Consider the following 288,358-nt stretch of genomic DNA (forward strand, 5'->3'; position numbering starts at 1 on the left):
CTCTGACATTTCGCTTCCTTTCTGCGAGCAGCTTATTTGTCTGTGCTTATCGCTGTTCTGCGTCGCATCTTTCGAGCTATCTTTAGCTGACTCGTGATTACATTAGTATTTTTCTTAAGCTTGTAGTTCAGTCCCTGGCGGAATTTCAGTTGGATTTCACCGTGACCACGCCGCAGAATTAATTTGCAAAATCCTGCGTGTGTGAGAATGTGAAATCTAACTGAATCTGAAATTAATCAAGAATGAGGCACACTCTTGAGATCCAGTGCTGGATTTGATGTACGCAGTGGAATTACTAAAGCTTTAATTTATGGCCTTAGCAATGAGTCTGAAGGTGGGAAACTGACATAATATTTATCAATCAGGCGCAATGATTGTCATGATAAACTAAAAAAAAGCAACACTTTGGTTTATTACAAAAGGTATGTGAATAATAAAGCAGCGGAAGAGAGTTTTGTGGACAAGAACCTTACGACGATATACCTTACTACGAGAATTGTGAAGGAAAGCTCTGAGTTGGCATAGCTACGGAAAGGGATGCATAAAATCTTGGATCTAATCCTGTGAACTGGGTACAACAACCTGACTAGGATGATCACAGCCCCTGTTCGTCTGGAACCAACACACAAGCATCCTAAAGATCTGAAGAAGCGCTGGCATATAAGGGCTAGTGGTCGCTATCCTGAAACAGAACTACCTGGCGGCTATAATTAAACTTTCCCTATTTGACACGTTATAACACGCAAAATAATTACCGTACGAGTACCAAACGTGGTAGCATTAACGTCTAGAGCAGGGCTTCACAACATACGTGCTCGCGGAGCAAGCTGTGAGCAGCAAAGAGCGAGCACGGAGCAGCGCGAGCACGCTACCCCCACTACCGGACCAGAGCGGAGAGTGGGGAGAGTCACGTGGGGCACACAACAGCTGCCGCCAGTCAATGTAAATCCGCGGCCACCTGCAGGGATATCACTCACGAATTATTACTGCGACAAATGAGACAAATAAAGGAGAATGTACACATGCCACATAATTTTATTAGCTTAGTGTATGCCTCTACATTCGCATTAATTTGTGAACTGTTTCACAATACGAGGTGTCACTGAAGTGTGGAATTCTCGGTTATCTTGTACTTTTTGCCCTTTACAATTGCGTCTGCGTTCGGAGTAATTGATATTGTGCATTGTAGGCGCAGCGTGCAGTTTAAATTTCGATCAGGCAATGTGTTTCTCAGGCGCGTCTTGTTACATTTCATTTCAGAGAACAGTTGTTCACAAACATACGTGAAACCGAACATTGATATTATTGTAGCCGCCAGTTTGTGCAAACGAGGAAATCTATCCTGAGGGAAGTGTCTGTAGAATTCCAAATTTTTTTCTTGTTCTGAAATTTGTCTCTGTATTCTCTGTCACACTTCAGGTCAATAATTTCTAGTTCCAACTCAGGACGAATCTCTTCAATATTTGCTGAATATGGAGAGGAGAACAGATCAAAATCACTGTCTAGTGCTGTCGGATCTTGAAAGCGTTGATCAAATTCTTCCTTAAGGGCAACTAAACTATTTTAATAACGTTCACAGTCTTTGTGAACATCTTGCATGGATGATAATTTAGGAAAATGAGCTAGATTTCCTGTTTCCAGCTGACTCACCCAAAGTGTCAATTTCATTTTAAAAGCTTGTATTCGATCTATGAAATGAGTAATTAGCAGATCTTTACCTTGTAGTAAAATGTTCAAAGCATTCAGATGGCTAGTTAAATCTGCTAAGAACGCGAGATCACATTCAAACGAGCGCGCGCATTTCCCCTCCCTCCCCTCCCTCCCTACTCCGGGACCTTGCACCTGCTCGCGAGCATGTGCCTGAGCAGACGCGAGTACTCGCGCTCAAAACCGGCCAGTTGTTAAGCCCTGGTCTAGAGCATGATTTCCATGCTTCACAGCGCCATCGTCCAGTTCCAACTATGGCCACCAGGTACCGTGATCAGTCATCGTGATTCATAATCTCACGCATCTGGTCGCAGTGCACTTGTTGACGTGTCAACATGAGCTTGGACGAAAGGAGCAGGGCATTATTGGAGAAGCTCTGTTACCAAAACAACAGTAATTCTGCAGCTGAGCTTCGAGAATATCATCGGCTGAAAGGATTACGGAAGGTTCCTCTTTCTCCACCTGCTGTGCGGAGCATGATGAAGAAGTTCGAATCAACTGAAATGGGTGTCACTCAAGGAAGAGGCCGACGACCGGTTACACCACAGGTGGTTGATGAAATCGCTGTTGCTATGGCAGACAACGTTGCGCGCAATTCCCGATCGTCAGGCAGTGCGCTTGCTGTGTCACGAAAGGTGAATATCCCGTGGTCTATTGCACGGGAGGTGCTTCCAACCATTCTCAAATGGTGTCCGTACAAGATCCATATCGTACAGCATCTTGAACAACAGGACGCACAACGACGTGTTGACTTCACTTTCTCGCAAGAATTGAAGTAGACGAGGGCTGGCCCTGGACCATCCTACGGACTAAGAAGCTCATTTTTCTCTGACGGGTGAGGTGAACCCACAGAATTGTCTGGGGATCTTCACCTCCAGTCACTTTGCATGAAGTTCGTCTGTATGATGATCGTGTCACCGTATGGTGTGGCTTCACGGCTAGGTTCATCAATGGCCCAATGTTTTTAGAAACAGGTTGGTGCTCAAGGACCGAAAAAGTGCAGTGTGACTGGCCAGCGTTACTGCGATACGCTTCCGCAGCATGTCATTACCGCCCTACAGGAGAGAGACGCACTAAACTCAACAGTTTTCATGCAAGGTGGGGCCCCACCGCACATCGCTCGTGAAGTTCACTTGCTTCTCCGAAACACATTTGGAAACGATCGAATTATCAGCCGATCGTTTCCAAATGCTTGGCCGGCACGATGATCTCACTCCCTGTGTTTTCGGGTTGTGGTGCTACCTGAAGGACAGGGTTTACCAGGGGAACATCATAATCGTGCTGATCTGAAGTGCAGCACATCAAGAAAGGTAGCCAGCATACCTACGGACATGCTTCGTTCTGCTGTGCAGAATGCAATCCTGCGATTTCAAACTTTTCTGGACACTGATAGACGCCATATCGAGCCCCTTTCGTCGCAGTAATGGTACCGGTATGTAATGGTATGACGTACCGTAGCAGCACATCAGAAGTGTTCCAGCTGAACTGATTCTGCATTAGTCGGCCACTGTGGGAGAGCGGTTCTAGGCGCTTCAGTCCGGAACCGCGCTGCTACTACGGTCGCAGGTTCGAATCCTGTCTCGGGCATGGATGTGTGTGATGTCCTTAGGTTGGTTAGGTTTAAGTAGTTCTAAGTTCTAGGAGACTGATGACCTCAGATGTTAAGTCCCATAGTGCTCAGAGCCATTTGAACCATTTTGAACCTTCTATTCGTGTGTGTTTAACGTGATTAATGAGTTGGACAAAATGAGTTGTAACATGGAAACAAAGCGTTTCTAGACCCATGTTAATGTAACGTAATTTCTTCGCCTACGTGTAAGGAATGTGTCTTGCAATTTGTGCCGCACATTTTTGTTACATCCTGTATTCGTGTCTCTGCTTTTTCAGACTCCTCCCAGCAGCTTACGCCTGTCTTGCCACTAGCGAAACACAACCACTAATTCACTTAAAGGTTGCTACATCCCGCCAGTGGCGTAATTGTTTCTTTGATAATATTTGCGCCAAGACACAGCGAAATATCAACATAGCAATGTACCGAATGTCCTCCCTTCTTTTCCATAAAGCTTCGCATCGAGTGTTACATTCTCATGACCTCACTATGAACACTCCAATCGGACTTCATTCAGTCACCAGCGAGCCTCACATTAAAAGGTCCTGTGAGTGTTAAAAAGGTTGCTACGAGGTTAGTAGCGGACTGTGTTCCAGCGTCTGCCCATTAAGTGGGTCAATGCTGTTTTGACAAGTTTTATAGCCAGGAGATGTTTAACTGACCAAGTATATCATTTAATAAGCTCCCACACGCTGACAGAGTTCCATCTTCTGGGATGAAGGCTCTTTATCTCGGCTGCCCACAGACCGTCCTATAAATGGACGCTGGCCCGTCCGCCTTTTGTCGATAGAAAAAGGTGATTTCCATCCTCTGGCAAGGAGGTAGGTGTCCTGCGCTGCGTGCTATTTTTTCTCCCTCTGTTTCTGCGAAGGCCAGCACGTCAACTGCCCCCCCCCCCCCCTTTCCACTGTCTTTCTGCCGGGCATCGCAACGGGTCGCCTATCTCATGTCTCATATTCATAGCACTCCTCACTTCCAAAGTTAGCCCACAAAGCAAATGAATATACGCAGAACCATGTTAGACCAGAAGAGATTAATAATAGGAAATGAAATCATGTCATACAGTCACTGTGATGTCTTGACTCCAATTTAACTAATTCAACTTCCCTGCTTTTGAATACATAAAGGTTCACATAAAAGAAAAGAGGCTAGCCTCAGGGATTGCCTGTTTCAAGTTTCTTTTTCGAGAATTTCTTGCACGGCCTGGAATGAGTGAAAGATCAGATGCATAAAATTACAGACCAATATCGCTGAAGTTCGTCTGTTGCAAGATCCTAGAGCATGATGATGTTTCTGCAGAAAAACAAACTTCTGTCAAAGAATTATCAGGGATTTTGAAAAAAAAAATGGTGTGAAACAGAGCTTCCTTTCATTCAAACTTGAATTCTTCTGTTGGTTCTTGTCTGTTGTATTCATACATGACATCACGTAGACAACAGGTGTGGGAGAACAGGTCCTTCTGCATTTCCCAAATTCATTAAATGCTGTAGTGTATCGTCGAATCGCTCCAATGATATGATCGTAGGCAATGTCTTCGCTGATATGTGCTTCAAGGAATATTTGAATAACAGAATCAGAGTGCTGTACTAATAGCGAAACGTACTGTAGGAACGGAAATAACATCCGATGTGGCCCAAAGAATCTTGATAAGACACAGAGTGTCCTCATCGCACATAAACGATTTATCGGATACTATCAGCAACTCTGAAGATTCAACATTAGATTCGAAGTGCTGAGGACGAAGATGTGGAGCACAAATCGAAAAAATTCTCCAGCACCGTTCAGTATGTTCCGAGCAAGGTCTTAAGGCGTGGGAAAGACTCACCGTGATTTAATGACTACCTTAGAAGACTGCTACAGATACAAGGAGAGTGTCATTACAGATTCACGAGAAGTCCAAACCCAGCTGACAAACAAAGGCCGAACGAAGCGAAAATAAGCGTAAGAAGAGCCATGAGAGAAGCGTTCAATGCCATTGAAAGTAAAATTTTGCCAACCGACATGGCTAAAAGCCCTAAAAGATTTTAGTCTTACGTGAAATCTGTAACCGGGGCGAAGTCATCCATTCAGTACTGCGAAGGGACGAGGACCAAATGAAATACCTGTAAGATTCTGCAGAGATTATGCGAGAGAACGTGCTCTCGATATAGCAGCAGTTTATCGTAGCTCGCTGGAGGAACGAAGGGTACGTAGCGACTGGAAGAAAGCACAGGTCATTTCTGTTTTCCCGAAGGGTCGTCGGAGACATGTCCATAATTATAGGCCTATGTCATTGACGTCAATCTGTTGTAGAATAACGGAAGAAGTTTTGTGCTCAGTAATTATGACGGTTTTGGAGAACGAAGATCTCCTCTATAAACATCAACATGGCTTCCACACTCAGAGATCTTCCAAAACTCAGCTCCGTGAGATCCATAGCGCTGCAGACAACGGCGCTCGGTTTCATACCGTATACCTTGATTTCACGAAGGTGTCTGACACCGTTCTACACTGCCGTTTAGTGAATCAATACGAGCTTGAAAATAAACACACTTCATACACCGCGATCACGTTGTAGACACATTTATTGCTCCAAGATGAGCGTTTTCGACAGTCCTATTCTGCCATCTTCTTCTGATCTTCTGGAACTTGCTATAAAATTGCCGTGTTCCAGAAGTTCAGATGATGCCAGCGTAGCACTGTTGAAACCGGTCATGCTGGAGCAATAAAGTGTCTGCACTGCGATCGCCGCGTATGAAATGTGTTCATTTCCAATTATTCCGGTCACCCCACAGCACAGCATGTGGAACTTACAAGATACGAGCTTACCGAGTATCGGGGCAGATTTGCGACTGGATTCAAGACTTCCTTGCAGATGAAACTCAACACGTGACTGTTTACGGAACAACATCGAGAGAAAGGACTGTTACTGCTTACAATATACAGTGTATAATAAATGATCTAGTGGAAAGCCGTCGGAAGTTGTTTAAGACTGTTCACAGATGACGCGGTGCTCCATGAGAAAGTAGCCACGCCAGAAGACAGCATCGATTTGAAGAACGACCTATAGAGGATTGAAGAACGGTGCAGGCTCTGGCAGTTGGCCCTGAACTTAATTAAATTCAACATATCAGTATATGGTTCAAATGGCTCTGAGCACTATGGGAATTAACATCTGAGGTCATCAGTCCCCTAGAACTTAGAACGATTTAAACCTAACTAAGGACATCACACACATCCATGCCCGAGACAGGATTCGAACATGCGATCGTAACGGTCGCGCGGTTCCTGGCTGAAGCGCCTAGAACCGCTCGGCCACAACGGCCGGCATATTAGCATAAACAGGAAAAAAGTCCCCTGCTGTATAATTAAACTATTGAATGCAAATTGCCGGATACAGTGTCTGCCGTGAAATATGTAAGAGTAACTCTCTCTAGCGACCTTAAATGGAATGATCACAAATGAAAGAAATAGTAGGAAAGTCAGAAGCTAGACTGAGATCCCTAGGAACAATAATACGGACATCCACGAAGCAAGTGCCTTAAAAAATACTTGTTCGACCGTTTCTTGAGTACTGCTCGTCACACTGGGATCCTTACCAGGTAGGAATAATAACAGAAGTGATAGCGAAGATCCAACGAAGAGCGGCATGCTCCGTCACAGGGTCGCTTAGTGTGTGCGACACCGTTACAGGGACACTCAAAAAACACTGGTGGCAGACGCTACAAGAGTGGCGCTGTGCATCACAGAGTGCTCTGCTACTGACATTCCGAGAGAGTACGTTCATGGAAGAGTCGCACATCGTATTATTTCCTCCCACATATATCTCGCGAAATCTCTTGAAACAGGGAAAGGGCGGGTGGGGGTATCAGATACAGGTACCAGAAGTATCCACCCCCAAAAAACACCCTCAAGTGGCTTGCGGAGTATTGTTGTAGACTTTGCTACAGGTAGATTCTGATAAAATTTCTATTTGGTGTAGATAATGCCTACAACGAAAGAGAAATAGTCCGATTGTATCTGATTACAAGGTTAGAGATGAACATACGAGCACGCCACACTGCATAGATATTTAGGGTAGTATTAACAACCGATATGAAATTATTCCGCGTCGTACAATATTAATTTAGTAAAACATTATGTAGTTTCTGTTCCAACATCCGCATCTTTACGTACATAATGCTTCTGTCTTTTAATCTCTTTTACATATTCATTCCCATATACACTACTAGCTATTAAAATTGCTACACCAGGAAGATGTGCAGATGATACACGGGTATTCATTGGACAAATATATTATACCAGAACTGACATGTGATCACATTTTCACACAATTTGGGTGCATAGATCCTGAGAAATCAGTACCCAGAACAACCACCTCAGGCCGTAATAACGGCCTTGATACGCCTGGGCATTGAGTCAAACAGAGCTTGGATCGCGTGTACAGGTACAGCTGCCCATGCAGCTCCAACACGATACCACACTTCATCAAGAGTAGTGACTGGCGTATTGTGACGAGTCAGTTGCTCGGCCACCATTGGCCAGACGTTTTCAACTGGTGAGAGATCTGGAGAATGTGCTGGCCAGGGCAGCAGTCGAACATTTTCTGTATCCAGAAAGGCCCGTACAGGACCTGCAACATGCGGTCGTGCATTATCCTGCTGAAATGTAGGGTTTCGCAGGGATCGAATGAAGGGTGGAGCCACGGGTCGTAACACATCTGAAATGTAACGTCCACTGTTCAAAGTGCCGTCAACGCGAACAAGAGGTGACCGAGACGTGTAACCAATGGCACCCCATACCATCACGCCGGGTGATACGCCAGTATGGCGATGACGAATACACGATTCCAATGTGCGTTCACCGCGATGTCGCAAAAAACGGATGCGACCATCATGATGCTGTAAACACAACGTGAATTCATCCGAAAAAATGACGTGTTGCTAGTCTTGCACCCAGATTCGTCGTTGAGTACACCATCGCAGGCGCTCCTGCCTGTGATGCAGCGTCAAGGGTAACCGCAGCCATGGTCTCCGAGCTGATAGTCCATTCTGCTGCAAACGTCGTTGAACTGTTGGTGTAGATGGGGGTTGTTTCCTTGAAAACTTTCCCATCTGTTGACTCAGGGATCTACACGTGGCTGCACGATCCGTTACAGCCATGCGGATAAGATGTCTGTCATCTCGACTGCTAGTGATACGAGGCTGTTGGGATCCAGCACGGCGTTCCGTATTACCCTCCTCAACCCACCGATTCCATATTCTGCTAGCAGTCATTGGATCCCGACCAGCGCGAGCAGCAATGTCGCGATACGATAAACTGCAATCGCGATATTCTACAATCTGACCTTTATCAAAGTCGGAAACTTGATGGTGCGCATTTCTCCTCCTTACACGAGGCATCACAACAACGTTTCACCAGGCAACGCCGGTCAACTGCTGTTTGTGTATGAGAAATCGGTTGGAAACTTTCCTCATGTCAGCACGTTGTAGGTGTCGCCACCGGCGCCAACCTTGTGTGAATGCTCTGAAAAGCTAATCATTTGCATATCACAGCATCGTCTTGCCGTCGTTTAAATCTCGCGTCTGTAGCACGTCATCTTCGTGGTGTAGCAATTTTAATGGCCAGTAGTGTATTAGAAGTCTGGTCAACAATTTCAACTGAGGAAGTATAACATTATCTTTATATTATATTCTACAGTATGTGAATAATCAAAATGACGAAAATGTTAGTTTGGTCTGTAAAAGGGTGATTACCTCATAGATGTATGTGAAGGGGAGTGTTATATTTGCAGGTTTTTAAATAATAGACTCATTCCCGTAGGTGTGCACCTCTTATGTTCCGAATTTATTTTTTCATGAGGTTTAGTAAACGCGATATGTTACTAGTATTTCCCCAATATCACACCATTAATCGAAATAATTGTCTTATTCGAAGTTGCATTTGTCCATATTGAAGCGTTAAGGAGCAGGTTGGAAAATGTAAAGCTGCTGCAACCACAAAATACACTCCTGGAAATGGAAAAAAGAACACATTGACACCGGTGTGTCAGACCCACCATACTTGCTCCGGACACTGCGAGAGGGCTGTACAAGCAATGATCACACGCACGGCACAGCGGACACACCAGGAACCGCGGTGTTGGCCGTCGAATGGCGCTAGCTGCGCAGCATTTGTGCACCGCCGCCGTCAGTGTCAGCCAGTTTGCCGTGGCATACGGAGCTCCATCGCAGTCTTTAACACTGGTAGCATGCCGCGACAACGTGGACGTGAACTGTATGTGCAGTTGACGGACTTTGAGCGAGGGCGTATAGTGGGCATGCGGGAGGCCGGGTGGACGTACCGCCGAATTGCTCAACACGTGGGGCGTGAGGTCTCCACAGTACATCGATGTTGTCGCCAGTGGTCGGCGGAAGGTGCACGTGCCCGTCGACCTGGGACCGGACCGCAGCGACGCACGGATGCACGCCAAGACCGTAGGATCGTACGCAGTGCCGTAGGGGACCGCACCGCCACTTCCCAGAAAATTAGGGACACTGTTGCTCCTGGGGTATCGGCGAGGACCATTCGCAACCGTCTCCATGAAGCTGGGCTACGGTCCCGCACACCGTTAGGCCGTCTTCCGCTCACGCCCCAACATCGTGCAGCCCGCCTCCAGTGGTGTCGCGACAGGCGTGAATGGAGGGACGAATGGAGACGTGTCGTCTTCAGCGATGAGAGTCGCTTCTGCCTTGGTGCCAATGATGGTCGTATGCGTGTTTGTCGCCGTGCAGGTGAGCGCCACAATCAGGACTGCATACGACCGAGGCACACAGGGCCAACACCCGGCATCATGGTGTGGGGAGCGATCTCCTACACTGGCCGTACACCACTGGTGATCGTCGAGGGGACACTGAATAGTGCACGGTACATCCAAACCGTCATCGAACCCATCGTTCTACTATTCCTAGACCGGCAAGGGAACTTGCTGTTCCAACAGGACAATGCACGTCCGCATGTATCCCGTGCCACCCAACGTGCTCTAGAAGGTGTAAGTCAACTACCCTGGCCAGCAAGATCTCCGGATCTGTCCCCCATTGAGCATGTTTGGGACTGGATGAAGCGTCGTCTCACGCGGTCTGCACGTCCTGCACGAACGCTGGTCCAACTGAGGCGCCAGGTGGAAATGGCATGGCAAGCCGTTCCACAGGACTACATCCAGCATCTCTACGATCGTCTCCATGGGAGAATAGCAGCCTGCATTGCTGCGAAAGGTGGATATACACTGTACTAGTGCCGACATTGTGCATGCTCTGTTGCCTGTGTCTATGTGCCTGTGGTTCTGTCAGTGTGATCATGTGATGTATCTGACCCCAGGAATGTGTCAATAAAGTTTCCCCTTCCTGGGACAATGAATTCACGGTGTTCTTATTTCAATTTCCAGGAGTGTATGTTTTAACAACAGTTTATTAAAAGCAATCAAGATCTTAAAGATGAGAAACGTACACGAATAATGGAATGAAGGAAACTAAAGAACTTGAAGTTAAAAAAAATACCTGTAGCACAAGTTGTTAGAAACGGAAAAAAAGTCAAAAATAATCAAGTAAAACTACTTAAGCGCAAATGACAAATGCCTCGCACAATTAAGATTTTGAATTGCTGCAATAATAAATAAAGAATGTGAAATCAAATTGCTGCTAAGTAGTTAATCGTCTTATAGCTTTGTTCATAGGAGTAAAAGGAAATCAAACGTCAAACTCAGCAACTGCAAAATTGGCTTAAGGCCTCATTGTTAAAAGCCCACGATAATAAGACATGCGAACTCAAGACACGATTACAGATTAAGAACAGAAGTGTTGAAACCAATAATATGACTCTATATAAACTACTAACCACGAAGAACACAACACCAAACTTTAAGGGCGTTGCAAATTTTACAAACACTGAAGTTCAGTAGTATTCAAATAAATAAAACATGGACAAGTTAACTGAATAAACGAATGGCGGCCACACAAACAAGTTTGCAATCGGTCAGGACGCTTTAAGGTTTGCATGAAATTCCCCTAAAATGCAAGGAGCCCATTAGTAATTATGGTGAGATTCACAGCACGATGGTCAACATAACAACAGGCGGAATATGTACTACAGGTCGCCTCTAAGTGGCGCTTCTTTACTTAAACACAAAAGAATGTCATATAATTACTTACAGTTTAGATAACTGAAAAATTCAAGTCAAGTAAGCTGTTGTAGTGAGAATATCATGAACAATTACGGATTAAAACGTAAGTAGAAAACTAACATTATAGCCAGAACCAAACTTTATAATTTTCCCAACAAATAGTTTTAACAGAATTTTGTGGAAAGGCACTTACTGAATTAACAACAAGTGGCCATATAGACTAGTTTCCCAATTGGTGAAAGTGCCTCAGGATTTCCCTGGTATTTGGTGAAAATGCAAGATGCCCATAAGTAACTATACAGCAAGTTCCTGCGCCACAATGGCCAGTGAACTTATACTAAAAGGTACACTGAGTTTTAAAGGCGCTTTATAAAACAAGTCAGTATGAATTGAATGACTCAAATATTCCTAGTGAGACCAACGCCAAACCTCAGGGACAACAAACAGTGGCAGTAGCACCTCAAATACCCGTTCGGGGCAAAGCCCAGGGTATTGCATGCCAAATTAAACAATTGAAAAAAAAATTAACAGACAGAACGCTGGCTCAAAGAAATACAGCAGTTGGTAAGTAATATGGGTTTGACGTACTCAAATGGCTAATCTCCTTAAAAAAAAGGTACCTCTTATCAGTCACACTGCAAAACTGTTTTGTGAACTTCACAGAGAAGACGCTCACAAACAGTTCATTAAATAATTCCTAAGCTGCAACACATACATATAAAAAGGATTAAACATTTCTCAACTTAGATACAAGCCAACACACAACCTTCAGCAGGACAAAATACATTGAAGCGCCAAAGAAACTGGTGTAGGCATACGTATTTAAATGCAGTGATATGTAAACAGACAGGATACGGAGCTACGGTTGGCAACGGCTGCATAGGAGAACAAGTGTCTGGCGCGGTTGTTAGATCTGTCCCTGCTGCTACAATGGCAACTTATAAAGATTTAAGTGAGTTTGAGTTTTGAACGTGGTGTTACAGTCAGCGCACGAGCGGTGGGACACAGCATTTCCGAGGTAGCAATAAAATGGTGATTTCCCCGTACGACCATTTCACGAGTGTACCGTGAATATCAGGGATGCGGTAAAACATGAAACCTCCGATATCGCTGCGGCCGGAAAAAGATCCTGCAAGAGCGGGTCCAGCGACGACTGAAGAGAATCGTTCAACGTGACCGTAGTACAACCCTTCCGCAAATTGCTACAGATTTCAGTGCTTGGCCATCAACAAGAGTCAGCGTGCGAACCACTGAACGAAACGTCATTGATACGGGCTTTCGGAGCCGAAGGCCCACTCGTGTACACTCGACGATTGCACTGCACAAAGCTTTACGCCTCGCCTGGGTCCGTCAACACCGACATTGGACTGTTGATGACTGGGAACATGGTGCCTGGGGACGAGTCTCGTTTCAAATTGTATCGAGCGGAAGGAATCCATGGACCCTGCATGTCAGCAGAGATTGTTCAAGCTGGTGGAGGCTCTGTAATGGTGTGGGGCCTGTGCAGCTGGAGGGATCTGGAACCTGTGATATGCCTACATACGAGTCTGACAGGTGACACGTATGTAACCATCCTGTCTCATCACCTGTATCCATTCATATCCATTACGTATTCCGACGGACTTGGGCAATTCCTGCAGGACAATGCGCCACCACACATCCAGAACTGCTACAGAGTAGCTCTAGAAACCTTCTTCTGAGTTTAAACGCTTCCGCTGGCCACCAAACTCCCCAGACATTAACATTATTGAGCATTACTGGGATGCCTTGCAACGTGCTGTTCGGAAGAGATCTCCGTCCGCTCGTACTCTTACGGATTTATGGACAGCCTTGCAGGATTAATGGAGTCAGTTCCCTCCAGCACGACTTCAGACATTAGTCGAGTCCATGCCACGTCGCGTCGCGGCGCTTCTGCATGCTCGCGGGGGCCCTACGCTATATCGAGCAGGTGTACCAGTCTCTGCGGCTCTTCAGTGTGTAAAATCAACTGGACGGGCACTAAGGGCTAAGAAGCATTTAAATAAAAAACCAGTGCGAGTAGTTGATTGGTTGGTTGGTTGTTTCGGGGAAGGAGACCAGACAGCGACGTCATCGGTCTCATCGGATTAGGGAAGGACGGGGAAGGAAGTCGGCCGTGCCCTTTGAAAGGAACTATCCCGGCATTTGCCTGGAGCGATTTAGGGAAATCACGGAAAACCTAAATCAGGATGGCCGGACGCGGGATTGAACCGTCGTCCTCCCGAATGCGAGTCCAGTGTCTAACCAGTGCGAGTAGTCAGTGACTACGTTACACTACTTTCATTCAAACGCAAAACACTAAATAATAGGCAATAAAATACAAGCACCTTAAAGAGTACTGGCAATCGTAATATTAAGAAAAATCACAAAAAATTTACAAAGTGAAACTAAGAAAAGTGCATTAAATACACAACAAGCTACCCACACCGTTCAGTAACGTGACTAGTACACAGCAACCTTGACGCATGTTTGCGACAACTTGCGAAAGCGTGCAGTACATGAATAACACCGACAACAGTCTTTGGCCCGCTATACCAGACCGGAGTGAAGACGCAAATAACAGGAAAGCGCGGAAGGGAACCAATATGTACAAAATCGATGGCTGTTACTAAAGGACCGAGCCCTGGTTCACAATACGGGCAGGCTACGTGTCATCTTAGCCAGACTTGCTTCCTTCAAGAGTCGAGTAGCTGCCAGTTAAATTCCCAGCCGGCATGATGACGCCGAAAATACTCGAAGGGCGAGGCCACCGTTTTCCAGGAACGTTCGGCCAAATTGGAGCAATCGCGCCTCCCTGGTAAAGAGGGACCTTCAACCACCGCTTCTGCTAGCCAGTCATTTCCCTATAATAGTCCGAGGTGAGAAAAGTCATGGGGTAGCTGTATGCACTTATACAGATGGCGGAAGTATAGCGTACATAACGTACAAAAGGACAGTGCACTGATGGAGCTGTCATTTATAGTCGGGAGATTCATGTGAAAGTCTGTCGTGATTATGGCCGCACGATGGGTATTAACAGACTTTGAAAGTGGAATGGTACTTGGAACTAGACTCATGGGACATTCCATTTCGGGAATCGTTGGGGAATTCGATACTCCGAGATCCACATTGTCAAGAGTGTGTCAAGAATACCAAATTTCAGGCATTGTCTCTCAAACGGACAACACAGTGGCCGACGACTTTCACTTAACGACCGAGAGCAGCGCCGTTTGCGTACTGATTGTCAGTGTTAATAGGCAAGCAGCACTGTGCGACATAACCCCAGAAATCAATGTGGGACCTAAGACGAACGCAGCCGTTAGGTCAGTACGGTGAAATTCGGCTTTAATGGTCTATGGTAGCAGACGACAGACGCGAGTGCATTTGCTAACAGCACAGTATCTCCTGCAGCGCCTCTCCTGGGCTCGTCACCATATCGGTTGGACCATAGATGATTGGAAAACCATGGCCTGGTAAGATGAGTACAGATTTCAGTTGGTAAGAACTGATGACAGGATTCGAGTGTGGCGCAGACCCCACGAAGCCGTGGACCCAGGCCGTCAACAAGGCATTGTGGAAGCTGGTGGTGGTTCCATAATGGCGCGGGCAGTGTTTACACGGAACGGATAGAGTCCTCAGTTATTTTCGGGTACTTGGAGACCATTTTCAGCCGTTTATAGGCGTTTTGTTCCTAAAAAACGATGGAATTTTTATGGATGACAGTGCGCCATGTCAAGGGGCCTCAATTGTTCGCGATTGGTTTCAAGAAATTCTGGACAATTCGAGCGAATGATTTGGCCATCTAGATGGCCCGACATGGAATAAAAGCGAGAGGTCAGTTCGAGTACAAAATCCCTTATTGGCAACACTTTCGCAGTCATGGACGGTTATAGAGGGGACTTCCAACGATTTGTTGAGTGGAGTTGCTGCACTACGTCGGGCAAAAGGAGATCCGACATAATATTAGGAGGTATCCCATGATCTGATTTGTCACCTCTTATCCATGGCTGCTGGCGTGCGCATTCTCGTGGCCCAGCGTCACCTAGTCTCCCAGCAACGTACCAGAGGTAAACATACCGCAAAGATATCAAAAGTGCACTGCACACGTATCACTGGTACTGAATAATATTTGCATTTCAAAGACAAAGCTATACAGGGTGGTCCATTTTTAATATTTTTTGTGTGGGATCTAAAATTTAAAAAACCTCTCTCACACCCGCCTGATTTAGCTTCACTGATCAGGATAGTAAAAACATGCGTATATTAAGGGAATTTTCATTGACAAAGCAGGCTTATCACATTCACACAGTTCAATACTGTTCTATCCTGATTAAATTGAGCTTAACTTAAATTCCATAAGGCAGTGAAGCAATTTCGAAGTCTCGGTGCGACGAAAATTGTCAGTCGATCTCCTGGAAACATTTGTAATAATTATTAACTTTCGGTGATCACGTGGGGAAGACCGGAGATCTGCTGGTAAGACCGTGTTAGCCTATTTATTTGAAGTAACTGGATATCTTGAGCATACAAAACGGCAGGTTCGTCCAGTGTAAATCAGACGTTCCCCACTGATCCCGTGCAACACAGCGTAGTAAGCACACACTGTCAATAATAAACAGTTAAATAATAGGCGAACACACTTACTTTAGTTTAGTTCATGTATTAAATTCCTTCTCATACACAATCTCATCAAGATGGCGACTAGCCCAACAATACGTACATATACATCCTCCTTTCACGACTAATCGGCAAGAAGTCCTCTTTCTTTTCATAAGAGAAAACATAGATAGCAGAGAAGCTATTCCATGGAGTAAATGGACGCTCCAAGGAATAATTGGGCTTGAAACTACTTTGCATTGATAATCGGTAAGATATGAAGAGATATTTCGAGATATGTACTGAGTTATATAATTTATAAAATTTCTAAAAATATCGCGGAGAGACCGCTGCAAGAGACATTACACATTGATCGTGACCTGGCTAAATATCTCACGAAATAAGCATCAAATGAAGAAACTACAAACAACGAAACTCGTCTACCTCGAAGGGGGAAACCAGATGACGCTATGGTTGGCCCGCTAGATGGCGCTGCCATAGGTCAAACGGATATCAACTGCGTTTTTTTTTTAAATAGGAACCCCCATTCTTTATTACATATTCGTGTAGTACGCAAAGAAATATGAATGTTTTAGTTGGACCACTTTATGCCTCACAATTTTAGACGAACAGTTGGTAACAAGTAGGTTTTTTTAAATTAAAATACAGAACGTAGGTACATTTAAACATTTTATTTTGGTTGTTCCAATGTGATACATGTACCTTTGTGAACTTATAATTTCTGAGAACGCGTGCTGTTACAGCGTGATTACCTGTAAATACCACATTAATGCGATAGGAAATCATCATACATTACACCATTTAGATTGCCATCGATAAAATGGGTTACTATCAATGGACCAGCCTGTATATTTACCACCAACTTCCAAATCGCGCAATGATCACCATTCAAAGATAAGGGAAAGTAGAGCTCGTTCTGATTCGTTCAGACAGTCGTTTTTCCCTCGCGCGATCCGTTAGTGGTGGGGCGGGGGAGGGGGGTAATATGACTTTGGCGCGAATTGTGCCCTCAGCCACACACCGCTTGGTGGCTAGTGGAGTATATATGTAGATGTAGATATCTGGAAAGAGAACTGATGAAAGACTGACACTGATAGACATATCACAGCGCAGAATATCAGGAGAATAAGGCCAAGATCAGAAGCTTGCGGCTCATCCTGTGTTCCTGTTCTCTGTTTTGAATGACAGTTTGCTGCGTTTGTTGAGACAGTTACTGGTTTCCTTCCATTACACAGGTGTGAAGTAAGCGATAAGGAGTTACATGTTCCGGAACACTGTAAAAAATTGTTGAACTCCTAAGCATTTTCAACAGTTTTCACCATTTTTCGGCCCCTGTCTAATAACCACACACGATCCTCATGTTTTCTTAACGTACCACGCGTACGACGATTTACGCATCACGCGATCAGAAGCTAATTGGGGTCGTAGTCTTGCAACTGTGTTGCTGGGTTCTGCAACACAGCTGGTCAGAGATGATAGCTGCCGATAAATACGGCCGTGACGGCGACGCTTCGTTGGAGAGCGCTGTCACTTGGACGGTATCTCTCAGCGGCGACTCCCACATATTTCTCCTGTGACAGCCTGCGTGAGCCGAGTACGACAGACGCGGTGACGGCGGTCACGATTCGCTTTCCCCACGACCGAGTCGTGATAGGGTCGTCACACCAGTTACGCTTTGGAATAACTATACGAGATCCTGATCACGCAGAGAAGACTGTGCAGCCAACATCGCGCCGATACGATCCCTACCTCACAATCAATTTGTTCCAATCACAGTTCGTTTTGCCATTCCCGGATGTTTCGTAGCAACCGAAAGTAGTCACATGCGCAATCTCTTGATAAAATGCTTATTTCTTTCCATTACTGGAGGAGAGCAATCTCTCTCACTTGCAGCTGTGGCGAGCAGAAGACACAGATTGAGATCGAAAACTGAAATACACAGTGTCGGTGTTCCACCGTTTATTTTCTTGTTCTTTATGAACCGGCTTTCAGTTTTCTAGGCCATCTTTGACAACTTAACCGACAGTTCACGCGACGCAGCGAGGCTTTACACGTGGACAAAGAGTGTTTTTTAAAGACATGTGACCTTATATGACTGTACAGGATGTTTGTTTTAACTTGAGGCAGCTAAATATAACGCAAACGACTTATCGTAGGAAAAGAACGTTCTACGTGAAAAGCTAATATTACTAAAGGGGACATCGTCGGTGCTACGTTTGGCCACGGCCACCTAGTCACTCCTATCTGGAGTAGGGGTAACTTTGTATTTTCAAATGAGAACCGCCCTCCCCGCGCCCCCCCCCCCCCCTCCAGACATTTGTTTGCAGATTCAGATTACAATTCAAAAAATATGTACGGTTTACTCATACCGTTATTTTATATTCGTGATTAATGGCGCTGGAATCGGCCATTATAAGGTGTGCCTCTTTTTACAATTAAGTTCCGACGAATTTGCTTCTTCATTCTATCTACGATGTAAAAATAAATCTTAGAATTCTAAAGGTTCGTATTTATGCAGGAAATTTACTTTAGTGTTGAAAATTTGATGGTACTGTACAATAGGGCTGGCCATTTCAATGTCTGATTACAAACTACGTTTAGCATCATATGGGAGCAACCATGTCGATGTAATACTTGTCCGTTACCTTCGGGATTCTTCATTTCGGTGAGTCCCATTGCCTGTCACCATTGGGGTGCTTGATTTCGTTGAGTCCCTTTTCTGTCACCATTGGGATGCTTGATTTCGGTGAATCCCCTTGCCTGTCGCCTTTAGGGTGCTTGATTTCGATGATTGATTTCGGTGAGTGCCCTCGCCTGTCACCATTCGGGCGCTTGATTTAGGTGACTCCCTTTTCCTGTCACCATTGGAGTGCTTGATTTCAGTGAGTTGCCTTGCCTGTCACCATTGAGGTGCTTGATTTCGCTGATTGATTGCGGTGAGTCCCCTTGCCTGTTACCATTGGTGTGCTTGATTTCGGTGAGTCCACTTTCCTGTCACCATTGGAGTGCTTGATTTCAGTGAATCCCTTGCCTCTCACCATTAGGGTGCTTGATTTCGGTGATTGATTTAGGTGAGTCCCCTTGCCTATCACCATTGGGGTGCTTGATTTCGATGAGTCCCCTTTTCTGTCACCATTGGGATGCTTGATTTCGGTGAATCCCCTTGCCTGTCACCTTTAGGGTGCTTGATTTCGGTGATTGATTTCGGTGAGTGCCCTCGCCTGTCACCATTCGGGTGCTTGATTTAGGTGACTCCCTTTTCCTGTCACCATTGGAGTGCTTGATTTCAGTGAGTTCCTTTGCCTGTCACCATTGAGGTGCTTGATTTCGCTGATTGATTTCGGTGAGTCCTCTTGCCTGTTACCATTGGTGTGCTTGATTTCGGTGAGTCCCCTTTCCTGTCACCATTGGGGTGCTTTATTTCGGTGAGTCCTCTTCCCTGTCACCATTGGGGTGCTTATTTCGGTGAGTCCCTTTGCCTGTCACCATTGTGCTGCTTGATTTCGGTGAGTATCCATGGCAAGTGCGCCTGTCACTGTCAGTCCATGGACAGTTTCTTTATTACATGGCTGTGGTTTCTATTCCGCCGGCAGCTGCGTAGCGGCCAGAACTAGTCACGTGGTTGTATAGAAGCACGTCGAAATCACCTTTATTACAGGGCGGTCACCGAAACCAACCCCGCATAGAACAGAAAACTGTGTTACTATGCAAGCAGTTTATTTGCCAAAAATTTCATTGTCTAGTCAATGTCTAAAACGAATGGGATACAACGGTTTAAGTGAACCGTACGTATTATTTGGTGTAGAATTCGAATATGCAGTAAAAATGGGCAGGTTCCCATCTGAAAATGCAAATTTGAGCCATTAAACAGGAAGGGTGGTTAGAATATATCCAGTTGTAGCACAGATACATGTCCCCTTCACTAATATTAACTTTTCCCCACAACATTTTTTTTTCGTACGATGCGTCGTTTTCGAGATGTTTAGTTATTTCAAGTAAAGACAAGCACCCTGTATACCTATAGAAAAGCAGAAGTATAATGAAATTCACAAATAAGGTATGAACAAATAAATCTGACAGTACTTCATAATCATATATTAATAGTGTAAAACTGTACAAGACAAAAATCGTAGCGTACACAAGTGGGTTCTGGTACAGACTACTAATTTATACGCTCAAAATAACTGGTGAATATTATGATGAGGCAGAGAAGAAGATGGCCAGAGGGGAGGAAGGATCCAATGTACGTAATATGCGAGGAGAAAATTCGTACTGTTTAAGAAAAGTCATACTGTTTAAGAAAAGTCATACAGTTTACAGCAAGCGTACAGTCTTATGGGGAGAAAAATATTAACTGGCTGTTGCAACTAGTATGACTGTTCCCCACTCACATTCCATTGGTTTCTTCCTCCCGTCTGACCCCCTCCCTTTTTTGCCTGTTCATTACAACCACAAGTTATTTTGAGCACATAACATAATAATGTGTGCCAGTACTCAATTGTCTACTGTTCTGGCCTGTACATTCTATATACCACATCTAATGTGATAACTACGGTCTGATAAATGAATATTGTATTCAGCCTATTCTCTGCCACTGCTGCTGCTACTGCCGAGTAAGTGTTTCAGTAGCCCCAACAGCTAAGGTCGTCAGTCTCCTACTCACTTCATGGACTTCCAAGTCGTCCATTCTTTATCATGGTCAGCAGTTAAAACCTCAGAAACTTCTTTCCAGCCCTCCACAGCTGGAACCTAGCTTTTGCAGCAGAGATTCTAAGTGCCGTCGATGTTCTAAGGAAACTTCTCCTTGGCTTTAGTTGTTGCGCATGCGGTTCGTGCTCCACTGTCTTTCTTTCCTCATTCGCAGCTATTTCTCTTCCACCAGGAGATGGTGCTGTTCCCGCGAGATAGGCTAGCTATTCGACTGAAGTGAATTTCGAGCGATCTGTTATGATTCTGCAAGTGTCAGTGAAAGCTATGTCCACCCGTTTGGCATGTGTTGAATTATACCAAACAGGACATACATAAAACTTCCTGTCAGATTAAAACTTTGTGCCAGACCGAGACTCGAACTCGGGACCTTTGCCTTTACAGCGAATTCCTCTACCATCTGAACTCCCCAAGCACGAATCAGAACCCCTCCTCAAAGCTCCAATTCCGCCAGTACCTGCTTCTTGGGTAGCTCAGAGCGTAGTGCACTTGCCCGAGAAAGGCAAAGGTCCCGAGTTCGAGTCTCGCTCATGCACACAGTTTTAATCTGCTAGGAAGTTTCATATCAGCATACTCTCCGCTGCAGAGCGAAAATTTCATTAAGGACATACATACTCTGCCGCAGAATAGCATAGTGCCACTGTAGGAGTTAGTACAGTTTCATGTTGACTACCCCACTGTGATCTGGTCAGATTCCATTGAAGATGGTTCGCGATGAAAAATTTTGACTTGCAGTTATGCAGTGCCTCGTGAAAGAGATCTAACAAGTGTCACTTCTAGATGTTTTGACGCCTTACCATGTTCCAGTTAGACACCTGATGATACTATCTTTGATTTCCGACTAGCTTTTCTGTTTCTCGACTGAAACGCATAGACTGGTGTATTTGAGGGATTTAGTTTGAGTTGGTTTGTGTTGTAGTACCTGGAAGTAAGGGCATTCGTGAGACTGTTCTCCACTGATACAAAATATGTACTGCGGGTGACTAGAACAATGTCGTCGGCACACAAGAAGCTTCTGTTGTTGTATGCTATGGGTTGCTCATTCGTATATGTGTTGAGCAGAATTGGAACCAGCACAATTATGACAGCAGAACAAATCGGAATCCTGCTAACTCTTCTTTCTATTCAATATATTATTCCAATGTCGTATAGCGCGCGGAAAGAACCTACACCTATATCTTTCCGTACGAGCTCTGATTTCCCTTATTTTATCGTGGTGATCGTTTCTCTCTATGTAGGTCGCTATCAACAAAATATTTTCGATTCGGAGGAGAACGTTGGTGATTAGATTTTCATGAGAAGATTCCGTCGCAACGAAAAACGCCTTTCTTTTAATGATGTCGAGCCCAAATCCTGTATCATTTCAGTGACATACTCTTCCATATTTCGCGGTAATATAAAACGTGCTACCCTTCTTTGAACTTTATCGATGTACTCCGTCAGTCCTATCTGGTAAGGATCCCTTACCGCGCAGCAATATTTTATAAGAGGACCGACAAGCGTAGCATAGGTAGTCTACTTAGTACACTAGGCCATTAAAATTGCTCCACCAAGAAGAAATGCAGATGATAATCGGGTTTTCATTGGACAAATACTAGAACCGACATGCGATTACATTTTCACGCAGTTTGGGTGCATAGATCCTGAGAAATCAGTACCGAGAACAACCACTTCTGGTCGTAATAACGGCCTTGATACGCCTGGGCATTGAGTCAAACAGAGCTTGGTTGGCGTGTAGAGGTACAGCTGCCCATGCAGCTTCAACACGATACCACAGTTCATCAAGAGTGGTGACTGGCGTATTGTGTCGAGCCAGTGGCTCGGCCAGCCTTGACCAGACGTTTTCAATTGGTGAGAGACATCCGCGTTTGGCGACACCGCGGTGAACGCACATTGGAAGCGTGTATTCGTCATCGCCATACTATCGTATCACCCGGCGTGATGGTATGGGGTGCCATTGGTTACACGTCTCGGTCACCTCTTGTTCGCATTGACGGCACTTTGAACAGTGGACGTTACATTTCAGATGTGTTACGACCCGTAGCTCTACTCTTCATTCGATCCCTGGAGAATCCTACATTTCAGCAGGATAATGCATGACCGCATGTTTCTAGATACAGAAAATGTTCGACTGCTGCCCTGGCCAGCACAGTCTCTAGATCTCTCACCAACTGAAAACGTCTGGTCAATGGTGGCCGAGCAACTGGCTCTTCACAATTCGCCAGTCACTACTCTTGATGAACTGTGGTATGGTGTTGAACCTGCATGGGCAGCTGTACCTATACACGCCATCCAAGCTCTGTTTGAGTCAACACCCAGGCGTATCAAGGGCGTTATTACGGCCAGAGGTGGTGGTTCTGGGCACTGATTTATCAGGATCTATGCACCCAAATTGCGTGAAAATGTAATTACATGTCAGTTCTAGTAAAATATATTTGTCCAATGGTTACCCGTTTATCATCTGCATTTCTTCTTGGTGGAGGAGCAATTTCAATGGCCAGTAGTGTAGTTATATCTGCTCTAGTACTTAAACAATAATATTGTACCCCGTCTAGTTAACGTAGTTAAAAACATGCTAAGAAATTGTAGTATGTAAGTGTACGTAGTTAGCTACATAACCTAAGAGCCAATAAATAAAAATTTAAAAATGTTTTAAATTCAGAAGTGATCCGTTACACCACAACTGTACAATGGTATGCAGAGAATGGACGTGAAGCCAGCGTTTTAGACCTCATAGTAACAAATAGACCGGAACTTTTCGACTCCGTGAATGTAGAAGAGGGTATCAGTGATCATAAGTCAGTGGTTGCAACAATGACTACAAGTGTAATAAGAAATGCCAAGAAAGGAAGGAAAATATATTTGCTTAACAAGAGTGATAGGGCACAAATCGCAGAATATCTGAGTGACCACCATCAAACGTTCATTTCTGAGGAAGAGGATGTGGAACAAAAATGGAAAAAATTCAGAAACATCGTCCAGTACGCCTTAGATAAGTTCGTACCGACTAAGGTCCGAAGCGAGGGGAAAGATCCACCGTGGTATAACAATCATGTACGAAAGGTACTACGGAAACAAAGAAAGCTTCATCATAGGTTTAAGAGTAGTCGAATCATAGCTGATAAGGAAAAGCTGAACGAAGCGAAAAAGAGCGTAAAGAGAGCAATGAGAGAAGCATTCAACGAATTCGAACATAAAACATTGGCAAACAATCTAAACAAGAACCCTAAAAAGTTTTGGTCATATGTAAAATCGGTAAGCGGATCTAAATCCCCTATTCAGTCACTCGTTGACCACGATGGCACCGAAACAGAGGACGACCGAAGAAAGGCAGAAATACTGAATTCAGTGTTCCGAAACTGTTTCACTGCGGAAAATCGTAACACGGTCCCTGACTTCAGCCGTCGCACGGACGCCAAAATGGAAAATATTGAAATAAACGATATCGGAATTGAAAAACAACTGCTATCACTTAGTAGCGGAAAAGCATCCGGACCAGACGAGATACCCGTAAGATTCTACAGTGATTATGCTAAAGAACTTGCCCCCTTTCTATCAGCAATTTATCGTAGATCTCTGGAAGAACGTAAAGTACCTAGCGACTGGAAGAAAGCGCAGGTCGTTCCCATTTTCAAGAAGGGTCATAAATCAGATGCGAATAATTATAGGCCTATTTCGCTTACGTCAATCTGTTGTAGAATAATGGAACATGTTTTATGTTCTCGTATTATGACGTTCTTAGATAATACAAATATCCTTCATCATAACCAACATGGATTCCGCAAACAGAGATCATGTGAAACTCAGCTCGCCCTATTTGTCCAAGAAATTCACAGTGCCGTAGACACTGGCGAGCAGATTGATGCCGTATTCCTGGACTTCAGGAAGGCATTTGATACGGTTCCGCACTTACGTTTAGTGAAAAAAATACGAGCTTACGGAATATCGGACCAGGTTTGTGATTGGATTCAGGATTTCCTAGAAGAAAGAACACAACATGTCATTCTTAACGGTTCAAAATCTGCAGATGTAGAGGTAATTTCGGGAGTACCGCAAGGAAGCGTGATAGGACCTTTATTGTTTACAATATACATAAATGACTTAGTTGACAACATCGGTAGCTCCGTGAGGCTATTTGCAGATGACACGGTTGTCTACAAGAAAGTAGCAACATCAGAAGACTCGTACGTACTCCAGGAAGACCTGCAGAGGATTAATGAATGGTGCGACAGCTGGCAGCTTTCCCTAAACGTAGATAAATGTAATATAATGCGCATGCATAGGGGCAGAAATCCATTCCAGTACGATTATGCCATAGGTGGTAAATCATTGGAAGCGGTAACGACCGTAAAATACTTAGGAGTTACTATCCGGAGCGATCTGAAGTGGAATGATCACATAAAACAAATAGTGGGAAAAGCAGGCGCCAGGTTGAGATTCATAGGAAGAATTCTAAGAAAATGTGACTCATCGACGAAAGAAGTAGCTTACAAAACGCTTGTTCGTCCGATTCTTGAGTATTGCTCATCAGTATGGGACCCTTACCAGGTTGGATTAATAGAAGAGATAGACATGATCCAGCGAAAAGCAGCGCGATTCGTCATGGGGACATTTAGTCAGCGCGAGAGCGTTACGGAGATGCTGAACAAGCTCCAGTGGCGGACACTTCAAGAAAGGCGTTACGCAATACGGAGAGGTTTATTATCGAAATTACGAGAGAGCACATTCCGGGAAGAGATGGGCAACATATTACTACCGCCCACATATATCTCGCGTAATGATCACAACGAAAAGATCCGAGAAATTAGAGCAAATACGGAGACTTACAAGCAGTCGTTCTTCCCACGCACAATTCGTGAATGGAACAGGGAAGGGGGGATCAGATAGTGGTACAATAAGTACCCTCCGCCACACACCGTAAGGTGGCTCGCGGAGTATAGATGTAGATGTAGATGTAGACGTAGCTGTGGACATAGATTTAACAGTTGGCGTAGCGTTCACAGAAGTAGCCCACGGCAAGTGGCCCAGTGTCGGCGTCATGAGGCAGTCGTGCGTATCTGGCGCAGCGCGGGCGGCGCACGCATGTGCTGCCGTGCTGGTGGGGGTGGTGGTGGGGGGGGCCCCCGTCACGCGTGTCTTCCTGACGCCGCAGCTGGCCCGGCTGTCACAACAGTCTGCGCCGCCGACGCCAGTCGGAACTCCCGTGACGTCATCGCCGCTCAACAGCACCACAACGCCCTTGCCGTTGACCGGCTCCCACGCGGTGTACAATACGGACGTCCTGAAGATACAGTAGGCTCTCCGTAATTCCAAGGGACCTCAAAAAATTTCGCCCGATTTGTTACCGGTAGGTTCGATCAAAACGCAAGTATTACGGAAATGCTCCATGACCTAAAATAGGAGTCCCTGGAAGGAACGAGACGTTCCACGAAACATTAATGAGATAGGTAAGAAAACGGACATTTGCGACAGACTGCAGAACGATTATGTTGTCACCAAAGTACACTACTGGCCATTAAAATTGCTACACCAAGAAGAAATGCAGATGATAAACGGGTATTCAAATGGTTCAAATGGCTTTGAGCACTATGGGACTCAGCTTCTGAGGTCATTAGTCCCCTAGAACTTAGAACTAGTTAAACCTAACTAACCTAAGGACATCACATACATCCATGCACAAGGCAGGATTCGAACCTGCGACCGTAGCAGTCGCGCGGTTCTGGGCTGAGCGCCTAGAACCGCTAGACCACCGCGGCCGGCTAAACGGGTATTCATTGGACAAATATATTATACTAGAACTGACATGTGATTACATTTATACGCAATTTGGGTGCATAGATCCTGAGAAGTCAGTACCCAGAACAATAGAACAACCACCTCTGGCCGTAATAACAGCCTTGATACGCCTGGGCATTGAGTAAAACAGAGCTTGGATGGCGTGTACAGGTACAGCTGCCCATGCAGCTTCAACACGGTACCACAGTTCATCAACAGTATTGTGACGATCCAGTTGCTCGGCCACCATTGACCAGACGTTTTCAATTGGTGAGAGATCTGGAGAATGTGCTGGCCAGGGCAGCAGTCGAACATTTTCTCTATCCAGAAAGGCCCGTACAGGACCTGAAACTTGCGGTCGTGCATTATCCTGCTGAAATGTAGGGTTTCGCAGGGATCGAATGAAGGGTAGAGCCACGGGCCGTAACACACCTGAAATGTAACGTCCACTGTTCAAAGTGCCGTCAATGCGAACAAGAGGTGACCGAGGCGTGTAACCAATGGCACCCCATACCATCACGCCGGGCGATACGCCAGTATGGCGATGACGAATACACGCTTCCAATGGCGTTCACCGCGATGTAGCCAAACACGGATGCGACCATCATGATGCTGTAAACAGAACTTGGATTCATCCGAAAAAGTAACGTTTCGCCATTCGTGCTTGCAGGTTCGTCGTTGAGTACACCATCGCAGGCGCTCCTGTCTGTGACGCAGCGTCAAGGGTAACCGCAGCCATGGTCTCCGAGATGATAGTCCGTGCTGTTGCAAACGTCGTCGAACTGTTCGTGCAGATGGTTGTTGTCTTGCAAACGTCCCCATCTATTGACACAGGGATCGAGACGTGGCTGCACGATCCGTTACAGCCATGCGGATAAGATGCCAGTCATCTCGACTGCTAGTGATACGAGGCCGTTGGGATCCAGCACGGCGTTCGCTATTACCCTCCTGAACCCACCGATTCCATATTCTGCTAACAGTCATTGGATCTCGACCAACGCGAGCAGCAGTTTCGCGATACGATAAACTGCAATCGCGATAGGCTACAATTCGACGTTTATCAAAGTCGGAAACGTGATGGTACGCATTTCTCCTCCTTACACGAGGCATCACAACAACGTTTCAGCAGGCAACGCCGGTCAACTGCTGTTTGTGTATGAGAAATCGGTTGGAAACTTTCCCCATGTGAGCACGGTGTAGGTGTCGCCACCTTGTGTGAATGCTCTGAAAAGCTAATCATTTGCATATCACAGCATCTTCTTGCTGTCGGTTTAATTTCGCGTCTGTAGCACATCATCTTTGTGGCGTAGCATTTTTAATGGCCAATTTTAAAGACCGATAAGAGAATACATGGCTTGTACTGAACCACATAGACATTGGTTTTTTCCCTCGCTCTGTTTGCCTTGGAAGACCCAGCCATGTCAAAACTATTCCATTTTATGTGCAAGATGTATCAGACAGGCGAAATACCCCCAGATTTTACGATGAATGTAATAATTCGGATTCCAAATAAATGAGGTGTTGACAAGTCTAAATATAAACGAGCTGACAGTTTAATTATTCATAGTTGCAAAATATGAACACTAATTCCTTACAGAAGAATGGTAAACCTGGTAGAAGCCGACGTGGGAGGAGATCAGTTTGGATTCCGGAGAAATGTAGGAACATGTGAGGCTACACTGTGCTTGCGACTTAGCAGACTAGTTAACGAAAGTTTTGACAATGTTGACTGGGCTAAAATACCATTAGCATAAGGCTATTTACAACTTGTACAGATACCAGATGGCAGTTAAAAGAGTCGGGCTGCATGAAAGGGAAGCAGTGATTGAGAAGGAGTGAGTCAGTGTTGTGCGTGTCCCCGATGTTATTCAGTCTGTACATTAAGCAAGCGGTAAAGGACACCAAAGAAAACTTTGGATAGGACTTAAATGACATTGCAGTTCTTCTAGAAATAGCAAAGGACTTGGAAGAGCAGCTGCACGGAATGGACAGTGTCTTAAAAGGTGGATGTAAGATGAAAATCAACAAAAACAAGACAAGGGTAATGGAATGTAGTCGAATGATATCAGATGATACCGGGGGAGGGGGGAGGAGGACGGCTAAGGAAAAGAGAAACTTAAAGTAGTAGATAGGTTTTGCTATTTGGCCAGTAAAATAACCGATGATGGCCAAAGTAGAGAGGACTGGTAATGGCATAAAAGCGTTTCTGAAGAAGTAAAATCTGTTAACATCGAATATAGATTTATGTGTTAGAAAATCTTTTATGGAAGCATTTGTATGGAGTCTAGCCAGGTATGGAAGTGGAACATGAACATAAACTGTTTAGAAAGAAAGAGAATTGAAGCTTTTCAGATGTGGTGCTACAGAAGAACGCCGAGGATTAGATGGGTAGTTCGCATAACTTATGAGCAGGTAATGAACAGAAATGGGGAGAAAAGAAATTCGTGCACAAGTTGATAGAAGAACGGATAGGTTGATAGGATACATCCTCAGACGTCAAGGGATCACCAATTTAGTATTTTTGCGTAGTTTGGGGGGTAAAAATCATAGAGGGAGACCAAGGGATGAATACAATAAGTAGATTCAGAAGGATGTAGCTTGCAGAGTATATTCGGAAATGAAGTTGCTTTCACGGGATAGAGTAGACTAGAGAGCTCCATCAGACGATTCTTCCGAATGAAGACCACGCAACAACAACAACAACAACGATTTGAGAAAGGGAACGAATAGCATTGATATCGCATTTACGTTGAGGGTCACCTTCCCGTGTTGCATATACACGCTGATCTTGAACGAGTTGTCTTACGACGTGACCTCTCTATAGGCAATTGTGACGTCTACCAACAGCCTCAGATATTTAAAAACGACATCTGCGAAGTGGGTTCCCTTTTAGGAGAAGCGGACACCTACTCTCTGTCCTGCTATGCAGATTTAAGTTTCTCACGGGCTCCCAAAACCAAATGAGATGAATGCCAGGAGAGTACCTTTAAAAACACCACGTCCGAATTTCATCTTATCTTCGTCCAATCCAAGGTGAAGAGACTCGAAGCTTTTGAATTGTGATATTGCACGAGAATTGTGAAAATGAAGAGGACTGATGAGAAATGAGGAGGATCTCCGCAGAGTCAGGAAATGTATTTAAGGTATCGGGGAACAACTTCCGCGGTGCTAGAAGGGGCCATAGAAGGCAAAATGGTTCAAATGGCTCTGAACGGCTGAGGTTATCAGTCCCCTAGAACTTAGAATTATTTAAACCTAACTAACCTAAGGACGTCACACACATCCATGCCCGAGGCAGGATTCGAACCTGTGACCGTAGCGGTCGCGCGGTTCCAGACTGTAGCGCCTAGAACCGCTCTGCCACTCTGGCCGGCTAGAAGGCAAAAATTGCAGCGGAAGATAGGGACTGGGACACTAAGAAAGGTACTGTAGTGACTGCAGGACGATACAGGACGATTAGAGAGTATTTCTAGTTGGTATTATGAATACCGGCTTGCTCTAAATGTAGTAAATATATGTTAGTGCAGATGAATAGGAAAAACAATCCTGTCATGTTCGAATGTAGCATTAGTAATGTGCTGCTTGACACTGTAACGTTAATTAAATAGCTTCGGTGTAATGTTGCAAAGCGATAAGAAGTGGAATGAGCATATACCAACTGCAGTAGGGAAAGTGAGTGGTCGGCTTCGGTTAATTGGAGAATATTAGGTAATTATGGTTCATCTGTGTATTACGCTTCCTCTAGTTTGTTTACTTGCCTTGTAACTACTGAAATTGTGATGCGCGATCTCCGCTACAGCGTGTAGACGACAGCGGTTTTGATTCATCAGTTGTAACTCTGACACACCCAATACTTTCATTCATAATGTTTCCATGAGGTGAGGTTCAACAGCCGTAGAGTATTTTATGAAATGCAGTTTAACCATCAGCTGTTTATTGTCCCATTACTCATCTACCAATTTTGGTTATTAACCATCATCCACGAAGTGGAGATTAGCTTCAACAGAATGTGGGATGTTTTTAACGATGATGGTTCATAACCGAAACCGGTAGATGACTAATGGGACAATAAACACCTGATGGTTAAAAATGCACGTTATAAAAAGTAAAATAAAAAAGAACTTCCATTCATTCCGCAATGTCCTTTACATGTTTCGTATTTTCAACATTAATTATGAAAACTATCCTAAGGGGTGGTTTACCTACTATTTCATGACTTCATGCACTCTTTCTGCACTTCTCTTGATGGTACCGTGACCATATTAAACAGTGTTGGATTTGCAAATCCCTCTTGACGCGAAACAATCTGTGTTGTTATGAGCTAGCGTTGAATTCTATTCTTTCTCTAATTTATTACGAGTTTTCATCGATGTGACGATGTTCATAATACAGTGATTAGCGCTGGTACCCACTGACCCAAGGGTCTTTGTTTTGATCCTCGGCAACCACTTTAGATTCTCTGGTGGACAGGAAAGCAACGGAATCCACTCAGCATAGTAAGGGAAAATGTGAGTGACTGGCTATAATGAGCTGCAAAAATGACACGAAATCCGCCGAGCTCTGCACCAGAATCGAAGCAACACGAAATTTATTTATTTTCTTCTTTCCGTTATCAGTAATCTGCTGTGGGTTGTTTATGATAGTATGGTGCTGCTATGGATTCCCAATAATTTTAAGCTCCCGTAGATTTCACTAATACCTTATGTCTGCTCCTATAGTTCTGAACGTTACTCATGTTAGTACAGTATTTTCTTTTCTTTAACTTTCGAAAACTGCCCATTCAGCTAGCCATAAAAAAAGAGGTTCATATCCAATGTACTCTCTGAATTACGTTCTGATGTATCTAGAGCACACAAATAAGAAACGAGCTTTGCAGACACAGTTCGTTGCATTGTGTTGCAGCAATAAAAGCAAATCACTCGACGACATTTCAACGAACTTACTCTCAACATACAGGTACTGCACTTTTCAAATTATAACTGATAGTGTGAAAACCCCTTATAACAGTACCTTCATACCTCATTTGCCTCTGTTAGTTTGAAAACCAGAAGCTTTATCACTTTCGTCGACATAATTTGATACAAAGCATGAGTGAGCATCTTAGGAAAAACACACGGACCTTAAGTTTTATCTTCCAGAGGCTGCTTTTACACTGAACCTCGTCAGTGATAAAAATGACTCGGGTGCCTGATTTTCGCGCAAACTGATAACAAATACCATGAATGACACGTCCCAGTTTTTACTTCACTTTTTCTTTTTGTTTGACGATTGCGGTTTTTTGAGCTTGCCACGCCGGCCGAAGTGGCCGTGCGGTTAAAGGCGCTGCAGCCTGGAACCGCGAGACCGCTACGGTCGCAGGTTCGAATCCTACCTCGGGCATGGATGTTTGTGATGTCATTAGGTTAGTTAGGTTTAACTAGTTCTAAGTTCTAGGGGACTAATGACCTCAGCAGTTGAGTCCCATAGTGCTCAGAACCATTTTTGAGCTTGCCACGTGCTAATTCCGTCTTCTGATTTCGAGGTTACGCACAGATGTCGTCAGAATATGACTTCTTTGTAGGGACGAGGCCGAACATAAACCATATGCTACCTGTTTGTGAACTGCATAATCATTGTTTTATGAGAAGAATGCAAGTATTGTCTGAGAGGGAAATGGGGAAGCAATCCAGAATTGATCCGTGTGGTTGAATTCTGTTAATTTTATTTGAGGATGAAAAATCAATTACCTGAAACTATCAAAAATATAAAAAAAAGATAAAAGTAATACAAGATACTGAAAGGCAGGATTTCAGCTATTTTAATTTCATTGTAAACTGGCAAAAATTATGTCTGATGTAGTAACAGCCAAAGTTACAATATTCAGCTTTTTTTATTTAGTTGATGACTACTTTCGGGTTACCGGAACCCATTTTCAAATTATCCAAACAGAGAAAATGATATATTCCGTAAAAGCATGCAAACTATGTTAAGACTGTACATAGGCGTATATCAAAGTCGAGTGTTTCTATGAATACTGACAGGACAGACGAATGTATGTTAGTCCTGCCAACGTGCTTAGAGAAACCTGACTTTGACATGCGTGCAGGAACAGTCTTAACTTGGCAGGAAATCCTAAGAAATTTTGGTCTTATGTCAAAGCGGTAGGTGGATCGAAACAAAACGTCCAGACACTCTATGACCAAACTGGTACTGAAACAGAGGATGACAGACTAAAGGCCGAAATACTAAATGTCTTTTTCCAAAGCTGTTTCACAGAGGAAGACTGCACTGTAGTTCCTTCTCTAGATTGTCGCACAGATGACAAAATGGTAGATATAGAAATAGACGACAGAGGGATAGAGAAACAATTAAAATCGCTCAAAAGAGGAAAGACCGCTAGACCTGATGGGATACTAGTTCGATTTTACACAGAGTACGCGAAGGAACTTGCCCCCCTTCTTGCAGCGGTGTACCGTAGGTCTCTAGAAGAGCGTAGCGTTCCAAAGGATTGGAAAGGGGCACAGGTCATTCCCGTTTTCAAGAAGGGACGTCGAACAGATGTGCAGAACTATAGACCTATATCTCTAACGTCGATCAGTTGTAGAATTTTGGTACATGTATTATGTTCGAGTATAATGACTTTTCTGGAGACTAACTCTGTAGGAAGCAGCATGGGTTTCGAAAAAGACGGTCGTGTGAAACCCAGCTCGCGCTATTCGTCCACGAGACTCAGAGGGCCATAGGCACGGGTTCCCAGGCAGATGCCGTGTTTCTTGACTTCCGCAAGGCGTTTGATACAGTTCCCCACAGTCGTTTAATGAACAAAGTAAGAGCATATGGACTATCAGACCAATTGTGTGATTGGATTGAAGAGTTCCTAGATAACAGAACACAGCATGTCATTCTCAATTGAGAGAAGTCTTCCGAAGTAAGAGTGATTTCAGGTGTGCCGCAGGGGAGTGTCATAGGACCGTTATATTCAGAATGTACATAAATGACCTTGTGGATGACATCGCAAGTTCACTGATGCTTTTTGCAGATGATACTGTGGTATATCGAGAGGTTGTAACAATGAAAAATTGTACTGAAATGCAGGAGGATCTGCAGCGAATTGACGCATGGTGCAGGGAATGGCAATTGAATCTCAATGTAGGCAAGTGTAATGTGCTGCGAATACATAGAAAGAAAGATCCCTTATTTAGCTACAATATAACATGTCAGCAACTGGAAGCAGTTAATTCCATAAATTATCTGGGAGTACGCATTAGGAGTGATTTAAAATGGAATGATCTTATAAAGTTGATGGTCGGTAAAGCAGATGCCAGACTGAGAGTCACTGGAAATGCAATCCGAAAACAAAGGAAGTAGGTTACAGTACGCTTGTTCGCTCACTGCTTGAATACTGCTCAGCAGTGTGGGATCCGTACCAGATAGGGTTGATAGAAGAGATAGAGAAGATCCAACGGAGAGCAGCGCACTTCGTTACAGAATCATTTAGTAATCGCGAAAGCGTTACGGAGATGATAGACAAACTCCAGTGGAAGACTCTGCAGGAGAGACGCTCAGTAGCTCGGTACGGGCTTTTGTCGAAGTTTCGAGAACATACCGTCACCGAGGAGTCAAGCAGTATATTGCTCCCTGCTACGTGTATCTCGCGAAGAGACCATGAGGATAAAATCAGAGAGATTAGAGCCCACACAGAAGCATACCGACAATCCTTCTTTCCACGAACAATACGAGACTGGAATAGAAGGGAGAACCGATAGAGGTACTCAAGGTACCCTCCACCACACACCGTGGCTTGCGGAGTATGGATGTAGATGTAGATGTAGAATTTGCATGCTACTACGGAATGTAACATTTTGTCTGTCTGAATCATTGAAAATAGATTCAAGTAACCCGGAACTAGTCATCAATTAAATAAAAAAACTGAATCTCGCAACTCTGGCTCTTTTCTATTTCTTAACTATTTAACGCAAGTTTCTCTTATTGATGATGATGATGATCATTGTTTGTTTAAACGGACTAACTACTGAGTCATTAATCCCACAGTTTCTGTTATTAATCTAGCACACTGGAAATCCACAATTTATGAGCATTCGACCTTAGAGGCTTACCTAAATTTTAATCGACACGGAAAAACACAATGCGACCAACGTTAAGTAAAGTTTCAAACTGCTCTTTTCTTTTCGAATTAGATCCTGTTCAATCCGGCTCGACACAGAACAGAGCAGCACAGAAAAAGATAATTCTTACAACTGAGGGCCCTCTTGGTTCATTCTGTATTGATGTCATTGCCTTTGATCTACACTTTTTGCGGGTTTTGTTTGACATGGTTACGGAACCTCAATAACGAATCCGGTTTCAACCGGCTCTCGACTTGTTTAAGGCGCAAGGCATCCACAATTTCTGCTTATATTCGGCATGCAAATGTGTCTTGTTTCAAAGTACAGAAGTCTAGACCCAAAATGGCACGTTGACTCTGCACGGAATCTTCCTGACAAACCTGTGTGTGAAGTCGGATACGAAATAAGCAATTCTGAATGTCGAAGGCAACGTCGGATTATCTCACCCATTCGAGTATTCCTCAAGATCCGCATCAGATCTCCAGTCTGCCAGTATATTCTACCACGTAGATACGAACTCCCTTTACATCAGAAATGCCGACGCCTGTAAAAATGATTCTTGCTCTCGACTGCTATTTCCACCGCGAGAATTTCGTCAGAAAGCGGAGGAGAACTAATGGCATAGAAATTCTGATCACCAGATTTTGTGCAAATTCCAAATCCTTCCGAAGTGTCTCATGGAATAAGAACATGACGTTGTTGACCGTGATATGTCCGTCGTATGGGTAAGTTAAGTTCGGCGGCTGTCCATGTGCTCTTCGAGAGGAGCACACTACGTGTCATCAGTGGGTTTCAAATCCTCCCTTCTCCTGGCAGCACGTCTATCGCAGTCAGCTATACTGAAGAAAAACGCTTACATAACTTCTCACATACGGGCCACTATGCGTGGAAGAAGAAAACGTTTCACCGGTAGGCGTTTGAACCTCCCTCCTGTAGTCTCCCATCCAAAAATGCCTTTCCATTCTTCCTTTTCTTTACTGGAAAACAAATAGTCATACTAAAATTGATGTACTAGTGAACAAAACGTGTGTAGCTAGATTCAGTAATTACAAAGACAGTGAAACGGTTAAAAAATAGTCGTTTGAATCATCTAACTTCAGCGGTATTTAAACTGTATTGATGGCCATATGCAGATTGATTAAAAGGTCATATCCCGCAGAACGAATACGTGAACCAAAACTCCACTAACAAACATTCAGAGGTGGTAATATGGACCGAAATAAGAAAAAAGTCTAACAAATACAGGCTCCAAAATGCATACCTTAAAAGCTATGAGCACTTCTTCGAGACTGTGAAACAAATCTCCTTTACTGAAAAGCTCATGGCTTTCCATGTTTTGAGAGGTGCCAGCATGGACTGAAATAAGAAAGAATATCCAGTATACATGGGCTCTAAAAATGCATGTTAGCTATGAGCATTTGTCCACCTTCCTTACCGTGAAACACATATCTATCGATATACTACCACCTCTGAAAGTTTGTCGATGGCGTTCTGGTTCAACTTATTTATCCTATGGTAAAAAACTTTTGAATCACCCTGTGCAACAGCTTTGACTAAAACTTCCTTCTAGCAGAAAATTATAGTAAGTTTTGGCTATGAAGAGGATACGGTGGACAGTGAAAGAACTTGTTAAAGTACAGAAATAAACGAGGATTCGTAAACGAAATATCAGCCAATTAAGTATTCTGCAATGGCCAAATGTTAAGTGATTTAGAATACTCTAAATTTCCGGTACAGAAGCACAGTGTCCAAGTCAATTCCGGAAGTTTAATGTGATAAAAATTGACGAAAGCCAAGGAAGTTTTACATCGATTATACAGTAGAACTATTCAAATACCCACTTCGTACAGCACTGCCAATTAAATTGCATACGGTGTTCAGAACGTCATGTTACATATCTTCTTTGTTCTGTTACCATTAGCTTATGTCACATTTCAAAATATGTTTTGTAAATGGCTGCTGAGTTCACTGGCAAACCATTTTCTCCTGAGTCACTTCACAGAAATATTTGACGGACCATATGTCAGACAATGGTAAAAAGGGAAAATCATAGGGTCTACTACTATTGACTGATTGCATCAAGCAGAATTAAAAGAATTGCTGTTAAAGTAGGTACGTGTATTTGGAAGTAAGCGTGGTATTACCAACACTATTGGTATCAAATAGATGTTCGTACCGTAGAAGATCTATTGTGTTAACATGTGTTCTGCACTATGGACCAAGAGTACAGCAGGCCTGAGAAGAACCTGTCGATTTGTTAGGAAAAGCTCTCCACAAAATTTCTGAAGCAGCGTTTACAGCGAATCTGCAAAAGTTGATATCTGCAAGGGACCAAATTTTCTTCGGCACATAACCTCATCTACAAAATAAGTGCATTAAATAATTTTTCTTATCCCAGCACAAAAAAAAATGAAAGCGTATTTTGGCCTTTGTTCATTTTTCAAAGTTTTGTATCAAAACAAATATTAAATAGCACAGTTCTTTCATGTCAACTGAATAAAAATGCACCATGGGTGTGGAAAAGCATTTGTAGAAGAGATTTTGATGTGATAAATGCTGCTTTAGTTAACTTTAATGTTTTACGTCATCTGGGCATAACGAAAGATTTTTGTATCATTTTCTGGCCTAGGAGCCTGTCTGTTTCAAATAAATGATGCATGATATTTATGTTACTAGTTTTGCTGGTCCACATTGTCAGTGTATGAACAAGTCTACTCTGCTAGCGAGTTTGAAACTGACCAGTAATAAATTCAGTTATTATATTTATGGGCAAAATATTAATGTTCACAGTGAGAATCAGGCGTTAGGCTTTCTAATGTCACGCAAGTTACTCCATTCACACTTATTGTTAGCGCACTGGGCTTTGTTTTTAGAAGAATACAATTATGAGATCATTCACACGTCAGGAAAAGGTAACATTATGGCACATACCCTGTCGTAACTACCATAGGGTTTATCAGAGTACACAGAGCTTACATTGCAGAACAATCCACTGACTACCATGTTCTACTTATGAAGGTTAGGAACTACCCCAGTATTACCTAAATATTCGTAGAAATGTAGCTGATTTACATGATGCTGACCAGCGTTGGTATAAGGTTAAAATATTACTTTCACAAAATCTTATAGGGAATTCAAGGCAACATTGCAGAATGCAGGATGATGTTCTATTTTATAGACAAGACACTCTATGTGACACGTGTTGTAAACCAAATTAATGCGTTCTCACATGCAAGTGGAATACATTTCACTTTCATGTGAGAATGCATTAATTCGGTTCACACACAACACGTAGACTCACTATGGCGCAGCTAAGTGTATCATAAAAATCAGTTTACATTGTCATTTTCCTAAGACATACACATATAGCAGCTACTTAACCCTTTCAGACCCTCTGGCTACAATTGTGTACATTAACATTTACAGTCTGTTAGCTGCAACAAAAGTATTTCTTCCCTAAGCGAACCTGAGCTACACACTTGTAACTGTTCAACCTTTTCATCATGCTCAAATGCTGCCAACCGTTGGGCACCACTATAAAAATATCAGCAAGTCAATGTAGCAGTGCGCAGCAACTCGTGACCACCAGAATACATGGTTCGCTATATTCCAGTGTATAACTGAATATTGTTGTTGTTATTTTACATGGAAATTATTGAATGATCATTTTACTATTTATTACAATAGATAATATTTCATAATTAGTTATTTTAGTCCTTAAAGTGAAGCCAAGTGAACAAAGTACGTTTTGGAAACGGGTACATATTTTTGTATAAATCTTGCTCCTAAAATCATTATAAAATCACCTAAGACCGCTACCACATAAAGAAAAATTTTTCTTCCTCCAGAAAAAATTCGGGTCTGAAAGGGTTAAAACGTGTCTTATATGTCAAAAAGCGAAACCAACAAACAAATGATGATGTATAGCATTGCATCCTATTTAAACCAACAAAACCATTACAAATCGTCTCAATACATGCCGCAGACCTTTGCCCTTAGCTAGAGTTGGAGTTAAGTATGTGGTAGCCCTTTGTGACATTTTCGAAAAAAGTTTTAAATTATATACTTCAAAGACAACTGCAGAAGGTCTGATCATTAAGAGAGTAGTAAACAATTAAATGCCAAAATTTAACAAGCCTACTGACTAGCTGACAGATAACGCCTGAAACCTCACTTGTCAAAGATGGAAAACATTTTTACATGAATATGCCATTCAACAGACATTAATATCACGCTTCCATCCTGAAGGAAATCAGGCAGGACGAATCTTTTGATAATTTAACAGATTTATCATGCCTAAGCACACAGCCATCAAGCAAAATGGGTAAAATATTCAGAGCTCTTCGAACAGGCTGTGAGCAGTTCGCTACTATCAATACACAATCCACTCCATCAAACTTATAAGAAGACCGAAGAAGAAGAATTAATGAATAAATCCTCTTTCTCGTCTACTCGGAGAAGAATATTTCAGGGAAGAGCAGGTAGGGAAAGTCTTAGTCTTCTTCACTAACCAGTCATGCCTGGAAAAGTGCTATTGCGACAGAAGATTGAGAGAAATGCAGAAATATCAGGGAGGCGAATATATTCTGTTAAAAACTCATCCAAAATCCTCGCTTCTTCGCAAAAGAAACTGTAAATGGCAACTTTTGTACATGATGATTATAAGATGGTGAGGATTCCACGTGAGGGAAGCTATCTCCTGGCTTATCCTAAAACCGTTAACGTTATTGTATGCTGATGAGGACCTAACGAAATACTTGCGTGAATGAATTGTCTTATTAATATTATATGTGTAATTTGGGCTTAAATGTAGTTATTAATTGTAATCTGTTACTGATTTAACCACTGTCGTCTGTAGAAACCTTACAAGGGAAACTCCCCATCGCACCCCCCTGAGATTTAGTTATAAGTTGGCACAGTGGAAAGGCCTTGATAAACTAAACACAGATCAATTGAGAAAACAGGAAGAAGTTGTGTGGAACTGTGAAAAAATAAGCAAAGTATACAAACTGAGTAGTCCATGGACCACATAGGCAACATCATGGACAATGTGAGCTCAGGAGCGCCGTGGTCCCGTGGTAGCGTGAGCAGCTGCAGAACGAGAGGTCCTAGGTTCAAGTCTTCCCTCGAGTGAAAAGTTTATTTTTGCATAGTTATTATCTGCCTGTTCGTTCATTGACGTCTCTGTCCACTGTAATAAGTTTAGTGTCTGTGTTCGCGACCGCATCGCAAAACCGTGCGATTAGTAGACGAAATGACGTGCCTCTCCAATGGGAACCGAAAACATTTGATCGCAAGGTCATAGGTAAACCGATTCCTCCACAGGAAAACACATCTGATATATTCTATACGACACTGGTGACGGCATGTGCGTCACATGACAGGAATATGTTGTCGACCCACCTAACTTGTACACTTGGTGAATGGGTAAAAAGATTCTTCTACCTTGTCCGATTTAGGTTTTCTTGTGGATGTGATAATCACTCCCAAAAAAGTGATGAAAACATAAGAGTTGGTCACATAAACTGAAAATAAAAAATTAAACTTTTCACTCGATGGAAGATTAGAATCAAGGACCTTACGTTCCGCAGCTGCTCACATTACCACGAGACCACGGCGCTCCTGCGTTCCCAGTGTCCTTGATGTTGCCTATCTTCCCATGGACTACTCAGTTTGTATATTTTGCTTATTTTTTCACTGTTCCACACAACTTCTTTCTGTTTTCTCAATTGATCTGTGTCCTGTTTTTCAAGGCCTATCCACTGTGCCAACTTATAACTAAATCTGAGGGGGGTGCGATGGGGAGGTTCCCTTGTTAGTACCATATGTGAGAAAAATGCCTGTATCAGCTGGACGCATGTTACGAAATTAATACTCTTACGTAATTGGACATTCATTTTAAAGGGGAAGTTTAATATGGTAATATTAATCTGAAGTTAGTTTTTACTTTCTGATTGTATAGGTAAAAGAACTATTTGCTAGGTTTTATACTTCCTGGGCTATTCAGATCTTTATTGCTGTATATAAATGACTAATCAGTAGTTGTATGAAGCGTAAAGCGAAAGACGCAGTAGTATCATTTTGTCATTGCTTGAACTGTATACCGCAAAACACAACCTAAGTGCTGTAATGATCAATCTTGTAGCTGCTTTAACCTATGACCCGAATGATAAGATTCATTGTTTCTTATTACTACAAGTAGATAATAATGATATTGTAATGTTCCCCTGGAAAATTGGCACATTTGTGTTCAGAAGAGAAAACGAAGACACTAATCGATTTATATGAGTTAACTCCTCACAATGTGAACAGTCTACTGTGATATCTGCGGTAGCTAGTATTAAAGCTACGTAGCTTACAACCATAAATATTCTTCCAGCACTTCTGGAAGCAGTAAAAGAAAAACTTGGCGTAGAAAAAAAAATTGCTTTTCTTGGACCCGTGTAAATAATTATGTCGTGTAACTATAAGGTATCCTTAAGAAAATTACTTAGATCTTAAATCTAATACTCTTCAAAACCATGTTAATCTTAGCTTCAGTAAAGCAACCCGGTTTTAAATGAAAATGGTTTTCCTAGTTAATTTCGGGTGGTAAATGTGTGTTCTGCTCAGCTTTGTGCCTATATTTTCTTTTAATTTCGCTTTCCTTTCTCGAGTTCGACATTCTGATTTTCTTTAACGCTCTTTGCAGAGGTTGATTTCCTCCTATAAATAGACAGTGTTGTCCTGCTCGTAAAATATGCAATTCTTACACAGTGCAGGGGTACATAAAGTCAGGCTAGAGTGGTAATATGAAAGATACTTAATGATCGTAAGCGTACTTCTGTCGTAGGATATAATTCATACACAAAGATGTACTGCGCCAATCTGCAGTCACGACCACCCTCATAGAAACAACAATACGATTAGAATCTACAGAAGCAGGACACGTAAGGGGAGAGCAACATCGAACGACAGAAATCAGCACCTTTGTTTCGATCAGTTGTACTCAAGAAGCACAACACAAAAATCTGCTGTGTTAGCTCTAGTGTGGAAGCACGTCACTCGACTACACAGATAAGAATATGCCTAAGATAACCAACGGGCGTAAACTTCTGCATTGGAAATATCATCTGTCCAGATCGCAAAGTAGACACTTTTACCTTGAAAGTTGAAATTCTCTCGATACAGCCCACACTACGCACGACTACTGTGATGTTGTGTCCTGTAGTAATGCCGCAGATACCATTTGTGGTTTGACGGGGTAGTGGTAGCTGCCGGAATATGTTAATAGTGGTATTAATATTGCGTCTGGCTATCAAAAGATCTACAAGGTTCTTACGAATAAAACGAAACTAAACCCCTCCCGAACAGACGATGAAGTCTCACCGACCGCCGTGTCATCCTTAGTCCACAGGCGTCACGGGGTGCGGATATGGAGGGGCATGTCGTCAGCACACCGCTGTCCCGGCCGTATGTCAGTTTCCGAGACCGGAGCCGCTACTTCTCAATCAAGTAGCTCCTCAGTTTGCCTCACAAGGGCGTTCGGCAGACCGGATGGTCACCCATCCTAGTGCTAGCCCAGCCCGACAGCGCTTTAACTTCGGTAATCTGACGGGAACCGGTGTTACCACTGCGGCAAGGCCGTTGGCTTCTTGCGGATAACTACTATCAAAGACGATCTCAGCTTCAATGGAAAATGCTATGCACCAAAGTATACGTTGGATATGAAATCAGATACTCGACATCTGCGCTCGCAGCCACAAATTAAATATTCCAGTAAGTAATTCTACTACACGATAATGCACCTCGGTAAGCAACAGCGTAACAGAAATGTTCAGCTCTTTTATAAAAAAGCAATATGTTGTATAAGTATGTTTCCCATTAAAAACCACAACCAAATTTCGTAGAACCAGCTAACTGAAGCCAGAGTGGGCGGGTCCTGCCACCATTTTAAGTAGCCCAAAACATTAACAAACTTGTTTACAATTGCTTATTGCTAATTATTTCTGTAGTGTGCGTGCAACAACTGTTCTGATACTAAAAATTATACAGGTTTCATGAATAAAATAGTGTCATGAAGGCAATTTCGAACTGTTTTCTGTTCTTGATTGCGTATTTGCTCTAGAAATACGACACATATGGCCTCGTTAACGTAATATGTTTTTGCTGCAATATTTCGAATAACCAGCAACAGAAGGAAGTATTAGATAAGCGTGCTTTTGTAATCCATTCAATTCCACTTTTGCTGTATTTGTATCGATAGCAAATGAAGCTGGAACTCCGAAAATAATTATTGTTTGCTTACTGGTACTGCTTCTTGTTCGTTATATTTTCAGCGTTCAACTCGTATGCGAAACATTTTTAATGTTCACGTTTGAAAAAAGCTTACCTTCGTGTTCTCCGCTAGCCCATAAACGTGTGCAATGCGGAAAGAACCAAGGCATGCTATCGTAACATGTGCACGTCAACAAAGTGAAAGATTATTGAAACATCAAAGAAACAGAACTGCTTATAGGTATTACTCCGTGCAGAACAGAGATCTTGGTTTATTAGATTGTCAGTGTATTAGCTTCACTGTAGTTTACACATCTTCACACACTGAAATCTTACTTATAACGCATCGTTCAATGTGTGACCAGTAACAACAATTTACAGGATAAAAAATAAGAATTTTTTAAACATGTTCCAGCACTGTACAATACTATACATGTGATTAAGCGAATGGTCTCAGACGCTTAGAACGCGTAAAATGATTATTTTGCTTTAACATGTAAGTCAATCAGTTGTTAGTAATGATAGCCTAATCTGTGTAACATATAGGCCGACCTTCCCAATAGTAGCCTATATGCTTCTTTTCCCGGAATACTTTTAGCCAGTAACATATCATTTTCAGGAATTAACCAAGCATATCATAAATGGAATGTACGTCTGCTTTGATCATCTGCTCCGTTTTACTTTTAAACTGCATTTTGAGGTTTCCATGCTTTGTGGTATACCAGTAGTTAGTTGATGTTCCATGCATTATTTGCACGATAAACGTAATGACGTGGAAAGTGTTATTTTATATTAAAATATTATTTTCAGTAAATACGCTTCCATGCTGATCATTTATTAGTTTCTTCGTTTTTGAATTAAAGATAGATGTTAGTCAGTAATTCCTATCCACCACCATTTACACATGATAATAATAGTCTTCTGCGGAACAAGAGGAGTAGTCACAGAGAAACGTTTTCAGCTTAGTTTCAAATTTTATTTTGATAACAGCTTTTTATATCACTGGGTAAGTGATCAAAACTTCTGGTCGCAGCATTGTGAACCCCTGTTTGTGATACAGACTACCTTAATGTGGCCAAATGAATGACATTTTTTTCTTGTGTTATTGTAACCATGTACATCATTGATCCTGTTGAAGTGCTGTGCCGCGCGGAGTGGCCGAGCGATTTGAGGCGCCATGTCAAGGATTGCGCGGCCCCTCCCGCCGGAGGTTCGAGTCCTCCCTAGGGCATGTGTGTGTGTGTGTGTGTGTGTGTTGTTCTTAGCATAAGTTAGTTTAAGTTGGTTTAAGTAGTGTGTAAAACTAAGGACCGATGACCTCACCTGTTTGGTCCCTTAGAAATTCACACACATTTAAACATTTGAAGTGCAGTGGTTTATTTACAATTAACATCACGAGGGAATGACTACACTATGAAACGGATAGATTGCTACTCACACGCCGAGCACAACGCAAGCACGACGAAAAGAGGCTTCACATAAATTTTCAGCCAAAGCACAGATACACATTCATACAATGAAACACACGAAACTCACGAACACCTGACCGCTGTCTCCGGCTGTTATAACCGGAATCATTTTTAAATGGCGAGGAAATGTGAACAATGAATAATAATTATCGGCGAGAGGAATTTAGGGCACCAGATGCTGCCTCAACAATCAGTGCGGTTACGTAGCTGTGTGTTGTACGGGGACGAGACCTCTGATACAATGTGGCTCGAATGTCTGAGCATTCGCGATTTGGAAGGCAATGAAACGCACAGGAAAGAAGAGAAAGAACAGACACTGAGTAAAGTAAGGCAAATCTTAAGTCAGATAACGGAAGCATAGCCAGTGCAATAAAAGTAAACAGTGTAACAATAATTCATGTATACAAAATAAAATATTGTTTGAATTGCTCTACCTATGAACGGAATGTGATTCCTTTAAACTTTAGATTACGATCGGAACGATCAGTACCCCCGTAACAACGCAAGCTGGCATTTTTGATGAAACAGCTACGTTTCCACACAATCAAAGCACCCACCACGGTCGAAACTGGGCACGGGCACGTCAGAGTGACGTGCGGCAAAGTGGCACTGCGGTGAACTATGGGGGCACGAATACGGTGAACCTAATGTTTCGAGCTAGTTAAGACGGCGGTCATCGGTTTCAAGCCTGTGATGTAATGACATCTCTTCTTTTTTACCTCCATCTAACAACTACAGTACGAGGTGCATTCAAGTTCTAAGGCGTCCGATTTTTTTTTCTCCGGACTGGAAAGAGATAGAAACATGCGCATTGTTTTAAAATGAGGCCGCGATCATTGTCAATACGTCCCAGAGATGGCAGCATCGTACGGCAGATGGAATTTTACCGCCAGCGGCGAGAATGAGAACTGTTTTAAATACTTAAAATGGTGACGTTTTCCTTACTTGAACAGCGTGCAATCATTCGTTTTCTGAATTTGCGTGGTGTGAAACCAATTGAAATTCATCGACAGTTGAAGGAGACATTTGGTGATGGAGTTATGGATGTGTCGAAAGTGCGTTCGTGGGTGCGACAGTTTAATGAAGGCAGAACATCGTGTGACAACAAACCGAAACAACCTCGGGCTCGCACAAGCCGGTCTGACGACATGATCGAGAAAGTGGAGAGAATTGTTTTGGGGGATCGCCGAATGACTGTTGAACAGATCGCCTCCAGAGTTGGTATTTCTGTGGGTTCTGTGCACACAATCCTGCATGACGACCTGAAAATGCGAAAAGTGTCATCCAGGTGGGTGCCACGAATGCTGACGGACGACCACATGGCTGCCCGTGTGGCATGTTGCCAAGCAATGTTGACGCGCAACGACAGCATGAATGGAACTTTCTTTTCGTCGGTTGTGACAATGGATGAGACGTGGATGCCATTTTTCAATCCAGAAACAAAGCGCCAGTCAGCTCAATGGAAGCACACAGATTCACCGCCACCAAAAAAATTTCGGGTAACCGCCAGTGCTGAAAAAATGATGGTGTCCATGTTCTGGGACAGCGAGGGCGTAATCCTTACCCATTGCGATCCAAAGGGCACTACGGTAACAGGTGCATCCTACGAAAATGTTTTGAAGAACAAATTCCTTCCTGCACTGCAACAAAAACGTCCAGGAAGTGCTGCGCCTGTGCTGTTTCACCAAGACAACGCACCCGCACATCGAGCTAACGTTACGCAACAGTTTCTTCGTGATAACAACTTTGAAGTGATTCCTCATGCTCCCTACTCACCTGACCTGGCTCCTAGTGACTTTTGGCTTTTTCCAACAATGAAAGACACTCTCCGTGGCCGCACATTCACCAGCCGTGCTGCTATTGCCTCAGCGATTTTCCAGTGGTCAAAACAGACTCCTAAAGAAACCTTCGCCGCTGCCATGGAATCATGGCGTCAGCTTTGTGAAAAATGTGTACGTCTGCAGGGCGATTACGTCGAGAAGTAACGCCAGTTTCATCGATTTCGGGTGAGTAGTTAATTAGAAAAAAAAAATCGGAGGCCTTAGAACTTGAATGCATCCCGTACAACAATATCATTGCATAACTTGAATACCAACATATTAATTCGTTTTAAAATTCCCACTCCCTCAGCAATAAATAAAGTCTCTTTCTTTCAAGAATCAATCATCTTTCCCTTCAAATATCCTCGAGATAATGTATATCCTTTTTAACTTGCGAAATATGAAATAATTTCTGTCTTTGGAAATCAACAAATCTGAACTAATATTTCCATTTCTTTGAGAATTAATATTTCTAGTTTTTATAACGTTGCCGACTTTTTCATCTAATCCTTGACTTTCTTTGCCAATTTATATATTTGAAAATTATTCGTTTACTATAAAACTGAGCTTTACTTTTAAAATATCCTCGAGTATTAAATATGCGGCAAATGAGACTCGAGACTCTACTTTTATATTTAAAACTGAAACTGTCTATCTTTATTATCTGTTTTCTTTCATGTACAGTTACAAGTCAGATTTGACTTTACGAGTGCTGGCCAATCGGACAAACCCCTCTAAGCGGAAGAGTAAAAAAATTAAACGAAAAAACCTGGGTGTCACCGCCACTTTTAAACTGCTTGAATTACTAATTAAACTTCGGGCGTTGACTTTACGCGGACCCACTACTACTGAAATTATTTATAACACAACACTCGTACAATAGGAGAGACTATTCGCGTGTCCTCAGTAACAATGGTTCTTGCTTTGTCATTTAGGGCTTTATAGGAAAAGCTCCTAAATTCGTGAACGCCCGCGCAAGTCTCCTACTAACTTAGATTGCTTCTCGCTATATCACATACAGCTGCGGGACGTTCATTCTCCTAATTACCAAGACAACACGGTTCGTGTATCTGTGTGAAGATTTCCAGCCATTAACTAAAATACATCGGCACTCACGCTGAAGTCACAATATCGCAAAGGCACTGTTTCCTAAGTGCTAGCTTTCACCTCAAATCCACTAATACACCAACGCAGAGGCACTGTTTCCATAGTGCGTGCTTTCTCCGCCTTCAGATTCCAATAAAGACTTCACGTGATAACGTCAGTTATCTCCCACAACAAAATGGAAAAATCTCCATTCTTACCGAGATGCGGATAGCCTCAAAATCAGATATCAAGTTGTGCCTTATACTACCACAACGACTAAGGTCTATAATTGTGTAAGTAATTTCGTTCAGCATATTTTAAAATAACTAAGACACAAAACGTCTTGTGCTCTTCACCATTTTTCTTACATCTTGCATCGTGCAAGCACGCTATTTTTCTTACTCTCTGTAATGTTGGTATAACAATGCGGTGAATTAAGCTGAGACACCGGTAGGCTATAATTAAACTGATGGTGTTATGAATGCTGCAGCGTGGGCTGTATACATCGCAGGATACTTAAACATAGTAGTTATGTTCATTAATTGGTGCGCTGTCGGAGTATGCTGAAAATGTGATAGTTCCCCTTTCTGTCACGTGGTGGAAATGTGGCGCTGTAAGCAGTCAGAATGTGATGTGGGTGCAGGAAAAGGGATGAACGATCAAACACATCATAAATGTGGTACTAGTATGTTTAATGGTATACAGTCGTAATTTACAACAAGTCTTCAGTATGGTCTCGCAACTGAGCTGCATGCTGAATCTGGAACATGGCATGGTGTACAGTTGCTCGCAGCATATCTGGTATAATCAGAGCGATATGGCACAATGGCTTTGCACAACAGTGGCGGACTACCCTGTCACACTTCCCTCCTCAGTCTTAATCCCATTCAGCCTCGGCCTACTTCGTATTCCCCCTAGTCTCGAACCTCATTGCAGGAGCTCCCCGACTGAACTGTAATAGCACCTCCGCATTTCGTGTATTTCATAACGGCTGTAGTCGCCGCAGTCCGAAGGAACTTTGCATCGTACTTGTCAACAACACAGGTGCTGCTGTATCGTATTTATCAGACAACACTGAGCAAGCGATTTTCAATTGAAGTGTGTTTCTGTATGGGAATATTCGTAATGAATTTAGGAGTGCAGGATATAGAAACATGGTAGTTGACATTTGGTAGTTTGGATCTCTCGGTGAGTCGTGCTCAGCTAGCGTAATAGTAGTCAGCACGGTAGCTCAGCGTGATCGGTCAGTGGCGACGGTCGCCAATCGCCATAAGACCTTGGGGATCTTAGTGGATCGCAATCCGATCAAAATGGCGACACTAAATTGGAGTGAGGTTAAGAGTCGTCTTCACGGGACGACCCTTGAACATGAACGCCGTTCCCTTAGCCTCCTTCACAAGGTATGGGTTTTAGAAACCTATGTCTTCAGTAAAGTATATTACGTTGCGCAGGTCTTCCCGCTTCGAGCGATGATGGCCCTCAGACTGAAACAGCCGTCTGGTCGATTCCTGTGGCGCCGCCATTTCTTTCGTTTCCGGTATGAAGTAGTGGCCAGGCCTCGAAAGCTTGGAGGATTGGCTCTTTTCCATATCAAAATGAAGACAACCATCATATTTGCCCGCCGAAATGTTTTAACCTGTACGCGGGCTCCGCATTCGGTTACCTCTCGTTTACTTTCCCGCCTCCGGCCGGTTTGTCTGACCCCTGCTGTTGATGTTGGACGGATTAATCCTAAATTACGGCCCATTCGTGAATACCTTCTAATTATCGGTATACTAGGTGCTGATATACTTTCTATGACGCATATTAATACCAACATGCTATCACGCGGTTGGGATGCACCATGTCCCCTTTGTTCTGTTGAACCTGCTTCCCCGTTAACGTCTTGGAAAACGGTTTGGTTTCATGTTAGTCTTCCTATATTGCCGATGGAGATTGCTTCAACGTGGTGTAAGGTCATTCACCGTCTGATACCTACTGGTGATGGTCTTTTCCGTATTGGCCTTCGTCCGACTGCTCAGTGTGAGGAATGTCGTCAAACTGACACCTTACTTCACAGGGCTGTTGTTGCGGACGGGATCATTGGCTGTGGGTCCGCCGTCAATTAGCTTTCCTTACTCGAGGGCCTGAAACCGCTTTCCCAGACGACATTTTCCTACATCTGGGCGCATCTTTTATTCCTCAGACGAAAACGAACACGATTGTCTGGCTCTTGGCTTACTGTGTTCACTATGGCGTCGAAGGCTGGAATTACCCAGATCCCTGCGCTTCTCACCATTATCTGACAACTGCGCATTCGAAACGGTAGCGGTCGCCACGATACCGAACGGTTTTTGCGAATATACTTTTTCTTGTTTAACCGTCAGGGTGTTGGTTCATCTCCCCTGTGATCCCTGTTTCTTCCTTGAGCTTGAGTCCCCTCCCTTGTAGCTTTATTTAGTCACTTTTTCTCTTCCACGAGTATATATAAAAAGAAATTGACAAGAAGGGTGGGATAATGAGTTGGTCTTCCCGTTCAGAATTTAATAATTGTTTGTGCTTGAACTAATTTGTTGATTTTATTTTTGCATCTGATATTAAATGATTTGACACTGGTTGTCTGATTTTCATGAAAATCGTGATGACTGGGTGTTGTGTGATGTCGTTAGGTTAGTTAGGTTTAAGTAGTTCTAAGTTCTAGGGGACTGATGACCATAGATGTTAAGTCCCATAGTGCTCAGAGCCATTTCATGAAAATACCAAGTCAATCTGAAAAAAAAAGTCAGAGAGCTGGTTGCTATTATTAAAAAACCGTGTGACTGAGTGAATTATTCAACTATCAACTTGAACAGATGTCACGTGACATCCGCCCAGACCAAATGTCGAGAAAAAAATGACCAAAATTAATAATAAAGATAATAATAGAAATAAAAGTTAAGGCGACCACTTGCAATGAGTGGGAAATGCGTTGTCGTCATTCCATTATAAATCTGATGGATGTCCATATTCGCAATTGGGAATATATTTCATCTATTGGACTTAGGAGATGGGCATGCTAAGGTAGTCCGTGCAGTTGTGCAATGCTACTGCGCCAGGGTGGGGTAGTGGTTGGTGCTTCTGCCTAGTGAGCAAGATACCCAGGTTAGAATCCCGACCTTAGTATGAATTTTCATTCATTGCTTCACTTTGCATGTATAAATCATAGATATTTGAGACTTGAAAAGATCACTGGAATCATGTAGTTTCATTTCTTAAGAGAAGATGAGAGAGTTGACTAATATTTTGTCTGGTGAGTGCAGTATTAAGTGCCTACGGCCTCGCCGCAATGATAACACCAGTTCCCGTCAGATCATCGAAGTTAAGAATTGTCGGGATTGGCTAGATGGGTCATCGTCCAGGTATGCCGAGTGCTGTTGACAGGCGGGGTGAGCCGTCCGGGGTGGCCGAGCGGTTCTAGGCGCTACAGTCTGGAACCACCCGACCGCTACGGTCGCAGGTTCGAATCCTGCCTCGGGCATGGATGTGTGTGATGTCCTTAGGTTAGTTAGGTTTAAGTAGTTCTAAGTTCTAGGGGACTGATGACCTCAGTAGTTAAGTCCCATAGTGCTCAAAGCCATTTGAACCATTTTTGAACAGGTGGCGTGCACCCACTCCTCGTGAGCCCCATTGAGGAGCTTCTTGACTGAGAAGTAGCAGCAACGGTCACGAAAACTGACAACGGCCGGGAGAGCGGTGTGTTGAGCACATGCCCCTTCGCATCTGCATCCGGTGACGCCTCAGGCCTGAGGATGACACGGCGGCCGGTCGGTTCCCATTGAGCCTTCGAGGCCTGTTCAGACGGTGCTTCTTAGCTTGAGCGCACTCTTACCTCGGTTGTAAACTCTTTTGTTTCCTCCCCCTCTCTGCAGAATCGCATCTTAAAAAGGCTGGGCAAGTCTGAAACGTAGTTTAGTAGCAGCCTCGACACCTGCAAACTACGCCTACACAGTGGTTGGGTTTCCGGCGGGAACTTCCGGACGACGCCCAGAGCGGAGCGGAGCAAGTACTGCGAGTTGGGCGGCTCCTCGCCCCGCGGCTGGCCTATTCAAACTGGGGCAACCGCTTAATTTGCAACCCCGCGGAGCGCTCGCCGCAGTGACAAAGGACCGCTGGTAACGACCAATATGCGCGGAATGGCGCACACCGACAGAGGCGCGGGGCGGCGGGGGGAACACACACGAAGACAGCAGCTCGTCGTGCAAACACCGCATTAAAGCAAGCAGCATCCGAGCCTTCCGCAGCGACTGCATTTACCTTGCAAAATCCAGTTAAACTGCGTCACTCTACACACTTGTGTACAGAAACGTAAATATTTATGTAACGCCTCGAAAGCCTGCCTCCCTGATTACTGGGGATGACTGGTAGTTTTGGTAATTTGTACGAGACACAGGGAAATTATGCACGGCAGTATCTCTGTTGGCAACTTTCAAATAGATGCAGCTTTCTCAAGTGTTGTCTGCAACGAGTTGCAGTACAGCGACCTTTGCACGAACACCTATCTTCATCAGCATTAAAAGAAAAGTAATGATGTTTCCAGAATGAGATTTTCACGCTGCAGCGGAGTGTGTGCTGATATGAAACTTCCTGGCAGATTAAAACTGTGTGCCGGACCGAGACGCGAACTCAGGACCTTTGCCTTTCGCGCGCAAGTGCTCTATCAACTGAGCTACCCAAGCACGACTCACGACCCGTCCTCACAGCTTCGATTCCGCCACTACCTCGTCTCCTACCTTGCAAACTTCGCAGAAGCTCTCCTGCATACCTTGCAGAACTAGCACTACTGGAAGAAAGAATATTGCGGAGACATGAAAATTTCATTCTGGGAACATCCCCCTGGCTGTGGCTAAGCCATGTCTCCGCAATATCCTTTCTTCCAGGAGTGCTAGTTCTGCAAGGTATGCAGGAGAGCTTCTGCGAAGTTTGCAAGGTAGGAGACGAGATACTGGCGGAATCGAAGCTGTGAGGACGGGTCGTGAGTCGTGCTTGGGTAGCTCAGTCGGTATAGCACTTGCCCGCGAAAAGCAAAGGTCCCGAGTTCGAGTCTCTGTCGGGCACACAGTTTTAATCTGCCAGGAAGTTTCAAAACTAATGATGATGATTATCATCATCATCATCTACCTTTCAAGGATTAAGCTGTTACCTGTTCCGGACTCACAAACAAAATCATTCCCATCATTTCCGAGGTCTTCCAGTATCTCTTTTTCCCATCGGCTTGTCGTTCACGATGTTCTGGTGCCTTCTGTGACCTGGCAGGCTCATGAGGTGTTGTCTCCTTTCTTCACGATACTTCGCAGTCTTTTCATTCAATTAATGATGATGCCGTTTTTAAACAAGGGTTGCTTTTACTGTACATAACATATCGTTTTTGAAAGTACTACAGTACTGCACCACATGTACATCTACATCTACGTGATTACTCTGCTATCACAATTAAGTTCCTGGCAGAGGGTTCAGTGAACCACCTCCAAGCTGTCTAACGATCCACTCTCGAACGGCACACGGGAAAAACGAGCACTTAAATTTTTCTGTGCGAGCCCTGATTTCTCTTATTTTATTGTGATGATCATTTCTCCCTATGTCGGTGGGTGCCAACAGAATGTTTTCGCAATCGGAGGAGAAAACTGGTGATTGAAATTTCATGAGAAGATCCCGTCGCAACGAAAATCGCCTTTGTCTTAATGATTGCCACTCCAATTCACTTACCATGTTCAAATGGCTCTGAGCACTATGGGACTTAACTTCTGAGGTCATCAGTCCCCTAGAACTTAGAACTACTTAAACCTAACTAACCTAAGGACATCACACACATCCATGCCCGAGGCAGGATTCGAACCTGCGATCGTAGCGGTCGCGCGATACGTATCATGTCTCTGACACTATCTCCCCTATTTCGCGATAATACAAAACGAGCTGTCCTTCCTTGTACTTTTTTCGATGTCATCCGTCAGTCCCACCTGACGCGGATCCCACGCCGCACAGCAATACACAATAGGGCGGACAAGCGTAGTGTAAGCACTCTCTTTGGTAGACCTGTTGCACCTTCTAAATGTTCCGCCAATGAATGGCAGTCTTTGGTCTGCTCTACCGACAACATTATCTATGAGATCGTTCCAATTTAGGTTATTTGTAGTTGTAATCCCTAAGTATTTAGTTGAATTTACAGTCTTAAGATTTGTGTGACGTATCGCGTAATCGAAATTTAGCTGATTTCTTTTAGTACTGATTTGAACAACTTCACACATTTCCTTATTCAGGGTCAACTGCCACTTTTCGCAACATACAGATATCTTATATGAATCATTTTGAAGTCGTTTTGATCATCGGAGCCGGCCGTGGTGGCCAAGCGGTTAAAGGCGCTACAGTCTGTAACCGCGCGACCGCTACGGTCGCAGGTTCGAATCCTGCTTCGGGCGTGGATGTGTGTGATGTCCTTAGGTTAGTTAGGTTTAAGTAGTTCTAAGTTCTAGGGGACTGATGGCCTTAGAAGTTAAGTCCCATAGTGCTCAGAGCGATTTGAACCAATTTTTGATAATCGGATGACTTTACAAGTCGGTGAATGACAGCATCATCTGCAAACAATCTAAGACGGCTACTCAGATTGTCTCCTATGTCGTTAATATAGATCAGGAACAATAGTGGGTCTTTAACACTTCCTTGGGGAACGCCGGATATTACTTCTGTTTTACTCGATAACTTTCCGTCTGTTACTACGAACTGTGACCTTTCTGACAGGAAATCACGAATCCAGTCGCACAGATGAGGCGATACTTCGTAGGCACGCAGTTTGGGTTGAAGGCGCTTGTGAGAAACTGCGTCGAAAGCCTTCTGGAAATCTAAAAATATGGAATCAATTTGACATTCTCTGTCGATAGCACTTATTACTTCATGAGTATAAAGAGCTAGTTGTGTTTCACAAGAACGATATTTTCTGAAACCGTGCCGCCTATGTGTCAGTAAATCGTTTTCTTCTAGGTACTTCATAATGTTCGAATACAGTATACGTTCCAAAACCGTACTGCAAACCGACGTTAGTGATATAGGCCTGTAATTCAGCGGATTAATCCTACTTCCCTTTTTGGGTAATGGTGTGACTTGAGCAATAACAAACGTAAGAAGCGTCATACCTTCCCTGACCGTCTCATTTTCTTATATGCAGATGAATAGGACGGAAACTGGTAGACGGTACATGCGCAGGCAAGCAAATGGTTACAGTTTCAGAAAAATTGGAGGATTTATTGAAGAGCTTCACAAATTGACCAAAACAGTATCGTGTTGGTCCACCTCTGGCTCTTGTGCAGGCAGTTGTTTGCCATGGCATTGATTGACAGAGTTGTTAGATGTCCTTCTGAGGAGCATTGTGCCAAATTCTGTCCAGTTGGCGTGTTAGATCGTCAAAATCCCAAGCTGGTTGTGGGGCCTTGCCCATAATGCTCCAACCGTTCTCCATTGGGGAGAGATCTGACGAATTTACTGGCCGAGGTAGGGTTTGGCAAACACGTGCACAGGGAGTGTGTGGGCGGGTATTATCTTGCTGAAATGTAAGCCGAGGATGGACTGCAATGAGGGGCAACGAAACCGGGCGTAGAATGTCGTCGACGCTCCACTGCGCTATAACGGTGCATCGAATGACAGCGAAAGGGATATTTCTATGAAAAGAAATGACATCCCGGTTCATTACTCCTGGTTGTCTGTATGGCAGGCGACAGTCAGGTTGGTACCCCACCGATATCTGGGGCCTCTCCAGGCACATTTCGTTAGTCATCGGGGCTTATTTCGAAGCGGGACTTACCACTCGAGACAGTTCTACTCCAGTCAATGAGACTCGAGGCCGAATGAGCCGTAGACCACTGCAGACAGGCTTGTTGGTGTACATAGGTCAATGGCAGTCGCTGCAAGGGTAGCCGTGAGTTGAACGTCATTTCAGTGAGCCGTCTATTAATGGTCCTTGTAGCCAATGAAGCACTAGTTGGACGTCGGACGAATGATAATAATGAATCTGAGGCTCTGACTGCCTCTCTGACGATTACTCGGTTCTCACGTACTGTCCGTTGTCTAGGTCAAGCGCTTATTTCTTGATACTGTGTTCGGACGGCCGGGGTGACCGACCGGTTCTTGGCGCTACAGTCTGGAACCGCGTGACCGCTACGGTCGCAGGTTCTAATCCTGCCTCGGGCATGGATGTGTGTGATGTCCTTAGGTTCAGGTAGGTTTAAGTAGTTCTAAGTTATAGGGTACTGATGATCTCAGAAGTTAAGTCCCATAGTGCTCAGAGCCATTTGAACCATTTGATACTGTGTTCCTGGCAACATCTTGGAAAACTGACATCGCTCCTTTCCAAATGTCGAGCGATTCGGTTGACTGCGCCTACTGGCTTCTATGAGCCTAAATGTGCGTCCTCTTTTAAATGCTGACAACTGCGATTATTGTTCACGCGGCGATCTGTGAAACATAGTCACCGTCAAACTTGAGTACACAGAATGAAATTCGCATAGACTTTATGCCCTGGTATCGACATTTCTCCCGTTTACTATCCTTGCAGGCTGCGCGGTGAAATTGCCAGCTGATCGGTGAAACGGCACTGCAGCGTCACACATTCATTTATCATCCGTAAAAAGCTTACAGTTTTACATTTTCCGTCGATACATGCATGAAGAGCATTTTGTAACCCATTTGCATACATCGTGGTGTGTCGTTCTTTCGTCGAAGAGAGTAATTCGACAAATCATGTTCAGATCAATCGAATATTTCTCTGATTTAATGAGAGATTAATAACAGTGACTGTGAGGTCAGATCACCTTCTTCTTCTTTAATCTTCTTCTTCTCTAAGTATAAAAGGCAATGTCCTGACTGACGGCCAGACTGAATCATCATCGCCCAGCTGAAACCGCTTGAAACTTGGATAAGGTGTGGATCTTGTACTGTAGACGTCGTTTAGTAAGGGATTTTTGGAAATTCCAACCCTAAGGGGGTCAGATAGGGAATGAAGGTTTTTTTTAAACTGTCGCTATTAAGGCATTTTTGAAGCTAGACATACGAAAATTGGTATTGATTTCGCGGTCTGAAGTAAGGAAATACGTGCAGTTTTGTCATATGATGACATGGTTGGAGACCGTGACTGTTATTTGAAGACAAATGTTGATGCTGTTGAGGCAGCAACCAGCCACAAATTTATTTTAAGTTCCTTTATTCAAAAGGTACCGTGATGATTCGAAACCGGTAACGGTACCTTTTGAATAAAGGAACTTGAAATAAATTTGTGGCTGGTTGCTGTCTCAACACCATCAAGAGAAATACATGTTTCATCAGTTTTGGAAATTTAACCCTATGGGGGTGAAATAGTCGGTGAAAGATTTTTTCGAAAATACATCACCATTGAAGAATTACTACAGCATTATTAAAGCTACACCTAAGAACCCCCTGAGGGGGTGAGAAAGGGAATGAGAACATGTGTGAAAATATTCTATTATGGAAGCATTTTTAAAGCTAAATCTATTAAAATGTGGCTTCTCAGAAATAAAAAAGTATGTGCCTCACTGTTTTTGGAAATTCAACGCCTAATGGGGGTGGAATAGGGTCAGACATTTTCTGACTCATCATCGCCCAGGCCAAACGGCTAAGGAGAGACGTCTGGAGAGTGGGGATCTTATACTGCAGGCATCGTTTAAGAAGAGATCGTCCGAATTTCCACTCCTAAAGGGGGTAGAATAGGGGATTGAAGTCATTTCGAAAGTATGTCGCTGTTATGGGACTTTTGAAGCTATAACTACGAAAACTGATATTTGGTTTCCCAGTCAGAAAATAAAAACAGTGTTTCTGGAAATTCAACTCCTAAGGGAGTGCAAAAGGAAATGAAAATTTTTAAGAAAATATTTCGTTACATGAAAAAAATTTTAAAGCAAAAATTATGAAAACTGGTATTTCATTTCTCAGTTATATGTAACGAAATATTTGTTAGGGGATGAAAGGTGCTATGGAAATGTCTCCATAATATCGCAAAAGGCATGATTAAGGAAAACTTAGGACTCCATCTACCAGAATCGCTTTTTGGTCAGAAGTACACTCGGAAGAGGCCATGTTTATATGGTCTTAATTAGCGTGAAAAGCTTAGAAGGTGTTGCAGTTTGGGAACAACATAAAAATTCGATTAAATAAAAAGAAAACAAAAAAAATCTGCAGGCTATAAAGTCTGTGTGAGAGAAGCAGCGGGTACTAAGCCAGTTAATAATATGGGCGTCCGTAGGTGTTGTATTTTGCTCGTGAAACGCAGTTTTTGGTCGAGCTGTGACAGTGGAATGTGGATAGGCCACTGGTAGATCGCCGGCACACAGTCGCACGAAGAGGGGGCACACAGCTCGAGGCCGAGCTGACCAATGACGGGGGACAGTGACCGCGCCAAGCAGCAGGCAGGCGCCCACAGAACGTATTCCAGTGCAAAGTTACTGTGCAGCTTGGACCAGCCTTTACGAACCAAATAACAATACTAACATACTTGCTCCCCCTCCCTAGACTCCCACTAAAACGGATCCATACTGAATTATCCCAGCAGAGGAGTCACCGTCTTTACGGTTCCACTCTCCTGCGACCTCCGAAGACGGAAGTAAGGGGAACCCATTTCTACAGATGTTCATCTTTTCTCCCTGTCTGAAAGCAAGATAACATTCCGATGGACTTCCTGTGTGTCGTAACAGTGCAGAGTCTCGTAGCAGCAATGTTGAATAAAATTTTGTCGGATTTCCAGCCACGTCAAGTGATTTAACTTAAAGAGCTTTCGGCCAAGCACTTGGCGATTGTCAAGTAGCATGACTGCCAGTATGCTGCTGGTACGTCCTTACATAAACTAGCTGCCAGCTGCGTCGTCACAGGTGCTTGCGGCGTTGACATATAAGGGCATACCTTTACTCTGCGTTAGATGTGCCCGCTTCAACCGAGCGATCGCTGAATAAGGGTGTTACTGGTGATTTTTATTTCAATGGCTTTTTTAATCAAACAAATTCACTGACAACACTCTAAATACAGACTGTGGTCTGCAACTCAACATGGCATGGGATCCAGCGTGTGGTTTGAAATCCATCACGGTATGGGATCCAGCGTGTGGTCTGAAACTCAACACAGCATGGGACCAGTGTGTGGTCTGCAACTCAACATGACATGGCATCCAGCATGTGGTCTGCAACACACGCGGCATGGGATGCAGCGTGTGGTGTGCAACTCAACACAGCATGGGATCCGGCACCAACGTTGTGTGAATGCTCTGAAAAGCTAATCATTTGAATATCACAGCGTCTTCTTCCTGTCGACTAAATTTCGCGTCTGTAGCACGTCATCTTAGTGGTGTAGCAATTTTAATGGCCAGTAGTGTTAAATAATAGATAGGGCTGTATTACTTGAAGTAAAAGGGCAATTCTCCGAGTTCCAAAACGCCTGCGTTGAACACAACTTCACAAGTTTCTCTGTTTTAAGTAATCTACGTTGTCAAGCTACTTCGCCTGGTTCCTTTAATTGTGGGTATTCTGGTAAAATTCTTCCGTGGAGATTTTAAAAATTGTAGCCATTTCAGCCAACAAACTTTGCTTCTGATCTCAAGTCCTACAGTCCAGTAACTGTACATTTCATAACTCTGGCCTTTCCTGGTACAAACTATTTAAATGCACAGCTTCTTCCTGAGTCCAGTTCCTGGAAGCCTTTCTTCACAACTTTTTTGCGTATCCATAGCAACATTAGTCTCAACTGTCCCGACAACGCCGATATACCTGTGTAGAGAAGCTCGTTGCAGTGTGGTGCAGTGGGTAGTGCGCTAGTCTTCACTTACATTAACGTGTCAAAGAGCCTCTTCCGTGAATTTTTTATTTTCGTTTGTTAATTATACTTAATGTGCCGCTGATGTTTTTATATGTTATTTGCTGTGTAGCACTGTTTACATGTAGAACATTCGAAATAGGCTAACTGCTCGTGCTGTTCGTTAGGAGGTAAGACAGGTGTATTTCTTCGCTCAGAAACGTGACAGCCACATATTATAACTCAAAACTCGCAGTTTTGTGGGTATTTTTACTTAGTGTGTACATGAATACTGCAAAATTATCACCAGAAATGAGACAGTGCACAAACTGTGAAAAACGGCACAAATCTGGGACGTGTTATGAAAGCTAGGTACTCTCAGCTCTCCCGACAATGGCGGTATAGTTTTTTTCCTGTCTGAGAGCTACGGTCAGCAGCTCTCGAGAGATGGAGGTTGCCGTCTGCACGGGAGGACTAAACTCGCAGAGCGCGACTAGTTGAGATCTTGCCCCACACTGGGACACTGCCGGCGAGTTGACTCCCGACGTTGTTTACACTATACGCTGTTACTCGCACGAGCTCTCGCGAGCGAGAAACCGCTCACGCATATACCTCAGCTTTAGACGCTAACATTTATATGACTCCACTTTGTTTCCAGACATACACTCCTGGAAATGGAAAAAAGAACACATTGACACCGGTGTGTCCGGACACTGCGAGAGGGCTGTACAAGCAATGATCACACGCACGGCACAGCGGACACACCAGGAACCGCGGTGTTGGCCGTCGAATGGCGCTAGCTGCGCAGCATTTGTGCACCGCCGCCGTCAGTGTCAGCCAGTTTGCCGTGGCATACGGAGCTCCATCGCAGTCTTTAACACTGGTAGCATGCCGCGACAGCGTGGACGTGAACCGTATGTGCAGTTGACGGACTTTGAGCGAGGGCGTATAGTGGGCATGCGGGAGGCCGGGTGGACGTACCGCCGAATTGCTCAACACGTGGGGCGTGAGGTCTCCACAGTACATCGATGTTGTCGCCAGTGGTCGGCGGAAGGTGCACGTGCCCGTCGACCTGGGACCGGACCGCAGCGACGCACGGATGCACGCCAAGACCGTAGGATCCTACGCAGTGCCGTAGGGGACCGCACCGCCACTTCCCAGCAAATTAGGGACACTGTTACTCCTGGGGTATCGGCGAGGACCATTCGCAACCGTCTCCATGAAGCTGGGCTACGGTCCCGCACACCGTTAGGCCGTCTTCCGCTCACGCCCCAACATCGTGCAGCCCGCCTCCAGTGGTGTCGCGACAGGCGTGAATGGAGGGACGAATGGAGACGTGTCGTCTTCAGCGATGAGAGTCGCTTCTGCCTTGGTGCCAATGATGGTCGTATGCGTGTTTGGCGCCGTGCAGGTGAGCGCCACAATCAGGACTGCATACGACCGAGGCACACAGGGCCAACACCCGGCATCATGGTGTGGGGAGCGATCTCCTACACTGGCCGTACACCACTGGTGATCGTCGAGGGGACACTGAATAGTGCACGGTACATCCAAACCGTCATCGAACCCATCGTTCTACCATTCCTAGACCGGCAAGGGAACTTGCTGTTCCAACAGGACAATGCACGTCCGCATGTATCCCGTGCCACCCAACGTGCTCTAGAAGGTGTAAGTCAACTACCCTGGCCAGCAAGATCTCCGGATCTGTCCCCCATTGAGCATGTTTGGGACTGGATGAAGCGTCGTCTCACGCGGTCTGCACGTCCAGCACGAACGCTGGTCCAACTGAGGCACCAGGTGGAAATGGCATGGCAAGCCGTTCCACAGGACTACATCCAGCATCTCTACGATCGTCTCCATGGGAGAACAGCAGCCTGCATTGCTGCAAAAGGTGGATATACACTGTACTAGTGCCGACATTGTGCATGCTCTGTTGCCTGTGTCTATGTGCCTGTGGTTCTGTCAGTGTGATCATGTGATGTATCTGACCCCAGGAATGTGTCAATAAAGTTTCCCCTTCCTGGGACAATGAATTCACGGTGTTCTTATTTCAATTTCCAGGAGTGTATGTTTACTGGGACTATTCGCTTGTTTCATTGTGTCTCTACTCGTCCCTATCGTTTGGACCTATTATAGTCAAACACGCTGTGAATCTCTTTCTGTCGCGTATCGTGCGCTTGGATCTTTGATAAATAAATATCGATCTAAGATGTATTTTGATTCTTGGCGTTTCGTCTGCCACTGCGGGAGACATTATCAGAGACAACGGAAATGTTGGTGGTTGAGTCTTGTAATGGTTCTTTATTCACGTGACCATTACGGCACTCCAACCCCAGTTCTCGCTACCAGTAATATCGTGCTACTTTTCTGCGAAGTAACAGACATATTTTTGTGACGATATTCACATTTGGTTTTATTAATGTATAGGTACTCCGATGTATCGATATATTACAGTGATATGGTTCTTGTGTGTATTCATTTCTGTGAAACTGTCATAATCTTTGACTTACTTGTAACCGTTTTGGCGCGAATGCGCACAGGGCAGTCTTTGTTTCACTTTGCAGAAGTTAAGTTGTTATTTCGCTTTGTAAAAGAACAGTCAAGTCTTGTGTTTGGTTAAAGTGGAAATTAAATATATGAAGATTGATACAAAACTGTTTTCTTGATGATGTGCCAATTAAGAAGAAGTATATGTGAATTTACAAGAAGTTTAATTAAAAATGTGGATCGTGAACACCAAGTCAAAAATTTTTTCTACCATACCATTGTTCTGATATGGTATTGTTTGATCATTAAGAATTTCCTGAAAAACGCATTTGTTAGGTTTTTGAATATTGCTAAAATACAGATTGGACCTTCTAGCAGTCAAACTGGAATCACCCTAGAATCAACAACATGAGCCATAACAAGTTCGACGAAATCTACGTGGGAATCCATTCAAGATAAGTACCAAAATTAATGACTTTTTTACAGTGACTTCATTATTTCCATTCCGACGATACCATCCACAGTCAATAACTTTGTTGTTGCCCGATGAAGCGAACATATGCTGCGTGAGCAACATTATTAATCTGATTTCTAACCTGCTTTGAAAGTGGTGGTATTGTTAGAGTCTCCACTCCAAATTGCTTTAAAAAGATCGCTGGCTATCAGTTGAGTAATCCTGGAATACACAACACTGATCTCTCTTTTTCATTTTGACTTTCGCTCCTATACATTTAAGGTCTTCTTGAATGTGCAGTATCACACACCAACCGTTCTCATAGAGATAAGGCTACACAGGCTGCGTCACCGTCAGCCCCAGGTGCTGTTGTGGTGCAGGAGGAGAACATTTTGTTTTTTTCGGAGTCTCCCTTTCTTGCGCTCTGTTCTAAAGAATACCGCCGCGCCGAGACGGTAGTTTTGAAGCCTAAAGGGGAGTACAGCGAGGCGCTGTGTCTTTGAGCTGAGAGCTGTGCCAAAGAATTTTCACGCAGGCCTCACGGCCAGCGCTGAGGAGGAGAGCTCGCCACAAGAATGCAGCACTTTAGCATTTCTAGCAGAAACTGCAAACCAGTCTATCGAATTTTTCTTTAAATCCGTGGTATTCGGTCTCTATCGATTACCTAGATTTAACAACTATTTGCGCATGGTTCCCCACACATTCATAATCCTCTTGATATCCACGTGTCTGCCGTCCACTGGTCTTTGACGTCACTTAACAATGACACTAGCTTGGTAGTAAAGGATGTTGTGTGCAACATTGACTCGGTTTCAAGTAGTGCAGTACATGACCTCAGTTCACGGCTTGTAGGAAATAAACTAACATTAAATCACAGTAAGACTCAGTTTTTACAGTTTCTAACACACAATTCAACAAAATCCGACGTTTTAATCTCACAGAACGGGCATATGATTGGTGAAACTGAACAGTTCAAATTTCTAGATGTTCAGATAGTAAGCTGTCGTGGAAAGCCCACGTTCAGGATCTTGTTCAAAGACTTAATACTGCCATTTTCACTATTCGAACGGTATCGAAAATGAGTGATACTTCGACACGTAAATTAGTCTACTTTGCATATTTTCATTCACTTATGTCGTATGGTATTATGTTTTCGGGTAACTCTTCCCATTCTAGAAGGATACTTTTGGCTCAGAAACGGTTGGTTCGGGCAATAAGTGGTGTGAGTTCACGAACCACTTGTCGACCTCTGTTCACAAGTCTGGATATTTTGACATTGGCCTCTCAATATGTATATTCCTTATTGTCGTTTCTTGTTACCAATATTAGTTTATTTCCAACAATAAGCAGCTTTCACTCGGTTAATACTCGGCAGAAATCAAACCTCCATTTGGATCGGACTTCCTTAACTCTTGTGCAAAAAGGTGTGCAGTATACTGCTGCATCCATTTTCAATAAGCTGCCACTCGAATTCAAAAATCTTAGCAGTAATCCACGCACTTTCTAATCGAAACTGAAAAGTTTCCTCATGGGTCACTCCTTCTACTCTGTCGAGGAGTTCCTTGAAAAATTAAGCTGATTCTCATTGTAATGCTGATAGCGTTTGCTTAAACTTATGGACTGATTTTGTTTCAGGTTCATGAACATTTATTTTTATCTGTTATTACTTTTATGTTGTAAGTTCATGTACTGACACGTTCCATGACCTTGGAGATTTTCTCCTCAATTTGGTCCTACGGAACTTGACATGTAAATAAATAAATTAATTAATTAACAGGCCTGACATCTGGCGACGCCCAATTCTTGTTTTTCTGGTTAGGAGTTTTCCCATCGAAACTTCCTGTTCTGTCACCTTACTCCGCGCTACAGTATCTCGTGATTTATGACAAACCACAAATGTCTGTATTTTGAGACTTGGTCAAAGATTTTATTATCCATAACAATTTTTGCTCTGAATGGTGTGCTATTGTTTTGGTTTCTCTCCACATATTTTCGTATTTATATCTTCTTCGGCAAGATCGGTTATTTTGAGCGGTGTTAATTTTTCCCGAGGGCATGCAGCTTTACTGTATGGTTAAATGATGATGGCGTCCTCTTGGGTAAAATATTCTGGAGGTAAAATAGTCCCCCATTCGGATCTCCGGGCGGAGACTACTCAAGAGGACGTCGTTATCAGGAGAAAGAAAACTGGCATTCTACGGATCGGAGCGTGGAATGTCAGATCCCTTAATCGGGCAGGTAGGTTAGAAAATTTAAAAAGGGAAATCGATAGGTTAAAGTTAGATATAGTGGTAATTAGTGACGTTCTGTGGCAGGAGGAACAAGACTTCTGGTCAGTTAAATACAGGGCTATAAATACAAAATCAAATAGGAGTAATGCAGGAGTAGGTTTAATAATGAATAAAAAAATAGGAGTGCGGGTAAGCTACTTCAAACAGCATAGTGAACGTATTATAGTGGCCAAGATAGACACGAAGCCCATGCCTACTACAGTAGTACAAGTTTATATGCCAACTAGCTCTGCAGATGATGAAGAAATGTGTGATGAGTTAAAAGAAATTATTCAGGTAGTGAAGGGAGACGAAAATTTAATAGTCATGGGTGACTGGAATTCGAGAGTAGGAAAAGGGAGAGAAGGAAACATAGTAGGTGAATACGGACTGGGGCTAAGAAATGAAAGAGGAAGCCGACAGGTGGAATTTTGCACAGAGCATAATTTAATCATAGCTAACACTTGGTTCAAGAATCATAAAAGAAGGTTGTATACATGGAAGAATCCTGGAGATACTAAAAGGTATCAGATACATTATATAATGGTAAGACAGAGATTTAGGAACCAGGTTTTAAATTGTAGGACATTTCCAGGGCCTGATGTGGACTCTGACCACAATCTATTGGTTTTGAACTGTAGACTAAAACTACAGAAACTGCAAAAAGTTGGAAATTTAAGGAAATGGGACCTTGACAAACTGACTAAACCAGAGGTTGCAGAGAGCCTCAGGGAGAGCATTAGGGAACGACTGATAAGAATGGGGGAAAGAAATACAGTAGAAGACGAATGGGTAGCTCTGAGGGATGAAGTAGTGAAGGCAGCAGAGGATCAAGTAGGTAAAAAGACGACGGCTAGTAGAAATCCTTGGGTAACAGAAGAAATATTGAATTTAATTGATGAAAGGAGAAAATATAAAAATGCAGTAAATGAAGCAGGCAAAAAGGAATACAAACGTCTCAAAAATGAGATCAACAGGAAGTGCAAAATGACTAAGCAGGCATGGCTAGAGGACAAATGTAAGGATGTAGAGGCTTCTCTCACTAGGGGTAAGACAGATGCTGCGTACAGGAAAATTAAAGAGACCTTTGGAGAAAAGAGAACCACTTGTATGAATATCAAGAGCTCAGATGGAAACCCAGTTCTAAGCAAAGTGGGAAAGCAGAAAGGTGGAAGGAGTATATAGAGGGTCTATACAAGGGCGATGTACTTGAGGACAATATTATGGAAATGGAAGAGGATGTAGATGAAGATGAAATGGGAGATAAGATACTGCGTGAAGAGTTTGACAGAGCACTGAAAGACCTGAGACGAAACAAGGCCCCGGGAGTAGACAACATTCCCTTAGAACTACTGACAGCCTTGGTAGAGCCAGTCCTGACAAAACTCTACCATCTGGTGAGCAAGATGTACGCGACAGGCGAAATTCCCTCAGACTTCAAGAAGAATATAATAATTCCAATCCCAAAGAAAGCAGGTGTTGACAGATGTGAAAATTACGGAACTATCAGTTTAATAAGTCACAGCTGCAAAATACTAACGCGAATTATATACAGACGAATGGAAAAACTGGTAGAAGCCGACCTCGGGGAAGATCAGTTTGGATTCCGTAGAAATGTTGGAACACGTGAGGCAGTACTGACCTTACGACTAATCTTAGAAGGAAGATTAAGAAAAGGCAGACCTACGTTTCTAGCATTTGTAGACTTAGAGAAAGCTTTTGACAATGCTGACTGGAATACTCTCTTTCAAATTCTAAAGGTGGCAGGGGTAAAATACAGGGAGCGAAAGGCTGTTTACAATTTGTACAGAAACCAGATGGCAGTTATAAGAATCGAGGGGCATGAAAGGGAAGCAGTGGTTGGGAAGGGAGTGAGACAGGGTTGTAGTCTCTCCCCGATGTTATTCAATCTCTGTATTGAGCAAGCAGTAAAGGAAACAAAAGAAAAATTTGGAGTAGGTATTAAAATCCCGGGAGAAGAAATAAAAACTTTGAGGTTCGCCGATGACATTGTAATTCTGTCAGAGACAGCAAAGGACTTGGAAGAGCAGTTGAACGGAATGGAAAGTGTCTTGAAAGGAGGATATAAGATGAACATCAACAAAAGCAAAACGAGGATAATGGAATGTAGTCGAATTAAGTCGGGTGATGCTGAGGGAATTAGATTAGGAAATGAGACACTTAAAGAAGTAAAAGAGTTCTGCTATTTGGGGAGCAAAATAAATGATGATGGTCGAAGTAGAGAGGATATAAAATGTAGACTGGCAATGGCAAGGAAAGCATTTCTGAAGAAAAGAAATTTGTTAACATCGAGTATAGATTTAAGTGTCAGGAAGTCGTTTCTGAAAGTATTTGTATGGAGTGTAGCCATGTATGGAAGTGAAAAATGGACGATAAATAGTTTGGACAAGAAGAGAATAGAAGCTTTTGAAATGTGGTGCTACAGAAGAATGTTGAAGATTAGGTGGGTGGATCACGTAACTAATGAGGAGGTATTGAATAGGATTGGGGAGAAGAGAAGTTTGTGACACAACTTGACTAGAAGAAGGGATCGGTTGGTAGGACATGTCCTAAGGCATCAAGGGATCACAAATTTAATATTGGAGGGCCGTGTGGAGGGTAAAAATCGTAGAGGGAGACCAAGAGATGAATACACTAAGCAGATTCAGAAGGATGTAGGTTGCAGTAGGTACTGGGAGATGAAGGAGCTTGCACAGGATAGATTAGCCTGGAGAGCTGCATCAAACCAGTCTCAGGACTGAAGACCACAACAACAACAACATACCCTCTTCGGCAAGATCGTTTATTTTGAGCGGTGTTAATAGTCTGGTTAAACTGGCGTGGAAAAAGATAATATAACCGATAGCCGGTTGTTTCAGCAAATAAGTGCGATCCCTATTCTGTATGCTTGACGTTTTTTTATCAGAGAGTATACATGGTTCTTTCAGTTCCAGAAAAACGGCTGATATTAATGGTACTCGCCGTGGCCTGGGTATAACGTCGTTGACTAGTGATCGAAGTGAACTGGGGCGTTGGTTCAATCCTATCCCTGCTTAAATTGTGAAAAAGTAACAATGAACAATGGCAGCTGAAGATTTCCAGTACAAGAAATCACCCTTGTTCTGCCAACGGCTTCGTCTAAGATGGCGTGGGGATCGTGTGATAACACCGAATACAGGGAGGGCTGGGGATTACAGGTCATTCTACAATTTCCGAGAGGTTAGGTGCAAATGCAGAAAGACAAATTTCCAGTGAAGACAGGTTAATTGCTTGGATCAGCGTCAAACATTGTCACAGAGCACCTAAGAGAGGCATGGTTTTGGGACTTGATAGGATGCTCACAGCAGGACACTCTAGGAACTCAGCCATCCGAATAACAATATTTATTTGCGTTCAGGCGATCACACCGAGGGCTAAGTAAACATTAGAAAAAGCAAAGGATGCAACTGATCCACAACAGAAGTCAGTGTCTGAGTTGGTAGAGAACTAACACAGGTAGCAATCACTGGCAACACTGTAAAGTACAAAACTTGAGAACAGCACTCCAAGTGAGAAACACATCGGAGCTTACCCGAGGCTGGCGACGAGCGACGCGTCGTTGGCTCCCCAACAATCTGACTGAGAACTCGAATGAATACCAATAACATGGATTTTTAAACGATTGTGGTGGCACACTGTTTCTCCTTTTCTGTAGTGGGCACACCGTCCACTGACACTATAGCTAATCTGGCGTGGGGCTCTGCACCTCCTATGCTATAGTGTGCAAGCTTCAGGACGTCACATTAAAAAACTCAATGCTTAGTAGCAACAGAGTTCAGCTGAAAGCTAGCAAGAAGGGTGTTTTACGTCACTTGGCGTCGCCCTGAGGCCTATCTTGAGTGGTGAAGGCTGTTGCAGCTATTTACCCACATCCAATCGCACTCAAACTTGTGTAAACCCACTGAAGTTGCGGTTCTCTGCTGCAAGTAGCAAGCTTCCTGCCTATGCTAAGACTTGCTGATTTGTGATCATATTCTACTGTGACTCCTTACAAGAGGGGTCTGGCTGGTATTACGTTTTAATTCTCTGAAGTGAATCTCTTCCCCTGGAACAGACGCCTGTAACGTCTGCAATTCGCAGGGCTCTAGCAATATTGTTTACCTCTGGTAACCTAAGCGTTGTCCGATCCCGGAAGCTGAGTGGTCAGCGCGACAGACTGTCAATCCTAAGGGCCCGGGTTCGATTCCCGGCCGGGTCGGAGATTTTCTCCGCTCAGGGCCTGTGTGTTGTGTTGTCTTGATCATCATCATTTCATCCCCATCGACGCGCAAGTCACTGCAGTGGCGTCAAATCGAAAGACTTGCAACCGACGAACGATCTACTCGACGGGGGGCCCTAGTCACATGACCTAAGCGTTAATACTTTGCCTGTTGTCTGCTCTGTGTCTTCGATTTTCTGTTTTGGAGTGCCCTCGATGGCTTTCAACAGCCTTAAGCCTAGCAATGTACAAGTCAGTTTACCATTGATATATGACGAACGGACAGAGATTCAGTGCACCCTCTTGCCTTGGTATGGAAAACTGTCCAAAGGGTGGAAGAATGGGCAATGATCAAAGGTAGGAGGATGCTGAACGCAATGGCCACCACTGCATTTAAGACACACAATATACATCCACAGGACATGTGACTTGTTATAGAAAAATAGTGTCACAATGACCTTTCCATTGACCCACGATTTCAGATTAATCTCCAATTTGGATCTCTGGCTGGGACTGCCTGTGGGGAGATGGGGAGGCGGAAGAAAAAGATTAAATAGCCAAAGAATGGGTAACATTCTACGAGCATTGAATGTCAGAAGTATGAATGTGGTAGCGAAGCCAGAAAATCTGAAAAGGGAAAGGCAAGAAGCTTAATCTAGATAAAGTGTGGGAGCCCACTTGAGTAGCAATAACGCGTCTGCCGTGCTCAACGTCCCCATCCGATGGATAGGTCACCATTAAGAGTCTTACATGAGACACTGCACAGAATTGTGGAATTAACCCAGGGCACAGGGGGAGGGTCGCATGATAAATCACACTTAGTGACCTGTCCTCCCCTTGATGGTCTAATACAGATTAAAAAAAAATTGTCCACCACGTACCGAACAGATTTCCTGCTAGTAGACACCGCCATAGTATTCATTAGTGATACTCTTGATGATGATGATGATGATGATGATGACGAAGACGACGACAGTGATGATGATTTTGACGGCTGGTGAAAGCCATTGACCAAACAGGAAGCTGAAGGTGACGATGAGAATGAAAATGTGGATGAAAAACATGGGCTAAATTTAGTTTCTTCCTTACTGCCAAGGCAATCTGATACAGGTCGTGTAGACGCAGGAGGCTACTTATTGGCGGAATGAATTTTAATTCTGCAGCGCTGTGAGCTGATTTTAAATTTCCTTGTCGATTAGCGATATCGACCTGACTGGTTTTTGAAGCTGTGATCTTTGTCTTTAGCGGACAAGTCCTCTACCGATTGAGTTACCCAAGCATAACTTCACTTCCACCAGTACATCTCCTACCTTCTAAACTTCACTGAAGTTCTCTAGTATACCTTGCAGTACTAGGACTCTTGGAATAAAGGATACTGTGGAGACATGACTTAGCCACAGTCTAGGAGACCGTTTCCAGAATGTGTTAAACTGCTTGTAAGTTTCAAATCAGCGCACACTCCGGTGCAGAATGAAAATTCATTATTGAAACAGTTCGCCAGGCTGCGGCTAAACCATGTCTGCGCAATATCCTTTCTTCCTCGAGTTCTAGTTCTGCAAGGTATGCGAGAGAACTTCTGTGAAGTTTGGAAGGTAGGAAATGAAGTACTCGCGAAAGTAGAGCTGTGAGAGCGGGTCGTCAGTTGTTCTTGGATAACCCAGTGGATAGAGCACCTGGCGCGAATGGTATTGGCCCGAAGTTCGAGTTTTTGTCCGGTGCACAGATTTAATCTGCCACCAGTAAGTTTCCACTCACTGACGTTTCGTTCTCATCTGCGAGAGGCATCTTCAGCGATTAATCGGCAGTCTGCATCGAAAGCCCAAACGGGTGCTCCGTACAGCTCATTTTTTTTTATCAGTCTTCTGACTGGTTTGATTCGGCCCGCAACGAATTCCTCTCCTGTCATCTCAGAGTAGCACTTGGAACCTATTTCCTTAATTATTTGCTGGATGTATTCCAATCTCTGTCTTCTTCTACAGTTTTTGCCCTCTACAGCTCCCTCTAGTGCCACGGAAGTTATTCCCTCATGTCTTAACAGATGTCCTATCATCCTGTCCCTTCTCCTTATCAGTGTTTTCCACATATTCCTTTCCTCTCCGATTCTGCGCAGAACCTCCTCATTACTTACCTTATCAGTTCACCTAATTTTTAACATTCGTCTGTAGCACCACATCTCAAATGCTTCGAGTCACTTCTGTTCCGGTTCTCCCACAGTCCATGTTTTACTACCATACAATGCTGTACTTCAGACGTACATTCTCAGAAATTTCTTTATCAAATTAAGGCCTATGTTTGATACTAGTAGACTTCTCTTGGACAGGAATGCCCTTTTTGCCATTGCTAGTCTGCTTTTGATGTCCTCCCTACTCCGTCCGTCATTGGTTATTTTACTGCCTAGGTTGCAGGATTCCTTAACTTCATCTACTTCGTGACCATCAATCCTGATGTTTAGTTTCTCGCTGTTCTCATTTCTACTACTTCTTTCTTCGCTTTACTGTCAATCTATACTCTGTACAGCTCATAGCACACCTATAATTGCGCGGCTATTTTTTTCTTTCGATGGAGTTGCCGTTTAATCTCTGAAAATGACTCCCACAGCTGAAGACAGAATTGTCAGTCAATAGTTTAATACACTGACTATGGCTTTTCAAACTGGAATCATTAACTGAAGTAAACAACGGGTGTAGAAGTTGCCATTGTCTTTAATACAGTGAATAATACGCGACCTGTGGCGTTTTGTCTTTTCACCTATACTACTAAAAGGCTTTCAGGGGAAATTCATTTCCAGTATTTCATACAATAACTGGGCGATTTTAAAATTTTAAAATACTGTCATCATTTACTCATTAAGAGGTGTAAACTTATGTTGAAAGTTTAACACAGTAAGATAAGTATTACGGTTAGAAACCGTGTGTTTATCTTAGAGCAGACTAACTGACTACGCGGAAATACCCGAACTTTATTCATCCAGTAATTGAGAATTGGAGCGCTTATCGGCTTCCAATAACCTTTACACATGATTTCAAACCTTCACGAAACATTTTCTCGGTGGCGCCCTTCGCCACGCGGAGTGGCCGCGCGGTTAGAGGCGCCAAGTCACTAATCGTGCGGCGCCGGAGGTTCAAGTCCCCCCTCGGGCATGGGTGTGTGTGTTGTCCATAGCTTTAAGTTTAAATAGTGTGTAAGTGCAGGGATCGATGACCTCAGCAGTTTGGTCCCTTAGGAATTCACACACATTTGAACATTTGACGCCCCTCTCAAAATGTACATGCAGTAAAACTTCAGCATTAGATATGAGTTTTAATTTATTACTTCTTTACTACTAACTCTATTCGCAATACGTTTTGCAGACAGTATCCAAGTATACCACTGGATGCACCTACAAAATGTTGTTGCACCATGTATACATGGTCCAGCCACACTTTTGTGTCCACCGCAACTGTAGAGAAACTGTAGAATGAAGGCTTTCACGACCGGGTGACATGGCTGTTGATATACTTTCCGGTATGTGAGGTCGTGGTCCAAGAACTTTTCTGCTCCTTACGTTTCGTCCAGGACTGCGCTGGACTTCCTCAGAGGCGCTGCTCCGCTGAGTCGGCAAGACTGACCGCCCAGACAAAACAAGGGTCTGTCAGCCGTGTTTCCTGAACAAGCGTTTAGCGAACACTGCTGCGTATGTTCGTCCGCAGCAGACACGTGGTACATGCACCCATGCTGAATGCTGTTCTAGGTGACGAAGGCTGGAGTTTACGCGTCAGTTCCACAAATGGACTTCCACTGAGAGCGACAAGTGGCCTTTTCGTATGAATCACGTTACATGCTCCACAGGACTGAAAGCAAATACCCTGCAAGATTCGTTAGAAGGGTTCTGGCCGGAGGGGGGGGGGGGGGGCAGCATTATGGTTTGGAGAATGTTTTCAAGGCATTCCCTGGGTGATTTCGTCATTCTGGAAGGCCCAATGGACCAACATACGAGGGGCGTTGAAAGGTCCGTGCAAAGTCCGAGAGTTGGCACCACCGGCGCGTATCGAGGTTATGCTTACTCAATAGCATCTTTGGAAAGAACGCATACCAAGTTTCAGCCATATTGATCTATTTCTTTGTGTTTGGCGTTCGTGTGAATCAAGGAAGTCGAGTGCTTGCCAAAAAATGGACGAAAAAGAATTTCGTGTGGTGATTAAACATTACTTCATGGAAGGCAAAACGCCTCAGGAGACTAAAGAGAAGCTTGATAAACATTATGGTGACTCTGCACCTTCGATTAGAACATTTTATAAGTGGTTTCAAAATTTTCGGAGCGGCCATATGGGCACAAGTGAAGCTGAACGTTCTGGACGCCCTGTGGAGGTTAAGACTCCAGAAATCATTGATAAAATTCCTGCTGTGGTGATGTATGACGGAAAACTTGAGGTGCTTGAGATTTCTAGTGCTGTGGGCATCTCGAATGAACGGGTACATAATATTTTGCAAAAACATTTGGACATGAGAAAGGTATCTGCAAGATGCGTTCCGCGATTGCTCACGCTGGACCAAAAATGGAAGTGTTGCAAGGATGGTTTGCAGCTGTTCAGGAAGAATCCGCAGGACTTTAAGCGCCGTTTCGTCACTGTGGATGAAACATGGGTACATTACTATATTCCTGAGACCAAACAACAATCTAAACAATGGGTTACCAAGGGACAATCTGCACATACGATGACTATTCCTTCGGCCGGAAAGGTTATGGCGACTGTCTTTTGGGACTCGAAAGGGATAATCCTCATCGACTATCTGGAAAAGGATAAAACTATTACAGGGGCATAACATCCATCGTTATTGGACCGTTTGAAAACCAAGCTGCAAGAAAAACGTCGGTGACTGGACCGCAAAAAAGCCATTTTCCATCAAGACAATGCACCAGCACACACCTCAGCAGTTGTGGTAGCAAAATTATTGGAAATAGGATTCCAGCTCGTTTAACATCCCCCCCCCCCTCTCATTCTCCAGACTTGGCTCCCTCGGGCTACTATTTGTTCCCTAATTTGAAGAAATGGAAAAAGATTTTATTCAAACGAGGAGATGATTGCAGCAACTAATAGCTATTTTGCAGACTTGGAGAATTCCTATTATTCGGAAGGGATCAACAAATTACAATAGCGTTGGACGAAGTGAATAAGTCTTAAATGAGACTATGTCGAAAAATAAAAAAGGTTTACGCCAAACATGTAAGTAGTTTTTATTTTTGCACAGACTTTTCAAACGCCCCTCGTAAGTATGGTTCTATACTTGGGGCCGATGTCTACCCTAACAAGCAGTTTGCTTTTCCTCAGCACGATGGCGTCTACAAGAAGGACAGTGCAACATGTCACACAGCTCGAAGTGCACGTGCGTGGTCCGAAGTAACACCAGCAAGAGCTTACCGTACTTCCAGGGCCACCAAACTTCCTGGGATTTAAGCCCAGTCGAGAATGTGGGGGACCACCTCGATCGGGCTGTTCCCGCCATGAATCCTCAAGCGAGAAACCTAGCGCAGCTCGTCACGGCTCTGGAGTCGGCACTTTCCAGAACCTCATTGAATCTCTTCCTGCACGTCTCCCGCTGCGAAAGGTGGTTATTCAGTCGTTTTACAGGTGATCACATTAATGTGACTGCTAGTGTAGCTCAGGAGATACGTCATAACAATTGCGATGTGTGGAAAACTGACTTAAAACGCAATGCACATTAAACAAACTGCCGGCCGGAGTGTCCGAGCGGTTCTAGGCGCTACAGTCTGGAACCGCGCGACCGCTACGGTCGCAGGTTCGAATCCTGCCTCAGGCATGGATGTGTGTGATGTCCTTAGGTTAGTTAGGTTTAAGTAGTTCTAAGTTCTAGGGGACTGATGACCTCAGAGGTTAAGTCCCATAGTGCTCAGAGCCATTTGAACCATTAACCAAACTATATTCAAACAGTGTTTGATAAGCAGAGCGTTTAGCGACATCCAATTAAATTTAAACACAATTTCAAACCTTGTCTAAACTTTTTCTCGCTTACGTGCTTGACGCCAAATACACCTAAGCGCCAAAGAAACTGGCATAGGCATGCGTATTCAAATACTGAGATATGTAAACAGGCAGAAGACTGCGCTGCGGTCGGCAACGCCTATGCAGGACAACAAGCGTCTGGCGCAGTTGTTAGATCGGTTACTGCTGCTACAATCGCAGGTTATCAAGATTAAAGTGTGTTTGAACATGGTGTAATAGTCGATGCACGAGCGATGGGACACAGCATCTCCGAGATAGCGTGAAGTGGGGATTTTCCCGTACGACCACTTCACAATCAATCTCCGACATCGCTCCGGCCAGAGAAAGATACTGCAAGAACGGGACCAACGAGGACTGAAGAGAATCGTTCAGCAAGACAGAAGTGCAACCATTTCGCAAATTGCTCCAGATTTCAGTGCTGGGCCATCAACGAAACATCATCGATATGGGCTTTCAGAGCCGAAGGCCCGCCCGTGTAACCTTGATGACCGGATGATAAAAACCTTTACACGTCGCCTGGGCCCGTCAAACCGACATTTGACTGTTGATGAATGGATACATGTTGCATGGTCGGACGAGTCTCGTTTCAAATTATATCGAGCAAATGGTCGTGTACGGGTATGGAGACAACCTCATGAATCCATGGACCCTACATATCAGCAGGGGATTGTTCAAGCTGGTGGAGGATCTGTAATGGTATGGAATGCGTGCAGCTTGAGTGATATGGAACCCCTGATACGTGTAGATACGACTCTGCCACCAGACCTACCCTCTCTTTTAACTAATAATGAGGCGAGTGTTGCTAGAGTTTTACGTTTTTGTGTGATGTCTGGCCTTCTTCCCAAACTATTGGGATTGAAGTCTTAATGTGCTGTCCAGTGGTTTGGTCACCCATTATTTGTAAGTGGTCACTCAGCCACCGTTAATTATTTTTCCCTGTTTGTACTGCTATTTTATTTTTAGTTTTATCTCCCTGTTTTGATGTGCTGTGTCCCATCTTGCACTTTGAACAATACCAATTCTCTCACAATTCGGCTCCGAATTGAACTTTTGGGAACGGGCGCTGATAACCTCGCTGTTGTGCGCCCTAAAACACTAATAATCATCATCATCATCATCTGACAGGTGGTAAGTACGTAAGCATCCTGTCTGATCACCTGCATCCATTCTTGTCCGTTGTGCATTCCGACAATTCCAGCGGGGCAACGCGACATCCCATACGTCCAGAATTGCTAGAGAGTGGCTCCAAGATCACTCTTCTGAGTTTACACGCCTCCACTGGGTACCAACTATATTGAGCATATCTGGGATGCCTTACATCGTGTTGTTCAGAAGGTATCTTCACCCCCTCGTACTCTTACGGATTTATAAACAGCCCTGCAGGATTCATGCTGTCGTTTCCCTCCAGCACTACTTCAGACATTTGTAAAGTTCATGCCACGTCGTGTTGAGGCTCTTCTGCATGCTGACTGGGGCCCTACACGATATTAGGCAGTTGTACGCTCTTCAGCGTATTGATCGGTAGCTGTAGTCCCCAACGTACCCGAGATGTTTAATATCAGCCACACAGAGTGATTGGCCCTGTCTCTTGTTGATATTCATAGCAAATAAAAGCCGCATGGGAACCTGCTGTCGCTTTAAATCGAAGGGCATAAATGAATCATTGAGAGTCAACGGAATACGATGAATGACGACGTATTCACCTGTATGAAAAGATGATTAATTGCGTCATCTCTTGTTACATTTTGCGATAAGTATTCCATTCCTTTTTCGCAGAATTGAACTTCTATTGCTTCAACATTGTTTTTACTGTTTTAAGTAGGTCTGCGTCAGAGCGCCAATCTAACTGTTCTCTGGAAATCTCGAGTTCAGTTCGGTCTTTTGATAGGCCAGCGATCTAGTGACTTCGATTCAAATGGCTCTATGCACTCTGGGACTTAACATCTGAGGTCATCAGTCCCCTAGTCTTAGAAACCTAACTAACCTAAGGACATCACACACATCGATAGCCGAGGCAGGATTCGAACCTGAGATCGTAGCAGCCGAGCGGTTCCGGACTGAAGCGCCTAGAACGGCTCGGCCACAGTGGCCGGCTCTAGTGACTTTCGTTGGTTCTATATGCACGAGCTGCGTTAGCGTTTATGTAGCACTGTAGGTTTTAATAATAAAAATAACTGTGAAAACCGACTAAAATATATTCCACGTTGTATGTCATTCGTAACAACGGCAAGTAATAAATACATTAGAGTTAACAATCATGTTTCTGCCCAAGTCTCGAGCTTTCAAAATGTTGAAATTTGTGTGAATTCCTAAGGGACCAAACTGCTGAGGTCATCGGTCTCTAGGCTTACACACTACTTAAACTAACTTATGCTAAGAACAATACACACACCCATGCCCGGGGGAGGACTCGAACCTCCGGCGGGAGGGGCCGCGCAATCATTGACATGGCGCCTCAAACCGCGCGGCCAATCCGCTCGGCTCTCGAGCTTTCGCTCGTCCCGCGAGTTATTGACATCTGCTGGTAGTGTAATAAATCCAAGACTGTTAGTCCTTTTGTAATTTATTCTCGCGATAGGAATTGCAGCCAGTTTGCCACGACATATTTCGTTTGTTAGGAATTTAATTTTTCATTAATTTTGTTCATTATTTCATCTGAATGTAGAAATCTGAAGTAAATCCGCCAACTGCTTTTACAGACATTTGGTAACAACCTTTCCCCTTTATACAGGGTGTTACAAAAAGGTACGGCCAAACTTTCAGGAAACATTCCTCACACACAAAGAAAGAAAATATGTTATATGGACATGTGTCCGGAAAAGCTTACTTTCCATGTTAGAGCTCATTTTATTACTTCTCTTCAAATCACATTAATCATGGAATGGAAACAAACAGCAACAGAACGTACCAGCGTGGCTTCAAACACTTTGTTACAGGAAATGTTCAAAATGTCCGCCGTTAGCGAGGATACATGCATCCACCCTCCGTCGCATGGAATCCCTGATGCGCTGATGCAGCCCTGGAGAATGGCGTATTGTATCACAGCCGTCCACAATACGAACACAAAGAGTCTCTACATTTGGTACCGGGGTTGCGTAGACAAGAGCTTTCAAATGCCCCCATAAATGAAAGTCAAGGATGTCGAGGTCAGGAGAGCGTGGAGGCCATGGAATTGGTCCGCCTCTACCAATCCATCGGTCACCGAATCTATTGTTGAGAAGCGTACGAACACTTCGACTGAAATGTGCAGGAGCTCCATCGTGCATAAACCACTTGTTGTGTCGCACTTGTAAAGGCACATGTTCTAGCAGCACAGGTAGAGTATCCCGTATGAAATCATGATAACGTGCTCCATTGTGCGTAGGTGGAAGAAACTAAAATGAGCTCTAACATGGAAATTAAGCGTTTCGGGACACATGTCCACATAACATCTTTTCTTTATTTGTGTGTGAGGAATGTTTCCTGAAAGTTTCAAAATGGTTCAAATGGCTCTGAGCACTATGGGACTTAACATCTAAGGTCATCAGTCCCCTAGAACTTAGAACTACTTAAACCTAACTAACCTAAGGACATCACACACATCCATGCCCGAGGCAGGATTCGAACCTGCGACCGTAGCAGTCGCGCGGTTCCGGACTGAAGTGCCTAGAACCGCTTGGCCACCGCGGCCGGCCTGAAAGTTTGGCCGTACCTTTTTGTAACACCCTGAATATTACATAGATACATGTGTCAAGTCAGATTACGAAATCTTATGTAGATAGTGATTTTCCGGATGTCTTGAAACTATTTCGGAACCGCGTTGCTTCTATGGTCGCAGGTTCGAATTCTGCCTCGGGCATGGATGTGTGTGATGTCCTTAGGTTAGTTAGGTTTAAGTAATTCTAAGTTCTAGGGGACTGATGACCTCAGATGCTAAGTCCCATAGAGCTTAGAGCCATTTTTGTCTTGAAACTAAAGTGTGCAAAATTTCATCAACATGGTATAAAACTGTAGATTTGCATGATTTACAGAGAGACAGACACTCTTCTTTCTATGCATATGGGTGTTAAGTCATCTGTAAATTAATCATACGTATGAAGCTGTTTTATGTACGAGGGGCGGAAGAGTCTCCTGGTTAATTAATAACGGTCACTGCCACCCCTGCAGGCGATACCTGCCCTGTCTGAGACGGTTGCTCGCTACAGCTGCTGTACAGCAGTGTGCTGCAGACCGCGAGTGGCCCTCGCAGCTCGCCGGCACCCGCCCTTCCGCGGATCTCCAGCCGCGCCTTCGCGCCAGCCACCGCCACGCCACTTGTTGACGCAGCTCCTATCTGCGTGACGTCAGCGCATTTGCGCTCCATTTGCGATGGGAGCGCCTGGTGTCTATCGCACGTCCCTCACAGTCTCGTCCCGCCTCTGTTGGCCTCTGCTTCCTCCGCTGTGCTTGCTCCTTCGCCGATACCACACTGACATTTAAGTCTGACGCGACAACTGAGTCGTGCACGAGACGTTGTGCAAGTTCGCAGTGGGCCTGGGTCAAAACAAACTGGAAATAGGCTGTCTCGACCTTATTGGCTGGCGACTGTAATAAGGAAGTGGAAGTTTTGCGTCGAGCTGCCTTTCGACACGAAAGCCATTGTAAGCAGTGTGAATAAAAGGTCGCTATGTGTAAGAAGGGTGAAGCGCACTTTGAACGTATCCTGATGGCTAAAAGAGCCACGCGCACTTTGAATAAGAAAATGCTATCTGACATTGAAATCAACGTAAAAGATTGCGTCGCCACCAACTCTAGCCACACGACAAATAAGAGGTTGCGCTGAGTCGGAAAATTACTTAGTTTATTCATAATAAAAACTCACAAAAGAACATACATAGTTAAGTCACTGATAAAGAATGGGATGTAATTATTAATGTGATCCAGGCAGTGTTCCTGTGAATCAAATATTGAATAAAGTAAAGTGTGCGCGAACACTGTGCATAAGTGCAGCTTGCAGCAACATTCCTGAAAACAAGATCTATTCCACAGCATTTGTTTTAAATAAGAAAAGGACACTAATTATTGGACCTGTGCACATGGAAACGCTATGGACGGGCTAACAAGGAAAACTACAAGGTAAACGGCGTAGAAAACGAAGACGTTACATCGGTGACTGGATAAGATTGTAGGCAAAATTATTTATTCCTTAACACATTGATGTAATGCATCTATGGAACTGCTGTTGCCTGGTAACTAAGTACAATTGCTTGTGAAACTCACAACAGACTCGTGTGCCCACGTGGTTCGCGGAGACACAATTTCTACTTGCCGCGCCGACCGCTGTCGCGTAGTTCTAAGTTTAGGGGACTGATGACCTCAGATGTGAAGTCTCATAGTGCTTAGAGCCATTTGAATCTACCTACCGTGGCGAAATTTAAGTAACATCAAACCATGCAGTCGCGAACAATTAACATTTTACAGAGGACACATTTGAATAGACAAAGGATAATGGCAGAGGGCCAACAATCTCTAATATTAACCCATGTACATGGTTTTCACCGGATATAAAGTAATCAGTCAAAGAAAATTCACAAAGAAGCAAAAAATTATCAAGATTCGGAAAAGATTAGAATGGACACACACGCAGTTACAGGCACACAAACATTCACACTGAACCGAGAGCGCTTCAACATATACAACACCCTTGTGCTACGTTCTTCTTACGGATCAAAGTCAGGTCTGCATTAGGAATCAAACTGAAAGTTGGCAAAAGCCTTGCATTCCTTGCTGCGACCCAGCAAATAAATCTTTATGAGATAGAACGCGAGACAAAAAGTTAAAAGCTCCCCTCTGGCTATGAGACAGCGCGCCACGCGGTAAAGTCTTCGAAGAGACTTAGGCTGCAGACCCTCGGCGAGCTGGAAGCAGACTGACCGTCTCACACACTCCGTCTCCCGCGCGACCCCGTGGTCAGGAAAACCTATAGATGAGGCTTCCGCCACCAACCTAACACCGGTAACTTTCACACAAGGGGAGCAAACCTCTTTGCCTACCTGAAAACTACAAGGGTTGGCCATTCTGTACGACTACCGCTGATTCTCTGCAGCAGGCTAAACCACTATATAGCAAAATGAAACACACCCACATTCATTCACTCACGCATGCCAGAGAGTTCTGAAAAAAAAAAAAAAAAAAAAAAAAAAAAAAAAAAAAAAGATAATGAAAGAGGACTACAGGACCATTTCACCATTTGATGAAGCAGATGTGAGGGGAGATACACAGTTTCGGGAGTGCGTCTCATCATCAGATGCACCAGCTCACTTAGAAGAATTTTCCAAAAATGACATTACAGTAGTGATACAGCGTAATGGTATGCTATATGTTACAAGTTGTTGAAACTCTACCAGTCATGAGATCAGATTAAAGTTCTTGAACATTGGTTACATTATACATGACGTTACAATTATTCAGAATCATAGACAAAATATTAAAAACTTAATGTTTTCTTACGTGCGTTGAATGTTATCACATAATGTTGATACGCAGTTTACATTTAAAATTAAGGACCAATAATAGTGGGAACGTGTATACGATTTGTGTTTTCGTCCGCAGAACGAGGTACCATTCGGAAGTTGGTACCTCAAGACGGCTGCCAAACGCAGCAACGAGTGGAAGAAATCGGCATAGACACGCCCCTTGGTGTTTACTTACTCCGCTGCAGCCGGAAAGTTATTTATGTCCTAGCAAAGTGCTGCTCAGCCCACGTCTGTCAGTTGTAATCACCGCTTGCGACGTCAGTATCGCCGTAATACAGATTCGGCTCCGTGCAACTAGAACAGTTATACTGAACATTATGCCATGTTAAAGACAGTCAGACTGTAATGTGAAACTCTCATTCTGTAATGTCGTGCCAAATGTTAGACAGCATCAGTTTCATGTCATCTGTGAGAATACTATTTCCTTTGAAAGTATTTACCATGTTCAAGTTTTTATAAATTATTCCTAATTTGTGAGTGTATTGTAGTGTCTGCTCGACCTCCTCCTGCAGTAGACTTGCTACAATATGCCACACCACTCTCTACAAGTATCAACCATTTATTATTGTTGTTGTTGTGGACTTCAGTCTGAAAACTAGTTTGATGAAGTTCTCCATGTTACTCTGTCCTGTGCAATGCTCTTATCTCCGAAAAACGACTACAACTTACACCATTCTGAATATGCTTTCTGTATTCGTCCTTTGGCCTCCGTCTACGATTTTTACACTTCGCACTTCCCTCAGTACTAAACTGATAATCCCTCGGTGTGTGAGAATGTCTGCTACCAACCGATATCTTCTACTAGTCAGGTTGTGCCACAGACCTCTTTTTTCCTGAGTCCTTTACAGTACTTCCCCGTTGGTTACATGATGTATATATCAATTAAAAAAAAAAAAGGTTCCTTGGCTCTAAGCACTATGGGACTTAACATCTGAGGTCATCAGTCCCCTAGACTTAGAACTACTTAAACCTAACTAACCTAAGGACATCACACACATCCATGCCCGAGGCAGGACTCGAACCTGCGACCGTAGCAGCAACGCGGTTCCGGACTGAAGCGCCTAGAACCGCACGGCCACAGCGGACGGCTACTCATCTCATCTGTAGGACTCTTGTGTAGCGCTTGTATGCTTTCCTTGTCTAAACTTTTTGTCGTCCATGTTTCCCTTCCATAAGTGGCTACACTCCATAGCAATGCTTTCAGAAAAAAACTTTCTGACCTCAAATCTATATTACGTGTAAACTTCTCTTCTTCAGAAACTCTTTTCTTCCGATTGCCAGTGTACATTTTATATCCTCTCTATTTCGGCCATCATCAGTTTTTTACTTCCCAAATAGCAAAACTCATCTACTACTTTAAGTGTCTCGTTTCCTAATCTAATTCTCTCATCACCACCTGATTAGAGTACATCCCTTATCCTCGTTTTGCTTTTGTTAATGTTCATCATATATACACCTTTCGAAGACACTGTCCATTACGTTCAACTGCTCTTCCAAGTCATTTGCTGTCTCTGGTAGAATTACAATGTCATCAGAAAACCTCAAAGCTTTTATTTATTCTCCCTGAACTTCAATTCCTGCTACAAATTTTTCTTTGGTTTATTTAATGCTTGCTCAATGTACGTATTTATAACATCGGGAATGGGCTACAACTATATCTCACTCTCTACTCAATCAGTTATAAGAGTCTGGAGATATGAAAAGGAAGCAGTGATCAAGAAGGGAGTGACTGAACATTATGTCACTTTAAAGACAACTAGACTCTGATGTGAAACTCTCATTCAGTAATGAAGCACTAAATTTTAAATGTGTCACAACAGCATCAGCTGCACATTATCTGTGTGGACACATTTTCTCCAGAGTGAAGTATTTACCATGTTCAACTTTTTATAACTTATTAATAATTTGTGTACATGTTGTAGCATCCACTAGACCTCCTAATTGACTAGACTTGCTATCTTATGCTACACTAATCTCTGAAGGTATCAACCATTTATGGCGTAAAAGACTATCATGAAACCGAATAAATGTTATTCTGAAAGGGCACGGATAAAATACAATCTTACACCAAGGTCTACATAGTCGAAGGTTTCAACTAGGTAATTGTCCACCTATGAGAACGTAATATAACACGACAAAAGTTACTAGAGTCATTATTAAAGAAAAAGGTTCATTGTGATTGGTAACAACAGTTATTATAGTCACCATTAACCAAAAGGTTTCCTAGTGACTGTAATACACCTTTAAGAAAGCAGCGGAGTGTACGCTGATATGAAACTTGCCGGCAAATTAAAACTGTGTGCCCGGACCGAGACGCGAACTTGGGACCTTTGCCCCACACGGACAAGTGCTCTACCAACTAAGCTACCCAAGCACGACTCACGACCCATCCTCACAGCTTCATTTCTGCCAGTACCTTGTCTCCTACCTTCCAAACTTAACAGTAGCTCTCCTGCGAACCTTGCGAAAGAAAGGATATTGCGGAGACATGGCTTAGCCACAGTCTGGGGATGTTTCCTGAAAGAAGGGTCTCGAGTTTGAACCTCGGTCCAGCACACAGTTTTAATCTGCCAAGAAGTTTCAGACAACAAATTGATCCTATTAAGGTTCTGTTTTTACTGACTGAGGTACAGAACCCTAAAACTACATTCGTTACTCCACATTAAGGTTGTCTTTAACACAAAAATGGATGCACAATGATGCAGTCAAATTTGTTTTAATCACTTATCTAGTGACATAGAATGTCTGACACATAGAAAAGTTAAATTTGAAAAGAGAAAGAAAAAGTTTCTACTTGGCAAATAGTCCAATTCCGAAGAAGAACTTCTACTTTTGTAACCTGCAAAAGGTGGTGAATAGGAATTACTAACTCACATCTATATTTCAATAACAATAGTAAATTATCACCATGTAGGCCCATTTAAAAATGAATGCGTACTGTGAAAATAAAGTGACTCATTTCACAACATTATGATTAATCATACCAATAATCCCTGGAGCGAGAAATTAACTAACCAGTCGTAAGAAGAAAAATTTTGAATATAGGAGTGTCTAAGCATAGTCTAGTGAATAAACATAAGGCTACCTTTGAATGGGCAAGAATTCTGGTCCACCCTTTGAAATATTGGTAATCTCTTATGAGGGAAGGTCTGTAAATGAGACCATCTGATAAATTTCAACAGGTACACTGGTTAAGCACATCACAATGCATGGAAACGTGTTACTGACAAAGAGTGATGACAGAGGAAGACTACATATAGGTTACTCCCTGATGTGACCGGGGGCGTTATTAGCGATGCTGTACACGAAGCACAAATATAATGCCATCATCTGGGCATAAAAATAGGAACCTCGCCAATTTCAAAACATACTTGTCTCCTGACGACGATGATGGAGATCAGGGTCAGTTTGAGATCATTTTTCCACATAAGTGACACATTATTTGGTGCTCTCATGCCCCACTTTTTGCACATACACTTTCACCCATCTCTGTTTGTACCACTAATTGTGATGTGCACTGTATACAAATTTTGCACTTGGGATCCTCCCTCAGCTTGGAGACCTAAGTGGCTGTTTACTAATTGTGTTAGATGCTGCACTAGAATGCTACAAATGTGGCGCTTCTGGCCCCCTATCAGATTTTCATCATGCGGCTGCTACTAACTGAGACATATCCTGCACAAAAATGTTACTGTTGTGGAGCTTCTGGGGCCATTTCAGCTTGGCGCCCCAAGCAGCTGCTTACCAGTTGAGATAAGTCCTGCACAGAAATGTTACAGTTGTGGCAATTACGTTGCCTTCTCAGCTTCGCGCCCCATGCAGCTGCTTACTAACTGAGACATATCCTGCACAGAAATGTTACAGTTGTGGCACTTACGGTGCCCCTCTCAGTTTCACGCCCTGTCCAGCTGCTTACTAACTGAAACATATCCTACACAGAAACGTTACAGTTGTGGCACTTACGGTGCCCCCCTCAGCCTTGTACCCCGTGCAACTGCTTACTAGAGCCGGCCGAAGTGGCCGTGCGGTTAAAGGCACTGCAGTCTGGAGCCGCAGGACCGCTACGGTCGCAGGTTCGAATCCTGCCTCGGGCATGGATGTTTGTGATGTCCTTAGGTTAGTTAGGTTTAACTAGTTCTAAGTTCTAGGGGACTAATGACCTCAGCAGTTGAGTCCCATAGTGCTCAGAGCCATTTGAACCAATTTGAACTGCTTACTAACTGAGACATATCCTGCACAGAAATGTTACAGTTGTGGCACTTACGGTGCCCGTCTCAGTTTCACGCACTGTCCAGCTGCTTACTAACTGAGACATATCCTACACAGAAACGTTACAGTTGTGGCACTTACGGTGCCCCCCCTCAGCCTTGTACCATGTGCAACTGCTTACTAACTGAGACATATCCTGCAGAGAAATGTTACAGTTGTGGCACTTACGTTACCCGTCTCAGTTTCATGCACTGTCCAGCTGCTTACTAACTGAGACATATCCTACACAGAAACGTTACAGTTGTGGCACTTACGGTGCCCCCCTCAGCCTTGTACCCCGTGCAACTGCTTACTAACTGAGACATATCCTGCACAGAAATGTTACAGTTGTGGCACTTACGGTGCCCGTCTCAGTTTCACGCACTGTCCAGCTGCTTATTAACTGAGACATTTTCCTACACAGAAACGTTACAGTTGTGGCACTTACGGTGCCCCCCTCAGCCTTGTACCCCGTGCAACTGCTTACTAACTGAGACATATCCTGCACAGAAATGTTACAGTTGTGGCACTTATGGTGCCCGTCTCAGTTTCACGCACTGTCCAGCTGCTTACTAACTGAGATATTTTCCTACACAGAAACGTTACAGTTGTGGCACTTACGGTGCCCCCCTCAGCCTTGTACCCCGTGCAACTGCTTACTAACTGAGACATATCCTGCACAGAAATGTTACAGTTGTGGCAATTATGTTGCCCTTCTCAGCTTCGCGCCCCATGCAGCTGCTTACTAACTGAGACATATCCTGCACAGAAATGTTACAGTTGTGGCACTTACGGTACCCCTCTCAGCTTCACTACCCGTGCAGCTGCTTACTAACAGACATATCCTGCACAGAAATGTTACTGTTGTGGCGCTTCTGGGACCATTTCAGCTTGGCGCCCCAAACAGCTGCTTACCAATTGAGATATGTCCTGCACAGAAATGTTACAGTTGTGGCACTTACGGTGCCCCTCTCAGCTTTGCGTCCCATGGAGCTGCTTACTAACTGAGATATAGCCTGCACAGAAATGTTACTGTTGTGGCACGTATGGCGTCCCTCTCAGCTTGGGACCACTTGCAGCTTGGCTTCCAAGTGGCAGCTTGTGTCAGTTGTGTTTTGAACTGGCCATGATGGAGGTGGTCACCAACGGCTTGGGATTTTATGTGATTTAAAGTTGCAAATTAATCGTGAAATTTTATCTGATGTCTTAGTCACCTTACCTATGGCATAACGTGTTAGGCTGCGATCACAGTGGCGTTAATATCACTGGATTGTGCCGACGACCGACATCGGTGGAAGACTGCCGAACTTTTCAAATGAGTATTCCACTACATCTGTGAAATTCAAACCAGTTTGTTTTGTCGGTGATAATGGGTGACGTGACACGAAACATGGACTGTAAGAATCCTGTAAGTTAGTCAGACGAGGAATTTATGACATCTTGAAGCTGAAGAATATCTTAATAGGCATATAATTCGGAATCTATGGACTGAAATTGCAAGTTTATTGGAAACCACAAGTAGCCAAATCTTCATAGGAAATTGTAGGTGTAGGTTATAAACTCAAAAAATAATTTGTTCAAGTGAGAAGGGTGGTGTATCTTATGCTTGAAGTTACTTTAGTGGGTCTTTTTGAGTTGTGGTAGGTGAACATTAGCTGTCTATAGATTGTTGTTACTAATTACTGATGTTTTCATGTCTGTAGGCTTGTGATTCTGTTACATGAAGTGGTTTGCAAATGCCGTGGACGTATGCATTTCCACTTTTCAGTACTTTAAGTGTTCAGAGTGTCTAATTCCAAACATTATATCTGTCTTTCACATGTAATTTGAAGAACAGTCATTACCCATTGTGTGCTTATAATTTCATCAGCAATTGACTTATGTCTTCGCAACTTCAAAGAAATTCAGCTGAACATAGTGGTTGTAATCTTGCCTTTCAGGGTCACCACTAATCATCTGAGTATGTAAAGCCAAAGACACATACGTGAAACATTTTCGGATAACCAAAGCTAATTTTGAGTGCTTGTAGAGGTAAAAGATCCGATACTGACATTAAAGATGCCGTACTGGTTCAAGTAAAACTAGAAGTGACACTTTAATATTTGACATCTGGGCTTTATATCTTTCCAGTAATTAGGCCTTTACCACATTCTGAAACGTGCAATTTAAAAATTCTTGCGTGATACGTTGAATGCTATTTACGATGGGATAAATACTTATTTAAAAGCTAATATTTTCACTCTTAGGCCCCAAATACAAAGAAATTTTTAATTTATGCCGAATTTTGGAGCTATGGTTCGTATAAGTGCACTAAAAGACACTGTACTACAGTTTGTTTTCTGTATTGAAGGCTACAAGCAATCTGAAATAATACTGCCACCAGATACCTTGTTATTTCCTTTCTCAAATCCATTGGGGAAGTGTTTAAATAGAAGTGAAGTTTCCAGTACTAGAATCTGATTATCTGAATATACTGCAAGTATTGCATTAATTTTCATCATCTTTAGAGTAAAATGAGTTGCTGTGAAACCTGAAATCTACCTTTCATTAATTAAATAATACTTGCTTACCCACACACTAATTTTATCCACGCATACTAGAATAGAAATTTCTACTTTCACGACGTAAATTACCCATTATGTGCTTATAGCTTCATCAGCAAAACCTTTATACGCCGAAGTCGAATATCCTATCCCTGTAGCCTAATAAATCATGCTCTGAAGAGTGTGTTTTGAAGAGACCCTTAGTGCAGTGTATCACTGAAACTACATATTTTCGTAATACACGCATGTACATATGTAAAACGTATGTTACGGTATCTTAGCTTCAAAGGTGTAGGCCCCTTCTTGCGCTAGTCGGTGGTGAGAGAAGGAGAGTGGCGTCACGAACTTCCTACCTTTTATGGCATGGCGTTTTTCCCTTCGTTTCATACATTCGTAAAACTTTTCTAGTAATTCCAACAACTGACGACAGAGTGTACAGTACTCGCTACGTCCTTTTCGAGACAAATATAGCTGATGTACATGCATCCGACACCTTCGTAATAGCGACCACCTTATTGCAGCACTCGTCTCTAAGCACAGACACAACGTGGTGTCGATTCCATCCTTGGAGATCAAAATCTAACCTAATTCATACACAGAATGGATACGAACCTAACCTAGGCTCACCTCCTCGACCCTGCCAAAAAATGACGAATGAGGTTGGGTGCACCATGACCAACCTGTAGGCCGATTTATAGGGCGACCTCTGGCGACGGCGCCTTAGTCAAGTACCGGTACTATTGAAACTTTCATGCATTTATTTGCTGATGAAACTTGCTTACTGAGAATCGACACTACCTCTACTGCTGGGCGAGGCCCATAACTTTATAAGCAATAATAATTCTTCATGTAATCCTGAAATCATAGCCATGAAATGAATCGACATTTAATTTGCACAAGAGAAGACACACCTGCTCCGCATTTTGCTGACTCATGCAGCGACAAACTTCCTACTTATACTGAAAGAAAGAACATTTGTGTACCAGGTGTGTGCAATGGTACATACCGATAGTTGAACATACTACAAGTAGACAAAATCGTGACAATGGGAAAAGTAGTCGGAAGACTAGTAAAGTATGAGGTGGACGTGCATGATCAGTAACCACAGTTTCAAATTAATCAATACTGAGACGAACATAAACACAATGGGGGTTCCAGTTACAAGATAAGCACGCACATGGCTGAAATAAAAGGCAGACAATTCGTTAACTCGTGTTGAACAAATGAAAGTCTCGCGAATGTTGCGATGCTGATAATTACAAAAATGCATTGCAAAACACATTTCAAATCGGTATCAGAAAATATAAAGAACGAAGAGTGGAAGCAAGAAAGTCCATTTAGGCCAAAATAAATGCCGAAGTACCGATCGGTCGTTAACGCCTTGAGCGCGGAGCCGATTTTTCGAGTATTTCCTTTGAGGTGGCAGTCCCGCATGCTGGCGACCACTTGACGTATGTATTCAAGTGAAATGGAAAATATGACAACCACAAGAGGGGTTTATCGAAAACGAAATATTGTCACTGAGTATTTATGAGAGAAAGTGGTACTGACCTTTCTGTTCTGATTAGTGCTCATAGCAGTCTGTTGAAAAAGACAGTAAAGTGGTATCGAAAGGTATCACTCGGTCTCTTTTTGAACACCACTGTTGTGATTGCGTTATATGTATTCCATCATGTGACGTGACAGAAACTGTGAATCACAATATTTCGGAAGCAGTTGGCAGACAGGCTCACACAACATCCTCATGAAGAAACCGCATTCAGCATCGATACAAGATAAAGCAAAGATTAGTTGGAATCAAAGAAAGGAAAGACGCATAAACTGCGGGGATATTGTTCTGAATGATACAAGACAAACACAAAATTAACTAAATAGATTGATACCTTTTGTAATACGTGAAAATCTAAACACCATTTTCGTACTGAATGTCTGAATAAACTTCATTGAACTATTGAACTACATCATCTCTTTTTTATTTTAACCTTTTTACCTCCATTCTCATACACTGATGTCGTCCATACGAAAAGTGCACTGTCAGTAGCTACGGACAGATTTCGTTTAAACCAGGGCTTAACAACTGGCCCGTTTTGAGCGCGAGTACTCGCGTCCGCTCAGGCACGTGCTCGCGAGCAGCTGCAAGGTCGCGGAGTACGGAGGGAGGGGAGGGAGGGGAAAAGCGCGCCCACGTTTGAATGGGGCCGCAGCGTGCCTATTGAATTCGCGCCGACTGTGTAACGTTTAAAGTACTACGATCAGCTCTTATCAGTCACTTGGCTGGTTAAGAATCATGTGAAGTCGCCGTTGTGTAACCCCAACCATGCTTTCGCAGTTCAACCCCCATTGGGAGGAATTTTATCTGTTTACTGAAAAAGATGGTGTTGCAAAATGTTTAGTATGTCACAAAACGGTGAATTCTTTTACGAAATTTAATTTGCAGCGACATTATATGTCGTACCACGCGAAAGAATACGGACGTGGAAAATGTGATTGACCAGATCGTGCACAGGAAGTTATTAAACATAAAAGGAAGCTATCCGAAGAAGATCTGGACGGCGAAAAAAAATCAACTGAGGCAGCTCTCAGAGTGGGTTACAAAATTGCTTTGCTTTTAGCAAAATCCCTGCGCCCCTTAACTGATGGCGATTTAATAAAAGAATGTTTGGTAGTTGCAGCGGAACATTTGTGTCCATCTCAAGTTGAACAGTTTCGGATTGTGCCATTATCTAACATGACCATTATGCGTCGCATAAAGGACATGGCAGACGACGTCCAGAGCCAGCTTGCAAATATCTGTTAAGATTTTATGGCGTATTCTCTAGCTCTGGACGAAAGTGTTGATATCGCTGGAATAGCGCAGCTTGCCATATTTATTAGAGGTGTTAACAGAGACCTTCAGGTGAGGGAGGAGCTCCTCGATGTAGTAGCTATGAAGAACACTACAACCGGAGGTGATATTTTAAGTAGTGTTGAAGAAAGTGTTGAAAATATAGGATTGTCGTGGAATTCTTTAGTTTCAGTGTCTACAGATGGTAGAGGCATACACTAAGCTAATAAAATTATGTGGCACGTGTACATTCTCCTTTATTTGTTTCATTTGTTGCAGTAATAATTCGTGAGTGATATCCCCGCAGCTGGCCGCGGATTTACATCGACTGGCGGCAGCTGTTGTGTACCCCACGTGACTCTCCCCACTCTCCGCTCTGGTCCTGTAGTGGGGGTAGCGTGCTCGCGCTGCTCCGTGCTCGCGCTGCTCCGTGCTCGCGCCTTGCTGCTCACAGCTTGCTCCGCGGGCACGTATGTTGTGAAGCCCTGGTTTAAACGAAACGTACACTGTTAAGCCCAAGGAACAGATGGCCAGCAGACGAAGGGTTAGCCGCCAGTCCTACGGAAATTACGGCGCGTTAACGCCTTAATCATGAAAAGATCAACGAAAATCAACTAATTTAAAATTTGTGATTATAATATAAGAGCGTGGCTTCAGTCACAGATCATGGAATTTTTCGGAAGGCTTTAACGAAACACGTAAAAGCATATTGAAGATTTTGTTACCACAGATTGCAGCGCAGTTCGTTAGGAGTAGATCCCTCTCGGTTCCGTGGTTACTCAGCAGGTGCCTGCTCACGCCAAAGCTGATATCTGCATTTGGAAGACCTTGCTTCCACCTGAATGGCCTAAGGAAATGACGGAAAAATGACGTAGCTCAGAGCATTCTTCTCGACAGTTTTAGATTTATGTTCAATGTAGCTGTTGTTTTGAAGAACTTGGGACCGTATTGGATTTCGTCTTTTTTAGGTGTACCTCCTATTTGTCAGATTTTATAACTTATGCCTGTGACTACACGGTGTTTCAAAGCACTAGCACACTGAGAATCTCTCGGAAACGTATCGGTATTGCTACAGTTTGTAGTAATGAAATGATGAACAATGCTGTATTGGTGAATAAAGACTATTCGTATTTGTTCATTTTTGGTATTAAAACTATGTTGTGAAGTACGCCGTTTCGCGTTGAAGATTTATCAACAGCAGGTCCTTTTTGGTACAGATTGTTGTATTTAAATGTCAGCTAATATCTGGTAGTTAAAGCGTTCAGAAGCTGTAAGATGAAAGACATAGCTACAAGTTTCGTAAATTTTGATGTGATGGATAGAGCCTTCGAGCTACGAATTCTAAAGGAGCTGGTTAGTATCCTATTATTTACACATGTTTCCATTCATTTCCGAGTTTCTAAAATATTCTAGGACTTTTGTTATCAATTTCATACAAATGTGTTTCGTAATATTCGATGTCACGCGTATATAAGAACGCTCACTCTCAGGAGTAACGTTGTTCGATTTTGTGAACATGCCAAGGAATACGGACCAAAGAATTTCAAGAATTGTCGCCTGAACCACCTCCACATTAAATTCTAAAATTACAGAGAGAGTATGATAATAAATCTTGTAAATAACGTACTAATGTAAGTAATTTCGTACAGTAACTAGCAAACAAAGATGAAATACTAGAGTTCTGGGACAACGTTTAATCAGACTGAAGTGTATACTTTGCACCATATTAACTTGTTTCTTTTTCTGTGAAGCAATTCACAAGTTTTTGAATTCTACATACACTGGCTCTGGAGTTCTTATGCTAATACTGCATTTCATCATTCAGATACAGAGATAACTTAAAATTATATCAGTATATCCGGAAGATATATATAGTATGGATATTTTACCATGGATGAGTGAACAGGCACAGTATAATTAATTCAAACGCAGCTACTGAAGACTGCGATTTATGCACGTGTTAGCTACATATTTTTGCAAGTATTTCTGAGTGTTAATACGGTAAATATAATAATCATTACACATTTTCAAATAAAATATGGCGTTTCAGTCTTCGATCGCTATTCTTTACTCTCAATAACCGGTTTCGGGCTAGCTGCCCATCTTCAGATCATATGTTGTAGTTACAGAGTAACTTGTCCGTACAGAACACACAGTTCACTGTGTGTTCTGTACGGACAAGTTACTCTGTAACTACAACATATGATCTGAAGATGGGCAGCTAGCCCGAAACCGGTTATTGAGAATAAAGAATAGCGATCGAAGACTGAAACGCCATATTTTACTTAAAGAACGATCGCAGACCTCCCAGTGAGACAACCATGTCTTGTTTTGATAAACATTTTCAAATTTCATCGCTTACGGATCAGACAGCCCGTCTATGCCACTTCCACACCAGCTCCACTTCTACTCGCAAATCGCCGGCCGCTGGTGGCCGAGCGGTTCTGGCGCTACAGTCTGGAACCGCGCGTCCGCTACGGTCGCAGGTTCGAATCCTGCCTCGGGCATGGGTGTGTGTGTTGTCCTTAGGTTAGTTAGGTTTAAGTAGTTCTAAGTTCTAGGGGACTTATGACCTCATCAGTTGAGTCCCATAGTGCTCAGAGCCATTTCTACTCGCAAATCGACATATGTCGTGAACGATAGACACGAGCGTGACGTCACTACCTTTGGCCATTCGGTCGGAAATAAGGGCTCCCCTTGCGTTTTCTCTCAGCCGGAAGTCAATGTTACCGTCTCCGAACAACCTAACGAAGACGCCCGTGTTTCTCATGTCCAAAGTGTTTCCTGCTTCAGGAGTATCGGTACCGTATCTTCACTTCAGCAAGTATTTCCTCTGCTAGAAAAGTAATGGTAGATAGTCTGATTAATGTTTTTGGCTGTTCGTACAGGCAACATTGTGAACTTTCATTAATACCAAATTATTTATTGGAAATGTCAAAAAATGGCTCTGAGCACTATGGGACTCAACTACGGAGGTCATTAGTCCCCTAGTACTTAGAACTAGTTAAACCTAACTAACCTAAGGACATCACAAACATCCATGCCCGAGGCAGGATTCGAACCTGCGACTGCAGCGCCTTTAACCGCACGGCCACTTCGGCCGGCTTGGAAATGTCAGTAGGTGTAGTCCATGTATCCGATGTTCTGACAGATGGGGTATTTAACTGCCGCTGTATTTGAGTCATGCTTCACTTTTCGCAGAGAGAGACATCGGCTGCATTAAATTACCTACCTAGGTAGTTCTGCTCTGTTACAGTCGGATTCTCAAAACGGGCGGTATCCTTCGGTATTCATCAACATAATGCAGAAATTAGCTTAACAACATCGATAGATAGAAGCAGAGAAAGACTCTACACAAGGCACTACTATGAGGTGTTGATGCAGCACCAAATCTCATTCTATCATAATAAACTATCATTAAACTAGAACGGGATGAAGCCAAATTGTGTTGCCATTATCCTCTCGGCAGGAGGAACGGTGCAATTTGTAGCCGTGCGATGTGAAATGAGAGAAGTTTGTAGGGAAACACAGGGGGCTCAGAAATTGGAGATTCGAGAAGAGCAGCGGCGGGATTAATTACTTAAGGCTTATCGCCAAGGAGAATGGCAAACAGCGCAGACAGAAGCGGCTGGCGCTGCCGTAAGCTCCGGCGGAACTTTTCCGTCTAGGGTAGCATGTTATCACGTTTCCGGAGGGGTCTATGATTCCCCTTGCAACAGCACCTCAAGCCACAGTACAGATAAATCTGAACCCTTAGGGGAGGTTGAAAATTAAATTATTTGCACGGCCTGCAATAAATTCTACAATTAATTACCAGCCAGAAACTTCCGTCATACACTTAGAGAAACCACGAAACAAACTGGATGGGAAGATAACAGTTTCCAGAATGAATGCCGCACGTTCTAAATGGAATACGGCGCGGAAGAAAGTAGGTCTAATTAATACATTCAGGGAATCAGTTTTAGGCCTATACAGAACATCTGGTTTTTATTGAGAATGCAACACAATCTAGTTTTAAATGATGGTTATATGTTTCATGTTTGAGTAAAGTACATGTCTGTCGAATTTAGTTTTGTACTTTAGGTGCTTCATTCGTTTCTGAGATTAGGATTCTTAAAAAAAAGCATATCTTGCTGAAAAGAAAAAACGTGAGCCAGCTATTCTTCAGTCAATTTTGAATCTTGTCCGTCGCATCATGTGGAATAATTGATCTGAAGACGACATGAAGACTATGTGTCGACCTTGACGTTATTGGAGACAGAGTATTAGCTCAAAGACTGAACGATGAAGGATGAACCGTACCATCATTCACATGAAATGATTTAGGTGAACCATGGGAAACCTCCCAAATATGAGATTCTCGTCCCCCCCCCCCCCCAAAAAAAAAGGCTCGGAGCACTATGGGACTTAACTCCTGAGGTCATCAGTCCCCTAGAACTTAGAACTACTTAAACCTAACTAACCTAAGGACATCACACACATCCATGCCCGAGGCAGGATTCGAACCTGCGACCGAAGCGGTCGCGCGGTTCCAGACTGTAGCGCCTAGAACCGCTCGGCCACCCCGGCCGGCAGTTTCTCGCCACTTCGATCGCTTGTTTATCTGAGCTGTCCTAACTGCAATATGATTTTTGTAAATCAAGTTGCAAAACAACTTTTTGTAGTAACATGGGATCCGTTCAGAAGACGTGCGCCTTCGCAGCTGACTTGTCAGCTTAGATGGCTGCCAACTGGAAGATTCTAATCTGGATGCTATTTTTTCCTCTGCAGAAAGTTTGGACCGGGGTTCTTATGATGCCAATTGAGCATCCATTTGACTGTGCAATGCCAGCTCCAAGGTCTGAAAAGCCAACTGCTGAGAGAGCGGCGTGCTAATCCCACAGCTATCCTTTTTTTTTAAAAAAAAATAGCACTTTCAATCTGTATCCTCAATTGTTAGTTGTGTGTATTTCAATCTATGCCTTCCCCTACTGTGTTTACCTTCTGCAGCTCATCCTTGTGCCATGAAGTTATTCCCTGTCGTATTATGTCCCATCATCCTGTACCTCCGTTTTCCGTATGTTCCTTTCTTCGACGATTCTGTGGCTAACCTCATTCCTTACTCTATCGGTCTTCCTAATTTTTAACATTCTTCTATAGCAGCACATCGCAGATGCTTCGATTATTTTCTGCTCGGGTTCCACAGTCCATGATTCATTATCATACAATGCTCTGTACCAAATGTACGTACTTAGAAATACTAGTAGATTTGTCTTAGTGAGGCATCCCTTTTTGCTAATGGTACTCTGCTTTTTATGTCCTCCTTGCTTCTCCGTCAAAGGTTATTGTGATTCCTAGGTATCTGAATTCCTCAACTTTGTGTCCTTCGTGATTACTAATTTTGATTTTAAGTTACTCGCTTTTCTAATTTCTGCATTTCTCACTATCGTCTTTCTTCGGTTTACTGTCATTCTGTATTCATTAGACTGTTCGTTCCATTCAACAGATCCTGTAATCCTCCTTCACATTCACCGAGGATAGCAATGTCATCAGGAAACCTTTCAATTGATATCCTTTCACTCAAAACTTTAATTGCACTGTTGAATTTTTCTTTTATCCCCATCATTGTTCCTTCAATGTATCAGTCTTACACCCATTCGAGTACCTCGTTCTTCGTATCCCAATCTTATTGTCCTCTCTCGCTTCTTGTCCGTATTATATACTACTAGTGTTCCCTAGAGCTTACATCTATTTTTCTCAGAACTTCGACCACCCTGCACCATTTTACGTTGTCGAACGCTTTTTATAGGTCCACAAATCCCATGAACATATCTTGATTTTTTTTTCAGTCTTGGTTCCAGTTTTAAGTGCAAGGTAAGGACTATCTCTCTGGTACCTTTAACTTTTCTAAAGCCAGACTGATCCTCAACAAACAGATTTTCAGTTTTCTTTTCCAGACTGCTTTATACCGGGTGGTTACAATTATATTTTTCCTATTTAACACCTTATAACACGTAAATTAATTAGTAACATATTGGTAGCATTAATGCCCAATGTATGGAATGCATTATTTCCATTCACCATAGCGCCACCGTCCAGTTCCAACTATGGCCACCACGTGCCGTGTTCAGTCATCGTGATTCATAGTCTCTCACACCTGACCAGTCGCAGTGCACTTGTTGACGTGTCAACATGAGCTTGGACAAAAGACGCAGGGCATTATTGGAGAAGCTTTATTATCGAAACAACAGTAATGGTGCAGCTGCAATTCGAGGATATTGCCGGCTGAAAGGATTACGGAAGGCTCCTCTTCTCTACCTGCTGTGCGGAGCACGGTGAAGAAGTTCGAATCAACAGGAGAACTGGGTGTCACTCCGGGAAGAGGCCGACAACTGTTTGCACCACAGGTGGTTCATGAAATCGCCGTTGCTATGGCAGACAGCGCTGCGCGCAATTCCCGATCGTCAAGCAGTGCGAGTGCTATGTCACGACAGTTGAAGATCCCGTGGTCCGGTGTACGGGAGGTGCTTTGAACCATTCTCAAATGGTGTCCGTATAATATCCAGTGTCGTACAGCAGCTTGGATTACAGGAGGCACAATGACGTGTTGACTTCGCTCTCCACTTTCTCAGAAGGATTGAAGCTGAAGAGGGCTGGCCTTGGACCATCCTATGGAGAGATGAAGCTCAATTTTCTCTGACGGGTTAGAGAACACATAGAACTTCCGAGCGTGGGGATCTTCACCTCCAGTCACTGTACATGAAATCCCTCTGTATGGTGAACATGTCACTACATGGTGTGGTTTCACGCCTACGTCCTTTTTTTTAATAGGTTGGCTCTCAAGAACCAAAGACGTGCAGTGCGATCGGCTAGTGTTACTGCGATATGCTTCAGCAGCATGTCATATCCGCCCAATAAGAGAGAGACGCATTGAACTTGCTTTCATGCATGATGGGGCCCCATCGCACATCACTCGTGAAGTTCACCTGCTTCTCCTAAACACATTTGGTAACGATCGAAATACCAGCCGTTCGTGTCCAAATGCTTGACCTCACGATCAACTTACTCAACCCTTGTGATTTCTTGTTGTGGGGCTACCTGAAGGACAGGGTTCGCCAGGGGAACATTCACACATGTGCTGATCTGAATCGCAGCATATCAAGAGAGGGAGCCAGCATATCTACGGACATGGTTCTTTCTGCTGTACAGAATGCAATCCTGTGCTTTCAGACTCTTCTGAACACTGATGGACGCCATATTGAGCCCCTTTTGTAGCAGTAATGATACCGTTATGTAATAGTGCGATGTACCACTGCAGCACATTAAAAGTGTTTCAGCCGGCCGGAGTGGCCGAGCGGTTCTAGGCGCTACAGTCTGGAACCGCGCGACCGCTACGGTCGCAGGTTCGAATCGTGCCTCGGGCTTGGATGTGTGTGATGTCCTTAGGCTAGTTAGGTTTAAGTAGTTCTAAGTTCTAGGGGACTGATGACCTCAGAAGTTAAGTCCCATAGTGCTCAGAGCCATCTGAACCATTTCTTTTTTTTTTTTTGAAAAATGTGTCAATTGAATTGATTCTGCATTATTTCTCTTCCCCATTTCCTTGACATGAATGCTACCAAGTTTGGCACTCGTCCGATGGCTAGTTTCCGTGTTATAAGGTGTTGAATATGGAACGTTTAATGACAACCACCCTGAATTATTGGGGTCGGCTACTTGTATGTATAAGCTATTAATTTTATTGTGAGATATTTCTCGCAGTGCTTGCTATCTTGGCAGTTGTGTGGATGGTGGTTTTGCGAAAGCCTGATGATATACCGCCAGTCTCATAGATTGTTAACTCTAACTTGAATATTCGTTTTTTTGCCACTTACCCCATTGATTTCAGAAATTTCAATGTCGTGTTATCATTCCTTTCTGCCTTATTTGTTACAAGCTACGCCAAAACTCTTGGCTTCTGACTCTAATACTGCAGCCCCTATCTCTTCCAGTTTCCTCTTCTGTTACATCATCTAACAATTCCTGCCACTGATAGAGGCTTTTGATATTCTCTTTCCATCTATGTGCTCGCTTCTCTGTGTTTAACAGTGGAATTTCTAGTGCTTTGTAATGGTCATCTCTTGTGTCAGGACAGAAGACATCGAGTTTCAACAAGTGAGGCAGTGACGTCACAAGCGTCGAAGGCCGAGTTCTGAGAGTTAGTGAGTGATCCAGTCTTATGCCCGAAGCCGTCAGTGAAAGGTATTACTCGTAGTAATAACATTTTATTAACGTATTTGTTACACTGAATATTCTCTTCTCTAAATTAGAATTATATTAACACCTGCAGCTGTTATCGGGCGTTGATATATATCAACGGGGACAGGTGAAAATGTGTGCCCCGATCGGTACTTGAACCCGGGATCTCCTGCTTACATGGCAGACGCTCTGTCCATCTGAGCCACCGAGGGCACGGAGGATAGCGCGACTGCAGGGACTATCTCGGCACATATTTTCGCCTGTCCCCGTTGATATATATCAAGGCCCGATAACAGCTGAAGGTATTAATATAATTCTCATTTCGTTCTAGACGGCTGAAGGTAATCAGTGGTGTCTGGTCTTTCGGACATGTCCGAAAGAACAGACAACATATCCATATAAGTTCTCTTCTCTGGCGCGCGATAAATGGGCCGGGCTGCACTCTCGGGTGTTTGCGAAGACTAGATACAGCACTCAGGCACTCCCTAGCTTGAGGCAGGTCAGACACACTGCCTGAGCGCCAGGCGGCGCGGAGTGCGGTAGGAGGGGTTAGCAAGTTGGCCCGCAGACGCGCCGCTGTGGTTTCGATCGGCCTTAGCACTCTCGAAGATGGACGCGCACTGACCATTCCCAGGATGGTGGTTGTTGTAAAGGTGGAAGCCCAGGGCTCCCTCATCACACACACCGTACAGCTAGGAATTCGGTACCCGTACAAACCGGGAGGCAGCACTTTGTCGCCGAGGCAGTATACAGAAGATAGCAGCTTGTAATCAGTCGGACTGGCCCTTTAACAGAATAAGATCCAGTAAACCCAGATCTTTTGTCAGTCACGGCTGAGACCCGTCGGGAGTCACAGCGCGGAGCGGCGAAGTCCAACCACAGCCGGCAGGTTACAGTCTCGTTGTTGAAGTCTTCAAACACGTAGCAAACAGCGCAACAGCGTCCTCCAGCAGAATTAATCCGTAACCAGCGAGCTGTCTATCTGTCGAGATTGATGATGCAGACGGAATGACCAGACACTGAAGACGAGATGTCTGAAACCGTTTACCTTGCATCGCCAGTACAAATTTGGTGTTCGAGTACATAGTAGACTGTCTTAAATGAAGGCGTCAAGCGAAATTTTATCTCTTTTTTTTTAAATGGATGTATTTTGCGTTTATTTTTGATAGGTTTTGGCGTTACGGTATTCATTCTCGCTACAACGACCTTCTGATCACTAAGCGCTGTATCAGTCATGTGCTCACGATTGTTTGTTGCTAAGAGGACAAGTATGTTTTTGCAATCATTCACACTTCGAGGGGGCTCCTGAACTAACTGTTCAAAGCAATTTTCTGAGTTAACACTTAATACGAGTTCGGACAATTTTTCATAGCTACTACCGACTATAAACACGTAGTTTCGACAACATATCGATGGTGATTGTATAAGGTGTCAGGCAAATCCAACACCTTCCATGAAAACCATGACATGATAAGCAAATCCAGTAGTATGTCACATAGCTCCGAATAAATCGTGACATTAAATTAACCAAAGTAATACGAGTAACGAGTGAGCGAATGGAATACCACAGACTAACAAAAAAAATGGCTCTGAGCACTATGGGACTCAACTGCTGTGGTCATAAGTCCCCTAGAACTTAGAACTACTTAAACCTAACTAACCTAAGGACAGCACACAACACCCAGCCATCACGAGGCAGAGAAAATCCCTGACCCCGCCGGGAATCGAACCCGGGAACCCGGGCGTGGGAAGCGAGAACGCTACCGCACGACCACGAGATGCGGGCCCACAGACTAACACAAGAATGCCTAAATGCATGTCATACCTTCCCACCGTGAGACAGACGCAGTTCAGAGGGGAGAAACGAGAAGCCGAGAGCAGAACTGTGTTAAGCTAGAAGGCCCTACGATAAGGGACGGACACCCACGTCGCCAGCTAACCGACAGGACCACCCCCCAGCCCATGTTAAAAGCTAGAGCCCTCCAGAAGAACATAGATCTTACGATAACACTGAAAGGGCCACACCAGGCGCAAGTTTTAGCGTGAGACTTTTCCGCGTCTCTGTTACGTTGCAAACGTTAAAAACATTGCCCCACCACGAAAAGTATAACGTTTCTCATTGGATAGACAGAATTTTTGTAGGCGGAGCTTAAGGTTAACATTGAGACCCTGATTGGTCAGATGAAAACACAGCCAGATAGTTTTTTTTAAACCAACTTCGGTAAATTGTAGTAACGAGAAGTTAGAGGAGAGTTGCTTCCGATACGGCGAGCTGGATGGAGCTGCGTCGCCCGACGCCCCCTGACACTACTGCCTAACCAACGACAAGGTAATGAACGCACACCATGCCGCATAACAGCGCATAAAACTTCACTCAGAACTGCAGAAGTCTCATCTGTTACACCCCCGTTTTGCGTAATACTAGTGTCGATCGTCAATTAAAGCTCATGGTATTCACATTTGCTACGTAAGTTAAAATCTGAAACGCGATGATTTTTCTGTTATATAATTATTGAGAAGCCACATCAGCCACTGTAATTTACGACAAGTTAGATAAGTAATTAAAGATAATTGAGGGTCACTATAGACCATTTTGATAGCTTTCTCTTTTGTGAAACTTAATTTAAACCTAGATTATAGATGTGATATGGCATAGGTCATCCTTCGATCCATTGTAGAACTTGGAAACCCGTTCAGGGAATATTCGTTCACATTTTTGTTGAACGCACTTGGTTTTTATCATCCTGTATTAAAATATTTCCTTTTATCAATAGTGCAATTTATAAACAATGTTTTGGGAGTAGAATAAAATTTCCAATGGTAAACTTAACTGCTTTTTCGACGTTATTTTACCAGCTAACTAAAAATAGGAAAGCCTTGAACCCCTTCCACTAAATTTGGTTAGTATTAAGATTCTTTTACAGGGAGTGCAGTGCAGCTGACGTTGAAATCATTAAGTATTTGGTAATATCATCGCTAGTCTCACTGAACTCTTCTGAACTCTACATGTCATGTGTGGTCTGGCGTCTCCTTACCAGCAACAGGTCCCAGGTTCAAACTAGTCAATTCCCTAAAAAACACGCTCAGAGCGTCGTTGCGCGAAAGTGGTAGGGAGACACGACTTAGAACAGATAGAAACCACGCAGAATGTTAGAATTGAAGTCACCACCAACTGTAACTGTATGAGCGTGATACCTATTTGAAATGAGACTCACGTTTCCTTTGAACTGCTCAACAACTGTCTCATCTGTGTCGGACGGAGGGGACGGGGAGCGAGGGGTGGGGAGGAGCGGTAAAAAGAAATCATTATAGTTTATTACCATTGTCAAGTACAGCCTGTAACAAGAATTACGCCCTTCAGTTTCAGTACAAGGTAACTACTATTAACAGAAACAAACCCGACACCAACAACTGTATTTAGTCCATCCTTTCTGGGTACCGTTAGATACTATCCGGCTTTAGCCAGCTTTCCGTACCTTAAAAATTTGAGCTTCAGTGCTTTCTATTAGCGCTAGGACCTCTGGATCTTATTCAACATAGCTACTACAAATTTACAACTACAATACCGATAGACGCTAGATTCTGGCTTCCTGTGTTTGCCCTGCCACCTTTGAGGCTGTATTTTCCGAGACCCAAGCCGCCGAGTCCACTCCAGTGTATAGCAGCAATAGTAGTCGTAGTAGTAGTAATAGTAGTAGTATGTGTTAGCAAGGTGCTACGCATCAAGCATCCCGCAGTGTAATAATTCATACGAAAAAGTCGTCGTCGGGCGTTTCACTAGAATTTTAACATACTCGGCGGACTACTGTCAATTCATGGCACCGTTTCGTACTAATTTTAAACTCATTGAAATGTAATATAAATACGATGGATATATTTGTAGGAACAAAATCTATAAAATTACTTCGCAGAGATAGTACTGTACAGAATAGTCTCAGGAGAAAAGAAAGCTCGCACTTTCTGCAAGAAGATTTGTCTGCACTGCTAGCGAGAGAAACGTTGCAAGGACTTGGCATCCAGTCGCATCCGTATTTTGTGGACTATAAACGAATAGTGAAGGAGACACTCATTATCCAATAACCTTGGAAATGTTTTTGCAAATCACGCGGCTCTGCTGTGGACTGCTGATGTCACAATAACTGCTGAGAATACGAGATTAGTCTGCACTAGCTTGCACTGCCGGACATTAAATGGCTCCCACACGAAGTGCATTAAGAGATTAATTCGTGATTGAATGTGAATTTAATCTTAACTTCGTGCCACAACCAAATTTCATTTGTGATGTCACAATAACTGATGAGAAGACGAGATTAGTCTGTACTAGCTGACCCTAAATGGATCCCAAACCAAGTGCTTAACAGATTAATTCATGATTGAATGTAAATTTAATCTTAACTTCGTGCCACAACTAAACTTCATTTGTGGATAGCGGATATGTTTATGTCCACGAGTGCAATGATTATAATGAGTACTGCAGATTTTACAACCGCCATTTTCAATCTCTCTTCGTCGTGAATCGGAAAGAGACAGGAGGCTTACGAAAAAATGAAAGAAAATAAAAGAAAGGATGGCATTTCTCTAGAAGCTTAAATTTGCCTCCTGGGTCTATTATTTAATGTTTGTTATTAATTGTGGAACTGTTGCAACAAGTGCTACAGCTTTCTTTTTGTGTCATCATTCTTATGACTGGGTAGTAGAGTTGGGCAACACGATTCCTTTTCCCGATTCGATTCCTACGATTCAATCTCACATTGCGAATCGATTCCTATAATTCGTTCACGATTCCTTCACGATTCATTCTAGTCTGCGATGGCACGATTCTTACGGAAGGCAAAAAGTTCTCCATCTTACTCACAGATAGCAGGACGTCTGAAATTGTCAATGGGGTTAGAATCAAACTGTGTCATGATAAGATATGCCAGAAATAGTTTATTTATGAGTAAACATGCATATGACGTTACAAGTGTGATTCTCGATTTATACGTGTAATGCCTTAATTGATGAAAGGTCACGTTTGATTTGATTGCATCTATTGTTTTATTTCAGTATGCCAGGAAAGAGGAGTCGATTTGTGCGAAAGGTGGTGCAAAATTACGCGGTATGCCAGTTTGGTTGTGTCGCTTGAACGTATCTGACTACAGACGTCTGTTTTATAGTAACAAAATCTAGCAGTGAGGCAGACGTGGTTTGGCTCATATCATCCTATGTTTTTCTGTGCTAAGATGTCTTTCCAAGTCCACATCACCCTTGTAATTCATAACGCAGCTGACAGCCTTCCCACAAGGCAAATTTAGCTTAAGTTTCATTTCTTCTAAATACAAAGCATAGGTATTTTGCTTTTAATTTTTCTGAGAACTTGCCGCTGTCACTACTATTTACGTGAGAAGACGACACCGTCAAGTGTCAGCTTGATTTTCACGAGTAATATTACGGTCCACGAACTTCGTTTGTTCGTTCCGAGCTTCCTTTGTTCACACGCATCCTCCACTTGACTGCCATCTGGCGGTCGTAATCATTCGGCACGACTCGGCATGATTCGGAAGTTGCCTTCGAAGCATAGCGATGAATCGTTGGAACTTGGAATCGTCACGACTCGGAAACACGCAATCGTTCTTATGATCCTTTTGAACGACGATTCGTCCGTATCACGATTCGATCCTTACAATTCTTTATTTAGAGTCGTTCAAATGAACGACTCATTCACGAATCGCCACAACTCTACTGGGTGGACGTGGCCCGCTACGAATTTCTCTCCTGTGACAATCTGTCCATCCCAGAGCAGCATTTGCTAAGAAAGTCCTCAGTTATTTATAATGTATATATACTGACTGAAGCTACGAATGAAAATTTGTAACAAGGTCTGGATACGAATCTGGGTCTCCTGCTCACTAGGCAGATGCGCTAACCACTACGCCATCCTGGCACATTGGCTCTGCATGACCGCCGGGACTACCCTAACAAGCGTTCCCCCCCCCCCCCCCCACACCCACACACACCAAATTCCCAATTACGCGTCAGCAGTTGTGCAAAGCCACTGCGCTACGGTGAGATAGTGGTTAGCGCATCTGCCCAGTGAGCAGAACATCTGGATTCGAATCCAGGCCTTAGTATAAATTCCATTCCTTGGGATTTTGGGACTTATTCTTAGTTATTTGTGGGATATATTGGATACATTCCAGTCTCTGTCTTTCCCTACAGTTCTTTCATGTACAGTTCCCTCTGATACTATGGGAGCTATACCCTGATATCATAGTACATGTCCTGTTAATTTCTCCCTTTCTCTTGTCAATGTTTTCCATATATTCCATTCCCCGCCGAATCTGCGGAGAATCTCCTCATTCCCTGTCTTGTCAGGCCACCTACAGCACCACATCTCAGACGGTTCGATTCTCTTATTTTCTGGTTTTCCCGCAATCCACGATTCGTTTTCAGTCAATGCTGTGCTTCAAACGTACCTTCTCAGACTTCGCTTCCTAAAATTAAGGCAGTTGTTTGATGCTGGTAGACTTCCTCTTTTGGCCAGAAATGGTTTCCTTGCCTGTGCTAGTACGCTTTTTAAGTCCTCCTTGCTTCGTTCGTCATAGGTTATTTTGCGGAATTCCTTCTCTTCGTCCGAACCGTCATTCCCAATTTTAGTGCCGGCCGCGGTGGTCTAGCGGTTCTAGGCGCGCAGTCCGGAACCGCGCGACTGCTGCGGTCGCAGGTTCGAATCCTGCCTCGGGCATGGATGTGTGTGATGTCCTTAGGTTAGTTAGGTTTAAGTACTTCTACGTTCTAGGGGACTGATGACCACAGATGTTAAGTCCCGTAGTGCTCAGAACCATTTGAACCATTTGAACCCAATTTTAGTGTTAAATTTATTGCTAATCTCATTTCTGCTATTCACCATCACTTCCGTGTGTCTCCATTTTCTTCTCATCAGACCATTCCGATCAATAGATACTGCAATTCATCCTCACTTTCAGTAAGGATAGCAATGTCAACAGTGAATCTGAACTTTTTTTCTGTAATTTCTTCTTCGACGTACAGGTTGAATAAAATGGGCGAAAGACTGCTTCCTTGTCTTACACCCTTTCTAACCAGGTACTTCGTTCTTAGCCTTCCTTGCGTTTTTCCGTCTTGTTTCTTCTATACTATCCTTTTTCTCAGTGACTTATTCCCGTTTTTCTCAAAGTTTCGAACATCTTGCATCATTTTACATTGTCGAACTCTATTTTGAGATCGATAAATCCTAAGAAAGTGTCTTGTTTTTTTTCTTCAGTCTTATTTCCAATTTCCACCGCATCAGAAATACCTCTGTGCTGCCTTTGCCTTCCCGAAAGCCAAAGTCATCGTCGTCTAACAGATATTGATATTTATTTTACATTCTTCTGTGTATTATTCTCGTCTACAACTTGGCTACGCCATTTGTTAGCTGACTGTGCGTTAGTTCTCGCTTTAATCTACTCTCTTCGTAGCAGGATACTCATGGTAGACAGGACTACTAGGAAGCGCTGTGACGCAAAGTGCGGACGTTACTGAATAAAGAAGCAGCGTCGTGGCGATTCATACCTCTTGCAGTGAACGCCAAAGGAAAGCGATTTACTGCGCGCGTGGCAGCCTTGATCTTCAGTGATGCAACTGGCAGGCAGCTGCAGAAGGTGATGCGGCTCTGACCTGTCAGACTGCTGAGGGTGAACGTGCTTTCAGTCTCCACGATTAAAAATGCTAACGTCGTTATGTTCCAATAGTCACTGTGGCAATAATATTTTAGAAATGTAGCACTTTGCCACTGAACCTTGTATAGAAGCGGATGAAATCTACACTTTTTCAATCCGTATATATAACAGTGAGTGTCGTGACTGATTGACTAATCATCGTCCAGTCCAAAACACTAGCGATAGAAACTCAAAATTTGGAGAAGGTGTTAATCTTATACTGTAAGCATCGTTTGCGAAGGGATTTTTCGAAATTCCCCCTAAGGCAGTGAAATAGGGGATGAAAGATTTTTTTTTAATACGTTGCTATTAAAGCAAAATTGAAAGACCTGAAATAAACTGGAATTTGTTTTCTCAGCCAGAAATAAAGAAATACGTGTTTCATAATTTTTGAAAACTTAACCCCTGTGGCAAGGGGTAAAAGTCTTTTTTGAAAAGAAACCATTATTAAAGAACTACTAAATTATTTTAATGCTACATCTATGAAAATTTGTATTTGACTTCTCGGTTACAAATAAGATGTCATTTGCTTCACTGTTTTTGGACATTCAGCGCCTAAGGGGGGTCAAGTAGGGGATGAATTGTTTTTGGGAAAAGTTTCATTACCGCTGCATTTTAAAGCTAAATCTGCGAACGTTTGGATTTTGCTTCTCGGTTAGAAAAAATCCGTATTTCACTTATTTTGGAAATGGAGCAGCTATGGGGAGAAATAGGCGAGGGATGTTTTATTGAAATATTTAATTACACAAGCATTTTTAAGCTAAATCTACGAAAATTTGTATTTGCCCTCTCTGTAAGAAACAAAAAGATACGCATTTCACAGACTTTGAAAATTAGTCCAACTCCACCTCTGAACTCTGCTCTAAGTCAGAGACATCTCTCTCTCTGCAGCTGCCTGAAGTTGGTTCTCAGCGGCGCTCCTGAAGCAACCTCTCTCCTGTAAGTGCTCTCTCTAGTCTCCCCGCAGCAAGTGCGTTCTCACTATACCGCTTTAAACTTAGTGGGTCCTGCCAGTGTAGGAATTTCGCTACTGTAGGAGTCTTGTGAGTTCCGACCAGTAATAATTTTGTATACAAGTTTAACAAATTTCTACTCTTGCAGATTTCGTTATGGTTAATAAGTAATGATGTGGGTATTTTGTAAACAAGTTTAACAAATTCCTACTCTTGCAGATTTTGTCATGGTTAACCAGTAATGATGTGGGATGGGAAGGTAGACAGAAAAGCTCTCCCATTACATGACAGGTTTCCAACCCCGGCAAACCAAAAGGCTTGCTCTTAGACACACACGGGAAAATGTGCCTTCTGCTGAAATAATAATTGAGAGCCAATCATAGTCGCTGTTACTCGGATATAAATGAACTTCCGGTCGTGGTGTGGATGAAGGCAACAGCTCATCCCACAGCTTCAAGTTCTCAGTGTTTCACCTGACTTTCAGATCTTTATCTTGCCAAAAAGTATGCTTTCTATCGTCTTAGACGTTGCAGCTTTTACAGAACAAAGGCCCTCCTCCTACGCGCATACTGTGGTACGGTGGGACACCAATGACTTCCCTGTCCTGTACCGGCTCAGGGAGTGCTTACAGTGCTAAACAAGTTTATGACACTCTGCTCCTTTTAAGTTAACCTCCGTGTCATGGGCCAGCTAAAGAAAGCTTCCGAGACTGTATAAAATAACAAGATCCCGCACCATAATAAAAGGAGGAGAAGAAGTTATTATCTGTGCAATCTTTGTCAGTAGTGAGTATCGTCTGTAGTTTTCATACAGCATTAAGAAATCGATTATACTTACTGAAATGTGTATATTACATTATCAAATAGGTTGTCCAACAGTTTGGGCATAAACTCAAATGTAATAATACCACTCCCAGTTAATTCACAAGCTATCTTTCTGTCTTGGATATGGTCAGATTGGAACCCCCCCCTCCCCCTTCCCACCCTCTTCGCCTGTACCCCTGGCGCGAACCTATCACGCTGTCTTCTTGGTACAGCTATGCTCAAAGGCGCTGGAATGTCATTCTACTCTTTTCTCATGACCATCACTAGCACCACCACTATCAACACTAACAGCGCCACCAACAACAATGATAACAACAACGACGATGACTACAACAACAACGACGACAAAAAGGCAACCAATTCTACATGCGCTCATTAAAGTCCATGTACGAGACAACTGACATACAAGTGGTCCCACCGATTTAAATTGGGAAAAGGTTTACACCAGGTTGTGTGCCACACGATTTTCTCATTTAGTCTTTGGTGTTGCAGGAACATCACATCACTGATTAGGAACAGTAATCGCAGAAAAATCTTACGTTGCTATTGAGGTAAATGCCTTTGAACTCGCGAGGTATCAGAGGCCGTGCAACAGGTTTAAGTTCTCGCTTCGGACTGTTTACAGCTGAGAAGTTTCTACCTGTTGACGCCTACACAGGTAATACGTACCGAAGCGAGCTGACTAGCACCACGTAAATACATACATTTCGAATTCTGTCAGAACAAATAACGTAATGACGCTGCAAACGTCGAAAATATGCGTCGACGGGCAAACACTATTCTTGAAACGCGCTGCCAATTTTCGACTCATTTATTTGCAGTTTCTCATATTATTCGCATAATTTGGCTCATTCGTGAAAATGCTTGTGTCAAGAGTTGGAAGGTTCAAACTGATTCACGTCGGAGTTCGAGAAGCGTATTGTTTGCTGTGTTTCTCAGCGCTATATGCAAATTACATTACACCATTTTTCTGTTATAAGTTCATAACGCGGTCCTGAAAATGTTATATGTCTGCTGCGAGAAAGATATTCCTAAGTCAAAACTCGACACCAACAATTACAAAGGGCACTATATTGCACTAATCTTTTTTATGTGTAGATTCACGTTCTATAAAGGTTCGTGTGCGTATTTTCCGGTTTAAAAGCCAATAACACTTTGACGAACACATGAGTGAACGATCATCTACAGTCTACACAGTTGTTACAGGGACTGAACAAAATATGGTAACATTGTAAGAGCTGCATGCTCGATCATGAATGCAGATGCTAACCTAGCCAGAGACAGCAAAGGACTTGGACGACCAGTTGAACGGGATGGACAGTGTCTTGAAAGGAGGATACAAGACGAGCATCAACAAAAGCAAAACGAGGATAATGGAATGTAGTCGAATTAAGTCGGGTGATGCTGAGGGAATTAAATTAGGAAATGAGACAAAGCAGTAAAGGAGTTTTGCTATTTGGGGAGCAAAATAACTGATGATAGTCGAAGTAGAGAGGATATAAAATGCAGACTGGCAATGGCAAGGAAAGCGTTTCTGAAGAAGATTCAAATGGTTCAAATGGCTCTGAGCACTATGGGACTTAACTGCTGAGGTCATCAGTCCCCTAGAACTACTTAGACCTAACTAACCTAAGGACATCACACACATCCATGCCCGAGGTAGGATTCAAACCTGCCACCATAGCGGTCGCGCGGTTCCAGACTGTAGCGCCTAGAACCGCTCGGCCACTCCGGCCGGCTCTGAAGAAGAGAAATTTGTTAACATCGAGTATAGATTTAAGTGTCAGGAAGTCGTTTCTGAAAGTATTTGTATGGAGTGTAGCCATGTATAGTAGTGAAACATGGACGATAAATAGTTCGGACAAGAAGAGAATAGAAGCTTTCGGAATGTGGTGCTACAGAAGAATGCTGAAAAGTTGATGGGTGGATCTTATAACGAATGTGGAGGTATTGAATAGAATTGGGGAGAAGAGGAGTTTGTGGCACAACTTGACTAGAAGAAGGGATCGGTTGGTAGGACATGTTCTGAGGCATCAAGGGATCACCAATTTAGTGTTGCAGGCAGCGTGGAGGGTAAAAGTCGTAGAGGGAGATCAAGAGATGAATACACTAAACAGATTCAGAAGGACGTAGGCTGCAGTACGTAACGGGAGATGAAGAAGCTTGCACAGGATAGAGTAGCATGGAGAGCTGCATCAAACCAGTCTAAGGACTGAAGACCACAACAACAACGAAGCCTGCAGATTGCGCTGTAGAATTTGACCACGAAAGGAGCTTGTGCAATGTTCTCAATACGTTTCAAGTGTCGGTCAGAACAGTGTTCCGTGTAGCTGTGAGTGCATTACGTCGGAAAGTGGTCAATAAATTGTTCATGCTTCCGCAACCAAGGCAGTCGAAGTTTTCGGTGTTTCGGCAGACACGGTATCGAAGATTTATATTGAAGACAAGGAAAGCAGGAACACTTCATCCGCTAAGTCACGAAGTGGACGAAAGTGTGCGTTGAATGATCGTGACAGGCGGTAATTGAAGAGGATTGTGATGAAAAATAAAGAAGACTATGACTGCAAAAGTCACTGCAAAAATGAATGTCGCACTCGAGAACTCTGGCAGCACCAAAATAACACAAGGAAGCGCTGTAAAGAGAGGACTGCAGAGCGAGCTGGAATTCCAAAGACACTCATGAGTTATGCAAACGCCAGTAGTAGGAAAACGTGGTGTCGAAGCCATAAAAGCTGGACTTTTATGGATTGGAAGAATGTCATGTCTTCAGTTTCAACATTTCGTTGACAGGAAACAGCAATTTTGAAACTTTCTGGCAGATTAAAACTGTGTGCCGGACAGAGACTCGAACTCGGGACCTTTGCCTTTCGCGGGCAAGTGCTGCACCATCTGAGCTACCCAAGAACGACTTACGCCCCGTCCCCACAGCTTTACTTCTGCCAGTACCTCGTCTCCTACTTTCCAAACTTCACAGAAGCTCTCCTGCGAACCTTGCAGAACTAGCACTTCTGGAAGAAAGAATATTGCGGAGACATGGCTTAGCCACAGCCTGGGGGGAGAGCTTCTGTGAAGTTTGGAAAGTAGGAGTTCGAGTCTCGGTGCGGCACAGAGATTTAATCTGCCAGGAAGTTTCATATCAGCGCACACTCCGCTGCAGAGTGAAAGTCTCATTCTGGAAACAGCAGTTTTATTTAAATGCCTTAAAGCGTTTATTAATGGATCTGTCAACAGTTTCAGTATTTATTAGGCGACTAGTTTCGATCCCTTACAGGTTCATTTTCAAGCCTGGCCTGACATTGACGTGGTAACAGGCATGTGTATATTGTGGTATTCATCCTGAAAAAAAAAATTATAGAACATGTGTAGCCAGCCACTTGAAGTCAGTGCAGTCTCAGTAGGTCAGTTTTGAAAATCAACCTGTAAGGGTTCGAAACTAGCCGCCTAAAAAATACTGCAGCTGTTGACCGGACCATTAATAAACGCTTTAAAGAATGTCATTTCAGCGATTGACTCAGTTTCAGACTGTTTCCAACTTCTGGGCGAGTTTACGTCCCAAAAGTGAAGCATAACGGGACTTCGGTGATGATTTGGGCAGACGTTTCGTGGTAAATGTAAATGTCGTGTGACTAGGGCCTCCCATCGGGTAGACCGTTCGCCGGGTGCAAGTCTTTCGATTTGACGCCACTTCGGCGACTTGCGCAGCGATGGGGATGAAATGATGATGGTTAGGACAACGCCACACGCAGTCCTTGAGCGGAGAAAATCTCCGACCCAGCCGGGAATCGAACCCGGGCCCTTAGGATTGACATTCTGTCGCGCTGACGACTCAGCTACCGGGGGCGGACACCGTATCGTGCTATGCCATTGTTATTCCCTATATTATACGCTCGCATTACTGAGAAGGGTTATGTGTTAAGGTTTATCCCATGATGCAGTGTTTCTTTCCCAATGGTGATGCTGTTTTCCGAGACGACAGGGCCCGTGTTCACGCAGATCGCGTCATCCAGAACTGGTTTTGTGAGCTCGAGGATAAATTGTCGCATCTACCCTGGCCACCACAGTCACTGGACCTCAACATTGTTGAGCCTTTGTGGTCTACTTTGGAGAGAAGAGTGCGTGATCTCTATGCACTTCCATCATAGTTGCCACTATTTTATATGAAGAACGGTACACCTGTCCTTGAAAACCATACAGGACTTCTGTTTATCCTTTGGGAGGCGACTGGAAGCTGTTTTGCATGCCAGTTGCTTTCATACACCGTCTTAGGCACGGTAATTTGTGTTTCGTGTTTCCACATTTTCGTCCGCCCTCTGTATGTAGTATACATTCCTAGTAATTTGGTCAAGTGACAGGGAAATTCTTAGACGATTCCCGTCCCTGTTTGAGAGTTTAAACCCCAAGTGTCATGCGAAGATGCACTTACTTATTGGTTCTACAGGATGAGTCAGGAGGAAAGGAACATGCTTTGCGGGGTGATAGTGGCGGTGAACAAAGGACATATGCTCTCTTCCGAATGTTTTCCAAGACAGAACACTTTAAATACACATTGTTATTCATTCTCTGTATTATTTAGACATTGCCACTGCTTACAACGTACAACAGAAGTGTAGAGGAGGTTGAGACGAGCAGTTTCATACGGGACACTTGCGGTCTATCAAGCCGGGAAAGTACCTCTAACTTGCCTACGAAAACCACCTAAGCTACAGCGCGAGATTTTCAGTATTCTTGCGCTCACTTCGCGCTAACTATTAGTCCTAGAGAAAAAGTGAACAGGACCACCTTTATAAAAATATTTAATGTAGTTTGATTTTGTACTGCGCCACGTTTTTTTTTTTTTTTTTTTTTTTTTTGTGGTGGGTGCGGTTTGCGAATTATTCAAGAAAAACTAACAAAAGTGATGTTATATGTTCGGAAACTGTTCCGAATAAGGTACATTACTCGCCATTAAAATTGCTACACCAAGAAGAAATGCAGATGATAAACGGGTATTCATTGGACAAATATATTATACTAGAACTGACATGTGATTACGTTTTCACGCAGTTTGGGTGCATAGATCCTGAGAAATCAGTACCCACAACAACCACCTCTGGCCGTAATTACGACCTTGATACGCCTGGGCATTGAGTCAGACAGAGCTCGGATGGCGTGTACAGGTACAGCTGCCCATGCAGCTTCAACACGATACCACAGATCATCAAGAGTAGTGACTGGCGTATTGTGACGAGCCAGTTGCTTGGCCACCATTGACTAGACGCTTTCAATTGGTGAGAGATCTGGAGAATGTGCTGGTCAGGGTAGCAGTCGAACATTTTCTGTATCCAGAAAGGCCCGTACAGGACCTGCAACATGCGGTCGTGCATTATCCTGCTGAAATGTAGGGTTTCGCAGGGATCGAATGAAGGGTAGAGCCACAGGTCGTAACACATCTGAAATGTAACGTCCACTGTTCAAAGCGCCGTCAATGCGAACAAGAGGTGATCGAGACGTGTAACCAGTGGCACCCCATACCATCACGCCGGATGATACGCCTGTATGACGATGACGAATACACGCTTCCAAAGTGCGTTCACCGCGATGTCACCAAACACGGATGCGACCATCATGATGCTGTAAACAGAACCTGGATTCATCCGAAAAATGACGTTTTGCCATTGCTGCACCCAGGTCCGTCGTTGAGTACACCATCGCAGGCGCTCCTGTCTGTGATGCAGCGTCAAGGGTAACCGCAGCCATGGTCTCCTAGCTGATAGTCAAAAAAAAAAAAAAAAAAAAAAAAAAAATGGTTCAAATGGCTCTGAGCACTATGGGACTCAACTGCTGAGGTCATTAGTCCCCTAGAACTTAGAACTAGTTAAACCTAACTAACCTAAGGACATCACAAACATCCATGCCCGAGGCAGGATTCGAACCTGCGACCGTAGCGGTCTTGCTGATAGTCCATGCTGCTGGAAACGTCGTCGAACTGTTCGTGCAGATGGTTGTTGTCTTGCAAACGTCCCCTTCTGTTGACTCAGGGATCGAGACGTGGCTGCACGATCCGTTACAGCCATGAAGATAAGATGCCTGTCATCTCGACTGCTAGTGATACGAGGCCGTTGGGATCCAGCATGGCGTTCCGTATTACCCTCCTGAACGCACCGATTCCATATTCTGCTAACAGTCATTGGATCTCGACCAACGCGAGCAGCAATGTCGCAATACGATAAACCGCAATCAAAGTCGGAAACGTGATGGTACGCATTTCTCCTCCTTACACGGGGCATCACAACAACGTTTCACCAGGCAACGCCGGTCAACTGCTGTTTGCGTATGAGAAATCGGTTGGAAACTTCCCTCATGTCAGCACGTTGTAGGTGTCACCACCGGCGCCAGCCTTGTGTGAATGCTATGAAGAGCTAACCATCTGCGTATCACAGCATCTTCTTCCTGTCGGTTAAATGTCGCGTCTGTAGCACATCATCTTCGTAGTGTAGCAATTTTAATGGCCAGTAGCGTATATTACCATATGAAGTTTTTTTGTTCAGAATCACCAATGCTATCTCCCCTCAAAACATGTACCTTTTCTCCTGACTCGCCCTGTATAACAGTGAGTTAATAATGGATTTTAGAGAGTACAAGAGTAACAACTACGTCGTTACAATTCAGAACTCTGTGCCAGACTATTCAAAACTTGATTTCCCGTTTTTTGAGAGCATTCGCCTTACCGATTCACCTATCTGAGCTCACCTCCAGGCTCGATTCAAACTTCTATTCTCACTCCAGTTTCCGACCACTGCTACGAGATTAAGAGAGTGCCTGTCACGAAAATGGACACCTGAATCTGATATCCGCTGCCTGCAGTCCACAGCGCTGTGATTCGCCCGCCTCAAGCCTCGATGACAGGCTTTGTCATTGGAGTAGGTCAGCATCAGCATAATGTTGTTTCCGTCTGATATCGTGTGTTCACGTGTGGATTCACTCTTCCGTGAAATGCAAGGGCGCGCACCGAGGGTGAAAAAGCATGCTAGAACAATCTAAAATTATAGTATTGAATGTACTGAAGTTTACATATCTGGCTAACGCCGTAAAAATCAGGAATGATATAAGTTTTGCACACGTTCATAAAAAGACAATAAAACCTTGTGGTATTTAGGAATCGACTGTATTCTACACTGAAGCGCCAAAGAAACTGGTAAAGGTCTGCATATTCAAATACAGAGATGTGTAAAAAGCACAAGACGGTGCAGCGATCGCCAGAACCTATACAGGGTGAGTCACCTAACATTACCGCTGGATACATTTCGTAAACCACATCAAATACTGACGAACCGTTTCCACAGACCGAACGTGAGGAGAGGGGCTAGTGTAATTGGCTAAAACAAACCGTTAAAAAATGCACGGAAGTATGTTTTTTAACACAAACCTACGTTTTTTTAAATGGAACCACGTTAGTTTTGTTAGCACATCTGAACATATAAACAAATACGTAATCAGTGCCGTTTGTTGCATTGTAAAATGTTAATTACATCCGGAGATATTGTAACCTAAAGTTGACGCTTGAGTACCACTCCTCCGCTGTTCGATCGTGTGTATCGGAGAGCACTGAATTACGTAGGGATCCAAAGGGAACGGTGATGGACCTTAGGTACAGAAGAGACTGGAACAGCACATTACGTCCACATGCTAACACCTTTTTATTGGTCTTTTTCACTGACGCACATGTACATTACCAAGAGGGGTGAGGTGGACGTACACACGTGGTTTCCGTTTTCAATTACGTAGTGGAATAGAGTGTGTCCCGACATGTCAGGCCAATAGATGTTCAATGTGGTGGCCATCATTTGCAGCACACAATTACAATCTCTGGCGTAATGAGTGTCGTACACGCCGCAGTATATCTGGTGTAATGTCGCCGCAGGCTGCCACAATACGTTATTTCATATCCTCTGTGGTTGTAGGCATATCATGGTACACATTCTCCTTTAACGTACCCCACAGAAAGAAGTCCAGAGGTGTAAGATCAGGAGAACGGGCTGGCCAATTTATGCGTCCTCCACGTCCTATGAAACGCCCGTCGAACATCCTGTCAAGGGTCAGCCTAGTGGTAATTGCGGAATGTGCAGGTGCTTCATCATGCTGATACCACATACGTCGACGCGTTTGCAGTGGGACATTTTCGAGCAACGTTGGCAGATCATTCTGTAGAAACGCGATGTATGTTGCAGCTGCTCGCCGACCGTCGCCCGTGTTTGTTACAACACGCAACTGAACGTCGGAGGTTTCAAGCGTCAACTTTAGGTTACAATATCTCCGAATGTAATTAACATTTTACAATGCAACAAACGGCACTGATTACGTATTTGTTTATATGTTCAGATGTGCTAACAAAACTAACGTGGTTCCATTTAAAAAACATATTTCCGTGTATTTTTGTATGGTTTGTATTATACAATTACACTAGCCCCTCTCCTCACGTTCGGTCTGTGGAATCGGTTCGTCAGTATTTGATGTGGTTTACGAAATATATCCACCGGTAACGTTAGGTGACTCACCCTGTATAAGACGACAAGTGTCTGGCACAGTTGTTAGATCAGTTACTGCTGCTACAGTGGCAGCTTATCAAGATTTAAGTGACTTTGAACGTAGTGCTATAGTCGGCGTACGAGCGATTGGACACAGCATCTCCGAGATAGCGATGACGTGGTGCTTTTCCCGTACGACCATTTCACGAGTGTACCGTGAATTTCAGGAGTCCGGTAAAACGTCAAATCTCCGATATCGCTGCGGCGGGAAAAGGATCCTGCAAGAACGGGATCAACGACAACTGAAGAGAATCGTTCACCGTTTCATTTGGTTACCACTTCCCCAATTATTTTAGAAATTCTGATAGAATGTTATCTATCTCTTCCACCTTATTTGATCCTAAGACGTCCAAAGCTCATTTAAATTGTGTCCCTAATACACGATCCCCTGTCTCTTCGCAGCCATTAATGTTTTCTCTTCTATCACGTAAACAGGTAAGTCCTCCCCCTCACGCATTCAGTGTATTTTTTTCCACCTAACCTCTCCTCTGCACGTCCTCTGGAATTCCCCTTGCACTCTTACTTCCACTTTTAATTTCACCGTAGGTTGTTTTGAGTTTTTGATAAGAGGACGTATTGGGAACGTCTAGTAATAGAATGCAGTCCGCCAGAAGTGGATGTTGGTGAGTAGTGATGAAGTAGCAGAGAATCGTGTCTGTCTAGCAAGACAGCTTTGAACGCAGCTGTCTGTCGGTTGTCAAGGTTCGTCTGCAAGGCAACAACACCATGGATTCCGGAGCTAACGGAACTCTGGCAGTCTATGAGAAGAAGACAGAACCATTAGGTTAGGTTTCCCAAGAATGAACAACAATTCCACTTTCGAATTTGTCGCTTATTAAAGGTGATGTGTTGGCAGAAGAGCCAACACCGTGTTGCTAGAGGAGGCCGAAATGCACGCGTTTAAGCTCACGCAGACTGGCGTGAGGTCTGGAACAAGGTAAAGTAATTATAGTAGCCAAAAATAGTACATAGCTTCTGGAATACTTAACTTTAATCCATAATTGGAGAACATCGCTCTTGATGATACATAATTACAATCTCAATATAAACTGGTAATGGCGCCTTGCTAGGTCGTAGCAAATGACGTAGCTGAAGGCTATGCTAACTATCGTCTCGGCAAATGAGAGCGTATTTGTCAGTGAACCATTCTTAGCAACGTCGGCTGTACAATTGGGGCGAGTGCTAGGAAGTCTCTCTAGACCTGCCGTGTGGCGGCGCTCGGTCTGCACTCACTGACAGTGGCGACACGCGGGTCCGACGTATACTAATGGACCGCGGCCGATTTAAAGGCTACCACCTAGCAAGTGTGGTGTCTGGCGGTGACACTACAAAAGGGGCAGTATAAGACATAGATAGAGCGGATCAGGTGCTAATTAAAGATAACTTGAGTTTGGTTTCGCGGTGGAACCAGACCCAAATTATCTTTAACTGTTAGTAAGTAAGGACGTCTGCTGCAGAAACATGGCTTAAGACCAGTGTTCCGGCCCGCTCCCAAGATAGGAGATATGTTACGCCCTATTAAAGACGACATTGCTCTTCGAGTTTCCGGCGTGTATGGTGTACCCTGTGAATGTAGCAGCATGTATATCGGACAAACAATATAAAACAAAGGGAGCTTGACAAGTCGGCCATAGTGGAAAATTGCCTAGAAAACGGACATAAAATACAGTTCGAAAATACAAAAGTGTTGGCTCATGCATCTACATATTGGGATTCCGTTATAAATGAAGCGGCCGAGATTAGTTTAAGCAACAACAATTTCAACTCAGACCAGGGGTACACACTTAGCAGGGGATGGGGGCGGGCGTTGGACATCGAAAGAAAGCAAAGACAGATGTAGGACGCGGAAGCGGCACTTTCAAAAGTGGCACCTGACCCTGGTGCAACCTGACGTCACCGGTGCTTCCACTGGCAATAATAGCTCCGCTAGCTACCCGAGTAGACTTACGCGCGCGCGCCACATAGGATCTATCTGATTGGCTGCTGACGATGTCATAATGCCTATATAAGCGAGAAACCGTAGCAACCCCGACAGTCAGTGAACTCCTGACGACGATGGCGGAAATGGTCATCGAAAGCTCGAGGATGTTATTCGAATTGACACGGCTTGAAAACCGAGAACGTTTTATTCATGTATGTCGTCGCGAAAGACCTCGAGGACACATATCTTTAACTGTTCACAAGACAGGGGTTCCGTACAAAATATCCCATCAAAAGTATAATCTCCAATGATTATTCCTACATTACAGCCTGGTGTCGGGACCACACAAAGACCTGGAGAAGAAACAGCAAAATTCTCACTAAATATCCTCCTCTGGAATGACAGTCTCGAGTAGGACATGTACAAAAATAAATCAGAAATGGCCTGAGTGACGAATACATAAATCAGGAAATTGCTTATCCCTATTTAATTGATGAAGTCATTTCAGCCTTAAGTAGCCTTTTTCGAGTCAAAGACCAAGGTCCTGATTATCACCAGAAGAAATAATATAATTTTTAACGACAATGGTTGCTCCATGTTTATGTCTTGTTTACAACAGAAGTGTAGAAATAGGTCGTGGAAAATAACGGAGGTAGTTATGATCAAGAAAGTGCTATAGACATATTTGCTTGATAGATATTCTGTAAAAGGTCTTTGAAAAACTGCAACGCTTTCGCAAATTGCTGCAGATTGCAGTACTGGGCCATCAACAAGTATCTGCGAGCGAACCATTCAACGAAACATCATCGATATGGGATTTCGGAGCCGAAGGCCCACTCGTGCACCCTTGATGACTACGCGACACAAAGCTTTACGCCTCGCCTGGGCCCGTAAATACCGACACTGGACTGTTGATGAGTGGAAACATGCTGCCTGGTCGGACGAGTCTCGTTTCAAATTGTATCGATCGGATGGACGTGTACGGGTATGGAGACAGCCTGATGAATCCAGCTGGGGGAGGCTCTGTAGTGGTGTGGGGAGTGTGCACCTGGAGTGACATGGGACACCTGATACGTCTAGATACGACTCTTACAAGTGACACGTACGTAAGCATTCTTTCTTATCACTTGCGACGATTCACGTCCATTGTGCATTCCGACGGGGATTGGCCATTCCAGCGAGATAGTGCGATATCCTACACGTCGAGAATTACTACAAAGTGGCTCCTGGAACATTCTTCTGAGTATAAAGACTTCCACTGGCCACCAAACTCCCCAGACATGAACATTATGGAGCATATCTGGGATGCCTTGCAACGTGCTGTTCAGAAGAGATCTCCACCTCTTCGTACTCTTACGGATTTATGGACAGCCCAGCAGGATTCATGGTGTCAATTCCCTCCAGCACTACTTCAGACATAGTCGAGTCCATGCCACGGCGTGTTGTGGCACTTCTGCGTGCTCGCGGTGGTCCTAGACGATATTAGGCAGGTGACCCAGTTTCTTTGGCTCTTCAGTGTATATTAACAATGCAGTAAGGTCGGCAGAATGTCTAGATGTGAGCAAGTATTTTGCTTCTGCAAAAAGGAGATATAAATAAATAAAGGTTGTGCATAGAACTGTACGTTCATAACTCGACCGATGAGAGTATCCGTTGGCTAGAAAAATATTGGGTGATCTCGGCGAAGAAATTAATTTTCTGTCTCAGAGACCTGCGTTCTTTGTCTTCTCCGCTAACTTGAGCAGAAAGTGTAAGGACGGATGAAAATTTTTAATGGAATACAGACACACTGCACCTAAAAGAACGAAGTTTTGTGTACAATGCACTTATTGCTTGCCAGCGACAATATTCTTGTTGTATACTTCAATAAAACTTGGCTTTTACTTTGCTGGACTTCATGGGAAATAGTGACATGAAAGTGTCTACAACTACTTTTCCATAGTGCATGTCGACAATTTGAGTGATGAGTGCAATGGCAGTGGGTCAGTGTGGGAAAAAAATTAAAACAAAATTAGGGAGGTACAGAATATTCTCGGTCGTATTAACGCAAGCCATCGGAAGAAAACTCCTGGGGTGGCACTCAAGTATTCGAGCGTTGCCACGCACCCAGCCTCTCACAAATAAAATGTTTCGTAGGTGGCACGATACAATAATGATGTCTCAGATACTACTAAAATTAATTTACGGTTTCCTTAACAATTGTCTCCCTGGAAGTTTCTACAGGGTTCAGCACAACGCAAGTTCGCCAGGGAAGACATTTTTCGTTAGGAAGAACAGTTTCACACTTCTTATGGTATTTTTTTTTATCTCGGAATATGTTTTCACGATAAAACGTTTATCACGTGCATCTTTAAGCTTTCAGAGTGTTCATATATTTTTGTCAGTAGAAACATGTCACTGGTTCTGTTTTATCAACAGGTGGAATTAAAAAATATTGTTTTGGGTCATCAGTCTTCTGACTGGTGTGATGGGTCCCGCCACGAATTCCTTTCCTGTGCCAAAACCTTCATCTCAGAGTAGCACTTGCAACCTACGTCCTGCACTATCTGCTAGATGTGTTTCAGTCTCTGTCTTCCTCTACAGTTTTTGCTCTCTACAGCTCCCTCTAGTACCACGGAAGTCATTCCCTCAAGTCTTAACAGGTATCCTATCATGCTGTTCCTTCCCCTTATCAGTATTTTACACATATTCTTTTCCTCTCCGATTCTGCGCGGAACCTCCTCATTTTGTACCTCATCACTCCACCTAATTTTCAACATTCTTCTGTAGCACCACGTCTCAGATGCTTCGATTCTCTTCTGTTCCGGTTTTCCCACAGTGCATGTTTCACTACCATACAATGATGTACTCAGACGAACATTCTCAGAATTTTCTTCCTCAAATTAAGGCGCATGTTTGATACTAGTAGACCTTTCTTGGCCAGGAATGCCCTTTTTGTCACTGCTAGTCCACTTTTGATGTCCTACTTACTCCGTCCGTCAGTGCTTATTTTACTGCCTAGGTAGCAAAATTCCTTAACTTCATCTACTACGTGACCATCAATCCTGATGTTAAATTTCTCGCTGTTCTCATTTCTGCTACTTCTCATTACTTTCTTCTTATTTTCCTTCAAAATTTCTTTTAACATTAGTTTTTTTTTTCATATCATATGGCAAGAATTTTCTTTTCGAATGTAATGCATAATATTCTAGCCTAAAAATAGAAATGTCTAATACTTTTCGGAGTTTTTAATAACATTTGAAATTAGCACTAACTGCCTGTAAGACGGCCAGATGACCCTGTGGGGCCCTCCGGCCTCTGTGGACGAGCGGTTCTAGGCGCTTCAGTCCGGAACCGCGCTTCCGCTGAGGTCGCAGGTTCGAATTCTGCCTCGGGTATGGATGTATGTGGTGTCATTAGGTTAGTTAGGTTTAAGTAGTTCTAAGTCTAGGGTACTGATGACCTCAGATGTTAAGTCCCATAGTGCTTAGAGTCATTTGAACCCTGTGGGGCCAATTTTAGGTGACGGCCGGCATAGTCCCGCAAGGTGTGCAGAACTTCTGCGAAGTTTAGGCGGTTAAAGTGCTGGCGCAAGCAAAATAGTGAGGGCGCTTCATGGGTCCTGCTTTGTAGCTCAGTGGACAGAGCATTCGGCTGTGGAAGGAAAAGATCCCAGATTCGAGACCCTAGCCGCAGTTTTAAACTTGGTAGAAAGTGTCATTCGAAAATTATTCTGCGAGACTTCATTGGGAATTTCGGAGGTGCCTTCATTATGTGACGGTACGTCACATAAATATTGACATTTTTATCGGTTGTAATCCATAATTAAGTATTTTATGAATATAATTAGTGTAAAAGATATAGTTAATGTTCTTGAAACAACTGATATACAGCGATAATAAAAGAGTAGCATCTTTATTAAATGTCTATGAAAATAAAAAAGGATCAAAAGAGACGCGATTGTACGGCAAAGGACGTATTTTGTGGTACACACACTGTTTAGTTTCGCTATACGGAAGGCAGCCATTGAGCGGCTACACATATTTTATGTAAGTTATTCGTATTTGTGCTTAAATAAACTTATTATTATTATTATTAAAAAATGAATTTCTTTGTAATAGTTGTCACCCCAAATGCTTGCAGTGGCTAATTACTTTTAATAAGCATTTTTTTAGTAATTTGCGCTGCGAGAAGCTCATCTTCCGATGCAGCCTCTGGTCGGCCATTACGCGCCACAGTTTTAATTTATTTTTCAGTGTTAACAGTAACTGTAAATGCGAGAGATTTCGTTATAAGAACCTTTTTAAATTGCAACAGATAATTAATTTACGTAATAGTTCATGTTTTTAAACTATACAGATTCCATGAGTTCAGTAAGTTTTGTCTTGGCCGCTCCACGGTAACAATCGAAATTCTCTCAAGCCCTGCTTTGCAATCAATAAATAGAAATTAACAAAATTACTTTCAATTCGGCAACTATACATCTACATCTACATTTATACTCCGCAAGCCACCCAACGGTGTGTGGCGGAGGGCACTTTACGTGCCACTGTCATTACCTCCCTTTTCTGTTCCAGTCGCGTATGGTTCGCGGGAAGAACGACTGTCTGAAAGCCTCCGTGAGCGCTCGAATCTCTCTAATTATACATTCGTGATCTCCTCGGGAGGTATAAGTAGGGGGAAGCAATATATTCGATACCTCATCCAGAAACGCACCCTCTCGAAACCTGGACAGCAAGCTACACCGCGATACAGAGCGCTTCTCTTGCAGAGTCTGCCACTTGAGTTTATTAAACATCACCGTAACGCTATCACGGTTACCAAATAACCCTGTGACGAAACGCGCCGCTCTGCTTTGGATCTTCTCTATCTACTCCGTCAACCCGATCTGGTACGGATTCCACACTGATGAGCAATACTCAAGTATAGGTCGAACGAGTGTTTTGTAAGCCACCTCCTTTGTTGATGGACTACATTTTCTAAGGACTCTCCCAATGAATCTCAACCTGGTACCCGCCTTACCAACAATTAATTTATGTGATCATTCCTCTTCAAATCGTTCCGCACGCATACTTCCAGATATTTTACAGAAGTAACTGCTACCAGTGTTTGTTCCGCTATCATATAATCATACAATAAAGGATCCTTCTTTCTATGTTTCGCAATACATTACATTTATCTATGTTAAGGGTCAGTTGCCACTCCCTGCACCAAGTGCCTATCCGCTGCAGATCTTCCTGCATTTCGCTACAATTTTCTAATGCTGCAACTTCTCTGTATACTACAGCATCATCCGCGAAAAGCCGCATGGAACTTCCGACACTATCTACTGGGTCATTTATACATATTGTGAAAAGCAATGGTCCCATAACACTCCCCTGTGGCACGCCAGAGGTTACCTTAACGTCTGTAGACGTCTCTCCATTGATAACAACATGCTGTGTTCTGTTTGCTAAAAACTCTTCAATCCAGCCACACAGCTGGTCTGATATTCCGTAGGCTCTTACTTTGTTTATCAGGCGACAGTCCGGAACTGTATCGAACGCCTTCCGGAAGTCAAGGAAAATAGCATCTATCTGGGAGCCTGTATCTAGTATTTTCTGGGTCTCATAAACAAATAAAGCGAGTTGGGTCTCATACGATCGCTGTTTCCGGAATCCATGTTGATTCCTACAGAGTAGATTCTGGGTTTTCAAAAACGACATGATATGCGAGCAAAAAACATGTTCTAAAATTCTACAACAGATCGACGTCAGAGATACTTTGGTCATCACGTTCAAAATCCAAAGTCTCATATTTACTTATGCACGTAAGTAAAAGAGATAAGAAAAGACAATATCCCTGAGAGAAAGAAGCATGCTGATAAATTAAAAATAAGAATATGTATGTAATTTTTTTTGTATGTGACGTAACGAATGCCACCGACGTCACAATTAGTTAGCGCCCCGCAGCCGCATAGTGGACTGGCGCCGGGCTATTTGTCAGCCCAGGTTGATAAGAGACGAACACTTGTTGCTGAGTCAGTGTTCGGAGCTTCCCGGCGCCTCTGGCAGTACGCCAGCAGCCAGGCGGAGGGCCTGCGTGGTTTCGCCACAGCCCCAGCGACGTGACTGCCGCGTTTTGTTCGCTCTCCTGCGCCGTCCTTGGGCAGCGATTTACGAGCGCCGTCGGCGGGTATCAGTAACGCACCTCCAGCCTGGCAGGCGAGCACGTAGCCGGTAAACGCCCCGCCTGCGGCGCGGATTTCGCTATGGGGGACACGTCCTCTGCGCTGACGGCGGCGCGTACAGACGTCCCTCCCCCTACCAATGCGGGTCCCCTCTGTCTACTCGCTCCGCCGTAATTTTCCGTCCGTTGCCCCCCAACGCTTACCTACTTCTACCTCCAGGTAGATCGTGTGACGTAACTTGCGAGCACCATGTGATTTGTTTTCTTTCTCGGCGCAAATTCCCTATAATCATTCCCACGATTGCGTCCCTGTTTCTTGTCGTCGAACTGATTTCCTTTTGCATACTACATGTCTATTAAGCAAGGCACCCAGAACTGCATGGAAGGGCACTTCCCACTGTTATTTTTTATTATTATCATTATCATCGGTTTCGGCTACTGACAAGGGAACCTCCCCATCGCACCCCCCCTCAGATTTAGTTATCAGTTGGCACAGTGGATAGGCCTTGAAAAACTGAACACAGATCAATCGAGAAAACAGGAAGAAGTTGTATGGAACTATGAAAAAAATAAGCAAAATATACAAACTGAGTAGTCCGTGCGCAAGATAGCCAACATCAAGGAAGTTTTTAGCTGAGGAGCTCCGTGGTCCCGTGGTTAGCGTGAGCAGCTACGGAACGAAAGGTCCTTGGTTCAATCTTCCCTCGAGTGAAATGTTTTAATTTTTATTTTCAGACAATTATCAAAGTTCATGCACTCGAACATGATCAACTTCGCTCTCCAAAATTCCAGGACATGTTCAGATTTGCTTGGACACATGCAGGATTTGACGGTCTACACACGGAAAAATTTGAAAACGTTAAAAACATATGTTTTGACAGAGCACAGGGAAAACTGGGCGACTGTGAAACTGTTGCATTCATTTGTTGCAGTTTATGTGACAAACTCTTATGTTTTCATCACTTTTTTGGGAGTGATTATCACATCCACAAGAAAACCTAAATCGGGCAAGGTAGAAGAATCTTTTTACCCATGCGCCAAGTGTACAAGTTAGATGGGTCGACAACATATTCCTGTCAGGTGACGCACATGCCGTCACCAGTGTCGTACAGAATATATCAGACGTGTTTTCCTGTGGAGGAATCCGTTGACCTATGACCTTGCGAGCAAATGTTTTCGGTGCCCATTGGAGAGGCAGGTCCTTTCGTCTACTAATCGCACGGTTTTGCGGTGCGGTCGCAAAACACAGACAGTAAACTTATTACAGTGAACAGAGACGTCAATGAACGAACGGATGGATCATAACTTTGCGAAAATAAATAAAGTAAACTTTTCACTCGAGGGAAGACTTGAACCAAGGACCTCTCATTCCGGAGCTGCTCACGATTACCACGGGACCACGGCGCTCCTCGTCTCACATTTTCCTTAATGTTGCTTACCTTGCGCATGGACTACTTAGTTCGTATATTTTGCTTATTTTTTTCATAGTTCCATACAATTTCTTCCTGTTTTCTCGATTGATCTGTGTTCAGTTTTTCAAGGCCTATCCACTGTGCCAACTTATAACAAAATCTGAGGGGGGTGCGATGGGGAGGTTCTCTTGTGAGTACCACACAAAATCACATACCTTATTTCTTTTTTCCAGTACTTTTCCATTCTTCCTGTATGTTGTTTTCTTTCTTCTGTCCATATTGCGCCTATCATTTTTTTTTGTTTTATTCTGTAAGTCCTTCAGACTTTTTACTTTTCCCTTGATCTTTTTTCTTGTTCCTAATTTTCCTTCTGTTATTGCCGGCCGGTGTGGCCGTGCGGTCTAGGCGCTTAAGTCTGGAACCGCTTGACCGCTCCGGTCGCAGGTTCGAATCCTGCCTCGGGCATGGATGTGTGTGATGTCCTTAGGTTAGTTAGATTTAAGTAGTTCTAAGTTCTAGGGGACTAATGGCCACAGATGTTAAGTCCCATAGTGCTCAGAGCCATTTGAACCAGCCTTCTGTTATTCCCTTTTCCTTCAGACCTCTTTCTGTCAGAAAAGCTAATTTTTTTTTTGTTATTCTTTCCAGCTTCCTGTTTCAGATGCCCATAGAATACAAGTCTTCTCTTCCTCATTGTGTCTAATATGGGCTTTATTCTTTCACATACACTAACACAAAAAACAAAAAAAGACAGACCACGAAACAATTTTCCGAATTGTACGGGAAATGGTAGATGTGATGTTCTTGTACATAGAAACAAATGATTACAATTTCAGAAATGTTGGATGATATATTTAAGAGAAAGATCTTCACAAATTGAGTATGATAATAATGCGTTGGGCCACCTCTGGCCCTTGGCACAGATTGACAGAGTTGTTGGATGTCCTTCTCATGGATAGGGTACCAAATTCTCTCCAAATACGCATTAGACCGTCAGAATCCCGAGCCGGTGGGAGGGCCCTGCCCGCAATGCTCCTAACGTTCTCAGTCGTTAGAGATCCAGTGACCTTGTTGGCCGAGGTAGGATCTGGCTTGCACGAACACTAACAGTAGAAACTCTCGCCATGTGCAGGCGGGCGTTATCTCGCAGTAATGTCAGCACACTATGGCTTTCCATGAATGGCTTCAAACAGAGTCTAGAATTTTGTCGACGTACCGCTGTGTGCTATGGGTGCCGCGGCTCACTACTAAAGAGATCCTGCTATGAAAAGAAATGGAACGCTAGACTACCACCCCAGGTTGTCGGGTCGTATGGTGCCCAGCAGTCTGGTTGGTTCTCGACAGCTGTCTGACGCGTCTGCAGACACGCATCTCATTGACTGGAGTAATATTGTCCTACGGTATGTGATGAGTCTCGATTCAAACTGCGCCCTGATGACTAGCGAAAAAGTGTCTGGAGACGCCCCACGCAGCGGTGGGACACCAACCAGACTGTCATCCACCATGCTGCCAGACAACCAGGAGTGACAGTCTTTTCGAAGCAGGACACTTTTCATTTTCATCTGCTGCACACTTTGGGCACAGGGTACATCGACGATATTCTGGGCCCTGTTTTGTTACCCTTCATGGAGAAGCCATCCTGGACTCACATTTCAGCAAGATAATGCCCGCCCACACACAGATAGAGTTTCTACTGTGTGCCTTCGTGCTTGCCAAACCCTACCATGGCCAGCAAGGTCGCCGGATCTCTCCCCAGTTGAGAACGTTTGGAGCATCATGGGCAGTGCCCTCCAACCGGCTTGGGGTGTTGACGACTGATGTGCCAGTTGGGCAGATTTTGGCACAATATCTTTCAGGAGGATGTCCAACAACTCTGCCAATCAGTGAAAAGCCGAAAAACTGGTCACATAAGGACCAGATGTGGATCAGCGCATTACTGACTTGAATCTGTTTCTTTTGAAAAAGTGATACAGTTTTTCTGACCCTACCTGTATAATCATTTGTTTGTCGGTACATGTACATGGTAACTATCGATCTCTAACCCATTCGGATAATTCCTTTGTGATTCATCTTTTTGTTTTCTTTTCTTTTTTTGTTTTTGTTAGTTTTTTTGTTTTTGTTTCTTGTCAGATTGTGAATGAGCTACATCTGTATGCGAGAGCATAAGCAGCTTACACTATATGCGTCAAGCGATGTCTTGTAGGGTTTGTAAGGATTGCTTGGGACGCTATGTTTACGGCAATGGGCTGTAGCTCATCTTGCTTGGGCTGTGTGCGGCTCGTGTTCATACCGTTTATTGCTTGCCATCTTGTTCTTGTGGTACTGCCGTCTCGTTTCTTATTTGATTTACTGGCGTCACTAAGTTGCTGGCTTGCCTGCCTGTGAGTGGCAGCAGCAGTGCATATCGATAAGAGCATTGTCGTACTATCTTTGGAGAGACCGCTAGTATTTCTGGGTCATCGGGTATCAGGAGTTTAGTCGGGACGGAGTAACAGTGAGCTCCGGACAGACATGTGCTCGCCCGACTGTTGCCGACACACATGACCAGAGTGGGACGACCTTGGTTGGTCGTTCGTTCGGTCGTCTCATTGGACGACGTGTATCTGGTCGCCGACCGCACCTGGGTTCTCCGTGTGTGTCGACTTGTGATTCATCCTTGTTGTTCCACAGTCACTGGTTTTAGTATTGTTTGAGTTGTTTGTGGAAATGTTTTCGTGGAACCGTGTGTAGCTTGTGTGTTTTTGACTGAGCAGCTATTTTAATGCTGTCTGGGTTCTGCATGTAGTCAGTCGGTTGGGACAGCGCGAGGCCAGGCCGGGACCACTGGCGGCATGCACGCGCGGTCACATTGTGAGGCACTAGCTGTGACAGCGACAAAGTTCGTTGTCCACCGAACCTGGACGCTAAAGATCAGCTAACGTGTTATGAAACCTCAACTATTGTGACATCTATTCGTTCATTTGCGGGTTGTTGCTCCCTGGGCTGTTCGGGCTAGCAGCAATGTATGATGTCTTGGAGTCGGTGAAATCTTGCAGCTTTCTTCCTACATTGTGATTAATTATTAAATTGACTCTTACTTGCCAGTGAAGTGCACCAGCAGTATTTTCTGCCCTGTGGCCGTTAACGCCCCAGTTACCTGTGCTGGTCGTTAGCGTAGTTTTGTGACAATGTGCTGTTCCTCGTCATGTTGATGCTGTCCGGCACAATGTGTAGTTCGACAGCCTTAAGTTGTTTGGTTCATATTTTGCTTAAGAGTGGTTATTGTTCCCTGGGCTGTTTTTAGACGCCAATTTCTGAAGACGTAGTGCTGTTCGCATCCCCCTCCTCGGCCGATATTTTCCATAGTTGTGCCGTTGGTCGAACGGAAGGGAATAGGTTAAATTGCTGGTCAGTCCTTGGGCCATCCCTAGTTTGGATTGCCATCCGGTTATTTAAGTTCAACTCTTGGCTGCCTGTCTCACCTTACCTTACGTTTGAGCTACCTTCTCAGGCCGACCCTTGGAACACATCTGAGCACCACTTTTTCTGTTTGTTTTAGATTGTGATTTTCATTTTAGTTTGTTGTTGTGGCGGTTTTTGTGTATCATCAACATCGACAAGTGCAATGAATATGGATGATACGATACTCTATGGTATTCTGCGGTTTGAATTCACTCTGTTTTTTTTTCAGCAGTTGCATTGATTTGATTTTGTAAATGATACTGACAATATTATACACATGTTTAATGCATTATTCAAACTACAACTTCTCCTGTATAATTATTTTGTTCAAATTGTACAAGAATTCCACCTGACATAGTGTAATAATGTTGACTGTAAGCTGTGTTCATATCACTAAAATTACAGATCGTACATCAGAGCTTTTATAATTTTTTTGTCTGCGATGAATTTAATTATTCTTATCAAATTGATCATGAAAAGGAACCACAGAATACCACCCGCACACAACACTGACGTATGCTACCAAAAAATATTTTTCACCGTGATTCGTCCATAGTTTAATTTTGGCCTCATACATCAGCAATGAAATCTTGTTCAACAATAAATACCATCAGCACTGTTCTTTGAAAATGCACTCCGATTCGATTAATTTTCTTTCTTTTATAAATAGAATTCAGTACCACCGGTGCACATTTATTTCTTACACATCGTAATATTGTTTGCAGTTTCAAGTAATTTAAATTTGCCGCTGTAATAAAAGTTAAGATGGCGGCCAACAAAAGATAGAGGTTTTATTTTTAATTAAGATTTTCCTTTTCCCAATAAATAGTTAATCATTTAAATTGATGCCACCAATAAAAAAAATTATTAAATTATTTTGCAGATTAGTTTAACATAAACCCATGCTATTTTCAACTAGAAGTACAGACGAAGTTGCTATATAATCGCAACTAACAATGGCTGCGCTTCTTGTGGCTATGATAAAACAATTAATACAAAATTATAATTAAAATAGGAAGTGAATTTTCAATAATTAATCATAAATAGTTTTAACGCATTTGGCTCTATTTGTTTTTACCAGAAAATGAACGTAAGAGTACAATAATTTTACATTAAATGTTTTCCATTTAACAGACCTCAAATCGATTCGCGTCTTGCGTCGGTGACGTACATCAGAAGACGACAAAAGGGTACAAAACAAAAGAAAAGAATGACATAGATTAACAAAGAATGTGAGACAAATATTGTCTCTGTTTTGCGTAATTATCATCTTTTTAAGAAATAATGAGTTACGTAATTTTTCACACGTTCATATTCCTCTCGTAATATATATATTTATATATATATATATATATATATATATATATATATATATATATATATATATATATCGTGGATGTTATACTGTGCGAGGCCTTCAGCCGTGTATTAATTTAGTTCTTTTTAAATTTTACATAAAGGCCTTCAGCCGTGTTAAATTATAATTTTGAAGATCGATTTTATTTGAAAAAAAATTTGCTTAAAATTGGTTCTATCTGAAATTGTTTGTAATCCGGGCCCTAAGCTGATACTTTTTCGATGTGTTATGTGTGTCCTTCAGCTGAGGAATTATGTGAGCCCCTTTTAATAAAGCCTTCAGCCGTGTGTATTCCGTAAAGGAGAATTTTTTTAAGAAGGATGGGGTTTATTTGAAATTGCTTGTCTGACTTGTTGTTCAGCCTTCAGCCATTGTTTAAAATTTATTTGCGGCCTTCAGCCTCGCAATAAGTTAATATTTCTTTTATTAGGCTTTCGGCTGTCCTGTTGTAAGTTTAAAAAGAAATTTCTTGGCTGGAAAAATTGTTTATTAATGTGTTTTAATTATAGTTGTCCTTCAGACGTGTAGTGTAGGCCTTCAGCCGTTAATTATTTTCAATTGCATGTTTTTTTAAAGGAAAAAAAATGTTTCCGTCTATTTTTTATTGCTTTTGATTTCTAAGCCAGGCCTTCAGCCGTTGTAGTTTTTGGTGTGGTTTTGGGTCTTCAGCCCAGAAAGCATCTCAAGTTCTTTAACTAGGCCTTCAGCCGATAATTGTTTAATTGTGATCTTTTAAAGCAATGTAAATGATTGGTTCTTAGAAAAATAGAGTTGCGTGTTTGACTGTGCAACAGACAGTAATTGTGTATGGCCCCATCCACAATGATAACCTTATCCTGTGCGCTCTCTGACTACCTACCAACATGGTCTCATTGCTTAAGGGTGGAATATTATGTAAAAGCTAGAGCAGATTATGTTTTGTCGCTTTAAGGAAGAATTTTTGAGGACAACGGTGATCGTTTGGAAGACTGGGAATTCGTGGTTGTGCAATTAATCTAATGATCTGTCGTCTGTGGTACGTTAAAACCAAACCTTCCTCTTCTAATCCACTATATGATTTAGCGATGTTGCAGTATGGGTATGTCCAGAAAAGTACTTAGATTCGAGTGATGGCGTGCAGATGTTTACTAGGCTGCAGGGTGCTTCGACGGGATCTCCACGGCCTTCGGAAGCAGCCTTGTCTGTCAGGCTAATCGACCCGTTCATCAGCCAAAGGGCAACGCTTATCGAATGAGGGTGCCCGGCTGAACACAAGGCCCCGAAATCAGATTTCCCACCCCAGCCTGCCGCACGGCTACTTTATTGGATTCCCTAACCCAATCTTCCTTCAGGGCCAGGCAAGAGACCAGATAATCACCCTTTGGCAGTCAACCTTTCTAACCTTTGCTGGCCTGAATTAACTTTTAAATACATTTTTCTTTAATACGAAGGGTGTTTAGCGTAAAGTGATATTTCACAAAAGAGGTAAAGTTCCGGCAAGTCGTAGTATGTGAAGGAGCGAGCATAGTTAACAGTCTGTAAGTAAACTGTTGACAACTACCATTACAACGCCAGGAAGGACGGCAAATAACAAAGGTTTATTTATTGTGCCTACGCAATACGGTAGGATGATTGGATATGTAGGTGACTGTCGGTACACGGGTTGGGAAATTTACTACGCGTCTGTCAGCAACTGAGGCTCCAACCCTGCTGGGTTCAAAATGGTTCAAATGGCTCTAAGCACTGTGGGACTTAACATCTGAGGTCACCAGTCCCCTAGACTTAGAACTACTTAAACCTAACTAACCTAAGGACATCACACACATCCATGCCCGAGGCAGGATTCGAACCTGCGACCGTAGCAGCAGCGCGGTTCCGGTCTGAAGCGCCTAGAACCGCTCGGCTACAGACGCCGGCACCCTGCTGGGCGTCAAGTCGAAGTAAGCTTGGATGACAGAAACTGTTACATTATTCTGCAGCAACACTATGCCAGAGTTTATCAACTGAACACTGAGCGGAGGGTGCCATTATATATCGGCAGACCAATGACCCGATGTTTTAAATGGGTGGAAGGTCTGGGGCAAGGTGGTTTATGACAGCATCGGCAACATGTGATCTTGGGTTGTCTTCGAGAAGACTTCGAACATAGGGCACTACCGCTGAGTTTAAAACGTCAGAAGTACAATGATGGAAAAAAACCGCAACACCAAAAATGAATCAGTGAAGAATAGTGAAATTTCGGGAGTACATTGGTCTAGGTAACATTTAAGTGATTAACATGGCAAGATCACAGGTTAATGGAATCGCGAGATACGCCACTGCAAATAGAAAATGTCGGCACATTAATAACCAGTGTAACCACCAGACTATTGAATGTAAACATGCAAACATGCATGCATTGTGTTTTACATGGGACGGACGTCAGTTTGAGGGATGGAGTTCCATGCATGTTGCACTTGGTCGGTCAATAAAGGGACAGATAATGCTGTTTGTGTATTACGGTGGAGTTGTCATCCGATGATGTGCCATATGTACTGGATTGGAGACAGATCTGGTGATCGAGCAGGCAAATTGTGGGCGACCGTTATTCTACTGGAAAACATACCCTGGAATGCTGTTGATGAGTGGCAGCACAACAGGACGAATAACCAGACTGACGTACGGATTTGCAGTCAGGCTGCATGGGATAACCACTAGAGTGCTCGTACAGTCATACACAGTAGTACCCCAGATCATGACCCCAGGTGTAGGTCGAATGTATCCGGCACCCCAAGACAGATTGGCTGCAGGCCTCGACTGGTCTCCTCCTAACCAACTCAGGGCCGTAACTGGCAGCGAGCAGAACTATCCGTCATCAGGAAACGTAACAGACCTCCACCCTACCCATCAATGAGCTCTCACTTGACACCACTGAAGTCTCAAATGGCGGTGTTTTGGAGTCAGTGGAGTGCCCGCTACAGGGCTTCTGGCTCGGAGCTGTCCTTAAAGTAATCGATATGTGACAATTCGTTGTGGCACTGTGGCACCAACTGCTGCTGAAATTGCTGCAGCATAAGCCGTATGATGCGCCACAACCATACCCCGAACACGGTGACCTTCCTCCTCGGTAGTGACATGTAGCCGTCAGAACCCCGATCTTCTTGCGACTGTAATTCTCGTGAATACCTCTGCCAACTATCATCTACAGTGGCTACATTCTTCATCTACATCTACATCTACGTCTACATGGATACTCTGCAAATCATATTTAAGTGAATGAGATTTTCACTCTGCAGCGGAGTGTGCGCTGATATGAAACTTCCTGGCAGATTAAAACTGTGTGCCGGACCGAGACTCGAACTCGGGAGCCGGCCGCGGTGGTCTCGCGGTTCTAGGCGCTCAGTCCGGAGCCGCGCGACTGCTACGGTCGCAGGTTCGAATCCTGCCTCGGGCATGGATGTGTGTGTTGTCCTTAGGTTAGTTACGTTTAAGTAGTTCTAAGTTCTAGGGGACTGATGACCACAGATGTTAAGTCCCATAGTGCTCGGAGCCATTTGAACTCGGGACCTTTGCCTTTCGCGGGCAAGTGCTCTACCAACTGAGCTACCCGAGCCCGACTCACGCCCCTTCCTCACAGCTTTACTTCTGCCAGTACCTCGTCTCTTACTTTCCAAACTTTACAGAAGCTCTCCTGCGAACCTTGCAGAACTAGCACTCCTGAAAAAAAGGATATTGCGGAGACATGGCTTAGCCACAGCCTGGGGGATGTTTCCGGAATGAGATTTTCACTCTGCAGCGGAGTGTGCAGAGGGTTCATCGAACCACCTTCACAATTCTCTATTATTCCAATCTCGTATAGAGCGCAGAAAGAATGAACACCTATATCTTTCCGTACGAGCTCTGATTTCCCGCCGGCACGGTAGCTCAGCGTGTTCGGTCAGAGGGTTAAACTGCCCTCTGTAATAAAAAAAACTGAGTTAGTATATCAACGATGAACTTCAGTAAGTGTCATAGGACGTCCGCCCCGAACAAATAGAACGATCAATATCAAACAAAATGTGATTAAAAAAAAGTGAAAAGTTTAAAAAAAATTAAAAAGAAAGTTGGTAGAGCACTTGCCCGCGAAAGGCAAAGGTCCCGAGTTCGAGTCTCGGTCCGGCACACAATTTTAATCTGCCAGGAAGTTTCACATATTTAAGTGCCTGGCAGAGGGTTCATCGAACCACCTTCACAATTCTCTATTATTCCAATCTCGTATAGAGCGCGGAAAGAATGAACACCTATATCTTTCCGTACGAGCTCTGATTTCCATTTTTTTTATCTTGATGATCGTTCCTCCCTATGTAGGTCGGTGTCGACAGAATATTTTCGCATTCGGAGGAGAATGTTGGTGATTGGAATTTCGTGAGAAGATTCCGTCGCAACGAAAAACGCCTTTCTTTTAATGATGTGCATCCCAAATCCTGTATCATCTCCGTGACACTCTCACCCATATTTCGCGATAATACAAAACGTGCTGCCTTTCTTTGAACTTTTTATATGTACTCCGTCAGTCCTATCTGGTAAGGATCCCAGCAGTATTCTAAAAGAGGACTGACAAGCGTAGTGTAGGCAGTGTCCTTAGTAGATCTATTACATTTTCTAAGTGTCCTGTCAATAAAACGCAGTCTTTGGTTAGCCTTCCCCACATCTTCTGTATGTTCCTTCCAATTTAAGTTGTTCGTCATTGTAATTCCTAGGATTTAGTTGAATTTACGGCTTTAAGTTTAACTAGTTCCTTTTAGCACTCATGTGGATGACCTCACACTTTTCGTTATTTAGGGTCAACTGCCACTTTTAGCACCATTCCGATATTACTTCTTAACCGTTTTGCAGTTAGTTTTGATCTTCTGATGACTTCATTAGTCGATAAACCGCAGCGTCATCTGCAAACAACCGAATACGGCCGCTCAGATTGTCTCCCAAATCGTTTATATAGATGAGGAACAGCAAACGGCCTGTAGCACTACCTTGGGGAACGCCAGAAATCACTTCTGTTTTACTCGATGACTTTCCGTCAGTTACTACGAACTGTGACCTCTCTGAGAGGAAATCACAAATCCAGTCACATAACCGAGACGATATTTCATAAGCACGCAATTTCACTACGAGCTGCTTGTGTGTTACAGTGTCAAAAGCCTTCCGAAAATCCAGAAATACGGAATCGATCTGAAATCCCTTGTCAATATCACTCAGCACTTCATGTGAATAAAGAGCTAGTTGTGTTTCACGGGAACGATGTTTTCTAAACCCATGTTGACTGTGTGTCAATAGACCGTTTTCTTCGAGGTACTTCATAATGTTCGAACACTTCCAAGCCTTTCTGCAATATCCCAATTGCAACATTCAGCTTCTCGTAGCCCTTTTACACGACCTAGTTCAAACAGAGTGAAGTGCTGATAATTGTAGAAACACGCCTACCACCTTTCGTTTATGTTGCACAACTCCTTGATGTCGCAATTTGTTTCGTCAGTGGATAACGGATGCTGTACAAATTACCGCATATGCGAACCGGAGGTGTTCGTGCGCTGTAGCCGATAACTCCATACCTTCACGCCAGCTGCTGGGCCAGTATGATTATAATGAATGCAGTTTCATTCTCCTCGGAGCCTACACGCATAGGTATGGCGTCCTGATGCTGTTGGCAGAAGCAGAGTGGGAATCGTCTGGAAAGACGAGACTGTGTCACTCCAGCGTCCTATGTGATGTTCGGGCGCATCGCTTTCGCGCCTCTTTCTGCCGCCGCGTGAGGGGAAGCTGCAGCAATGATTGATGTGCTGACAGTTCTCGGTGATCCAAAAGGCGTCACACTCTCTTTGTGGATACCTGTCTTGCTGCAAGCAATAACATTTCCTGGTTCAACGTACGTAGCGCTGTTGAACGATCCCACACATCGAGGGAACAATATGTCTGTCTTCTAGGGGCTGGTCTCTTGGGACCGATGAGTTCTACATGGCCTTTCAAAACCCATCGCGAGGTAACTAGGCCACCACCCACCACTGTCGAATTGTGACTCTTGGAGGAAGAAGTTTCTTATACTGTAAACGAGCCGGCCGCGGTGGTCTAGCGGTTCTAGGCGCTCAGTCCGCAACCGCGCGACTGCTACGGTCGCAGGTTCGAATCCTGCCTCGGGCATGGATGTGTGTGATGTCCTTAAGTTAGTTAGGTTTAACTAGTTCTAAGTTCTAGGGGACTAATGACCTCAGAAGATGAGTCCCATAGTGCTCAGAGCCATTTGAACCATTTTTTTTTTTTTTTTTTTTTTTGTAAACGAGACTTAAAACGACCTTCTCACAAACAAACGACATTCAAATGCGATTTCTGAATGAGAAACCCGCTGCGTAATCTTTCCTTATGTACAGAATGTAGATGGCATTACCCTTACATACTACTTGCGGTTGCGCCGAATTGCTAATCACTTGCTTATCCAAGCACGCAGTACATTTTATGCTAATTTGACGTTTGTTCAGCCGCCGACTGGCTCGTGCCACTGTGCCTTTTGATGAGTTTCAGCCAATAATACTAGCGTCTGGTCGAGTTATATTTATTTACTTTTTTGCTTATCTCTTTCCCACATTTATTTGAGCGCTGATATTGTGTCACTCGCTCGTAAAGACACCTGCGTATGTAAATTCAACGTAAATCAGGCAAGCGACATACACTCAGACTTCAAGAAAACTAATAATTCTTATTCCAAAGAAGGCTGACAGAAAATATTACAGAACCATCAGTTTAACATAGGATGGTTGCAAACTTCTGAGGAATTATTTACAGAAGCATGGAGAGAGTGCTAGAAGCCGACCCCTGCAAAGATCAGTTTGGGTGTCGGAGAAACGTAGGAAGGCAGAGATGATATTTATCATCTCTACATCTTCCCTTAGAAGACAGGTTGAAGAAAGTCGAACCTACATCTTTAGCATTTGTAGATTAAGAAAAATCTTTTGACAATGTCTACTGGAATATGTTCTTCTGGAGTCTCAAGGTAGCAAGGTAGCATACAGGGAGCTGAAAGTTATCTGCAATTTGTACAGAAACCAGGCTGTAATTACAAGAGTCGAAGGTCGCGAAAGGGAAGCAGTAGTTGAGAAGGAAGGGAGAGAGGGATACAGCCTCTCCCCGATGTTATTCATTCTGTACGTTGAGTAAGCAATAACGGAAAAGAAAGAGACTATTTTAAAGAAAATTAAAGTTTACGGAGAAGAAATAAAAGCTTTTAAATTTGCCGATGACACTGTAATTCTGGCAGCTATGGCAGAGTACTTGAAAGGTCAGTTGAGCGGAACGGATAGTATCTTGAAAAGAGATTGTAAGATAAATATCGGCTAAAGTCAGACAAAGATAATTGAACGTAGTCGAATTAAATCAAATGATGCTGAAGGAGTTAGACTAGGGAATGAAACTCTAAAGGAAGTTGATGAGATCTGCTATTTGGGCAGTAAAATGATGATGGGCACTAGCAAGAAAAGAGGAACTTTTTATTTATTTGTTTTTGACTTTGAGCAGCAAAGGCCATAAGCCAGCAGTATTTATGAAAGTGCCATATTAACATAATTGTAATTTCCACAAGAAGACAATAAAAAGGTTCGATGTATAAACTTTAAGTTCTTAATGTAAAATAAAGACTGAAAAAGACGAACATCAAACAGCCAGGAATAGCCACAACAGTGCCAAGTTAACATTAGTGCAACTGTCATAATAGAACTATGATAAGAGTGTGAAGTACGACCCAGGTTTCGACCCGGGACAGTTCCACAGGAGAATGATATCAACTGTAATTGATAATTCAAAGCTGGAATGCGGCGTCGTTTATAAAGATTAGTTCTTAATGCAAAGCAAAGACACACACAGATATCCCAGTTTTCGAACCAGACTGCTATCATAGGAGGCCAAAATACACACAACGTATAGGTCAAAGGTTGATACCGGCGTCTTTTAAATAGTTCGCAAGCACATAATAGCTGTATATATGGAACCGGTGAAGTCGAGCAGTTACACCAGTTGGGAGTGCGTAGCCCCTCGCAACCAATTTTTTGTACAAGATAGCCTTTGCTGCTGAGTACTTGGTACACGCGAATACGACGTGGTTCAGATCCACCACCGCCGAAAAGAGAAATTATTAACATAAAATACAAATTTAAGTTACCTAAGGTATTTGCCTGGAGTCAGTTAAGTTAGGGAGAGAATAGAAGGTCTTGAAATGTGGTACTAAAGAAGAATGTTTAAAATTTAATAGGGACATCGAATAACTAATGAGGAGGTGAAAAGAAATTTACATTACCTTCTGAGGCATCAAAAATCGTCAGTTTGGTAATGAAATAAATGTAAAATGGGGTAAAAATTGTAGAGGGAGTCCAAGGTTTGAATACAGTAGGTCCAGATGGGTGTAGGTTTTGGTAGTCATCCAGAAACGGAGAGGCTTGTACAGGATAAACTAGCGTGGAGATTTACATCAAATAAGTCTATGGAATGGAGACCACCACCACAACATGTACACATATAAACAAGAGTGCCGCGCGGGATTAGCCGAGCGGTCTAAGGTTCAAATGGCTCTGAGCACTATGGGACTCAACATCTTAGGTCATAAGTCCCCTAGAACTTAGAACTACTTAAACCTAACTAACCTAAGGACATCACACACACCCATGCCCGAGGCAGGATTCGAACCTGCGACCGTAGCAGTCCCGCGGTTCCGGACTGCAGCGCGGTCTAAGGCGTTGCAGTCATGGACTGTACGGCTGTTTCCGGCGGAGGTTCGAGTCGTCCCCCGGGCATGGGTGTGTGTGTTTGTCCTTAGGATAATTTAGATTAAGTAGTGTGTAAGCTTAGGGACTGATAACCTTAGCAGTTAAGTACCATAAGATTTCACACGCACGCATATAAACAAGAGTGTCCGGCTGTATTTCATACAGATCTACAGTTTACTCCCATATTGATGCAATTTTGAGACTTTACCCTCAAGACGAGAGTAAGATCACTATCTACATAAGATTTCGTAATCTGACTTGAAACATTTATGTATGTAATGGAGAAAGATTGTTACCAAAAATCTCTAACAATTCTTGGACAATTTACTTCTGATTTCTACGCGAACCCCTCTTGAGGGGTTTGGCTGACATAGGTTGTTTCTTTCTTGTCCTTTTTTTTCAGTAGTTGCAAGGGCAACAGTCTGGATGATTGACTGCTCTGGCCTTGTAACATTAACCAAAACGGCCTTGCTGTGCTGGTATTGCGAACGGCTGAAAGCAAAGGGAAACTACAGCCGCAATTTTTCTCGAGGGCATACAGCTTTGCTGTATGGTTAAATGATGATGGAGTCCTCTTGGGTAAAATATTCCGGAGGTAAAATGGTCCCCTATTCGGATCTCCGGGCGGGGACTACTCGGCAGGATGTTGTTACCAAGAATACAAAACTCTGCCATGTGGTGAGCAAGGTGTATGAGACAGACGAAATACCCTCAAACTTCAAGAACAATATATTAATTCCAATTCCAAAGAAAACAAGTGCTGACAAGTGTGAAAAATACCGAACTATCAGTTTAATAAGTCACGGCTGCAAAATACTAACACGAATTCTTCACAGGCGAATGGAAAAACTGGTAGAAACCGACCTCGGGGAAGAACGGTTTGGATTCCGTAGAAATGCTGGGACACTTGAGGCAATACTGGCTCTACGACTTATCTTAGAAAACAGATTAAGAAAAGGTAAACCTACGTTTCTAGCATTTGTAGACATAGAGAAAGCTTTTGACAATGCTGACTGGAATACTCTTTTTCCAGTTTTGAAGGTGGCAGGGGTTAAATACAGGGAGCGAAAGGCTATTTACAATTTGTACAGAAACCAGATGGCAGCTATATGATCCGTCGGGCATGAAAGGGAAGCAGTGGTTGGGAATGGAGTGAGACAGGGTTGTAGCCACTCCCCGATGTTATTCAATCAGTATATTGAGCAAGCAATAAAGGAAACAAAAGAAAATTTCGGAGTAGGAATTAAAATTCACAGAGAAGAAAAAAAAAAAAAAACATTGAGGTTCGCCGATGACATTGTAATTTTGTCAGAGACAGCAAAGGACCTGGAAGAACAGTTGAACGGAATGGACAGTGTCTTGAAAGGAGGATATAAGAAGAACATCAACGAAATCGAAATGAGGATAATGGAATTTAGTCGAATTAAATCAGGTGATGCTGAGGGAGTTAGATTAGGAAATGAGACATTTAAAGTAGTAGACGAGTTTTGCTATTTAGGGAGCAAAATAACTGACAATGGTCGAAGTAGAGAGGATATAAAATGTAGACTGACAATGGCAAGGAAAGCGTTTCTGAAGAAGAGAAATTTGTTAACATCGAGTATAGATTTAAGTGTCAGGAAGTCTTTTCAGAAAGTATTTGTAAAGAGTGTAGCCATGTATGGAAGTGAAACATGGACGATAAATAGTTTGGACAAGAAGAGAATAGAAGCTTGGGAAAGTGGTGCTACAGAAGAATGATGAAGATTGGATGGGTAGATCACGTAAATAATGAGGAGGTCCTGAATAGAATGGATGAGAAGAAGAATTTGTGGCACAACTTGACTAGAAGAAGGGATCGGTTGGTAGGACACGTTCTGAGGCATAAAGGGATCATCAGTTTAGTAATGGAGGGAAGCGCAGAGGGTAATAATCGTAGAGGGAGAGCAAGAGATTAATACACTAAACAGATTCAGAAGGATGTAGGTTGCATTATTTACTCGGAGATAAAGAAGCTTGCACAGAGTAGAGTGGCATTGACTGCTTGAAACCAGCCTCTGGATTGAAGACCACAACAACAAGGTGAAAAATCTTCAAATCCTGGCTCTAGCTGTGACAGTGAAAACTACACTTTTGGCCTGTAATATGTGTTTGTCAGCTTCAGTACTTTCATTATAAAGGGTGTCACAGGAGAAATGGTAAGTACATCAAGAAACAGTTGTATGGACTATTTCAACCCAAAGATTTTCGTTGTTCTGGCGATGTAAGTTTTTGAACTTGATGCTTTTAGTGCCAACGAATAGACATAACATAGTAGTTTCAGACTAGCTGGCATTATTAAAATAAATATTTACAACAGTGGTGTACATAATTACAAATTTTACAGTATATTTTGCAACGTGATTTACTGTTTACGAGTTCTGTTCTTACTGTCTATGAAGTATTGAATAATAAAATAAAGAAAAAAGAATAAGAAGCTGTTAAGCCGATGGATGAAAAATAAAGAAAAAATAGAACAACTAATTCATCTTAAACAAACCATCTCAAGAATTATATCCTTTGAAGTCTCTAGCTGTTTTCCTTGTGTGCTCCATATTTTCTTATCTTGAACTAGCCTTTCATCTCTCTTGAATTTTAACCTTTCTTTTTTTCCAATCTTTCGTAACTTGTACCCTCAACATCTTCTTTAATCTGGTCTGCGTACTCTAGTCTTTATCTGCCCCTGCTATTTTTCCCCTCTACCACTCTTCCCAGCACCAAGTTAACTATTGCTGGTTGTTACAGCAAATGTCCTACTAAGCTGTTCCGTCTATTGGCAAGTTTCCGTCGACAACTTTCCTCACCTACTCTTTTTGGCACCTCTTCATTTCATTATTCACCTGTCCACTTAATGTTTTGCATTATTTGCGCAAAGAAACTAATTACTATAGATCGGTCAATACTAACACTGTAGTCTACGAGATTCGCTCTTTCGGTGGTCATTACGAGAGTTGGCTTGTACCTCTGTTGCAAACAAATGTCCCTCCTTTGATACGCGACGCCATGGATAAAGCGGTGCCGACAGCGCCGGGCGCTGTGATTGCCTGTTACGGGCTCAAAGTGTGGCAAACGCAGTGCGCGGCGAGATGAAGGGTGAATGGCGAGGGAAGTGGCATGGCAGGGCCAAAGCGAGGGTAGCACCGTACAAACAGCCTGTAGCGCGTGCAACACTTGCTGGCGGCGCTCTGAGGGAAGGAGAAAAAAAAAATGACGAACGTGGCACGCAGGTCTGTGCCGAGGGCAAGGAGATCAATAGGATTTTATTGGTAGGCTCTCCGACTGATCGATGGGTAAATCCGTACATCCGGAGCAAGGCCGCGCGTCATAAACGCAGGCTGAACGAGGCGCGTGCGGCCAGGAATAGACGGCCAAGCGACACGCATGCATCTGCCGCGCTTTGCGTCCGGCACGCGGGCCGCAAGTTGCCGGTCCAGCGCGCCAAAGCCACCTCGCGCCGCGGCGTTTGCCTCTCTGTGACGCGTCAGTAACGCAGGTATTAAAGCCTCACTATCACTTTTAACGGTTGTTGACGAAAGTACGAGCTATCCCTGTTGGCCCGTCATGGACAGGGGACATCGGCTGGTTAAGTAATTGTCAATGTCAATGAAATTCACCAGTCGTAAGATGTTATTTCATTTTATTTTGAAGGCTACCGGTTATAGCATTTCTTTACGCCATCTTCAGTCTCTGTACGCATCTTTGCAAACAAACTAAAATGTTTTACACAGCCATAAATCTCTGGGTGTCGTGAATTCAGTCATTTCACTAGTGCTTCATTCGAAGGCTGAGCACACCTCCAGTCCAAATAACTTTCTTCTACTTCCTCTTTTCCTGTTGGACAACAGGCGGCTCAGTTTCTGAATGGAAAATGGCTTCTAATATTACGCTACTTGGCCGAAGGTTTTGACAAGCAGCATCATAAGGAAGTATCACTTCAAGGCCTAAATAGTAATATCATCCTTCCAAGAGAGGAAGTGCTTGTGTCCAAAGAGAAAATTTTACTTGGAAAAAACTAGATGTAGAAGGGCAACTGCGAGATGTTTTCTTCTCTGAATGATTTCGTGACGAAAAATGGCTATTGTGAACAACATCTGTCATAAGAGCTTTGAAATCATTTATTACAGACTGTCTTCAGTGCTAGAAAATGTATAAGACATGAAATCATTGATGAAAACCATATTATAAAACATAGGCATAAGACATATCGAGTAGATTACATTTACATTGTATATAGTACGTACCACATATTAAAGTCTCGAGGACTCATGTAATAAAAGAACCTATTACTCCTTCAACATGGTGTCAATACGGAAAAAATTAGCAGCTAAAGAGCAAATTTTTAACATAATTTGCATCCTACAATCATATGCAGTAAAGCATGACGTAGGTATCACAGTGCCCTCTTTACTCAAAGAAAACGCGATGTATTTTACTAAAAAAGAGACCAAGATTTTATACAAAAAAACAGTAAATGCGATTTTGGTAACACGAGAAATCAGGAATATACACTACTGGCCATTAAAATTGCTACACCACGAAGATGACGTGCTACAGACGCGAAATTGAACCGACAGGAAGAAGATGCTGTGATATGTAAATGATTAGCTTTTCAGAGCATTCACACAAGATTAGCGCCGGTGGCGACACCAACAACGTGCTGACATGAGGAAAGTTTCCAACCGATTTCTCATACACAAACAGCAATTCACCGGCGTTGCCTGCTGAAACGTTGTTGTGATGAATGCGTATCATCACGTTTCCGACTTTGATAACGGTCGGATTTTAGCCTATCGCGATTGCGATTTATCGTATCGCGACATTGCTGCTCGCGTTGGTCGTGATCTAATGACTGTTAGCAGAATATGGAATCGGTAGGTTCAGGAGGGTAATACGGAACGTCGTACTGGATCCCAACGGCCTCGTATCACTAGCAGTGGAGATGACAGGCATCTTATCCGCATGGCGGTAACGGATCGTGCAGCGACGTCTCGATCCCTGAGTCAACAGATGGGGACGTTTGTAAGACAACAACCATCCGCACGAACAGTTCGACGACGTTTCCAGCAGCATGGACTATCAGCTCGGAGACCATGGCTGCGGTTACCCTTGACGCTGCATCACAGACAGGAGCGCCTGCGATGGTGTACTCAGTGACGAACCTGGCTGCACGAATGGCAAAACGTCATTTTGTCAGATGAATCCAGGTTCTGTTTACAGCATCATGATGGTCACATCCGTGTTTGGCGACATCGCGGTGAACGTACAGTGGAAGCTTGTATTCGTCTTCGCCATACTGGCGTTTCACCTGGCGTGGTGGTATGGGGTGCCATTGGTTACACGTCTCGGTCACCTCTTGTTCGCAATTACGGCACTTTGAACAGTGGACGTTACATTTCAGAAGTGTTACGACCCGTGGCTCTACCCTTCATTCGATCCCTACGAAACCCTACATTTCAGCAGGATAATGCACGACCGCATGTTACAGCTCCTGTACTGGCCTTTCTGGATACAGAAAATGTTCGAATGCTGCCCTGGTCAGCACATTCTCCAGATCTCTCAACAGCTGGAAACGTCTGGTCAATGGTGGCTGAGCAACTGGCTCGTCACAATACGCCAGTTATTAGTCTTGATGAACTGTGGTATCGTGTTGAAGCTGCATGGGCAGCTGTTCCTGTACATGCCATCCAATCTGTGTTTGACTCAATGCCCAGGCGTATCAAGGCCGTTATTACGGCCAGAGGTGGTCGTTCTGGGTACTGATTTCTCAGGATCTATTCACCCAAGTTGCGTGAAAATGTAATCACATGTCCGTTCGAGTATATTTGCCCAATGAATATCGGTTTATCATCTGCATTTCTTCTTGGTGTAGCAATTTTAATGGCCAGTAGTGTAAATAATATAAAAATACAGCAATAAGAGAAGTTACACCCTCTGACGTACCATTCATAAATTCATCAACAGGCATTAACAAAGTTCACAGGCCTGTAGTTAAATTATGAGTTGAAGAAACCCGACGAGTAGTGACGGTTTGCACCATTTTGTGGAGCTGAAACTGCTATAACTTGTTGGCTTTACAGTGTATGGAAACCGATGTAGTAAGAACAGTTTCAGTCGCCTCGGAATGGATAAATACATGTCCCGTTTAGTTTTCAGTGGAATATTACACCATTCTTCTTGAAAACTGTGGCAACTTCAGGAACCGATGATGGAGGTGGGTAGCGATCATGCACTCTTCTTTCCACACAAAGGCTCAGTAATATTGAGATCTGGTGGTTGTGGCGGCAAGGGTAGATGAGACAATTACTCTTCGTGCTGACAAAAACCAGTCATGAACAATCAGAGTTGCGTGAACAGGAGCCCTGTCGTCTTGGAACACGGCATCACCATTGGGGGCAGACATTGTACCATGGGATGAACTTGATCGGCCAAAATGGTCACATAATCCTTGGCAGTAATACGACGTCCCCAGAGTAACCGTGGAACACCACGAAATGGCTGTCAGATTATCACCGAACCTTCGCCATGTTTCACTCTTAGGATGTAAACTCTACCGGAAGTTGGAAACCGTGTGTAGGAAGACTCATCCGACAAAATTTCGCTCTTCCATTGCTCCACAGTCCAGGTGTAAGGGCTTCGACACCACGATTTCCTGTTAAGGGGCATTTGCATCGCTGACGAGCGGCTTTGGATTTCCAGCTTGCCAAGCAGTTCCCTGCGCTCTTCGTCCGACGGGGTCCGCGAGTGGGACATTTAGTATTCTGCAGTGTGTGGTGTCCGAACTGTAAGATCTTCGGTACACACACCATCAGATGATTTGACTTGTCGCTCTAACGAAGTAGGCGAGTGTCAGCAATATGTCTCGTGGTCTTATCGTGGCATGTTTATCTTCTGCCGTTAGGTCAGACGATAGAAATGCCACTTGCACGCTTAGAGTAGCAGATTGACGGTGACCAACTTTAAACAGAACTTGATTAATTTTCACACAGATTTATTAAAATAATAACAAGCATAAACATTACGTAACTTGATTCTGGATGCTATTTACAATTGACAATCTGAAGTTCCTTTGGTCTTGGTACGTTCATCTTATTCTCACATATCTCTCATACTTGACAAAGTGTCTATACATTTATCTTCATGGCTATGTACAGGAATATGATAATATTATTAGGTGCAGACTGAAACTTGACTATAGATTGGTACAGACTAATGCAGACTGGTACAGACTGGTGCAGACAAATGCAGACTGACTCATCGGAGGTCTGTACATCGTTATAATACCTCACGCTTTCAGGTGTCACTGCGCGAGTGTGATCCGCGAGGAGAAAAGGTTCTGCGTTACATATTAATACGCGGATCGGCGGAAGCAGAATTTGGTCCGTCTCTAAGTGCGGAGATGGACGACCACTGCGCCTGCGCTGTTGTGCTTAGTGGGGCGCGCTCTAGTGGGAAAGTTGTGTACGCGCTGACTAAGCGGAACTATGTACACAACACGGTGACTTTTGCCACTGTCTTCCTCCTATTTTTCCTCACAGTCTTCTTCAATGGCTGTGTGTCACGATCACTCACCACACACCATGTATCCGGTATCCCTGTATCCGGTATAAATCTTCGATACGATGCCTCGTCATATACCAAACATTTCGCCTACCTTGGTTACAGAAGCATCCATTATGTGAGCACCAACAATTTGCCGACGTTCGAATTCACTTCGCGCCGACATAATGCACTCACAACTACATAGAGCACTCTTCGGAACACGACGGACCCTTGCAACGTATTGAGGACATTGCACAGGCGCCGTTTGTGGTCAAATACAACAGCGCAACCTGCAGGCCTGGCTATCATATGCATTAATTTTCAGGTCTGCGTATCTCGCGATGTTTTTACATTTTTCGTGCAAGGAAAACAGTAGTTGACAGGGGAATGAGACCAGTTTGTAGCTTATACCTCACACACACACACACACACACACACACACACACACACATATATATATATATATATATATATATATATATATATATATATATATATATATATATATATATTGTGTGTGTGTGTGTAGACCGAACAACCAGTACTGCAAAAAAAATTGGAAAAAGAATTAAACTTCAGTGAAACGAAAAGAAATATGAACTTTGGGGTTTTCTGATGAAGAGAAGCCAAGATTTTGGAAGAGCGCTTGAACAGAATTGATACTACTTTGAAAAGAGGTTATACACTGAAGCGCCAGAGAAACTGGTACAGCCTTGCGTATTCAAATTCAGAGATATCTAAACACGCAGCACGAGGCGCTGCGGTCAGCAACACGTATATACGACAACAAGTGTTTGGCGCAGACGTTACATCGGTTACTGCTGCTACAATGGTAGGTTATCAAGTGAATTTGAACGTCGTGCTATGGTCGGCGCACAAGCGATGGGACACAGCATCTCCGAGGTGGTGATGAAGTGGGGACTTTCCCGTACGACCATTTCACGAGTGTACAGTGAATATCAGGAATCCGGTAAAACATCAAATCTCCGACATCGCTACAGACGGAAGAAGATCCTCCAAGAACAGGACCAACGACAACCGACGAGAATCGTTCAACGTGACAGAACTGCAACCCTTCCTCAAATGCTGCAAATTTCAATGTTAGGCCATCAGTAAGTGTCCGCATGCTAACCATCCAACGAAACATCATCGATATGGAATTTCTGAGCCGAATGTCCACTCGTATACCCTTGATGACTGGACGACACAAAACTTTACGCCTCGCCAGAGCCCGTTAACACCGACATTGGACTGTTGTTGACTGGAAACATATTGCCTGGTAAGACGAGTCTAGTTTCAAATTGCATCGAGGGGATGGACGGGTACAGGTATTGAGACAACCTCATGAATCCATCGACCCTGCATGTCACCAGGGAGCTGTTCAAGCTGGTGGAGGCTCTGTAATGGTGTGGGGCGTGGGCATTGGCATTTTGAGTGATATGAGGTCCCTGATACGTCTAAATACGACTCTGACAGGTACGTAAGCATCCTGTCTGATTACCTGCATCCACTCATGTCCATTGTGCATTGCGAGGGACTTGGGCAATTCCAGCAGGACAATGCGACACCTCACACGTCCAGAATTGCTACAGAGTGGCTCCAGATACACCCTTCTTAATTTAAGCACTTCCGCTGGCCACCAAATTCCCCTAACATGATTCTTATTGAGTATTTCTGGGATGACTTGCAACGCGCTGTTCAGAAGAGATGTTCACCCCCTCGTACTCTTACGGATTCATGGACAGCCATGTAGGATTCATGGTGTCAACTCCTGCAACAATACTTCAGACATTAGTCGAGTCCATGTCACGTTGTGTTGCTCTACTTCTCCGTGCTGGTGGGGGCGCTCCACGATATTAGGCAGCTGTACCTGTTTCTTTAGCTTTTCAGTTTAAGATGAGCATAAAAAGACAAAAATAAATTAGGCGGTACTGAACGAATTATATTAGCAAACGGGACACTAGAAGTGGTAGATGAGTTTTACTATTTGGCCACCAAAATCACACATGAAGGCCGAAAAAGAGAGGATATGAAAGGCGGATTGGCTATAGCAAGAAAACAAGAAAAGCATTTCTGAAAAAGAGGAAATTTCTAACATCGAATGTAAATGTATCTGGAAGTGTTTCCTGAAGGTATTCGTCTTGAGTGTATTCTTGTACGCAACTGAAACGTGGACGATGAACAATTCATACAAGAAAGAATAGAATCTTTTTAAATGTGGTGCTGTATAAGAATGCTGATGGTTAGTTGGGTAGATCTCGTAACTAATGAGGAGGTATTGAAGAGAGCTGCGGAGAACCTGACTAAAGTAAGATATCGGTTGATAGGACAAAACCTCAGATATCAAATAACCGTCGATTTTGTAATGTTTGAGGTAAAAATTTTAGAGGTAGAACAAGGCTTGTGTACAGTATGCAGGTTAGAATCCATGTACAGCCGTTTCACCAAATTACGATTTTTGAAAATTATTTTAGTATTAAATCATAGCATCGTTAAAATACTTTTTTCATCATTTGGTTTGACGTCACACCATCGATTTCTTCTCATTTATCAATGTCTTCGTCTGAAAACAGCACTTACACTAAACGTCTACAGTTATTGTTGGGTATATTCCAGTCTCTGTCTTCCCTTGTAGTTTTTCTTCTCTACATATCCCTCTTGTACCACTGAAGTCGCTCACTGATTTCTAACAGAGGTCATGTCATCCTGTCCCTTTATTTTGTCAGTGTTGCCCACATATTCCTTACCTCTGCGTTTCTGTGGCGAAATTACCCCATTTCTTATCAATGCTCTTAAGGGGCGGTTTACTATCTTTGGCCCGAAAAAGGATGTTCTTTCATAATTTTTTTCTCGGGATGGGTTATAGATATAAATGTCAAATTTGGTCAAAATGTTTATTTATACTTCCTCTAAAAACTGGAATTTTGTAGACCGGAAATGTCGGAGAGCATAGGCGGAAGTGCCGTCGGAACGAAACAAAATTTCGGTGTAGACCTCCACGCGCGGTATTGCACAGGTCGCCTGAAATAAAAACTGAGTTGACCTTAGCGAAGTATATAAGATTATTTAGGAGTTGGACCTCCCTTAAGTTATTTGGACCATAGGAAACAAAAGGCGGCCATTTGAAAAAAAAATAGGGTGTTTTTCATCGATTTTTCGAATTCGTCGGCCAAGTAAAAATACTTAAAGTTGATGGATCGGAATAAAAGTGGTACAACTCCTAGACAATTTAGTTAGCTTCGTCAGAAACAAAAAATCTTGCCAATCGTTTCAGTAGATTTGAAGTTACCATACGGCGCGACAAAAAAAAGTAATTTCGAGAAAAACGCGTTTTGAAGTTTTGACTACATATAAATGCAATATTATGTAACTTACGTTCAGTCTGCTATTCTGGGCCCGTAAACTAGTCCTTCCTGGTAGAGGGCGTTCTGCTCGACCTGGGACATCCTGCGCTGCTCCAGAGCCGCTCGTACGGCCGGAGACAAGCGGTTTTCGGCCGCTTGTATCCGCTGGTCGTCCGAATGCTTGGGGAAATGCGTCGAATAGAGTCCCAGAGTGACGTCCATCGTTTTCATAGTCTTCAGAATTGATGAATACCCTTCGTTGAAGCTGCTCACTGCCAGGAAAGTCACAATCTCCACAGTCTTCGCACCAGAATGTAAATGCTTGGGGCCTACCTTCCAAACACACTAGTTCAAACTTTCATTTGAATTTTGTGTGTTTCCTCCCAAGCAGCGGTACAATAACTCGTCCTCCGAAAGGGCCTCGTAGATCGGATGAATTGCTTTTTGAACCGTTGGAGAGCGGCTGGTCGTGTTGATATTCGTCCAGGTGTCCGGTAGCCTCTGCAATGCGGCCCCCTTGCACCAACTAGTTTGCCCAGCCGGACAGTTTTGGTGTTGTGTTTGGTCATCGGTCGAACATTTGTGGAAATACGTTGCCCAAATTGCCTTCTTCATCTGTTCCACCGAATTGGAATGCTGTCGGATTGCCAAGCCGTAGTACGTCGTAAGCTCCTGGATCACTTTATCAGTTTTAGTCATGGGCAAGCACATAGAATAATTATTCGCGGCTACGAAGTCGAAATTCCAGAAAAAAACTGGTGCGTGAAAAAGGCCGATTTCAGGGAGGTGCATTTTTTTGTTCAACCACGAATAAAAAATATTTCCGTTCCGTATTCAGAAAAACCGGTTCAGGGGTGGACTTTAAGCACTTTTATTGATCCAAAAATGCAATTTAAAAAATTCAATTTTTTGAACCAAAAGATTGTAAACCTCCCTTATTTCTCAGCCTGCTTCTGTAACTCCACATCTCAAATGCATCAACTCTATTATTTTCCAGAAATAGAATCCGGAAAACAGCAAATTCCTTATTCATTCGAAAATTCTTATCACTACGCAGAACACTTCTCGTATAAAATTAAAACTGATGTTTCATACGCTGTTTCCAGGCCAGTTTTAGTTCAGTCTCTCAACTACAAAGAGACTGCGATCACTTCTAAAATGTCAGGACAGTGTCAATATGATGGGTGTGGTCTTACACTCTTATTACAAAGGAGAAGAAGCAGATGATGGAAAACTTAGGGATGATCGAATAAGCAGGTTGTCGAGCCACATACTAAATCATTCACGCGAACAGAAGAGGGAAACAAGTGCTGGAAATAAGGATAACGGAAATATCTATCAGTGATTGTTAGGTACTAATGTTTTATCTGGAATGTAGAGATCGAATATGTAATAAAAGGAGAATGATTTCAAACCTTTAAACGCAGGAATATTTGCAAGAATCGAAGGATGACAGCTTCGAATTAATATTTTTTTTATTACTAGACAGATGATCGGAACTTAAAAAAAGTAGGAAGATTGAAGATGAGACGACAGTGAACAGCTTATTGGCTGTGGCTTCTCGATATCGCGGACAACAGGACGTTCTCCGATATGAAGGATGAGAAAGTAATTGGTTGTGCTTCCTCCTGCTGAGGCGATATTTTGCTGTCGCTCCAAAGGCCTATCCGGGATAAGCCGAAAGCATCGTATCGGTTTCCCCAGGAACTCTTGCGGTACACCGAAAGCCGTCTAAGGTTGTTACTCAAGCGCCCACTTCTCCTGGGATTCCTATCGCTATACAGCGAGGGAACGCCGGTCCTGTATAAACCCCGTCAATCCTCAATGTCATCTTCAGACTGCTTTGTCCTTGATTCATCTCAATATCCAGATAAACTCGTTTGTAAGTTTACATATGGCGACGAGTTGATCTTTGACTATTAGCATACTATTGACTTAGAGAGAAGAAGAGGTGCAAAATAAAAGGCTCTAGATACAAAGGAAGAGATAGAAAAGTTACGAAGATATGCTCAGTTGAGTGTGGAATACAAAAAGAGAATACAGACGTAAAAATATCGTTGTTGTGAAATCTACCAGAAGTGAGACTAATAGCGTATTAAATATCCAAATAGTAAAAGATGCAGCAGAATTGGACTAAGTGAAAGAAGTGGAAAGCAAAACACAAAATGGCGAAAGGAATCTTAGTAAAACCGCCAAGCTGTCTCATATAGGGTCAGTAACACTCTGCGAGTTTTGTATTAGCAATCCCGAGGGACAGCATAACAGCACATGTGTTAAGATATCAAGGAATAACTTCCATGGTACTTGAAGGAGCTGCAAGGGATAAGAACTGTAGTGGCAGGCAGAGATTGGAATATCTCTAAGGAATAAGTGAGGCCGCTGGGTGCAAGTGCTACTGCAGGATGAAGAGGTGAGACAGGAGAGGAGAGGACTTCGTGGCGGGACGCATCAAACCACTCAGAAGATCGGTGATAGAAATAAAGCGCTAGACACATAAACTGAATGATTCCATTTGAGCATTGTGCTCCAATGAAATAAAGGAATTTTACGTTTACAGTTTCTTTCGGAATGTCTTGCATTATCCTGCCAGAGTGTTCGCCTACAATCCTGCTGTCTGCAAGATAGTAAATTTTCCGATGATTTGTAGGGTATAAAAACCAAAATAATTTTAGATTTGGCTCCAGAGAGCATATAGAGGCAAAATAATTATTTAAATCTGTGATTGTTAATTTGTAACAGCTGTAAAATACAAGTACGATTTAAAATGGAAAATGCAGGGTGCATGCAATACACGGTAGTGAGGAGGTGAACTATTCATGCATCAGTTCTGTTCTGAAGAGGTCCCATGATTTTCGTTTCAGTTTCTTCAAGTATTTTCATTGCTATTAAAAATTCACAATCACAAATTTTCAGAACTATCTGTATGCAGGTAGGATTCCGAATGGGGCTAGGAGTAATTATTGTATACTTTTTAGTCTAATTTAAAAACGTGGTATATTAAAAATTCACTTTCATTTAAATAACACAGGTCTGCGTCATAACAATTGTTTCAAATTTATTAGGTGATTTTTATAGTGTTTTCAACGCTGATTTCGGGAAAAATAGTGAAAAATATTCCATCAACTAGAGTTATTTCACAAAATGCTTGTCTAGTTTTACCTTTTTTCAATATTTCAGCACCCTCGTGAGTTTGCATTTTAGTTTTTAGGATCCCCTTAACTGTTATTTAGCCGTTTTTATACTAGATACACGTAAAATAATGAGTAATTAGGAGAAACCAGCAGTATTTTCATGTCAGTGCCTGTTTGTCATGCTGCCCCCTCCACCCCCATCACCAAGGAGTGAGCTGCCGCTATTGTCCTTCAGTTCACAGTACCTCTTCTCTCTGTGCTGTTCACGTGTTGTTCTTACTAGTGCTTTAAAGTAGTGACTGTTTTTGTGTCGTAAGGTTGTTTTAAGGAAATGGACAATGGATATCAGAGGATGTATAAACTCGCCAGATTGCTTCTGCTACATTTGTGGTAACTATACCGTTAAAAAGCAACAAAGAAGCATTTCCGATTTTGTTGAAAAAGTACATTTCGCCTAGTTGGTATAAAGTTAGGCGATCAAGATAAGCCTTGGGCGCCACACAAAGTTTGTTCAGTGTATGTTGATGAACTGAGGCATGGCTTTCAACGTAAAAAGTAGTCCTTACGTTTTGGAATACCAGTGGTTTGGAGAGAGCCCAAAAATCATAGTGATGACTGCTATTTTTTTTTCTTGCAGCATACAAGGTTTCGATTTGAAAAACAATAAGGATATGGACCTGAAGTACCAGTACCCTCTCCTCCAGATTCGTTGGAGGATATAGGTGGTCACGAGCCATTGGCTCAGCAAGGTGATAGTGAAGAAGACAGAGATTGCTACGATCCTGGCACAACCGGTCCCGTTCCATTCTTAGAATCTGAACTGAACGATTTAGTTAGAGGCCTAGGCCGTTCTCAAGAATCGGCAGGGGTTTTAGGATCTAGATTGAAAGATAAACATTTGTTAGCTCTAGGTACATCCTTTTCTTGGTATCGATCGAGGGAAAAGTAGTTTGCATCTTTCTTCTCTCAAGAAGGTGACCTGGTGTTTTGCAGTGATGCTCCTGGATTTATGATACGTTTCAAAATGGAATATGCTCCTAATGAGTGCAGACTTTTTATTGATTCTTCAAAAAGAAGCCTTAAAGCATTACTTCTACACAATGTCAATAAGTATGCTTCTATACCAGTTGGACAATCGGTTCACTTAAAAGAATGTTACGAAAACCTTGAACTGGTTTTAAGCAAACTTTGCCATTCAAACCGCAAATGGACACTATGTGGTGATTTAAAAGTGATTTCAATGCTGCTTGGTCAACAAAGTGGCTATACAAAGTTCCCTTGCTTTCTCTGTGAATGTGACAGTGGAGACAGAAAGCAACACCCAATAAAAAAAGCTTGACTCTTGAGAAAAACCTTACAGGTAGGGGTTAAGAATGTTGAGAGGAAAAGCCTTGTGGATCCCAAAAAGTTGTTACTTCCACCACTTCATATTAAGTTGGGGATGATGAAACAATTTGTTAAAGCATTGCCAAAAGAAGGGGAGTGTTTCGGATATTTTTGTGGAAAGTTTTCTGGTTTATCCGAGGCAAAGCTAAAGGAAGGAATCTTTGTCGGGCCAGGTCCTAACTTTGTGGACAAAGTGGAAATAAAAGAAGAGTCAGCATGGACATCTTTTAAATTAGTTGTTATTGGTTTCCTAGGAAACAAGAGATCCAAACTACAAGATAATCGTCACAGACATGCTCGACAACTTTAAGAACCTGGGCTGTAAGATGAGCATTAAAGTTCATTTTCTCAACTCACATCTTGACTACTTCCCTGTAAACCTTGGTGATGTAAGTGAAGACCAGGGCGAAAGATTCCACCAAGACATACAAAGTAATGGAAAGAAGATAACAAGGAAGATGGAACGTCAACATGATAGAGGATTACTGCTGGATGATGAAAAGAGATGATCCTCGAGACCACAGCCGGAAAAGCAATAAAAGAAGCTTCGACAGAAAGCGAAAGCGTTAGTATAAGGACTTATGAGCTTAAAGAGAAATAGAAGTGTACTGGAAATGTAGTTTAGAACATGATTTATGAATAAAATAAAATTTTATAACGTTGGAAAAAAATGTGATAAATTGCTTAAATTTTGTTATTATACCCAAAAATACTCCCTTTTTATGAGAAAACCTGACATGATAGATAAAAATGGATTGAATTTTTGAAATCAGCGCTGAAAAGTACATAAAAGTCAGTTATCAAATTTCAAACAACTTTCGTGTAACTATTTTTTGTGTTTCAGTCTCGTGTGCGTGAAATTTCTCATTTCGAACATTTTGATCAGATTACAAAAGAGATATGTAATAAATTTCAAGTTTGTCTTAGTTTCTCTGCACCTAACTCAAACAATATACTGCTTACTCCTACGTGTACCCCGCGGAAAGGCCGTGAAAGTAAAAATCAGAGAGACTTGAACTCACACGAAGGCTTACGAGGAATTTTTCTTCCCACAAATCATTCGCGACTGTAACAGGAAGAGGGGAAGATAGCAGGGGTACACAAAGTAGCCCCTCCTCATACATCAGAAAAGAGAATGAGTTAGTATAGCACTGTCCTCCTGTTCTGAGCTATGTTTAAAATTTCAAAATGGTTCAAATGGCTCTGAGCACTATGGGACTCAACTTCTGAGGTCATTAGTCCCCTAGAACTTAGAACTAGTTAAACCTAACTAACCTAAGGACATCACACACATCCATGCCCGAGGCAGGATTCGAACCTGCGGCCGTAGCGGTCTTGTGGTTCCAGACTGCAGCGCCTAGAACCGCACGGCCACTTCGGCCGGCTTAAAATTTCAGATCTCTAGCTCATCGGGAAGTTATTTTGAGATCAATTGCAAAATATATACCGGACAAACAAATAGACAAGATGACGAACCAATAAAACGTGGTAAACTACGCATGAGAATCAATTAGAAAAATTCTGGAATTTGTCTCGTCGTTTCAGGTGCTAGATGACAACATCGTACAGCAATATAAAAGCGTAAAATCCTGCAATAATGCATAAAATAAAGTTTACGGTCTTCATTCACCTTCTATACTTAAGTATTGTTCAGAACACAGAATGTTTAAACTGTATGCATTAAATTCCGATGTTGAGTTTGTCATTCAGACGCTATGTAGAGCGAGATTATGTGTCCACATACGCTGATGGAAGAAGTCGCAACACCAAAAAAAGATTAATGAATAGAAATGAAATTTCAAGAATACTTTGTCTAGGTAACATATTTATGTGATTAACATTGCAAGATCACAGGTTAATGTAAGCGCGAGATAAGCGATTGCAATTGTGAAACGCTGATACGTTAATAACCAGCATAACCGCCTGAGTGATGAATGCAAACGTGCACACGTGGATGCATTGTGGCGTATAGGTGCAGAAGATCAGTTCGTGGGATTGAGTTCCATGCCTGTTGTACTTGGTCGCTCAATACAGGGGCGGATAATGCTGTTTGTGGATGACGCTGGGGTTGTCGTCGGATGAGGTCACATATGTGATCGATTGGAGACAGATCGAGAGCTCGTGTAGGCGAAGGCAACATATCGACACTCTGTAGAGTAGCTGGATTAAGGCAGCGGCATGTAGGCGAGCGTTATCCTGTTGGAGCTTTATCCTGTTGGAGAGTTATCCCCCTGAGAACAGCCCTTGAAATACACTCCTGGAAATGGAAAAAAGAACACATTGACACCGGTGTGTCAGACCCACCATACTTGCTCCGGACACTGCGAGAGGGCTGTACAAGCAATGATCACACGCACGGCACAGCGGACACACCAGGAACCGCGGTGTTGGCCGTCGAATGGCGCTGGCTGCGCAGCATTTGTGCACCGCCGCCGTCAGTGTCAGCCAGTTTGCCGTGGCATACGGAGCTCCATCGCAGTCTTTAACACTGGTAGCATGCCGCGACAGCGTGGACGTGAACCGTATGTGCAGTTGACGGACTTTGAGCGAGGTCGTATAGTGGGCATGCGGGAGGCCGGGTGGACGTACCGCCGAATTGCTCAACACGTGGGGCGTGAGGTCTCCACAGTACATCGATGTTGTCGCCAGTGGTCGGCGGAAGGTGCACGTGCCCGTCGACCTGGGACCGGACCGCAGCGACGCACGGATGCACGCCAAGACCGTAGGATCCTACGCAGTGCCGTAGGGGACCGCACCGCCACTTCCCAGCAAATTAGGGACACTGTTGCTCCTGGGGTATCGGCGAGGACCATTCGCAACCGTCTCCATGAAGCTGGGCTACGGTCCCGCACACCGTTAGGCCGTCTTCCGCTCACGCCCCAACATCGTGCAGCCCGCCTCCAGTGGTGTCGCGACAGGCGTGAATGGAGGGACGAATGGAGACGTGTCGTCTTCAGCGATGAGAGTCGCTTCTGCCTTGGTGCCAATGATGGTCGTATGCGTGTTTGGCGCCGTGAAGGTGAGCGCCACAATCAGGACTGCATACGACCGAGGCACACAGGGCCAACACCCGGCATCATGGTGTTGGGAGCGATCTCCTACACTGGCCGTACACCACTGGTGATCGTCGAGGGGACACTGAATAGTGCACGGTACATCCAAACCGTCATCGAACCCATCGTTCTACCATTCCTAGACCGGCAAGGGAACTTGCTGTTCCAACAGGACAATGCACGTCCGCATGTATCCCGTGCCACCCAACGTGCTCTAGAAGGTGTAAGTCAACTACCCTGGCCAGCAAGATCTCCGGATCTGTCCCCCATTGAGCATGTTTGGGACTGGATGAAGCGTCGTCTCACGCGGTCTGCACGTCCAGCACGAACGCTGGTCCAACTGAGGCGCCAGGTGGAAATGGCATGGCAAGCCGTTCCACAGGACTACATCCAGCATCTCTACGATCGTCTCCATGGGAGAATAGCAGCCTGCATTGCTGCGAAAGGTGGATATACACTGTACTAGTGCCGACATTGTGCATGCTCTGTTGCCTGTGTCTATGTGCCTGTGGTTCTGTCAGTGTGATCATGTGATGTATCTGACCCCAGGAATGTGTCAATAAAGTTTCCCCTTCCTGGGACAATGAATTCACGGTGTTCTTATTTCAATTTCCAGGAGTGTATGTTAATATGGATCATCAGACTGACGCACAATGTTTCAGTCATTGTGTGGGGGATAATCATGAAAGTGCTTTTGCTGTCAAAAAAAAATCGACCCTAGACCGTATCTCCAGGTGTAGGTCCAATGTGTCTAATACATAGATAGGTTGGTTGCAGGTCCTCAACTGCCCTTCTACTAATCAACACATGGCTATCATTGGCTCCGAGACAGAACCAGTTTTCATCAGGAAACAAAATAGGCACCCATCCAGCCTTCGAATGACCTCTCGCTTGACACCACTGAAGTCGCAAATGGAGATGCTATGGGTCAGTGAAATGCGTGCTACAGGGCGTCTGGTACAGAGCTATCTTTGAAGTGAACGATTTGTTACAGTGCGTTGTGTCCCTGTGGTGCCAGCTGCTGCTCGAATTGCTGCTGCAGATGCAGTACATTGCGCCAGAGCCCTAAACACGTGGGGTTCATTGGGGACACTCAAATCACCGAAGTAGCGTCCAATTGAAAGACTCGCACTCTGACTTGACGTACAATAAATTTTAAAGATGGATTGATTCAGTTGACTTATTTCAAACAGATGACATTTCAAGCTTATCATCTTATATCTCGAAAACTACTGACCTCACTGATATCGAGAATATGCAACTCGGTTACCAGGTGTAGAAGTATGAAACTGGAAATTGCCTGCAATAATTACACGTCTCTTGTTTGAAACTGATAAACAGTATTTTATTCAAAATAGTCCCACCTCTCCGGCAGCCTATGAATGCCACGACAAAAAACAGTTCTTCTTTTGAAGCGAACTAGTCAGCGAGCCATTTTCGTATATTTTCATACGAACTGAAGCGTTGTTCAGCGAGAGCGTGTCCCAGTGATGCAAACTGATGATAATCGGACGAAGCCAAGTCTGGAGAATAAGCCGCTTGCCCTAGTGTTTTCGAACTGAACGCCTCGATCGTTTCCCTGACCCGTTTTGCTGTGTGTGGTGGGGAGTCATCATGGAGCAATATGACTTTGTGTTGCCTTTTTCCATATTCCAATCGTTTTCCACTTAATGCTCTATTTAAATCGATCATTTGCTCTTGGTAGCGATCAGTGACAACGGTTTCACCAGGTGTTAGCAGTTCATAATACATGACACCCTTCTGATCCCACGAAACACAGAGGATTTCTTCTTTCCAAAGCGATTTGGTCTTTCAGTGGATGTCGATGTGTTGCCTGGATTCACCCATGATTTACGACCCTTATCTTCCATTTTTCGTCAACTGTCGCTGTTCAAAAAATGGTTCAAATGGCTCTGAGCACTATGGGACTCAACTGCTGTGGTCATTAGTCCCCTAGAACTTAGAACTACTTAAACCTAACTAACCTAAGGACATCACACACATCCATGCCCGAGGCAGGATTCGAACCTGCGACCGTAGCGGTCGTGCGGTTCCAGACTATAGCGCCTTTAACCGCTCGGCCACTCCGGCCGGCGCTGTCGCTGTTCGATGGATAACAGTATCTCGCGGGCAGCATTTCACAAGCGGTCTTTCGAGATGCTTGTTGTCTTTCATCGAGTTCATGTGGAACCCATTTTCCAACTTTCTGCGCCATTCCCATAGCTTTCAACCGAAGAGGAACGGCTTTCTGCACCATATTCAATTGTTCCGCGAATTCCTGTTGAGTTTGAGTTTTGTAACACCCCACCCGTCACTTAGCTGGTTTTGGCGTGTCTTCACCCCAACTAATTGACTAACAGATCAACAGAGAGTGCAAAACTGCCGCAATATCGGATAACGCAAAAAAGGAATATGGCCCTGTGACTCCTGAATGAACTGCAGTGGCAGTATTGACATTAATTTATTGAGAATTGATCACTTTTAATTAAAAGGGGTGCACATTGTTGTTATATTCCGCTATTGAACACCAGATGCAAATGTTGAACATAAAATTAATTAAGAAAATGACTTGGGATTTCAACTACTTGATTGAAAACAGATGCAGTCGATTAGCACAAATTTATTTTAACTCCTGACCTTCAGTCATCACATTACAAGACTATCCTATTGTATGTAGGCTGTTTAGGTTTTTTTATTGGTAACGCCACGTAGCGCTCTGTATGAAAATCACTGGCTGTGCTGTGTTCAGTCTGTGGCTGGTTTGCATTGTTGTTGGCTATTGTAGTGTTGGGCAGCTGGATGTTAACAGCGCGTAGCGTTGCGCAGTTGGAGGTGAGCTGCCAGCAGTGGTGGATGTGGGGAAATGAGATGGCGGATTTTTGAGAGCTGATAATCTGGACATGTGTCCATCAGAAACAGTACATTTGTAAGAATGGATGTCATGAACTGCTATATATATTATGACTTTTGAACACTATTAAGGTAAATACATTGTTTGTTCTCTATGAAAATCTTTCATTTGTTAACTATGCCTATCAGTAGTTAGTGCCTTCAGTAGTTTGAATCTTCTATTTAGCTGGCAGTAGTGGCGCTCGCTGTATTGCAGTATTTCGAGTAACAAAGATTTTTGTGAGGTAAGTGATTTGTGAAAGGTATAGGTTAATGTTAGTCAGGGCCATTCTTTTGTAGGGATTATTGAAAGTCAGATTGCGTTGCGCTAAAAATATTGTGCGTCAGTTTACGCACAGTCATGTATAATTAAGGGGACGTTTCACTATCAGGCAGTGGTAATAAATTGCGTTTGCGTAGAGTAAAGTGCGATAACTCAAAAGTAACTCCTATTGACTGACCCAGGCGTAATGCGAATTGCGAGAAGAATTGAACAATACACGGCCCATGAAACCCTCGTGGAAACTTTGCCGACGTGATCCAATAAATTAATCAGTGGCCGGAGCGGGCGCAATATCACCGAATACAGCGTGGCGGAGCGGCGTCGTTGTGTGGACGTCGGCCGACCTCGTGGTGCTGCAAGGCTGTGCTCATCTATTCACTCCTAGCTATCTTGCTTAGTACATAGCTGAACGAAAACTTTCTATCTCCAAGCTCAATCGTTCCATTTGCTAAGTCCTAAACTGCAGAGATGCTCACTCTTTCTCAGGCAATCTGAGTAAAGAACGCCATGTCCGCACTCTAGGCAAGCTGGGAATGGAAGACCTCTATGGAGACTTCTCACAGTCCGCTCTTCGCCTCGGTTTCCCCTCCAGCAAAATCACTTACGCCAATTGCAGCGCAAGTCGCGTTAATTATGCGTCGCTTCCCAGCGCCGATCAATGCCTGCTCTGGGAAGTGAACAAATTCCCACAAAATTTCCCTTCAACTTCTGCTATATAGCTCCTCCCAGGCCACCCATCAAGGTTAGCGTCTGCACAAACACCAAGTTTTCTGGAATTCTGACTGCCAGGAGAGTACTTCAAATTCCTTGGTCCTACGTTCCCATCGGAGGCCGGCGTATTTAATGCTGTCGCTCTTCACCTGATTTACTTCAGGCTCTGCGGACCATGAATTCACCGTGAAGTTGCTATAGTCACGAACACGCATATTTTGACCTGTGTTGACTGCTCCACTGTAGCTTTGCGCGGCTTTCTCGCATGTTTCACAGAAAACGGGACGACAGACATTTATCATTAGGCGTAAAGTTCTCCGTCTGTTTCCCAGTACATCAGCATGCTGTCACTCATGTTAAGGCATCTGGAGGCCGTGCCGCGTTACCGCTTTCTCAGAGCTTGAGCTGCCCTAAGCTGCGTACTGTTGCTTCCCTTTGCCGTTCCCCATCCGGCCACGGTCAATTCTAAATACTTCCCTGGGGTAAACTAGCGTCCAGTAAATCGACTTGTTTCCATAAAGTTTTCATGTCGTGTGAATTACTTTAAAACCATCACCCGACATTAATTATTGCACTACGTCCATACTATACCCTCTACAAGATGCATTGTGCCTTGTCAGTCATTTTGTTCAGCCCTACTGTTCGCTCAACGTGAGTTAGGTGATCTTTAATGACTTCATGTAAGGGGCATAGTTCTTGCCATCTTACAGTATCATCTTCATGCAATAAGATTTGCAAATCGTTATCTTTGAACTTTTTCGGTGGTTTCCGGCACTCGTTGTTTCTCTCGTCAAAATCACCAATTTTGAAATTTTTGAACCACTCGATACATTATGTTTTCCCAAAAGCATGTTCGCCAAAAGCTTCGGCAAGCATTCGAAGCGATTCCGCGGCAGTTTTCTTCGAATGATAACAGAAAACCAATGCTGTCCGCAAATCATAGTTCGTAGGCACAAAACTAGACATGTTTACGCGTCTGAAACAGATACCGATGTTTGGAACTTGGGTTACTGTGTGCTGATATTCGTCGTCAGCCGTCACAGGAAGCAGATGGCGCTGCAGATGCGGTCACACGTGCCCTACACTAGAGAGCCTATATAGGGAGAGAGTGGCCAACCGGACGATACGGCGACCATTTTTCTGCCAAACTGCGGGCGGGAGTTTTGAATGGCCAGTAGTGGAGTAGTGGAGTACACACTCACCAAATCAAAAGCACAAGACAATATGGCGAAATCATTCGTTAAATGCCTTTGTTTATAAGAATAATGTATTATAATAATTTTCACACAGCCAATTTACAGGTCTGTTTTAAAATTTAACTATGTATATTGCAAGTTGTTTTATATGTAGTAAAAAGCAAAGCCGACTTACTTCGCACAGAGAAGAGTACTTGGTTGGTTTACACAAGGCTCCTGTGGACTGCGACTGCCCACTGCTTTCGTCTTTCTTCATTGCGTGAAAATGCTAACATGCGAAATCCACCTTCACCTCTATTGGAACAACCAAATGCAGTACAACCTGGCATCGTTTACGAACGCCTGCACAACGAATTACAGATGTCAAAAACAATACTGTACAATTACTAACGTGTTTACTTCAAACATGTAGGCCTACCGACTTCATCACAAAACGCTTCATTATTTCAACTCGTATTTAAGATCGCAAACGCTAATTACGTACTAATAACGATATACAACTAAATCGAATATGCATGCACAACGCATAACAAGTCTCTCAATAATTCAAATACCTTTTAATAGTTTCCAAAAGTCCTCTGAACTTCAATTCAGCTCAAAAGCACGGCGAACATAGGAAGCGCGAGAGACGTTTGGCGCCATTTTTCTGCCAAAGCTAATCAACAAATCACGAGCAACTTCACTTATGGCCACTCTCTCTGTATACAGGCTCTCTACCCTACACTGACGGCTAGCACCATCTACAGGGAAATACCGGTTTCATACTTCTGCACCTGGTATACACCTTTCCAAAATTTCGTATTATATAGCATTTGCTACGTATAAGCGTCGGAAGACGGGTTTTTTTGATTGAAGCTTTCTCAATATTTAACTCGTCACAACAATGAATTTTTAGCTCTCTCATAAAAATCATGTGAAAATTCTGAAATTTATTTACGATGTACATCTGCAACTATGTCAGAAATCAAGTTTGCTAGTTCCGCAGTGGCAGGCACAATGCTTTGCACAGTAGAAGTGGAAATTCAGTTGGAGCCGCCAATGTACCTTCAGTTGGTATGTTGCTGGTGGAAGCAGTCCGATTCTCCAGCTACTTTAAATAGGACTCTAGGATGGTGACAGAATAACTGAATGTATCGGACTAATTTAAAAAAAACCACTTGAGCAAAAGAAATTCTTTTCCGTACTCTATTCAGTAATATAATTTATTACTGTGGCTACGCTGCTTCGTGCTGAAGTTGCGAAACTGGCTCCCAGAGAATTCTTCTTGACCTCATATGTGAAAACCCTGTAGGGCGCCCAGAAGCCCCAGACTGGATGATGAGACAAACTGCGACACTTGTACTGTTGGAATTCTTTAATAAATTGACAGTTGGAGCAAAAAGCAAGTGTTGATACACTAGGCGACCGTATGACAGGCCACTTAAAACCAGCCTGCCCTCTAACATCTCCACACTACCCTTCTGAAAAAACACCTTAAATCGTTTTGATATTTCAATCGTTGTTGACGATGGGTGCAAATGGTTCAAATGGCTCTGAGCACTATGGGACTTAACTCCGGAGGTCATCAGTCCCCTAGAACTTAGAACTACTTAAACCTAACTAACATAAGGACATCACACACATCCATGCCCGAGGCAGGATTCGAACCTGCGACCGTAGCCGTCGTGCGGTTCCAGACTGTACCTCCTAGAACCGCTCGGCCACTCCGGCCGGCCGTTGACGATGGGATCTCGAAGGTACGGAGGCGCAAAGTATTTTATTACGTGAAAGTTAACAGACGTTTTCAGACTGCACTTTCCTGATACTGATCAATCATATAAGAGATTATCACTTTGGTAACACACATTCAATTATTGAAGTATAGTTAGTACCAAACACGGTCAGTCAGGGTTGCATATGTGTTCGTTAATTTTTTTTTCTTGTAAATTTACGAGACTTCTCCTACCTGGTATAGGAGTATGGCAGGATACCGGTTGCTGTCGGCTATCCTCATATCCATGCATGGATTATTTTATTAAGTCGCTAGAGATGTGATTAGTATTCCATAAACATCTGATGATGGAACCCGCATCCCAAAATCAATCATGTATGATGTATAATTCAGCATCTTTCACATAATAAAATACATTTAATCTTTCATTTTCGTTGTTAGGAGCGGAACTTTTTGAATGCCTTTTAATATCTGAGCCTATTAGTGAGGACGGTGCTGGAAACCCCTGTCTAACAAACACAAACTTATTTTCCCAGAATGAATTTTCACTCCGCAGCAATGGTTGAGTTGAACTACAACTTTGTGGCCGATCAAAACCGTGTGCTGGTGCAGAACTCGAACCTTGGATGGCTCTGAGCACTATGGGACTCAACTGCTGAGGTCATAAGTCCCCTAGAACTTAGAACTACTTAAACCTAACTAACCTAAGGACAACACACACATCCATGCCCGAGGCAGGATTCGAACCTGCGACCGTAGCGGTCGCGCGGTTCCAGACTGTAGCGCCAGAACCGCTCGGCCACCAGCAGCCGGCTCGAACCTTGGACCTTTGGCTTTCACTGGCAAGTGCTCTACCGTCTGAGCTATCGAATTCAAAGCTTTACTTCCGCCAGCACCTCATCTCACACCTTTCAAACTTCACAGAAGTTGTCCTGCACACATTATGGGACTAGCACTCCAGTAGGAACAGATTTCCCGGAGAAATATCTTAACGTCAAGGTATGCAGGAGTACGGCTGTAAACTTTGGAAGGTGGGAGACGGGTTTGTGAGGACCCTATTTTATCATATGTCGAATTATGTACTACCACTTTCAACAGTTGACGGTCAGTTTATACGTCGCAGCTACCTCTGGTTTCGCGGAGGTAGAATTTTAAAGTACTCACTGCCTACTGACAATGTTTTGATAAAGTACGCTTGTGTTGCTGTGCTTCAGTTGGCAGTCTGCAGTCCACAGGAAGAACTGCGTCGCTTGAGCCGCACCGTCGCGTTGCGAATACGTAAGTGCCCGCAGTGTTCGGTTGAAGAAGCGAATATATCTGGTACATGACTATTCGTGTCGCATTATATCATTTGAGAGTCCGCCTCCGTCGCGTGGAGGTAGCGTTTCCGCCTATCACACAGGGGACCTGGGTATGATTCCCGGCAGTGGACTGGGTGTTGTGTGTCTTTCATCATCATTGACCCGCAAGTCGCCGAAGTGGCGTCAGCTAAAAAGGACTTGCAATACGGCACCCGAATCCCCCGCATGGAGCCTCTTTGCCAACAATGTCATACGCGTATTTCCATTTCATTTCAGAGTTTCAGTGTGGAATGAGAGAATCATATAGTGGCACGCATTATCTGCAAATGTTTCAAAGCGTTTGTTGTATCGTGTTTTCGACAGTAAATAGTACCGTTCGTGACCTCATAACAATAATTGTTCTTTACGGAACCCCTTATTAAACGCTTCCTCAAAGCATCAATCAAACACAGGATTTTAAGAACTGCATTTTGCAATACATAGTTGTACCGGAGTATTTTGTTACAGAACGATCCATTTCCGTTTAGGATCAGACCATTACTAAGTGTAGTACCCGTTATCAAATGTGCAATGTTCTATCATTAATTTTAGCGTATATGTATCACTGGATTATTATTATTATTTCTTTAATTTCTCAGACGTTAAGTCTGGTTGAGAATGGAAAGTGACGCGGACCTTGATCAAGCGTCACTTCCTATTAACTGTACGGTATGTGTTATATTGCATTTAGGAACTTTCGGGTAATTGAACATGTATCAATAATTACGGATTTCTGTAGTTGTATATATGTGTTTGGACGTAGCTGTATTGCATTGATGTACTGGTGGATATTGTGTGGTATGACTCCTGTAGTTGATACTATAATTGGTATGATGTCAACTTTATCCTGATGCCACATGTCTTTGACTTCCTCAGCTAGTTGGATGTATTTTTCAATTTTTTCTCCTGTTTTCTTTTGTATATTTGTTGTATTGGGTATGGATATTTCGATTAGTTGTGTTAATTTCTTCTTTTTATTGGTGAGTATGATGTCAGGTTTGTTATGTGGCGTTGTTTTATCTGTTATAATGGTTCTGTTCCAGTATAATTTGTATTCATCATTCTCCAGTACATTTTGTGGTGCATACTTGTATGTAGGAACTTGTTGTTTTAAAAGTTTATGTTGTAAGGCAAGCTGTTGATGTATTATTTTTGCGACATTGTCATGTCTTCTGGGGTATTCTGTATTTGCTAGTATTGTACATCCGCTTGTGATGTGATCTACTGTTTCTATTTGTTGTTTACAAAGTCTGCATTTATCTGTTGTGGTATTGGGATCTTTAATAATATGCTTGCTGTAATACCTGGTGTTTATTGTTTGATCCTGTATTGCAATCATGAATCCTTCTGTCTCACTGTATATATTGCCTTTTCTTAGCCATGTGTTGGATGCGTCTTGATCGATGTGTGGCTGTGTTAGATGATACGGGTGCTTGCCATGAAGTGTTTTCTTTTTCCAATTTACTTTCTTCGTATCTGTTGATGTTATGTGGTCTAAAGGGTTGTAGAGGTGGTTATGAAATTGTAGTGGTGTAGCCGATGTATTTATATGAGTGATTGCTTTGTGTATTTTGCTAGTTTCTGCTCGTTCTATAAAGAATTTTCTTAAATTGTCTACCTGTCCATAATGTAGGTTTTTTATATCGATAAATACCCTTCCTCCTTCCTTTCTGCTTAATGTGAATCTTTCTGTTGCTGAATGTATGTGATGTATTCTATATTTGTGGCATTGTGAGCGTGTAAGTGTATTGAGTGCTTCTAGGTCTGTGTTACTCCATTTCACTACTCCAAATGAGTAGGTCAATATTGGTATGGCATAAGTATTTATAGCTTTTGTCTTGTTTCTTGCTGTCAATTCTGTTTTCAGTATTTTTGTTAGTCTTTGTCTATATTTTTCTTTTAGTTCTTCTTTAATATTTGTATTATCTATTCCTATTTTTTGTCTGTATCCTAGATATTTATAGGCATCCGTTTTTTCCATCGCTTCTATGCAGTCGCTGTGGTTATCCAATATGTAATCTTCTTGTTTAGTGTGTTTTCCCTTGACTATGCTATTTTTCTTACATTTGTCTGTTCCAAAAGCCATACTTATATCATTGCTGAATACTTCTGTTATCTTTAGTAATTGGTTGAGTTGTTGATTTGTTGCTGCCAGTAGTTTTAGATCATCCATGTATAGCAAATGTGTGATTTTGTGTGGGTATGTTCCAGTAATATTGTATCCATAATTTGTATTATTTAGCATGTTGGATAGTGGGTTCAGAGCAAGGCAGAACCAGAAAGGACTTAATGAGTCTCCTTGGTATATTCCACGCTTAATCTGTATTGGCTGTGATGTGATATTATTTGAATTTGTTTGGATATTAAGTGTGGTTTTCCAATTTTTCATTACTATGTTTAGGAACTGTATCAATTTAGGATCTATTTTGTATATTTCCAATATTTGTAGTAACCATGAGTGGGGTACACTATCAAAAGGTTTTTGGTAATCAATGTATGCGTAGTGTAGCGACCTTTGTTTAGTTTCAGCTGGATATGTCACCTCTGCATCTATTATCAGTTGCTCTTTACATCCTCGTGCTCCTTTGCAACAGCCTTTTTGTTCTTCATTTATAATTTTGTTCTGTGTTGTATGTGTCATTAATTTCTGTTTAATGATTGAAGTTAATATTTTGTATATTGTTGGTAGGCATGTTATGGGGCGATATTTAGCTGGGTTCGCTGTGTCTGCTTGATCTTTAGGTTTCAGATAAGTTATTCCATGTGTAAGTGTATCAGGGAATGTGTATGGGTCTGCAATGTAACTGTTAAATAATTTAGTTAGATGTGAATGTGTTGAGGTGAACTTCTTTAACCAGAAATTTGCTATTTTATCATTTCCAGGGGCTTTCCAATTGTGAGTAGAATTAATTGCTTGGGTGACTTCATGTTGCAAAATTATCACTTCAGGCATTTGTGGTATCATCTTGTATGTGTCTGTTTCTGTTTGTATCCACCGTGCATGCCTGTTATGTTGTACCGGGTTTGACCATATGTTGCTCCAGAAGTGTTCCATGTCTGTTATGTTTGGTGGATTGTTTATTTTAATGTGTGTGTTATCTATTGTCTGGTAAAATTTCTTTTGGTTTGTGTTGAATGTTTGGTTTTGTTTCCTTCTATTTTCACTTTTTTTGTATCTTCTGAGTCGTTTGGCTAATGCTTGTAATTTCTGCTTCTTTTCGTCTAATTGCTCTGTCGCTTCTTGTTGTGAGATTTTACCTAACCTTTTTCGTTTTTTTTCCGAGATTTCATTTCTTATAAATTGTGTTAGCTGTCCGATGTCTTTTCTCAGTTTTTCTATTCTGATCTGTAGCCTGTGTTGCCATGCTGGTTTTGTGGGTTTCTTCTGTGTGTTGGTTGGTTCTGATCTCTGTCTAGTGTGTATATTTAGTGTAGTGAGTGCTCCTATATAAACCAGTAGTTGTAACTCTTCCATAGTTGTGTTTTCATTTATTTTGTTGTGTATGATTGTGTTGATAGTTTTTATTGTTGTTTCGACTTGTGGGTTATTTGGTGGTCTATGCAAGAATGGTCTAATGTCTGTATTTGTGTCTTTGTATTCTATATATGTTAGCTGAAATTTTTCTTCTATATCTAGCATCTGTGTCACTTCGTGTTCTATTTGTGCTTGTTCTGGTGGCTGTCTTAATATTTCGTTTTCCTCTGATTGTTTAATTGGTGCGTGTTGTTCTTTGTTTGTTTGCTCTGGGATGTTTGAGTCCATTACTGTATTTTCTTCTTCTTCTGATTGCACATTATTTTGTTCCAGTATTTGTTGTACTTCTTGTTTGATGTTTTCTAATTCTGACTGGGGTATCCTGTTATTTTTGATTATTACACGGATCTGATCAGCTAGTCGTTGTTCTGTTAAAAATTTTAATTCTGGGTATCTGGTAATAAATGTTGTGTATACTTGTGATCTGTATCCAGTTGTGTTGGTTCCTAGGTTTGTTGCTTGGTAATAACAGAACATGAGGTGTCGATTAACTTCATCTGACCATCTCATCCTCTGTCTTTGTTTTCCTTCTAGGGTGGTTGCAGGAAGCATCTCCTGCAAAACACCTCTATTTGGATTTAAATCATTTTCCAGTTGGCTAGCAGTGTCGTTACCATTGTGGGCGGGCATAGGGTTCAAGCGTCGTCCCCGACCATGACGCCGCTTGTCCGAGGCTTCTTTAGTTCTGTCCTGAACCAACTAATCACACTAAAAGGGGGGTTAGCCCTATTAGTGGTTTGTTCTTTTTGTCGCCTTTTACGACTGGCAGAACATACCGGAGGCCTATTCTTTTCCCGGGCCTCCACGGGGATTATTATTATTATTATTATTATTATTATTGAATCCTCAGTTTAATAAGTCACGGCAGCAAAATACTAACGCGAATTCTTTACAGACGAATGGAAAAACTAGTAGAAGCCGACCTCGGGGAAGATCAGTTTGGATTCCGTAGAAATATTGGAACTCGTGAGGCAATACTGACCCTACGACTTATCTTCAAAGCTAGATTAAGGAAAGGCAAACCTACGTTTCTAGCTTTTGACAATGTTGACTGGAATACTCTCTTTCAAATTCTGAAGGTGGCAGGGGTAAAATACAGGGAGCGAAAGGCTATTTATAATTTGCACAGAAACCAAATGGCAGCTTTAAGAGCCGAGGGACATGAAAGGGAAGCAGTGGTTGGGAAGGGAGTGGGACAGGGTTGTGGTCTCTCTCCGAGGTTATTCAATCTGTATATTGAGCAAGCAGTGAAGGAAACAAAAGAAAAATTGGGAGTGGGTATTAAATACATGGAGAAGAAATAAAAACTTTGAGGTTCGCCGATGACATTGTAATTCTGTCAGAGACAGCAAAGGACTTGGAAGAGCAGTTGAACGGAATGGATAGTGTCTTGAAAGGAGGATATAAGATGAACATCAACAAAAGCAAAACGAGAATAATGGAATGTAGTCGAATTAAGTCGGGTGATGCTGAAGGAATTAGATTAGGAAATGGGACATTTAAAGTAGTATTGCTATTTGGGGAGCAAAATAACTGATGATGGTCGAAGTAGAGAAGATATAAAATGTAGACTGGCAATGGCAAGGAAAGCGTTTCTGAAGAAGAGAAATTTGTTAACATCGAGTATAGATTTAAGTGTCAGGAAGTCATTTCTGAAAGTATTTGTATGGAGTGTAGCCACGTATGGAAGTGAAACAAGGACGATAAATAGTTTGGACAAGAAGAGAATAGAAGCTTTCGAAATGTGGTGCTACAGAAGCATGCTGAAAATTAGATGGGTAGATCACATAACTAATGAGGAAGTATTGAATAGGATTGGAGAGAAGAGAAGTTTGTGGCACAACTTGACTAGAAGAAGGGATCGGTTGATAGGACATGTGTTGAGGTATTTCAACGACACCTGTCGGCAGCTGAGGTTGTCAGTTAGTCATCATTTACTCCAGGGAAAAGCTGCACGGTCATCAACAGTAACTGTTCTTTCGAGAACAAGTTACTGTCTTTGTATACATAGTTAAAAAGGCTAACCAGCCATTGACCTTCGTGTGTGCGAATACGCACAGGTTGCCCAAACTCTTACGGGAATCGCCAAAGAGTGCGCGAGTAATGAGTGGGTGGGCAAATGTCTATAAGGTACAATACATATGTAGAATTGTGGACAGTTGGGAATGTGAGTCTCACGGGAAGCGTGCAAGAGATAAGTCCCTGTAGTCGCGCTGTTCATCTGTGTCCTCGGTGGCTCAGATGGATAGGGTGTTTGCCATGTAAGCAGGAGATCCCGAGTTCGAGTCCCGGTCGGGGCACACATTTTCAGCTGTCCACATCGAGGTATTTCAACAACACCTGTCGGAAGCTGAGGTTGTCATTTAGTCATCATTTACTCCAGGGAAAAGCTGCACGGTCATCAACAGTAACTGTTCTTTCGAGAACAAGTTACTGTCTTCGTATATTCCTCTACAGTGTTTATCCTCACAGCTCTCTCTAGTACTATGGAAATTATTTCCTGATGACTTAACAGATGTCCTATCATCCTGTCCCTTCTTCTTGTCAGTATTTTCTATACATTCCTTTCCTCACCGATCCTACGGAGAACCACCTCATTTCTTACGTTATCAGTCCACTTAATTTTCAACATTCCTCTGTAGCACCACATCTCAGATGCTTAGATTCTCTTCTGTTCAGGTTTCCCCACAGTCCATATTTCACTATCAAACAATGCTATGCTCCAAACGTACATTATCATAAATTTCTTCTTCAAATTAAGGCATATTTTTGATACGAGAATACTTTTCCTAGCTAGGAATGCCCTTTTTGCGAGTGCTAGTGTGCTTTTGATGTCCTTCTTGAACCCTCCTCCATGGGTTATTTTGCTGCCTATTTAGCAGAATTCCTTAACTTCGTGTACTTCGTTATCCCCAATTATGATGTTAAATTGCTTGCTGATATCTTTTCTGCTACTTCTCATTATATTCGACTTCCTTCGATTCACTCTCAATGCATATTCTGTACTCATTAGACTCTTCATTCAGTTCGACAGATCCTGTAATTCTTCTTCACTTTCCCTAAGGGTAGCAATGTCACCAGCAAATCTTATCATTGGTATCAGTTTACCTTGAATTGTAATTCCACTCTTGAACCTTTCTTTTATTTCCATCATTGCTTCTTCGATGAAATAATGTTCTTTCTGTATTTATATTGATTATCATTTTTCTTATTGAATTTGATTATGATTATTTTTTCGTGTTTTTTTTTTTAGTTTTTTGTGTTTGTGAGGGAGCTTTAGTTCTTTCTGTTTTGGTTTCAATAATTCGGTCTAGTGGTATTGATTTATTTAATTCTTTTGGATTGTCTTTATGTTAAAGTATTTATTTATGACTGTTTTTTATCCCTCTTTGTTTATTAGATTGAACGGTAGGGGTGAAAGTCTACATCCCTTCGTTACACTCTTTTTAATCCGAGCTTTTAGTCTTTCAATCTTATTGCTCCCTCTTGCTTCTTGTACCGTATTGTACATTACCAATCTTTCCCTATAGCTTACCCCTACATTATGCACGAGTTCAAACATGTTGTACCATTTTACACGGTCGATCGGTTTTTGCAGATCGACAAATCCTATCAACGTGTCTTGATTTTTCTTCAGTCTTGCTTTCATTATCAAAAATGGTTCAGATGGCTCTGAGCACTATGGGACTTAACTCCTGAGGTCATCAGTCCCCTAAAACTTAGAACTACTTAAACCAACTAACCTAAGGACATCACACATACCCATGCCCGAGGCAGGATTCGAACCTGCGACCGTAGCGGTCGTGCGGTTCCAGACTGTAGCGCCTAGAACCGCTCGGCCACCCCGGTCGACCTTTCAGTATCAACATACTTCTCAGCAACATGGGTGCATGAGGTGGTGAGCTGATTATGCGATAATTCTCGCATTATCGTCTCTTATACTTGTCTCTTAATGAATGGAGTTGAGAGAGGCAGCACCGTCCACATAATTATAGCACGCGCCCGACGGTCGTGTTATAAGGTACTGGCTGAAGTAAAACTGTGAGGACGAGTCGTGGGTCGTAATTGGATAGCTCAGACGATAAAGGGCTTGGCCTTGCAATACAAAGGTCCCACCTTTGTGTCCTGGTGCGGCAAACAGCTTTAACCCGCCAGATTTTTCGTTATTTCCGTAAATCAAATAAGGTGAATACCAGAATCGTTCATTTCGAAGGGCACGGCCCATCTCCTTCCCCAGGCCACGCTTGTACTCCATCTCTAATGCCGTCGTCGACAGTATGCTGAACTGGAATCTGCTTTTTTTTCCTCCTTTCGTGTTTGAGGTCGCGCAGCGCGAGTTGGTTCCGCGAATACGGCGCGAGGCGGCTCCGCAGAGGAAGCCCGCTGTGTTTTCATCGCGTGGCCTGCTGCCGTCCCCGGCCCCCGGTGCGCGTAATCGGATCAGCACACACACACACACACACACACACACACACACACACACACCACTGGTTGGGGTGTGCCATGCCCGGAGCGCGCCCGCTGAAAGCTATCGCGAGCACCCACCGGTCTCTCAGTGTGCGCGTCCAAACGTCACCAGCGCCGCCACTGCTGCGTTTAATAGGCGCTGCCTCTGTGTGTCTCCCCCCATCTGGCGACTGCGCGCTCGCACCGCTACAAAAGCCATCACAAGGGACGGCTCTTATCTTTGAAACAACCCGTTTTCGGTTTCTCCGGCTTTACTCAACATCAGTTTTACCTGGGAGTGAAGACCGCTCGAAATAATCGGGCCGGCCACTGTGGCCGAGCGGTTCTAGGTGCTTCTGTCGGGAACCGCCGACTGCTACGGTCGCAGGTTCGAATCCTGCCTCGGGCATGGATGTGTGTGATGTCCTTAGGTTAGTTAGGTTTAAGCAGTCCTAAATTCTAGGGGACTGATGACCTCAGATGCCAAGTCCCATAGCCATTTGAACCAAAATAATCGGTTTCTGAAACAACTGATTTTTGTATATCCGCCTCCGTGGCCGAGGTCGCTAACTTACGCTTGAGCGGTGGTGCTCGACGTGGTGGTAAGCTGCTTGAACTCCTGGTGGTGGGAAAAATTTTCACTGCCAGTATTTGGTCGGTAATGGAAGGAGAAGTGGTTAAAATGGTTCAAGCACTATGGGACTTAACATCTGAGGTCATCAGTCCCCTAAGAACTACTTAAACCTAACTAGCACAAGGACTTTACACATATCCATGCCCGAGGCAGGATTTGAACCTGCGACCGTAGCAGCAGCGCGGTTCCGGACTGAAGTTCCTAGGATCGCGCGGTCACAGTGGCCGACGGAGAAGTGGTGGCTAATAAAAGTTCCTGACCACGAGACTTTGTACCAGTGTCCTGGTTTCATTACCAAAGCTCTCCGCACTGTTTCATGAAATGAGGGGATTTGATACTGTTGATGGTGCTTCGTCCGTTGGATGGGGATGTTAAACTTGGCGGCCCGCTTATATGTGTCGGCACCGTGTTTCAACCTTTGCCTTTTCTCTTCATCATCATCATCGTCGTCGTCGTCTTCACACGACACAGTACATACATGTAGCATTACAAAAAGACGGAATGGGGCATATTACAAACAAACAAAACCTATTTTCGGTTCTTTATTCCCATTATTTCCTGTAATAAAAGCAGAAATCGAAGATAGAAAATTTTTGATTCCTTTAGTTTTAAGGTACACTGAATCAGAATACTAAATTAAATATGCAAATAATAATAATAATAATAATAATAATAAGAAAGAACTCAGTCCGTCCGCAGTTCCCTACTATTCTCTGATAAGTGGCTGAATACTACAAAAAATTACCAGTATTCTCATACTGATTCTGATTTTTTGAAACTCTACTCACAAATCATGTTATAATCGAGGATCACCACTATTTTTGGCATTACCGGTAGTCAGTGCTAAACGGTACTAACTGAGGCTGACAAACTATTCGCCATCTTAATTTGTCCGTTTTCGAAAGCTACAAGCAGATGAAGGCATATCGTGTAGACGCAGGCAACTGATCAGATACTTCCTATTGTTGCTCTAAACTGTCAATGAATTGTTAAGCTTTTTCGCCTTGTATGATATCGGAAGGTGGTTGTGGCTCATCCAGTTCTTAACTAAAGTGGGGCATTGTTCTTTACTGATACCGTACTTCGTAAAATACTTCGAGACTGGGGATAATGCTATTCTCTAATACAACTAATGTCCGGCGACAACAGCGAGAAATTACCATTTTCCCACTCTCGTTACCTGAATGGAACTGAAAGAAAGCTCAAAACTGGTAGAGTGGGATATACCCTCTGCCAACCACCTCACGGTTGTTTGTTGAGTATAGATGTAGACGTAGAAAAAATGTTGACTATAGTGGTTTTGCTAGTAGCTTTGATCAGTTAAGGTCCTACCCATGCTACCTGTCCATTGCGCGTGTTGCACACCTCCCAGGCGTTAGCTCATAATATCTACCTAGATTCCCTTAAAAACCAGAACCGGTGAACCACCTATAAATTAAGTTAGGATTCATAAAGCGACAGGTAGCCTACGGAACATTTTTTTTTCTACATAGCTATCCACCTATCTTACTTATCAATCAGCAGTATTTATAGCAAAATTGGAGGTTTCAATGTTTAATTAAGGTTTTATTGTTGATTTGTAACATGAAACAGAGGGATGTTGTAGTAAAAAGTTAAAAGAAATGCAGATTTATCATACAGCACTAGAAAACACGATTTTCTCAAAAAAGGTAAAATTAAAAAACTTCCAAACCAGATCATATGAAACATTGCTTCAATATCTCGTCGAGTTTACGTAAAACATGTTTCTGTTATTCATAAACAACTTCGCACTGAAACTTGGCAGATTAAAACTGAGTGCCGGACTGAGACTCATTCATGTAAAATGTGTTTGCATCAAAAGCATTTGCTTTGGTTACATAAAAACGCAGGAGTTATGTTATTAACTGATCTTTATTACACAGAAAATGCAGTTTATATTTCGTAATGAAGTTCTTTTGAGATTAATAATGCACTAACACTGAACTATTTAAGGTTCTTATTATGTTCAAAACAAACAAACAAAAAACAAAGAGAAGTTGTCGCCTCACATTTTCTCTCACAGACGTTCATTTTTGTTTCTTTCACTACCAGTGCTTCCAATTCTACTGCTAATCCTACCATTTATGACATCCTTTATGTACTATGCCAAACCCTCAGAACCATAATTTTGGTAGAGTGCACCTCTAGTAAATTCACAGAAATGTAATATTAGTGATACATAAAATTTAAGGTTACAGATAATGGCAGAATGAAGTTGTTTAATTAAACAGTTATGTTTGTCTAGTGAGCATTTGGCATCTCATTGTATATATGGAAAAAAATCACACATATGGTGCACAGCACACAGTACTCAGTGAGAACTTTTAACTCCATATAAGTAATGAAAGATAAAATATGAACATTGGTTAATATAATTATTACATGGTTTGATATATTCAGAGGAAAAGACAGCATTATTTAAGCAATAGTTTAGTATATGAACCATACAGAGTGACTAATGTAACTTCATCATACATATCTGGCACTGCAAAAGCTCTGAGCTAGTCCTTCATGTGTTCATCTAATTCATTTTGGTTTTGAATTACAACGAAAATTATCCTGTCTTTGCGTCATGTATTTTAATTTAATGTTCAGTGTCTAACAACTCAGCTATCTTTGCAATAAAATACTTCTATGGTAATGATTTGCCTGAAGCTTCTTAAACACACTAAGCAACTCTTCAGCATGATCAGTCTCCTTCACTATTCATAAAAAGTTCTTCACTACTTGCTCCATTAAATGGTAATTAAAATATTTAGAACTGTAAGTATCGTTGTTGTATGGGTCTGGATTACAAGGATAGCATAATGACATCGATTACCATCACTACACAAATGTGCACAATACTAACAAAACCGAGGTAAATTATAGTCAGGTAGATCAGGAACATCATTCACAATTGATTTATTAAACTCCAACATTTAATCAATAACACTGTATGTGGGTGTTGTCGATCTAATATGTGCACAGTGACACAGATCCTCAACCAACAGAGGTGTTCATTTGTCTGAGTAATCTCCACAGTCAGACAAAGATGATCCTCGACCATTCAGACATACATTCAGGGGCAAATTAGCCCCCCTAAATTGTTATGCTAACTGACTTACGAACTCAATCCATCCTTTTGAGAAAACTCCCACCCCTCCCCCTCCACCACCTCTTCCTCCTCCCCCATCCCTCTGAGGAAAGGGACACTTTTATGCCACCTCTCCCCAGTTCTGAATCACTTTTCCCCCTTCACCTCTCTTCCCTCCCCCACTTCCCCCCACCTCATCTGGAAATTAGCACGAAAAAGATTCAGTCCATGCTGGAGAGGAAAAACCTCGTGACATGAATTTCAAATCAATGTCAAAAATATATTGTTCAGTTCAGTTTGCATTTTCTTTATTTAATCAGTTTGCAAGAGACAGTACTCCTCCCCCAATTTCCATGATGTAATAACAACTAAATACCACTGATCACAGACTGTAAGTCTGTAAGTAACTCAGGAAACGACAGATCACTACTCCAACTCTGTGGCACTCTCATCTCCACTTCCACCTGTCCAGAGGTACATTGTTGATATAAAATTGATTGACTAATTAAATTTATCATGAAATTCGCTTTGCATGGTAATTAATTTTTTTGAACAATTTATTATTAATAATGATTTGAATTTTGTATTGTGAGATCCTTCCTCTCCTACAGAGAATCAGACTTTTTACCACCAATTCACAAGTGGGGTAAGGGAGGGCAAGTATGGGTGTGTGGGAGGAGAGGGCTGGGGTGATTTCCTAGGAGAGGAAAAGAACTGAATTGGGGAGGAGTGACAAAAAAGTGTCCCTTCTCCCAGAGGAGTGGTGAAGGAGGAGGGAGAGGGGCTGAGGTTGGGGGTTTCTCAGAAGGACAGATTATTCCCAGGGAGTCATAAATCGTTAGCACTACAATAGGTACCCCAGGGAGCCATAAATCAATTAGAATAACAGTAGGTTAAGGAGGAAGGGACAGGAGTGGTTTAATTGATTAATTTAATTATCATATAAAATTTGTATCGATAGTGTGCCAGAAACGGCTTTGCCCCACTACTAATGTGAACCAGTCATTGGATGTCACCTAAGGAACAATTCTGTCAGTCGCATTTCAACTCCTTTGTTGGAGATGTGATTGTAGAAGTGGAAATGCAAAGGAGCAACCACATCTAAACCAAGACAAGGCAGACCTCATACTGTGATGGACTGTAGAACATTGTGGAGGGTGGCTGTCAAAACTTATACGAAGTCAGCAGAAGAAATCACTCCGACAGTGGATGTTCTGAAGCGAGTGATTTGGAGTGATGGAATCACGCTGTACCTTGCAGCAAACAGATAGAAGTGCTTTATTTTCGTGACTGACTGTAGAATTATACTTGCCATCTTGTTTCGATAGTGAAATACAGAGGAGCTGATATTGCAGTATGGGTGTCTTCTTCGCGGTTAGGGTGTGATCCTTTTATTACACTGAAGGAAATGCTAAGTGTGGACAGATAAGGAGACATTTTACAGTTATTGTGTACTGTTCTTTTGCAGTACAGAGGAACAGTTCAGAGATGATTATCAGCATGACAGTACAGTCTGTCATAAAGCAGCATCTGTGAGGCCATGATTTGTGGACAGTAACATTCGACCTCAGCTGTTGTTGACTACTCTCAACATGATATCCAGGAATTTTGACTATGCCGCAGAAATTTCTCTGGGAAGCGAATGCTCCATACAGTCCGATCGCTCTCCATGGATTTTAATATTTTAGGAGATCTGAAGAAAGTAATTCGTGGCCGTTTATTTGCTTCAGGCGAAGAGGTGCACGCCTCGGCACTTTCAAGGTTTCGTCGGCAACTACAAATATTTTACCATGAAGACACTGACAGTCTTGTCTCACAGGGGGGTAAATGTATTAACAAGAATAGCGCTTAATTTCGAAATAATGAACAGTATACTTACTATGTCCATCCATTTGATTTGACCCCCCCTTACAGACTCCTGGAAGAGAGCAAAATGAACTCTTTCAAAACTGGTGCAAAAAAGCAGCGGCAATTCTGCTGTATCATTTCAAAACCTCTATATTTACAAGCTGATCAGAAAACTGATTCTGATTTATTTCACTTATGCTATACTAATACATCTTATTATGTAAAACACCATAATTAAATGCAGTAGATATCAATGAATTAGGTATCTGAATATGATGTACATAAATCTGACATATTTCGTAAGCCAAGCAGAACTGATCCTGTAATGCATAATTCACCATGTCACCTATTAGCACAACAAGCAGCCTATTTACATGTAATTATAGATCATACCATTACAATCCCCGTCTCTAAAAAGAGCATGAAGACAAAATTTAATGTAAGTAAGAGTACCAATAAAAGCAGGCTCGCCCAGTTGGCCGTGGGCTTTCCGGGCGGGAAGGAGCGCCTGGTCGCTGGCACGAATCCGCCCGGAGGACTAGTGTCGAGGTCAGGTGAGCTGGCCACTCTGTGGATGGTTTTTAGGCGGTTTTCCATCTACCTCGGCGAATGCGGGCTGGTTCCCCTTATTCCGCCTCAGCTATACTATGTCGGCGATTGCTACGCAAACAAGTTCTCCACATACGCGTACATCAACATTACACTACCACGCAAGCATAGGGATTACACTCGTCTGGTGTGAGATGTTCCCTGGGGGGTCCACGGGGGCCGAACCGCACAATAACCCTGAGTTCGGTGTGGGGCGGCGGAGGGGTGAAGTGGACTGCGGTAGTTGTCGTGGGGTTGTGGACCACTGCGGCTGCGGCGGGGACGGAGCCTCTCCGTCATTTCTAGGTCCCCGGTTAAAATACAATACAATACCAATACCAATAAAAGCGATAGAACATACAGAAGGAAAATTAAGGCCAAGGATGCAAATGAAAATGAAGAGTTATCATTAGTAAACGTGAAAGAAGGAAGAAGAAAAACTTCATTTCCCTGGAAATATTTCTCAAAAAGAATCGTATCTTTCGTAATACCAGTCGTAAAATGCGTCAGTGTCTCTCCATTTGTGTACAGTGTCTTCTTCATCAGTGTATTCTTGTACGTTCGTGTCGCCACCTGGACATCTTCATGTTTTCAGCTGGTGCCACCCTTCATTACAGTGTCTTCCGTCGAATGGCTTCTGACCTCTTGTGCAGTGTTCATCTCTTATTTACCACGTTTTTTATGTTTTCTATGCCTTCCGTGTATTTATGTTGTGTCATTTGGCCGAAGAGTGGTGTATGTAGGCCGCTGCCAGCCTGCCTCAGCTGAGGCATGAAATTACAATAAAGGAAAAAAGTTGCAGCATAAGCACAGTAGAGGTACAAAGCACACGAACATTTCAAGGGCACGAAATTTTTCTTTACCGTCTGTGGGAACAAAAGCAGAAGAGCCTAGCTGCAGAGCACACCACTAGAGGACTAGTGTCGAGGTCCGGTGAGCCGGCCACTCTGTGGATGGTGTTGCCATTTCATCCACTCTGTAATGTCGCACCGAATTAGTTTGCGCAGCCCAGTGAACAGATTTGCACAGCAGTCCGCTGTCGCGGTGCCTTGCCGAGTGGCAGCTGCAGTGATTCACTGAGTTGCACGCACATGTGGCGTTTGCCAGGTCACAAACAATACCCGTACTGAGTATCTGTAATATGAGTTAAAAACTTGAACAGGTGCTCTACTCAGTGAAAGGTATGTGAAGGCAATGGATGTAATGTTAATACCGTCCTGGTAGGAAAGGGTTCCTGACCCTCCACACGCAGTCCTTTTTCTCACGATAAAGCATGATGCACATCCTGTTGACACCGTATACTGTTTGCTTGATGTTTAGTACATAACTAGAGTTTACACGTGACGATTTGTTTTCACTAAATCATTTTGGTGCCCAACATAAAGTAGAAGAAAGCGAATCCCCTATCACAGAAATCAGTCGCTGTTTTGACGTAGTCTGCTTGTCCGGTCCTAGGACAAAATACACTCCTGGAAATGGAAAAAAGAACACATTGACACCGGTGTGTCAGACACACCATACTTGCTCCGGACACTGCTAGAGGGCTGTACAAGCAATGATCACACGCACGGCACAGCGGACACACCAGGAACCGCGGTGTTGGCCGTCGAATGGCGCTAGCTGCGCAGCATTTGTGCACCGCCGCCGTCAGTGTCAGCCAGTTTGCCGTGGCATACGGAGCTCCATCGCAGTCTTTAAAACTGGTAGCATGCCGCGACAGCGTGGACGTGAACCGTATGTGCAGTTGACGGACTTTGAGCGAGGGCGTATAGTGGGCATGCGGGAGGCCGGGTGGACGTACCGCCGAATTGCTCAACACGTGGGGCGTGAGGTCTCCACAGTACATCGATGTTGTCGCCAGTGGTCGGCGGAAGGTGCACGTGCCCGTCGACCTGGGACCGGACCGCAGCGACGCACGGATGCACGCCAAGACCGTAGGATCCTACGCAGTGCCGTAGGGGACCGCACCGCCACTTCCCAGCAAATTAGGGACACTGTTGCTCCTGGGGTATCGGCGAGGACCGTTCGCAACCGTCTCCATGAAGCTGGGCTACAGTCCCGCACACCGTTAGGCCGTCTTCCGCTCACGCCCCAACATCGTGCAGCCCGCCTCCAGTGGTGTCGCGACAGGCGTGAATGGAGGGACGAATGGAGACGTGTCGTCTTCAGGGATGAGAGTCGCTTCTGCCTTGGTGCCAATGATGGTCGTATGCGTGTTTGGCGCCGTGTAGGTGAGCGCCACAATCAGGACTGCATACGACCGAGGCACACAGGGCCAACACCCGGCATCATGGTGTGGGGAGCGATCTCCTACACTGGCCGTACACCACTGGTGATCGTCGAGGGGACACTGAATAGTGCACGGTACATCCAAACCGTCATCGAACCCATCGTTCTACCATTCCTAGACCGGCAAGGGAACTTGCTGTTCCAACAGGACAATGCACGTTCGCATGTATCCCGTGCCACCCAACGTGCTCTAGAAGGTGTAAGTCAACTACCCTGGCCAGCAAGATCTCCGGATGTGTCCCCCATTGAGCATGTTTGGGACTGGATGAAGCGTCGTCTCACGCGGTCTGCACGTCCAGCACGAACGCTGGTCCAACTGAGGCGCCAGGTGGAAATGGCATGGCAAGCCGTTCCACAGGACTACATCCAGCATCTCTACGATCGTCTCCATGGGAGAATAGCAGCCTGCATTGCTGCGAAAGGTGGATATACACTGTACTAGTGCCGACATTGTGCATGCTCTGTTGCCTGTGTCTATGTGCCTGTGGTTCTGTCAGTGTGATCATGTGATGTATCTGACCCCAGGAATGTGTCAATAAAGTTTCCCCTTTCTGGGACAATGAATTCACGGTGTTCTTATTTCAATTTCCGGGAGTGTATAAGTACGAGGGTCACTCCAAACGCATTGCACACAATTTGTTTTTAAATACATCTTTTATTCTACACGTTTGAGAGTTTTATAGTGTGCAGATACATCCTTTAGGAGCAATATTTTCATTTCTCCACATAATATCCATCCATCTCAACTGCCTTACGCCATCTTGGAACCAGCACCTGTATTCCCGCACGGTAAAATTCTGGACCAACTTGTTGGAGCCACTGTTTGGCAGCGTGCACAAGGGAGTCACCATATTCAAACATTGTTCCACGAAGAGAGTCTTTCAGTTTCCCAAAGAGACGATAGTGACATGGAGCCGAGTCAGGACTGTAAGGCGGGTGTTTCAGTGTTGTCCATCCGAGTTTTGTGATCGCTCTCATGGTTTATGACTGACACGTGGCCGTGCATTTTCGTGCCACAGCAAAACATCCTGCTTTTGCCGATGTGAAGGAACACGACTCAGTCGAGCTTGAAGTTACTTCAGTGTCGTCATATACGCATCAGAATTTATGGTGGTTCCACTTGGCATGATATCCACAAACAAGAATCCTTAGGAATCGAAAAACACCGTAGCCATAACTTTTCCAGCAGAAGGGGTGGTTTTGAATTTTTTTTTTTCTTGGGTGAATTTGCATGAAGCCACTCCATTGATTGCCTCTTCGTCTCTGGTGAAAAATGATGGAGCCACGTTTCCTCATGTGTCACAATTCTTCCAAGAAATTCATCTCCACCATTCTCGTACTGCAAACCGTTCGCTACATACCGTTTTTCTTGTTTCTTTGTGAGCCACTGTCAACATCCTGGGAACCGACCTGGCACAAACCTTTTTTAAAGCCAACACTTTCAGTATTCTGCAAACACTTCCTTCCCCTATCTCAACGTAGCGTGACAATTCGTTCACTGTGATGCGTCTGTCAGTAGTCGCCAATTCGTTAATTCTCTACACATTGTCTGGAGTGTGTGCAGTTCGAGGCCTGCCGCTGCGAGGACAATCCTCAATATTGCCGTGCCCGCTTTCATCACGTAACCTGCTTGCCCACAGACTAACTGTTCTGCGATCGACAGCAGCATCTCCATACACCTCTTTCAACCTCTTTTGGCTGTTTCCCACTGTCTCGTTTTCACAGCACAGGAATTATGTGACAGCACGTTGCTTCTGACGAACGTCAAGTGTAGCAGCCGTCTTGAAGACATGCTGTGACGGCGCCACTCACGAGAACAGTTTGAACTAAGTTTGAAAACAAGCGGGAAGGATGTATCTACACACTGTAAAAATTTCACACATGTAGAATTAAAACTGTATTTTTACAAAAATAGTGTGCATTTCTTATGGAGTGACCCTTGTACAACCCAAATGACGACCCAAATGACGCTGGCGATATGATGAATAACAGATGACGAACATTTATTAAAATAATATGTACAAAAATAAACACTTAATTACATTTCCATGAGAAGGCGGGGCTCAAATGTAAAAGTACTGAACACTGGTCTAACATAACTTACTGAACGATGGATAATCTAATAGCACAGAGTGGGGTAAGTAAAAGTGACACGTACATGTGTGGCAACCTGAAAGGAGGAGGGAAGACCTTTCTTTGTACCGTGGAACTCGGTTCTCTGGACCACTTTTATTTCCCCTAACCTCTAGTTCAGTAACGACTGCTGTAGGTGAGAGTAATTTCAGGATCGGGTAAGATGAACATTTTGACACTTGGCGCTGCCTGGCTGATGACTGATGACAGAAGCTCGTTTATAACAGCTGGTCGATATCTGTTGAGTACCCGTAATTGGAAGTGATCGCTGTGACAGTTCGGCAGCTGGCCGACTGAAGGTGTGCCGCCACTTGTCTTTTATTTATTTATTTACTTTATTGAGTTTTGATTCCCCCCCCCCCCCCAAAGGGGGCGGCCTGGCAGCAGCTTAGTATGCCGCTATTCAGCCTACAGAATTCGTTTTAAAAAGATGAAGATAATAACTAATAAAAAACAGGCGATAAAATTGGAGACTTAAATGGTAACATGGCGGAAAATCGTGGAACTTAAAACATAGAACAAAGGGTTGATGATGTTAATGAAATGCAGGTGAAGCAGACAGGTAAAATAATAGACAGACAATTAAAAAAACACGGAGACAGTCTGGTTTCTGTTCGCAAGAGATATTAAATTCATACCCAGCGACAGCATGATTACTGTTCACAACACTTTGGAAAGGTGAACAACACTGAACATTCACTTGAACACTGCACTAAAAAATTGTCACAAATATGATACACCACAGCCGAGGGCAGATGGGGGAACCCGGGACAGATGACGAGAAAGGAAAAAGGGGGGGGGGGGAAGGAGAGGAAAAAACGATTTGGGGGGAAGGGGGGAAAGGAGCCGATGGAGGATGAGGACCCATAAGAGGGGGGCAGGTGCTGGGCAGACACAACAGGGAGTGGGGAAAGGCAGAGGAGGGGGAGAGGGGAGGCAGAGAGAGGTTAGGTGGGGAGAAAACAGGATGGAAGGGGGGGGAAGAGGGAGCCTGGGGAAAGGACAGAGGAAAGGATGGGGGGTGGGCATCAGAGTGGATAGGAGGGATAAATGGAGGGACAGAGGGCATCATCCGGGAGGGGGAGTTGACGGAAGTCACCTTGGGAAAGGAGATGAAGGGTGTAGAGATGAACTGTAGGGGGGACACAACAATGAAGGTGTGGCAGAGGGCGGGGATTGGAGAGGAGCAACCAGGGGGTGAGGGGGATCGAGGCGGCGGGAAGTGTAGAGGATGCGGATATCTTCGAGGAATAGGAGCAGATGGGGGAAAGGAATGAGGTCGTAGAGGATCTGTGTGGGGGACGGGAGGCATATATGGGAGGTGAGGCGGAGTGCATGGCGCTCGAGATCTGGAGGGTCTTATAGAATTTGGCGGGGGTGGATATCCAGGCAGGACTGGCATAGCAAACAATGGGACGGATTGAGGATTTGTAGGTGTAGAGCATGATAGAGGGGTGCAATCCCCATGTCCGGCCAAGAGAGGAGTTTGAGATGTCGGAGGCAGTTGTGGGCTTTGGATTGGATGGAGCGAAGATGAGGGATCCAGGTGAGGTGACGGTCAATGGTGAGGCCAAGGTAGGTGAGGGTGGGGGAGAGGCGGACAGAATGGGTGCAGATGGTAAGGGAGAAATCCAGGAGCCGGAAGGAGCGAGTGGTACAACCTACAATTATTGCCTGGGTCTTGGAAGGATTGATTTTCAGGAGCCACTGGTTACACCATGCAGAAAAAGGTCAAGGTGATTCTGGGCCACTTGTCTCTACACTCGGCGGAAGAATGTTCATCTGCCACCCCATTCGACAGGTGAAGTTTGTAGACCTTAGTTACAGTGCCCTCTGAGGCTTCAGGCATAACTATCACTGAATGAATAGGACTAGTTCAGTGTTGTGTTGCGGAAGCAGAATGTAGTTCTTGTTATGTGCGCCAATATGCTGGCGATTAATCGTAACTATACAGCGAATGGCTGGACGGTTCCTGCCGTGTAGTGCTCTCTGCAGGTATGACTGTGCATCGTATCAGATGGCCGACACAGCAATGACGAAACTAGCTGCGGATTTAATAACATTTGAGGATGGCAATAACATGCTGAATCGTATAATGTTGATGTTTGTAGTAATTAGCTGGTATTTACGTAATTACTGTATGAATATTTGTAACGTCACATGCTACTATTTGTCAACATGTCAGTTCTTTTAAAAAAATCCCACATTCAAATTACACGAATGGAAACGCTAAAAATGTCTCCCTTGCTAGATATTCCAGGCTGTTCCGAGGACTTGCTGAAAGGTGACGCCTCCGAATTTTTATGTGACTACTCTTAAAGATTTTTAAATAAAATAAACGTTGTTAATGAAACCTTCTCGGGCTTCCATCCGGGTAGCTACCCGGATGGAAGCCCAACAAGATTTCATCAGAAGTATACACCGGGAAAGCTTGCATTCGCATATGAACGTTGTTAACATTCTACATCTTCATTCTTCTTGTATATGTATTTAATTTTCAACATTTTCACCCTTACGACCAATACATTTCTCCCAGCGAGACACCAGTTTGTTGGTACCGTCACTGTAGAATGTTTGTTGACGGAGACACTACCTCACCTCTGCTTGCACCGCTACATCGCTATCAAAATGAAGTCCTTGGAAGTGTTTCCTAAGTTTTGAAAACAGGTGAAAATCGGAAGGCGTCAAGTCAGGACTGTATGGGGTATGATCGGTGACAGTGAAGCCAAGGCTCCGAATTATCGCAGATGTCGCAAGGATCGTGTGTGGTCTGGTATTGTTAGAATGGAAGATAGGGTGCCCCATGTGTGGACGAAGTCTTCGAATTCGAAGTTCTATTACAGCTCGCTGTTTTTCACACGCACCATGTTACACGCTACAACTCGGAGCCCTCTAGCGGCAGAGGTTGAAGAACAACGAAGTAGAACATTAACAACTAGTTTTATTTAAAACGCTTTAAGAATTTTTCCATGAAAAATTCTGAGGCATTACTTTTCAGTACGACCTTGTACGGCGTGGTAGAATAACTTTGTTGGAAGAACCCAACGTTTCGTGCTCCTCAGCGGAGGACATCGTCAAGAGCATTTGTAGCTTCTATGAAGATCTGAAACACACACTGGCTCAATAGCAATCCAGGGTGTGATTCGGGCCTTCATAGAAGCTACAGCCCTAGTGATGATATCGTCTGCAGATAGAAACGAAAAGTTAAGTTTCTTCAAGAAATTTTTAAAATTGGGCTACGCCTCTACAAACCTACTTCGCAAGTCACTGCAGAGTGCGTGGCGGAGGTTACTTCGTATCCATAATAAGAGATATTATATCCCTGTCCATTACTGAGGAAACACCCTAATCTGTCTTATTTTAATCTAATCATCCCCAGCTGAGAGATACGATGTTAGCTGTGGAACTGTCGCGTTCTCTCTCGAATATTGGTTCTTTAAATTTTCTTATTATGGTTTCGGAAGAATATCATCGCTGTTCTTCAAAAAGTCCTCATCTAAGTTCCCAGACATGTCCGAAAGACCAGACACCATATCCATATAAGTATATACACTCCTGGAAATTGAAATAAGAACACCGTGAATTCATTGTCCCAGGAAGGGGAAACTTTATTGACACATTCCTGGGGTCAGATACATCACATGATCACACTGACAGAACCACAGGCACATAGACACAGGCAACAGAGCATGCACAATGTCGGCACTAGTACAGTGTATATCCACCTTTCGCAGCAATGCAGGCTGCTATTCTCCCATGGAGACGATCGTAGAGATGCTGGATGTAGTCCTGTGGAACGGCTTGCCATGCCATTTCCACCTGGCGCCTCAGTTGGACCAGCGTTCGTGCTGGACGTGCAGACCGCGTGAGACGACGCTTCATCCAGTCCCAAACATGCTCAATGGGGGACAGATCCGGAGATCTTGCTGGCCAGGGTAGTTGACTTACACCTTCTAGAGCACGTTGGGTGGCACGGAATACATGCAGACGTGCATTGTCCTGTTGGAACAGAAAGTTCCCTTGACGGTCTAGGAATGGTAGAACGATGGGTTCGATGACGGTTTGGATGTACCGTGCACTATTCAGTGTCCCCTCGACGATCACCAGTGGTGTACGGCCAGTGTAGGAGATCGCTCCCCACACCATGATGCCGGGTGTTGGCCCTGTGTGCCTCGGTCGTATGCAGTCCTGATTGTGGCGCTCACCTGCACGGCGCCAAACACGCATACGACCATCATTGGTACCAAGGCAGAAGCGACTCTCATCGCTGAAGACGACACGTCTCCATTCGTCCCTCCATTCACGCCTGTCGCGACACCACTGGAGGCGGGCTGCACGATGTTGGGGCGTGAGCGGAAGACGGCCTAACGGTGTGCGGGACCGTAGCCCAGCTTCATGGAGACGGTTGCCAATGGTCCTCGCCGATACCCCAGGAGCAACAGTGTCCCTAATTTGCTGGGAAGTGGCGGTGCGGTCCCCTACGGCACTGCGTAGGATCCTACGGTCTTGGCGTGCATCCGTGCGTCGCTGCGGTCCGGTCCCAGGTCGACGGGCACGTGCACCTTCCGCCGACCACTGGCGACAACATCGATGTACTGTGGAGACCTCACGCCCCACGTGTTGAGCAATTCGGCGGTACGTCCACCCGGCCTCCCGCATGCCCACTATACGCCCTCGCTCAAAGTCCGTCAACTGCACATACGGTTCACGTCCACGCTGTCGCGGCATGCTACCAGTGTTAAAGACTGCGATGGAGCTCCGTATGCCACGGCAAACTGGCTGACACTGACGGCGGCGGTGCACAAATGCTGCGCAGCTAGCGCCATTCGACGGCCAACACCGCGGTTCCTGGTGTGTCCGCTGTGCCGTGCGTGTGATCATTGCTTGTACAGCCCTCTCGCAGTGTCCGGAGCAAGTATGGTGGGTCTGACACACCGGTGTCAATGTGTTCTTTTTTCCATTTCCAGGAGTGTAGTTCTGGCAACACAGGCCATGATCTTCTTCTTCTGTGCAGATGCTTACATATTCCCCAAACTCTTAAGGGACTTAGTATGAATGTCTTCCACGAGAAAGATCCCATATCATTTAGCTACAATATAGCAGGTCAGCAACTGTATGCAGTTAATTCCATAAATTATCTGGGAGTACGCATTAGGAGTGATTTAAAATGGAATGATCATATAAAGTTAATCGTCGGTAAAGCAGATGCCAGACTGAGATTCATTGGAAGAGTCCTAAGGAAATGCAATCCGAAAACAAAGGAAGTAGGTTACAGTACACTTGTTCGCCCACTGCTTGAATACTGCTCACAGCTGTGGTATTCGTACCAGATAGGGTTGATAGAAGAAATAGAGAAGATCCAACGGAGAGCAGCGCGCTTCGTTACAGGATCATTTAGTAATCGCGAAAGCGTTACGGAGATGATAGATAAACTCCAGTGGAAGACTCTGCAGGAGAGACGCTCAGTAGCTCGGTACGGATTTTTGTTGAAGTATGAGAACATACCTTTACCGAGGAGTCATGCAGTATATTGCTCCCTCCTACGTATATCTCGCGAAGAGACCATGAGGATAAAATCAGAGAGATTAGAGCCCACACAGAGGCATACCGTCAATCCTTCTTTCCACGAACAATACGAGACTGGAATAGAAGGGAGAACCGATAGAGGTACTCAGGGTACCCTCCGCCACACACCGTCAGGTGGTTTGCGGAGTATGGATGTAGATGTAGATGTAGATGTAGATGTAGATGTAGAGTAATGAGTGTGTTGGGGTGGAACAGTACGAATGTAGTGTGTGGACATACAAGGTGAGCATGTGGGTGTCGCGGGAGGCGTGCGCCAGATTGTCCCTGCAGTCGCGCTATCCTCTGTGCCCTCGGTGGTTCAGATGGACAGAGCGTCTGCCATGTAAGCAGGAGATCCCGGCTTCGAGTCCCTGTCTGAGGACACATTTTCACCTGTCCCCGTTGATACGTATCAACGCCCGTTAGCAGCTGAAGGTATTAATATAGTTCTAATTTCGTTCTAGATGGTTGCAGGTCATCAATGGTGTCTGTTCTTTCGGACCTTTGCTCGTATTTTAGTCCAACCCCTGTGTTTACTTCATGTAACATGGACACTAGAGAAATAAAATGTTTCTCGTTATACAGGGTGTTACAAAAAGGTACGGCCAAACTTTCAGGAAACATTCCTCACAGACAAATAACGAAAAGATGTTATGTGGACATGTGTCCGGAAACGCTTAATTTCCATGTTAGAGCTCATTTTAGTTTCGTCAGTATGCACTGTACTTCCTCGATTCGCCGCCAGTTGGCCCAATTGAAGGAAGGTAATGGCTGACTTCGGTGCTTGTCTTGACATGCGACTCATTGCTCTACAGTACTAGCATCAAGCACATCAGTACGTAGCATCAACAGGTTAGTGTTCATCACGAACGTGGTTTTGCAGTCAGTGCAATGTTTACAAATGCGGAGTTGGCAGATGCCCATGTGATGTATGGATTAGCACGGGGCAATAGCCGTGGCGCCGTACGTTTGTATCGAGACAGATTTCCAGAACGAAGGTGTCCCGACAGGAAAACGTTCGAAGCAATTGATCGGTGTCTTAGGGAGCACGGAACATTCCAGCCTATGACTCGCGACTGGGGAAGACCTAGAACGACGAGGACACCTGCAATGGACGAGGCAATTCTTCGTGCAGTTGACGATAACCCTAATGTCAGCGTCAGGGAAGTTGGTGCTCCACAAGGTAACGTTGACCACGTCACTGTATGGAGAGTGCTACGGTAGAACCAGTTGTTTCCGTACCATGTACAGCGTGTGCAGGCACTATCAGCAGCTGATTGGCCTCCACGGGTACACTTCTGCGAGTGGTTCATCCAACAGTGTGTCAATCCTCATTTCAGTGCAAATGTTCTCTTTACAGATGAGGCTTCCTTCCAACGTGATCAAATTGTAAATTTTCACAATCAACGTGTGTGGGCTGACGAGAATCCGCACGCAATTGTGCAATCACGTCATCAACACAGATTTTCTGTGAACGTTTGGGCAGGCATTGTTGGTGATGTCTTGATTGGGCCCCATGTTCTTCCACCTACGCTCAATGGAGCACGTTATCGTGATTTCATACGGGATACGCTACCTGTGCTGCTAGAACATGTGCCTTTACAAGTACGACACAACATGTGTGTGGTTCATGCACGATGGAGCTCCTGCACATTTCAGTCGAAGTGTTCGAACGCTTCTCAACAACAGATTCGGTGACCGATGGACTGGTAGAGGCGGACCAATTCCATGGCCTCCACGCTCTGCTGACCTCAACCCTCTTCACTTTCATTCATGGGAGCATTTGAAAGCTCTTGTCTACGCAACCCCGGTACCAAATGCAGAGACTCTTCGTGCTCGTATTGTGGACGGCTGTGATGCAATACGCCATTCTCCAGGGCTGCATCAGCGCATCAGGGATTCCATGCGACGGAGGGTGGATGCGTGTATCCTCGCTAACGGAGGACATTTTGAACATTTCTTGTAACAAAGTGTTTGAAGGCACGCTGGTACGTTCTGTTGCTGTGTGTTTCCTTTCCATGATTAATGTGATTTGAAGAGAAGTAATAAAATGAGCTCTAACATGGAAAGTAAGCGTTTCCGGACACATGTCCACATAACATAGTTTCTTTCTTTGTGTGTGAGGAGTGTTTCCTGAAAGTTTGGCCGTACCTTTTTGTAACACCCTGTAATATACTGTCTGCTTTTGCATCATTCAATGGAGAGACGGAATGCATCCTCACGAAGCACTGCATCACAACAGTTTCAGAAGCACATTGTACGAAGTCCCGTGTTCTCACCATGTACGTCTCGACACTGAAACTTGGTGCGTAGTTGGATTTAACGGCAATATAATTTGCGAGTGGAGTTGAAGGTTTGACGAAATTAGCTTCGTCAGCGAGCGCGGAAGCAACTCGTCGCCGCCGCCCGAGGCTGACTTCGACGACATCGTTCCCACATACGCGAGCGTCTCTCGCGTCCCGACGTCTCCCCCCCCCCCCACCCCCCCCCACCCCCACCCACCACCCCGCGACACCGCTGGCGCCTGGGGAGGCGGCGAGCCGAGCTGTCGCACTGGCGCGGCCCCTGACGGCTGCCGACTGCGGAGCAGATGGCGGAATCTTATTTGGAACTCGGCGCCCCACCCCAGCCACTCTGCGGTCTGCGCTCGAGGTGGCGCCAGGAGGAAATGGAGGAGGGCGGAGGCTAAAGGACGGCTAAAGGGGGTTGCAGAGGCGAGGCAACAAAGCTGCAAAAAGTACGAGGCCCAGGCGGACAAATCCAATGTCGCGCTTGTCTGCAAGCAGCGTGAAGCGTTCCAGCAGTGATGCCCCCGCGTTCTGCATCTACGACTACACTAGAACGCGAGACAAAAAATTTAGTCGCCGCCAGATGCTAATACCACGTTGTCGCCGCCTCTACGTCCACTCTGGTAGGTAGAGCGCAGAAGTCTCTACAGTATGCCTTGCTTAGCTGAAACCACTCGTTACTATAGAGCACTCACATTGCGGTGATATCAAGTACTACGCTTCATCCGGTTTTCCAACTGGTCCCAGACTTTTTCTATTGATTAAGATCGGATGATTTAGCGGACCAGAGGGGCTGCGATTGTGAGTGCTAGTTCTCATCTGTGCAGTGTCCTCAACGTGCTCGTACCAAGAATGTATGCGTACAACCTTTTCAGCACAGGATATTGAGGAAATACTAGCTGAGAACTTGGAAAATCTCACTAATTATTACAATAAAAATCATCTGAAACCCAAGTAACACCCAGACTTGCCTATTCCATCTTAACAACTGGGGGGGGGGGGGGGGGGGGCGAAGCGAGAAGTGAATGTTTTGTCGAATGACATAAGATTAACACACTGCTCTTTCCCAGTGTACTTCTGACTTACGCTTGATAGGACACTGTCATTCTAGCGGCACGCTGTGAAGTGCAGGGCAAAAGTCAATCACGGAATAACTTACTGAGCAAGCTAATAACATCAAAATGGGGAGCTAATCCAAAAGTTTTACGCACCACCACAATGGCACTCTGCTGCTAAGTTTGCAAGTCCTGTCTGGGAGTGGTCATGCCACACAAACAAACTGGACACTGTCCTGAACCAGACGTTTAGACATATTACTGGATGCCTTAAGCCAACAAGAGTAGAACGCCTATACTCCTTATCAGGAATTGCTCCGCCAAATGTCCGACGTTCAATGCAGAGCAGAATTGAACGAACAAGGTTCAAGATCAAGGTCATCCCCTACATGGGGGCCGGCCGCGGTGGCCGTGCGCTTCTAGGCGCTTCAGTCCGGAACCGCGCTGCTGCTACGTCGCAGGTTCGAATCCTGCCTCGGGCATGGATGTGTGTGATGTCCTTAGGTTAGTTAGGTTTAAGTAGTTCTGCGTTCTAGGGGACTGATGCCCTCAGATGTTAAGTCCCATAGTGCTCAGAGGCATTTGAACGATTTTGAACCCTACATGGGTACCAAATGATACCAATACGCCTTAAGTCAAGAAGAAGTTTTCTCCACTCAAAATCACTCACAGATCCATCCAAAACTTCTAGAAAAAGACTGTGACAGGAACAATAAGAATATGCCCACGTTTCTGAGGAAGTGCTGCCACCAGGTGCGGAACTTGAGTGGGAGAGATGGAAAACCCTGAACAGGCTGTGTTCAGGAATGGGCAGATGTAACAAAAATCCGCACAAGCGGGGAATTAGTGAAAGTGCTTTGTGTCCGTGTGGGAACATCCAGACCATGAACCACCTGCTTTAATGTCCGCTAGTAAACCATCCAAGAGCGTGCACGGCCCAAGACCTGATGGCGTGCAGCGAAACAGCGATGGCATATGTGGCATTCTGGAAGAATGAGATATGAAGCAAAGACTGTATAATATTTTATTATACTTTATATAATGTTCCATGTATTTTATTTTATAAATTAGCATTGTACTATTGTAAATTTTATAAAGGGAAAGTTATTCTACAATGTGTGAATTTATTGTAAATTGTTTGTAGTACGCATATGATATATAGCACAGGTTTTGTCATCAGGGCAACGTCCACAACGTACTCAAACTAAGAAAGTGTGCATAAAACATTGTCAACATAGCTGTTGTCATCTGGACAGTGTCCACAACGTACAGAACCAAGACTGTGTCTGTGTATAATCTTGAGAGCACAGGTGTTGTCATCTGAGAACAGTACACAACATGCTCAAACCAAGAACGTGTCCATGCTACCTTTTGAGCACAGATCCTGGCATCTGGGCACTGTCGAAAACATACTCAGACCAAGAGTGTGTACATGCACCTCGTGTGCACAGGTGTGGCCTCCTGCATCACCTGCCTCGATTCTTCTCTGTCCATCGCCTTCCTTCTCCAATTTCTTATTTCCATCGCCTTTAGATCTTCTTCCATATCGTCCAGCCATCTTTTCCTAGGTCTACCTCTTCTCCTTCTCCCGTCAGGCTTTCCCATGAAAATTTTCTTGACACTCCGAGTTTCTGGTATTATCTGTACATGTCCTGCCCATATTATTCTTCCCTGATTAATTTTAACAACAATATCTATCTGTCGAAAAAAGGTGTTGTCATCTAGACGGTGCCCACAACATGCTCCAACCCAGAATGTGTGCGCACAACCTCTTGAGCATAGGTGTTGCGGTCTCGGTAGTGTCTGCAGCATACTCATCATAAAGATGTAGCAGAAACAACAACATTTGGCCACTGGGAATATTGAGATAAATATCCTGGTAACCAGAATTAATGGATCCAAGACATGGTACAAAAAAAAAATTAAAAATGTCATTGGTCCACTAGACGCCTTGCATCTTTTGAAGAGAGGCAGAACTGTAACCCATCGGACCCCACACTACACACCTCCAGTCAGCTGAAGCCGTCCTCAGATCGGACATGTCTCTCATCACAAAGCACGCCAGATGTGGTATCCGCCGCGGTCGCTGCACGCTTTGAATCACGGAATGTGATCCTTACTGTGATTTACAACTCACCCTCCAGGGGCAATTCTTGGTTGCATCTGGTGGGCAAATCACACTGGCTCTTTACTATAATCGACGTGAGTAAAACAGCTGCGTTAACGCTCTGAGCGATTGTAGGAGAAGAAAAGCGATTGTCTTGGAGGCAATTCTCTAGTCATCGATGGTTTCAACAGCGACTTGTCGGTAGAGGAACAGTACACAATACTGTAAAACGATCTGAGATACATTTCGTAAAACAAAGAGGCAGGCACTTGTGTATATCTTAAATAAAGTTACAAATGGTTCAAATGGCTCTGAGCACTATGGGATTTAACTTCTGAGGTCATCAGTCCCCTAGAACTTAGAACTACTTAAACCTAACTAACGTAAGGACATCTCACACATCCATGGACGAGGCAGGATTCGAACCTGAGACCGTAGCAGCAGCGCGGTGCCAGACTGAAGCGCCTAGAACCGCTCGTCCATATATATAGGGGAAGGCGGGGCAAGATGTGATGCTACCAGTGTATTTTAATGGCGTGACTAATATTTAGGCAGTTGAGCTTACGTACTCTGCTAGCATCTGTATAGGACTTGATGAAGACTACTTTCTACCACCCTTAGTTGTCGAAATATTGGAATATCATTCAACAGCCGGCCGCTGTGGCCGAGCGGTTCTAGGCGATTCAGTTCGGAATCGCGCGACTGCTACCGTCGCAGGTTCGAATCCTGCCTCGGGCATGGATGTGTGTGATGTCCTTAGGTTAGTTAGGTTTAAGTAGTTCTAAGTCTAGGGGACTGATGACCTCAGATGTTAAGTCCTATAGTGCCTAGAGCCATTTGAACCATTTTGAATCATTCAACATCACTACGCGTTGTCTGACCCAGAAGAATTTTATGGAATCAGAATTACGTTCGAGACGCCAAATTAATGGTATCTCTAGAAAGAATGCAGAAGCAACTTAGGGTATGTAGATATGAGGATCGTGAAGAGTGAAAATACATCTGATCAATAACGAAGACGTATATGTGTTAGTGAATAGATGTATTCCACCCGTTACAGTAGCTAGGGCGTACCTAGAGCTGTTCATAAGTGAAACCAGTTACCTCAGATATATTAAATGATAAACAGAATTCAGCCACACGGCTGAGATGAACATTTAGCATTTCGTTTACAAATCGAAGGAAGGTACTAACAACACTCGTTGATTGGGACGTTGTCTAGAATCGTAGTGAACAATGTCCCAAATGCTCTTGGCGGGTATGGGACTTGATTTGCAAGTTATTATAAGAAACTTTAGAATTGGGACTGGGGGAAGAGGGGAGAGAATCTTGTAGAGTTCCGCTTTATAAATCAACTGTTTGTAGCGAAAATTCTCTTCCAAAAACTAAAGAGGAGAAAGCAGACATAACCAAGGAAAAAACTACATAGTGGCTAGACAAATATTTACAAATCAATTCCTAGACTGCAAGATGTACTCAGGTACAAATACGGCCTCAGATCGTGAATTTGCAGTGATTAACAGGAGGCTGAAGTTCAAGAAGTTAAACAAGAAGGAGTAAACTATGAAAAGGAATGCTACAAGTTTAAGACAAAATGAGATGAAGTGAAAATTCCTTGAGGCGGTGAACGCTGCACTAAATAAAGTCATCGAGAGTAGTGCAGTAGAAAAGAGTAGACCATAACAAAGAAGGAAGTAATTATTTCATGGATAGGACTGATTAGATATAACGAAAGAGTCGGAAGTTCCATATTTTTTTGCTGATGTAGATCATTACAAACCATATTCACAAATTTTTATACATAATTGAACGCCTTCTTTGCTTTCTTACTATCTTCTCCTGCTTTCCTGTCTTCTCCCCGTCCGATCGCCGTTCAGTTTTTTGCTTTCCTTTCAATTAGTGGTTTTGAATAATTTAGTAGGATATATACGCCGCGTATAGTTTGAGCTTTGTTTTCGTTTTAATCTGTCCTATACTTATCGGAACAATTCGTGTAAAACCTTAGCCGACAGCCCAGATTTTCAAAATTTTATTTTGTTACTCGCTACATATCCGTTCTATAAAAGTGTCAAAAGAACTTGTAAGTGGGCTGCTGCGGTGTTGACAGCGCTGTGTAGCGCTTTCCATTCGATCTCTGACTGCGCTTTCTTTGGAAGATACTCTGTGGCTGGCTGGACTCGGAAGTTAATCGCCAGCAGTGTTGGGCTGCTGGAAGTTAGTCGCCGGCAGTGATGGAAGTACTGTTGGGCAGTTGGAGGTGAACAGCCAGCAGTGATGGATGTTAAATGTGAGAAGTTAGCATTGATGGAGGGTAGAGGTCTGAAGTGTTAGCGTAGGCTATTAGCATTGATGGAAGGTAGAGGTCTGAAGTGTTGGCGTAGGCTAACGATCTGGGTATCCGACTTGGAGACAGAAAATTATTCGTGATTATATGTCTTTGTACTGGATATCAATGACGATTTATATTCGTGTTTGAAAAAAAAAAAAAAGTTCAAATGTGTGTGAAATCTTATGGGACTTAACTGCCAAGATCATCAGTCCCTAAGCTTACACACTACTTAAGCTAAATTATCCTAAGGACTAACACACCCATGCCCGAGGGAGGACTCGAACCTCCGCCGGGACCAGTTCGTGTTTGAACTGGATGCCACATTATTAAGGTAATAAATACTTTATTTGGTTTGCAACAAAATCTTTCCTTTACTAACCCCATGCCTATAAGTAGTTAGTGGCTTTAATAGTTAGAATCTTTTATTAGCTGGCAGTATTGACCCTCGATGTATTGCAGTAGTTCGCTTAATGAAGATTTTTGTTCAAATGGTTCAAATGGCTCTGAGCACTATGGGACTTAACATCTATGGTCATCAGTCCCCCTAGAACTTAGAACTACTTAAACCTAACTAACCTAAGGACAGCACACAACACCCAGCCATCACGAGGCAGAGAAAATCCCTGACCCCGCCGGGAATCGAACCCGGGAACCCGGGCGTGGGAAGCGAGACCGCTACCGCACGACCACGAGATGCGGGCGAAGATTTTTGTAAGATAAGTGCTTAATCAAATGTATAGGTTACTATCTGGATTGCTTATTATTCAGGGCCATTCTTTTGTATTTATTATTCGAAGTCAGGTTGTAATTTTTTTTTTTTTTTTTTTTTTGAGCAGTCAGATTGCGTTGCGCTAGAATATCGTGGGTCAGCGTAGACATGATAAGAAAGTAGGCTCACCTGTTTCAGAATCTCATCTTCTCAGTCATTCAGAAATTTAAGTACAGATTCACACATTTAAATAAAGAAGTTTCAAACTCGTAGGCCTTCCTTTCCTGATTCGTGCCATCAGGCAGTAATTATTACAGCACAGTTTTTTAAATCTGTACAGAGAGCTTCATCTTAAGAATCGGGCCCAATTTGGACTGACAGCGCCGGCCGGAGTGGCCGTGCGGTTCTAGGCGCTGCAGTCTGGAACCGAGCGACCGCTGCGGTCGCAGGTTCGAATCCTGCCTAGGGCATGGATGTGTGTGATGTCCTTAGGTTAGTTAGGTTTAATTAGTTCTAAGTTCTAGGCGACTGATGACCTCAGAAGATAAGTCGCATAGTGCTCAGAGCCATTTGAACTAATTTGGACTGACAGTAAACACTTCAGTATGCACTGTGTGTACAGTGAAGCCAGAATTTAAAATAAGCTACTTGTGTGGTTTACGTATCTGTGTTTCTGCTTTTCTAATCTTATTGTGGTGTTGCCTCTCTGTGTCGTTGCGTGGTCTGTGCAGTGGTGCTGTTTCTATACTCTAGAGGTCAGTCTACATTTTGTGTGCAACAGCGGATTACTGTTTTCAGCGATTTGAAGAGCACCTATATTCAGCGTAAATGTGGCTGCGGTAGGACGCAAAGGTAGCGCCGTCCTCGCTTTATTGGTTGTACGGATAATTGGATGTTTTGCGAATTCAATCAAATTGTCAGCTGGCAGTTCACACTCTCAGCTCCACGTACCAATGCACTGCTGCATCGCGTTGGCCTGTAACACTTCAGTCCTTGTCCGTTCGAATTAGAGAAGCAGTTTCGCGTTTATGAAACTGCGATATTCTTTTCGTATACGTTGGAGTGTTTCGATACCGCGTATTACAGATCTAGAGAAATAGAAAAAAAGTTATGCATACTTACATGACAATATCGGGTAATATCGGATACATGAGCTTTTGAAATTATATTTTCAGAAGGGTGTATCCGAACAGTCCTCACTCCAAGCAGTATTACAGTACGTAACTTAGTGGAATTATGAAACTCATTGTCAGAAGAATTTTTAATATATTTTCCACCCTTTGAATGTTGGTCTTTTAAACATTTAGGGAGTTGTATCGAACACAAAACTTTTATGTATAAAAACAATAATTATCGGTACAAAACATGTTTACTTGGATCGTAAATGGCTAAAAACTTGAAGTTGTCCATGTCTTCACCTACTTTGCCAAAGATTCTGTCAACTTGTTCCTTCCTGAAACCTGCTGCTCTCTGCAAACTTGTGAATTCAGCAATTCTCAAACTTAAGTCTTACCGTCCTTTCATAAAATCATAGTAACTATCTTCAGCCACTTTCATTTTTGTCTTATTGATTCGATGCTTTATTTTCAGTTGGTCTACCTATTTGTACACTAGATTTAAGAACTCATCTTTACTCAAAGACGAAACTGTTACCAAAATTTTTAATATGAACGTAGAATACTGTCCCTCGTTAATTACTGAATAATCTGAAAAAAATATTTCCTAAAACAGTCTTACGTAAACTTCAAATCTATCACTTGATGTACTTCCCAGAATCGAGTATTTCTCACTCGCTTCCCAGAGTGTCATTTCAAGAAATCTGACTATTTCTATAGCTTCCTGCATGTTGTTTTCACCCCATTTATGTCCCGATTTATCCATCTTTGTCTGTTAAGATAAAAACGGGAAAAAATTACGTTTTTATGCTACCTGCCCGACATTGGTTTGACCTATTCAAACTAAACGTACAGCTGTGTTACTTCAACATAACCATTCTAACAGCTTACAATACAGACACTGATATTAGTTGTATCTAAAGACACAATAAAAATATAAACACATACTATTACTGACTTGCAAACAGGACACTCCACATTTAAGTTTGTGCACAGAAAACTCACTAGAACCAGATGATGCCACACCGGATGCCCTGTTTTGATCGAAAGTGTATTGAGTGACCTTGTCACTCCATAATTTACACTGAAGTATGTAGCCTCTTCAGTGCTGTATGTTCAAAGACTTGACCTCAGACCGGACTTTAGGCATTATTTCGAAGTGAGCTGCGTATCCACATACTAGGACATAGGGTTATTACTTAGCTAGTTGTCTTGATGTTTGCGTCGGTGTCTTCTTTATAATCATCATAACGCCCGCAGGCTGGTCTAGTACGTAGAAAATTAACTAATGAAAGAATAAATAAGTCTAGAGGTCCGAAGAGACTCCCAGTTCGGTTTCACAAATAATACTCTACGTCATTCGCTCCTCAGTTTGCACTTATCGCCGGCCGGTGTGGCCAAGCGGTTAAAGGCGCTTCAGTCTGGAACCGCGCGACCGCTACGGTCGCAGGTTCGAATCCTGCCTCGGGCATGGATGTGTGTGATGTCCTTAGGTTAGTTAGGTTTAAGTAGTTCTAAGTTCTAGGGGACTGATGACCTTAGATGTTAAGTCCCATAGTGCTCAGAGCCATTTGAACCATTTTTTCGCACTTATCGCGAATCTCTTCCAGCGCAAAGTGCCAAGCGACTGGAAAAAGCTCCTGTATACAAGAAGGGTAAAAGAACTGGCCCGCAGAATTGTAGACCAACATCCTTAACATCAGTTTGCTGCAGAATTATAGAGCCTATTCTGAGTTCGAACATAATAAATTTCCTACACGCCGAGAAGCTCATGTCTACAAATCGGCACGGCTTTAGAAAGCATCGCTCGTGCGAAACCCAGCTTCCTTTCTCCTTATAAGATGTACTGCGAACTATGGATGAAGGGCAATAGGTTGATTACGTAGTATTTCTAGATTTCCGAAGATCATTCGACACGTTACCCCACTGCAGACTTATCGAAGATACTTGCACACGGACTAGGCACCTAGATATGTGACTGGCTCGAAAACTTCTTAAGTACTTGAAACCGATATGTTGTCCTCGAAGGCGAGTATTCATCGGAGACAAGGGTAACATCAGGAGTGCCCCAGGGAAGTGTGATAGGATTGTTGCTATTTTCCGTGTACATAAATGGTCTGACAGACGGTGGGCAGGAATCTACGGTTGTTCACTGATGATACTGCGGTGTACAGGAAGGTGTCGAAGGTAAGAGATTGTAGGTTGATACAAGATGACCAAAACAAAATTTCTAGTTGGTGTGATAAATGGCTTCTGGCTCTTAATGTAGAAAAATGTAAATTAATGCGGATGAGTAGGAAAAGCAAACCCGTAATGTTCGGATACAGCATTAGTAAATTTTCTGCTTGACACATATATTTTAAACATCTTGTAACGGTGCGAATCGATATGAAATGGAAATTGAAATACACTCCTGGAAATTGAAATAAGAACACCGTGAATTCATTGTCCCAGGAAGGGGAAACTTTATTGACACATTCCTGGGGTCAGATACATCACATGATCACACTGACAGAACCACAGGCACATAGACACAGCCAACAGAGCATGCACAATGTCGGCACTAGTACAGTGTATATCCACCTTTCGCAGCAATGCGGGCTGCTATTCTCCCATGCAGACGATCGTAGAGATGCTGGATGTAGTCCTGTGGAACGGCTTGCCATGCCATTTGCACCTGGCGCCTCAGTTGGACCAGCGTTCGTGCTGGACGTGCAGACCGCGTGAGACGACGCTTCATCCAGTCCCAAACATGCTCATTGGGGGACAGATCCGGAGATCTTGCTGGCCAGGGTAGTTGACTTACACCTTCTAGAGCAAGTTGGGTGGCACGGTATACATGCGGACGTGCATTGTCCTGTTGGAACAGCAAGTTCCCTTGCCGGTCTAGGAATGGTAGAACGATGGGTTCGACGACGGTTTGGATGTACCGTGCACTATTCAGTGTCCCCTCGACGATCACCAGTGGTGTACGGCCAGTGTAGGAGATCGCTCCCCACACCATGATGCCGGGTGTTGGCCCTGTGTGCCTCGGTCGTATGCAGTCCTGATTGTGGCGCTCACCTGCACGGCGCCAAACACGCATACGACCATCATTGGCACCAAGGCAGAAGCGACTCTCATCGCTGAAGACGACACGTCTCCATTCGTCCCTCCATTCACGCCTGTCGCGACACCACTGGAGGCGGGCTGCACGATGTTGGGGCGTGAGCGGAAGACGGCCTAACGGTGTGCGGGACCGTAGCCCAGCTTCATGGAGACGGTTGCGAATGGTCCTCGCCGATACCCCAGGAGCAACAGTGTCCCTAATTTGCTGGGAAGTGGCGGTGCGGTCCCCTACGGCACTGCGTAGGATCCTACGGTCTTGGCGTGCATCCGTGCGTCGCTGCGGTCCGGTCCCAGGTCGACGGGCACGTGCACCTTCCTCCGACCACTGGCGACAACATCGATGTACTGTGGAGACCTCACGCCCCACGTGTTGAGCAATTCGGCGGTACGTCCACCCGGCCTCCCGCATGCCCACTATACGCCCTCGCTCAAAGTCCGTCAACTGCACATACGGTTCACGTCCACGCATTCGCGGCATGCTACCAGTGTTAAAGACTGCTATGGAGCTCCGTATGCCACGGCAAACTGGCTGACACTGACGGCGGCGGTGCACAAATGCTGCGCAGCTAGCGCCATTCGACGGCTAACACCGCGGTCCTGGTGTGTCCGCTGTGCCGTGCGTGTGATCATTGCTTGTACAGCCCTCTCGCAGTGTCCGGAGCAAGTATGGTGGGTCTGACACACCGGTGTCAATGTGTTCTTTTTTCCATTTCCAGGAGTGTAGTATGAGAGGATTGTGGTAGAGAAGGGGAATGGTGGACTTTGGTTTATTTGTAGAATTTTGGGAAAGTGAGGTTCATCTGTAAAGGAGACCGCATATTGGACGTTAGTGCGACCTATTCTTGAGTGCCGTTCGAATATTTGGGATCCTCACCAGGGATTGAAAGAAGACGAAGCAATTCAGAGGTGAGCTGCTGGATTTTTTGCCCGTAGGTTCAATCACCATGCAAGTGTTATGAATATACTTCGGAAGCTCAAGTGGGAATCCGTGGAGGGAAGAAGACGTTCATTTCGAAGAACACTGCTGAGAAAGTTTAGAGAACCGGCATTTGTAGCTTATGATCCTACTGCCAACATACATTTCGCTTAGGGACTACGAAGAAAAGATACGAGAAATTAGGGCTCATATGGAGGATACAGGCTGTCGTTTTTCCATCGCTCCATTTGCGAGTGGAACGGGAAAGGAAACGACTAGTTGTAGTACAGGGTACCCTCCGCCACGCACCGTACGGAGTATGTATGTAGATGTAGACTATAAAGATCTGGTAATTTTCAAATTACGTAATGAGGTAAAGTCTGTGAACTTTTGGAAGTTTGTATTCCAAAACTGTTCACATTGTGATAAAATTTGAGCTCAAAACTTAAATATTATATCTGCTTTCTGTTGCCTCACAAAACGACTTAACTAACTTCACCACAACTTCCCGCCAAGTCTCTACACAATGAAGAACCGATAGTATAAATCTTGAAGAGTTTACATCTTAGTCAGAGACACATTCAGCAAAATTTTATAGAACTGAATTAAAACAAAAAGGATATGGAATATAGATATTTAAGCATGAAATAATTTTTATGGGCATAGTATTTCTACGTACTTTTCATTTTGTAAACAATGACATCGATCCCCGCTGACTGTGCGGGTGGTCCCGGCGGAGGTTCGAGTCCTCCCTCGGGCATGGATGTGTGTATTTGTCTTTAGGATAATTTAGGTTAAGTAGTGTGTAAGGTTAGGGACTGATGACGTTAGCGGTTAAGTCCCATAAGATTTCACACACATTTGAACATTTTTGATCCCCGTTGCTATCATAGGATTTCAAATGTGTTAAGGACTTGATTACAAATGACGTGACAGGTGCTGTCACTAGCGCTACGTTTTAGAGATAGCTCTTGTCCGATACAATCCACTGTTCGATACAATCGGATTTCCCCCTACAGTGTGTTTCAGGGGTAGATCGGCGTACCTTAAGAGGTGTTAGTTGGTATCATTCTCATAGAAATGTATCGTGTAGTGCTATGCCGGCCGCGGTGTACAATCGGTTCTAGGCGCCTCAGTCCGGAACCGTGCGACCGCTACGGTCGCAGGTTCGAATCCTGCCTCGGGCATGGATGTGTGTGATATCCTTAGAATAGTTAGGTTTAAGTAGTTCTAAGTCTAGGGGACTGATGACCTCAGATGTTAAGTCCGATAGTGCTCAGAGCTATTTGAATCATTTGTAATGCTATGCTACATTCTGTGTGTTACCAAGATGCAGCTGTTTGGAAGTGTCAGGATTGGGTATCAGGATTGGGTACGATGCAAATGACAACGAATTAATGGATAGCTACTTGTCGTGTCCTACTAGTAGTTCACTTCGTGGAAAGTGTCATCCCTATTATTACGTATTTTACAGGTCGCTCACAAGGAAGCCATGTTGTCAGTCGGAAGTGTGCTCGCATTCTGGAGGACTACGGTTCAAACACCCGTTCGGCCAACCAGATTTAGGTCTTCCGTGATTTTCCTAAATTTCTCATGGCAAATCCTGGGATGGTTGCTTTGAACGTGCACGGTGTATTTACTTTCCCATCCTTGAAACATTTCGATGATGTGCAACCTCGATGTGGACGGGACATTAAACGCTAATCTTCCTTATTTCTTCAAAAATGTTCAAATGTGTGTGAAATCTTATGGCACTTAACTGCTAAGGTCATCAGTCCCTAAGCGTACACACTACTTAACCTAAACTATCCTAAGGACAAACACACACACCCACGCCCGAGGCAGGACTCGAACCTTATTTCTTCCTTCCGAAGTTTGATATAGACACAGCTTCCGCTTAGAGAAACTGGTACTAGTACTCGAAGATCTAGCGAAGTAACGCGTTTACAAACGCTGTGCAGTATTATTCGGAAGGAGCAGGGTTAAAATCCTCAATATTCTTTGCTTTCCATAAAACGACTGAGTGGAATGCCGGAATTTGAGAGGAATATGGTCCCTTCTATCTCTGCCTTCTACACCTACATTCGAACCGTTGCGAATGGCATGCATTGGCGTACTTCACGTTGCAGCATGTATTAGGGTTTCTTGTCACTATATTTTCGTGTGGAGCGCGAGTGGAAGACTGCCTAAATGCCCTTGTGTACGCTGTCATAGTCTACCGTCTTCACGGTCCCTGTACGAGCCGTTAGTAGGGAAATAAAGTACATTCCTAGATTCCTCACTTTAACATTGGCTCTGCTAAGTTTGTAAGTGGGCCTTCGCTTGAGATGTGTCATCTTCAGGCGTCAATTAGCTCAGGTTTACCAACATTTCCACGAGTTCTCCCCGAGTCGAGCAAATCAGTGACCATTCGTGCTGCCCCTGTTTACTTTTATTTGAACACTAAAGATGGATCGCACGAACGTTTTGTAAGCAATCTCGTTTGTAGACTACATTTTACCCGTCTGCTTGAACCTATGCGATCACTCTATTTCATATCGCCGTATACTGTTACACCCAACTATTTGTGTACTTTGACTGATTGAAATGTGACTCACTGTTATTGTAGTCATATGATGGTACGTTCCTATGTTTTGTGATGTGCATAGCTTTACGTTTCTGAACATTTAAAGCAACTTGCTAATTTTTGTACCATTTTAAATTCTTATCAAGGTACAACAAACCATTGCGTTGAAGGTTTTCTGTGGCTTCGAATCTCTGTGATATGTTCCTGTATTGTAATGACGGTAATATTAAAACAGATGAGATTTAGTTATATTTCATTAACGGAGAAAAGATTCATCTCTCATGTCATTACTGATGACTGTCTCATCTGCAAAACGTCAGTGGCTACTGTTAAGATCGTCCCCTCGTTAGTAACATACAGCATGAGCAGGAAGGGACGCAGTTCACTCTAACCAAGACAACGTGCCGTGACATCTCTGCCTAGAACTTCTCGGTACAGTGACTTTTTTTTTTTGGTTCCCAAAATTACTTTACTTTTCTTAATTAACTTTGGTCTGGTATGAGTCAGATGCTTTCCATCTATCTGATAGCCCTGATCTATGGCGACGGTGGTTTTGTGGACCACTTCTACTCACCTTCTTGAAGATGGTTGCGACCTATACTTTGTTCCAACCTCGGAGCATAATAATTTTGACGGGGCCTATGGTATGTTGTGACTGGAAGAGGGGCTAAGTCAGGTGCAAATTCTTTTCAGAATGCGGCAGGAATTCCGTTGAGCCCTGGAACATTGTTCAATTTTTGTGATTTTAGCTCTTTTCCAATCCCACACTAATACCCGTATCACTCATCTTTGATGTGGTGAGGTAATCAAATTGGTACAATAATTTCGTTATAATAATAATAATAATAATAATAATACAATACCTTCATTTCTGAGAAGAACATCTGAAATCTTAGTCCTATCTGCGTTTGTGCTGTCTGTAATTACATCCATCCCGCACCGTATGATTCTGTTTTATCGCAGTCGAAACTCTATAGTTCGTAGCATGCTGAGGAAACTGATACACAGGCACAGTATTAGTGGACTATACGTACTCGCTGTTACCTGGGCTTCCTCGGTGTAGAAGCGTACTTACGCATAGTTGTGTTTGGAACTGTTTCTTCGTTGTCACATTTTAAAACTGAATTATAAGTTGCTATGTTACTAAGCCAGACGGTATTAGGGTTTAGAGCCGCCAGTGTTGCGAAGCAGAGCGAAGCTGGAGGATGAAAGATTTTCGGCTAACACAGGCCGACTAATATGGCCGCGGCTTCCCCTGTCGACAACAGCGGGGGAAGCCTGCTTCTCCCTATGTACTCTCTGAAACTTTATGAAACCAATATTGCCACGGAAGCCGCTTCCCTTTGCGTATCCTGGATGCACACATGAAGCTACATACAACTTTGTATGCTCTGCAGGGAAGAGCTGATACGACACTGGGCGGTCAGGCCAGGCGATAGTTCATTGCCACTCACGATCATACACGGAGAAAACCAGAAGCTCGCCGATTCTGCGGACATTTCTTAATGGGGACGAGCGACGGAACTAACCGTTGTACTGCTTCCCTTTATACACTACTGGCCATTAAAATTGCTACACCAAGAAGAAATTTAGATGATAAACGGGTATTCATTGGACAAACATATTATACTAGAACTGACATGTGATTACAAAAAATGGTTCAAATGGCTCTGAGCACTATGGGACTCAACTGCTGAGGTCATTAGTCCCCTAGAACTTAGAACTAGTTAAACCTAACTAACCTAAGGACATCACACACATCCATGCCCGAGGCAGGATTCGAACCTGCGACCGTAGCGGTCTCGCGGTTCCAGACTGCAGCGCCAGAACCGCGCGGCCACTTCGGCCGGCCATGTGATTACATTTTCACGCAATTTGGGTGATAGATCCTGAGAAATCAGTACCCAGAACAACCACCTCTGGCCGTAATAACGGTTTCGATACGCCTGGGCAATGAATCAAACAGAGCTTGGATGGCGTGTACGGGTACAGCTGCCCATGCAGCTTCAACACGATACCACAGTTCATCAAGAGTAGTGACTGGCGTATTGTGACGAGCCAGTTGCTCGGCCACCATTGACCAGACGTTTTCAATTGGTGAGAGATCTGGAGAATGTGCTGGCCAGGACAGCAGTCGAACATTTACCGTATCCAGAAAGGACCTGCAACATGCGGTTGTGCATTATCCTGCTGAAATGTAGGGTTTCGCAGGGATCGAATGAAGGGTAGAGCCGCGGGTCGTAACACATCTCAAATATATCGTCCACTGTTCAAAGTGCCGTCATTGCGAACAACAGGTGACCGAGACGTGTAACCAGTGGCTCCTCATACCATCACGCCGGGTGATACGTCAGTGCCGGCCGGTGTGGCCGTGCGGTTCTAGGCGCTTCAGTCTGGAACCGCGTGACCGCTACGGTCGCAGGTTCGAATCCTGCCTCGGGCATGGATGTATGTAATGTCCTTAGGTTAGTTAGGTTTAAGTAGTTCTAAGTTCTAGGGGACTGATGACCACAGATGTTAAGTCCCACAGTGCTTAGAGCCATTTGAACCATTTTTGATACGCCAGTATGGCGATGACGAATACACGCTTCCAATGTGCGTTCACCGCGATGTCGCCAAACACGGATGCGACCATCATGATGCTGTAAACAGTACCTGGATTCATCCGAAAAAATGAAGTTTTGCCATTCGTGCACTCAGGTTCGTCGTTGAGTACACCATCGCGGGCGCTCCTGTCTGTGATGCAGCGTCAAGGCTAACCGCAGCTATGGTCTCCGAGCTGATAGTCCATGCTGCTGCAAACGTCGTCGAACTGTTTGTGCAGGTGGTTGTTGTCTTGCAAACGTCCCAATCTGTTGACTCTGGGATCGAGCGTGGCTGCGCGATCCGTTACAGCCATGCGGATAAGATGCCTGTCATCTCGACTGCTAGTGACACGAGGCCGTTGGGATCCAGCACGGCGTTCCCTATGACCCACCTGAACCCACCGATTCCATATTCTGCTAACAGTCATTGGATCTCGACCAATGCGAGCAGCAATGTCGCGATACGATAAACCGCAATCGCGAAAGGCTACAATCCGACCTTTATCAAAGTCGGAAACGTGATGGTACGCATTTCTCCTCCTAACACAAGGCATAACAACAACGTTTCACCAGGCAACGCCGGTCAACTGCTGTTTGTGTGTGAGAAATCGGTTGGAAACTTTCCTCATGTCCGCACGTTGTAGGTGTCGCCACCGGCGCCAACCTTGTTTGAATGCTCTGAAAAGCTAATCATTTGTATATCACAGCATCGTCTTCCTGTCGGTTAAATTTCGCGTCTGTAACACGTCTTCTTCGTGGTGTAGCAATTTTAATGGCCAGTAGTGTAGGTACAGTGACTGTAACGTTTGAGGCCTTCGATGGTGATCGGCAGGCTACTGATCTTAATTTTCTAGTGTTAAATTGGCGGCAACTCCCGAATTCGTCATTGTGGCATCTCTAGCCAATGGTGTTGGTATCACGCGTAACAGAAATTGAAACACGTGAGATGACTTGCGCTTGAAGAAAGACGCTTAATATTTCGGGAAAATTTACTTAGGAAATTGCGACAACGAATTTTCGTGGTACTTTTCGAGCATTGCGCTCGATTTTGTACACCAGTAAGGTTCCTTTCAGAGTATGCCGGTACGATAGCTCCTGCTTACATGGCAGTTCGAGTCCCGGTCGGGGCACACATTTTCAACATGTCCCCAATGAAGTACATCGACGCCTGTTTGCAGCTAGGGTGTCCATTTAATTATCATTTCATTTCTAGCAAAGCTGCAAGGTCATCCACGGTAACTGTTCATTCGGGAACAGATACTACCGTCATATATAGTTTAAAAAATATGGCTTCCCGGCCATTGACCTTGTGCGAACGCACACGCTATGCCCAAACTCGTACGGGACTTGGTAGATTAATCTGCCAGGAGTAATGAGTATGATGGGCAAACGTCTATTAGGCGCACTACGAATGGAGTGGTGTGAACATGTTGGGAATGTGGATCTCACGGGGAGCGTGCAAGGGATAAGTCCCTGCAGACGCACTATCCTCTGTGCCCGCGGTGGCTCAGATGGATAGAGCGTCTGCCGTATAAGCAGGAGATCCCGGGTTCGAGTCCCGGTCTGGCCACACATTTTCAACATGTCCCCAATGAAGTACATCGACGCCTGTTTGCAGCTAGGGTGTCCATTTAAATTATCATTTCATTTTATAAAAATACCGTTATTTCTGTTGCCATTAATAGATGGATAGTATAGAAATACTTTAAGTAATAAGTAGGCACTACAGCATTTGAGAGCACAATAACCGATTTACTTACCTTAGTCAGTATTTCTAACAATAGGATCCGTACATTTCAATTTTATATCTTGCTGGCTGTTTCTTTAAATAAAGTCCTTTAACATTTTCGACATTTCATCTTAGCTGCACACATAAATTCTTACATAGCACTGCACAATAGTAATATTTTATAATAACTAATTAGTGATTGCGGACCACGCCATATACGCGTCCGCCGTCTTTAAAAAATATCACGACTGTGTTAACAGAAGAGGATTACAATTCTTCACCTGTCAAAAAATAAGAAAAACAAAACATCTCTATCGATACAAATTATGAACAATTCGTATTCCGCGCCATGGGGCGTAAGTTATTCTTTGAAATATCAGGTGGTCGCTGCTTAGCGACGATCTAAGAAATTTTTTACACAGATGTTTTTTTTAACCTGCATGGTTAGATTATCGAATGTAAGTTTTTTTAAGCTATCGAAACAGATACTAATATTACAGTTTCCAGAAGGCTTCGGACGCGCTCCCCTTAAGTGACTTCTAATCAAATTGCGTGCCTATGGAGTATCGTCCCAGTTGTGCGTTAGATTCGTGATTTTCTGTCAGAAGTGCCACAGTCCGTTGTAACTGACAGAAAGCCATCGAGTAAAACAGAAGTAATATCTGGCGTTTCTCAAGAAAGTGTTATAGGTGCTCATCTGTTCTTGATCTACATAAAAGATTTGGGAGACAATCGGAGCTGTCCTCTTGGATTATTCGCGGATGGTGCTACCATTTACCGTCTTGTAAACTCGTTAGGAGAAAAAAAAAACAATTGCAAAATGATTTATACAAGTTATCTGTATGGTGAGAGGGGTGGCAATTGGCTTTAAATAACGAGAAGTGTGAAATCATCTACACGAGTACTAAAGGAATCCGCTTATCTTTTGTTGAACGATAAATCACACAAATCTTAAAGGCTGTAAATTCGACTAAATACCGAACTATGACAATTCGGATGATGTAGTTTGGAACGACCATCTAGATAATGTTCTGGGGAAAGCAAACCAAAGAATGCGATTTATTGGCGGGACACGTAGAAAATGCAACAGATCTACTAAAGAGATTGCTTACACTATGCTAGTCCGCCCCCTTATGGAGTACTGCAGTGCGCTGTGGAATCCGCATCAGATAGGACTGAGAGACGACATCGAAAACGTTCAAAGAAGGGCAGCTCATTTTGTATTATCGCGAAACAGGGGAGAGAGCTCCACGGATACGATAATGCGAATTGGGGTGGCAGTCATTAAAACAAAGCCTTTTTTAATTGCGCAGGATCTTCTGGTGAAATTTCAGTCATCAACTTTCACCACAGAATTTGGATTTTTTTTTTTTTTTTTTTTTTTTTTTTTTTTTTTTTTTTTTTTTTTTTTGCGGCCGCTTACATGGGGAGAAATTCTCATCACAATAAAGTAAGAGAAATCAGAGCTTTCACAGAAAGATTTAAGTTGTTCGTTCTTCCTGCGCGCTGTTCGAGATTGGAACGGTAGAGAAAGAGTTGAAGGCGGTTTGATGAACCGTCTGCCAGACAATTGTGAATTGCAGAGTAATAAAGTATATCTAGTTGCAGATGTAAGCTTCCCTGCCATTTTTTGGTCTCCATGAGTCGCTGTTGGATATTGCAAAGATAAAATTAACAAAAGCATGAAAGGAGCAATCCATTGCGTGTTACTTCTACGAATGGAAGGGAGAGTAATTTCTGCCGTGCAGTTGACGAGGATCTTGGAATATAAATACAGGTATAGATGTAGAGTCAGATTTACTTTGACACTACTTGACATCCGCTGTCGCCATTCTGCCCATCCTTCATACCGTCTGATCAAAATTTTTTTCTTCCGCGAACTGAGATTCACGTAAAAAAACACTTCGTTGTCAAAGCATAGAACTGACTGAAGACAATGGGAGGTAAATACTCCACAACAGCTAAGATAGCGCTCTACAGGAAGTATTCACTCACAGTGATAGTTGGTAGGTATACGTGAGAGGAGTCTGATTGCACTACTGATTTTAATGGGAATGTCCTCCTGACATATATCGTGCCAGATTCTGTTGAAATGGCGCGTTAGATCGTAAAAATCCGAAATGGTTGGAGAGCCCTACCCATAATTCTCCAAACGTTCTCAACTAGGGCGAGAAACGGCGACCTTGCCGGCCAATGAAGTGTTTGGGACGCCCGAAGACAAGCGGTAGTAACCCTCGCCGTGTGCGGGTAAGCATTATCTTGCTGAAATGTAAACCCAGGATGGCTCGCCATGAAGCGTAACAAAACGGTGTGTAGAATATTTCCGATCGCACCGCATTACTCTTGGTTGTAGGGCCGTATGGCGGGCAACAGTGAGCTGGGTATCCCAGCCGTGTCCGTCTTTACTGTTTGTCTTCGTGCTTGTCAAATCTTACTTTGGCCAACAAAGTCGCCGGATCTCTCCCAGCTGAGACCGTTTGGAGGATTATGGGCAGGACCCTCCAACTAGCTTGTATTTTGACGATCTAACGGGACAATTGGACAGAATTTGGCACGGTTTCCCTCAGGAGGACATCCAACAACTCTAAAAATTATATATGACGGTAGTATCTGTTCCCGAAAGAACAGTTACCGTAGATGACCATGCAGCTTTGCTAGAAATGAAATGATAATTAAATGGACACCCTAGCTGCAAACAGGCGTTGATGTACTTCATTGGGGACATGTTGAAAATGTGTGCCCCGACCGAGACTCGAACCCGGGATCTCCTGCTTACATGGCAGACGCTCTATCCCGCGGTGGCTCAGATGGATAGAGCGTCTGCCATGTAAGCAGGAGATCCCGGGTTCGAATCTCGGTCGGGGCACACATTTTCAACATGTCCCCAATGAAGTACATCAACGCCTGTTTGCAGCTAGGGTTTCCATTTAATTATCATTTCAACTCTAAAAATCAATTCCAAACAGAAAAAGTGCTGGCATAAGGGCCAGTAGTACACCAACACGCTTTTGACTCGCTCAGTGCGTGGAGCTCTTTCTTTTGAATAAACCATCCAATTTCTTTGAAATTGTAAACATTTATTCGTCTGAACATATGCATCACGTCTACTGATTTCCGTCCCATTCCGATAATTCCTTCGTGGTGTGTCGTTTTTTCCTTTCCTTTTCTTCTCTGAGTGTAGAATGGAAGTACGAAATCTGCTGAAATGTGGATTTGTGTAACAAGATGTATATTGAGTGGTTAATCACAATGAGTCGCCACTAGCATTACTCTGGAAAAGTCAATTGAAATGGTGGTCAAAAAATAATTTATGCACACACAAATAATTATTTGAACCACGAAAGATTCAGATTAGCATGGCATCAAGAGAGTACATAGCTGGAATGAAATTGGGAATCAGTGCGTTCCAAAATCGTTAGAATGGTCTGGAGCTCTTCAGCTGATAATAGCGCCATTTAATAGATTCGTGAATGGTTCCAAAAAAGAAAAGTTGCGTTGAAGAAAAAACATGCTTTACTTCAAGTAGCTCAAACAGTGCCACAGGAATTTAACTGCGTAGGCTTCCGCAACCAGAGTCGGTTGACATAAAAGTTTTCTGAGAATCGCACAGCGTCATAATGTAACAAACTACACTGGAGAAACCGACGTTTTGGCGACGATTACAGTGTCCCCCTTCTGAATCAGAAAACTTCTCTGTCAAGTGCTTCAGGAACATTATCTGAGTTTTAGAGCGAGATTAAGTCTGTTTCTCCAGTGTGCTGCGTAACTTGAAATTGAAAATGGTCGCCGCAGTTTTCAGTCATGCCGTGGCCGCAGTAATCGTAGCCGAAGATTGTAGCGCCGATCAAATGGTTCTAATCACCAGGGGTCTTTATATCTGAGGTCATCAGTCCCATAGACTTAGAACTAAGTAAACCTAACTAACCGAAGGACGCCACACACATCCACGCCCGAGGCAGGATTCGAACCTGCGACCGTAGCAGTCACGTGGTTCCGGAATTGAAGCGCCTAGAACCGCTCGGCCACAGCGTCCGGCTGTGGCGCCGATCGCGGAGACATGAGAGGTGCTAATGGATCATGGCGCTGGTTGTATTTGATTGGCTGCGAGAAGCCAAATATTCTGAAAGTCGCGAAAAAGTTAAAGCATAATTTCGGATGACTTGGCAGGTAGCCGAAGTCCAAACATCTCCTTCACTTCACTAGCCATCTACAAACAATTCCACATTTCACTATCCAAAAACTGCCTACTCCGGCGCGCAAGATCTTACTCCTCCCTTCAAAGCAGTACTTGCAAAAACACCCTGCGCGACCAATCAGCAAAAGGGCCTAAGTGTATTACCAATCCCAGATTTGGATACTGGTTCCCTGCGTCCCACCGTATAATTTAACGTGCATCACCCAATGAAAACCTTATTTCACTATCCGGCAGGGACTGGGCGAACATTCCCACGGCCGGTTTTCCACGACGGGAAATCCTGCAAATTTTAGGAAGACTACCAGCCTCGTTGCCAACGACCTTGCTGCAGTATAACACCAGTTCCCGTTAGATCACCGAAGTTAAGCGCTGTTCGGCTTGGCCTAGCACTTGGTTGGATGACCGTCTGTTCTGTCGAGCGCTGTTGGCAGGCGTGGTGCACTCAGACCACGTGAGGTCAAATGAGAAGCTACTTTATTGGGAAGTAGTGGCTCTGGTCACGAAAACTAACAACGTCCGGGAGAGCATTATGCTGACCACATTCCCCTTCATATCCGCATCCAGTGACGCCAGTGGGCAGAGGATGACACGGCGGTCGGTCATGTCGTTGGGTCTTCAAGGCGTGTTCGGAAGGAGTTTATTTTTTTTCCAGTCTCGTTCCCACGGAAGGAGAGCTGGTGAGGTTTTCGGAGTGCACGTATGGCAATAGACTGAGGTGACGTAAGTCATGGGATAGCGATGTGTACATACGAGTATATAGATGGCGGTCGTACTACTTACACAGGATATAAGAGGGCAGTGCATTGGCAGAGCTGTCACTTGTACTCAGGTGATTCATGTGAAAAGGCGTCCAGTGTGTTTATGGCTGCACGACGGGATTTACCAGGCTTTGAACGCGGAATGGTAGTTGGACCTAGACGCGGAATGGAGATTCGGAAGTCCTTAGGGAATTCAATATTACGACATCCACAGCGTCAAGCACGTACCGAGAATACCAAATTTTAGGCATTCCCTATCACTATGGGAACGCAGTGCCCAAAGGCCTTCACTTAATGACCGGGAGCAGCGGCGTTTGCTTAGTCACAGCTAACAGACACAGACATCAATGTTGGACGTACGACGAACGTATCCATTAGGACAGGGCAGGGAAATTTCGCGTTAACGGGATATGGCAGCAGATGACCGACATCAGTGCCTTTGCGAACAGCACGACATCTATTGCTGCGCCTCTCCTCGGCTCGTGACCATGTCGGTTGCACTCCAGACGACTGGAAAACCGTGGCCTGGTCAGATGAGTCCCGATTTCAGTTGGTAGGGTTGGAGAGTGGCGCAGACCCTACGAAGCCATGGAGCCAAGTTGTGAACAAGGCACTGCGCAAGATGGTTGTTGCTCCATAACGGTGTGGACTGTGTTTACATGGTCCATCTGAACCGATCATTGACTGGAAATGATTATGTTCGGCTATTTGGAGACCATTTGCAGGCATTCATGTTCCGAAACAGCGATGGAATTTTTGTGTATGGCGCGACTTCATTGCAGAACATTCTGGACGATTCGAGCGGATGATTTGGCCACCCAAATCGCCCGACTTGAATCTGACCGAGAATTTATTGGACATAATCCAGAGGGCACTTCGTGGACAATATCCTGAACGGCTGTAGAGGCAGCATGGTTAAGTATTTCCGCAGGAGACTTTTTGGGTTGCTGCACTACGCCAGGCAACAGGAAGTCCGACACAATATGAAGAGGTATGAATTTTCACCTCAGTGTAATTCTGGCTTGTCAAGACAGCGCCACGAGACGAAACATAGCAGCAGGCAGTACCACTCCGGACGGCCAAAACCGCCCATCGATGATTTTAACGAGGTGCGGGTCCCATCTTGATGAGTGCCTTTAGGTCTGTCTCCCATGAACCAGACGCTGCCAGCTGGTAGTCTGCGTGTCACCGCTCTAGATGGTTCCATATTTCTTACAAGGGAACCTCCCCATCGCACCCCCCTCAGATTTAGTTATAAGTTGTCACAGTGGATAGGCCTTGAAAAACTGAACACAGGTCAATCGAGAAAACAGGAAGAACTTGTGTGGAACTATGAAAAAAATTAGTAAAATATACAAACTGAGTAGTCCATGCGCAAGATAGGCAACAACAGGGAAATTAAGAGATCAGGAGCTCCGTCGTCCCGTGGTTAGCGTGAGTAGCTGCGGAACGAGAGGTCCTTGGTTCAAGTCTTCCCTCGATTCAAAATTTTACTTTGTTTATTTTTGCAAAGTTATGATCTGTCCGTTCGTTCATTGACGTCTCTGTTCACTGCAATAAGTTCACTGTCTGTGTTTTGCGACCGCACCGCAAAACCGTGCGATTAGTAGACGAAAGGACGTGCCTCTCCAATGGGAACCGAAAACATTTGATCGCAAGATCATAGGTCAACCGATTCCTCCACAGGAAAACACGTCTGATATATTCTATACGACACTGGTGACGGCATGTGCGTCACATGACAGGAATATGTTGTCGACCCACCTAACTTGTACACTTAGCGAATGGGTAAAAAGATTCTTCTACCTTGCCCGATTTAGGTTTTCTTGTGGATGTGATAATCACTCCCAAAAAAGTGATGAAAACATAAGAGTTTGTCACATAAACAGAAAATAAAAAATTAAATTTTTCACTCAAGGGAAGACTTGAACCTAGGACCTCTCGCTCCGTAGCTGCTCTCGCTAACCACGGGACCACGGCACTCCTTGACTCCCATTGTCCTTGATGTTGCCTATCTTCGCATGGACTACTCAGTTTGTATATTTTACTAATTTTTTTCATAGTTCCACACAACTTCTTCCTGTTTTCTCGATTGATCTGTGTTCAGTTTTTCAAGGCCTATCCACTGTGCCAACTTATAACTAAATCTGAGGGGGGTGCGATGGGGAGGTTCCCTTGTTAGGAGCTAGATACTGGGGAAAACTAGGCGTGACTGACATGTCGCTTTGAAGAGCGTGAGAAAGTTGCTGTTCCACAATCAGACGAAATCCCGCGTGCCGAGACAATATGTGAATTGAGAACTCTGAATCCCACCAGAAGTGATCTTGATACCAAAATCCAATAAGATCACCTATCTACATTACTAACAACTACAACATAACTACTCATGAGTTATATCCATAAAACTTCGAGTACTGCGACGATGCACACATAAGGCCATTTCCTCACAACATTTTTCCTAGGTACATTTTAAACGTAAACTGGAACAACGTGCCGGCCGCATTGGCCGAGCGGTTCTAGGCGCTTCGGTCTGGAACCGCGCTGCTGGTACGGTCGCAGGTTCGAATCCTGTCTCGGGTATAGATGTGTGTGATGTCCTTCTAGGGGCCTGATGACCTCAGCTGTTAAATCCCATAGTGCTTAGAGCCATTTTTGGAACAACGTCAGAAAAGCTTTTTCAACATAAAAGCTCTAAGTACATCAAACATTGACTTGGAACTAAATAAAAACTTTGTCAGTGGGCAAATCTCGAGCCCAATATCGTGTGTAAGTGTAACGTATGCCAAAGAGAAAATACAAAAGAAGAAACTAGAAGCGTTTGAAATTCTATGATATACAATGGTGGTAAAAATTATGGGGACAGATCAACTGTTAATTGCTGACAACGGAACACGCTGACGCGAAACGAAGCTCTTTATATACACTGCCGGAGAAAAAAATGGTACATCCTCTTAGAGATTTGCAATTCTTTCAAGATTTACTGTTGTAGCAATGCAAATACAGTACAAGAAACCACTACATCTGCAGATCAACACCACAAGCTAGACACCCACATTATTACGTGATATAGCCTCCACTGGCGGCAATGCAGCACAGACTCTGGCATCCAGATGGCGGATAATGTCCTGGGTGTTTCGTTATGCTACGCCTGCTCGACCTGTTAACGTAGTTGTGGAAGAGCTGTTGGCTGACGCATCGTAAGCGTCATATTTCGTCCCATCATCTCCCACCGTCCTCAGTTGAAGACAAATCCGGAGATCGTGCTGCCCGAATCTCGTGGTCGTGCGGTAGCGTTCTCGCTTCCCACGCCCGGGTTCGATTCCCGGCGGGGTCAGGGATTTTCTCTGCCTCGTGATGGCTGGGTGTTGTGTGCTGTCCTTAGGTTAGTTAGGTTTAAGTAGTTCTAAGTTCTAGGGGACTTATGACCACAGCAGTTGAGTCCCATAGTGCTCAGAGCCATTTGAACCATTTTTGGAGATCGTGCTGGCCAGGGAAGTTGCTGCGCGTCTTACAGAGTACGCCGGCCGCTGTGACCGAGCGGTTCTAGGCGCTTCAGTCCGGAACCGCGCGCATGCTCCGGTCGCAGGTTCGAATCCTGCCTCGGGCATGGATGTGTGTGATGTGCTTAGGTTAGCTAGGTTTAAGTAGTTCTAAGTCTATGGGAATGATGACCTCAGATCTTGTCTCATAGTGCTCAGAGCCATTTGAACCATTGTTGTAGAGCACGTTGAGTTTCACGGGCAGTGTGTGGGCCAGCATTAACCTGCTGGAACAACACATCACCTTCCCCCTGCAAGAACGGTAAAAAAAGCGCGTCTCGGAACATTCTTCTGCACGTACCGAGTGCTCGTTAGCGTCCCCTCTACAAACACCAAAGATGAAAGAGTTGAACCTTACTGCAACGCAGACCAAAAGGCATGGTGTGGGTCCATGTGTCTGGAACTCTAGGACAAAAATTTCGCCAGGTTTACGTCGTACGCGCAAACGAACATCACTTGCGTGTAGGCAGAATCTGCTTTCATCGCTGAAGACCACGGCGCTATATTCCAAGTGATCCTCCGACGGCACCAGTCAAGTGGTGGTGGTGGTGGTTAGTGTTTAACGTACCGTCGACAAGGAGGTCATTAGAGACGGAGCGCAAGCTCGGGTTAGGGAGGGATTGGGAAGGAAATCGGCCGTGCCCTTACAAAGGAACCATCCCGGCATTTGCCTGAAACGATTTAGGGAAATCACGGAAAACCTAAATCAGAATGGCCGGAGACGGGATTGAACCGTCGTCCTCCCGAATGCGAGTCCAGTGTGCTAACCACTGCGCCACCTCGCTCGGTGGCACCAGTCAAGCCCTACTCGTTGATGCTGTGGCGTGAGTGGAAGACAGGCTAGAGTGCGTGCCCGTAGTCATACTGCTAATAACAGCTTTGTAACAGTTTGTATTGACACGTTTGGTATCACAAGCCTTACTATCTGTTCTGTGGTAGCTGTACGATCTGCTGCCCTTACAATACGACGATCCTCCCTGGCGTCTGGCCTGCGTGGGCGTCCTGAATCTCGTCTACAGGCGTGAGAATGTTCGCGTGACTACTGGTACCAGCATCGTTGCACAAGTGACGCAGCACGTCCAGCTTGTGCGGTAGTTCTGCAAAAGGACCTCCTATCACCCTGAAGGCCATAATTTGACCCTCTTGAAACTCGTTGAGTTGGGTGAAGGAAGAACGAGTGCGTCTCCGTGGTATGATTGCGTGCTTGCTTCACACGTTTGCATCACACTGGGCATTCAAGCTGTGAGCATTCCCTATTAAAGGGTAGACACAGATGTGGCTCTTGCAGCTGTGTCACTCCGGCATCTGTTGGCAGACGACAATGAAACCATTATCAGTACATCTGCTATTCCCCAGGTGACGAACGGTGTCATCGGATCAAAATCAACGCTGTTCCAATGGCTCTAAGCACTATGAGACTTAACATCTGAGGTCATAGTCCCCTAGACTTAGAGCTACTTAAACCTAACTAACCTACATCACACACACCCATGCCCGAGGCGGGATTGTAACCTGCGACCGGAGCAGCAACGCGGTTCCGGACTGAAGCGCCGAGAACCACAGCCGCCGGCATCAACACTGTCTTTCCAGTTTTACTAATTGTCTTTTTCCAGCAGTGTATACAACCCTTATCAGACAGTGAGAGGTTAGTGGCGCCTCCATGTGGGGATCCAAGATCACTTAACGCTGCAACCAGCAGCAAAGGTTAAAAAAATAAAATATGGCGTTTCAGTCTTCGATCGCTATTCTTTATTTTCAATTACCGGTTTCGGGCTAGCTGCCCATCTTCAGATCTGTTAGACAATGTTAAAAATGTAATTAATAAGAGGGATACAGTTAGTGATAAAAATATCTTAGTTTACAAAAAGAAATTTTGGAACATATTAAATGCCAACATACCATATGTTGTAGTTACAGAGTAACTTGTCCGTACAGAACACAAAGTTCACTGTCATAAGTAAAGTAATTTCAAGCTGTTAAAACATTATATCGCAGTATTTAAAGAGTAACCTGATTGGTAACAGTAAAAAGTGTCCTCTACCTATAACAATTGTGCATCTGTTATTTCGCCGTATATATTAATGGCGAATATTCTTTTTAATAAAACAATTTTTAAGGTGATAACATTTGAATAATCTTTTTGAGTGGACCATGAAACGAAAAATTTTTCCATTAATTTAAAATTTCTTTATAAAGAAACATAAAATATAATTAAAATGTAGATATTCTTCCGAAAGAATTATTTTTTATGTTTCTTTATAAAGAAATTTTAAATTAATGGAAAAATTTTTCGTTTCATGGTCCACTCAAAAAGATTATTCATATGTTATTACCTTAAAAATTGTTTTATTAAAAAGAATATTCGCCATTAATATATACGGCGAAATAACAGATGCACGATTGTTATAGGTAGAGGGCACTTTTTACTGTTACCAATCAGGTTACTCTTAAATACTGCGATATAATGTTTTAACAGCTTGAAATTACTTTACTTATGACAGTGAACTTTGTGTTCTGTACGGACAAGTTACTCTGTAACTACAACATATGGTATGTTGGCATTTAATATGTTCCAAAATTTCTTTTTGTAAACTAAGATATTTTTATCACTAACTGTATCCCTCTTATTAATTACATTTTTAACATTGTCTAACAGATCTGAAGATGGGCAGCTAGCCCGAAACCGGTAATTGAAAATAAAGAATAGCGATCGAAGACTGAAACGCCATATTTTATTTAATGAACGATCGCGGAGTACCCAGTGAGACAACCATGTCTAGTTTTGATAAAGGTTAAAAATAGTGAGGCCAAGCAGAGAATGTTTCCAGAATGAGATTTTCACTCTGCAGCGGAGTGTGCGCTGATATGAAACTTCCTGGCAGATTAAAACTGTGTGCTGGACTGAGACTCGAACTAGGGACCTTTGCCTTTCGCGGGCAAGTGCTCTTACCAACTGAGCTACCAAAGCGCGACTCACGACCCGTCCCTACAGCTTCAGTTCTGCCAGTACCTCGTCTCCTACCTTCCAAACTTCAGAGTGAAAATCTCATTCCGGAAACATCCTCCAGGCTGTGGCATGTCTCCGCAATATCCTTTCTTCCAGGAGTGCTAGTTCTACAAGGTTCGCAGAAGAGCTTCTGTGAAGTTTGTAACGTAGGAAACAATGTACTGGGAGAATTGAAGCTGTGGGAACGGGTCGTGAGTCGTTCCAAAATGGTTCAAATGGCTCTGAGCACTATGGGACTTAACTTCTGAGGTCATCAGTCCCCTAGAACTTAGAACTACTTAAACCTAACTAACCTAAGGACATCACACACCTCCATGCCCGAGGCAGGATTCGAACCTGCGACCGTAGCGGTCGCGTGGTTCCAGACTGTAGCGCCTAGAACCGCTCGGCCACTCTGGCCGGCTGGTCGTGAGTTGTGCTTGGGTAATTCAGTTGATAAGAGCACTTGCCCGCGAAAGGCAAAGGTCCCGAGTTTGAGTCTGGGTCCGGCACACAGTTTTAATCTGCCAGGAAGTTTCAAGCAGAGAATATCTGTGTAACTGAACGGCTGAAGCGGAGCACATACCTTGTTGCAGTTTGGCTGTCTAACGGCTCCCAGGGGCAACAAAAGCTAGAATTTCTATATATCATGCAGTTAGTGACCGAATTTTAAAATTTACAGTGCTGTCATAATCTACTAATTAAGTGCTACAATCGTATGTTAAACATTTAACTCAGAAAGTCTGGTATTACAGCTAGACACTGTGTACATAGTTTAAGGCAGCGCAACTCAAGGCGTGCGAATTATCTGGACTATATTCATCTTGTATTTGAGAATGAGAGTACTTGGCGACTTCCGATAAACTTTACACTTAGTTTCAAGCCATTACGAAAATTTACATCGCAGGCAGGTCCTAGAAAATGATGAAAGAAAAAGAAAGTTTATCGCCTGGTACATTTACGCTGTTCACGCGGTAAAACTGTATTATCACATATTACGTTTTTAATTTATTATTTCTTTACTGCTAACTCTATTTGCAACACATTTTACAGATAGTACCCACATACACCACTAAATATACTTACATTGGTGTATAAGTTCTTAGTGTTTTTCTTTTTCATGTTCGTATTACAGTTGCTACGGGTTTATTTATCGATTGTCGTGTTTTGTTTGTAGTTCATTGTTGCTATTTGAGATTACATATTATCATTTGGAGGAAGTGAGTGGAGTTCTGGGCGATAGAAAATGAGTGGCAAGTGGAGAAATCAAAACATTTCCGACATATTATTCTGTATGAGTTTGATTTGGGGGGGGGGGCGACAGCAGCGGAGCTGCATACAGGCGTTGATATAAGTCAACGGGGAGAGTTGAGCATGTGCGCCCCGACCAGGACTCGAACCCGGGATCTCCTGCTTACATGGCAGATGCTCTATCCGTCTGAGGCACCGAGGACACAGAGGGTAGTGCGAATGCAGGGACTTATCCCTTGCACGCTCCCCGTGAGATCCACATTCGCAACTTAATGTCCCGCACTATATTAATAGTGGCTCTGCCCATTATACTCATTACTCGCGGCTATACTGCCGATTCTCGTAAGAGTTTGGGCACTGTTTGTGAGCCTTATATGAGGATGGTATCTGTTCCGAAAGAACACAGAGCACGGGAAGAAAATGATTTTCTCGTTTTAAGGAGGATCATTTTGACATTAGTGACTCTCCACGTTCAGTAAGACCCTCGGGATTTGACAAAGATTGTTTAAACGCATTAATTCACAATGACCCATGTCACTGCACTCGAGAACTGGCAAATGTGATGAACTGTGATCATTCCACTATCGTGCGACATTTTCATGCAGTGGGGAAGGTTAAAACATCGGGTGTATGGGTACCGTATGCTCTAAACCAAAATCACTATCAGTGAGTGGCCATATGTTAATATCTGCTTCCTCGTCATCAGTTAGCTCGTAAACAACAGCAAATATTCCTGTATTGTATCGTTACTGATGACGAGAAATGGTGTCTTTATCCTAAGGAAAAGAAAGGAATGGTTGAGTCCAAACAAAGCTGCAACAACCCATACAAAGACGTGCGCGCATATACAACGAGTTGGGTTGGGAAGTCATTCCGCACCCACTACATTCACCTCATCTTTCGCTCTCAGATTTTTATCTTTTTCGCTTTCTATCAGTAAAGTTTCAAGGAACTTCCTTCCTGGGTGAAAATGCCCTCAGAACATAGCTCGACGAGTTCTCCGCCTCAAAACCACGCAATTTCTACAGTAGCAAAATCGAGAAGTTACGCCAGCATTGGTAGACTGTCGTGAAAGAGAATATATTGTTGATAACCGAAGTATGTGTTATGTGTATGTATGGAAAAACGCTACGAACTTATTCACCAACCCAATATAACATCATAGGACACTCATGTCAGGAGATATGTTTTATAGGTGGGAATTCGGTTCTTCAAAGAATTGGAGACGTTCGTATGCGCGTACTATGAAAGGTGTTGAACATGGTATGGGGAAATGTGTAGAATATCAGAATATGGGAAGATACGGTGGTCCGCATCAAAACTGGGGAAAGGGCAACAAAATGAAGTATATGTTAATAACTTGTATCACAAGTATACCTTTCGACTTTCTCAAGGTTGTCACAGTAATGAATGCTCTTTGTGCTTGTCGATGGCACTGCTCTTGTGTTGTGTGCGTGCCATTGATACTCAGCGGAGGAAACCACCCAGATCCTGAAAGGTTTCCCTCAGGTCGATGGTGCGGTGACCAGGCCAAGCGGATGTGCCGTCCGTTGTTTGTTTTCTCTGTGGCCTACGCCATCCACTGGGAGGTCCTGAAAAGCCGCCGCGATACGCAAAAGTATTTCACGATATTTGAAAGAAATTCATACGATTATTGTTAAGGATGCATTTATACGAGCTGCTGCCTAGTGGTTCTGTTTCTGTGGACTTAATTTGTCTAATGAATGTGCAAGCTACATGATAAGTTACGCTCTATAAATTATAGCGGGCTAGGGCTAGTATGGGAAGGAATGATATTCAAAGTCCTTGTCGTGCATTCCATTTTGTATTATGAGTAAGCGGTGACCCACAATTCGTATGTGGAAAAGACCTATTTTAAAATGTTTGAGAGCTGCTGATGAAGTAATTTCTTTTCCGGTTTCGATATGCTGCTCATTTTCAGGTATCAAAATTATTTACGACAGCATACATGGGCACTTTCTTACTGAAACGGCAAACTGCCGCACCGTATATGCAACGTAGCACAAACTCCGACATATAGGCAAGGGTTTACTATGTGCTCCCACTCCCCCTCCTTCCATCCTGTTTTCCCCCCGCCTACCCTCTCTCTGATTCCCTTCTCTCCACCGAATCCTTTGCTCTCCCCTCCAATGCCTTTCCCACTCCTCGCATCCACCCAGCCCCCCCCCCTTTTCTATGTCCCCTTCCTCCATCGGCTCCCCCCTTTTTTCTTTTCCTTCCCTCCCCCCCCCCCTTTTCCACCTTATCGGTCCGTGTCCTCCCTCCCGCCATCTGCCACCGTGTCGCCTCTGTAGTGCTGTTTTAAGTGAGTGTTCAGTGTTGTGCGTCCCGTGCCAGCGTTGCGAACAGCCACCATACTGTCGGTAGCTGTGTTTTTTATCTCGTGCGAACGGAAACCAGGCTGTCACCGTGTTTTTTAATTGTGCCTGTCTAGTTACTATGTCAGTCATGACAAAACTCTACCATCTAGTGAGCACGATGTATGAGACAGGTGAAATACCCTCAGACTTCAAGAAGAATATAATAATTCCAATCCCAAAGAAAGCAGGTGTTGACAGATGTGAAAATTACCGAACTATCAGTTTAATAAGTCACAGCTGCAAAATACTTACGCGAATTCTTTACAGACGAATGGAAAAACTGGTAGAAGCGGACCTCGGGGAAGATCAGTTTGGATTCCGTAGAGATGTTGGAACACGTGAGGCAATACTGACCTTACGACTTATCTTAGAAGAAAGATTAAGAAAAGGCAAACCTACGTTTCTAGCATTTGTAGACTTAGAGAAAGCTTTTGACAATGTTGACTGGAATACTCTCTTTCAAATTCTGAAGGTGGCAGGGGTAAAATACAGGGAGCGAAAGGCTATTTACAATTTGTACAGAAACCAGATGGCAGTTATAAGAGTCGAGGGGCATGAAAGGGAAGCAGTGGTTGGGAAAGGAGTGAGACAGGGTTGTAGCCTCTCCCCGATGTTATTCAATCTGTATATTGAGCAAGCAGTAAAGGAAACAAAAGAAAAGTTCGGAGTAGGTATTAAAATTCATGGAGAAGAAGTAAAAACTTTGAGGTTCGCCGATGACATTGTAATTCTGTCAGAGACAGCAAAGGACTTGGAAGAGCAGTTGAACGGAATGGACAATGTCTTGAAAGGAGGATATAAGATGAACATCAACAAAAGCACAACGAGGATAATGGAATGTAGTCAAATTAAGTCAGGTGATGCTGAGGGAATTAGATTAGGAAATGAGACACTTAAAGTAGTAAAGGAGTTTTGCTATTTAGGGAGTAAAATAACCGATGATGGTCGAAGTAGAGAGGATATAAAATGTAGACTGGCAATGGCAAGGAAAGCGTTTCTCAAGAAGAGAAATTTGTTAACATCGCGTATAGATTTAGGTGTCAGGAAGTCGTTTCTGAAAGTATTTGTATGGAGTGTAGCCATGTATGGAAGTGAGACATGGACGATAACTAGTTTGGACAAGAAGAGAATAGAAGCTTTCGAAATGTGGTGCTACAGAAGAATGCTGAAGATAAGGTGGGTAGATCACGTAACTAATGAGGAGGTATTGAATAGGATTGGGGAGAAGAGAAGTTTGTGGCACAACTTGACTAAAAGAAGGGATCGGTTGGTAGGACATGTTTTGAGGCATCAAGGGATCACAAATTTAGCATTGGAGGGCAGCGTGGAGGGTAAAAATCGTAGAGGGAGACCAAGAGATCAATACACTAAGCAGATTCAGAAGGATGTAGGTTGCAGTAGGTACTGGGAGATGAAGAAGCTTGCACAGGATAGAGTAGCATGGAGAGCTGCATCAAACCAGTCTCAGGACTGAAGACCACAACAACAACAACAGTTACTATGTGTTCTAATCAGCGTCACCGATTGCTTGGTTTTGTATTTTCTTCGCATCTTTTTCTCCATGTTTCAGTTTTTAACAGTCACCGTTTTATCGCCTGCTTTTATTGTTCTCATATCTCCTAATTCTGGTTTTTTAACTTTACTGTAGGCTGCAGAGCGGCGTATTGTGCTGTTGCCTGCTCCCCCCCCCCCCCCCCCCGTCCTCTGGGAGGCAATAGAAATCCAATAAAGAAAATAAATCTGTCGACAAACACAGTGGGGGAATGGTGCGCCAAGTTCTGTACTGGTCGCGATTCGTCACAAGATGCCGGTCGATCTAGGAGGCCAGCGTCATCCACAACGGACAAGTGGGAGACACTCGAGCACCCACCCAATACTCCTCTCCCGGTGTGATTATCATGCCCTCGCTGCCTAAAATAGGGCTTGAAGGGTCGACAATTCCTGATTCCTCTCGGACGAGGATGTGAAGCAGTCAGTTACTGACCTCTTCATGCAGCAGGATACGATGTTTTACCACGCGGGTATCTTCAGATATTTACCTCAGTGCACACGGACGATTTTTCCTGATTGGAATACCCATTCTGGACTGTACGGCCTTCAAAGGGAAACTTTTTGACGCCACTTACAGAAACCATCCTGCGTCACTGCCGTCAATATCAAAATAAATGTTAGGGTTAACGATTAAATTGTACGGAAACAGTCTACCTTCGTATACTGTCATGTTGATGTTCCACCTTTGTAGAGAGCTCTCTACGTGCTGACCTTATGTCAATATATGGAGGTTGGTTAGCTGTGTCATGGCATTACGCCGTTGACTGCATAACGTATTTTACTACTGACGATAGCAGTGCAGGCAGCTTTTATTTTGTTTGACGTCTCAATAACGACACTCTGATGTAGGCTGCTATAAATAATTATGTGGGACTTGGAGATGATTAGAAGAGCCGAACTGATGGTAAATATAGAATTATTTTTCGTAAATTCTCTGTACCTCTTAGCTGTAACCACTTTAACCACGAATTCTGTATCTGAGTGTAAACAAGTTGGATGCAATGAGTTGATGTTTCGTTCACATTTATAACGTTCTGAGTACAGTTAGTACATGGACATTGGAAAATGGCGCTTCATATGAATACTCGTACTTTGCCAGTCAAATGTGCAATTATCATTCGGATGCTCGAATTATATTGAACTCCAGCACTGAAGCAGCAAACACAACACAGAAAGTAATCGCATGAAGACGGCCGTAATCCAGAAACCGTTCGTGTTTTATTGAAGTATCCTCAATTGTGCCTGGCAAATCGCAAAATTCCGTCAAATTTAATAATTCTGTTTATGTTGGTTCAAATGGCTCTGAGCACTATGGGACTTAACATCTTAGGTCATCAGTCCCCTAGAACTTAGAACTACTTGAACCTAACTAACCTAAGGACATCACACAACACCCAGCCATCACGAGGCAGAGAAAATCCCTGACCCCGCCGGGAATCGAACCCGGGAACCCGGGCGTGGGAAGCGAGAACGCTACCGCACGACCACGAGATGCGGGCTCTGTTTATGTTATTCAGCTCTCTATTTACTATACTAAAACTCTAATGACTCGGATTGGCTGATATCGAACGAAATTTATTTCTCCTTGCTAAACCATTTAAATGATTTCCGAACACAACAGGTGATCTTGCTGCAGCGCACAGGACAATCTGAAACTTTTACTTTGTTGTTGTTGTGGTCTTCAGTCTAGAGACTGGCTTGATGCAGCTCTCCATGCTACTCTGTCCTGTGCAAGATTCTTCATCTCCAAGTAACTACTGAACCCTACATCCTTCTGAATCTGCTTAATGTATTCATATCTTGGTCTCCCTCTACGGTTTTTACCATCCACGCTGTTCTCCAATACTAACTTGGTGATCCTTTGATGCCTCAGAACATGTCCCACCAAACAATCCCTTCTTCTGGTCAAGTTGTGCCACAAATTCCTTTTCTCCCCAATTCTATTCAGTACCTGCTTCAACATTCTTCCGTAGCACCACATTTCGAAAGCTTCTACTCTCTTCTTGTCTAAACTGTTTATCATCCATGTATCAAATCCATACATCGTTACACTCCATATAAATACTTTCAGAAAATACTTCCTGACATTTAAATCTATACTCGATGCCAACAAACTTCTCTTCTTCAGAAACGCTTTTCTCGCCATTGCTAGTCTACATTTTATATCTTCTCTATTTCGAACATCATCGGTTATTTTGGTACCTAAACAGCAAAACTCGTCTATTACTTTAAGTGTCTCATTTCCTAATCTAATTCCCTCAGCATCACCCGACTTAATTCGACTACATCCCATTATCCTCGTTTTGCTTTTGTTGATCTTCATCTTACGTCCTCCTTTCACGACACGGTCTATTCCGTCCAACTACTCATCCAGGTCATTTGCTGTCTCTGACAGAATTACAATGTCATCGGCAAACCTCAAAGCTTTTATTTCTTCTCCATGTATTTTATTTCCTACTCCAATTTTTATTTTGTTTCCTTTACTGCTTGCTCAATATATAGATTGAATAACATCGAGGATACGCTACAACCCTGTCTCACTCCCTTCCCAACCACTGCTTCCCTTTCATGCCCCTCGACTCTTATAACTGCCATCTGCTTTCTGTACAAATTGTAAATAGCCTTTCTCTCCCTGTATTTGACCCCTGCCACCTTCAAAATTTGAAAGAGGGTATTCCAGTCAACATCGCCAAAAGCTTTCTCTAAGTCTACAAATGCTAGAAAAGTAGGTTTGGATTTCCTTAATCTATCTTTTAAGATTGCTCCATGCGTCCCATCATTTCTACGGACTCCAAACTGATCTTCCCCAAGGTCGGCTTCTACCAATTTTTCCATTCGGCTGCAAAGAATTCGTGTCAGTATTTTGCAGCCGTAACTTATTAAACTGATAGTTCGATAATTTTTACACCTGACAACACCTGCTTTCTTTGAGATTCGAATTATTATGTTCTTCTTGAAGTCTGAGGGTATTTCGCCTGTCTCATACATCTTGGTCGCCAGATGGTATAGTTTTGTCAGGGCTGGCTCTCCCAAGGCTATCAGTAGTTCTAGTGGAATGTTGTCTACTCCAGGAGCCTTGTTTCGACTTAGGTCTTTCAGTGCTTTGTCAAATTTTTCACCCAGTAGCATATCTCCCATTTCATCTTCACCTATGTCCTCTTCCATTTCCATAATATTGTCATCGAGTGCACCGCCCCTGTATAGACCCTCTATATACTCCTTCTACCTTTCTGCTTTCCCTTCTTTGTTTAGAGCTTGTTTTACATCTGAGCTCTTGATATTCATACAAGTGGCTCTCTTTTCTCTAAAAGTCTCTTTAATTTTCCAGTTGGCAGTATCTAACATACCCCTAGTGAGATATGCCTCTACATCCTTACATTTGTCCTCTAGCCATCTCTGCTTAGCCATTTTGCACTTCCTGTCGATCTCATTTTTAAGATGTTTGTATTCCTTTTTGTCTGCTTCATTTACTGCATTTTTATATTTCCGCCTTTCGGAAGTTAAATTCAGTATCTCTTCTGTTACCCAAGGATTTCTATTAACCCTCGTCCTTTTACCTACTTGATCCTGTGCTACCTTCACTATTTCATCTCTCAAAGCTACCCATTCTTCTTTTACTGTATTTCTTTCCCCCATTCTTATCAATCGTTCCCTAATGCTCTCCCTGAAACTCTCTACAACCTCTAGTTTTTTCAGTTTATCCAGATCCCATCTTCTTAAATTCCTACCTTTTTGCCGTTTCTTCAGTTTTAATCTACAGTTCATAACCAATACATGGTGGTCAGAGTCCACAAGTGTCCCTGGAAATGTCTTACAATTGAAAACCTGGTTCCCAAATCTCTGTCTTACCATTATTAATCTATCTGAAACCTTTCAGTGTCTCCAGGCCTCTTCCACGTATACAACCTTCTTTCATGATTCTTAAACCAAGTGTTAGCTGTTATTAAGTTATTCTCTGTGCAAAATTCTACCAGGCGGCTTCCTCTTTTATTCCTTATCCCCATTCCGTCTATCCCGAGCAAGCATCTTCATCTTTACACAGCCACCGAAACTTACACCCATTTGAACCTGCTTACCGAATTCAAGCGTTGGTGTCGCTTAACAATTTTAACCCCTGCCCCCACTTTGTTCCATTACCAAAGTGACAATTTCTTCAATTCTTGACGCCTCAGGGAGAGTCGTATCAACCGATCGCGTCTTTTAGCCAAGTTGAAACAGAATAGAAAGTAATAGCTAGAGTGACACTTTTTAAATTTTAGAAGATAATGATTTCGGACCCGCCCGGACGGCCGCGCGCGTTTGTACGCCGCTTCCGGTATTCGGGCAGGAGCGCCGGTCCCAGACTGAATTGTCCGATGGAATAACATTGAGGATCGGTGTGCCGGCCAGCCAGGGTGTTGTTTTTAGGAGGTTTCCCACATACAAATACATGAATACATGGCTGGTTGCAACTTCTCTCGTCAGTAGCACGATTAGAAAAAGTCATGAAAACTTTCTCAAGTGGGTAGCACCTGACGCAGACAGATGGAGTAGACAAATTTCTCGTCCCCTGGGACAGGGTGGGGGAGGGGGTTCGGAAGGGGTAGCGACAGGTATGGAATACAGTCATTCTATACCACTAACACTGACAGATTATGAATAACGTGCAGACACAGCGAAGGCACACGTGATAAAAACACCAAAAAGGAGAAGATAATGAGGTTGCCTAGGAGAAATAGAGGCACGAAATGCAATAAGTCAATAGCTTATTTGTCATTAACAAAAAATTAAATAATGAATATAATCCGTTCTTCCAGGAGCGCAAGGTAAGCGTGATAACTTCTGTGAAGTTTTGGAAGGTAGCAGATGAGTTGCTGGCGGTAGTGAAGGTGAGAGGGCAGGTGGTGAGTTGTACTTGGCGAGCTCTGTCGATAGAGCACTTGCCCACGAATGGCACAGGTCCCACGTTTGAGTCGCAGTCCAGTACACGCATTTAATCTGCCAGGAAGTTTTAAGTATGACGAAAAGTTTGATTGTTATTCGTCATGATCTACATCCGCAGCTGTAATACACAGAAAAACTATGGGGTTCGGTGGAAGGTGCTTCGAATAGTTCTACCGATTTTCCGTCTCCTGTTTTATTTGGGAATTGGAGACGGGAAGTATGATCGTTAATAAGACTGCGCATGAGCTCGGAATTCTCTCGGCCACTACTCGGAATGAATGCGGAAGTAAGTAATATGATGGCTGGGTCTTTCCGGAATTTTAACCGTATGACTCTCCATGATACACAGCACCTACGTAGTAGCGTCTACCACTATCTGGTCAAAACTATTCGAAGTTCTATTAACGGACATTCAATAGGGTCTGTCCATCCTTCGCCTTTATCACGGCTTGACCTCATCCCGGGGCTCTCTCAAAAAGACCCTGTATGTCCTGGCGGAATGGTGGCCCATCATTCTTGCATTATTCTTCAAGATCTGAAACCGGAGAAGGTAGTGAGTCTGGAGGGAATATCACGTTGTAACTCATCCCAGAGAGTTCACAAACCATTGCTACGTATATACTGCTTTTCTGCCGATTGCATTCTGATACAATCTTCGCCTCCGAATTGTTGTTCTACTGTACAAAGTACGCAATGCGTAAAATGTTTTCACGTCCTTCCGCATTTAGCATTTTGTTAAGCGTAACATGGGGACCACATCCTAAGCACGAAAAGCGTAACACCACCTCCCGTGCATTTTACTGTTGGCACTGCACACAATTGGAGGTAATGTTCTCGAGGCATTCACCAAACCGAAACCCTTCCATTGGACTACCGCAGGTTGCAGCATGAGTCACCACTCAAAGTCACTCGTTTCCAGTCATTCACTGTCCAGTGGCGGCACTGTTTACATTACCTCAAGCGTGGCTTAGCATTGACTATAGAAACATGTTGCTTACGAGGAACTCTCGAGCAATGTAACCCAGTCTCTTTAACTCTCCACGCACAGTGACTGTGCTAGCTAGACGGCTGGTACCACTACTCCATTGATTTTACACCATTTTTACAACCACCCCCCACAGTGCACGATGATCCATATTCCTCAGTAAATGAGGTTGGTCAAGTCTTTCTTTTGTTATCAGGTTACACTGCATGTCTAGTCCACGCCCTGACCGACCCATTCTGCTGTTACTGCCTCTGTAATGACAACGCAGTACTCCCCGCTCCTTTTACACTTACCCTCCATTAGCTCGCCAAGTCAGTTTTTCTTATCACTTGGATTCCCCTTGCTCTGTTTACAGTCCATTTAAAACTACATGTCCTGTCCATATACATTTCATGTCCATTACTTTCATAATAACATCTTCCACTCCACTTTTCTCCCTAATCCATTTTCTTGTTTTCCTCCCTCTCCTTATAATTCACAACATGAATCTGTCAGTTGCTCGTTAAAAATCTCTCAGGTTTTTTAATGATTTTTCGCTTTAGAATTTCACGTCTCACTGCCATGACTCAAAACCAGTAACTGACATTGGTTGAAAAGTACGTTGTCACAAACAGTGCACGCTTGTCAGAATCCGTATTTCGTTCATCAAAAGCACCCCAATCCTTTACTAATCATCCACGTGTTTAAGGCGTAAAACAAAGAAATTGCGTTTTTGTCCTACTAGTTTGTTTATTTGTAACGGTTTGTTTATTAATTCAGCCGTTGACAGGGAAGTTGCGTCCTCGAGACACACTACTGTGTGTGATATCAAACATAAGGAACAAAGACGTTATGAACCCAAACTATACTCAGAATCTTTGCTCATGACATTAAGTGAGAAATGTATAATCGAGCGCTGATCATTCGTCTTATCTACCAAATACACCACCTGACAAAAAAAGTGAGGCATCAATAAGGGGAAAAGGAAACGAAATGAGTTTTTACGATATGCAAGGGAATTGGTATGAGACCAGTTATCAGTGTGGCGATGCCCCACTGATTCGACTGGGAAAGGAAGCATTAAGTACTTTTACCCTCTTCTTAGACAAACTGGCCCACAACTGATGTAACAACTTTAGACTGGCACAGGGTCGGATTTAATATTCTATCGACATATCGGAGATGTTGCTGGCCGCGGCAGTACCTCAACATCACGAAGACAGTTCAGATGCACGTGCCTTGTGTAGGCGAACTTTGTCCTGTTGAAAAGCGGCACCACGACACCGTTGCATGGAAGGTAGCACATGAGGACGCATGGCATCCATGACTCATCGTTGTGGGATCAGAGTTTCCCTAATCAGTACCAGCCGTGCCCTGAAGTCATACATAGCTCCGCACCTTAGTATCGGGAGTAAAAGCGCCGTGCCTCTTCAAAACCCTGGAAGAATGGGATCTCACTCCAGGTCGCCGTCTACTTGCTGACGGTGGTCATCCGTGGTGGTGCAGAACAGCGATTCATCGCTGAACCCAATGCGACACCATTCATCAGCAGTCCATGTTTCTCGACCACGGGACGACTCCAAGAAGAGCCATATTAGTTGTTGTTAACGACAGCCTACGCATGGTACGGTAATTCCCTATTCCAGTGGTACTAATCTCAGACCAGCGGTGCGGGATGACAGAATGTTTCAGAGAGGCCATTACTTGTTCTCGGGCGGTCCTTTGTGGTTGTTAGGTGCGGTCGACCGGAACCTATACATCTACACTTCGCAAGCCAACTTGCGGCGTGTCGCGGAGGGTACTTTGTGTACCATTAACACTTAACAACTTTCCTGTTTCAGTCGCGAATGGTTTCCTGATAGAACTAATGCTGGTAAGCCTCTGTTGGGCTCGAGTTTCTCTAATTTTACCTTCATGGTCTTTTCGCAAGATATATGTAGGAGGGGGTCGGCCGCGGTGGTCTAGCGGTTCTAGGCGCTCAGTCCGGAACCGCGCGACTGCTACGGTCGCAGGTTCGAATCCTGCCTCGGGCATGAATGTGTGTGATGTCCTTAGGTTAGTTAGGTTTAAGTAGTTCTAAGTTCTAGGGGACTGATGACCACAGATGTTAAGTCCCATAGTGCTCAGAACCATTTTTTTTATGTAGGAGGAAGCAGTATATTGGCTAGCCCGCCTGGTTAGCCGAGCGGTCTAACGCCCGGCTTTCCTGAGTGGGAAGGAGCGCCTGGTCCCCGGCACGAATCCGCTCGGTGGGCTTCTGTCGAGGTCCGGTGAGCCGGCCAGTCTGTGGATGGTTTTTAGGCGGTTTTCCATCCGCCTCGGCGTATGCGGGTTGCTTCCCCTTATTCCGCCTCAGCTACACTATGTCGGGGATTGCTGCGCAAACAAGTTTTCCACGTACTTTACCACGCGAACATAGGAGTTATACTCGTCTGGTGTGAAATGCTCCCTGGGGAGGTCCACCGGGGGGCGAACCGCGCAATAGCCCTGAAAGAGTGGTTCGGTGTGGGGCGGCGAAGGGGTGAAGTGGACTGCGGTAGTAGTCGTGGGGCTGTGGACCACTGCGGTTCCAGCGGAGACAGAGCCTCTTCGCCGTTTCAAGGTCCCCGGTTAACATACAACATACTGACTGCCTCTCCTAGGAGAACACGCTCTCGGAACTTTTACACTGAAGCACATCTTGACGCAGGACGGCTTTCTTGCAGCGTCTCACAGTGGAGTTGGCTGAGCATCTCTGTGACGAATTCGTGCTTACTAAATGAACCTGTAACGCAACGAGCTGCTCTTTGGATCTTTCTTATATCATCTATCATTCCCATCTGGTGCAGATCCCAGACTGACGAGTAGTATTCAAATATTGGTCGAACTAGGGTTTTGTAAGCTACCTGTTTTGTGGGTGGCCTACATTTCCTAAGGACTCCTCCATTGAATCTCAATCTAGTATCTACCTTACCTAAAATCAATTTTACATGGTCATTCCACTTTAAATCGCTCCGTACTCACACTCATTCCTATATGTTGTACGGATGTAATGTATAACTGCTTGCTGGAAGTCAAGGAATACGGTATCAAATTGGGCGCGGCTACTGCTGATTTCTGTGTCTCTGAACAGTGCGAACTGACTTTCACACAATCGTTGTTTCCGGAAGGCATATTGGTTGTTCAAAATGGTTCAAATGGCTCTAAGCACAATGGGACTTATCATCTGAGGTCATCAGTCCCCTAGACTTAGAACTACTTTAACCTAAGGACATCACACACATCCATGCCCGAGGCAGCAGCTCGGTTCCGGACTGAAGCTCCTAGAACCGCTCGGCTACAGCGGCCGGCTGTTGGCTGTCACGGAGGAGATTTTCGGTCTCCAGAAAAGTCGTTTATTGCGAGCATAAAACATGTTCCAAAATTCCAGTGGAACGACGTCGGTTATGTAGGCCTGTAGTTTAGTGTGTCTGTTAGACATCCCTTTGAAAATGCGAATGTCCTGCGAATTTTTCCAATCATTAAGAGTGTTATGCTTCTCCAGCGACGCACGGTACGCTGCTGCCAGAAGAGGGGCAATTTTTTTCTCATACTGTATGCAGATACTTTTCCTCGGTTGTGCGATTCGGTTGCTCTCCTGTCTGATGGTTCCTTATTACAAGGCCTGTCACTTTGACGTTCGTAGGCCATTTCAACGGAGAGCTACAGTAGGTCTGCCTCTTCGAAACATTTTTGGAGAAAGCCTTAGTATTTCGGTCTTCTTCGTGCCATCTTCTATTGACGACGAGTATATATGCTCTCACGTTCCCATGCATTCCAACATCGGGCCACTACTACATCCCGATCCCCGACAAAACCTAATTTTGCACGATTCGACCAGCCGTCAAAGTGGAGCGTTGATGACGCTGTCACACATGAATATGCGGCGTCTTTGTGTCCTTCTCTGTGATTACTCAGAATCTGCAGCTGTTCACTCTCGTTATATGCCCTACCAGCACTAGTAGCAATTCTAAACACGGACAACGGTAACACATTCCGGTGGCCTGTTTTTAAAAGAGAACTGCTACTCGAATCATTTACGTACCTTCCGATGGTGTGTGTGTACGAAGTTACATTGACATGCGACCGTCTCTTCTGGGTGCTTTACCTTTTTTTGTCAGGCAGTGTATGTTAAATTACAGTATACAAGGTGGATAGCACCAAACGAAATACATTACAAAAGCATAGAATAATATAATATACAAGTCGTGTGAATGTAATACACAAGTTTTTAAGAGAAAAACCAGGTTCAGTTATAATGACAGTTCTATTGTTGTACAAGTTTGTGGAGATAAACGTGATTATTGGGACTGAAGTGTGGAAATGTGCGGCTGGGTGGTTGACTGGTTCAAATGGTTCAAATGGCTCTGAGCACTATGGGACTCAACTGCTGTGGTCATCAGTCCCCTAGAACTTAGAACTACTTAAACCTAACTAACCTAAGGACATCACACACACCCATGCCCGAGGCAGGATTCGAACCTGCGACCGTAGCAGCAGCGCGGATCCGGACTGGAGCGCCTAGAACCGCACGGCCACCGCGGCCGGCCGGTGGTTGACTGCCTGGTGAGAAGTTTAAGAATGTGGTCAGCGGTAACTTAAAGCGTTTCCCTCTAGAATTGATAGTGTAAGAAGTATGCCTGCTATATTACTATAATGAAAGCTATTCCCAGTACGTAACGGCAAATAAAAATGCTGAACATTTTGGCGACGTTATTGTTCGAAGTTAACTTACCGGTCAACCTAAAAAATATACGTAAGGAATGGAAAGATATGATCAGCAGTTCCATTTTAGGGTGGTTCTGCTTAGCGATATTGACTAGATAACGAGAGATAACGTAATGTGTTCGATCGTTCGAACCTTGAACGATTCGTCACCAATTCTTTCTTTATGGTCTGTGAAAAGAAAGATGCATGTATACACATAAAATTATTATTATTGTGCATTATGATCAGGTATGATACTGCAGTTAAATTCCACTTAAACGTTTCAAAATAAGAAAAAAACTTACATTTCGTCTAAAGTTACGGTATATAGAAACATGTGCGCCTACTTTACAACAACCAGACGGAAAACGACCCCATAGAATGACGAGAACAATTGAAGTACAGTTTTTGTTTCACTACACACAGTTCTTTTCCGTTTGGCGTCCTTAGCAAAAGTCTCTGACCAAACGCTTTTATTACGATTTTAATTATAAAACTTATTTTACAAGGAAAAACAAAAACAGAAATTAGCCACACTTTACAGTATTACTATGTTTCTTTTGGAATATTTACGTCTCACACTTAAGCGGTTAAGAAGTTACATGTGGGAAATGAATATATGTATTTCATGGCTAATACAAATAACACTGTAAACTGACAACTTAGAACTATATGGGAGTTTTGAGCTAATTGCTTATTTACGTATGACCTCCCTTTAGCATATGATCATGCCTAGTCGGTCTAACTATTATAACACCTTACTGTTTGACCAATATGCAGTTTGTTACATTCAGTGCAATTTACTCTATAAATATCCTGTTACTTCATTTTATAAACACTACTGTTACTTCACAAAACTGTTACTAAGTAGTATAAAACGAGGTGTGGTGCCTCTTACATAAAATGAAGTTTTATAGTCGCAGTATTTGCGAGTCTGGCTAACTTGTTGGATTACTTTCCTACATATGTGATTTTAGTTATGTCTGTTACTGCAGATGCGGCATAAAGGTGTTCCTCCTGTTAGGGCGATAGCAGTTGCTAGACATAATAAATTTAATTGTATCTACTTCTATTTTGAACGCCTGTTTTGACACTGTTATCTATGTGAGACAATGTACCATGGGATGGAAGGAAGACTATTGGTTTGTTACTGGGTGTTGTAAACAAGGAGATATTACAGGGTCAGTTGTAGCGTTTCTGATTTCGTTGAATAGGAAGTAAATTCTGTAGATGGGATTCATATGTTTGTTGACTCTGTAAATGTGTTCGCTTCAATCGACATTACATTTTATGATTGAACATTTTTTTAGGAAACCGAACTAACCGAGAGTTATGCTGTTCGTTTAGTCTCACTACACTGAATTTATTTCAGTGCGATTTTATAACGAATTCTAGTAACTTTTAGAAGAATCTAGGATTAATTAATACGTCTACATGTTCCATGCGAACCGTACTATTTAGCTTGCAGTAATTACATGCATTGAATAGCGTTGCTGAAATCACTGTGAAACTGTTTGAAACGTTTGTGAACAGCATTTGCGTGGAGTGTAAACGCTTGTTTCGGTATGCATGGCTTTTAAGTACGATTTGCACTGAAGTTTCGAAACTCGTTACGAATACAAAGCCAGTAATTAGTCACTGGAGCGTAACGGCGTGCTGCGTTTACTGTTTGTTTTTGGTGGAAGTTTCACGGTACTAAATTATTTGCTGCTCCCTCATCCATGTCCTCCTGCTAGTATATGTAATTTACCCTGTGCAATCGTGTGTGTGTGTGTGTGTGTGTGTGTGTTTAAAAAGAGCCGGAAGACAATTTTTAAAGGTTCGCTTCAAATAGAACATATTGTAGTGTCTTGCTTCTGTTTGATGTAAATACGCGATTTAAAACAAAAAATTAAAAAAAATACGGAAAACTTACTCTAGTGTGTAAATAAATGATAAATGTGACTTTTATAACATTGCAGTGGATTACTTTGTGCTCAGGGATGCGAGAGATACTGAATGCTCTTTCGCCCTGTGAACAGAAAAAATTCCGCATTCCTCGATACGGTAGAGACCTGCTTGCCTTTCAGTCCTTGTTTTACTCTTTTTTTGTCCTTCTGCTGGTATGTCGTTAGAGATGGATCTCTTTGTCAGTTTTCACAGTTGCAGTAATGGGTCGGGGCTTTAAGGAAAAGTCTTTTGTCTTCAATAGCTGACAAACAATGGGAAACAGAGACGAATATTCGTTGATGAGGATCTGAACCCGTCCCTCGCAGTGTGATGCTGCATTGTTTTACTCGCAGTTGCCACGGTATGGCAGTCCGTTGACGATTGGTGCAGTAGTTAAGACACTGCAATGTAACACTGTCCGAATGTTAAACGTTATAAAAAAGAAGGCGTAGTCCTGTGGAAACATGGAAATCTAATGATATCAAAGTCCTCCCAAGATTGTTTCCCTCAGTAGTGCTACTAATCCCACATACGCAATGCGAGAACTGAAGCACGTGGAATATACGTTGTATTACTGCTCAGTTATGACGTGAGCTAGTTTACTTAAGCATTTCATAGCTAAAATTTGTCTTAGATATATCTGAAAAATAAAAGTTCAAAAACTGTTTCCCTTTGTGATAAATAATACGCTTTCACTGCGAAAACATTTTATGTCGTTCGATTTTGAAAATTGGTGAAGCCAGACACAAATGTCCCACGAACCTAACTAGATCAATTTCCATGTGAACCGAAGATATTTCAGAGCTGAATTTTTAATTTTAGAATGATTTTATCAGAAAGCAAAATATGGAAGAACGTATAACGATTGAGTACCAAACACATTTATCCTCCTGACAATGAAAAACATCAAATATCGCACACAAGTTTTCAATATGACATTTGAAGATGGCTTTGAAATACCATGAAGCAACTTTTTATACATTCTACGCAATTTTCTGGTGCTCATGCGTCCCACTACACACAAATTATGTACAAACCAACAGAATAACCGAGGTCTGTAGTAATATTTCGAAACAATGTATATGATGTATAAGAAAACAGAGCTAGTTACTTCAGACATTATGGAATGGAAAATATGCTGGTTTTATCTCATTTCCGCAATGTGCAATGTGCAGGGTCCCACCTATGAACACATGCCGCCCCATTTGATCGTTCACAGCCTTCTGTACAACTTTCCCGGCATCCGAAATATTTTCCTCCGAGCTCCGAAAGTATTTCGCTAGATGCTAGCACTAGACACATGTGAAATACAGGCATCCCAACGCGCAAAACTACGTATTACTTTAGTGGGACATATGTTCCCGATCTACCACTAAATGGTTGATGTACTGGACTATAATTTGCATGTCATGCACAGAATGAAGATGAAATACGAAGGAACATCAAACCTTATGGGTAAACGGAGGCACTAGCTGCAGAATGATGGATGGACACACAGAAGCTTGGCCGGCCGGAGTGGCCGGGTGGTTCTAGGCGGTACAGTATGGAAACGCGCGACCGCTACAGTCGCAGGTTCGAATCCTGCCTCTGGCATGGATGTGTCTGATGTCCTTAGGTTAGTTAGGTTTAAGTAGTTCTAAGTTATAGGGGACTGATGACCTCAGATGTTTAGTCCCATAGTGCTCAGAGCCATTTGAACCATTTTTTGAAGGGTAGAGCCACGGGTCGTAATACATCTGGAATGTAACGTCCACTGTTCAAAGTGCCTACCATGCGAACAAGAGGTGACCGAGACTTGTAACCAATGGCACCCCATACCATCACGCCGGGTGATACACTTCCAATGTGCGTTCACGGCGATGTCGCCAAACACGGATGCGACCATAATGATGCTGTAAACAGAACCTGGATTCATCCGAAAAAATGACCTTTTGCCATTCGTGCACCCAGGTTCGTCGTCGAGTACACCATCGCAGGCGCTCCTGTCTGACGCAGCGTCAAGGGTAACCGCAGCCATGGTCTCCGACACGATAGCCCATGATGCTGCAATCGTCATCGAATTGTTCGTGCAGATGGTTGTTGTCTAACAAACGTCCCCATCCGCTGACTCAGGGATCGAGACGTGGCTGGACGATCCTTTACAGCCATGCGGATAAGATGCCTGTCATCTTGACTGCTAGTGATACGAGGCCGTTGGGATCCAGCACGTCGTTTCGTATTACCCTCCTGAACCTACCGACTCCATATTCTGCTAACAGTCATTGGATCTCGACCAAAACGCGAGCAGCAATGTCGCGATACGATAAACAGCAATCGCGATAGGCTACAATTCGATCTTTATCAAAGTCGGAAACGTGATGATACGCATTTCTCCTCCTTACACGAGGCATCACAACAACGTTTCACCAGGCAACGCCGGTCAACGACTGTTTGTATATGAGAAATCGGTTGGAAACTTTCCTCATGTCAGCACGTTGTAGATGTCGCCACCGGCGCCAACCTTGTGTGAATGATCTGGAAAGCTAATCATTTGCATATCATAGCATCCTCTTCTTGTGAGTTAAATTTCGTGTCTGTAGCACGTCATCTTCGTGGTGTAGAAATTTTAATGGCCGGTAGTGTATTAGGAAAACATACGATTAACATTTAAAAAAATGACCATTCATATATTCATATACAATTTTTGACGCAAATCACGCGTATATCAACAAAAGTAATAGTTATGAATACCTAAACTGATAACTGATGCAGTACCACGGAGTGAAGAATAACGTGCATGAGATGTTTTTTTCTTCCCAGCCCTGCAACATTGTTGAATCATTTTTATAACCGCTTCAGGGAATTTTGGAGCTGGCCATAAATGAACATAAGGCAGAGGCAACTTTGTTACGATTCCTTATTACCTATGGACTTCAGAAAGTTACACATGTTGCCCCAAGTTCAGACTGTTGCGCAACAAAAGCGGCTTTCTGTCACAACACTGTACACGGCCCTTGTACCCCGCAGACATAGTTCTGCTACGGTACGGATAACAGGTGCATCATAATGTAGTAGTGAAGTTGCGCGGTAACTAGAAACGTACTCCAGAGTCGAAGCAAGCGGGACAGTACGATTCTTGCGGGCAATGCGTGTAAATTGCATACTGACTCAGGGTGAAATATTGGCAGTGTATGCACCAAATCCTATAAAATTTCGAAAAATAACGAAGTGATGACATTTGATCATTGCCACCCAGAAGTGGGTGTTGTCATCAAGAAGTCCATGTCTTCCAACATGCAACTTCCATCTTTTAGGCAAGCTGAAGGACCATCCGGAGGCAAAGAGATTTTCCAAGGACGAATACGTTTACACAGAAGTTCTCAATTGTCTCCGTGAACAAAGAGCGGATTTCTGTTGTCAAGGCATTAAACGGTTGCTGGGACGTTCTGACACTTGTCTACAGATGCTTGGAGACTATGATGAAAAATTAGTGTCATGCGTCTGAGTCACTTTGAATTGTAGTGCAGCATTCAGTTAAAGTTACGTGGCCTGTATAATAATGTGCAACTTTACTTGTTGAAGAACCCCTCTTATGCACTGTTGTTGTTGTTTTTGTGGACTTCAGTCTGAAGACTGGTCTGATGCAGCTCTCAATGCTACTCTAGCCTGTGCAAGCCTCTTCATCTCCGAATAGCTACTGCAACCTACATCCTTCTGAATTTGTTTACTGTATTCATCTCTTGGTCTCAACCCCGGGGACAGACTACAACCCTGTCTCTCCCTTGTCAACCACTGTTTCCCTTTCATGCCCATCGACACTTATAACTGCGGTCTGGCTTCTGTACAAGTTGTAAATGGCCTTTCGTTCCCTGTACGTTGTCTCTTGGTCTCCCTGTAAGATTTTTACCCCTCCCCCCCCCTCCAATACTAAACTGGTGATCCCTTAATGTTCAGAATGTGTCCTAGTAACCGATCCCTTCTTTTGATCAAGTTGTCCCACAAATTTATTGTCTCCCAAATTCTGTTCTGTACCTCCTCATTAGTTATTGGGCCGACCAATCTAATCTTCAACATTCCTCTGCAGCACTATATTTCTTAAGCTTGTAATCTCTTTTTGGGTTGGGTTGTTTGGGGAAGGAGACCAGATAGCGAGGTCATCGGTCTCATCGGATTAGGGAAGGATGGGGAAGGAAGTCGGCCGTGCCGTTTCAAAGGAACCATCCCGGCATCTGCCTGGAGCGATTTAGGGAAATCACGGAAAACCTAAATCAGGATAGCCGGACGCGGGATTGAACCGTCGTCCTCCCGAATGCGAGTCCAGTGTCTAACCACTGCGCCACCTCGCTCGGTGCAATCTCTTTTTGTCTAAAATGTTTGTGGTCATGTTTCACTTCCATACATTGATACAACTCACACACATGCTTTAAGAAAAGACTTCCTTACAGTTAAATCTATATTAGATGATAACGAACGGTTTTTTGCCATTGCCAATCTACATTTTATATCCTCTCTACTTTGGCCATCGTCAGTTACTTTGATGCTCAAATAGCAAAACTCATCTACTACTTTAAGTGTCTCGTTTCCTAATCAACTTCCCTTAGCATCACCTGATTTCATTCGACTACATTCCATTTTCTTTGTTTTGTTTTTGTTGAAGTTCATCGTATATCCTCCTTTCAAGACACTGTCCATTCCGTTCAACTTCTCCTCCAAGTCCTTTGCTGTCTATGACAGAATTACAGTGTCATCAACAACCTCAATGTGTTCATTTCTTCTCCCTGGAGTTTAATAACTACTCCAAATTTTTCTTTCGTATCCTTTACTGCTTGCTCAATACACAGATTGAACAACACCAGGGACAGCCTACTACCCTGTCCCTCCCTTCTCAACCAGCGCTTGCATTCAAGCCCCTCGACTCTTATAGCTGCATTCTGGTTTCTGTACAAGCTGTAAATGGCCTTTCGTTCCCTATACGTTGCCCCTGCCACATTCGGAATTTCAGAGAGAGCGTATTCCAGTCAACATTGTCAAAAGCTTTCTGTAAGTCAAAAAATGCTGCAAATGTAGGTTTGTCTTTCATTAACCCACCGTTCCTTAATCTGCCTTTGCCCCGTGTCTTCCTACATTTCTCCGGATTCCAAACTGATCTTCCCCGAGGTCGACTTCTACCAGTTTTTCCATTCCTCTGCAAAGAATTCGTGTTAGTCTTTTGCTGAGTACCCGGTTACGTATTAGTACTCGTCAACATGGGATGTATCTGCACTTCGCATTGTAACTCTTTTATTTAATTATTTTTTATTAGTTGTTGTTGTATATGAAAACTGGTTTCCTATTCCTTACGTTTCTTGTCTGTCTGTGCTGTGATGTGAAACTGAACAATACAGGGGTGTACTTACGGAAAACCTATGTGGTGAAATGACTCGCCGAATCTATCTGGAACAGTGTCACGGTACTGCAGTTAACTTTTACCAAAAATAATTAGAAAACTTAGATCTGTATACTAAAGGGATTGTACGATGAAATTCTGTTTCATGAAGTGCTGTGAATGACGTCACAATAAGGGACTCTTAATGCCAACGCACAAAACATGGCAGAGTAAAACTTTTACGTAAAATTATACTCTAAACTTTGAAAGAATAACTATATGAAACGCTTTTATGAAAATGCCCTGTCAATTTACGTATGCGAGCTGACAAAAAGTAAAATCTCGAGCAGGATGATACACACACGAGCATATGTAACATTGCACTGTAAGGATTTGATTGTCTGATAAAGTACACAAGATCTGATGTAAACCTTACTGAACTGAACTTGACAATAATTTTGAAACAGAAAGTTTGACTGTCAACTATTTTCTGTGTTCCGACCGACGTCAAACTGGCCCTAACAAATTTTCATGACTTACCTTGTGGTGACGAAAACTCCGTAATGCTTGAAAGTGATAAATATTAAAATGCAGCGCAGCAGCAGAACAGCTAAGGGGAAAAAAAAACCTTGCCAAGAGCCGTGCAAGGAAAAACAGCTGTGCTAATCACATCATGTCTTACTTTGAGTAACTGTGTCCCGCTGAATGCAACGCTGTGACACAGAATTACAAAACTAAATTTTCGTGAGGGGACGATGGAAGAAACTTAATTACCTGAATGATTGAAAAGAGACTACATTCAAAACTGTATTATGAACCTCATTCCTTAATTGCAAGCCGGCCGAAGTGGCCGTGCGGTTAAAGGCGCTGCAGTCTGGAACCGCAAGACCGCTACGGTCGCAGGTTCGAATCCTGCCTCGGGCATGGATGTTTGTGATGTCCTTAGGTTAGTTAGGTTTAACTAGTTCTAAGTTCTAGGGGACTAATGACCTCGGCAGTTGAGTCCCATAGTGCTCAGAGCCATTTGAACCATTGAACCTTAATTTCAAACAGCTTTACAAAAATCATTTGTCATAAAAATAAGGCTCTTATGAATTTAGCTAACAAATTGGTGAAGGCGTGGTGAATCGGTAAACCTTAGTCCAAGCTGTGTGAACAGATCACTTTGTTTAATCACGTCTCGACAATCTAACTAACTGACCCGAACCAGTAAATATAAAATGGTGCTAAACATTTAACCTTTCTCAGAAGCACTCCATCTTCAGGCCACAAATGGCCCATCGGGACCATCCGACCGCCGCGTCATCCTCAATGAGGATGCGGGTAGGAGAAGCGTGTGGTCAGCGCACCGCTCTCCCAGTCGTTATGATGGTTTTCTTTGACCGGAGCCGATACTATTCGGTCGAGTACTAGTCAGTTGGCATCACGAGGCTGAGTGCACCCTGAAAAATAGCAACAGCGCATGACGGGCTTGATGGTCACCCATCCAAGTGCCGGCCACGCCCGACAGCGCTTAACTTCGGTGATCTGACGGGAACCGATGTATCCAATGCGGCAAGACCGTTGCCTCACCTTTCTCAAACTCGTGATAAATTACACGCAGGCACAGGCAAGCAATGCAGCGGCAACGTTACCTGAATATCTTCACACTTCTCAAATCAGTATTTCCAAAAAGCAGCATTCTCTGCGTTTGCATCTCTGTGTTCTGCTAGTTATTTTAGCCGGCTTCTGTGGCCGAGCGGTTCTAGGCGCTACTGTCCGGAACCGCGCTACTGCTACGGTCGCAGGTTCGAATCCAGCCTCGGGCACGGATGTGTGTGATGTCCTTAGGTTAGTTAGGTTTAAGTAGTCCTAAGTTCTAGGGGACTGATGACCTCAGATGTTAAGTCCCATAGTGCTCAGAGCCATTTGAACCACTTTGCTAGTTATTTCCAGACCGCTCAGCAGCGTAACCAACACCAGACTCGTTCACTTACATCTCACTGAATGATACATTGGCAACGGCAATGCTACTGATAACCAAAGATCACATTTTGCATACTCAGACCGTCTGCAGCGTAATATATCGACTACTGAAGACTTTTGTTTGAAAAATATCCATTGTACAAATATGAAGTATGACACATTGAACAAAAAAAGAGCTCACATCACCAAAAATAAACAAGAGACCTTTTATGATTTCTTCTACTCTGCTAAGGAACACATGTTTGAATGGCTGTGGAGGAATGCCAGTCCTTTCTTCCTCAAGAGCCGAAACCAGAGAAGTTAAAGATTTTGGACACGGTGGTATGAAACGTATTCAACGTTCTAACTCATCTCAAAATGTGTTTCATTGGCTTCAGGTCGAGACTCTGAAAAGGTGAGTCCTTTTCAAGAATTGAATTTTCTCATTTTGAGAGTACTGAAGGGCAATCTGTTTTAACTGTTAAAAACCATTCAACAGCCAAGATCGCATAAAACAAGAAAAGAAGCTTTCGAAATGTGGTGCTACAGCAGAATGCTGAAGATTAGATGGGTAGATCACGTAACTAATGAGGATATACTGAATAGAATTGGGGAAAAGAGGAAATTGTGTTTTAACTGGACTAGAGGAAGGGATCGGTTGGTAGACACGTTCCGAGGCATCAAGGGATCACTTATTTAGTGTTGGAGGGAAGCGTGGAGGGTAAAAATCGCAGAGGGAGACCAAGAGATGAATACACTAAGCAGATTCATAAGGATGTAGGGTTCAGTAGTTACTTGAAGAAGCTTGCATGGAGAGCTGCATCAAACCACTCTCTGAACTGAAGACTACAACATACGGGGGTTTCCAGACACTTCAGATTCTGTATCTCGATTACACACAAGTGTTTGGTAGAAGAAAGCAGGGACGCTAACGCAGCAGCTCGCCATTTTCTGAGCCTCGATTTCTCGAAAACGCTGAAGAAGCGTACTTGTTAGACAAGAACACGTACTACAATGGTGAGAATGATGAGCAGAAACGGTGACTGTTGGCTGTCTGCTTCAGCAATGGCGCCCATACCTGGATACCTGGGAGCAAGGGGCGTCCCCCCCCCCCCCCCCCCGAGCTCTCAGGGAAAGAAAAAAATGTAGTATAGTTAGGCGTTTTTCTTTCATGAAAATGATTTAAAAGTCGGTATTACGCAAATTTTTAGTAGAGTCGGAAATGGAACGTTTTTATGGCTACTTACAAATAGTCATTCGTCTTCCAAAACACTCCATTTTCCCAGGTCTAGGCACCCTCCCCCTATACACTATCGTATTTTTGCCCTTGCTTGTCAGTCTTGGGACTCGTGTTCTACTATGACTCTTGGAACATGCTACTTCCGCCACCAAGCATAATCACTACGAGCGTGCATTTATAAAAAGGGTGTATACTGAGGGGATGCCGATACTTTATTCGCCAACTCACCATAAACGTTTGGAAGAGGAGGTACCCTCCACTACATACCATATGCTAGTTTCCGGAGTACAGACATGTATGGCCGGCCGCGGTGGTCTAGCGGTTCTAGGCGCTCAGTCCGGAACCGCGGGACTGCTACGATCGCAGGTTCGAATCCTGCCTCGGGCATGGATGTGTGTGATGTCCTTAGGTTAGTTAGTTTAAGTAGTTCTAAGTTCTAGGGGACTGATGACAACAGATGTTAAGTCCCATAGTGCTCAGAGCCATTTGAACCATACAGACAAGTATGCAGAATGCCATACGACTCTTCGTTTTTATCCAGGGGACATTGTGCAGTTTATTAAATTTAATATGAATAAAATACGGGCACTTAAAAGCAAGTAATTTATTTAGTTGCTGTAAGAGATTCAAGGTACATAAGTAACAACTTTCGTTCATATGTAACAGACTATCAGTTAACCACTATTCACAGTTGAGAAATGTGTGTTAACAATTACTCCTCTTCATCCACAATACGATGTTGTTATTACATCAAATAATTTAAATTTTGAAATAAAAACTCTGAATCTCATCTATAAAAACTGAATTCGTTTTCGCATACGTACCTGTATTGAAGCTATGCACATGATATTCTTCAATATGAGGAAAGAGTCTTTATGACTACATAAGTTGTAAGATCTCACAAATGACATTGTGATTCATGTACACGTACAAAATGAACGCTTCTTCAGTACTAGTAGTTGTATGCACGTTTCGTTACAAGTAATAAATGATGATGTAGAAATAAGTAAGAAATGACTGATAAGTCGCTGGCGTCTTTACCAATTATTTGATCATAATCGGAGTCACATTTCCGTTATGAAAAAAATATTTAAAATCCATCTTTCTCTAGCTTATCTTCTACTCGCGACATTACAAACTGATAATAAAAAGAAGAACCTGAGAACAATTAGCTGCAAACCATTTAAATGGTGCCCACAGAACGGCGTACAACAGAACTGGAAAAGTGAAAAATTTTTTTTATTTTGCTACATCGTTGCATGTTTCCGTTTGATGCATGCAGTGAACAGAAATTTAAACATTGCTGACTCATATTCCTAGCCTAAATTTAATCGTAACTTTTACGAATTAAACTTTGTAATATAATTTTTGCGTCTGTATTGCGTTTACAGATAAAAAGTTTGAAATTGACCATACTCTGAGGAGAACACGTTAGAAAATGTTCACTGTCCAAAATTATTTACAAAGTCCGGAAATTGAGTTGCAGTGCAAAGTTAATGTAGGACGGAACCATAAAATTGGATCTAGATTTAGTTTACAGTCACTGTATTTTCGAGAATCGGAGATAAGATTTATTCTTCAGCTTTCGGAGAGAGAATGACTTAATTTTTCACAGTCACGGGTCATACGTTAATTGTTCACTATAAGAAGACGAACAACTGCTTCGATAGAAATCGAATGGGCCGCCTCCCTCCCGGCACTGCTGTTATCTCGACGCCTCCAAAAAGTTTAGCTAGCGACAAAATGTTCAGTGTATCTGCATAATCTTAAACGAAAATACATTATTAGATTCAAACAGCTGCACGTGAATGTCGCTTGTATAGAGCGCCTCTAACACGGAGAGAATATGGCCGCAACAATGTCATTGTACTGGCACACAATATTGAATGGTAACGTTGGCAGCGACCGGAAACAAGTGAATATTGGTCGGTAGTCACATAACACGTTCCGACTTCTATTGAAACAGCTACTCCCTTCAGCCACTACGCGCAGTCTTCTTACAGTGAATAGTTTAAGTTCAACTACAAAGAAAACAGCGGAAATCCAACGACATTGTCTCATCTTGCAGAGAATTCTATCTTCGGCTGTTTGTTTGTTGCAGGTAAGTGTGGCAGCATCCCGTAAGAGGGCAGCAGAAATCAGCCTTGCCCACCGCCACCGCACTGCATCGCAGAGCCACCTACTGACGGCTCAACACACTTACAGCTATCCGCTGGATGGCAGCACCACCAGCTGTTTCGGCCGAATTCGAGCAAAGGACAGTATTCTACGGACGATAAGTATGCTATTACTGTTAATCGTCTTTTAATTGAAACTGCAATGCAAACTTTAAATTGCAGGACGTGAAATACTAATTAAATACGGATTCCATGAAAGTTTATGGGTTTGCATCAAATTATCCAGCAATGTTTTTATTTATTTGTTTTGAGACCGTGGCATAGTAAATAATTCGAGCACAGACAACATTCATTTTGTGGTTGCTGAAGCAATATTACAAATAAACGTATAAATGGAGGACGAGAGATTACTTAATAACCTACACCTTAGAGCTCGCTTTTTGTCATTTACTCTCGGTTACCGTTTTTGAATACCGCTGGCTTACGTAATAAAAATCAAATGTGTTCTTTCTAACAAAAATTGTTAGTCAAGTATTTTGTTCTACTGTTCCAACAACGCTACATTTCTCGTTTATTGGAAAGGAGTGTACAATGAATTTTCGTTCCGCTATGTTCAAATCATGACATCAATCACTTTACCACAGCTTGTTTCGTATTTTAAAAAACGACGGATGTTTTTTAGGCCTGTGACTTCCTCCCAGTGTACGTACGGTTCTGTACATTCGGCAATAGATGTAATGGTCAGAGCGCAATTTCTGGATGCATGGCCGGCCGCGGTGGCCGTGCGGTTCTAGGCACTTCAGTCCGGAACCGCGTGACTGCTACGGTCGCAGGTTCGAATCCTGCCTCGGGAATGTATGTGTTTGATGTTCTTAGGTTAGTTAGGTTTAAGTAGTTCTAAGTTCTAGGGGACTGATGACGTCAGATGTTAAGTCCCATAGTGCTCAGAGCCATTTTCTGGATGCATGAAGCGGAAGCCCACTGTATGTAAAAGGGAAGTTGAGAAATTGACTGCACTGTTTCCACCATCTTCACTACATTACTAAATAATCTGTACCAAACAGTTTTGAATTTGTAGTTCACAACGGGACTTTACAAAAACACGACACGTGGCACTCGTAACGGCGCTTGCAGAGAGAGAGAGAGAGAGAGAGAGAGAGAGAGAGTGATGGGACAACCACGAGAACTAAAGGAGTAAAACAAAAAGTGACTCTTCTCCTCCACTTACCTGTTAGTTGCATGTGTGTACATTCCGCATTTGAAAAGAGCCGGCTTTTATACACACTGTTAGCCTGCAACGTTTCTACATCACTCGATTGACTGCAACGTTCATGCTTTAGGCCATGATTGCATTAATTGCCCACATCATAACTGCAGGAAGATCAGCAGTACGGAACGGTGACAGATGCGTGGCTCATCTACATCTACATCGATACTCCGCAGTACACCATACGGCACGTGGCGCAGTGTACCCCGTACTACTACTAATCATTTTCTTTCCTGTTCCACTCGCAGACAGATCGAGCGAGAAACGTATGTCTGTCTGTCTTTGTATGAACCCTAATTTTTCGTGTCACGTCTTCGTGGTCCTTACACGCCATGTATCTTGGAGGCAACAGAATAGTTCTGTAATCAGTTTCAAATGCCGGTCCTCTAAATTTTCTCAGTAGTGTTCCTCAAAAAGAACGTCGCCTTTCCTCCATGTTTTCCCATTTGTGTTCCCCAAGCATCTCCGTTATACTTGCGTGTTGTTGGGATCTATCAGCAACAAATCTAGCAACCTGCCTCTGAGGCTTTGATGTCTCCCTTTCATCCGGCCTGGTACGGGTGCTAAACGCTCTATCAGTACTCAAGAATAGGTCGCACTTGCGTCCTATAAGGGATGTCCTTTACGGGTGAACCCCACTTTTCTAGAATTCTCCCAATAAACGAAACTCGATCATTCACCTTCCCTATCACAATCCTCGTATGCTCGTTCCACCTCATATCGCTTTGCAACGTCACGCCCAGATATTTAAACGACGTGACAGTGACAAGCAGGACACTTCTAATGCTGAATCCAATATGTTCGTTTGGATGCCCGAACTCTTACGGAAATCGGCAACGCGCCGCGAGTAATGAGTATAACGGGCGGGGGCACTACGAATGTAGCGTGGGACAATACGTTTCGCGGCAACCATGCCGGAGATAAATCCCTGCAGTCGCACTATCCTTGTGTCCTCGGTGGCTCAGATGGGTGCCGGCACGGACAGAGGGCTGCGTGCTCTCTGTAAGAAAAATACTGAGTCAGGGAATGAACGATCAACTTGAACGGATGTCTTGTGACGTCCGCCCAGACCAAACGCAACGAACTATATCGAACAAAATGACAAAAAAAAGATGGATAGAGCGTCTACCATGTAAGCAGGAGATCCCGGGTTCGAGTCCCGGTCGAGGCACACGTTTTCATCTGTCCCCGTTGACGTATGTAAGCAGCTACGGGTTTTAATTTCATTGTAATTTCATTGTAACGAGGTGCATGGTCACCGATGGTATCTGTCCGAAAGAACAGATACAATCTTAGTATATATAGTTCAGGCTCACCGGCCGCTTGATCATCATCTTCTTCTGTGCGGATGCACAGTGACGTATGTCAACGCCTGTAAGCAGGTAAGGCTTTCCATTTCATTGTAATATTTCTCTTTTAGTAATCATTTTGTCATTATATGTGCTGATATATCACTTGTCTGGAAATACACTGGCTTCACTACTTTGGGACTGCTACGGTCGCAGGTTCGAATCCTGCCTCGGGCATGGGTGTGTGTGATGTCCTTAGGTTAGTTAGGTTTAAGTAGTTCTAAGTTCTAGGGGACATATGACCTAAGATGTTGAGTCCCATAGTGCTCAGAGCCATTTGAACCATTTTTCACTACTTTGTTAGACACAAGTTTCCTTATGTAATGATGTCTAACATCACTATGCTTTGACCTTTTTTGATATGAAGGATCAACAGACAAATTTAATGCACTCTGATTATCATGAAATAAAGTTACACACTTGTCATAATCTGTAAGTTCATACAGTAAACTTCTCAAATAATTGGCCTCTCGGCATGCCTCAGAAAGGACCATATACTCGGCCTCTATGCTAGACAGAGCAGCAGTCTTCTGATTAGCGCGTTGCCATGATACTACAGAACTATGCATTTTAAAAATAAAACAGTGCGTGACTTCCTGTCTAAGGAACAGTTTTCACTATCTGCATCTACAAAACTAAAAAATTCTATATTTACTTTTGTAAACTTTACACAATAAACTTTAGTTTCCTTCAAATATTTCAAAATTCTCTTGGAACATTTCCAATGCCTGTTAGAATATGAACTATGAAACTGGCTTAAATACCTCACACTGAAAGAAATATCTGGTCTTCTAAATACAGACCAATACGACTAGATTAAGCTTTCTAGTAGCGCTTGATAAGGAACATCATCAACCACATTTTCTTTTTCGTTTATAAAATCAAGTTTAGCTTCAATGTGAGTTTTATTACAGTTTTACAATCTCTCATATTGAACCTTTCCAACAACTGATCAATATACAGGTAAATCTCGTTAAGCGCGATAGCTATGTTCCGCAAAATCGCCGTGCATACCAAGTTTGCGTAAATCGATTGTCATTTTATATGTAAAATATGGAGTTAGGTTCTCGTTTACTCACATATTAAGCTTAAAAAAGCGGAGTTTTTTTAGTACTTTTACCAAAAATAACCATTATCTCCCTGAAACGCAATTTAAAACTGAAAATCACAATTGTACACAAAAATCATTTTCGTTAAGTTAGTCTGCGTCCTAAATAGCCTATGGACCATCTACATCTGAAGAATCTATTGATGCCATTAGTCAGTTGAGTTTCCGTGATGCGTTTCCTTACTCGTAAATCCTTTGTCACTTTTGACATTCATCTGACACTGTTTTGCAGTACAGTCCATCCTGTCACAATTTCTTTAAACCCCTTTTTACATTACTCAGTTTTAACGTCATCTGTCATAGCTACTTCCCTTGTCTTTCAATGGTATCAAAGCGAAAACGATCTGCGCTGGCCAAGAAACATGCTGGATTGTCCTCTTCTTCTGTTAAATCTGCATACAAGTTCTTGGCTTTTGCTTGAATCGTAGCTCCAGAGAGAGGCATTGCTGTTGTGTGTGGTGCTCTGTCCAGTGATTTAGAATTTTTTCCATTCTTTCCATTGCCTCCAACCAACATTTGGTTACTCTGGTCCACTGGTTATCAACCTTTCTTAGACCTTTACCCCTGCGTGAAATCAGATATTGGCTAGTATTCCCGTCCTCCCCCCCTCCCCCACTGCCGTCTGTTTCCCACCCTCTCCCACATTATCACCAAATTTAGCACCTAACTAAACTGTAGAATGAGAGACTTTTCTTGTAACATTTATTTTTTGATTGATGAAAGATGAATGACATGTAGTGTGTGTGTGTGTGTGTGTGTGTGTGTGTGTTTTAGAATGTTTGACAAAGAACTGGTAATGCATCGCAAGTGCTACCCACAACTCCTCCTCAGATAAGAGGGTAGACATAGAGGCTAGACACTTCTTACAAAACATACTTCCCCTGCGCTGCCTTTCTCCGTTGACTTGCTTGACATGAACACTGCAATTGAAAATCAACCAAATTAAAATGTGTGCACACATTTACTGTTCATAAATCACTTTATTGCTGCACTCATTACTTCTGAACTGGCAGAAATTCGAAGACTTCAAGCTGTTAATGCTTTATGTCTGACCACACCCATTAATGGTAATAATAATAATAATACTGTGTACAGCAGTATAGTAGCTCTTATGTAGTCACTGCTGTGTAGTGCTGTCAATTAATTCATTTATCTGTTTCGAAGTGAGTATTGAAGCAATTTCTGGATCACTGCAGGTACTATCCACAACTTGCAGAAGACATTTTCTTGAGGTACTTTGCATTTGTTCCAGATATGTCCCACTTTTATCATCACCGAACTACAGGACGAAACACAACATAATGTGTGTAGTGAGTGGACTGTGTAGGAACCTGTAACCTCCACCGCATTAACGCTACTAATTGAGAGAAAGTAATTATTGATAACTTATAAAAGTAATAGCAGAGTCTTCCAAAATTTTGATAATAGTAATGAGCTTTGGAAAATAATTTAATTTCGTAGCTGAAACAGAATCGAATCGTTTAGTTTTTACCCCTCATAAATTTTTATTTTACCCCTCAGGGTGTAATTACCCTCAGATTGCGAACCACTGCACTAGTCTCACTTAAAACTGTTAAAGATTGTGCAGTTTTTCGAACAATAGTTCTCCAGTGGTTTCACTAAGTCTCAAAGTACTCTGAATGTCAGCAATATGCTCCAAACTTATCTTCGTTTCTAATAAAGACGACCTTCGTACATGCTTCTTTCCCTCGAGAAGTACACTCACTCCATTTACCCGACATTTTAAACATAGATTCTGTCACGTGCGACTTCGCAGCTCTGCTGACCTGAAGTCATGATTCACATCCCGACAAACGCGTCGGAAGATGCATGTTGAGATGCGTTTGTGCATTACTGCTTCCACGTGCCATTAACAGATGGCAGCACTGCACGTAAAACTGAAATAGCATTATGCGAAAACGGGGATAACAAAAGTGCGTTTAATGTGGGACCTCCATGTACTTCTCTCGACTTAAACCAACACTCCGTTAATTTTGAAATGTTTGATTTGCATCCCCAAACTATTTTTAGCTATTCCTAAATCCTTTACTTTGAATTCCACACTTACTGTATGTTTGAAGAATTCATTCTCACATGTATCATTTTAGAAAATATAAAAAATCATCAACATACAAAGCTAAGATTGTAATTAAGCATTTGTTCTCATGTTTAAAAAAACAAGTAAGATTCTAGCCTAGTCCTTTTGTAAGCCAAACCATTTAAAACTTCATTTACTCTACCATACTCTGGATGATTGTTTTGAACCATAGGCAGTTCCTTTTAATTTTAATTTTTTTTTCTTTATGACAAATATCAAAACCTTCAGGTTGCTTCATAAAAAGCCTTGACATCAAGATGTGTGATGTTTAAATCTAGTTCAGCAGATAAAGCCATTAAAACCCTAAGTGTATAATATCTTACCAGAGGTGAGAAGGTCCCATAATAATCAATTGCAGGTTTCTGAGTGGAATTTTGCCACTAACCTGGCACTATGCTGCACTTTAACTTCACTGTTGATTTTTTTCCTAAATACCCATTTACAATGCACAACACTAGCACTGCTTGGAAGCTCTGCCTCTTCCCAAGCGTCATCGTCTTCAAAAGCTTGTATCTTTTCATCCATAGCGTGTCACCATATTTCTGCATCATCATACCTCCTATTTGGTTTTAAATGCCGTAGTGATCTTCTGATTTACACTTCATCTTATTGTGAAACAATTTCTTATGATCAGTTTGTTGCTCTGACTTAAATGAGTCTTCTGAAACATCATCTAAGTTTTCTCTTGATATAAGATCAGTCTCCTTTTCTTCTTTATCTTCCCCCAGTGAACTCATGATTTCTTAGTGGTTCTTTTTCAGTCTCTGCATCACTGACATTTTCCGTTACAATCACATCTCTACTTATCGCTTCATAATTTGCTTCAGGATCATAAAGCCCGTAATCTTCTGCTGTCTACTTCTTTCATATCTATTACAGCGACCTTTTCGCTCCAAAATGCTTTCTAGTTTTTTTTTTCTTTGCATACTTTAGCTATCCATTTAACTTTTTACTTCTTTCTGTGGCTGCGCATTTCAACTGCTTTACCAGAATCATCATTTCTACACAAAGCTATGCATCGCGTGTAACTTTGTGCTCTAGAAATTGAAATTATTTCGCTTATACAACTGTTTCTTTACACCAGTTTCCTTGTAACTGTTTTTCTCTCTTACTGTCGACCGTGCTATTCAGTTTACAGGTGCTGTAAGTTATCCTTATTTTCTAATGGAAAGGTTATATCATTAGTGGAACTAGACATTGGTATCTCTTCTGCATTTTACTTTCGCTTTCTGCATCCCTTCTTCGACGTGCGACGTAAACGACATTATAGATAAGCTCAAACCCTCCTGTAAATCTCCATCTACATCTGCGTCTACATTTATACTCCGCAAACCTCTTATGGCTTGTTGCGGAGAATACTTTGCGTACCGCTGTCACTCCCCACCGCCTCTACTGATCCGGCCTTAAAGGGATCGCAGGAAAAACGATTGTTGTTAGCTTCCGTGTGTGCTCGTAATACCTGCATATAGTATGTTGCAAAACAAAAGCATTCCATATATTTGGGTGTGGTCATATGTATCCAAACAACACAGAAAGGTCCAGTAAGCAGAGCTACAAGCACTTGAGTATGAGACCTGTATTTCACAGTGTCGAAGAAGTACTCATAGTTCTTAAGGTATGCATTTTAGAGCTCATGTTTACTCGACAGTTTTGTCTTTTTCTTATCCGTACTAACTTCGCATCTCGTGGTCTTGCGGTAGCGTCCTCGTTTCTCGCGCACGGGGTCCCGAATTCGATTCCCGGTGGGGTCAGGGATTTTTCCTGCCTCGAGATGACTGGATGTTGTTGTGTCGTATTCATGGCAAACCATCACCGCTAGGACATTGCCTAGTCGGCGGTGCGTGTTTCCCGCATCGTTCCCTACGCTCCTCGGAGTATGGGACCTCATCACTAACAACTCTCAAAATAAGGAATACTTGGAATACCTTTTGTAACATTCTGTGTATTTAATGGTGTTATAACACTCACTTGGAGACGCTCGAACTGACTTTTACGTCTGAAGATTTCCTCCGTAAGAATGACGGACTGTTATGCTTGTTAACATTTTGTGACCCATCTTACGGCGGACGCATCTTTCTTGGACTTCCAGTTTCACTTTTTACTACTTCCTTACTGGAGATGTTGCCCATTATTTGTCTGGCTTTCTACTTTCATCACCAACTGTCTCAGAATTACGAGCATCGGAATTGGAGCACACTCTATGCTGTTAACTTATCCTGATTTTTCTTTTCATCCATCGCTAGGTGGCAAGTCAGAATGGCTTCCATAGTGCCTTTAACTTTTCTCATTTAACCTTTTCTTCGTCCACAGCCTTTTCAATTTTCGTTTCCACTTGTCTATACATTGACCCTCCGACGTTTCTCACAGTTGTAGATGGCTGGCCTTGGGGAAAATAGGGAAAATTTACGAATTGACTGCATACTGATGATTATGCGTCATCAGCTCCACACGATCCGTGTGTGCGTGCGTAGGATGCTAAATTTGTTGAAGTCTGAACTGAGGCGTGCCTTACGTAATAGGATGTCTTCACTGCTTTAGGGATGCTCTTTTGTAACCAGTTAACTACGTCAGTGAATCAGCCTGCAGGACATTGCACGTTGTGTAAACAGGCTTATTCGTTAAACCAAGTAGGAAAAATCGTGTTCATGACTTTCATCTATTGGAGAACGACTTATCGGAATCCAGTTCCCCATGCACTACAAATGTTCAAATGTGCGTGAAATCTTATGGGACTTAACTGCTAAGGTCATCAGTCCCTAAGCTTACACACTACTTAAGCTAAATTATCCTAAGGACAAACACACACACACCCATGCCCGAGGGAGGACTCGAATCTCCGCCGGGACCAGCCGCACAGTCCATGACTGCAGCACCCAAGACAACTCGGCTAATCCCGCGGGGGCATGCACTGCCGTTACAGCTAATAAATACATATGTCTCCTGGCGACACAGAGGAGGTGGTACGCAAAACAATATGGAAAGAAAAGAAAGCAATTATCACGTGATGTGCGGTGATAGCATCTTGGAGAAAATGTACGAATTCATCATAAAATGATTATCTAGTCCATTCTAGACGTCACTGGACACCACGACTGTGGTTTCAGAAGATTCGGGCAAACACAGCAAACAGTCTCTAGTTTTCATACTTAAGTATTTTTCATAACATAAGTCAAAAGGATCTTCTGCAGTTTGTGGCTTGTACTGAATATTATTTCGTGAACCACTTGTACACAGTCGCGCAAATTGTAGCGCTCTTGGAAAAGGGAAGCTATTGCAGTACCTTCGAAAATTTTTAAATTAGAACCGCTAATAATAATAAATAATAATAATAATAACAATAGAAACATGAATTTGACAATTGACTGCCTGGCCTTCGCAGATGATTTTGTAATTTTTCATGATCCGCTGAGCACTGTTGCAGAGCAAATCAATGAAAATATACTATTAGCAAAGACAGGATTGCAGACCTCATTCGAGAAAACTGAATTTATTGCAAACACCAAGTCGCCACCGGTAATACTAGAGGTAGAACATGGTGAAATAAAACGGAGAGAGAGTAAAAATCCACGAGAGCTTGGAACAACTTAGGGGAAGAAGCTTTTGCATCACAGATCAGAGAAGTGGAAACAGAACATACATTAACCAAAAAAGTCTACAGGGAAAAATCAATTTCAGTTACTGCCATGTTACGACATGCTCAGTAATACGATTGGAGACCCTATATGTTACAGAATGCCTTGTTATGAGTAGAAGAGGTCTGATCGAAAAATTACGATTTCAAAAAATGGTTCAAATGGCTCTGAGCAATATGGGACTTAACTTTAAGGTCATCAGTCCCCTAGAACTTAGAACTACTTATTAAACCTAACTAACCTAAGGACATCACACACATCCATGCCCGAGGCAGGATTCGAACCTGCGACCGTAGCGGTTGTGCGGTTCCAGACTGTAGCGCGTAGAACCGCTCGGCCAAATTAGGATTTCCATCAAGATCTCTCTTTCTCTTATGACAGGCCCAATGAAAGGAAATTGTGAATTCAGCAGAGAACACAATCATTAACCCTATATAGGTGTGGAAAAGGCCACAGAGACATTTCGCTGAAGGAGGATTGTTTCTTGTCGTCACATTCCCGTGTAAGTCCTATATACATCAGCATCATCAGTGTAAAGCCTCATGGAGCTTCTTTATGAAAAGCAAAAGCAAAACCATCGACACATGGTTCACTGAGGAAGAAAACGGTTAAAAGTGAGGGTGTCCGTGGAGGATATCCATAAGTGTATTCTGCTCAAGATGAAATTTCAAAAGAATCTTGGGTTCCAAGGAAAGCCAAAACTGAAAATTTTCAGATAGCCCAGATGTGCCCAATAAGAGAATAATTATATTAATGATAATAATAATAAAAATAAAAATAATGCAACGTAGGAAGGATCTCATTATAGACGTATCATAAACTACCCGCGCGACCGTTACGGTCGCAGGTTCGAATCCTACCTCGGGCATGGATGTGTGTGATGTCCTTAGCTTAGTTAGGTTTAAGTAGTTCTAAGTTCTAGGGTACTGATGACCTTAGCAGTTAAGCCCCATAGTGCTCAGAGCCATTTGAACATAAACTGCATTCTCGAAAGTCCTACAAAACGGAGCAGAAACCCAAAGAGACCATTAGATCGTGAATATCAAGTTCGTTTCAGGAAAGGAAGACCGTATCTAGAACAAATCCTAAACGGCAGAAACCTCATGGCCTACGAAAAATGAAAAACAAAATTATATGTTATCCGTTTCATTCACTTTCAAAAGGCACACGACTCAGTAGAGAGGGAATCCCCCATCTCTACACCAAAATAATTAAACAGACTACAAAATAACTAGGTGTAAGATGGCAGTTGGAAGTAAATAAATAAAAAAAAACATAAAGGGTAGATTCATTAAGCTCTCTAGGACTCACCTTCTATTGTGGGAAGAATTTTTAAGGAAGATAAAAAGATTCATTTACATAACTACATAATTTATAGAAATTAAAAAAAAATTAAAGCGAAACCACGGTTCGCGTGGCTCCCCCCCCCCCCCCCCCGTCGGAGGTTTAAGTCCTCCCTCGGGCAAGGAGTAACGTCCCCTTAGAAAAATTATGTATTAATGTACTGGTAAACCTCTTGCGTTATTTGATTTTCGAACAGCTGAGCAAAACTGAACGTACTCAGATAGTTCTCTCTTCACTTATTCTGATCATCACTAAACTGACACAATATTTTTAGCGCAGCGCAATCTGACTTTCAATAATCCCTACAATAGAATGGCCTTGACTAACAATAACCTATACCTTTCATGAATCACTTACCGCACAAAAATCTTCGTTACTTGAACTACTGCAATACAGCGAGCGCCACTACTGCCAGCTAGATAAAAGATTCTAACTACTGAAGGCACTAACTACTGATAGGCATAGTTAGCAAATGAAGGATTTAGATAGAGAACAAACAATGTATTTAACTTAATAGTGTTCAAAAGTCATCATATATATCATCAATTCATGACATCCATCTTTACAGATTTCCTTTTCCTGGCGGACACACGTCCAGATCGTCCTTTCTCAAAACTCTGGCATCTCTCTCTCCACATCCACCACTGCTGTCGCCTCACCTCCAACTGCACAACGATACGAGCTGTTCACATCCAACTGCCTAACACTACAATAGCGAATATTCCAACAATGCCAACCAGCCACAGACTGCGCACAGCACAGCCAGTGATTTTCATAAAGAGAGCTACGTGGCGTTACCAACATAAAAACCTAAACAGCCTACTTAGAATGAGTGTGTGTGTTGTCCTTATCGTAAGTTAGTTTAAGTTAGATTAAGTAGTGTGTAAACCTACTCATATACGGCTGTGTGTAGCAATAGAAGAGGGAGGGTATATAAAGTGTGTTGGGGGGAGGGTGGGGGAGAGGTGACGAAAAACAGTACAGTCGTTGTCGTATTGCGGGAACTGATCGATTCATCTGACGTTCTACATGGCATGATCATTAGTGTTTGGGCCAAGGGTGGATGGATTTCCGAAACGGATAAGTTTCTGACAAGTTTGCGTGCATGGCAAAATGGCGCTATCCAAAACTGGTGCACCACGGAGCATAAAGGGAAAGGCTACACGACGGCAGAGATGTGTACAGGCGAATAGCAACTGACCGCTCAGATGAACCAAGGGGCTACCAACAGTCCTCCTCAATGACCGTTCAGCGACGTTGCTGCGTATGGGTCCTAAGCCTAGTTTACACGACGACACTAGGTTGCAGGCAACAGCACTACTACCGACCACTGCGCATGCGCGCCACGCGTTGGCGCAACTCGTCGGTGAAACTAAACATTTTCGGCGTGTTCCAAATTTAGCGACACTAGTTGCATGAGTTTTGAGGTTATGTGTCTTCGTAGAGTGTAGACAAACTGAAATATGAAGTGGGGAACGGAGAATAATGTTCGCTTTTTATATATATATATATATATATATATATATATATATATATATATATATATATATATGCTTTGCATAGGTGTATGTGGGATTTCAGTGATGCTGATTACAAAAATAAGCAACACATTGCTGCCGCTGAGACTGTCATGTGCGATTAGAACATGGATACTTTGACAATATCTGAGCTGCAGGGCAAAATTTATTCAATTAGGAGCACATATACAATTGAATTAAGAAAAATACAAGCAAATGTAATTCTAGCTGTAGAAATGCTCTCGTATACAAGACTCAAAACCCATCGTTCGAGTTGGTCCACTCTTTTTTTTTTTAAGGAATATTGTTGACTGGAGGGAAGTCTACGCAAATCAAGAAGCTGCATTCTTTATTCAACATTCATCTATTTAAAACGTCGCAGCAGTGCTCCCCATTCACATATGTTTGAATTTTGAAACATTGCCATCTTCAGGAGAGTAGTTTGCAAACCATTCTCTTCTTAATGCGGCCTGCTTCGAATAATTACTGCTGTTGATGTTAGTAATTAATACTATTAATAAATAAATATTGGTGTTAATGAGAAAGCGTCATCACCAACTACAACCGCATGTTATAGCATGCCGAGTGTTCTCGATTGCAATGCATGCAATGTGATGTGTAATTTCAGTTCTAGCGACAGTGTTTCATGCATTACAATGTCTTTATTCCTTATCACATGATTAACTCTATTTAGAAGAAATTTTAACAGTTCTGGTAACATTCTAAGATAATTAAAAGGATTTCTTGAGTCTTCCATTACAAATTACTTGAGCAAGGATGCTGAGCAACCGAGCTGACGTCTTTTCTTCATCCAGTCTCGAATCGAAACACGTTTCTCATTTTTTTTCTTATGCAGCGATTCGACGCAACAAGCTTAACTCCATCACAACTCATGCGACGTGCAGCGGCCAAAACTTTCATTTCAGACACGACTCACGAACCCACAAAACGACGAAACTGAAGTATACTGGGAGTTACAAAAAGGTACGGCCAAACTTTCAGGAAACATTCTTCACACACAAAGAAAGAAAATATGTTATGTGGACATGTGTCCGGAAACGCTTACTTTCCATGTTAGAGCTCATTTTATTACTTCTCTTCAAATCACATTAATCGTGGAATGGAAACACACAGCAACAGAACTTACCAGCGTGACTTCAAACACTTTGTTACAGGAAATGTTCAAAATGTCTTCCGCTAGCGAGGATACATGCATCCACCCTCTGTCGCATGGAATCCCTGATGCGCTGATGCAGCCCTGCAGAATGGCGTATTGTATCACAGCCGTCCACAATATGAGCACGAAGAGTCTCTACATTTGGTACCGGGGTTGCGTAGACAAGAGCTTTCAAATGCCCCCATAAATGAAAGTCAAGAGGGTTGAGGTCAGGAGAGCGTGGAGGCCATGGAATTGGTCCGCCTCTACCAATCCATCGGTCACCGAATCTGTTGTTGAGAAGCGTACGAACACTTCGACTGAAATGTGCAGGAGCTCCATCGTGCATGAACCTCATGTTGTGTCGTACTTGTAAAGGCACATGTTCTAGCAGCACAGGTAGCGTATACCGTATGAAATCATGATAACGTGCTCCATTGAGCGTAGGTGGAATAACATGGGGCCCAATCAAGACATCACCAACAATGCCTGCCCAAAAGTTCACAGAAAATCTGTGTTGATGACGTGATTGCACAACTGCGTGCGGATTCTCGTCAGCCCACACATGTTGATTGTGAAAATTTACAATTTGATCACGTTGTAATGAAGCCTCATCCGTAAAGAGAACATTTGCACTGAAATGAGGACTGACACATTGCTGGATGAACCATTCGCAGAAGAGTACCCGTGGAGGCCAATCAGCTGCTGATAGTGCCTGCACACGCTGTACATGGTACGGAAACAATTGGTTCTCCCGTAGCACTCTCCATACAGTGACGTGATCAACGTTACCTTGTACAGCAACAACTTGTCTGACGCTGACATTAGGGTTATCGTCAACTGCACGAAGAATTGCCTCGTCCATTGCAGGTGTCCTCGTCGTTCTAGGTCTTCCCCAGTCGCGAGTCAAAGGCTGGAATGTTCCGTGCTCCCTAAGACGCCGATCAATTGCTTCGAACGTCTTCCTGTCGGGACACCTTCGTTCTGGAAATCTGTCTCGATACAAACGTACCGCGCCACGGCTATTGCCCCGTGCTAATCCATACATCACATGGGCATCTGCCAACTCGGCACTTGTAAACATTGCACTGACTGCAAAACCACGTTCGTGATGAACACTAACCTGTTGATGCTACGTACTGATGTGCTTGATGCTAGTACTGTAGAGCAAGAGTCGCATGTCAACACAAGCACCGAAGTCAACATTACCATCCTTCAGTTGGGCCAACTGGCGGTGAATCGAGGAAATACAGTACATACTGACGAAACTAAAATGAGCTCTAACACGGAAATTAAGCGTTTCCGGACACATGTCCACATAACATCTTTTCTTTATTTGTGTGTGAGGAATGTTTCCTGAAACTTTGGCCGTACCTTTTTGTAACACCCTGTATACTTCAGTTTCGTCGTTTTGTGGGTTCCTGAGTCGTGTCTGAAATGAAAGTTAAGCTTGTTGCGTCGAATCGTTGTCTACAGTCAAATATGAAACCATTTGCGTGCAAGTCATTCCACGCAATGAGTGGCGCAACCCAATGTCGTCGTGTAAACTAGGCAACAGGCACCTGTTTCATCAGCTGGCCGCTGTGGCCGAGCGGTTCTAGGCGCTTCAGTCCGGAACCGCGCGACTGCTACGGTCGCAGGTTCGAATCCTGCCTCGGGCATGGATATGTGTGGTGTCCTTAGGTTACTAGGGTTTAAGTAGTTCGTTGTCAGATAAATCATTTTCTGTGCTCATCGGACAGATGGCCATTGGCGTGAAATGTCTGAAGGCAAACACGCTGCAACAGCTGTCTGAAGAGTCCAGGCCGGAGGGCATTCTCTGGGTGATGTCGTCATTCTGGAAGATCACTGAGTCAACACAAGTATACATCTATCCTTAGGCACCACGTTCACGCACCCCTAAATGCAGTTTGTTTATCCTCGGCACAATGACATCTACCAGCAGGACAACGCAGCTTGTCGCTCCGCTCGCAGTAAACGGCGTAATTCGAAGAGCGCCAGCATTCGTTTATCGTACTCTCCGCATTTAAACCTAAATGAGAATCTGTGGGAACACCGGCCGGCCGGTGTGGCCGAGCGGTTCTAGGCGCTACAGTCTGGAACCGCCCGACCGCTACGTCGCAGGTTCGAATCCTGCCTCGGGCATGGATGTGTGTGATATCCTTAGATTAGTTAGGTTTAAGTAGTTCTGAGTTCTAGGGGACTGATGACCTTAGAAGTTAAATTGGGTTGTTGGGAGGGAGGAGACCAGACATCGGGGTCATCGGTCTCATCGGATTAGGGAAGGACGGGGAAGGAAGTCGGCCGTGCCCTTTCAAAGGAACCATCCCGGCATTTGCCTGGAACGATTTAGGGAAATCACGGAAAACCTAAATCAGGATGGTCGGACGCGGGTTTGAACCGTCGTCCTCTCGAATGCGAGTCCAGTGTGCTAACCACTGCGCCACCTCGCTCGGTTTAGAAGTTAAGTCCCATAGTGCTCAGAACAGTTTGAACCGTTTGTAGGACCACCTCGATCGTACTGTACGCGTTATGGATGGTCAACCGAGAAACCTAGCGCATGTGGCCATGACACTTGAATCGGCATGACTCCGCATTCCTGTCGTATCTTCCAGAACCTCAATGACTCCCTTTCTGCACGTCTTGCAGCGGTCCGCTCTGCAGAAGGTGGTTGGTTATTCAGGCTTCTAACGGTCACATAAATGCGACTGGACAATGTAATTTTACAGCAATAAAATTTACGTTACTGAGAAGTGCAGAAAGACATACAAGGAGAACAACTAACCGCAAACTATAAATACAAAGCACGTTATTAGAGATTACACACAGAACTCTAGAACAAAATGAATAATTCATTTAGAATGGACCGACTATTAGTTGTAAATAGCTATGCGAGGGGCGTTTGAAAAGGCCGTGCAAAATCCGAGAGATGGCACCACCGGCGCCTATCGAAGTCATGTTTAGTTAGTAGCATCTTTGGAAGAAACGCACACCAAGTTTCAGCCATATTGGCCTATTTCTTGGTGTTTGGCATTCGTGTGAAAAAGGGAAGTCGAGTGATTGTCAAAAAATGGACTAAAAAGAGTTTCGTGTGGTGATTAAACATTACTTTATGAAAGGCAAAACGCCTCAGTAGACAAAGAGAAGCTTGATAAATATTATGGTGACTCTGCACCTTCGATTAGAACAGTTTATAAGTGGTTTCAAAATTTTCGAAATGGCCATATGGGCACAAGTGATGCTGAACGCTCTGGACGCCCTGTGGATGTTACGACTCCAGAAATCATTGATAAAATCAATGATATGGTGATGGATAACAGAAGAGTTAAGGTGCGTGAGATTGCTAGTGCAAACGGGTACGTAATATTTTACATAAACATTTGGACATGAGAAAGGTATCTGCCAGATGGGTTGCGCGATTGCTCACGCTTGATCAGAAACGGAATCGTGTGAAGTGTTGCAAGGATGGTTTGCAGCTGTTCAGGAAGAATCTGCCGGACTTTAAGCGTCGTTTCGTCACTGTGGATGAAACACGGATACATTACTATACTCCTGAGACCAAATAAAGATCTTAACAATTGCTTACCACGGGAAAATCTGCACCAAAAAAGAAGACCATTCCTTCGGACTGTCTTTTGAGCTTCACAACGGATAATCCTCATCGACTATCTGGAAAATGGTAAAACAATTACAGGTGAATATTATTCATCGTTACTGGACCGTTCGAAAACCGAGCTGCAAGAAAAACGCCGGCGATTGGACCGCAAAAAAGCCCCTTTCCATCACGACAATGCACCAGCACACACCTCAGTAGTTGTGGTCGCAAAATTAATGGAGATAGGATTCCAACTCTGTTCCTATCCCCCCTATTCTCCAGACATGGCTCCCTTGGGCTACTATTTGCTCCCCAATTTGAAGAAATGGCTGGCGGGACAAAGATTTTATTCAAACGAGGAGGTGATTGCTGCAACTAATAAATATTTTGCAGACTTGGACAATTCCCATTATTGGGAAGGGATCAACAAATTAGAACAGTGTTGGACGAAGTTTATAAGTCTAAAAGGACACTATGTCGAAAAATAAAAAAAGGTTTACCCCAAAAACGTAAGTAGTTTTTATTTTTGCACGGACTTTTCAAACGCCCGTCGTAAACGTATGAAAGAAGGAAATTCTTATGTACGGTTATACTGCTCATAGTTGCACAAAGAAGGTGGAGACAAAATTCTGGATAGAATATTAACATGTGTAACTGATAACCGCATTAGAGAATCCATTGTACAACAAAGGAACTGAGGTGGTATGTGGTCGGTATAAACAGAAAAGTCAGGTAATACTGTTGTCCCACAGGCAACTAAGAAAAATCAGTTAAAGATTCGACTAAAATATTCTACAGGAGAAGCTTGCACTGAAGATTTTATGTTGATTCGGTTTTCAGTGACGTGTAGATAACAGAACGAAGGGTAATTGCATTTAATTAATGGAGGAGAGTTCGTAAGTTTAATTTTCCCTGTAACAAAAGTTAATACACTACTCTTAAATAACAGTAAATTATATGTTCTGTCACCTCGTGGTAAATATTACTTGAATGGCCATTAAGTAGGCAACAATTGATTTGCAAAATAGTGTGCTGTGCTCTGTAGAAGCTATGAAATTTCTATAGAGACAAAATAGAGAAGTAGAAATTTCCTTACTATTTTATGATGTCACTAGTAAATTATTAACGCAACAAGAGGATTTCTTATATAGAAATCAAAAGGTTTGTCGTCATTGTTTTGCATTTCAGATTAGCTATAGTTTACCGTATTACTTTTTGGCAAATAAAATGACTAAATGCAATAAAGCAGTATAGGAAACCACAGTTTAGTAGTGTCAGACGTCATCTGACTGCATGAAAGAGTAAAGCAGTAAAGTGAAAATAAACATGAAGTTATGTAGTGAAGAAACAAAGTAACTACTATAATTTAAATTTAATGGCTAAACGTTTTGGACGTTGTGATGACCTTAATTGAATATCAAAGAGAATTTAAACTGTCAATGATAAATTTGTCAAATAACCATAAAACAGGAATTAATTTCTACTTTTGCTCTCATTTCTATACCGGGCTGTATCGATGTAATGAATTTAAAAGTGGCGCTTCAGATTATAGTATCCTCATCGAAAGACAGATGTCAGGCTATTCACAGCTGCAGCAGTCTGTCGCTGGCCTAATACTCTGGACTGCCGGTAGATGACAGCAGCGCCGTTGCTGCGCTAGAGGACCGACACAATCGATAGCACGGCGAGCTGTGAGTTCTGCGCATGTGCGCCGGTGGTCGATGGGCATGCTGACCTCGACGGACTGGTAGCGGCGCTCAGCGTCCTCTGGTGATTTGCATCAGGAGGCACGCCACAAAGCGGCAAAAGACCTCGGGCAACGCAGACGCGCTAGAGGAAGTGGCCTGCTTCAATGCCTTGCCGCTTGCTTCTTTTTTTTCGCCATTGTGTCGGCAAGGCTTTGTACTGCTGCTCGCTTGACAAAGTAAGTGCGTTTTTCGGTCCCACTAACGCGAGCGATACCCTTTCACACTTCGTAGAAAGTCCTTATACACATGAGGGGGTCATTTTTTCAAGTAGATGCCTCCTCCACACATTGTCATGATTGTTGATTGCTGACCAGCATCGTCAAATGTGTTTCATGTAACTCATTGGCAGAATGTTAGCAAAAACTAAATGTCACATAAAGGAGACGAAAGAGAACTTCCTCAGGAATTAACGCAAATAAAATCCTTTCAACATAAAATGTACCTAACAACTGGAAGAATGTAGGGGGGTTTTTGAAAGGTAGGATCCTGCACACCACAGATCTTTAACTTACAATCAATAACTCGCCACACTATTGTAACCAGCAAACGTACGATACACCTATAACTTTTGGTTCTGTATAGAGGGAAATAATAGATAAAAACATTAGAGAATATGATGTTAAAGCAAAATTAACAAACATAATTCGTGAAACTCTGACAAATACGATATCTAAAATGAAACTTGTTGGACAAATATCTCAGCCATTTTAAATAAAAACTGATGTTAGACCAGTGACGGCTTATCACCTATATTGTTTAAGCGTATTTTAGAAAAAAATTGTAAGGATCTCGAGTTTGGAGCTAAAAATTAACAAAATAGAACCAATAATTCTGTGAAGGGAATCAGGTGGAATCAAGGAAAACTGTCTGGCTTTTACAGATGATTTAGCAATACTTTCAGAAAATGTGACAGAAGCAGTTACTCATACAAATTTGTAAATAACAGCGAATAGAAGTGGTCTCGGATTTTCAGCTGAAAGAGACAAAATTTATTAGAAATATAAAAAAGCACCAAAATACGTAGAAGCACAAATAGGTAAAATAGAGCGAATTAGTGAATTTAAATATCTCCGAGAAACTATACAGCATAATGGACTAGAAAAAATCTGCATTAAATTCAAGAGTTTACAAAATGAAAAATAGCATATGGTTTGACATAAAGTCTGAACATCAAAACGCGCGTGTCTAGAAACAAAAAACTAAAACAATACACCACAGTGGATAGAACAGAATATTTACGTGCTTGTGAATGCACGTAAATAAAAGCCGGTTTGTTAGATAAATAATGAGTGCAATAGAAACCTCAGATGATTTGAAAACGTGAAGTAGTGAAATCCACAAAAATATACAGAATATATCAGAAGTAATACCAAAGCGGAAGTTAACCTTCTTTGGACACATCTGTGGCTGAATGAGAATTTCTTGAAAAATACCTCTACCGTAGCGTGGCTTACATAAACAATAAAAGAACAAAAAAAACATTAAAGGATCATTAATAACAGAAAGAAACCTTTTTAAGAACGAAATACTAAACTTAGAAGCTTTTCAAGACAGAACAGATACGAAATCGCGAAGGACACAGACAGAAGAAAAGGAAAGACAAGATGGGTACGCTAAGTACTGAAAAAATAGGCAACAACAAAGAAAGAAGAACTGAATTTCTTGCAGGATCGTAGTTCGTCAACACGAAGATAAAAAAAATTAATCTGCGATGAGGATCATTTTGCCGGTTATTTTAGATATAATCTAGACTGAAATTACAGACGGTAAAGTAACCGACTTCTCACACGGTTGACGGTTCCATTCTATATTCCGATAACTAACGTGGTAATCTGTGTCAAGTGCTAAAACAAATTAAGAACGCTTGTTTCCAAAATGACTTTTCTCGAAGAAATAAACATTTTCAGGAAAAATAAATTCTACATAAGCTTCTTAATTTTTATTCCTGAAGCCTACTTTTCGGCACATGGTTTCACAATTATGTTCTAAATGCAGACATAATGAAGATAAAAATCCTAGTCGTTAGGAAGTGATAGATAATGTACTTTGGGTTTTTGGCGTAAAGTCACTCAGCGGCAAGGTCACTGAATTATTCTACAAATTGTCATTAAAAACAAGTATCATTTTTAGCAGTTTATTTAAAAAAAGAAATACCATTTATATAATCTTAAGCACTATTTAAATTACTGGGTTTAGGGAAAATATGTGTATCACGCTGAGGAGAAATGGTCAACTTTTCATAAAAAGGTCAAATTTATTGACATTATCAACAAGGAGATACGTGATCTGTTGTAAACTCTTTATTTGGGTTAGCAGCTCGTAACAGAGACCATTATATATACATAATATCGACTGCATCTATTACGAAGTTTTAACTGCATAACGCCTTTGTTTTATGGTCATCGTTCAATTACAATGGCCCGAGACAACGAGAAACTGTTTTTAACTATGTCTTGTATGGATATCGTCATTTTCAGAAAGTATTTAACTGTATGTGAAGTCGTAATGGCACCAAAGGTAATCAAGAATTTTTTATGATGGATTTCGATGGATTGTTAGCCGAAACTCGTAATTCATCCAAATAAAGAACATTTATTGTTTGGTCTTGACGTCATGGGTTTTCGATCCCTAGATAAATTTAAAAAATTTAAATGGTTAATAATGGCAGATTAATTTTCTCTGAACAGGCCGCCTTTGAGCTGACATGAATTATTCCGAAGTGTTTTTCTTGACTGCACAGAGATGCGACAGCCTGGAAATAAACACAGGAAGGAGATACGCCACTTTGGAAACAGTACTGATTTCCCCATAGCGTTTTCAACGGGGTAAATGCCACAAATAGCATGTTAAGAAAAAAAATGTGTAGCCATCGTGTGTCAATTACAGACAGGATATTGGTCGGAGATGTCGATATATCAGTTCCTCATTTTGGAAATAAGTTGTTTACTATCTGAACTAAAGGAAAAGAATCTTCCAGACCCCCCTCCCCATCGAAAATACAACGTTCGAATCGAAGGTTTTTTTAAATATAAAAGTACCAATATTTATTTATCAATTTTAAGAGGTCACACATAAGAGAAAAAAAAAGTTGGGTTGGAGATATAAGTCCGTCAGGTTCGACATACAACGGTTTATCACTGATTAACTTCTGACAACAAATGACTGTAGAACAACTTATTCATGTAGTCTAGAAGTACGCTACCATTGCTTCGTAAATAAAAAAGTATTGAATCCTCGGTCCTGCGCCTTTCGTCTCCCCTCGCTCCCCCCCCCCCCTCGCCCCCCCCCCGTTTCCCCAACCCTTTCCTTTATGAGCCATCAATACTGGGATGTATGAGGTATGGAAAGGTAACGGACAGCTAGATCAAATCTGATAAAATACGGACGAATATGTTTCAGAAACGCTCCCACTATGAAATAGAAGCAAGAAGCGAACGCAGGCATTTGATTGCAGAGGGACAGATTAATATTGCAGGGCATGTTAGTTTACACATTTTGAAAAGCAGAATTATATTACCAATGTCTCTAATTAATTGCTTCATAAACATGTTACATGTGAGGCATAGACATTAGCTGTCTGTTCCATCCCCATGTAAAAGTATGCTTTCATGTGATCTTGCTTATCACAAGAAATATCATCGAAAATAAAAATCGAAATCAGAAGCGCTTCATCAGGTGATGTTACATCCTCATTACTTGAAAATGTGAAATATCAAATACACTATGTGACCAAAGGTATCCGGACACCCCAAGAAACATAACGTTTTTCTTATTAGGTGCGTCGTGCTGCCACCTGCTGCCAGGTACTCAATATCAGCGACCTCAGTAGTCATTAGACATCGTGAGAGAGCATAATGGAGCGCACCGCGGAAGTCACGGACTTCGAACGTGGTTAGGTGATTGTGTCAATCGTGTCATACGTCTGTACGCGAGATTTTCACACTCCTAAACATCTGTAGGTCCACTGCTTCCGAAGTGATAGTGATGTGGAAACTTGAAGGGACACGTACAGTACAAAAGCGTACAGGCCGACCTCATCTGTTGGCTGACAGAGACCGCAGACAGTTGAGGGTCGAAATGTGTAATAGGCAGACCTATATCCAGACCATCACATAGGAATTACTTACAAGTGCTATAACAGTTAGGCGGGAGGTGACGAAAGTTGGATTTCATGGTCGAGCGGTTGCTCATAAACCACACGTCAAGCTGATAAATGCCAAACGACGCGACGCCTCGCTTGGTGTAAGGAGCGTAAACAGTCGACGATTGAACAGTGGAAAAACGTTGTGTGGAATGACATTCCTCGCCATGTGGTGCTGTTATTGCCTGGACGGTGTGGAGTGTTTCATTTGTGTATTGTGCTATTTCGGCAAGACTACAACAAAACCAGTTACTAACATGAGGTTTTATTTAATCACTCCGTTTCCCGGCTAGTGATTGTTATTTTGTTAAAGAAATCTGCACCTGGGAACGTGTAGCAATTTGGTCTGTCGAGCAGTGTAAATGGCACTAAGTACACGCACAGAAGTGATCATATATAACCAGCAAACAAGCAAATGTGTGATAAATGATCTAAACTATACAAGAGTAATGACTTTTACCAGTCTTCATTGCCGTAGCATAATAGTCTCATTACTAGTTGCAGATCGTCTATCGTATTTACCTCTAATGTTATTCGAAGTGGCAACACTTTTCTTTAAGCGAAATGAACAGGTTTGTCCCACAATACCATACGCACACAACACTAATGCATTTTTTTAGTGTCAAAATATTTCATAAAAGTGCTTCGTACATCAGCATATAGTAATTGGTATCACGTAAGATGCTGTTTGCATTGCCATAAGTTCACTATATTTAGAGATTATTCACAATCTAATTGGAATGTATTACCTCAGAGTGGGTTCTGGGCCACCAGTGCACAATTATTATCGCAATAATGACCAACAACATTTATGTCCTTTTGTATTCAAAATGAAGAAATTCGTCCAGCTTTACTTAAGATGTTGATTTTATTTTGGCAACTAGTTTCGACGTTGTAACAACGTCATCTTCAGGCCCATACACTTGCTGACGTCAACTGCGTGCGGCTGATACGAGAAGTCTGTGGAGAGATATGGACGTGCTCCGTGTGGAAATTGGTTAGTAACTAGTATCTAGTTTAAACGGGTAGTTGAAAGATAGTAACCAAGAGAGCACGTCCATATCTCACCACAGACTTCTAGTATCAGCCGCACGCAGCTGACGTCAACAAGTGTATGGGCCTGAAGATGACGTTGTTACAACGTCGAAACTACACTCCTGGAAATGGAAAAAAGAACACATTGACACCGGTGTGTCAGACCCACCATACTTGCTCCGGACACTGCGAGAGGGCTGTACAAGCAATGATCACACGCACGGCACAGCGGACACACCAGGAACCGCGGTGTTGGCCGTCGAATGGCGCTAGCTGCGCAGCATTTGTGCACCGCCGCCGTCAGTGTCAGCCAGTTTGCCGTGGCATACGGAGCTCCATCGCAGTCTTTAACACTGGTAGCATGCCGCGACAGCGTGGACGTGAACCGTATGTGCAGTTGACGGACTTTGAGCGCGGGCGTATAGTGGGCATGCGGGAGGCCAGGTGGACGTACCGCCGAATTGCTCAACACGTGGGGCGTGAGGTCTCCACAGTACATCGATGTTGTCGCCAGTGGTCGGCGGAAGGTGCACGTGCCCGTCGACCTGGGACCGGACCGCAGCGACGCACGGATGCACGCCAAGACCGTAGGATCCTACGCAGTGCCGTAGGGGACCGCACCGCCACTTCCCAGCAAATTAGGGACACTGTTGTTCCTGGGGTATCGGCGAGGACCATTCGCAACCGTCTCCATGAAGCTGGGCTACGGTCCCGCACGCCGTTAGGCCGTCTTCCGCTCACGCCCCAACATCGTGCAGCCCGCCTCCAGTGGTGTCGCGACAGGCGTGAATGGAGGGACGAATGGAGACGTGTCGTCTTCAGCGATGAGAGTCGCTTCTGCCTTGGTGCCAATGATGGTCGTATGCGTGTTTGGCGCCGTGCAGGTGAGCGCCACAATCAGGACTGCATACGACCGAGGCACACAGGGCCAACACCCGGCATCATGGTGTGGGGAGCGATCTCCTACACTGGCCGTACACCACTGGTGATCGTCGAGGGGACACTGAATAGTGCACGGTACATCCAAACCGTCATCGAACCCATCGTTCTACCATTCCTAGACCGGCAAGGGAACTTGCTGTTCCAACAGGACAATGCACGTCCGCATGTATCCCGTGCCACCCAACGTGCTCTAGAAGGTGTAAGTCAACTACCCTGGCCAGCAAGATCTCCGGATCTGTCCCCCATTGGCATGTTTGGGACTGGATGAAGCGTCGTCTCACGCGGTCTGCACGTCCAGCACGAACGCTGGTCCAACTGAGGCGCCAGGTGGAAATGGCATGGCAAGCCGTTCCACAGGACTACATCCAGCATCTCTACGATCGTCTCCATGGGAGAATAGCAGCCTGCATTGCTGCGAAAGGTGGATATACACTGTACTAGTGCCGACATCGTGCATGCTCTGTTGCCTGTGTCTATGTGCCTGTGGTTCTGTCAGTGTGATCATGTGATGTATCTGACCCCAGGAATGTGTCAATAAAGTTTCCCCTTCCTGGGACAATGAATTCACGGTGTTCTTATTTCAATTTCCAGGAGTGTAGTTGCCAAAATAAAATTGACACCTTAAATACAGCTGGAGGAATTTCTTCATTTTAATATAAATTTATACCAGCCGACGTCCCACTGTCCTCCATTTCAACCACGAATGTACGAACATTTATGCCCTATTAAAACTTCAATTTAGAACTGCCGCTGCACTACTTCACCAAGATTGCGGCTAACATAGGACAATCACTTATCGATTCTCCTTCAGGTACTGTTTTACTACTAACAAATAATATATATTAAATCTTTTTTGCACCTGCTCTATATGCATTAACATTTGAAAATATTGCTCAATGTTAATCACTTATTATTCAGCATTTACCAATAAACCGCGCTGTAGATCGGTAACGATAATGGCTGCGCTCCTTTATAGCTGCTCAGAAAAACTTAACATCTATATGATACGAGAATCATAATGAAATAAAACTCCAAACAAAGAAGATTCATTTCAATGACACAGAGACTCTATTTTTCGAATATTAATTAAAAACATAATACAATTTGTTGCAGAGCTCTGGGTTACGAGACATCAATCACATCCGATCACTACAACCGTTTGAACAAGAAAAGTGATTACTCTAGAAGAATCATAGGTAACAAAAGGTTGAGAATTTAATTATCTTTTTCCATGTGTACTGTCTGAGATATAATTTCTTACAGAATATTAAATTATGTCATTGACAATAATTATTTATTATTTTACACTACCTGCCATCAAAATTGCTACACCAAGAAGAAATGCAGATGATAGACGAATATTAATTGGACAAGTATATTATACTAGAACTGACGTGTTTACATTTTCACGCAATTTGGATGCATAGATCCTGAGAAATAAGTACCCAGAACAACCACCTCTGGCCATAATAACGGCCTTGATATGCCTGGGCATTGATTCAGAGCTTGGATGGCGTGTACAGGTACAGCTCCCCATGCAGCTTCAACACGAAACCACAGTTAATCAAGAGTACTGACTAGCGTATTGTGACAAGCCAGTTGCTCGGCCACCATTGACCAGACGTTTACAATTGGTGAGAGATCTGGAGAATGTGCTGGCCAGGGCAGCAGTCGAACGTTTTCTACATCCAGAAACGCCCGTACAGGACATGCAACATGCGGTCGTGCATTATCCTGCTGAAATGTAGGTTTTCGCAGGGATCGAATGAAGGGTAGAGCCACGGGTCGTAGCACATCTGAAATGTAACGTCCACTGTTCATAGTGCCGTCAATGCGAAGAAGAGGTGACCGAGAAGTGTAACCAATGGCACGCCATACCATCACGCCGGGTGATACGCCAGTATGGCGATGACGAATACACGCTTCCAATGTGCGTTCACCGCGATATCGCCAAACACGGATGCGACCATCACGATGCTGTAAACAGAACCTGGATTCATCCGAAAAAATGACGTTTTGCAATTGGTGCACCCAGGTTCGTCGTTGAGTACACCATCGTAGGCGCTCCTGTCTGTCGAACTGTTCGTGCAGATGGTTGTTGTCTTGCAGACGCCCCCATCTGTTGACTCAGGGATCGAGACGTGGCTGCACGATCCGTTACAGCCATGCACATAAGATGCGTATTACCTCGACTGCTAGTGATACGAGGCCGTTGGGATCCAGCACGGCGTTCCGTATTACCTTCCTGAACCCACCGATTTCATATTCTGCTAACAGTCATTGGATCTAGACCAACGCGAGCAGAAATGTCGCGATACTATAAACCGCAATCGCGATAGCCTACAATCCGACCTTTATCAAAGTCGGAAACGTGATGGTACGCATTTCTCCTCCTTACACGAGGCATCACAACAATGTTTGACCAAGAAACGCCGGTCAACTGCTAATTGTGTATGAGAAATCGGTTGGAACCTTTCCTCATGTCAGCACGTTGTCGGTGTCGCCACCGGCACCAGACTTGTGTGAATGCTCTGAAAAGCTGATCATTTGCATATCACAGCATCTTCTTCCTGTCGGTTAAATTTCGCGTCTGTAGCACGTCATCTTCGTGGTGTAGCAATTTTAATGGCCAGTAGTGTAGATAGCAAAAGGTTGAAATTTTCGTTATTTTTTTCCATGGCCACTGCCTGAGATATAATTTCTTACAGAATATTAAATTATGTCACTGACAATGATTATTTATTATTTTATTATCGATGAAGTCCTTTTTATTAATATCACGAAAATGTTCATTCTCACTCCACACACGACGCTGTCGCGAATATGATTCTGAATAAAATATAGGCGTGGATATTACAACGGGTTTGTATCGATGGTAGGTCGATGGACATATTGTTCTGGCTGATCAGTATATCATTGTGGAAGAATAAAAAGAAAAAATATCTAACCCTGTTTCTAGCTGTCCGTTATTAGGATGGCACTCGAATCGTCTGTCGGTAAGCGTCCCTTTGTGAAGGTCGTACTGAAAAATTATTGCGGTATGGTAGCGCAGAAAACTTACTGTGAATAAAACTCAGTAATTCTAGAAGTGTTACCTTACAAAGGACACCTTCTCACTCTCGATATCTTACTGGGACTAATCGCATCGTTCTGCAGAGCGACTGTGGTTCCGCCACGGTGCCTGTCAGGTGCGAGCTTTCAGCGGCCGCCCAGATGCACTCTTCCCCACCGTACTGCGCCCGACGCCACACCGCTGCCGGCCATTCACACCGGATCCCTCGCCGCCCCTTGCCCACCCCCGCACGCGACGCCCGCGCGATTTATGTGGTGTGGCGAGGCGGCTGGCGCCAGCGGTAGGAACAGGTGCTCGCTACCTACCGGCCGCTGGCTCCGTGAACTTGATGTTTTATGGCGCCGGCTTTCATGGCGACACTTGGCCGACGCTCTAAAGTCCCCTCTCGCCTTTCCGGCACGCCAGCGCCTCCTCGCAACGGCCGAAAGCGAGAAAAGGGTCAGTCTCCTTGCATTTACAGCTGCTTCCCTACTCTCCTCTATTCGGTTTTTATTTACACTGGCAAGTGGTGCTGCTCGTCGGTTTTACAGCTCTTGACATCCGGTCGGCTTTCGGACGTGGGACACTTCGCCTTAACACTTCCGGAGGCAACAACAGTTCGTCGCACTCATCACTTTCGGCACTGCGCTCGTTGGCCCGGATATAAAAAAACTACGCCAAGTGAAATTTGTGTACATATAAAATACTTGGGTCTAGCCTCTGACGTCCAACTATGCCTCCACGGACCCTATATCTCACGAGAACAGCCGAAGTTGTACGTTACTGCAAAGTGGAAGCGAGCTGGTGTTGAGTGGATTGGTACTGGGCCACAAATGTATTAACATATTTATTAAAAACACAAACCAACACAGAAAATGATACAAGAATCTGAGATTCTACCCCCGGAATTAATTAAATTAATTTCCAACAACACAACTTATAACGATATGTTTACGTAATGTGTATACATAAACATACAGTTATAAATGTCCCCGTTCGTAGCCGCTAATTATAACAATATGTTTACTTTTGTGCTGTAACATATAGCTATAATCAGCGGTGGAAACATATTTGCGAACGCCGACCGTGTGCGGCTGTTTCTTGCTGGATCGTCTGATCAGTCGGAAGTTGCATTGCGGAAGAGAGTAAATGCCTATTCAAAATATAATTATTTTTGGATAGCTCAACATGAATTTCCTAAGGGACCGTAGTTTATCATGCATTTACCAATAGAATATGGCGCGGAGAAAATATTTCGCCGCATACAACTTCCGTCCGATTTCGACGAAAGAATTCGTGACTGTGAACTCTCTATTTGGCAGAAACATAGAGAAAATTAAATAATTTCATGAAGAAGTGAGACATAGATTCTATATTAAATGAATAGTCCATACACCAGTTCCATTTAACTCTGAATTTATGGCAATTAATAGACGAACTTACACTGCAATGAAGGATTTAACATGGATGCCGTTTTGACTGGCACTTCTCGTAATGAAAACAATTCCTTTGACGTTTTCACATACACGTCGCACAATAAATCTACTGCTAGGCACTTTTAGTATTACACATTTACTTTACACTAGAACAATATTAATTTTAACGATAATAATACGGCGGCAAGACATGCGCGTCCGACACAAGTTACAGGAGACAAGAGAAGAATGAGTAACTGTTCCTCGAGTATATCTCGTACATAAAAAAAAAAAAATAAAAAATAAATGTGTAAAAAAAATGTTCTTCTTCTGTCCGTTTTTCGCGCCGCGGTTTTCAAAGTCAATAACTCACAGCATCTCTGACGGCGCTTCGACAATAAACAAGTTACGTCACAGGTCGTTCACCTTTTACATTCTCGCAACATTATTTGCTAACTGTAGCTGTTGCCGAGCGACTGCTCGATTAATGAATGATTTAAAATGATTAGGCAATCACATAATGTTACAAACTGTTGGTAGATATTACATAACTTTAAGACATGACTGAATGAAACTAAAACAAATCACTTTTTTAAGAACATCATTAAGTTAAAAAAATTGACAACTACTTAGTCCAGAGGTCTAATCAGGTCACAAGTCTACAGAATTCACCTGAGTATTCCACACTAAAAGTTTAAAAAAATATATTGAAAATAGCTAACAGGTTATCAACATCAGCCATCCATTATCAAGTGACTGCAGATTATTGGAAAGAAGACCACTGGTTCCAAGCAAGCGGAATAACCTGATATCAAATTCAAAGTATGATACAACTGGGAGTTTCAGAGGCAAGCAGTTTCTCTTTCTTCACTTAAGTGTGAATGGTGATCGCCACTAGAGAGACAGACACACTCAGTAAAGGCATTTATCGTACCCATGCCTCTTTAGCTAGACCAGCAATATAAACAACAGATACAAGCTACCCTGTAACATATGAATCACTAATTAACAATTTGCCCTTACAACACAATTAGACACTGCAAATACACTTGAAAAATACGAACGTTGTGCATGAAGCACCTGATTCCAAACTGAACAAGAAATTTTAATTATAGGTGCGGCCAAATTTTGTCATACAGCTCGAGCACCAGTAGTTTAGTCACACACATTCAGAGAAACATAACTTGGGAACGTAACTTGGGTGAGATAATTTAAAGTATTCGTGAATGATGTTTTTGTGTCACAATGGATAACCAAGATGGCGAGTTAGAACAGCCGCTGCTCGACACAACATAATCATGCACCCGATAATCGGACGCTTATCATAATTTCTTGCAGATCGAAGCGTAAGATGAGAATTGCTCGACCAAAGGCTACCATCAGGTAGGTGTTAAGACAAGTTTGCTAAGAACCAGGAACCAAAGGATGCTATTCACCAGCTCCCCCTGCACCCGGCTCTTGAAACTGACAGACAGGAACCCAACCCAGCACCACAGTGGACACAAGCTTCTTGCAAATTGAGATGGGGAGAACAAATCGGTTTCCGTGCATCGCTCAGAGATCGCTTTTTCAACGAGCAGTCTCCAAGGCCCCAGCCGACACTCAAATCACACCAAAACCGCAGTGACCAAAAACGTAGCCTTTAATAGCGGGCCGAGGACACGGACGGCCCCGTTGTCACGGCGTTTTCTCCAGCCGCTGTCACACATACCGGCCAAACGTCCGTCACACAGAGCTCGCCTATTGGCCGCAACAGCGCTTAAATACTGGCCCACAGACCTGACATCTGTAGGCGACAAACCGAAGCTATTTCGGCCAGAGATGCTAATAACGAGCGGAAGCTATCGATGTCAAAACGTGTCCGCACGGACTTACAGAAGACGAGAAACATGCAGTGTTTAGTGGCTGAATGTCAGATGCGTTGTAGTGCAAGTGGTCTGTTTTGTATGTATCGAGTGTGTAGTGTATGTTGACGTCACGAGATTTTTTTTTTTTTTTGTACTGCGGTTAAAGAGCCAAGTTTTTCTCCTTCTTGAATCCGTACACATCGTGTTCCTAGTGTGGAAAAAGCAACGACTATAAAAAGGGCTGAGAAATGTATTACAGGCATGTTCGGGAATGTTAAGTGTCTTCACAAATAAAGCTGCAGATATTTTGCAAACATTTTTGTTGTTTATGTGGCAAACAGTTTAACGAGGATTTTAATACAATTGGCACGATGGAAACGCACAAGCACCACAGAATGATTACAGTAAGAAAACAAAATTCCAATCACTTAGTTATGCGTGGTCCTCGCAAAAAATGGTTCAAATGGCTCTGAGCACTATGGGACTTAACATCTGAGGTCATCAGTCCCCTAGAACTTAGAACAACTTAAACCTAACTAACCTAAGGAGATCATACACATCCATGCCCGAGGCAGGATTCGAACCTGCGACCTTAGCAGTCCCGCGGTTCCTGACTGCAGCGCCTAGAACCGCACGGCCACCGCGGCCGGCTGGTCCTCGCAGCCTCGATAAATTTGAAGAACGACAGTTTTGCACCAGCCTGCGCATAAAACTTTTTATTATTCACGCTACTGGTTTCGGACACTGATCATTCTCTAGTGTGTCTCTAGTAACATTTGCGGCTACATAGTCGTCATTAATTTAAGAATCGCATGCCATGCGTGACTGTGCAAAGCACAGTAATCAAACGACGTCATCTTTCAGTATTTCCTACGAAACAACTGTATAAATTCAGTCAACAAACTCAAATTTGTACATTGCGTTACGTAGGAAATAATCCAAGATGAGATCATTTGACGAATGTGATTTGCACAATTATGCATGACAAGCGGTTACGGAAAACATATCTGATTCATGTTGCTAAATACAGCTCTATCAGATATCAATTTGGAAGCGTACCAAGTGTATAAAAGTATATCTTGAAATACGCAAAAAGGCCCATAGAGGTATTCGATTGAAACATAGCCATGACCAAAATTGTAACTGGGGTCGATAGCATCGTCGTCTACCACATTGACAACTCGAACGGTGACAGTGCTCGGCCGGTTACTTACGTTTACTGGTATCAAAGCTACAGCATGAAAACACAAAATTGTTAATAACCCGAAGATCATTAGTTTTGGAACCCATAGAAAGTAAAGCAGTCATCAGTCGCAAGAGTGGTTTGAACACCACAGTGCTTTAATAGGCACGGTCTTGTTGGAGGTGGTATGCTGTTGCTTTCAACCGACCTTTGAGTTGACTTACCTAGCCAGTTAATAGCTGTTTTTTATATAAATTATAAACCTTAAGTACAACAGCCACGTTTCTCAACATGTCCTCTTTCGGCAAAATAGCGTTAAGCTTACCTAGCCAGGTAATGAGAATGTTACATGCGTTCAAAAAATGTAAGATTGATGTAATGAAAACAATTAACAACATAAAATTCAACAAAAGATGTCTGTTCGAAAAAGTGACCCCAAATTATGTTAAAGTTAAAGTCAATAGTCAAACAAAAGCTGCTAAGCTTGCTAAAGTAAAATGTGAAACTATTTGGATAAAAACAGAAATCAAATTACAATATAAGAAGAAAGATAAGCTGAATAAATCTATGTACAAGCTGCATTTACAATTAGGAAATAGTCTCACACCTCTACAGTTCATGTATGTAACACACCATATTAATCATGCTCTTAGCAGAGAACAACAACAAATCTCCTCTAGGCACAAGAAGAAGTTAAAATCCCTCATTCAACTCAAATTAAAGGAACCACTTAACATTGGTGAACAGCAGAAGCACATATTCTATAACAGAGTGGTAAACACAACAGATATTTCTTTCAATCCCAATGAACTTAACCTCTTAGATAAAGGCTTCAAGCATAATATTGCCCCAAGATTAAGTAATAAGAACATAAAAGACCTAATAGCAGCTACAAAACTGGCATGTGACACTGCCAAACTTAAGCCTAATGAGAAAAATGCGTTGGCATATAAAGCCAACAAACTCATCACTAAACACATGCTTTCAAAAAATAATATAATTAATAATGAACAAAAAACTCTTAAAGATATCAATGATAAACTTACTGCTAACAAAGCTCTCATGGTAAAGGCTGATAAAGGACATTCAGTTGTTGTTTTGTATGAATCAGAATACATTGATAAAACTCTTGAATTTTTTCAGTCCAGTAACTTCACAGAACTAGAATCAGACCCCACAACAAAATTTCAAGCTAAACTTCGTAAATTACTCAACAGCTTTGAATCCCTTTTAAATAAATATGAAATTCGGGACTGCATTACCATGAATCCAACTGCACCGAAACTTCGGTCACAGCCTAAGATCCACAAAGAAAATTCCCCCATACGCCCTGTGGTGAACTCAAGAAACAGCCCAGCATACTACATAAGCAGAAAATTGAAGGATCTCCTTACCACTTACTACATGTTCGAACATAGTTAGTTATACAGTTAAAAACACAATGGACCTTATAGAACATATCAAAGACACCCACATACCACCAACAGCTAGATTTGCCTCACTAGATATTGTAAACCTATACACTAACATCCCGGTAGATGAAACAATTAACATAATAAAAAGTAACCTTTTAAAACACAAAAAGATCAATCTACCAGAAATATATGAGTTAATAGAGATCCTCACACTCATTTTGTCTAATAATTACTTCACCTTCAATAATAAACTCTATAAACAAAATGATGGCCTTGCAATGGGTAGCAGTCTTGCTGGATTATTAGCCGATATTTACATTAACCATCTTGAGCAAAAGTTCTTCTCATCTAATAACCAAATGAACAGTAAAATAATTTACTACAAGAGATACGTAGATGACACTCTATTACTTTTTGATGGTAACAGCAGTGAAATTGATGCCTTAGCTGAAGATCTGAGCAAATTACACAACAACATCAAATTTACAGTGGAGCATGAAATAAATAATAGCATCCATTTTCTGGATCTCAAAATATCAAGCATACGTAACAAACACCATTTTGGTATCGTTCGAAAACCAACAACCACAGATGTTACCATCAGTAACACATCCTGCCACCCGAACCAACATAAGATGGCTAACTTCCGGTCAATGCTACATCGTATGCATAAAGTCCCCCTCACCCCCACTGAACAGCTCAAGGAAATCAGCATAATCAAATCAATTGCCCAAAATAATGGCTATGATGCTTCAATCATAGACACACTCTCTCAAAAAACAAAAGTAAAAATTGCTAGCAATAAGTCTTTGCAACAAGCAACAGCCACAATAACTATGAAAGACAAAAAATCAGTAAAATATGTAGCCCTACCATATATAGGCCCACTTTCGTATAAAATTTCCAACTTATTCAAGAAGAAGAATGTCAAAATCAGTTTCTCTACCAATAACAAACTCCAACAAAGAGTCATACACTCACTCCCACACAATAGCATACCCCATAAAAGATCTGGAATTTATAAACTCAAGTGTAACAACTGTCCTAAATTCTACATTGGCCAAAAAGGTAGAGCTTTTGAAACAAGATTCAAGGAACACCTTGATGCCCTACGTCTGAAAAACCTAAGCAAATCTGCATTTGCCACCCATCTTGCAGAAAACAATCATACAGTTGAGAATATAGAAAACAATCTGCAGATATTACACCTCAAAGACAAAGGTTTCACATTGAATCTCCTAGAGGAGATTGAGATTCATACACATAAAAACAGGTTCCCTGATCTCATTTTGAATGAACAGAGTCAGTTAACACCCCCTTCCTAAATAACTTTGAAGAAGCTTTCACTTTTTTTAAAATAACTTAAGCCTAATATTCCATCAAAAACATTCAGTATACAGGCCCCAAAAACTGCTTATATGTCATTGAAAAATTGCATAATGAAAACATGTGCATTGCATATTATGTCATATATTGAATTTATCTCCTACTATTGTAACAACTAATTAGTAACACACAGTGATTCTGTACTACATATAATGTTTGTAATCTTATTTTTATATAATTTTATTTATTCCATTTTAGATTAATTTCATAAAATAGCAAAGAGATATTTTACTGTACCCATATCGACTATACAGCATCTGTAAGTTAACATTGTTATGATTGTAAGCTCTTTGCAAACATTGTTCTTGTTTGTAATGTGAAGCTGGGCCACGTTTTGTAAACGTTATTAGTGTGTGCTGCGTGTGTAATTAAAATGATGAGGTTAAAAGTGACGCCCATTGACTGGAATAGCACTCACATAGTGCATATTGAAAAGTGTATGAAGCTTGCGTTCGAAAACATAAACGCACGAATATTTCGTCAGGCAGAACTACACAGCTCGTAAGTACACTAACCTGCAAGTTTACTAATGTTTATAAAAACCATCTCATGAACAATTAGATCTTGTAAAAGAAGTAAATCTTTCGTAAAAATACCATTACCGATATGACAACAAAATATTTCTTTTCTTTCCCCGTGCAGCAAACGAATAACACAAACAAAACTAGGTCCAACTAAGAATGCGTGTAATCTGCCATCTGAAGATGGATTTGTAAAGGAAAATCCGAAACCGGTCATGGTCTGAAGATAATAAACCTTTTTAAACCATACATGTGGCTGGTAGCTGTTTTTTATATAAATTATAAACCTTAAGTACAACAGCCACGTTTCTCAACATGTCGTCTTTCGACAAAATAGTCTTATTTGTAGTTAAACGTGCGCACATCTCGCTAATGGTGGACCAACATCGGACATTTCTCGTCTGTTTCTGGTTAGACAACGACGGTGGTAGGCGCCAGGTTCGAATCCCGGTCAGGCAATACAACTTCAGTCGTCATTTATGGTTCCAACCTCACTATTCGTGACAAACTGTGATATCTACATTCTGATTTTACGTATTTATTCATCAATCCGATTTGGTGCTGGGTTCGCATCCTTGTCCCCAGCATTACATGATGGCATTTCTATTTTAAACATGTGCATCCTTTATTCCTTGACAATGCAACACTATACAACGTCTTTCAAGGTTAATTACCAACTGCTGAGGTCATTAGTCCCCTAGAACTTAGAACTAGTTAAACCTAACTAACCTAAGGACATCACAAACATCCATGCCCGAGGCAGGATTCGAACCTGCGACCGTAGCGGCCTTGCGGTTCCAGACTGCAGCGCCTTTAACCGCACGGCCACTTCGGCCGGCACCAAGAAGGTAATTGTCATGTTAGGGTTCCTGCTTTCGTACAAAATTTATCGTTATTTACGTTCAAGTTGAGAATTGATAACTGATACTGGTGCAAACGTCAATATTTGACGTCTCTTTCCGCCTAGAGATCGAGTCTTGATAAGGCACAAAGCTTTGCTTGGTTAACAATGGCTTTACGTTCTGGGTTTGCATCCGGATACAGAACGAAGACGTTGGTCATGTCATTTAAAGTACAATTTTGTGTACAAGTAACTGTTGATGAGTAACATGAACAATGATATTACTTGTGATTCGCTGTTAATGTTGGGATTTCCGTAGAGTGGTTGCCGCCGTTAATCACGTTTTCTTGTAACTGCTTAGTATTACATAAAGTTGATGCGAAACCACTGCCCGTTGAACGTTGAACGACGTTCAGCATGTGTTAGGTAAACATTTTAGACAGCAAAGAACTTGTTTCCAATTGCCATACAACTTTATAAATCCATATACTGTCTCAAATATTTAATTGTGCCTAAGGCATACTGAACGATTTATGTGACAAAACTAGTTGTCCCATAACATTTGAAATGTCACTTATTGTAATTAAGTTTAGTTTACAAACGTTAAGGACTGTCTGATCTCTTCTGTACTATCGTGGTGTTACTTTACATCTGGACGGACTGTCATAAAGACTGGTGTTCTCTAGTAGCCTCTAGCAGTACCCATTGTGTATCTTACAACGACTGTACTGTGGAGGGTTGCGACGACGTGCAACACAGATATGCAAT

The sequence above is a fragment of the Schistocerca nitens genome, chromosome 6 (genome assembly GCF_023898315.1).
Source record: "Schistocerca nitens isolate TAMUIC-IGC-003100 chromosome 6, iqSchNite1.1, whole genome shotgun sequence".
NCBI lineage: Eukaryota > Metazoa > Arthropoda > Insecta > Orthoptera > Acrididae > Schistocerca > Schistocerca nitens.